This window comes from Erinaceus europaeus, chromosome 20 (genome assembly GCF_950295315.1).
Source record: "Erinaceus europaeus chromosome 20, mEriEur2.1, whole genome shotgun sequence".
Classification (NCBI taxonomy): Eukaryota; Metazoa; Chordata; class Mammalia; order Eulipotyphla; family Erinaceidae; genus Erinaceus; species Erinaceus europaeus.
Window position 1 is genome coordinate 20,952,867 of NC_080181.1, and position 221,889 is coordinate 21,174,755.

Sequence of the window (221,889 nt, forward strand, 5' to 3'; positions counted from 1 at the left end):
GTCTGCTTGAGCAAGGACTATACTTTTAAAGGTTTATTTGCTTATTTTTGTGAGAGAAACAAGAGCACTACTTTTTACAGGCATATGTAATGACTCAACAAGGGGCCTCAAGATTATTAGATCTGTGCTCTGTACAGCACTACTGCTGAATTTTATCTCCAGCCCAACTTTATCCTATATTTAAAGTTATCATTTAAAAGGCACTTAAAGTGAGAGAAATTGAGGAAACTTTGAGAGGAATAAATTTAAAGTTAAAAAGTTAATTTGATGTAATATTTATGCTTGCTTCGTACCTATTGTTCTTTTGAGTTGTGGCACACATCTTTGTTGTTGCTGCTGTTGGACAGGACAGAGAGAAATTGAGAGAGGAGGGAAGACAGAGTGGGACAGAAGATAGTCATTTGCAGACTTGCTTCACTGCTCATGAAGTGACCCCCCCCCCAGCAGGTGAGGGGGTGTCCTTGTTTTTTGCATTATGTGCTCTTAACCCGATAAGCTACTGTCCAGCTCCCTGCACACAATTTTTAGGTGTGTTAGAGAAATATAATTAAAAACAAAATCCTCTTCCAACACAGAAAACCTCTACATAAAGGGAGATAAAAGTTTGTTATCAGGGGTCAGACAGTAGTGCCAACAGGTTAAACACACAAGGCGTGAAGCTCACGGACCGTCACAAGGATCCCAGCTCCCCGCCTGCAGGGAGTCACCTCACAAGCAGTGAAGCAGGTCTACAGGTGTCTGTCTTTCTCTTCCCCTCTGTCTTCCCTTCCTCTCTCCATTTCTCTCTGTCCTATCCAATAACAACGATAAACAACAAGGGCAAAAAAAAAAAAAAAGGAAAAAATTGCCTCCAGGAGCAGTGGATTCTTGCAAGCACCCAGCCCCAGCGATAACCCTGGAGGCCAAAAAAAAAAAAAAATGTTATCGAACGATCATTAAACCAGAATATAGTTCATATCCCAATCAAATCACTAAGAAATTGCAGCAAAGACACTACATTCTTGGTCTCAAAAGAAACAGTAACGAATAACTAAGTAAAAAATATTAAAAAGGTGATAGTGGGATGAGGAGACAGTGTAGTGACTATGCAAAAAGACTTCCATTGCCTGGGGCACCAAAGGTGCCAGGTTCAATCTCCAGCAGCACCATGAGCCAGCGCTAAGCAGTACTCTGGTTAAAATAACTTGGGCCCACCTGCATATTAGACATCAGGCTCAGGCAAAAACTAGTAAAGCCATGGGATCCATGGAATATACCTAAAATAGACCTACTAGCTTTTTCTAAAACAGAGACCACAAGTATTTTTTTAAATGTTTATGTATTAGATAGAGACAGCCAGAAATGGAGAGGGAAGGGGGTGACAGAGATGGAGAGATACAGAGAGACACCTGCAGCCCAGCTTCACCACTCGTGAAGCTTTCCCCCTACAGGTAGGAACTGGAGGCTCAAACCTGGGTTCTTGCACATTGTGCTTCCCCAGAGCCCTGCCCCACTAGGGAAAGAGAGAGGCAGGCTGGGAGTATGGATCAACCTGTCAATGCCCATGTTCATCGGGGAAGCAATTACAGAAGCCAGACCTCCCACCTGCACCCCATAGTGAACTTGGGTCTATACTCCCAGAAGGATAAAGAGTAGGAAAGCTACCAGGGGAGGGGATGAGATACGGATTTCTGGTGGTGGGAATTGTACCCTCTTATCCTATGGTCTTGTCAGTGTTTCCATTATATAAATAAAAATTACAAAATAAAACAAAAAAAAGTGTGACGGTTCTTTTAGAATGTCTGGCAGGTCCATGAAAAATGATGAATTAAATAGTGGGGGTTGTATTGCTAAATGGGAATCTGGGGAATGTTATGCATGTAAAAAAAAAAAAAGAAGTAGAAACGCAAAGCAGAAATTGACTGAGTTTGGAGTATGGCACCAAAGTAAGAAAGCAGAAGTATACTAGAGTTTGCAGGGAGTACCTCCCTAATACTACCTCTCCACTTTTCCAAGCTTTGGGTCCATGATTGCTCAACAATTTGTTTGGCTTTGTATGTTAACTCTCTTTTCAGTCACCAGGTTCCAGGTGTCATCAGGATGCCGGCCAGACTTCCCTGGATTGAAGACCCCACCAATGTGTCCTGGAGCTCAGCTTCCCCAGAGACCCATCCTACTAGGGAAAGAGAGAGGCAGACTGGGAGTATGGACCGACCAGTCAACGCCCATGTTCAGCAAGGAAGCAATTACAGAAGCCAGACCTTCTACCTTCTGCAACCCTCAATGACCCTGGGTCCATGCTCCCAGAGGGATAGAGAATGGGAAAGCTATCGGGGGAGGGGGTGGGATATGGAGATTGGGCGGTGGGAATTGTGTGGAGTTGTACCCCTCCTACCCTATGGTTTTGTTAATTAATCCTTTCTTAAATAAAAAATAAAAAAAAAAAAAAAAAAAAAAAGAATGTCTGGCAGGTCTTTCGGTCTGTACCAGAAGGCCCAGGAAAAAAAAAAAAGTGATAGCATCATTTATTACACATAGTCCATCCTAAATTTACCTGACAATTGCTCATAGCTTTTATACAGGGGTCAGCTTTTATGTGCTTACCTGGGACCATGCCTACTTTGCCATGTGCATGATCAAGGTTTGAGTACCTGGTATACCAAGCAGGAGTACTACAACACTGAAGTAAACTTTGGCGCTATGGTATCTCTCCTGCTTTCACCCACCTCCTCTCTTTTATTCTAATTAATTAATTTATTTATTTATATTGCCACCAGGGTTATCACTGCAGCATAGTGCCAACATTATGAATCCACCACTTCTGGTGGCCATTTTTTCCCTCATTTTTTTTTCTATTTTATTTGATAGGACAGAGAAATTGAGAGGGAAGGGGAGAAAGAGAGACACCTGCAGCCCTGCTTCAATACTTGTGAAGCTTTCCCCCTGCAAGTGGGGACCAGGGGCTTGAGCCTGGGTCCTTGTGCATTGCAATATGTGTGCTTAACCAGGTGCACCACTGCCAGGCCTTCAAAAAAACTTCTATCTTCATATTTAGAGATAATTTTACAACTGGGAGTCAGGTGTCCACTAAAATTAGTTCCTTCCCAACCATAGAAATTGGAGAGGGGGTTGGGCAGCGGGTTAAGTGCAGAAGGTGTGAAGTGCAAGGACCCTCGTAAGGATCCCAGGTTTGAGCCCATGGCTCCCCACCTGCAGGGGGGTTGCTTCACAAGCGGTGAAGCAGGTCTGTAAGTGTCTATCTTTCTCCACGCCCCTCTTTTTTTTTGTCTCCAGGGTTATTACTGGGGCTCAGTGCCTGCACCACGAATCCATTGCTCCTGGAGGCTATTTTTTTTTTCCTTTTTGTTGCCCTTACTGTTTTATCGTTTTGTGGTTATTATTGTTGTTATTGCTGCTATTGTTATTGCTGCTGTTGTTGTCTGATAGGACAGAGAGAAATCGAGAGAGATGGGGAAGACAGAGAGGAGAGAAAGATAGACACCTGCAGACCTGCTTCACCACTTGTGAAGCCACCTCTCTGCAGGTGGGGACTGGGGGCTCTAACTGGGATCCTTGAGCGGGTCTTTGCTCTTTGTACTATGTGCACTTAATCCAGTACGCTACCGCATGGCCCCCAGCCCTCTTAATTTTAATCAGTTCTGGCGACCTGGGACTTCCATGCAAGTTCTTTGTGTTACCTCCCCAGACCTTTCACTTACTTTTTTTTTTTAAAAGAGTTTATTTATTTATGAGAAAGATAGGAGAGAAAGAACCAGACATCACTCTGGTACATGTGCTGCCGGGGATTGAACTCAGGACCTCATGCTTTAGAGTCTAGTGCCTTAAGGACTGCACCATCTCCCGGACCACTCACTTACTTTTAAAAAGGATTTACATATATTCCAAAGAGACAAAAAATTTACAAGTTTTCTGAAGTTGAAGCTCTAAGGAAAAAAAAGAGACAAAGAGCTCTCTCTTTCTTCCCCAGAGCAGTGATCAGCTCTAGTTCATGGTTTTGTGGGGGATTGAACCTGTAACTTTGGAGCCTCAAGCATGAAAACCTTTTGGCATAACCATTATGCTATTTCCCCCACCTTTCATCTCTTATTTCTAACAGAGAGTGAAGATTCATTTTATTTTTTTATTGCTGAGGCTTGGTGCCTGCACTACCAATCCACTGCTCCTGGTGACCATCTTCCATTTTATTGGATAGGACAGAGAGAAATTGGAGGAGAGGGGAGGGGAAGAGAGAGGGAGAGAGAAAGTTAGACACCTGCTGACCTGCTTTACCACTTGTGAAGCAACCCCTCTGCAGGTGGGCAACTGGGGGCTCTAACTGGGATCCTTGCAATTGGTACTATGTGCACTTAACCCAGTGCACCACTGCTCAGCCCATTCTTTTTCTATTTTTTTTTTTATTTGACAGGACAGAAAGAAATTGAGAGGGGAGGGAGAAAGAGAAGGGTGAAGAGGGCCCAGGAGGTGGTGCACCTGGTTAATCGCACACCTTATAGTCAGTGCACAAGGATGCAGGTTCAAGACTCTGGTCCCCACCTGCAGGGGGAAAGCTTCACGAGTGGTGAAGTAGCACTTTAGGTGTCTTTCTGTCTCTCCCTTTCTATCTCCCTCTCCCCTTCTCAATTTTCTCCTTATCTCTCTCTGTCCAATAATAAATAAATAAATAGGTGGAGAAAGGTATAGATACCCGCAGACCTGCTTTACTGATCATGAGGCATTCCCCTTGCAGTTAGGGAGTGGGGGCTCAAACCCAGGTCCTTCCTTGTACATGGTGATAGGTGCACTTAATTGGGTGTGGCACTGCCTGATCCCCTGAAGATTCATTTTAAATGCTTATTTGCCCTTACATGAGGAAAAACATCACTGCATAACTAGGATATCTACTGGCAAGTATGAACGATGTCTCCCCACAAAGCCCAATGTTCAGTCCTGTAAGTGCAAGCCCAGTTCGGTTTTCCCAAGGTTCTCTGATCCCCTTTTGCATAAGAATTCTATGTGAGAGGGGCAGCCTGTAGCACAGCAGGTTAAGCACAAATGGCATGAAATGCAAAGGACTGGCTCAAGGATCCCGGTTCCAGCCCCCGGCTCCCCACCTGCAGGGAAGGTCGCTTCACAGATGATGAAGCAGGTCTGAGGTGTTTATCTTTCTCTCCCCCCTCTCTGTCTTCTCCTCCTCTCTTGATTTCTCTCTGTCCTATCCAACAGTGATGACAGCAGTAACAATAATAGCAACGACAACGGTAAACAAAAAAAAGAAGGAAAAAAAGGCCTCCAGGAGCAGTGGATTTGTAATGCAAGCATCAAGCCCCAGTGATAACCCTGGAGGCAAAAAAAGAAAAAAAAAAAAATTCTATGTGAGTCCTAATAGGAGGAAAGAGGCTTAAGGCCACTTAACATTTGCAGCCGAAGGATGCCCATGTTGCCACCAGAATACTTGTTCCTGGAAAGGTCACTAAAGAAGTTTGTGTCACAGATACCCTGAGAAAAATCTGAGGGACTTTCCATATGCTGCAATGGTTTAGACTGGAAAAATAAAATCCTAGAGAGAGACAGAGAGAGAACACGTCTGCAATTGTCACTTTGAAATACCGTCACGGGTTCTTAAGACAGCAGTTCTTGACACAGCTATTTCTCCAGGGAGGCCAAGTTCCAGTTCAGGCCATCTACACCTCACTGTCCTTTTCTTACTGCACGAGTGGAGGCTGGCTTACTGAACCCATCTTCCATCATCCTGGTTATTTTTGTAGCAGGGATCTAGAACTCCTAACCTTCCCTGCCACTAAGTCTTGGACTGGATCATGCAGTCTCCCTCCAACTAGGCTTCCTAACTTTGATGTTGGGCCAAGAGTGTGAAATCTTAAGTCTATCCTTTCAAGGAGTCCCTGAACCTCTTATATAGTAATTCCACCAGAGCCATGCAGTGGTACACTTGATTGAGTATGCATCACCATGTCCAAGGAATGGAGGTCAAGCCCCTGGTCGCCACCTGCAGGGGGGATGCTTTGCAAGTGATGAAGCAGTGCTGCAGCTGTATCTCCCCTACACCTCTCAATTTCTCTGTCTTTGCCCAATAAATAAAATAATAAAATAAAACCCCACCACAGAACCTTCAAAATAGCTCACCTGGAAGGATGCCCGCTTTGCCATGTACATGATGTAGGTTCAAGCCTGACGCCTACCACACTGGTGCAGTGGTGTCTTTCCTTCTCTCCTCAGTCTCTCTCTCTGTCTGAAAAAATTAGCCCAGAGCACTGGAGTCCCCACAACAAAAACAAAATCCTACCTCCTGCTCTGAGCCATGCTCAATATGGTAACTGAATAGGGTTGGTAATATATACTCCTTTTCTGAGTAGTGGAGAAAAATAAAATTATATAGTTCTGCAACCAGGGTATCAATCAAGTGTTTTGTTTGTTTGTTTGTTTGTTTGTGTGTTTGGATAATTTCAACTGCAAATTTTTTTTGCCTCCCCAATGAATTCAAGAAGTAGTATAATCTTGGGGCTGTGTGGTGGCATACTCAGTTGAGTTCACATTACAATGAGGGGAAAGCTTCATGAGGGGTGAAGCAGTGCTGCAGATGTCTCTCTCTCCCTACCTTCCTCAATCCTACAGATTTTTCTCTACCTAGTAAGGAAAGTAAATAAAATATTTTAAAAGTAGCATAATTTAAAAATTCTGTTTTACTGAACATTCAGCTTCACTTGTAATCAATTAGCTTAGAAGTTAAGAAATAACCTTCTGTGTTCTCAAGGCAAAACTTCTACTATAAATTTAAAGTTTACTTCTCTTTTGCAATGAGGGGAAGACATGTGTTAATTTTCAAAAGCAGACTTTGAAACTCTGAGACATCATATCATAATTCTTCATGTACCACAGACCTGTATAAGCAGTCACACTGCACACCCCCACACCTTTTGGGAGAGTACCTTTATAAAGTGAAGGACTGATTTTAAAACACCTCCAAAATGAAAACTAAAACAGTATTCAATTTTAGTATGGTTCTGAACCCATTTCTTTCTTTCTTTCTTTCTTTCTTTCTTTCTTTCTTTCTTTCTTTCTTTCTTTCTTTCTTTCCCTTTCTTTTATTTTTGCCTTGTTGAGGGTTATTGCTGGGGCTTGGTGCCTGCACTACAAATCCACTGCTCTTGGAGGCCATTTTTTCCTCTTTTGTTGCCCTTGTTGTTTATCGTTGTTGTTACTGCTGTCGGATAGGACAGAGAAAAAATGAAAGAGGAGAGGAAGACAGAGAGGTGGAGAGAATGACACCTGTAGACATTCACCGCTTGCAAAACGTAGCCCCATAGGTGGGGAGCTGGGGGCTCAAACATGGATCCTTATGCCAGTCCCTGCCCTTTGTGCCACAAGCACTTAACCAGCTACACTACCGCCCAGACCCCTGAAAACTTTTCTTTATCACTTTTTTTTTTTTGCCTCCAGGGTTACTGCTGGAGCTCAGTACTGACACTATAAATCCACTCTCCTGGTGGTCATTTTTTCTATATTATTGGATAGGACAGAGAGAAATTGAGAGAGGAGGGGGAGATAAAGAGGGAGAGAGAAAGATAAAACACTGGGGCTAGGCAGTGGTGCACCTGGTTAAGCACACATACGACAGTGTGCAAAGACCTGGGATCAAGCCCCTGGTTCCCACCTGCAGGGGAAAAGCTTCATGAGTAGTGAAGTAGAGCTGCAGGTGTCTCTCTCTCTCTCTCTCCCTATTTCCCCCTCCCTGCTCAATTTCTCTGTCTCTATCCAATAATAAATAAATAAAAATAAATTTTTTAAATTATTTAAAAAAATAAGTCAAGATAGATACCTGCAGACCTGCTTCGCTGCTCTGAAGCATCCCCTCTGCAGATGGGGAGCAAGGGCTTGAACTTGGATCCTTGTGCTAGTCCTTGCACTTTGTACTACATGTGCATAACTGAGTGCATCACTGCCCAGTCCCCTCTTAATCACTTTTTCATTTAATTGGATAATACTTCTTTCTTTCTTTTAACAATTTTACTAATTTATTAGAAAGATAGGAGGAGAGAGAGAACCAGACATCATTCTGGTACATACGCTGCCGGGGATTGAACCCAGGACTTCATGCTTGAGAGTCCAATGCTTTATCCACTGTGCCACCTCCCAGACCACTCTTTATTTTTTGTAAGAGTACTACATAGCTTTAGCTTCTGGTGGGGCTGGGGACTGAATCTGTGGCCTCTGGTGCCTCAGGCATGAAAATATTTTTGCATAACCATTTTGCTATCTCTCCAGCCCTACAATAATTTTTAAAAATTTACTATTTAAGGGGGTCGGGCGGTAGCGCAGTGGGTTAAGCGCATGTGGCACAAAGTGCAAGGACTGGCATACGGATCCTGGTTCCAGCCCCTGGCTCCCCACCTGCAGGGTATCACTTCACAAGCGGTGAAGCAGGTCTGCAGGTGTCTATCTTTCTCTCCCCATCTCTGTCTTCCCCTCCTCTCTCCATTTCTTTTTTTTTTTTTCTAAATTTTAAAAATTATATTTATTCATTTGACAGTGACAGCTAGAAATCTACAGGTAAGGGGGTAATAGAGAGGAAGAGAGACACCTGCAACACTGCTTCACCACTTGCAAAGCTTTCCCTCTAAAGGTGGGGACGGGGGTTTGAACCTGGGTCTTGGTGCATTGTAGCCTGTGCACTTAACCAGGTGTGCCACTTCCTGGCCCCCTCCTCTCTCCATTTCTCTCTGTCCTATGCAACAATGACAGCAATGACAACAACAATAATAATAACAACAACAAGGGCAACAAAAGGGGAAAAAGTAGCCTCCAGGAGCAGTGGATTTGCAGTGCAGGCACCAAGCCCCAGCGATAATCCTAGAAGAAAAAAAAAAAGAGAAAAAAATTTAAAAATCACTGTTTAAAAGAAAAGTTCATATAAATGGGTTAACTATTAAGATCATTCAAATAGTGACAGTCAGCACTGCCACAGTACTACTGCCTTAGTTCATCCTTGCAGCTGCTAAATTGAGCAAGAGGTATGGGGATTTCCACCCAGTTTCAAGAGAACTGGTCTGAGAGAAAGTTGTATTCAGATTAAATGCCTCTGCTACCCGTGTGACTAGTCTTGGTTTAGAAATTTCATGGGCTCTGCTGACTCACTTCTCTATTTAAGATCTCAATTGCTTCCAGCAGGGAAACAAACAATCACAGAAGCCAGACCTTCCACCTTCTGCACCCCATAATGATCCTGTGTGCATGTTTCCAGGGGGTTAAAGAATAGAAAAGCTATCAGGGGAGGGAATGAGATACAGAGTTCTGGTGGCAGGAATTGTGTAGAATTGGATCTCTCTTATCCTATGGTCTTGTCAGTGTTTCCATTTTATAAATAAAAACTTAAAAAAAAAAAAAAGCAAAGAAGCATGTGGGGCTCACAGGAAGAGCATAAACTTTACCATGCGCAAGGGCACAGGTTTAAGCTCCTGTATCACATGGGAGCATGATTCACAGTAGTAGATGTTGTGGTATCTCTCCTTTTCTCTTACTCTGTCCTGAATTAAAAGGGAAGGAAGCAAAAAAAAAAAAGAGTTTGAGGGAGTGATGAAATTGTGCAGGCAGGTACAAAGTCTGGGTATACCAAGGAAAAAAGAAAAAATCCTATCCCAGAGATTCAGAAGCTTTACATATATGTGAGTGAATTTTTTTAGGAGCCAAATTTAGGGTGGGGGGTCCATAGGGAATTATGGGTAATATTACACAGAACTGAAGAAGATAAGAATAGTGTCTGCGTGTCTGTGTGTGTGTGTGGGGGGGGGTTGCCAGGAGGTGGTGAACCCAATTGAGTGCACATGCTACCATGTGCAAGGACCCAGTTTGAGACATTGTTCCCTTGCAGCAGGGAGAATGCTTCATGAGTGGTGAAGCTGGTCTTCAGGTGTCTTTCTCTCAAACTCTCTATCCCCACTCCACCCCACCCCCAATTTTTCTATCCTATCTAATAAAATAGAAAGGAGAAAAAAAAAAAAAAAGGAAGGGATAGTAGGGGAGTAGAAGAAACCTTAGCACATTTTTGACAACTGCTGGATAGTCAGTATTAGTATAAGGTTTTGCTTGTCTTTTAGATAGAGAAGCAGAGAGAGACAGAGGCAGAGACTACAGCACAGCACGAAAACTCCCTTCAGTGTACCAGGGGCTGAACTTGAGCCTGGTCATGCATAGGACTAGGCAGTGCACTATCCAAAGTAAGCCATTCTGACAGTTGAATTTTTCAAAGTTTTGTTGTTTTTAAATTTCATTGTAAAAGTTTTAAAAATCCAAGGCTTAGTAGAGATAATCAGTTCTAATAATTTTAAGCAACTGAATACTTATTAAGAGAAATATAGAAGTCCTAGTACTCTTTATATCATATTATATAATAATGTGATATAATTTATACCTGTTATTATATATAAATTATATAACTTATCAAGAGAGATAAAATGTTCACGAACAAAAACATAACTAAAACAGTGATGATGGCAATTTTTTTTAAGAGTAGCTTTTAAAAAACACTATTTATTATTGGACAGAGAGAAATTGAGACGGGATGGGGTGATAGAGAGGGAGAGAGACACCTACATTACCTGCTTCACCACTTGTGAGGCTTTCCCTCTGCAGGTGGGGGCCAGGGACTTGAACTTGAGTCCTTGTGCACTGTAACAAATGTGCTTAACCAGATGCACCACCGCCTGGCCCTGATGGCAATATTTTCATGTTTTCATTTAATCCAACACCTAAAGCAGTAGCATATTTACCTACCAGTGCAGGTTAAATCTCTCATTGATTTAGTACTTCCTTGCCATGAATTTCTTTTACGTTCTAGAGCCTTATATATTCATCAGAATTTTTCTTTTTTCTTGAAAGATGATGTTTAGACATCTTTGTGGAGTCTTGCTGGCTGGGTCTTCCAGGACTAGCTAATTCCTAAGGCAGAGAGCAATTTGTTGGTGAACAGCTTTTCCTCTGTAAACCTATCAACCCAAGTCTAGATGACCAAACCCATCCTTCATCTGCCTCTCACACCTTAAACTGTATTTCCCTTGTCCTAAATCAACCGAAGGCACCTTATAAATTCATTGCTGCATTTTTCTACTTCCTGATTCAAACTGTTGCCTCTCCCTGTTGCCCTGGGAGGCATGACATGCCTTTCATTTCCTAAAGAACTTTTTTTTTCACTTTGTTTGATAAAGACAAAGTGGGGGAGAAAGAGACAGAGAGAGAGACTTGAAGCACTGCCTCACTGCTTGTGAAGTTAATCCCCGGCAGGAGCTTGACCAAGAGCTTGAAGCATGGTAATGTGTATGCTCAGTCAGGTGTGCCATCATGCAGACGTGAAAACTTTTCTTTCTTTTTAATTTTTTTTTATTATCTTTATTTGTTTTTTGGATAGAGACAGCCATAAATCAAGATGGAAGGGGAGACAGAGAGACACCAGCACTGCTTCACCAGTCGCAAAAACATTCCCCCTGTAGATGGGAACCGATGGCTGGAATCTGGGTCCTTGCACATTTTAACATGTGCACTCAAATCAGGTGTGCCGCCACACCTGAACTTTTCTTTTAAAGGCACTGACCTCTCAATTTTCACCCTGCCATCTTTACAAATTAAAGAGCTGGGCACAAATTATCTATCTTACTTTTCTGCATTCTTTATCATGTCTAGACTTTTTTCAATGCTTATTAGTTCTTTTCTTTCTCTTCCTTTCTTTTTTATCTCTTAGTCAGAGGCAGCTGCTATTGCCCAAAATATTTATTTATAATGTCAGTGTTGCTGAGTATCTGCTATTTATCCACCAGCTGCACAGTGCATAATACCTGGTTCCACATAGGCACGTGTTGTCTATTTACTGAATAAGAAGGATGTTACATATCGAAGCCAGATTGTTTATTCATTCAAAAGTTTTCCCCCAAGTACTGAGTAGATACTGTGTACTAACTTCATATACATGTGAAGATTAGACTAAAGGCACTTATAAACCATTTTAAAAGAGAGTATCAACAGTAGATGGTAATTGATTTTAAAGTAGTTTTCATTATTCTCCTGACACAATCTTAGCAGTTTATCTCTTATACAAAATAGCTTCCTTTTTTATGTACTGTCATTTGAAAGCAAGTTTCTTATATTTCAATATCTGAGACTTTTTGCTCTACTTAATGACCAATTTTCTAATACTTCTCCCCCTAAACTTAAGGCCTGAATCTAAAATAACAGAACTATAAAAGATTAAATAAATCAATATACAAATCAGAATAAAAGAACTATAAGAGGCCTTTTACTCTAAACTTTCTTTGGAATGTCATAGATACTGAAAATAATTAGGTATATTTAGTATTCATATTTTGATAAGAGTACATAAACTGTCTTTACAAATGTCCCAGTATTCTGTCATGAAATATATTCAATTGCACCTTTCTTCTTTAACCTATCTTTCTTTTTTTTTTTTGCCACCATATTTTTCACTGTGATTCAGTACCTGCACAATACAACCATTTCCACTACCGCCCCCCCCCCACCTCCTTTTCTTTCATTTGATAGAGCAGAGAGAAATTGAGAAGGGGAAAAAGCTACCGAAGGTGGAAGAAGCTACAGAAGGAGAGAGTGAAAAAGCTGTAGCACTGCATCACTTCTCATGAAGCCACTGCCCCCCCCCCCACAGGTGGGTTCTGAGGGCTTAAACCTGGGTCCCTGTGCATAGTAATGTGTGTGCTAATCTGGGTGTACCACCCACCACCTAGCTCCAGGAATTTTCCTTATAATAATCATTAACTTTGGCTATTCCTAACTAAGATAAACCCTCTCATTATAAATGATAGACGGGGTAAGATTTTAGTGATGCTTATTCAAAACTAATAACCATATAATAAAATTCACTACTTCCCATAACCTTATTTTATTGTTCTTCCTTTCTAACTATTAAATATTGCCTAGTCTAAATCTAGGTGTCCCATTTCCTCTTTCTGATAAAGAATAATCTCAGTACTGTTCAACAGCTGTGTAAATTCTGTACCTGGTAAGCCTAGTTCTGATTTGGTTGATATTCACTTGTACCTTGATACATATGCTGATTCATAACTTAAAAAAGAAAAACAAGACAGGTTGAGGAGACAGCACAATGGCTAGAACATTGGACTTAAAAGTATAAGGTCCCAGGACTCAGAAGATAGGACAATAGCTATGAAAAAAAGACTTTCATGCCTGAGGTTCTGAGCTAGCTCCCAGGTTCAAACCCAAGCACCACCATAAGACAGATAAATCCCCCACCACCAAAAGTCCATATCCCATCCCTCCCTTGAAAGCTTGTGTCTTGTTTTAAAGATGTACTTTGTCCTAAATATGCTGAAATTTTTAAAATACTCTATTTTGCTAAAAAAAACTAAGAGATACTATTCATGTTGTCTATTATGGATGAGCATTCCGGGTTGCAAGTGACTTCACTAGACTGCAATCAAAAGGGTTTTCTTTTTAAATCTCAATTAAATAAAAAAAAATGTGATAAAGAGCCAGAGAGAACTTACCCAACTTGCATGTATGAGGTTGTAGTTTCAATCCCTAGCGCCACCTTATGGCAGAGCTGAGAAGTGCTCCTGATTTCTAACTTCTCTCATAATATTTGATACATTTCTTTTTGTACGTTTGACAATAGGGGCCTGAAAAATTTCTTAGTGACAGAGTGTAGTGCATCTATGAGGCATCAGTTTGATAACTAGCACCATATGCCACCACAGTGAGGCTCTGGTCTTCTCTTTCCCCTTCGAAAAATAAATAGATCTTTTATTCAATTTTGAAACCAGTCTAATTGACAACTCTCAAAGAAAGTCACAGTTATTAAGAATAAGGGTCATACTTCCAACTATGACACCATCTCCCCAGACAATAACTTGGGACCACCTGCATCCTAGAAGTCAGGCTCAGGCAAAAACTAGTAAAGTCATGGGCCCCTTGGAAGATATCTAAAATAGACCTACCAGCTTTTTCCAAAACGGAGACCCAAAAGCTTCATCTGCAATATTCTTGCCTTTAGGTTCATGATTAGTCAAAAAATTGTTCTGCTTTATATCTTTAGCTCTTTTTCAGCCACCAGGTTCCAGATGTTTCCATGATGTCAACTTGACTTCCCTGGGCAGACGACCCCACCAATGTGACCTGGAGCCTCACCACCCCCCAGGCCCCTGCCCCACAAGGAAAAAAGAGAGACAGGTTGTGAGTATGGATCATGAACCCATGTTCAGCGGGGAAGCAATTACAGGAGCTGAACCTTCCACCTTCTATACTCCACAATGATCCTGGGTCCATACTCCCAGAGGAATAAAAACTAGGGAAACTTTTTTCCCTTTTTTTTCTTAATTTTTTTTATTATCTTTATTTATTGGATAGAGACAGCAAGAAATCGTGAGGGAAGGGGGTGATAGAGAGGGAGAGAGACACCTGCAGCCCTGCTTCACCACTCACAAAGTTTTCCCCCTGCAGGTGGGGGTTGGGGGCTCAAACCAGGTTCTTGCGCATTGTAATACGTGTGCTCAACCAGGTACACCACTACCCAGCCTCTAGGAAAGCTTTCAAGGAGGGAATTGGATATGGAATTCTGGTGGTGGGAATTGTGTGGAATTGTACCCCTCTTATCAATATTTCCACTTTATAAATAAAAAAGGTATAAGGGTCATACTTAAATTATTTTTGTAAATTTTTTATTTGCTTATGATAAAGGGGAAAAAGAATGCCAGAGCATCACTGGCATCTGCTGTACCACGAATCAAAGTCAGGACCTCCTCCATTTCTCTGTCCTATCAACAACATCAATAACAACAACAAGAATAACTACAACAATAAAAAACAAGGGCAACAAAAGGGAAAAATATATAAATATATTTAAAATTTTTATTAAAAAAAATAGCCTCCAGGAGCAGTGGATTCGTAGTGCAGGCATCGAGTCCCTGCTATAACCCTGAGTTTGATCTCTGGTATTGAATGTGCTAGAGTGATATTCTGGTTCTCTTTTTTTCATAAATAATTTTTTCTTTTTTAATATTTATTTCCCTTTTGTTGCCCTTGTTTTTCATTGTTGTTGTAGTTATTATTGCAGTTGCTATTGATGTCATCGTTGTTAGATAGGACAGAGAGAAATAGGGAGAGGAGGGGAAGACAGAGAGAGGTAGAGAGAGAGATAGACACCTGCAGACCTGCTTCACCGTCTGTAAAGCGACTCCCCTGCAGGTGGGGAGCCGGGGCTCGAACTGGGATCATTATGCCCATCCTTGGCAACTTGCGCTTAACCCGCTGCCCTACCGCCTGACTCCCCTTTTCTTTTTTCTTAATTTGATTTTTTCTCCCTTTTGTTGCCTTGTTTTATTGCTGTAGTTATTATTATTGTTATTGATGTCGTCATTGTTGGATACGACAGAGAGAAATGGAGAGAGGAGAAGACAGAGAGGGAAGAGAAAGTCACATGCAGACCTAATTCACCCCGTGAAGTGACCCCCCCTGCAGGTGGGGAGCTCGGCGCTCAAAAGGGGATCCTTAGCCCAGTCCTTGCACTTCATGCCACATGCTCTTAACCCACTGAGCTACCGCCTGATCCCATGAATAAATAATTTTAAACTATCAATAAAACCTTTAGAACTACACTGGAAGTAATACTTTGGGTACTTAAATTTTTGTTTTGTTATGAGAAAGAGAGAGTAACCAGATCATCACTCTGGCACATGCAGGATCAAACTCAAGGGTCTAACTCAAGACCCCACGCACCACCTCCCAAGAATCTCTGAAATGATTTCCGCTTCATGTGCACCTCCCTCATACTCAAGATTCCAGTTTCCAGCATGATCTACTTAAGCATTTGACCATGTGATTTGCATTACTAACCTTCTTTAGTGAATCCTCATCACCATCGAGTCTCATTTATTTATCAGTGCACTGAAGGGCCTATATCATTCTCTGTTAGTCATATCAAATTATATTCAATCTTCCACTTGATCTAATATCCTCTAGTCACTTCACACCTCACCCAAAATTCCTTGGTCACTTGTCAGCTCTTTATCTTTGAGAACCCAGGTCAAGACTCTTCAGTAAAACTTGTAAACGAGGGAGTCGGGTGGTAGCGCAGTGGGTTAAGCGCACTTGGCGTGAAACGCAAGGACCAGTGTAAGCATCCCAGATCAAGCCCCCGGCTCCCCACCTGTATGGGAGCCACTTCACAAGCGGTGAAGCAGGTCTGCAGATGTCTGTCTTTCTCTCCCTCTCTGTCTTCCCCTCCTCTCTCCATTTCTCTCTGTCCTATCCAACAGCAATGACATCAATAACAACTGTGGGACTATGTGAAAGCTTGGTAGAGCTTAGGGAAAACTCCCCCCATCCTTGGATGGAGGTCTGGAAAGACTCCCCACTTGTTAGCCTCTCTCCATATAGAGATGAGCCAAGAGGGAAAAGTCTCCTAGACTCAGTTTCCCCTTGTTAGACTCAAGCCTCACAAAAATCTCAGTTTCTCCCTGCTAGCAGCAGGCCACATGGCTGCCTGCTTTAAGGTTCATTTACTCAAAGTTCACCTCACCTTCTGATCACAAAGGAGAACACACCTTATCACACACTCCTAACAGTGCTCTCTGATGTCCCTAATTTACATCAAGCCTTGTTTATCTTCTGTCTCACCTTAACTGGTTTAACCCCTATTCTTCTCTCAAATGCCTTTGGGTAATTAAACGCCTGCATCAGGAGACTAATTATCTTGACCTTTATGTATCTGCATCAATTCTTGTCATACCAGCCCCCTACCATAGGGGCAAGCTGACCTTTAAGAAACCTGTAATTTCTGACGTATTTGAAGATGTTCTTTGTTTAAATCTCTATATAAACCCAAGCCCACCCCCAAATAAATCGGGTGTTCATACCAAAATACTCCCGGTGTCTCCTTTCTGATCTCTGGGCCCCTTAGAACCAGAGAGGGAGAACCGGTAAGCTGACCTTCCTGGCTGGAGTCACTCCACGTGAGCCCCAGCAAACAACAACAATAAAACAACAAGGACAACAAAAGGAAATAAATATTTTTTAAAAAACTTGTAAACAAGAAAACACTAAGCAGAACTTCGACTGGAGTTGGTGTATTGCACCAAAGTAAAAGACTCTGGTGGGTGGGGGGGTCAGGCAGTAGCACAGCAGATTAAGCACACGTGGCGCAAAGCACAAGGACCGGAGTAAGGATCCCGGTTTGAGGCCCCAGCTCCCCACCTTCACAGAAGTCGATTCACAGGCAGTGAAGCAGGTCTGCAGGTGTTTATCTTTCTCTCCCCCTCTCTGTCTTCCCTTCCTGTCTCCATTTCTCTCTGTCCTATCCAACAACGATGCCATCAATAACAACAATAATAACTACAATAAAACAACAAGGGCACAACAAAAGGGAAAATAAATATTAAAAAAAAAAGACTCTGGGGTGGGTGGGAGTGTTCATGTGCTGGAACAGGGTGGCAGAGGACCTAATGGAGGTTGTACTGTTGTGTGGAAAAATGAGAAATGTTATGTATGTACAAACTATTGTATTTACTGTTGACTATGAAACATTAATCCCCCAATAAAGAAATAATAAAAAAAAACAACTTGTATGCAAATTATCACACTGTTTCTTACCTCATAGTTTGTGATTGCACTTATCACAGTATGTTGCAGTCATTTGTTGCTCCAACTGGACTAAATGACTTTTAATGCTTTTGTGATTTATTAGAAACAAAGAGAAATTGAGAGGGGGCAATATAGAGGGAGAGACAGAGTGATTGATACCTATAGTCCTGCTTTACCACTGGTGAAGCTTTCCCCCTGCAGACAGGACCAGGGGCTTAAACCAGGGTCCTTGCACTGTAATGAGTGCTTAATCAGAGAAATCCTTACGGCTTTATCAACAGTAACCTGGCACAGACCCAACTGCACTAGGTCCTAGTTGTTGACTTCTACAATACCATGTGAAATAATTCCTACATCCCATTGCAATTACTGAAGTTCAGGCTCTTTTCTCTAACTTCTTACTTTTTAAAAAAAATTTTTTTAAATATTTATTTTATTTATTTATTCCCTTTTGTTGCCCTTGTTGTTTTATTGTTGTAGTTATTATTGTTGTTGTCGTTGTTGGATAGGACAGAGAGAAATGGAGAGAGGAGGGGAAGACAGAGAGGAGGAAAGAAAGATAGACACCTGCAGACCTGCTTCACCGCCTGTGAAGCGACTCCCCTGCAGGTGGGGAGCTGGAGGCTGGAACTGGGATCCTTATGCCGGTCCTTGTGCTTTGTGCCACCTGCGCTTAACCCGCTGCGCTACACCCCGACTCCCTTCTTTTTTTTTTTTTATTTTTTAACCAGAGCACTGTTCAGCTCTGGTTTATGGTGGTGCCGGGGATTGAACCTGGGACTTTGGCACCTCAGGCATGAGTCTGTTTGCATAATCATTATGCTCTCTACCCTCCGCCCTTCTCTAACTTCTTAAAAGTCCTTTGGCCTTTAGTTTATAAATCATCATGCCACCTAAATTTCCTTCAGACAAAATTCTGATATTGTTCCATTTAGCCTCAAAAACTTCCGACAGCTGTTAGCTGCTGCCTCACTGCAGTCACTCCAGCTCATATATTCCACTGATTTTCCAAAGCAACAATTCAGTTCTACCCTAATTACCATGCAACCAGCCTTTGTACTATAGTTTATCACCACCATATAGTGAAGCTTATTAGCATTAGCTATCTTTTCTGACCCAAGTTAGGATCTGGTGTTATTAATAACAGGATTCCCATATCTTTTACATACTAGCCTAGCCTCCTCATTTTAATTAATTAATTTTATTGCCACCAGGGTTATCGCTGGGGCTCAGTGCCAGAACTGTGAGTTCACTGCTCCAGGTGGCCATTTTTTCCTTTCTAATTTTTTTTTTTAATTAGGGCAGAGAAATTGAGAGAAGATGGGAAATAAGAGTGGGAGAAAGACAGACACCTGCAGACCTACTTTACTGCAGACCCCCTGCAGGTGGGGAGTGGGGGTTTGAACCCAGGTCTTTGCATTTTGTGTACTTTACTAGGTGTGCCACTACCCAGTCACCTCCCCTTCTTTACGTAAATTTTTTAAAATTTATTTTTATTTGGTAGGACAGAGAAATTAAGAAAGGACAGAGAGGGAGAAGGGCATCTGCAGCACTGCTTCACTACTTGTGAAACTTCTTTCCTGCTGGTGGGGGCCGGGGACTTGGACCTGGGTCCTCACACATGGTAACATGTACTTAACCAGTGTGCCACGACCCGGCCCCTATTTTTAAAAAACTCCACTTCATCATTGTTTTATAGCAATAGTATCGATGGGGGCTGAGAAAAGAAACAACACTGAATGAGATATTTTTCCTTCCTTTTTAAAAAATTTTCTTTTACCATCTTTATTTGATAGAGACAGTCAGAAATAAAGAGGGTAGGGGGAAATAGAAAGACAGAGAGACACTTATAGCCCTGCTTTCACTGGTGAAGTTTTCCCCTTGCAAGTAGGGACCAGGGGCTTGAACCTGGACCCTTGTGCTGTGTAATAATGTGAAGGCTTAACCAGGTGCACCAATGCCTGGCACGAACGGGATCATTTTCTATATAGAATTTTAAAACCATAATAAAGGTGACTCAAGGTGTTTTTTATCATCATCATGAAAAAATAAATACACCCTGGACAGTGTGACTGGTGCCATCACCACTCCTACCCAATCATCATTCCCTTTTAAAATTGTGTGTGTGTGCATGTGCATGTGTGTAAAATAGACCAAAGTACTACCCTGCCATGTATGTTCTACTTGTTTCTGTCTTATTTGAATGTGGTCCTAGCAATCAAACTCAGGATCTGACACATGCTTTACTGCTGAGCCACTCCCCCAACGCGACTTCCTTTTGAAACCTCTAAACTCATTCTGAAATAGTATCCATCTCTTGTCTTTCTTTTTTTGCCTCCAGGGTTATCGGTGCCCTCACCAAGAATCTACTGCTCCTGGAGGCCATTTTTCCCCTCTTTTGTTGCCCTTGTTGTTGTAGCCTTGTGGCTATGCTCGTTGTTAGATAGGACAGAGAGAAATGGAGAGAGGAGGGGAAGACAGACAGGGGGAGAGAAAGATAGACACCTGCAGACCTGCTTCACGGCTTGTGAAGCGACTCCCCTGCTGGTGGGGAGCCGGGAGCTTGAACCAGGATCCTTACACCAGTCCTTGCGCTCTCTGCCACGTGTGCCCAACCTGCTGCACTACTGCCTGACCCCCTCTTCTTAAATCTTTATGCACATTTGGATTTTCTTTATGGCCTTTAAGGTGAGCTTATCTTTAATTCCTAGTACAGACATTCATAACGCACGTACCTTTCTAGACATCTGCCTTCAACTTTCAACAGTCTGCCTGAGTCACCCAGTAAGATCCATGGAGAGTGACACGCTCCAAGTCCTTGGTAATCTATATTGTTAGGTGAAACCTTCAGGCCTTACTCTCATCTCTTAGATCAGACTAACTGCATAAAGAATATAATTAAATTTGAAAGGTTGGAACAGACAGAACACCATTATTTAGAACTAGTTCTAACTCTTATTAATCTTAACACTCACTTTATACCATACTACTTATACTCAGGATATTCCTGCGTACTGCACATAAAACTTTTGATATTATAGTACTGTGTCTCTATTTAACTAACAGCTAAGCCCCAGAAAGAAATTAAAACTCTTGCAGTGCTCTAGATACAACATACACTAACTTCTACTGTATAGAATTAAAGAAAGTTAATATAGGAGAGTAGAATGTTTTAATTATATAGCATTTTATCTTTAAAAAAGATTTATTTTTGCAGAATACATTTTCACATTAAAGATTCCCAGTGGGAAAATGCAAGTATTTTCTTTTTTTTTTCCCTCTAGGGTTATTGCTGGGGCTCGGTGCCTGCACGATGTATCCACTGCTCCTGGAGGCTATTTTTCCCCTTTTATTGCCCTTTTTTTTTTTTTTATCATTGTTGTGGTTATTATTGTTGTTATTGATGTCACTGTTGTTGGATAGGATACAGAGAAATGGAAAGAGGAGGGGAAGACAGAGGGGGAGAGAAAGATCGATACCTGCAGATCTGCTTCACTACCTGAGGCAACTGCCCTGCAGATGGGGAGTCAGGGCTCGAACCAGGATCCTTATGCTGGTCCTTGCGCTTTGCGCCATGTGCGCCCAACCCGCTGCGCCACCACCCGAGCCCCGACAAGTAATTTCTTATAGTCTTATATCTGTGTGGACACATTATTTTATTTTGGAACAAGCAAATAAAAACATTAAATCTCAATTTAGTTTTTTTGGTAGCATTTATACATCTGTAAGAGAACCTCTTTCATACATGGAAGTTCTTTATTAACTAATTTTGCCAGCCTCTTCAGATTTGATTTTTAAAAAAATATCTACTTACTTATGAGAAAAAGAACTAGAGCAATGCTCAGCTTTGGCATAAGGTGGTTAAACCTTTGGCCTGTGAAGTCACAAGCATGCAACCTCTAACAGAATGAAAGAGAACACAGCACCAAAGTTTTCTTCAAAGCAGTAGGGGCCAGGCTCAAACTTAGACGTTGTGCACATGGCAAAGCAGCACTTTATCCAAGTGAGTTATTTCATGGGCCCTACACGGAACTTCTTTATATTTAAAGTTCTCCAGATCCCTTCCTGGAACTTATGATAAATCAGTATGTGAAATAATAGCATTTCCTAATTTTAAATTTTCCCTAGGACATGTAATCATCAGTAACTGACATCAATGAAACAGAGGAGGACACTTGCAAAAATATTTATGTCAAATCTCTTACCATCTTTCCCTTTTCCACTGTTCTCCAGGACCAATAATCTGGTATTTATAATAACAAAACCGAGTTCCCTCTAGGAATTATATGTTATATAACAGAGTGTTTATAAAATGAGTCTTGGGAGAAATTGGAAACATCATTAACTCACTAAAATACAGAATTTAACTCCACAACTTCTTGACACAAGCCCTCTCAAGCTTGTCCCTTGACAGATTAAATTCTAAAGATAATCATTAGAAGAGGTTTGTCTTATGAATGAACTTAACTGTTATACCCTCCTTATTGTGAGTTGAATGGCATGACAGAGCAGAGGCAAAGAGGTGTACAATCTTCTCAAGGTATTAAATCAAAAAGGTCAGAGCTTCCACAGCATGGCAACAGCTTTGCAGATGCCCACATCATGGTAGTTGAAATAACAAAGCCCAGCAAAGGTTAAAGCTGAGAGTGCCAAAATGCCGGCTTTGGCAGCTTTCTGCGTTGCAGCCCCATGAACATAGTCGGTAACAACTTGTCCAAGGCCCCTAAAGAAAAAGAATCACAACATAATTGGAATATCACAAGTTAGAAAGTTAGTCATAAAAGAGCTGCTTAAAAAGTAACCAATGAGGTTCAGATTATAATTCATGGTAATGAGAATCATATACAAAAGTAAAGGAATCAAAACTTTCCTACTAATATTTCCCTAATTACTTAAGACATTTTTTGGGTATTCTTTTGACATTCATTTAACTGGGATAACTCTGTAATTAGTTTAAATCATACAATTCTGAAATATGAATATGCTAAGACAAAAGAGAGCTTTTTTTGGGTCACAAAGCCATCAGATTTTATCACCAACAATGTTAACAAAACACTAAGATAGTGGTCTGGGAGGTGGCACAGTGGATAAGGCATTGGACTCTCAAGCATGAGGTCCTAAGTTCAATCCCTGGCTGCACATGTACCAGAGTGATGTCTGGTTCTTTCTCTCTCTCCTATCATTCCTCATGAATAAATAAATATTTTTTAAAAAAGAACACTAAGATAACAGAAGGATCCTTACAGCTCCTCTCCATCATCAGTTCACATTCAGCCTCATTATTAACTACTTCCTTATTAGTGGTGACTTTAGTACCTACACAAGAATTACTAAACACTAACATTTCATCTATTTTTAAACTTTTTTTTTCCTCCAGGGTTACTGCTGGGGCTCGTTGCCTGCACCATAAACCCACTGCTCCTGGAAGCTATTTTTTCCCCTTTTGTTGCCCTTGTTGTTTTATTGTTGTTGTTACTGATATTGTTGTTGGATAGGACAGAGAAAATTTGAGAGGAGAGGAAAATAGAGAAGAAGAGAGAAAGATAGACACCTGCAGACCCGCTTCACCACTTGTGAAATGACCCCCCTTGGAGGTGGGGAATTGGGGCCTTGAACTGGGATCCTTACGCCAGTCCTTGTGCCTCACGCCATGTACGCTTAACCCACTGTACTACCGTCTGACCAGCCTCTCCTCCCCTTTTTTTTAGATTTTTTTTCAAGTGTATTTCTTCTTTTTTTTTTTTTAAGTTTTATTTTCTTTATTTATTTATTGGCTTGACAGAGCCAGAAATTGATAAGGGAGGGTATGATAGGGAGAGAGACAGAGAGACACCTGCAACCCTGCTTTACCACTCGTGAAGCTATCCCAATAAAGGTGGGGACTGGGGGCTCGAACCTGGTCCTTCTGCATTGTAACATGTGCACTCAACCAGATGCGCCACCACCCAGCCCCCACTTTTTTTAACCAAAGCACTGCTCAGCTCTGGTTTATATTAATGCAAGGGATTGAGCTTGGGACTTTGAAGCCTCAGGTATGAGTCTCATTGCATAACCATTATGCTACCTAACCCCACCCATGTATTTTTTAACTTTTATTATATGGAATCATAGGGCTGAGGAGATAGCAAAATGGTTATGCAAAGAGCCTTTCATGCCCGAGGCACCAAAGGTCCCAGGTTCAATCTCTAGCACCACCATAAACTAGAGCTGAGCACTGCTCCAGTAAAATAAATAAATGGGATTATACAGTTTATATTCCTTTTTGTTAAGTTTATTTTGCTTTATCTTTGTGAGGCTGTTGTATAATGCATATAGCTATTTGTTAACTGTCCTTGACTTGTGATATTATACTAAATAATTTCTTGATTAAAAAAGAAATTTACTAGTAATATAATAAAGACAGCTTCCTATTCTTCAAGGTCACTTTTTGCTGGGGGAGTGCTTGAGCTTGGTTGCACACATGGCAAAGCAGCACACTATCCAGGTGAACTATTTTGCCAGCCTCTTCAGATTTGATTCTTAAAAAAAAATATTTACTCACTTACTTATGAGAGAAAGAATCAAAGCAGTGCTCAGCTTTCGCATAATGTGGTTAAACCTTTGGTCTGTGAAGCCACAAGCGTGCAACTTTGTGCTTTTAACACTCTGATCTCCTCAGCCCCAGACTCAACTGTCTTTCTCCCAGACTCAAGTGTGTGTGTGTGTGTGTGTGTGTGTGTGTTTCTGTACTTGTTCCTCTGCTGGACATGGGTGTTGGAAGGTCTATCCATACGACCAGCCTGTTTCTATCTTTCTCTAGTCAGGCAAGGCTCTGGGGAGGTGACACATTGGTGGGGTCGTCTGCCCAAGGAAGTCAGGATGGAATTATGGTGGCATCTGCAATCTAGTATCAGTACGTTATGAGGCAGGTCAAAATATTTAATGAATAGGAACCAGAAAGTAGAAATGGAGCAGGTGTGGTCCGGGAGGCGGAGCACTAGATAAAGTATTGGACTCTCAAGCAGCAGGTCCTGAGTTCAATCCCTGGCAGCACATGTACCAGATGATGTCTGGTTCTTTCTCTCTCTCCTCCTATCCCTCTCACTAATGAATAAAATCTTAAAAAAAAGAAAGAAATAGAAATCGCAGGTAAGAATAGAGAATGTAGAGTGATGGGAGGGTAGGAAGTCCATTTTAGGTATTGATGAACTAAGTTTAATGGCCCATGCACAATTCTGGCTAGCCTTTTTCTTCTAATTTCCCATTGTGGTTTCTATGTACCTAGTAAACCATTTTGTTCTATCAAAATAATAGATTAAAAAAGTAAAATTTTGTCAAGAGATAAATCAACAAGGTGTACCCTGACAAACATAGTTTCTTCACTTGTTATTAGAGGAATGCAGTTCACAAGTACAAAATACCACCCACACCCACCAGGATGTCTATAATAAAAGATGGAGAAGTGCTTGGAAGATAGCCAGAAATTAGAACCTTCATGTCTTTTTGTTGGGAAAGTAAGATATTGACAGCCACATTGGGAAAGATCTGCAACAAAGAGAGTTGCCATTTGACTCAGTGATTTTATTTATTTATTTTGCCTCTAGGTTTATTACTGGGGCTCGGTGCCTGCACTACGAATCCACTGCTCCTGGAGGCTATTTTTCCCATTTTGTTGCCCTTGTTGTAGTTGTTATTGTTGTCATAGCTATTGTTGTTGTTGGATAGGACAGAGAGAAATGGAGAGAGGAAGGGAAGACAGAGAGGAGAGAAAGATAGACACCTGAAGACCTGCTTTGCCGCTTGTGAAGCAACCTCCAGCAGGTGGGGAGCCCAGGGCTTGAACCAGGATCCTGATGCCGGACCTTGCACTTAACCCGCTGTGCTACCGCCCAACTCCCGATTTTATATAATATATATTTTTTAAATCTGAGTACTGTTCAGCTGTAGCTTATGGTGGTACAGGGGATTGGAACTTTGGAGCCTCAGGCATGACAATAACATTATTTTATATTGTTATTCCCTTTTTTTTTAGATAGAGACATTAAGGCAGAGAGAGAAAAAGAGTAAAAAAGAATGTATCACCAAAGCTTCCTTCAACATGTTATATATAAAAATATTATATATATAAATATTATATGAAAATGTTATATAGCTTCCTTCAACATGGTAGAGGGCTTTAGCATGTTTTCAAGGCTCATCTATGGAGTGGCATGTTTTCAAGGCTCATCTTTGGACTGGCAGTATAAGTACTTTTAAATCACCTCAATGGTCAAATAATATTCCTTTATAAGAATATAGTAGGGCTTGGGTGGGGGGTAGATAGCATAATAGTTATGCAAAGAGACTCTCATGCCTGAGGCTCCAAAGTCCCAGGTTCAATCCCCCGCACCACCATAAGCCAGAGCTGTGCAGTGCTCTGGTATTTCTCTCTGTGTCTTTCTCTCTCTGCATCTCTCTCAAAAATGAAATAAATAAAATACTTAAAAAAAAAAAAAAAGAATATAGTAGGGCCAGGTGGTGGTGCCCTTGGTTAAGTGCACACATTACAGTGCACAAGGACCTAGATTCAAGCCCCTTGTGCACTGTAATGTGTGCAAAGATTCATAGAGATCTATCTAAAAAAAATGGGAAGCAACCCTTAGGCTACTTATTAATGCATGCCAGTGGTTTCCCATTGTATCTCTCTGGCAACCTCACTGGCTATTTTTTATGCAGCCTTCCCCCCTCCATCTATTTTATTGGATGGACAGACAGAAATTGAGAGGGGAGAGGAAGACAGAGAGGGAGAGAAAAAGACCAAGACACCTGCAGACCTGCTCCCCCTGTAAGTGAGAAACAGGGACTTAAACCCAAGTCCTTGAGCATGGTAATGTGTATGCTCAATTTTGTGCATGGCTGCCTGGCCCCACTGCCAAACATTTTAACAGGATCTCTGGGGCTGCTGTGTTGGAAATGAACCAAAGGGGGGGTGGGGAGACACTGATTAGGAGACTACTAATGAAATCAAGGATGACAACCAGCCAGGGCTTTAACAAACCAAAAAATAGAAATGCAGTCAATTCAGATGAGCAAGAGTGTAGGAAGAAGAGATAAGGCACTGAGTTTTATAATGTTTGACTTACTAAATGCTTATCTTAAAAAAATATTTATTTATTCCTTTTTGTTGCCCTCTTTGTTTTATTGTCGTAGTCATTATTGTTGTCGTTGCTGGACAGAGAGAAATGGAGAGGAGGGGAACACACAGAGGGGGAGAGAAACATAGACACCTGCAGACCAGCTTCACCGCTTGTAAAGTGACCCCCACCCCCGCAGGTGGGGAGACAGGAGCTCAAACTGACTAAATTCTTATTAAACCTGGATGTGAAGCTACTGGGTAGGCAAGTAGGTACATACCTGGATGTATCTATCTATCTATATATATATATATATATATTTCATATTCTTTTTCTAAAGGTCTTGAGCATGTCATATTCAATGAAGACAACTTACAGCAAAAACAAATGAACAAGCAACATAGTACTGTACTTGCCAGTGACTGTGAAGAGTGAGGGTTGCAGCCAGGGAGTAGTCTATTGCCGAGCAAGGATTCAAATAAGCAGCTGGAATCAGGCCAAGGAGCAAAACACTGACAACCCTCTCACCAGTCCAGTGGAGAGAGGCAGCCTTGGAATCAGCTACAGAAGGAAGGACCAGATTCATTAAGTGTTGAGGGGTGAAGCACATATTCTATTTCTGCCAAAGCTTACCAAACAAACAAACAATCTGAAATGTCCAAATGGCAGAGTATGAATATAAAACTTAATGTCAAGAATAGAGAGTAAGGTAAAGAACATACTTTATAGAAATGCTATCTCCTTTCTTTAAAGCATTTTAGCACAGGGTGGTCTCAGTATATACAATGTTGAAGACAGTCACTTCGTTTATAGGTACAAGACTGTTAAAATCGCTTTAGAAAATTATCACAATTGGGGCCAGGTGGTGGCACACCTCGTTAAGCGCACGTGTCATGATGCACAAAGACCTGGGTTCAAGGCCCTGGTCCCCACCTACGAGGGAAAGCTTCACAAGTGGTGAAGTAGGGTTGCAGGTGTCTGTCTCTCTCCCTCTCTCTCTTCTCTTTCCCTCTCAATTTCTGGCTGTCTCTATCTGATAAAGATAATTTTAAAAAAAGAAAAAAAGAAAATTATGACAATCTGCTTGGGGGTTAAATGCACATGGCGCAAAGTGCAAGGACTAGCTTAAGGATACCAGTTCAATACCCCCGGCTCCCCACCTGCAGGGGGATGACTTCACAAGCAGTGAAGCAGGTCTGCAGATGTATAACTCTCTCTCCCCCTCCTCTTTCAATTTCTCTCTGTCCTATCCAGCAGCAATAACAACAACAAGCCCAAAAAAATGGGGGAAAAGCCTCCAGGGACAGTGGATTCGTAGTGCAGGCAACAAGCCCCAGTGATAAATCTGGAGGAAAAAAAAAAAAAAAAAACCCTAACATAAAATTTAAGTTTCCTGGGCGGGAGAAAAATTAAGTTTCCTTTAAAGAAGAGAAAAACAAAGTAGGCTTGAAATATTTCCTTTGAGAGGGGCTGGGTGATGGCGCACCTGGTTGAGCACACATTAAATATTTCCTTTGAGAAAGACTATCTTTTTGTTGACTACAGATGCATTTGGGCAATTTACAGAAATGACACTTCATAGAAAAGTACACATAAACACGCACATTAAAATCATAATGCAGGAATTCGGACTTCCGGAGGCAGAGCTACGAGCAGCAGTTCGCTTTTCTCTCCTCTCCCCTCTCCTCCCCTCCCCTCCCCTCCCATTCTCCCCTCTTCTCCTCTCCTCTCCCAGATCAACTAGGAATACCCAGGACCGAAACATACAGGACTAGAATGACCACAGGAACCCAGTAAATCACCCGTGAGTACAAACACGTGTGGCTGGTGACAGAGAGGAGAGAGGGGCCTAAGGAGAGATTAAGGGACTGCTAACAGTTCAACAGTTTATCAGTGGAGACACCACCTCCAGTCTGCTCCACCAACAAGGGGACAGCTGAAGGGAGGAAAGGACTCCCCAGAGACTCACCAAGTGCAACTCTGAGTCTCCATTGCTACTACCCTCAGAATCTGGACACAGTAACAAAGAGGGGACAGAGATCTAACCAGGAAACTCAGAAGACCTATACCTCGGTGGCATAGCTGAGGGGCTGTGAAAGTCTCTTTGCATAACCACTGGATTATCTCTGCCACACCCTGCTTCATCTCTTGGACAGGAGTAAGTGATTAAGCTGAAGCCTATTGATAGTTTAAAAGCCCTCAGGCTCCCATACCCTACAGGGAAGGAAAAAAAAAAAGAGGCTTTTAAACCACTGAGCTCCAACTCAGGGATTGAAATCACTGTTAACTTCCACCACTGTGAACCCTTTAATTAACTTACTTAGACAGAAGTCAATCCAGGCAATAGTGATCAATAATTTGAAAAGTACTGATAAAGGGAACTCATAACATAATATATAAAATGGTTAAAACAACAAGAAAAAATATTGAAGACTCGAACCAGGACAAGAGTCCAGCTAAAAGTCCTCCAGAGAGTGAAGCACAAAACAACGAGTTCAACATCCAAACATTAGCTAAGGAAATAATAACAGGAGTGAGTAAAGAATTTGAAAAAATTGTAATCAGAAATGCAGGAACAACAAATGAGAATATGGAAGAAAATTCTAATTATCTCATGGTTATTAGAGAGCTGAAAGCTGAAATCGCTGAGCTAAGAAGGCAACTAGCTGAACAAGCTAAAACAGTATCACAGCAGGGCAACAAAATAGATGAACTCCAGAAAGCAGTAGAGGGCAGAGAGAATAGAATCAGTGAGGCTGAAGACAGAATTAGCAAGATTGAGGATGAATTAGAGACAACTAAAAAAGAAGAGATCTCAAAAAGAGATTAAGAGATGCTGAAAACAACAGAGTCCTATGGGATGACTTCAAAAGAAACAATATACGCATTATTGGCATACCAGAGGAAGAAAGAGAAGGAGAGGAAAAAAGCATTTCCAGGCCATAATAGCTGAAAACTTCTCTAGTCTAGACAACATCAAAGACATAAAGATTCAAGAAGCCCAGAGGGTCCCAAAAAGAATTAACCCAGACCTAAAGACACCAAGACATATCATACTTAGAATGGAAAGGAATAAGGATAAAGAAAGGATCCTGAAGGCTGCAAGAGAAAAACAAAGAGTCACCTACAAAGGAAAACCCATAAGATTAGCAGCAGACTTCTCCATACAAACACTATAGGCCAGAAGAGAATGGCAAGATATCTATCGAGTGCTCAATGAGAAAGGCTTTCAGCCAAGAATACTAATATCCTGCTAGACTGTCATTCAGACTAGATGGAAGCATCAAAACCTTCTCAGACAAGCAACAGTTGAAGGAATCAACCATCACCAAGCCTGCCCTGAAAGAAGTTCTGAAAGGTCTCCTATAAACAACCAGACCACCACAAATAGGAAATATATCAAAACACTCTAAAACTCTACAAGAATGGCGTTAAAATATCTTCAATCTTTGATATCAATAAATGTCAATGGCCTGAATTCACCTATTAAAAGACACAGAGTAGGAAGATGGATCAGAAAACACAACCCAACAATATGCTGTCTACAGGAAACACACCTAACTCAACAAGACAAACACAGACGTAAAGTGAAAGGATGGAAAACTATCATACAAGCCAATGGCTCACAAAAAAGGGCAGGAACAGCTATTCTCATATCTGACATGACAGACTTTAAAATAGATAAGATTAAAAAAGATAGGAATGGACACTACTTAATGCTCAGAGGATCAGTCAATCAAGAGGACTTAACAATTATTAACATCTATGCACCCAATGAGAAGCCATCTAAATACATCAAACTTCTACTGAATGAACTACAGCAATATATTACAGTAACACAATCATAGTAGGGGACTTCAACACCCCACTCTCTCAACTTGACAGATCATCCCGGCAGAAAATCAATAAAGACATAAGGGAGCTAAATGAAGAGATAGATAAACTAGAACTATTGGACATTTTCAGAGTCATTCATCCCAAGAAACTGGAATATACATTTTACTCAAATCCACATGGGTCATTCTCAAGGATAGACCATATGTTAGGCCACAAAGACAGCATCAGCCAATTCAAGAGCACTGAAATCATCCCAAGCATCTTCTCAGACCACAGTGGAATTAAACTAACACTTAACAATCAACAAAAGATTAGTAACAGTCCCAAAATGTGGAAGCTCAACACTACACTTCTTAACAACTTCTGGGTCAAAGAGGAAATAAAGGAAGTAATCAAATGTTTCGAGAGTTCAATGAAAATGAAGACACAAGCTATCAAAATATTTGGGACACAGCTAAAGCAGTCCTAAGAGGGAAGTTCATAGCTATACAAGCACACATTAGGAAACAAGAAAAGGCACAAATAAACAGCCTGATTGCACATCTTAAAGACCTAGAAGAATAACAACAAAGGAACCCTAAAGCAACCAGAAGGACAGAAATCACTAAAGTTAGGGCAGAAATAAATAACATTGAGAATAGGAAAACCATACAAAAGATCAACGAAAGTAAATGTTGGTTCTTCGAAAGAGTAAACAAAATCGACAAACCTTTAGCCAGACTCACAAAACAAAAAAGGGAGAAGACCCAAATAAATCGGATAGTAAATGAAAGAGGAGATATCACAACAGACGCCGCAGAAATTCAACATATCATGCAAGGCTTCTATGAACAACTATATGCCACCAAACTAGAGAACCTGGAAGAAATGGACGATTTCCTAGATACCTACCAACTTCCAAAACTAAGTAAAGAGGAAGTGGATAACATGAACAGGCCTATCACAGCTAATGAAATTGAAACAGTTATCAAAAATCTCCCCCAAAATAAAAGTCCTGGACCTGATGGTTTTACAAATTAATTCTACAAAACCTTCAAAGAAGAACTAATACCTCTACTTTTAAAAGTCTTCCAGAAGATTGAAAACACTTCCAGATACAGGGAGTATTCAATCTTCCAGAAGATTGAATACTCCCTGCCAGCTTCTATGAAGCCAACATCACCCTGATACCAAAAGCAGACAGGGACACAACCAAAAAAGAAAACTACAGACCAACATCTCTGATGAACATAGATGCGAAAATATTGAACAAAATTCTAGCCAACTGGATACAGCAGTATATCAAAAAGATTATTCATCATGACCAAGTGGGGTTTATCCCAGGCATGCAAGGTTGGTTTAATATACGTAAATCAATCAATGTGATCCACCACATCAACAAAAGCAAGACCAAAAACCACATGGTCATATCAATAGATGCAGAGAAAGCCTTTGACAAAATACAACATCCCTTTATAATCAAAACACTACAAAAAATGGGAATAGATGGAAAATTCCTGAAGATAGTGGAGTCTATATATAGCAAACCTACAGCCAACATCATACTCAATGGTGAAAAACTGGAAGCATTTCCACTCAGATCAGGTACTAGACAGGGATGCCCACTATCACCATTACTATTCAACATAGTGTTGGAAGTTCTTGCCATAGCAATCAGGCAGGAGCAAGGAATTAAAGGGATACGGATTGGAAGAGAAGAGGTCAAACTCTCCTTATTTGCAGATGACATGATAGTATACATAGAAAAACCTAAGGAATCCAGCAAGAAGCTTTTGGAAATCATCAGGCAATACAGTAAGGTGTCAGGCTACAAAATTAACATACAAAAGTCAGTGGCATTCCTCTATGCAAACACTAAGTTAGAAGAAACTGAAATGCAGAAATCAATTCCTTTTACTATAGCAACAAAAACAATAAAATATCTAGGAGTAAATCAAACCAAAGAAGTGAAAGACTTGTATACTGAAAATTATGAGTCACTACTAAAAGAAATTGAAAAAGACACAAAGTGGAAAGATATTCCATGTTCATGGGTTGGAAGAATTAACATCATCAAAATGAATATATTACCCAGAGCCATCTACAAATTTAATGCTATCCCCATCAAGATCCCAAGCACATTTTTTAGGAGAATAGAAAAAATGCTACAAATGTTTATCTGAAACCAGAAAAGACCTAGAATTGCCAAAACAATCTTGAGAAAAAAGAACAGAACTGGAGGCATCACACTCCCAGATCTCAAACTGTATTATAGGGCCATTGTCATCAAAACTGCTTGGTACTGGAACATGAACAGACACACTGACCAGTGGAATAGAATAGAGAGCCCAGAAATGAGGCCCCACACCTATGGACATCTAATCTTTGACAAAGGGGCCCAGACTATTACATGGGGAAAGCAGAGTCTCTTCAACAAATGGTGTTGGAAACAATGGGTTGAAACATGCAGAAGAATGAAACTGAATCATTGTAGTTCACCAAATACAAAAGTAAATTCCAAGTGGATCAAGGACTTGGATGTTAGACCACAAACTATCAAATACTTAGAGGAAAATATTGGCAGAACTTTTTTCCGCATAAATTTTAAAGACACTTTCAATGAAACGAATCCAATTACAAAGAAGACTAAGGCAAGTATAAACCTATGGGACTACATCAAATTAAAAAGCTTCTGCACAGCAAAAGAAACCACTACCCAAACCAAGAGACCCCTCCCAGAATGGGAGATCTTTACATGTCATACATCAGATAAGAGTTTAATAACCAACATATATAAAGAGCTTGCCAGACTCAACAACAAGACAACAAATAACCCCATCCAAAAATGGGGGGAGGACTTGGACAGAATATTCACCACAGAGGAGATCCAAAAGGCCGACAAACACATGAAAAAATGTTCCAAGTCTCTGATTGTCAGAGAAATGCAAATCAAGACAACAATAAGATATCACTTCACTCCTGTGAGAATGTCATACATCAGAAAAGGTAACAGCAGCAAATGCTGGAGAGGGTGTGGGGTCAAAGGAACCCTCCTGCACTGCTGGTGGGAATGCAAATTGGTCCAACCTCTGTGGAGAACAGTCTAGAGAACTCTCAGAAGGCTAGAAATGGACCTACCCTATGACCCTGCAATTCCCCTCCTGGGGATATATCCTAAGGAACCCAACACATCCATCCAAAAAGATCTGTGTACACATATGTTCTTGGCAGCACAATTTGTAATAGCCAAAACCTGGAAGCAACCCAGGTGTCCAACAACAGATGAGTAGCTGAGCAAGTTGTGGTCTATATACACAATGGAATACTACTCAGCTGTAAAAAATGGTGACTTCACCGTTTTCAGCTGATCTTGGATGGACCTTGAAAAAATCATGTTGAGTGAAATAAGTCAGAAACAGAAGGATGAATATAGGACGATCTCACTCTCAGGCAGAAGTTGAAAAACAAGACCAGAAAAGAAAACACAAGTAGAACCTGAAATGGAATTGGCATATCGCACCAAAGTAAAAGACTCTGGGGGTGGGTGGGTGGGTGGGTAGAATACAGGTCCATGAAGGATGATAAATGACATAGTTGGGGTTATATTGTTAAATGGGAAACTGGGGAATGTTATGCATGTACAAACTATTGTATTTACTGTTGAATGTAAAACATTAATTCCCCAATAAAGAAATAAATTTTTAAAAAATCATAATGCATTTTAAGTATTAAAGACTTAACTTTAAGAGCTATCCATCAGTCCCATACAGCCCAAGTAAAGTCACTCTGAACTAAGTAAAGGAATGCAAATACAAAATACTTTTCAAAGATTAAGAAATTCTAAAAAGAAAAACAAAACAGAAAATAAGCAAAAGAAAACTACACTTGCCTACACTATCAGATCCAACTATACCTAAAAGGGTAACAGAAAAATCAAGAGCGTTTTTCTTTATAAAATACTGATTTAATAAATGAAAATAAAACAAACTCCTTAATTACCTAAAGAGACAGAGAATCTACAAGTATCTTTTAAAGTGAACATAGCTTCAAGATCTTGTTTTCACAGCAAACAAAAGATGAGTTAAGAATTGGATTGAGTCTTTCTCTTCTAATATCCTTCCAGTTTAAAGTACTTTCATTTCCTGATAGCCAGCATTCTCTTAGATCTGCAATTGAGCTCAACACATTCAAGCCTCGGCATAATCTTTTTTGTAGTTTTAGCCCTCTTCCAGAAAACTGGCTTGGCCTACCCACTGTAAACACTCTGCTTCCTATCATAATGCTGCTTTCTCTGGGCATATAGAGGATGATGACTGTCACAGTTCTTTTTAAACTTTTTAAATTAGTGATTTAATAACAGTTGACAAGATTGTGATATAAGAGGGGTACAATTCCATACAATTCCCACCACCAGAGTTCTATAGCCCCTCCCCTCCACTGGAAGTTGGGAAACTGCCACTTCTTTCTTCCTTCCTTCCTTCCTTCCTTTCTTTCTTTCTTTCTTTCTTTCTTTCTTTCTTTCTTTCTCTCTTTCTTTCTGTTTTAACAATGCCAGGATATGAACCTCAGGGCTTCATGCAAGTGCAAATGTCATTATCTTGTGACCTCAACAGATTATTCCATTCTTTTTGAAAAAGGGTGTTTTTTTTTTATTATTATTATCTGTATTTATTGGATAGACAGCCAGAAATTGAAAGGAATGGAAGTTAAGAGAGGAGAGACACCTGCAGCACTGCTTCACCATTTGTGAAGCTTTCCTCTTGCAGGTGGGGACTGGGGGCTTGAACTCAGGTTCTTGTGCATTGTAGCATGCGTGCTTAACCAGGTATGCCACCACCTAGTCCCAACTATTTCATTCTTATTTTAAAGAGAAGATAAAAAGTAGACATCAAAAAAGAGACAGAGTTTAAAGAACAGATCCACCATCCATAGAACCCCCCACGCCCCGAACACACACACATACCCATGCTGTTCATGGTAGTGCATGTGGTGCCAAGGCTAGAACCCAGGGCCTCTTGCATGGTCAGGTGTGGGCCCTATTTTCCCTGGGCCTTCACTGCTTCAGACTGACTTTTTCAAAGAGAAAGATAGAAAGCATCGATCTAGCTCCAAGAAAATCTATTTTCTTAAAGAATTTTTTTTTTTTTTTAATTTAGAAAACTCAAAACAGTAAGGCCATCTGAGTATGCATTCTATCACTGAACCAGGCTAATATGACCGAAGGTGTAGGTTAGGTCTTCATCTGACAGAACTAGACCGAAGAGGTCCCTCCTCTTCCCATAGAGAATATCCTGCTAGAGGTGAAAACGTCCCGAGCCCTGAAAGCAGCAACAATGGAGATTACATACAATAGCGACTGGGTGACAGGTGAATGTGCTGCATCCCACACCATCCTGGCATAGGCTGGTCCTGGAGAAATGCTGAGACAAGAGCAGGTCTGACCACTGGTGCTCGCAGGAACAGAGCTGAGGAAAGATAAATGGGGGGGGGGGAGGGGGGGACACATAGGCACCATTCCTTTAATAGGCTGATAAACTTTGGGAAAATTACTTTATTTCATGAGGTAGAGAGAGGAGGAAAAGGCCAGAGTATTCTGGCATATGTTGTGATGGAGATCAAACTCAGGGCTTCCTGCTTATAAGTCTGAAGTTTGTTTTTTTTTTTAATTTTATTTTCTTTATTTATTGAAATAGAGACAGCCAGAAATCGAGGAAAGGGGGTGATAGAGAGGGAGAGAGATAACCACAGCCCTGCTTCACCACTTGCAAAGCTTTCCCCCTGCAGGTGGGGACTGGGGGCTCAAACCTGGGTCCTTACACATTGTATGTAACATGTGTACTCAACCAGGTGCACCACCACCTGGTCCCTTAAGTATGAAGTTCTAATAACATGCCCCTTCCTGGATTAATAAACTTGCCAAACAATCATAAGCAAGTGGTTTAAGTCCAATGGGGGTGGAGGGTAACATGTCACTTGGAAGATGATGACAGCATCTATTTTACTAGATTGTTTTGAGGTCAGAATAAACAGTCTCTTAAAGGCTGAAAAAAAAAAAAAACAATGGTCCATTGATGTAACAGGGCCTTATTTTAGAGGGCTGAGGATATAGCATAACAGTTATGCAGAAGAATCTCATGCCTAAGATTCTGAGGCCCAAGGTTCAATGAATTGAGTAGTGCTCTGGTCTCTCACTAAAACAAAATATGATGTAAGAAATAATGAAATTGGAGCTCTTTCAATTTTTTTCACCTATTCAACAAAGACTTACCATATACAAGATTATGCTCTGCAATGGGCAGAAGGAAGGTGAAAAAGTTTTTCCCCTCATGGAATTTGGCTTAGTTTGAGTTTATCTGTTACCATATTAGTTTTGAAAGTCCATTTCTTCACTTGTAGTCTTGATCCATTTGTATCCTACTTCTTAATAAAATAGACAGCCTAGGGGGCACACCTGGTTAAGCACACACATTACAGTGTGCAAGGACCCGGGTTAAGCCTGTGGTCCCCACCTGCAGAGGGAAAGCTTCACGAGTGGTGAAGCAGGGCTGCAGGTGTCTTGCTCTTCTCCTTCCCTCTCAATTTCTGGCTGTCTCTATCCAATAAAGAAAGATAACTTAAAAAAAAATTGGGGAGTCAGTTGGTAGGGCAGCGGGCTAAGCGCACGTGGTAACAAGCACAAGGACCGGCAGAAGGACCTTCTTGGTTCAAGCCCCCAGCTCCCCACCGGCTGGGGAGTTGCTTCACAAGCGGTGAAACAGGTCTGCAGGCGTCTATCTTTCTCTTCCCCTCTGTCTTCCCCTCCTCTCATTTCTTTCTGTCCTATTCAACAATGACATCAATAACAACAACAACTACAACAACAATAAAAAAAAAAAAACAAGGGCAACAAAAGGGAAAATAAATAAATATAAGAAAATTTAAATAAATAGCCTAAGTACACTCTATTTCACCAATGATGTCTGTGAGATAATGAACAAGTTAAATAGGCTCTCAAAGCCTCAACGTCTTCATTTATTAAAATGAAAGTGACAGTACTTATTTTATAACTCTGTTAAAAATCAAATAAAACATGCAAAGGCACTCAGCATAGCTGCCAAAAAGTTATATACACTCCATAAAAACTATCTTTAACAGGCCAGTGAAACAGCTCACTTGGATAGTACACTGTTTTTCCAAGTACACAACTTTGGCTCCAACTATACTGAAGCGAAGCTTTGGTGTCTCTTTCTGTCGGGTCTAAAAAAAAAGGGGGGGGTATTTTTGACCTCTTCTTCTTTCCCATTGGCCATGTTTTCTAGATTGATGCAATATATTTAACTTCTTCCCATTTCATGTCCTCCAGTGCTCACAGTCATACTCTGCTCTTTCCTTTTGTCTGCGAAGCGCAAGGACCGGCTCTTCACCTGCAGGGGAGTCGCTTCACAGGCTGTGAAGCAGGTCTGCAGGTGTCTCTCTTTCTCTCCCCCTCTCTGACTTCCCCTCCTCTCTCCATTTCTCTTTGTCCTATCTAACAACGACGACATCATCAACAACAACAATGACCACAGCAAGACTACAACAAGAAGGGCAACAAAAGGGGAAAAAATGGCCTCCAGGAGCAGTGGATTCGTGGTGCAGGCACTGAGCCCCAGCAATAACCCTGGAGGCAAAAAAAAAAAAAAAAAGGAACTATTGAGATGAACTAAAGCAGTGATACAGATCTATAAACTGTATGGTTTAAGACAAAACAAAATGTGGTAGGGCAGTAGTGCACCTGGCAATGCTCACACATCACTGCTGTGTCTGACATGGGTTAAAGCCCTGTGTTCTCACCTGCAGGAGGAAGCTTTACCAATGGTGAAGCAGAGCTGCAGGTGTATCCCTCTGCCTTTCAATCTGTCCTTTCCCTCTCAATAGCTCTCTGCTCTATTAAAAGCAATAATAATAAAATTAAAAAAAACCCAAAACTAACAAACAAAACCCCCACCAAAATCAGTATTACTTGAGTGTGAAGCTCAAGATGAGGAATGAGGTGAATCTAGAAAGAGGAAGTGAAATCCAAATGTGAAAAAGCTTGTCTTTATGAGAAGTATGTATTTTACTTTGTGTAAAGGGAATCCACCGGAAGATATGACCCACAGTTGAAGTTTAGGTTGACCATTTAAGTGACAATGTGTTAGATGCCCATCACAGGAAATGGGGCAGGCTCAGGCCCAAGTCAGGGAGGTAGGATTCTGTTGTAGCAACGCAGATAAGGGTGATGATGCCCTGAATTGGAAAGTAGAAAATGTCATATGAAATATAAAGAAAATACAGCCAAAGGATGTGATGACCAACTAAACTGAGTGGACTAGACCTACATGCCTTTCATGTTTTGGGTTTAGGTTAAAGAACGGTGGGGCAGGGGACAGTGGTGTCCCTGGCTGAATACACATTACAATACTCAAGGTCCTGAGTTGAATCCCCTGGACTGCACTGATGAGAGAAGCTTCACAAGTAGTGTAGCAGCCCTGCAGGTGTCTATCTCCCCCTTCCCTCTCAGTTTCTGTCTCTATATGATGTATATACATACACATATACATATATATACATATATATATAGAGAGAGAGAGACTGAGATGCCACTAAATAAGATGAACATGAAAATGGGAACCGTGACACCTTTTGAAGGATGATAACCCTGGAGGCAAAAGAGAGAGAGGAAAACTGAGAAATGTTATGCATGTACAAACTGTTATAAAACATTAATCCCCCAATAAAGAGAAAAATATTAAAGAAAATGAGAGAGAGACTGAGACCGGAGCACTGCTCAGCTCTGGTTTATGGTGGTGCTAGGGATTGAATTTGTGATCTTTAGTGACTCGGGGATGAAAAACTTTGCATAACCATCATGCTGTCTTCCTACTACTTCCCCACTCTTAGGGGCCCTCCTCAATCGCTATCGAACAGGCCATGGCCGGTGCGCCGCTATGTTCCATCGCTGGGGAGCCAGAGACGACCCGAACTGCCCCTGCGGCTCCAGACAGACTATGACCCACATAGTCAACGACTGCCACCTCTCCAGATTCAAAGGAGGCCTCGAAACTTTACATCAGGCTCAACCTGACGCTGTTGACTGGCTACGGAAGAAGGGCAAACGCTAGAAGAAGAAGAAGAAGAAGAAGAAGAAGAAGAAGAAGAAGAAGAAGAAGAAGAAGAAGGGTCTAAGGGTAATCCTTTCCAAAGCACAGAACGATCTTTTTCTGGACTGGCATAATGATGTATGCACAACACAAAGTTTTTGTTTGTTTTTTGAGGAGGAGAAGTAGAATAAGAAGAGGAATGAAAGGCAGTGTTGAGTGAGAGAAGGATTACCCAGAAATGGGAGTGGTTGCAGGTGTAGGTGGGGCTTTTTGGCCTTAAAAGCAGTGAACCTTTGGGGGCTCTCACTGTCTTTTTCCAGGACTATCATGTGACCAACAAGGATGTAAGTCAGTTCTCAGTCCCCTTTTCTATCTCCTTTTCTCTATGTCTCTCTCTTTCCCCAACATGTTTTGTTTTCAATAAAAATTTAATTTGCCTGAATAATCATGTTGTCTTATCAGTTCATGTTGAGATTGGCGTGAGACTCTCAGAATAGGGGGCAGATGCTGTCCCCCTTTTCCCTTTAACAGAGGGAAGGAAGGAAGGAAGGAAGAAAGGAAGGAAGGAAGGAAGCTCTTTGAGAGAAGCAACTATGTTTATTCACGTTACAGCTCCTAGTTTAACACAAATGCCCAGTTAGAACTGACTTTGTCATTTACTCCCCCCACCCACCCACACACCCATCACCTTACACCCAAAACACGAAAGTCCAAGAGGGCAAACTAGGACTCAGAGCCTAACAACTCTTCCCTGTAAGAACAAGTGGAGGGTGGGGTGACTGGGCTGGGGAGAGAACACTACGGTTATGCAAGAAGGCTTTCATGTCTGAGGTGCCAAGAGTGCCAGGTTCAATCCAGCCCCACCATAAGCCAGGGATGCGCAGCGTTCCAGTAAAACAAAAATTGAACAGGATGAAAATTTCAAGTCCTATGCATAGCCTCTGCCGGACCGTTAATTCCCAGACGGTGCGCTCCTTCAAATGATTCATCAGCACGTCAGCCTCAGGGCAGGAGAGAAACGTGCTGGTGTGAGCGTCCGGGTCAACAGGGAAGGGTGGGTGACAGCTATTGCAGCGGTCTCTGAGAAGCTCCGAGAAGCGGCCAGAGAAGCCAAAGAGAATGGGGACCCTCTGTTCAGGAGGTCTTAACACCCAGCAGACTATTCCTCATCAGATCCCCTTCCCTGGCTGAGGCTGCACTATGCACCTCCGGCTGCAAGAACTTACCTCGGCCTCCTTGCGCCCGGCTGAGAACGCTCAGCCTCAACAAGACCGCCATCTCGCTTCCGAGGGGCTCAAGGTCGTCCAGCGAACCGGAAGTAATCGTACGACACCGCCCTGCGCCCGAGGACGTTGAAAATCATCGGAAGAACAGGAACTGGGTCAGTCGCATTGCGCTTGCGCACGCTTTCTAGCGGAAGTGTGAGGTCCAGACGCGAACAATGGCGGGGCTCGGGGAAGCCGATGAAGCCGAGTTGCAACGCTTGGTGGCGGCCGAGCAGCAGAAGGCGCAGTTCACTGCACAGGTTCGGGGACGGGAACCAGGGTGAAGAAAGAGGAGGGTGACATTCGGCTCGCGGGCTGCTAGAGTGCGGCGAGGCCGTCCGGTGCTCCGATCTTGCTAGGCTGCTGCGCCGAGTTCCCCTTCACAGGAGACGAGTCACCCCAGCGCTGGCCGGCGGTGCCCGGGCCCCAGATGAGCCACCCCAGGAAGGGGAAGGGAGAACATGTGGAGCAGAGAAATAGATTGAGGCCACGTGAAAGGACGGGAGTTAGGTGTTCGGGAGCTGAGGACGGGACTCCCGCTTCTGCCCTCCCCAGGCGGCGCCCCTAGACCAGACACGTCTGCCATGGGCTTTGGTTTCTCGCCCGCTGCCTCACTGGGTTGAGAGAGCCAGATGCGACAAAGTATTTGAAGACTAAAGAGCAGCAGCGGATTATTGTGGAAGGTGGGCTCTCAGACATGGCAGTAGACACGTTTTTGAGCCACGCCACTTCAGTGGAAGTGGTTGTCATCTCTTGAGACCACACAGAGGAGAATTGCCTAAATTCTTAGGACCCAATCCCCAACCAGGTTAGAAACCCGCTGTGAATTATTTTCAGTTCCGTGGAGGGGAGGTGCTGTTATGGGGGAGAAATCGTGAAAGTATCAAAAATCGGAGGCGGGGCGGTGGCGCAGCGGGTTAAGCGCAGGTGGCGCAAAGCACAAGGACCGGCTTAAGGACCCCGGTTCGAGCCCCCGGCTCCCCACCTGCAGGAGAGTCACTTCACAGGCGGTGAAGCAGGTCTGCAGGTGTCTGTCTTTCTCTCCCCCTCTCTGTCTTCCCCTCCTCTCTCCATTTCTCTCTGTCCTATCCAACAATGAACAACATCGATTTCTCTGTCCTATCATCAACGACAACAGTAACAATAATGACAAGGGCAACAAAATGGGGGGAAATGGCCTCCAGGAGCACTGGATTCGTAGTGCAGGCATCGAGTCCCAGCAATAATCCTGGACACAATATATATGAATAATCTTTAGGTCATGAAACCTATACAGGGCATACATTATCAGATTAGCAGATATGTTCATGACCTCCTCCCCCACTCCCCAAAAATAGGTTAAAAATCATCTCTAGGGTGAGCTGGGAGGTGGCTTAGTGAATAAGGCAATGGACTCTCAAACATGAGGTCCAGAGTTAAATCCCTGGCATTAGATACACCAGAGTGATGCTATGATTCTCTCACTGGGGGAAAAAAAAAAAATCTTGAATGGGTTTGGAATGAGATGAATGTATATTTGAGGGGATTGGTTGGTTGGTACCTACCTCACTATGCCAGCTTGTACTGGGTGTTAACTGCTTTGGGAAAAATTTTAAGATAGTAACCCTGCCTGAAATGTAGGGGATTGAATCTGGGACTTTGGAGCCTCAGGCATGAGAGTTTCTGCATAACTATTATGCTGTCTACCCCCACCCTGAAGGTTTACAATACAGTTAAGCACATGGGTACAGTTTCTCATCTCCCTGTGATAGGTGTCTGCAAAACACCCCTAACTTATGTCTCCTTCCATCACCAAGAACCCTGAAAAGCTTTTTTTTTTTTTTTTAAGATTTTATTTATGAGAAATATAGGAGGAAAGAGAGAACCAGATTATCACTCTGGTACATGTGCTGCCGGGGATTGAATTTGGGACCTCATGCTTGAGAATCCAGTGTTTTAGCCATTGTGCCACCTCCCGGACCACTTTTTTTTTTAACCTTTGATAGGACAGAGAAATCGAGAGGAAACGGGAGAGACAGACACCTGCAGCCCTGCTTCACATTTAGTGAAGCTTTCTGGGATGGCAGGTGAGGACCAGGCCTTTACACCTGATGGTATATGGCTTAGGTGCACCACCACCTGGCCCCTTACTGAATAAATCTTTTAAAATAAAAACTTCCAGGGCAGCTGGGCAGTGGTGCACCTGAGCACACATAACCCATAAGAACCTGGGTTCAAACACCTGGTCCCCACCTGCAGTAGAGGCTTCATGAGACATGAAGCAATGTTGCAGACTTTTGTTATCTCCCCCTCTCAATTTGTTTATCCTAAAATAAATTAAAAAAAATAAGAGACTGGCACATGCATTTGCTGGGAATTCAGGACCCTAAAAAGGGTTCCAAAAAAACCTTAAAGCCATCTTAAGCTTTGTATTAGGTATGCTTTGTATTAGGCATGGACCAGATTGAAAAGTTATAGGCAAGGGCTGGGTGGTGGTGCACCTTATTGGGCGCACATGTTACAATGCACAAGGACCCAGGTTTGAGTCCTTGCAGGGGGACAGCTTTGTGAGTGAAGCAGGGCTGCAGGCGTCTCTCTGCCTCTTATCTATCCCTCTCTCCCATCTAGATTTCTGGCTATCCAATAAAAAAATGAAGGTAATAAAAAAAATATTTATAGGCACAGTCTGAACCACATTAGTGAATTAGAAAGTAGAGCTCATGGTTTTTTTTTTTTTTTTGTAAGATGACAAAAAATGGAGTACAATTGCTAGGTAACTGTTTGCAAGCTCTATAGTTTTTTTTTTTTTTTTCTTTCCTCTTAGGTGCATCACTTCATGGAGCTATGTTGGGATAAATGTGTGGAGAAACCAGGGAATCGGCCAGACTCCCGCACAGAAAATTGTCTCTCTAGTTGTGTGGACCGCTTCATTGACACTACTCTTGCTATCACCAGTCGGTTTGCACAGATTGTACAGAAAGGAGGACAATAGGCCATTCCGTGGGAGAATGAGGGAAGCAGCAAAGAACATATTATTATGAACGACCAGTGGGGCATGATTTCAGCTCTCAATTTGTTGCCAAACCTATTGGTGCTCAAAACAGCAAATATTAAGAAAGTGAAATGTATTTATTTGGAATTTGTGAATTCCAGGTTGTATCACATCATTTTGTCAATAAATGTGAATTCTCTTGCTCTTTTGTCTGTCTCATTTTATTACTAGAATGGAGATCTTAGGTTTTGACAAGCCACCCTAAGTCATATCTAAGGGAGCTAAGGCATAGAAGAGTTTTTGTTTGAGAGAGATGACAAACAGAAACTACTTTATTGCTTATGTGACAAAGAAAAAGCAAATAATGGCAAAAAAAAAAAAAAAAAAGTCTTGGGGAAGATGTCTGCTAGTGTGAGAGAAAAAGAAATGTTGAGAACTCCCAACAAAGACTTGACCTTGCTCCAAGAATAAAATTACTGTTTTTGGTAAAGAGGTAGTAATCATGGGCTCTTTGTGCTCCTGATTAACCCCAAAAGTATTTATTTACCATAGATAATTCAGTATTAAAATACCAAATATTCCAAAAGGTAGCACCTGCTCATTATCAAGGGCAAGGGGACCTCTGGCTATCTATTTAAGACTATAAATGCTTTATTAGAAATCTGTAAAGAAAACAAATTTAGTGCAACTATAAAATACTACTTAGTGAAATGTCACATTTATACTCTATTGCTGGTGTCTCACACTGTCATCCTACCAAGTACGTGTTCTATTTTACACAGGATTTTAAGGCCAGGGACAGAGTAACTTAGCTGCTCTGGGGGTTTAAAAGCCAGGCAAAATGATGTGTTTAGTGATCTTGTGCCATAGAGAAAAAATTCACTTGTGTCCTGCCCACCTTTCTTACACTGCTTTTTTGGTTTCTTAAAAATTAACACGGTATATAGTAAAAAGGAATAATGTGGTCTCTGCTTGGTGCTTTAATCAAAAGGCAGACTGGGAAGAAGGCTATGTCCCTGAGAAGCCTGTGTCATTTAGAACTGATTCAACTGACAGAACTGTTTCAAGGGAAATCTAAAATTTACATTAATAGTTTTAAGAGGGGTTGCTGCACTGAATCCTGTTTAAAGTATCATTAACATTGCTAGCTCCAAATTCTTCCTCATGTGGTTTAGAATTTATCTAAGACAACTGAAATAACTCTGAACACTATGTAGGCAATAAGCTGCAGTAGAACTAGAAAGTCATTCACTAAACTGCCATGTTTAGAGACCTACTTAGTACAGCCACAACCCAACCCTGCAGGCTTACTTAACAAAATCCTAATCTTCAATAATTGCTTATGGGTGTTACAAAGGGGAAATTTGTTCTTGTGCTCATTTCCTCATGTAAATGAGACCACACCTGCGAGGCCAAAACACATAAGCCCCAAGGCTAACAACAAAAACACCTAGTTGTGGCACAAACAGATGAGATTATGATGTTCCATTACACTATTCTACACACTGCTGGTTCCAAGCCACCTCCAGAAGCCCACCTTTGCTTTCCCCAATGCTGTATTCCAATTGGTGTATCCAGGTTATTATTAAATTTAGCCTTTTGGGCCTTTTAATTTGCTTTATATACACTTTACACTGAATGTGAGTAATTGCAAAAAAATAACCTCTTCAAGAAACTTTCATAACAAAATACTAGATTCCCTATTAACAGTAAGAGAAGATCAAGTTTAACAGGACAAAATAGAACATAAGAACTCTGTCAGAACATACACAGATGGCACAAGACAGCTCTGACCTGAGGACCCCTGGGCTGAGCCACAGTGTAATGGGCAACCCCCCAAGGTGAAAGCTGAAAATAACCAGAGTCCTGCAGAAACTGAAGAAACGTTCTCACTTAGTCGTCATCTGAACTCTCAGCAGATCTTTCATCTGTAGCAACTTTCCAATTTGTACGTTTATTTGTCCTTGTCTGTATTTCATTGTTAACTACAGGGATATGGACTTTCTTCTCTCTCTTTTTCCTTTTGGTTTTCTTAGTGTCTGTTTCTTCACTTTCCTCAGAACTGCTGGATGCGGAATCATCTGACTGAGAAGTGTCACTTTCTGCCTCTAAAGATAAAGCAGATTTTTTCAGAGACTTTTTCCTTGACTTTTTCTTGCACTTGTGTGGTTGTTTCCTTTTTCTAGTAACAGAAGCCCTAGTTTCTGCTGAGAAGTCGCTTGAGGAATCTGCTGTTACATCTGTAGCTTCCTTTTTCCTTTTCTTCTGTTTCTTGTGTGACCTTTTTTTCTGCTTCTTTTTGTGGGATTTCTTTGACTTTTTGTGTTTGTGGGATTCATGGGTAGATGATTTTTCCTGGGGAGATTTTTTCTTTCCATTGGTAATATCTTGCTGATCACTACTAATAAAAAGAGAAACTGCTTTATTATAGAATATAAAAGGTTTGTTTATACTTTAGTCTGCATCCTAGGTAGAAGTACCAGACATTAAACAGGGAAAGGTAAAATGCCCAATTAAGTGATCTGTTTTTTAGTCTCTGTCATTTAGTCATTTTAAAAATATTTTACTAATGACAGAGAGAACCAGAGCATCACTCAGGTACATGTGATGCCAAGATCAAACTGGGGACGTCACACTTGAAAGTTAAATGCTTTATCCACTGCTCCACCTTGCTGGGCCAGTCTAGTTAACATTTGTAAAAGCAAATGCATCTTCAGTAAAAGTTAAGAAATCTATAGTTCATATATTACATTAGTCTTAGTTTTTTCTTCTTCAATGATCTAATCTGCTTTACCTGTCTGTTTCAAATTCTTCAGGGTATAACTCTTTATAACCACTGTGACCCCATCTGTAAAATAACATATAATACTAAATATATTGTTAAGGCAACACGTACATTTTTAAAATGCTTAGGGGTAAACACGCATACACACAGACACAAAACAAAGACAGACAGGGTTAAGCCAACCTCACATTATAGATCAGTAACTTACTTAGTTGGCTACACTTTAAGATTCAACCATACTGTTGCATCTATCAATTAGCACTTTATTCTCTTTACTATCAAGTTACATTCCACTATGTAAATATGATGCATTATCTATACATCAGCTGATAATAATTTTGGCTATTATGAACAATCACACTATAAGCAACTGTACAAGTTTTTAAAAAATAATTTACTTATTGTCATCTCTTGAGTTTCACTGCTCCAAGCCCACTTTTTCAGATACAGAGACAGAAAGACACAGCAAAGCTCCCTCCAATGAAGTGGGGGCTGGGCTCAAACCTGGATCTTATGCATGACAAAGCAGGCACACTACTCAGGAGAGCTTTGTTGCTACCTCCAAATTTACTTTTGTTTTTAGTGGTGCTGGTGCCTCATATATACACAAGTTCATCGCTCTTTGGTTGAATTTTCTTAATTTTTTATTTAAGATATATGTCAAGACACTACAATACAAGGGCTTCTCCCAGTGTTGTGCATATGGCAAGGTGCGTACCTGTGAGGCGAACTATTCTGCAGCCCCAAGAAGCAGGTTTTAATTATTATTATTGTTATTTTTTATCAGAGCACTGCTCTGCTCTGGCTTATGGTGGAAAAGGTAATTGAATGTGGGATGTTGGAACCTCAGGATGAGAATGTCTTTGTAGAACCATTATGCTACCTATCCCCACTTAGCAATTTTTTAAAATATTTTTTATATTTATTTTTCCCTTCTTATTGCCCTTTTCTTTTGTTGTCGTAGTTATTGTTGTTATAGCAATTTTTTTTTTAGCCAGTGAGTTTATTAAGAAAACATACACTAGGGGCCGGGTGGTGGCGCACTTGGTTGAGTGCACATGTTACTGTGTGCAAGGACCCAGGTTCAAGCCCCCTGGTCCCCACCTGCAGGGAGAAAGCTTTGCAAGTGGTGAAGCAGTCTTGCAGGTGTCACTCTGTCGCTCTCCCTCTCTATCTCCCCCTAGCTCTCAATTTCTGGCTGTCTCTATCCAACAAATAAAATAAAGGTAATAAAAAAAAGAAAAGAAAAGATATACATGCAGGCCCACTGGAAAGGCAGAAAGGCCATGTTACATTTGAAAACTTCCTTTTCAGTGGGATCTGAGGTTTCAGGTAAACAAGACACATACATTAACAAGTGCAGGCCAAATGGAAAGGTAGAAAGGATGAGAGTTTTTTTAAAGTATACACTCTAGTCCAAATATCACTAATAATCTGGATAGGGAAATAGCAAAATGATTATGCAAATAACTGTCATACCTGAAGCTCCAAGGTCCCATGTTTAATCCCCACAACCCCTATAAACCAGAGCTGAGCATGCAGATGCAGTGCCCTGGCTAAAAAAAAAGAGCCCATTTTGCAAATATCTCTAGTAGTCATAGAAATTTAACTACAAACCTGTCGGGCATGTTAGCTTCACAGTCATATAACTTCTTGTTCCAGGATTTAGCCTTAAGAAAATCATCTGTCAGTGTCCCAGAAATTTCATTCCTTGGCCTCCAATAGTCTCTCTGACTTTCCTCATCAAAGCCATCACTACGCATTCGGCTACACAGGAAAATAGGAATTTGAGATGATTTTGTGAAACATCATGCACAAACAAAATCAACAAAGGCAAGGACATACCAGGATTCAAAAATGATATAAAAGATGGGGCCAGGTGGTGGTGCACCTGGGCTGAACACACATTACAATGCCCAGGACTTGCATGAATGTGGTGCCAGGTTAGATCTTTGGCACCGAATATGCTAAAGCTGACTGAAAGATGCTCTGGTCTTGGTAACTCTCTACTTGGAAAAAATAAGGGGGTTGGAGGTTGGCAAGACATCAGGATGGGCACCTGCTTTGTCACATGCACAACCGCCTGACCCTTGCCATTATCTTTATAATTCGGTCTAGATATATGAATGAGGGGAGGTTTTCAGACTCACAAAAGTGAATTTGTCTTTACATGCCAAGATGTTTTAAAACCAAACCTGATGATTCCTAATAAAATGAAATTTTTTTAGTTCTATAAGCTGCAACTTTACCTTGAACTGCTAGGTATTATTTTCCGTCTGGTCCCTTGGTAAGCATCTTCCATCTGTTTCTCCAGTTCTCTTATCTTCCACATATCTGATTCCTCTTGAATCTAGATTTAAAAAAAAAAAAAATGGAGGGGGAATTAAAAAAAAAAGTCAGTAAATAAAGTTAGAGAGAGGGTGAGAAGAACCTTACTCAACTAGGGAAAGATATAAACAGGCTGAGGATGTGGTTCAGGAGGTGGCGCAGTGGATAAAGCATTGGATTCTCAAGCATGAGGTCCTGAGTTCATTTCCCCGCAGCACATGTATCAGAGTGATGTCTGGTTCTCTCCCTCCACTCCTATCCATCTCATTAATAAGTTAAAAACAAAACAAAACAAAACAAAAAAAGGCTGAGGGGCATGGAACAACCTGCCAATGTCCATGTTCAGCAGAGAAGCAGTTACAGAAGCCAGACCTTCTACTTTTTGCACTCCATAAAGAATTTTGGTCCATACTCCCAGAGGAGTGGATGATAGGGGAAGACAACTAGAGGGTTCTGTACCTCCCCAAAATTCCACCAGGACCCAAAGTGTTTGTCATCAAGAATCTTGTTTTTTTTTTTTTTTTTCCCTCCTCCAGGGTTATTGCTGGGCTCAGTGCCTGCACCATGAATCCACCGCTCCTGGAGGCCATTTTCCCCTCTTTTTTGTTGCCCTAGTTGTTGCAGCCTCGTTGTGGTTATTATTGCCATTGTTGACGTTGCTTTGTTGTTGGATAGGACAGAGAGAAATGGAGAGAGGAGGGGAAGACAGAGAGGGGGAGAGAAAGATAGACACCTGCAGACCTGCTTCACCACCCGTGAAGCGACTCCCCTGCAGGTGGGGAGCCGGGGGCTCGAACCGGGATCCTTAGGCCGGTCCCTGCGCTTTGTGCCACATGCGCTTAACCCACTGCGCCACCGCCCGACTCCCAGGAATCTTGTTTTTATACCAGCAATGAAAGGGAGGAGAATCTAGAAAACACCAGAGGTAATCAGGCACTATCTCTCTTATCTGAGAGGGAAGAGAAAAAAAGAAAAGATGCCTGGCAGTAGTAATAGGTGTAGGGGTGATTTGAAAGGAAGTGCAGCCAAAGACTCTGGGGTGCGTGGGAGGGAAGTAGAATACAGGTCCAAAAAGCATGACAGAGGACCTAGTGGGGGTTGTGTTGTTATATGGAAAACCGGGAAATGTTATGTATGTACAAATCATTGTACTTACTGTCGAATGTAAAACATGAATTCCCCAATAAAGAAATAAAAAAAAAAAAAAAAAAGGAAGTGCAGGTAGGACCACTGAAAAAAATGGGGGGAATACACACACACACACACACACACACACACACGTAATTATAGAATCAGCCCCTATGTATGAACTTGGGAGAATACTGCAGTTTTTCTGTGGTGGAAATCGTATGGCATTATACCCCTATCTTATAATTTTGTAAATCATTATTAAATCACTAATACAAAATACATTAAAAATTTTTTAACTTTGATTATGTAACACTCTACTTTAAAACATTTATTTCAGGGGCCGGGCACCAGGTTAAGGGCACATAGTGAAGTGCAAGGACCCACAAAAGGATCTCAGTTTGAGCCCCCGGCTCCCCATCTGCAGAGAGGTTACTTCACAAGTGGTGAAGCAGGTCTGCAGATGTGTCTATCTTTCTCTCCCCCTGTCTTGATTTCTCTCTGTTCTATCCAACAACAACAGCAATAGTAACAACAATAATAACATTGGCAACAAAATGGTAAAAAATGGCCTCCAGGAGCAGTGGATTCATAGTGTAGGCAACAACCCTGGAGGCAAAAAAAAAAAAAAAAAAATCACCCTAGGGGAGAAAGTTTAATCTCCAAGCACCACAATCTAACTCTATTAGACCTCTCATATCTCATCTTCTGCAGCTACTCCCACATACTCCATTTCCTGGATGCACACAATTTTTTGCTATGCCCCAAGTGCTTCATGGTCTTTCTTACTGCCTTATGTTAGTACATGATGTTCCTTCTGTCCTTCCATCTGGTAAGCTTGTATTCATTCATAGGAATTAATTTTTACATTAGCAGCTCAAACTCTACCCATTAGGTGAAGCCTCTCCTAATTCTCCAAGGCAAATTTTATTATTCTTTCCTTCAGGTACTCCAGCACCTTACACACTATATTACTCATCTCTGCGTTTCCCAACGATATTAAATGCCTGGTGCACTGTTTACACTCATTAAGTGTTGAAAAAGAACTGCTGCTAGGCTGTGCCTCTCACCTTATTGTGAGCATCGGTGTGCCGGATAACATTCCTCAGAAGGACTTTCCCCAGCGGAACCCGAGACATTCTTCAATCTGAATGGAGCCAATAAACACATAAAAGACAACACTCTTTGGACTGCCTCATCTTTTACTACGTTACAAGGAAACAAGAGGTAAAGGAATGACAGCCAGACTATCAACAGAAGTCAAAGATGCCGAGGAATCGATTTCTTTTCACTATAAATGGGAAATGTCAACATATCAATGTATAAACGAAAAGGGGGTGAGAATCACTTTGAAAGCGGACATTAGGTGCTTTCAAGAGCAGCATTTTAATGCATGTTCAAAAATAACTGTCAGCTTTAAAGCAAATATATTAACTCCCATTTTCTACTAGATGAAACTCCTCGAAAGGCATAACTTCCCCCGGGGCCCCGTAGTCCCAAAAAAAAACAAGGTCCCGATTAGAAATGAGCCCTCTTTTCCCGTAACTAATGGACAATGAAGCAAATAACGTAGATCTGAGCATGTCAGGGACCACAGTACTGTCAACAGGATTTTAAAAGCAAAATCAAAAACAACACTTGAGGTCTGAAAACGTCCGATGCAGAGAAGCCCTTTACTTCTCCCTGCGGGAACAAAGTCTCTTCCCTCTTTTGTACAGAACTCCCCCCCCCCCCGGGGACAGCTGTGGGCAGTCACCCCCCGCTCACTCACCCCTCGATCCCGAGGCAATCAGGCATCCTGTTAGTGTGAGACGAAGAACCAGTCCATTACAAGGTCTCCTCCGACCCGGGAAGCCGAGGAGTCAGGGCTCAAAGGCAACTCTGCAGCTCCACCCGAGTCCTCCTCCTCCTCCGTGACCACGCTGCCTTCCTCCCCAGCGGGTGCTCTGCCCTCCGCGGCCCAGGCCCCGCGGCCTCTCCCCGAGCCCAGGCCGACAGGCGGGGCTCGTTCCCGGGCTCCCGACGGCCCGGCGGGCTGAGGCCGCCCCGCTCACGCTCCGGAGGGAAGGGCCCGGGGACTGGGTGTCGCTCCCCCGGGGACGCTCCGGAAGGCACGATCGTCGACAGGGACCCGGGGGAGGTTAGAGCGCCCGAAGGGGGGGTCCAGGCTTCCAGGTGGGAGACAGTGAGAACACCCCCATCTTGGTCACCGGGGCCCCTGCCGCCCAGAGGCCGTGGAGCCCCCGGTAACCTCCCCTCCAAACCCGCCCCCCACACACACACACACAAACACGCCCATACCGTGCGCCGCGGCCTCGCGTGGCGGGGGGGAGGGGGCGGGAAGCGGTCGGGCCGAAAAGGGAACTGGCTTCCCTTCCAGACCGGAAGTCGTAGTCTTGAGAAAGTCTTCCCACCGACTGGAGACGCCCAGAGGGAGGAGGAGTTCCTGAATGTGCTAGCAACCTATGGTAGGAGGAGGGAAGAGACCTGGGAAAGAAGTGGGCGGGGGCTCAGTTGAAAAGCGAGCCCAGCGCCCCAAGGGACAGACACCGGAACTGCATTTTAGAACGACCTTTCAGGCCAATGCTTTCCGGACCCAGTTAGGTGTGGGACCCAGGATAGTTACCCTGGTAACAGGCGTCGCTCTTAGTCTAGGAGCCAGTGGTGAGTTGGATTCTTTCTAAATAATCGTCCTTTGGAGGCTTGTCCTAACATGGTATTTGAAGTACTCAACCCTCCTCTTTCTCTAGTTCTGTGGATGCTGTGGGGAAGCGGGAAATGTGAGGGGAGAGGGCTATTCTGTAGAATTTACCAAGTGATCTAGCCTCTTTTATTATTGTTTTTTTTAGCTTACTTGATCCTGTAATAATATAGTTATTATCACCTTCACTTCAGGCTGATAAATTTGAATTGCATGCATTAAGTTGCTCAAGATCATACAACTACTTAATAATAAATCTAAGATTGGTCAACCCCCTGCACCACCACAACCCAGAGCTGATCAGTGCTCTTGTAAAAAATAATAAGTAAATAAATAAATAAATAAATCTAAGATTGGCGTATTAAGCATTCTGGCTGCAGAATGCTTAATACGCCTCATGCCCCCACCTCCACCCCCCAACCCCCGCCACACAACATCCTTGGACATTCAGGTCAGGTAAGGCCAGGCAACACTTCCAGATGTTGGGAAGAGACTGCCAGGAAACCCAGACTTTAAATGACCATCAGTTTGAGGCTGGGGAGACAGGATAATGGTTATGCAAACAGACTTTCAGGCCAGAAGCACCAAAGGTCCCAGGTTTAATCCCCAGCATCACCACATGCCAGAGAGGTAAGCAGTGCTCTAATAATAATAACAATAAATAACTCTACTCTCAGGGCTTGTGAAGGTCTAGATAGAGATAAGACCTTACCTAAAAGGTAACTTGAATGTAGGAAGAGGTACTACCTACTTAAAGAATAAGATTAAGGGGCCAGGGTGTGGCAGACCTGGTTAAGTGCTCACATCACAGAGCACAACGTCCAAGGTTCAAGCCCCTGGTCCGTCCCCCACCTGTAGGGGGAAAAGCTTCACGAGTGAAGCAGGGCTGCAGGTGTCTGTTACTTTCCCTCTATACCTCCTCCTCCTCTTTAAATTTATCTCTATCTCTATCCAATAATATATAAATGATATAACAATTAAATTTTTAATATTTATTTATTCCCTTTTGTTGCCATTGTTTTACTGTTGTAGTTATTGTTGTCGTCGTCGCATAGGACAGAGAGAAATGGAGAAAGGAGGGGAAGATAGAAAGGGGGAGAGAAAGATAGACACCTACAGACCTGCTTCACCGCTTGTGAGGCAGTCCCCCTACAGGTGAAGAGCCAGGGGCTTAAACCAGGATTCTTATGGCAGTCCTTGCACTTTGCACCGCGCGCTCAACCCGCTGCGCCCGACTCCCTTTTTTTTTTTTTTTCAACCAGAGCACTGCTCAACTCTGTCTTATGGTGGTGTGGGGGATATTGAACCTGGGACTTTGGAGTCTCAGGCATGAGAGTTTCTTTGCATAAACATTATGATATCTACCCTCCGCTCAATATAACAAAAATTTAAAAAAGAGAATAAAATAAAAATAATGTGCTGGGAGTCAGGCGGTAGCACAGTGGGTTAAGCGCACATGGCTGGAAGCGCAAGGACCGGTGTAAGGATCCCTGTTTGAGGCCCTGGCTACCCACCTGCAGGGGAGTCGCTTCACAAGTGGTGAAGCAGGTCTACAGGTGTCTATCTTTCTCTTCCCCTCTGTCTTCCCCTCCTCTCTCCATTTCTCACTGTCCTATCTAACAGCGACGACATCAATAACAATAACTACAACAATAATGAAAAACAAGGGCAACAAAAGGGAAAATAAATTTTTAAAAATGTGCTGAGCTGCAATCACTTTGACAAGTGTGTTGAGGATCGAAATTAACTTCACTAGCACAACTGCTAATCTATTCCTCCACCCACAAAAGTAATGAGTCAATAAATACACAGACTTTATCCCCATTAAGGCATGTCTTTCCACAGACTTAAGAGGCATATTCATTCACCTCAGTCATGGAGACATCTTCAAAGCATCTGCTCACCCAAGTTACTCAGTTATGGACCCTCCTAGATGACCTGGCTGAAAGTGACCCTAAAAACTATAAAAAGTTCATTCAACAGCAACTGCAAGAAGGAAAACAGCTCTATGCTGCTCCAGAACCACAACTTTGTCTGCAGACCAGGATGTTGGTATGTAGAGCTGGTCCTATGGAATGGGGGTGGAGGAAGGGGGCTTGGATTAAAATAGTCCCGAAGTAATCAGGTAGTATCTTACTCTATTTTTTGCCTCCAGGGATATCACTGGAGCTTGGTGCCTGCACTATGATGCTGCTCCTGGAGGCAGTCTTTTTTCTATTGTTGTTGCTGCTGTTGTTGGATAGGACAGAGAGAAATGGAGAGAGGAGGGAAAGAGGGGACAGAGTAGACAGACACCTGCAGACCTGCTTCACTACTATATATATCTATGAATGAGAGGGATCAAGATCGAGCCTGAGACCCCAGAGCACTGCTCAGCTTTGGCTTATGGTGGTACAGGGGATTGAACCTGGCACTTTTGGTGCATCAAACATGAACTCTTTTTTTTTTTTTTTTTTTGTATAACCACTATGCTGTGTCCCCAGCCCAGAAGAGCTTGCCCTTAACCACTGCTACCTTGACACAAGAAAACCTGAGGGAAACTCAGTCTAAATGAAAAAATGAAAAACAATTGAGGATGGGCTGTAATGTACCTGGTTGAACACGCAAGTTACCATACACAAAGGGCTCAGGTTCAAGCCCCCAGTCTCCACCTGCAGGGGAAGGAAACTTCACAGGCAGTGGAATAGCTGTCTTCCTGTTGCTCTCTCTGCTCTCCCTCTCCCAATTTCTTGGTCCTATCAAAATTTTAAAATATTAAAAATTAGGCAGGTTGGGGAGTGACAGTGGGCAGGAAATTCATATTTGATATGTTTTGGAGAGCTCAAGGTGAGCCATTTCTTCTGCAAGAATGAAAATGAAATAATGTGACCTGGAGATAGCAGAATGACTACAGAAAGAGTTTCATGTCTGAAGCGCAAACATCCCAGGTTCAGTCTTCAGTATCACCATAAATAATCCAGAATTGAGCAGTGCTCTAGTTTCAATTTTTTAATATTTCTTTATTCCCTTTTGTTGCCATTATTTTATTGTTGTAGTTATTATTGTTGTTGTTATTGATGTCATTGTTAGATAGGACAGAGAGAAATAGAGAGAGGAGGGGAAGACAGAGGAGGGAGAGAAAGATAGATAGCTGTGGACCTGTTTCGCTTGTAAAGCGACTCTCCTGCAGGTGGGGAGCCAGGGGCTGGAACCGGGATCCTTATGCTGGTCCTTGCACTTTGCGCAACGTGCACTTAACCCACTGAGCTACTGCCTGACTTCCTCAAAATAAATAAATTTTTTTTTAAAAAAGTACTGATTTAGTAGAGAGTTGGAGCTTGATGCTTTTTCAAGTAAGAGAATTTGCTTGAAGAGGTAAGAAGTAGTAATACAGGATCAAACAGCTGAATAAACTCTGTATATCCATTCCACCTCTCTCCTCTTGCTCAGTTCCTGGAGAGCAGCAACGGATTCTTGGTGAAATCAGGTTAAACATAGTTTTATTATATGGAATGACTTATTTGAAGCCTAGCTCTCTTTTCCAATGCTGTGCTGAATTTCCTTTGTGCTTTTTTTTTTTTTTTTTAAATAAAAGACTAGACCAGTGAAGATAGCAATTTTATCCAGGAGATCACAGAGCTTCTGGTTCATTTCCCAACAGCACCATAAACCAGAGCTGAGTAGTGCTAAAATAAAAGACTAGTTTTATAAGATGTGCGTTTTCCCCCTAGAAACCAAAAGAAAAAAATATTTTTATCAACGTGTGTCAGTGGAAAAGGATCCCAGCTCCCCAGTCAACCTCTCATCCAGTACCTGTAAGTGTTGGCAAGCCAGAAGATATGTCTGAGGCATCAGGTACATCAAATTATAGGACAGAAAGCCTATTTCAATTGGAAATTAGCCTGGACCAGATATTACTTATTAAAAGGCATTTCAAGGAAATGTATTTGGTTAAAATGTTAATGACTTTTGAATCTACCTTTATGCAAGTTGAACATTTTGGTTTTTCTAAAGTGGAGGGGGCGCTGAGGGTGATGCACACACATTATTATGCATGAGGTCTGGGGTTCAAACCCTCACTCCCAGCCTGCAGGAAGCAAGTTTCAGGAGTGGTGAAGCAGGTGTGCAGTTCTCTCTTTTCCTTCCTCTATTTCCCCCCTTCCCTCTGAACTTCAAGCTGTTCAGTAAAAAAATGTAAAGCAACAAGTACTCTAGAGTTTTGTGTATATAGCATCATCATGATTATTTCTGAAAGAGTAGAATGTATATTTTTTAATATTTATTTTCCCTTTTTGTTGCCTTTTTATTGTTGTTGCAGTTATTATTGTTATTTTTTATTGTTATTGATGTCATCGTTGTTGGATAGGACAGAGAGAAATGGAGAGAGGAAGGGAAGACAGGGGGGAGAGAGACACCTGTAGACCTGCTTCACCACCTGTGAAGCGACACCCCTGCAGGTGGGGAGAATGTATATTTTCTATCTTTATAGCTTATATTAATATAATTATATTGTATATAACATATATGTAATATTGTTAATATGACAATGTCATTAGTGAAACAAGTCATGTTCATTTCATACCCTCTAAATTGCAACACACAGATGTGTACACAGTCATTGATGTTGCCTACAATCCTGATGTTCTCCACGTAGCAGAACAGGACCAAGTGAAAAAACATCAATTAATACAAATGACCATGAAGTGCATTGAAGAAAAACTCCAGTGTACTCTCTCACACGCCTACCACATTGCCAAATTTAGAATAAAAGGAAACATTGTAAGGATGAAACAAAATCTGATGGGAATCCAGACTGATCCCGCAAACTTAAGAGAGACAATGAAGACTGGTAAGTTAAGAGTGTAAAGGAGAATTTAACATCAAGAGGTTTTTTTTTTTTTTTTTTTTTTGGGGGGGAGTGAGTCAGTAGCACAGCAGGTTAAGTGCAGGTGGCACAAAGCACAATGGCCGGCGTAAGGATCCCGGTTCGAGCCCCTGGCTCCCCACCTGCAGGGGAGTTGCTTCACAGGTGGTGAAGCAGGTCTGCAGGTGTCTATCTTTCCCCTTCTATGTCTTCCTCTCCTCTCTCCATTTCTCTTTCCTATTCAATAATGACGACAATAATAATAACTACAATAAAACAAGGGCAACAAAAGGGAGTAAATACTTATTTATTTTTACAAACTATAAGTTGGGGGACCAAGAAGTGGCACATCTGGTTAAGGGCATACATTTAAACCCCACATGGGAGCTCTACTGCACCAAAGGAAATTCAGTGGATGGTGGAATGATACTGTGGTGGGATGTCTTCAACACCAAAACCAAAAGAGGGTGGGGGAGGGAAAGTTGACCTGGGAGATGTGGATTCACACATGTGAGCTCCCAACACTAGAGACAAAGTTCTTTTAAGTTTGCTAAATTTAGCTGCAGCTTTTTTTTTTTTTAAAGATTTTATTTATTTATGAGAAAGATAGGGGAGAGAGAGAAAGAACCAGACATCACTCTGGTACATGTGCTGCCCGGGATTGAACTCAGGACTTCATGCTTGAGAGTCTAGTGCCTTAGCCACTGCGCCACCTCCTGGACCACTAGCTGCAGCTTTTTTTAAAAATGTATTTTTAATTATTGGATAGAGACAGAAATTGAGAGGGGAGGAGGAGATAGGGAGGGAGACAGAGATACCTGCAGCCCTGCTTCACCACTTGTGAAGCTTTCCCCCTACAGGTGGGGACTAGGGGCTTGAACCTGGGTCCTTGCACACTGTAATGTGAGCGCTTAACCAGGTGCAACACCACCTGTGCCCTTAGCTACAGCTTTATCTGCAATCCCAGTTAACACTAATATATGTATCTATGGCATCTTAGAGTCTGATATTATCTTTTTAATTTTGTGATATGATCACTCATTTTTTCCTTAAAGAATTAACCCTTGGACAGATAAGAAGTACTGTGAGTAATTCAGATGAATTATCTCAACTACTTCTGCCAAAGGACCAAGTTTCAAGCAAAGTAGGGTGTCTGATAGAAGAGATTTCCAGTACAGAGATTCAGGTGGAAATGAAGAGACCAGTCTATGAATTAAAAACTGTGAAGGATCAAAATGAAAAACCTCTGAAAATTGAACTAAAAGTTGAATTGCCTGGTGTTAACTCAGTCTCTCTCTGTGAACTTAGTGTTTCTGAGGTAAGTTGTATAGATAATACTATAAATTTCTATCAATCTATATTTAGTATGCTATGCTGTAGTAACAAATGCACAATCTCAGTGTCTAAATTCTTGGAGTTACATGTCAATTAATCTGCCCTACTTTATGAATCTCAGACATTTCAAGATACACATAGTGAAGGAGCAATTAGCAATTTTCATTTGAGTAGCCATTCTCTGACATCAGGAAAATAGAAATGGCCACACCAAGGATTAGATCCTAAAACTTCCTCTCACATGTAGCATATGGCACATATACTCACATTCTGTCAGCCACTTAAGTCCCCAAGAACAAGTCTTACATCGGGAGGGCAGGAAAATATACTGTTCTTAAGCTAGTCACAGAAAAATAACACAGCAAGACTACAATCCTTTTACAGAAGAGTAAACAATTGGCAATAATCTGGTAATCTACCTTCTTCTCAAAGGATGACACCTCTATTCCCAGACTACAAAGTACAAGAGTTTATCAGCATAATTTGCTTTCTCCTCTTGAGCCTCATGCCTGTGAACTGTAAAGAAAGGTTATCTAGGGGGTCGGGCATGGCGCAGTGGGTTAAGCGCACGTGGCGCAAAGCGCAGGGACCGGCGTAAGGATCCCGGTTCGAGCCCCCGGCTCCCCACCTGCAGGGGAGTCACTTCACGGGCGGTGAAGCAGGTCTGCAGGTGTCTATCTTTCTCTCCCCTTCTCTGTCTTCCCCTCCTCTCTCCATTTCTCTGTCCTATCCAACAACAAAGCAACGTCAACAATGGCAATAATAATAACCGCAACGAGGCTGCAACAACTAGGGCAACAAAAAGGGGGAAAAATGGCCTCCAGGAGCGGTGGATTCATGGTGCAGGCACTGAGCCCAGCAATAACCCTGGAGGAAAAAAAAAAATAATAATAAAAAGAAAGGTTATCTATTCTTACAAACCCATATACTACACAGTGTAGAATAGGGAGAGGTTAAACTTAATTAATTAGCACTCTCAATTCAAAAATGGAAAAATATGAGGCAGTCAGCAGTTACTGAAAGATACTGAGATCCTGGGTTACAGATACTGAAGGTAGAGAATGAAGGTTCTCCTTTAGGTCCCTTGACAAAGTGCCTGAGTACTTAGCCCCCTAATTCTACTATTTATTATTTTGTTTGTACCAGAACACTACTCATATCTGGCTTATGGTAGTGTTGAAGATTCAGCCTGGGAACTTGGGGTCAGACACAAAAGCCTTTGTGTAACTATTGTGCTATCTCCTCAGCCTATAAAATTCTTTTTGAGGCATGTTTATGTTATATGGCCTATCTGAATTCAATTACTATCGCTCTGCTCTGGTCAAATTCTAACAATTTACTGGGATCTTTAGGTTCAATTAAGTTTTGACAGATGGCAAAAATACAGGTGATCTAGTCATTACCTATAGGCTGCCTCTTTATTTTTTTTGCTTCCAGGGTTATTGCTAGGGCTCAGTGCATGTACTAAGAAGCCACTGCTGGAGGCCATTTTTGTTGACCTTGTTAGGACAGAGAAACTGAGAGTGGAGAGGAAGACAGAGAGGTGGAGAGAATGAGACACCTGCAGACCTGTGTCACTGCTGTGAAGAAGTGGTAGGGAGCCGGGGTTCAAACCAGGATCCTTACACTGGTCCATGTGCTTTGCGCCATGTGTGCTTAACCCACTGCACTACTGCCCGTCCCACCAGGTTGCCTTTTTTCTGGAGTCAGGGAGTGCATCATCACCAGGGATTTTACTGCTCCAAGCAGACTTTTACAGAGGGATCACAGCACCCATCAAAGCTTCTTCCAGTGTGGTGAGGCCTGGACTCAACCAGGGTTGCATTCAACTTCATATGAAATAAATCTAAAATGCACCATTCCCATCATTCTAGTCTCCAGAAGTTTCCATGCTGGTTGCTGGTCAATCTCAAAGCTAATGCTGTGTAACTGAGAATGGTATCATACATCTCCTGGTATCACCTTACATTTGATGCATTTGGGCAGCATTAATAACCTCAAAATCCAGGGACTTAAACCATTTTATTATTGATTGCAAGTCACCTGGCTGCAGGTGGGATCCTTCTTGTGAGAAAGGAATTAACAAGGACCAATAATGCAAGAACAGAAATTTTAACCAGCAAATTTCTTTCTTTTTTTTTTTTTTTTGCCTTCAGGGTTATTGCTGGAGCTTGGTGCCTGCACCACAAATCCACTGCTCCTGGAGGCCATTTCCCCCCCATTTTTGTTGCCCTTGTTATTATTGTTGTCATTGTTAATGGACAGGAAATTGAAAGAGGAGGGGAAGACAAGAGGGGGAGGGAAAGATAAGATACCTGCAGACCTGCTTCACCACTTGTGAAGTGACCCCCCTGAAGGTGGGGGGCCGGGGCCTGAAACTGGGGTCCTTATGCCGGTCCTTGTGCTTTACATCATGTTCACCTAACCCAGTACACCACCACCTGGCCCCAACAAATGCCTAAGATTGCTTTTATGGCAAAAAATTGTTTTGGTTTTGTTATATATATATATTTTTTTTATCCTGGCTTTATCTTATAAGATCTCTCTTGATTTGTCTTAGGATGATTTATTGATTGAGGCCTCTGAGAAGTACAGATTACATCTGAATCTTCCAGAATCAGTGGATACCAAGATGACTACAGCAAGGTTTATCAAAGAAAAGGCTACATTAATTGTCACAATGCCATTGGCATAAAACATCTGCTTTGCATTTGCAGTGCTAAAGTCATATGCTGAAGAGCAGTGGTTTATCTTTATGTTTTATCTTTTTTCATTCTTTTTCCTTCTCATATAAACTTAGCAACAAACAGAAGCTACTAAAAACATCATTTCCGTGATAAACTTACCTATTTAGGAAGATAAACTCACTTCTTTAGGAAGACTTCTTCCTTTCGTTGTCATTGGAGCTTAAGCACTCTGGGATGACTTCTTCAGATTGAGACAGAGAGAGGGCAAGGCACCCACCAGAGACTGAAATTTCCTCTAGATATGGGTTGTATATATGACAAAGCAAGGGCATTATCCTAGTGAGCTCTTTTGCTGGCTCTATAAATCTTTTCTTAAGAATGAGAATAAAAATATTTTTAAAGTCCAGGCTGTGAAAATTTTTTATTATTAAAATGGGTCACAAATATCAGACATTTTCTTCAAATAAAGATACAGGATCAGTAAGATAATGTGCTATTTCTCCGTAAAAAATCTCTGCATTTTTATAAAATAGCTGTAGAAGTAATTCAAACTATGTAGGCTGATCTTTTTATATCAGATATGGAGTCATCTGTGAATTGAACACAATATATAAACAGTAATTGGACTGCCTGGGCGGTGGCTCAGTAGTGAAGTACAAGTCTTGCAAGCATGATATATTTTCAAATGTTTGGTGCACCCGGTTGAGCACACATAATGTCCTGTGCAAGGACCTGGGTTCAAGTGGTGAAGTAATGCTGTAGGTGTCCTTTTTTTTCTCACCCTCTCTGTCTCCCCTTTCCTATTTTTCTTGGTCTCTATCCAAGAAATAACACACACACACACACACACACACACACACACACACACACACACACACACACACACACACACTTCTAAGAATGATGGTTCTGTAGTAAAGCTGAGGACCCCCAGTTATATCCCTAGCACCATATGAGCAATAAATACTAAGGAGGTTGGAGAGACAGCAGTTCCCATGTTCAAAAATTGCCCAGCACCACATGCCAAAGTGAAGATGTACTCTGGTAAAAAATAATGGCTATGAGAGTCGGGCGGTAGTGGAGCGGGTTAAGTGCTCGTGGTACAAAGTGCAAGGACCAGCATAGGGATCCCAGTTTGGGCCCCCAGCTCCCCATCTGCAGGGGGGTCGATTCACAAGCAGTGAGGCAGGTCTGCAGGTATCTTTCTCTCCCCGTCTTCTCCTCCCCTCTCCATTTCTCTCTGTCCTATCTAACAGGGACATCAAAAACAACAATAACTACAAAAACAATTTAAAAAGGGCAACAAAAGGGAAAATAAAATTCCTTCAGTTTTAAAAGAATCTCATCTACAAACTTGATTTTAGACAAATTATCAATAACAATTATCTTTCCAAGTTTTACTACTGCCTGTGCATTACTAATGATCAATCTTTCTTTACAACATTTACCTACCTTTTACAGTAGTCAGCTTCTCTTGTAAACCACATGATTTACAAAATCTCAGAATAGGAATAAAGTAACAGAACCAAATTATATTTTCGGGGGCTGGGCGGTAGTGCACTGGGTTGAGCACATAGTACAAATTATACTTTCATCTTGTTAGAGCATACATACCCCAAAACGAAGTGTTTTCATTAAACCTGAGAATTATATCCTTCTAAGCACAGGCATAAATTGACCTATTCAAAAAGTCGAAATGAATCTCTATTAAGATCTTATACATATGGTGGAAGAGATGGCATAATGGTTATGCAATGCAAAGACTCATGCCTGCGGTTCTAAAGTCCCAGGATGAATCCCCTGTACCATGATAAACCAAAGCTGAGCAGTGTTTTCGTAAGGAAAAATAAACTTTAAACAAACACCTTAAACATTAACTATTACACATCCCTGATCTTAAATTTTTGACTTGAAAAATAATAACATAATTAGACTAAGACACACTTGACAACATATAGTTTAATTTTAAACAATATGATGAAATAACACTTTTTTTCTTTCAGTTCTGACGAGAAAATAGGCTGACTCCAGATTATAGCTCAAATTAAATTTTAACTCAGAACAATTTTTATTAGAAGGCAACTTTTATTATTCTTTGAAGGGAATAACAGCCATAAGCATTAGCAAAGAATGAATAATCTTTCGAGATTTTATATATTTGAACCAGATATGGCTCATACTGATGGTCCCCTGTGATGAACTAGTCCTTTCTGCTTAATCTTAAATTTAATCAAAATTGCTGATAAAAATAAATAATTTGGATAGCTTCTTTGATAGTACAACAAAGGGAATATCTGGAATATATGGAGTGTTACTTATGCACCATGTAATAATAAACATTTAGAAGTAGATTTAACACTGAAAGACCTACGTTTCAAGGGATAGCATCACATATTACATATATAAGGAAGCACTGTTCATACTCATTTTATATCATAAATAAATTACTCACGTATTTAATAAAATATCAATTCATGGAGTCATAAAATATCCAGTAAAACATGCACCTTGAAGGAGTAGGGTCCTGGGTTTGGGCCCTGGCACCACATGGAAGCACCATGGATGACAGGGGGAGTTCCATGGAAGGTAGAGTGATGCTATGTATCTCTTTCCCCTCTCTAAATAAAAAGAATGAAATGGGGTCGGGCAGTAGCACAGCGTGTTGAGCGCACATGGCACACAGCGCACAGACCGGCATAAGGATCCCAGTTTGAGCCCCCAGCACCCCACCTGCAGGAGGGGTCTCTTCATGTGCAGTGAAACAGGTCTGCAGGTGTCTTTTTCTCCCCCTCTGTCTCCCCTCCTCTCTTGATTTCTCTCTGTCCTATCCAACACATCATCATCAATGGCAGCAATAACAAGGGCAACAAAATGGAAGGAAAAAAAAAAAGGCCTCCAGGAGCAATGGATTGATTCACAGTACAGGTACCAAGCCCCAGCAATAACCCTAGAGGCAAAAATAAATAAATAAATAAATAAATAAATGAAACAATGGGACTAGGAGGACACTTTAGAGTATCATCCATGCACAAAGCCTTTAAAAATAGGCACATTGAAACCAAATACAATAGGAAATCTAGAACGTGATATTAATTTTTTATATAATCCTAAGTATCATTTTCTCCTTACCTAACAGAAGAAGCTCCTATTAACAAAAAGGGAAATAACAGTTTAGATTTCAAACTAGAGTTTGTTTTTTTTTCTCTCCAATCAGATTTTTAGGGCTTTAAGATTCAGCTGTGGTAGAAGATAGGACACTTTTTTGCACACATTCAATATCCTTCCCTTTATCGAAGCAGAATGACTACTTTGTTTTGATCATCATCTTCAGCACTCCAAACGGTTCACCAATTTATCTAGTCCCCCCGTTTTTTTGTGACAGAAAACTCTGGCACACACCTGACACCATGGAACCCAACACTATGTATTTATATTTTTTACATATACACACTCACACCATAATTACTTGATAGGGTTTTCCAGCGTCATTTGGGTAATAATTTCTGATAAAGTCATTTGCAAATTCTACTTTCACAACTTATCTCTGTTAAATTCTGTAAGTACAATCTTTTACTTAGAGACAACTGTATAATTACAGTGTAATTATACAGTGTAATGCATATAACTGTACACTTAAGTATTTAAATAAATACCCACACAAATTTTCATTTATACCAAGTAGCTAGTTTATATTTATATGTTCATCTCAAGGGGGAAAAGCAACCATTTAGGAGTTCATAGAAAAATAAAGAACAGTTGACTGATGAAAGATGTTGACTTAACATTTCACTTATTTTTCTATCATCCATAACAAAACAAAAAAAAAAAGGCTGACCAACAATAGCTCACATAGAAAGTCTTATACTGTGGATAAATTCTAAAACATACCCTTTCTATAAGAGATCTAACTTTCCTGATTTGTTTTCTTCTCAAATTTAGACAAAATAATTGAGGCAATTAAAGATTAAAGTGTTATGTTTTCATTACTTTCGTGTACCTGTTTCATCAGGGAACCACTGGAACTACTTATTGCCAAAATGGCAAGTTACATACATGTCCATCAACTAGAAATACACAGCTTACCAACTGGTGTTTATTAAATGTACACAATATCTGTTTGTAATTGGCATTAAAAAGTTCAGTAATGCCCATCACAAATAATTCATCTGGACAGACTAAAAAGTAAACTGGTTAATTTAGAAAAACAAATTACCTGCGTAATAACATAAATATCTTGATAACAATGACCTAATGTGGTCTGGGAGTGTCTAGAAATTCTTGAGTTAATTATAACAACATGGTGATGGGCTTTTCAAGGTACTTTCTAAACTCAGCAAGCCACTGTGCTCCAACTGCTCCATCCACAACCCGATGATCGCAGCTGAGTGTAACAGACATCATGCTAGCCACATCAAATCTAGGAAAAGAGAAAGACATTAGGATTCTGAAAGCAATGACCAGACTCTAATAGCCAGCCAAAGTGCAGACTCCTATGCAATAATTCAACCAGGTAACATATTTTCTACCTACTCTTCATGCCCAGTACACTTTCCAGCTCAAATTAATAGCTTTGAAGAAACAGATTAAAATAGCCAGCAGAGGTCAGCAAATTACAACCCAAAGGGCAAATCCCTGACAAATGAAGATAGGCTGGAATTCATTTGTGCATTTCTTTTTATTCATTTATTTACCCTTTTGTTGCCCTTGTTGTTTACTATTGTTATTGATGTCATCATTGTTGGGTAGGACAGAGAGAAATGGAGAGAGGAGGGGAAGACAGAGAGGGGAAGAGAAAAACAGATACTTGCAGACCTGCTTCACTATCTGTGAAGCGACTCCCCTGCAGGTGGGGAGCGGGGGGGGGGGGGGGGGGGCCTCAAACCGGGATCCTTACACTGGTCTTTGCATTTTGCACCCGCTGAGCTACCATCTGTCTCCCCATTTGTGTATTTCTTATTCCTTCTTTCAAAAACATAAATTGCAGAGTATTTCTAAGAGATGATCCTCAATGACTCCTGAATTAAGAGTAAATAAGATTTCCTACCTTAAAACTACAGTTTATAAAATAAGAACTGTTGCCTAGAGAAATTATATGTTTATTTCAAGTCTACCTGAAGCTTCAGTATACCATGTTAGAAATTATAAAACTTCAGGTTTAGGCTCCGGCACCACCATAAGCCAGAGCTGAGCAGTGCTTTGGTTTATGTTTCTCTCTCAGAGATGAATAAAATACTTAAAAAGAACAGAAAAATTAGAAAAGTATGATTCAAAACAGGTATAATACAATATAATGGAAATGAGCTTAGTACTTACCCTTTTTCATTATCTGCTGGAACCAGTCTATCTTCTGAAGCTCCAATTGCCAATATACATGCTTGAGGTGGGTTAATAATAGCTGAGAAATTCTTAATTCCAAACATTCCTAAATTGGAAATTGTAAAAGTGCCACCCTAAAGGGAAAAATTCAAAGACTGTGTTAATTACTGGTTAACATAAATCAGAAAAAAGAGTGACAAATGTCTGTGAAAATACCTTGACAATAAATTTAGCAAAGGAGGGGGGCCGGTGGTGGCACCCCTGGTTGAGTGCACGTTGTAATGTACAAGGACTCAGGTTCAAGTTCCCAGTCTTTGGGGATGCTTTGTGAGTGGTTACAGGGCTACAGGTGTCTTTCTCTCTCTCCCTTTGCTCTTGATTTCTGGCTGTCTCTATCCAGTCAACAGAAATAATTTTTTTTTAATTATTTAAGAAAGGCCTCGGGTGGGGGTAGAGAGCATAATGGTTATAAGACTCTGATGCCTGAGGCTCTGATGTCCCAGATTTAATCCCTCCCCCCAACATACACACCATAAGTCAGAGCTGATGAGTGCTATGGTAAAACAATATAATAATAATAATAATAATAGTAGAAATGGGGAGGGACCAGTATGGGGATGGACGGTGTATCCAGTAAAGCACAAGTTCAAGCCATAGGTCGTCATCTTCAGCAGTTTCATGAGTGATAAAAACAAAAAAAAATCTACATTTGTTGTGCAGGCACTGAGCCCCAACAACAACCCTACTGGCAAAAACAAAAACAGAAACAAACAAACAAGCAAAGCCTGGAGAAATATCACAGTGGTTTACATAAGCCTCTGGCTTGAAAGTTCCAAGTCCATAAACCAGCACAGTTGAACAGTGCTCTAGTCAAAAGGTTCAAAAAAAAAAAAAAAAAAAAAAAGAATAAATACACAAAAAAGGGAAAATATATAAAGTAATTACTATGACCATTTCATAACAGAGTTGCATAGCTTAATTATATATAAACTACAGCTCTCCTGGGAAACCTCCATGTCTGCCATGAATGTGACCCAGTGCTGTGGTATCTTTTCATTTCTCCATTTCATTAAAAAAAATGTTTTGGACCGGAGGCATCACACTCCCAGATTTCAAACTGTATTATAGGGCCGTTGTCATCAAAACTGCTTGGTACTGGAACATGAACAGACACACTATTCCAGTGGAATAGAATTGAGAGCCCAGAAGAGCCCAGAATTGAGCCCTCACACCAATGGACATCTTATCTTTGACAAAGGGGCCCAGACTATTAAATGGGGAAAGCAGAGTCTCTTCAACAAATGGGTGTTGGAAAAAATGGGTTGAAACATGCAGAAGAATGAAACTGAATCATTGTATTTCACCAAATACAAAAGTAAATTCCAAGTGGATCAAGGACTTGGATGTCAGACCACAAACTATCAAATACTTAGAGGAAAATATTGGCAGAACTCTTTTCCGCATAAATTTTAAAGACATTTTCAATGAAACTAATTCAATAACAAAGAAGACTAAAGCAAGTATAAACCTATGGGTCTACATCAAATTAAAAAGCTTCTTCACAGCAAAAGAAACCACTACCCAAACCAAAAGACCCCTCACAGAATGGGAGAAGATCTTTACATGCCATACATCAGACAAGAGTTTAATAACCAACAAATATAAAGAGCTTGCCAGACTCAACAAGACAACAAATAACCCCATCCAAAAATGGGGGGAGGACTTGGACAGAATATTCACCACAGAAGAGATCCAAAAGGCCGAGAAACACATGAAAAAATGCTCCAAGTCTCTGATTGTCAGAGAAATGCAAATCAAGACAACAATGAGATATCACTTCACTCCTGTGAGAATGTCATACATCAGAAAAGGTAACAGCAGCAAATGCTGGAGAGGGTGTGAGGTCAAAGGAACCCTCCTGCACTGCTGGTGGGAATGTCAATTGGTCCAGCCTCTGTGGAGAACAGTCTGGAGAACTCTCAGAAGGCCAGAAATGGACCTACCCTATGACCCTGCAATTCCTCTCCTGGGGACATATCCTAAGGAACCCAACACATCCATCCAAAAAGATCTGTGTACACATATGTTCTTGGCAGCACAATTTGTAATAGCCAAAACCTGGAAGCAACCCAGGTGTCCAACAACAGATGAGTGGCTGAGCAAGTTGTGGTCTAGATACACAATAGAATACTACTCAGCTGTAAATAATGGTGACTTCACCGTTTTCAGCCGGTCTTGGATGGACCTTGAAAAAATCATGTTGAGTGAAATAAGTCAGAAACAGAAGGATGAATATGGGATGATCTCACTCTCAGGCAGAAGTTGAAAAACAAGATCAGAAAAGAAAACACAAGTAGAACCTGAAATGGAATTGGCATATCGCACCAAAGTAAAAGACTCTGGGGGTGGGTGGGTGGGGAGAATACAGGTCCATGAAGGATGATAGAGGACCTAGTGGGGGTTGTATTGTTATATGAGAAACTGGGGAATGTTATGCATGTACAAACTATTGTATTTACTGTTGAATGTAAAACATTAATTCCCCAATAAAGAAAAAAAAAATGTTTTGGGAGTTGGGCGGTAGCGCAGCGGGTTAAGCGCATGTGGTGTGAAGCCCAAGGACAGATGAAAGGATCCCAGTTCGAACCCCAGGCTCCCCACCTGCAGGGGGCTTGCTTCACAAGCGGTGAGGCGGGCCTGCAGATGTCTGTCTTTCTCTCCCCCTCTGTGTTCCCATCCTCTCTCCATTTCTCTCTGTCCTACTTAACAACAACAACAATAATAAATACAACAATGAAAAACAAGGGCAACAAAAGGGAAAATCAAAAAAAATTTTTTTAATTGTTTTTATACATTTTCTTATTATCAATGGAGCTATCTCTGGGGTTCACTGCCTGCAATGTTTCTAACGTACTCCTTTTTTTTTCTTTTTGATAAAGAAATTGAGGGGGGAAGGGAGAGATATCTGCAGCATTGTTTCACTGCTTACTGCAGGTGGGGGTTGAGGGCTTGAACTCAGTCCTTGTGCATGACAACATATGTACTCAATTGTGTAGGGCACCAGCCTGGCCTGTTACTTACTTTAAAAAAAAAAAACAAAAAACCAAAGCATTGCTCTGGCTTGTGGTACTATTGGTCACTGAACCTGGGAGCTCAGAGCCTTGGGCATGAAATTTACTTTTACAGCCATTATGCTATCTCCACAGTTCACTCTTTGTATCTCATAAAAGACTGGCCTGGATGGAGTAGTGAAATAAAAACAAACAAAACCCAACCCAGTGCTAACTTACATGTCAATAATATCAACACAAGTTGAACTCTCTTAAACATACTTTTCAAACTTTTGGTCATTCAATTTTTTTTTTTTTGCCTCAGGGTTCTTGCTGGAGCTTGGTGCCTGCATTAATCCTGTGGCCATTTTCTTTTTCTGATTTTTTTCTTTTTTTTTTTTTGACAGAGAGAAGTCCAGAGGGGAGGGGAAGATAGAGAGGGAGAAAAAGAGACACCTGCAGACCTGCTGCAGCGCTTCTGAAGCTCCCCTCTGTAGGCGGGGAACTAGGGGCTTGAACCAGGATTCCTGGCGCAGGTCCTTGTGTTTGTACTACATGCGTTAAACTCAATGTGCCACAGTATGAACCCCTCAATTTTTCTTTATTTTTTTAAAAAAATATTTATTCCCTTTTGTTGCCCTTGTTTTATTGTTGTAGTTATTATTGTTCTTCTTCTTCTAGCGTTTGCCCTTCTTCCGTAGCCAGTCAACAGCGTCAGGTTGAGCCTGATGTAAAGTTTCGAGACCTCCTTTGAATCTGGAGAGGTGGCAGTCGTTGACTATGTGGGTCATAGTCTGTCTGGAGCCGCAGGGGCAGTTCAGGTCGTCTCTGGCTCCCCAGCGATGGAACATAGCGGCGCACCGGCCATGGCCTGTTCGATAGCGACTGAGGAGGGCCCAATCATAACATGCTAGGTCAAAGCCGGGTTGACGCTTGCAGGGGTCTCGTTGTTGGATAGGACAGAGAGAAATGGAGAGAGGAGGAGAAGACAGACAGGAGGAGAGAAAGACACCTGCAGACCTGCTTCACCGCCTATGAAGCGACTCCCCTGCAGGTGGGAAGCCGGGGTTCGAATCGGGATCCTTATGCCGGTCCCTGCGCTTTGCGCCACCTGCGCTTCACCCGCTGTGCTACAGCCCAACTCCCTCAATTTTTTTTATTTTCTCAAATTTTAATACAGGGTAAGATCAAAAGATATTCAAGATTCGGGGACCTATGAAGTGGCTCACCTGGGGGCAGCTGCTTTACTATATTTGCACCAAGGTTCAAGCCCCCCGTAAACAACATGGGAGTATTATGGCACTGGAGAAATCTAAGTGCTATGAAGTCTCTCCTGCTCTATTTCAAACTAAAAATAATTTGTCTAGAGTGGTGAAGCTAAAGTAACCAAAAAACAAAACAAAACAAAACATAATTCTTCAGCTACAGGATGAATAAATAATAAATACCTTACCTGGAATTCATGTGGTTGAAGTTTCCCCTCTCGTGCTTTGGTTGCTAAAGAAACAACATCATTAGCAATAGCTTCCAGTCCTTTTATATGTGCATTAAATACAATGGGAGTGATGAGTCCTGCAGGGGTACTGACTGCAACGCTGATATCAACAACATGATTTCTGTTTACAAAGGAAAAGACACAAGGAAATTTCAATAATCGTCAGAAATATTTATTTATTTCTTTCTCCCTCCCGGGTTATCGTTGGGGTTGGTGCCTGTACTATGAATCCACTGCTCCTGTGGACATTTATTTATTTATTTATTTATTATGTTTTTGATAGGAAAGAAATTGAGAGAAGGGGAGCTAGAAAGGGAAATAAAAAAAAAAAAAGGGAAATAGACATGTGCAGACCTGCTTTATCACTTGTGAAGTAAGCCCCCTGCAGGTAGAGAGCTGGGGGCTAGAACCAGGGTCCTTATATAGGTCCTTGAGCTTCATACCATGTGCGCTTAAACTGATGTGCTGCCTCCCGGCCCCCGGCAATATTTATTAAAAGCCTTTATATTAAGTTCAACAATAGGCTGGTTTCACTTGCACTAGCCTTCCACTAACCTGCCTTGACTAATACATGGGTGTAGGTAGGGGGAATGAGCTTGAATTATGAGAGGAAATAGACTGGCTGGAGTGATTCTGCATGCAGAGCCTAAACAGATAAAAGAGTTATGGGAATGAAATCCACTGTGGGAGAAACAGGAGTGATTAGATGGAGCGTTTTGGTGTTTCAGAACATGAAAGTAGGATTCCTAACTTTTCTATCCCATGCACACTTGTGCATTTGGGTTTCTTCTCAGAGTATATGTTTATTTGCATGCAGTGCCAGTGATGGAGCTTAAGACCTCATGCATGAAAAGCATGAGCTCTACCTGAACCACTCCCTGGCCTAGTTTTAGTTTTAAGTGAAAAAGGGAACAATGAGTGAATAAATGGGAGATACCAAAGTACTGCTCCAAAATCCAGAGTTCTACTGGTTTGTGCCAGGGCAAGAAGGCAGGGTTACTACTGAGTCACCTAAAATGGTCTTCAGCACATATTGTTTTTCAGATGAGAGAGGAAGAGACAGAGAATGAAAGATAACAGCAACAAAGCTTCTTTTGAAGTGATAGGGACCGGACTAGACCGTATCTAAATCAGAGGAGATCATATGCATGATCTCAACACACTACCCCCAAGAACTGTAATCTGCCCCTAAATACTTTTTGTGTTTGCATTTATCAGAGAACTGCTCAGCTCTGGTTTACAGCAGTGCTGGGATTGAATGTGGTACCTTTAGTGCCTCATGCCATATACTTTTTTTTTTTTAACCAGAAAACTGAGTAAACTGGTATGCTGTTTCCATTGGTAATTATTAATTTTCCCGCTGGTGTTTCCTAGTCTGCTCATTATTGAATTCAGCAAACAGTACATGTTTAATAAATATATGATGAATGACCATACAAAAAATATTAACGGGGTGGAGTGGTAGCATAGATGATTAAGAGCACATGGCGCGAAGCGCAAGGACCATTTTAAGGATCCCGGTTTGAGCCCCTAACTCCACACCTGCAGGGGGGTCATGTCATAAGCAGGGAAACAGGTCTGCAGGTGTCTTTCTCTCCCCGTCTTCCCTTCCTCTCTCATTTCTCACTGTCTTATCCAACAACAATGAAAAAAATAACAAGAAGGATAAAAAAGGGCAACAAAAGGGAAAAAATAGCCTCCAGGAGCAGTGGGTTTATAGTGTAGGCACCAAGCCCCAGTGATAACACTGGAGGCAGAAAAAAAAATTAGTGAGGCTAGGAAGATAGCACAGCAGTTTACATGGCTAGGAATTATGTGCAGTATTCCTAACATAATTATTTATTTTCAACCACAGCACTGTTTACCCCTGGGCCTATGTTGGCATGGAGATTAAACCTGGGACTTCAGCGTAACAGATTTGTAGTAGCAAAAATACTAGAATCAATTCTTACATAGATCAACTGGTAAATAGAGATATTAAAAGTAGGATACTGAAACAATTAAGAATTAACAGCAATTAGATGTGAGGGCGATCTGGCTGCGACATCTGTCACCCCACTGATCGCCAAGGTTGATTCGGCTGATCTGGCTGGCTAGGTGGGTGTCCCCTTTCTCCCTCACCGCTCCATGTGCGTCCCTCCCGAAGCTGTGCGCTCAGTTGAAGAGGACGGCCTTCCCCGAATAGAGACAGACTGGTCTTCGGTCGAGGGTATACGAGTAGCTGCGTTCCCCTACTAGAACCTCCAAACAAGCTCTCAAGAATTAATAGCAATAAAAATGGATAAACTGGGACCCAGGAGACTTTCATGCCTGAAACTCAAGAGGTTCCAGATCCAATTTATGGCATCACCACAGCAGAGCTGAGCAGTGCTCTGACTTAAAAAAAAGTGAATAAGCTGATATATAACATGACTACATACTAAAGATCATTAAATGTCAAAAATATTAAGATCTATGCAAAACACCACTTATTTTGGTTCCAATTCTATAAAAGGTTTAGAAAAAAAGAAATCTGTATTGAGAGACAGCTCAGCAGACTATCTAGAACAAGAGTGGGTTCAACTAGAAGTAGAAACTCACTATAAAAGACTTTCATGATATTTGGGAAGATGATATGAAAATTCAAGACAAATGTAAATAACTCAGAGAAATTAGTTTGATATCAAAATTAGACTGTTGTGAAAGACATGTAAGTATGCAGATTTAACAAAAATTGAGAAGTTATAAACATAGAATAAGTGAATCTTAAAACATATATAAGTTTTGGCAAATTATCTCCTCCTCCCTCTCTCCCTCTCACACACACACACATACTTACTCTCTCTCCCTCCCTCTCCTCACCTTACTGTCTCTCATATATATAAAAGATTGAAAAAAACTGTAAGAGCAGTGAGTACATATAAAAAGCATTGATTTTTACCTTGAGATAGTCTAGATTCAAATCCTGGCTCACCATTATTTGGCTATGAAATCTTGGAAAGGTTGTTTAATTTCTTAGCACTTTTTTTCCTATCTGAAATATGGTAAAAATAATAGCACCTACCTGACAGGTTTTGGGGTAAACTCTACTCACCTGCTAGTCTCTTAAGTGACAAAGTAATAATAATAAAATAAGTAATACAAGAAAACTGTTTGTAGACATATACCTCCCCAGCGGTATTATACTTACTGTCTTATAACTGTGTCCAGCCAAGAAGAATTTGCTTCCGGTACTTTTAAACATGCCAAAGCTGAAGCTTTAATGATGAAGTCATTGACAGAAACTTTGCTTTTTCCTTCTAACATCTGTAAAAGATAAGAAGTGATAGTCTTTTTTAAAAAAATTGTCTTTCAAAACTAAAACTATACATAAACTCTTAGAAAAATGGTGGGGGTGTGGGAAGGGGTAGAAGTCAGAAATGTTTGAGTTGAAGAGGGTGAAGTGAAACCAGAAGTTGGTTCATTCATCTTGGACCAAGTGACTGAACCTGGGTGTTTGGACACCGTAACATATGTGCTTAACGACATGCACTACTGCCCAGCCCCTTCTTTCTTTTTATGAATAATATGGTTTTATTTTTTTGTATTGGGAGGATCAATGGCTTACAGTCAGTATAGTTGTTGATACATATGTAAAATTTCTGTTTTCTGCAGAACACTCTCACCCCAGCCTAGATGCTCCTCCACCATTTTGACCAGGATCTAGACAATAGCACAGAACAATCTGAACACGAAATTTATAGTACTATCAAAATAATACCTAGAATTAAATTTAACAAAAATTTAAAAAATGGGAAGGGAGGGTTTGGAAGGACATAAAAAGGGTCATTGGGTATTATGTCCATATGTCAACAACCATACTGCCCAATAAAATAGGGGGAGTAAAACAGTAGTACAAAGCTTACACTTTAAAAATATATAGCTGGGGGTCGGGCAGTGGCGCAGTGGGTTAAGCGCATGTGGCGCAAAGCGCAGGGACTGGCGTAAGGATCCCGGTTCGAGCCCCCGGCTCCCCACCTGCAGGGGAGTCGCTTCACAGGCGGTGAAGCAGGTCTGCAGGTGTCTATCTTTCTCCTTCTCTGTCTTCCCCTCCTCTCTCCATTTCTCTCTGTCCTATCCAACAACGAATTGCGTCAACAAGGGCAATAATAATAACCACAATGAAGCTACAACAAGGGCAACAAAAGGGGGGAAAAAATGGCCTCCAGGAGCGGTGGATTCATGGTGCAGGCACCGAGCCCAGCAATAACCCTGGAGGAGGAGAAAAAAAAAAAAAAAAAATATATATATATATAGCTGAGGGAGTCAGGCGGCAGCGGAGCAGGTTATGTGCAATGGCGCGAAGCGCAAGGACCAGCATAAGGATCCTGGTTTGAACCCCTGGCTCCCCACCTGCAAGGGGTTTGCTTCACAAGAGGTCTGCAGGTGTCTTTCTGTCCCCCTCTATGTCTTCCCCTCCTCTCTCTATTTCTCTTTGTCCTATCCAACAGTGCCATCAATAACAACAACAATAACCACAACAATGATGAAACAACTAGGGCAACAAAAGGGAAAAAATAGCCTCCAGGAGCAGTGGATTCAAGCCCCAGCAATAACCCTGGAGGCAAAAAAAAAAAAAAATTAAAAATTAAAAAAAAAATTGCATACAAATATAGCTGAAATTAATGATAACCTAAATATAGGGAAGCATCCCATGTTCATGGAGAAATAACAGTTATATTAAGATGGTAACACTCCCCAAATTGACCTGTAGATTCAATGAAATACCTGTACCTGTAGGGTCTATTCCAATACACAAGACAGAATAATGGTAACCTAGGTCTGGGGAGGATGGAAAGATTGGGACAAAGATTATGGTCAAGATACAATTTTTTTTTCCTTTTGGTGGGTGAAGGAATAGAGATAATGAAAATTATTGTAAAATATGATTTTTCTTGATCACATTTTGCGTAGCTTTACCTGTTGTGTCACTATCTAGCCACTAATATCTTTTAAAAATGTTTTCTTTTACATAAGAGAGAGTTTCACATCAAAGTGAGAGAAGTCAGAACCACTCTAGTAGATGGGGTACCAGCAATTGAAGTGGGAGCCTCAGGTATGCAACAGACAAATTTTACTTAAAAGTCAGTTTTAAGAAAACCATCAGTCACATTTACTAGTTTCTCTTAATGTTTAATTCACCATGTCAAAATCCTTCTGTTCAAAGTTTATTCCCTAAATCATCAATTGTGTATCCACTCCATCTCTCAAGTATGCCATCCATATTTCCATTCATTAAAATTACTTTGGGCTAGGCAGATAATGTAACAGTTATGCAAACAGACTTTCCTGCTTGAGGCTCCTAGGTCCAAGGTTTACCTTCAGCCATCACTGTAAGCCAGAGATGAATAATCCTCTGATCTTTTTTTTCTTTCTTTTTTTAAAAAAATATTTATTTATTTATTCCCTTTTGTTGCTTGTTGTTTTATTGTTGTAGTTACTATTGTTGTTGTCATTGTTGGATAGGACAGAGAGAAATGGAGAAAGGAGGGAAAGACAGAGGGGGGAGAGAAAGACAGACACTTGGAGACCTGCTTCACCACTTGTGAAGCAACTCCCCTGCAGATGGGGAGCACCGGGCTCGAACCGGGATCCTTAGGCCAGTCCTTGTATTTTGCACCACGTGCGCTTAACCGCTGCGCTATCGCCCAACTCCCTCTTTCTTTTTTTAGAGTCAGACTTGCTCCTAAGTTTTTTTGATTTTTTAAATAATTTATTTATTTATTCCCTTTTGTTGCCCTTGTTGTCATTTCTGATCTCTGTCTCTCTCACTCACTAAAATAATATCAATAAAAATATATTTAGCACAAAGCACAAGGACCGGCATAAGGATCCTGGTTCGAACCCCGGCTCCCCACCTGCAGAGGAGTGGCTTCACAGGCAGTGAAGCAGGTCTGCAGGTGTCTATCTTTCTCTCCCCCTCTTTGTCTTCCCCTCCTCTCTCCGTTTCTCTCTGTCCTATCCAACAACGACAACAATAATAAATACAACAATAAAACAACAAGGGCAACAAAAGGGAATAAATAAATAAAATAAAATATTAAAAAAATATATATATATTTAAATAAATAAAAGCTAAAATAAAATCACTTAAAAAAACCCCAAAAGAGTCAGGTGGTAGCACAGTGGGTTAAGCACACATGGCGAGAAGTGCAAGGACCAGCTTAAGGATCCCGGTTTGAGCCCCCAGCTCCCCACCTACAGGGGAGTCATTTCACAAGTGGTGAAGCAGGTCTGGAGGTGTCTGTCTTTCTCTCCCCCTCTCTGTCTTCCCCATCTCTCTCCATTTCTCTCTGTCCTAAGAACAATGATATCAATAACAACAATAACTACAACAATGAAAAAACAAGGGCAACAAAAGGGAAAATATATTAAAAAAAAACATTTTTTAAAAAATCCCTAACTAAAATGAACTTCAACTTTTTTGTCATCCTAATTTTTGCCCCCATGGCTCAACCAAGTTTTTCTATATCACTGAATTCTTTTAACTACTTTCACTATTCTCCAACTTCTCTGAACTCCTCTAATACTTAACCTATGCAATAAAATTAAGCAGAGGAGGGGGAGTAACTATATAGAGACAGATCAACAAGTACTTATTTTATTTTGAACCAGAGCACTGCCCTGGTTTATGGTAGAGTGGGGGATTGAACTTGGGACTTTGGAGCCTCAGACATGAGTCTTTTTCCATAACTATTATGTTACCTACCCCGACAAATACTTTTTCCCTTCCTTCTTACCTCCCTTTCATTCTTGCTTTCTTTCTTTGCCTCCAAGGTTAGTGCTGGTGCTCAGTGCTGGCACTGCAAATCCACTGATTATGGTGGCCATTGTTTACATTTATGTTCTATTTTAATTGACAGGACAGAGAGAAATTGAGAGGAAAGGGAATAGTGAGGGAGCAAGAAAGACACCAGCAGACCTGTTTCACCACTTATGAAGGATTCCCATTCCAAGTAGGGAGCAGGGTTTCAAACACAGGTCATTTCTCGGGTCCTTGCACATAGTACTACGTGCGCTTATTAACTGGGTGTGCCATCGCCCAGCCTCCAATACTTTTTCTTTAATAAGACATGTCTCCCCTCTTTTTCACTTATATTGTGTCTCCAATGATATTATAAATTCATATAGAGGAAGGTGTGTTTTCCCAAGAGTACCTTATGCTAAACACTAGTAAGAAGGAGGCTTGGTACTTGACTATAAACAGAAAGCAAACATACTGTTTCTTACCTACCAAGAGACTCAGGTATGGCATCCTAGTGAATCTGCTAGGCTAAAATGGATCCATGGGAAAGGCAACTTTAAATGAAAAGTTGTAATCAAGGGTTAGAAAATTAATTTTTTTCGAGGATTTTCTCTGCAAGTTAAAATCAATATATACTTTCCACCATCAACTGACATAATGTAAAAAATATATACATATATCAGCAAAATGCAAGTTTATTGGGGTAAAAAGGTTTTTAGAACTTAGAGAGCTAGAAATTTCCAGACCTTTTACCTTATTAAGTTCTTTCCGTACCAACAAAACTTCTCCCATATTTACATCAACAGAAAGGTAATAATGAGGTATGGTTTGCTTAGATTGCATTAACCGCTGTGCAATAACCTGAAACAAAGAGATTAAGAAAATCAATTATCTTAAGTAGAGATCTGATCTAATTCCAGACTATCTGGCCTTTCACTCTGCCTACCCAACAGGGCTTAACTCAAGCACTGTTAGAAATGGAATATAGGAGCCTATACCATAACTTAGCCCCACTTAGTACTATTTAATCAGAACTATTTAATTGTTTACCCCAAATACTGAATTGGCCAAGCCAAGTATCTCTTAAACTAATCACTTAAAATTCTCAGTGAAAAGAATTCACCTTTAGTGTTTCAAACTATGCAATCAAACAATCTGAGTAAAGATACTCCTAACAGTTTTCATCCCAGACTTATGGTTAACAGCCTTACACGACGAATGTTGCTGACTGGGATATCTGTGAAGACACCTGTAGGAACTGGTGCCACTCCTGGAGCTGGGGGAGGCACAGCAGCTGCTGGAGCCTAAAGGACAAGAAAAAAGCATCCTTAGAAACAGTGACTCAGTCTTACTATAAGTTGTTAATACTAATGACTTCACAAATACTAGTAGCTTTTTTAAAAAATATATTTTTATTTATTTCCTTTTGTTGCCCTTGTTGTTTTTTATTGTTGTAGCTATTATTGTTGTTATTGATGTCGTCGTTGTTGGATAGGACAGAGAGATATGGAGAGGAGGGGAAGACAGAGAGGGGGAGAGAAAGACAGACACCTGCAGACCTGCTTCACAGCCTGCAAAGCGACTCCCCTGCAGGTGGGGAGCCAGGGGCTAGAACTGGGATCCTTATGTCAGTCCTTATGCTTTGCGCCACGTGTGCTTAACCCACCGTGCTACCATCCAACTCCCAATACTAGTGGCTTCTTTACAGACAGCAAAGAAACATGAAAAGGTTTATGGAGAAATAACTTTTTCGGGGCCAAGCAGTAGTGCACTTGGTTAAGCACACATATAAAAGTGTGCAAGAATGCAGGTTCAGGGAGTCAGGCGGTAGCACAGTGGGTTAAGCACACATGGAAGTGGAAGGACTGGCGTAAGAATCCAGGTTCGAGCTGCCAGCTCCCCACCTGTAGGGGAGTTGCTTCACAAGCGGTGAAGCAGTCTATAGGTGTCTATCTTTCTCTCCTCCCTGTCTTCCCCATCTCTCTCCATTTCTCTCTGTCCTAACCAATAACGATGACAACAGCAGTAGTAATAACAACTACAACAATAAAAAACAAGGGCAACAAAAGGGAAAATACATAAATATTAAAAAAAAATGCAGGTTCAACCTCCTGGCCCCCACCTGTAGTGGGGGGGGGACACTTCATGAGTGGTGAAACAGGGCTGCAGGTGTCTCTCTATCATCCCCTCCCCCCTCTCAATTTCTCTGTCTCTATCCAATAATAAACAAATAAATAAATAAAAAGAGAAATAACTTTTTCTATCCCCAAGGAGTAAAAGGACTCAGTTTAGATGGTTGCTTAAGAACTGTTTGCTTTTGATGAAGCTGGGGCCATATCGTCTACCTGATTTCACTGCTTCCTAGTAACTTCTTATTCAGAGACACAGAGAGTGACATTACTACACCATAACTTCCCCCTGGTATCACAGAGGAATGTACCCTACTCAGTGAGCTGTCTCTCTGGCCATTGTTTTTACTGTCAATGCCTAAAATTCTGTAATCATGTTCCTCCCCCCACTTAATCATTTATTTATTTATTTATTTTTAAATTTTATTTATTTACTCATGAGAAAGACAGGAGGAGAGAGAAAGAACCAGACATCACTCTGATGTGCTGCCCAGGATTGAACTCAGTACCTCATGCTTGAGAGTCCAGTGCTTCATCCACTGCACCACCCCCCCCCAGACCACTAATTTATTTCTCATAGTTCTGGAGAATGGGGAATTTAGGCTCAATATGCTAAATGATTGGGTTGTGGTGAAATATGGCTCCTAGATAGCCAAAGACTGTTTTCTTGCTGTGTTCTCACATGGTAGAGAGAATAAAAACATGTATTCCCAGTCAATAATATTTATACACCTTTCCTATATTTGGGAGCTACTCTCTTCCCTGATCCAGCTTTCTGGTCCTTCTGCCAGCCATGACATCACCTCCCCAGACAATTAGGACCCACCTGCATATCAGATTTCAGGCTCAGGCAAAAAACAAAAAACAAATTAAAAAAATCACTAGTATAGCCACAGGCCCTTTGGAATATAACTAAAATATGCCTGCTAGCTATCTACAAAATGGAGGGGCTCCCAAGACTTCATCTGCACTATTCCAGCCTTTAGGTCCATGATTGCTCAACAATTTGCTTGGCTTTGTATGTTAACTCTATTTTCAACCACCAGGTTCCAGATGCTAGCATGATGCTAACCAGACTTCCCTGGACAGACAACCCCACCAATGTGTCCTGGAGCTCTGCTTCCCCAGAGCCCTTCCCTAATAGGGAAAGAGAAAGACAGGCTGGGAGTATGGATCGACCTGTCAACGCCCATGTTCAGCGGGGAAGCAATTACAGAAGCCAGACCTTCCACCTTCTGCATCCCACAGAGACCTTGGGTCCATACCCAGAGGGTTAAGAGGGGATGGATACAGAGTTCTGGCGGTGGGAATTGTGTGAAGCTGTACCCCTCTTATCCTTTAGTTTAGTCAATGTTTCCTTTTTATAAATAAAAAATTTTTAAAAACAACAACAACAACAACAAAAAACACACCACCGATTCCACTGTGGAAGTGAAACCTCCCTTACACACACACACACACACACACACACACACACACTCACATTCTGAGCCTGATAACCTATCAAAGACCTACTTTCAGATGACATCACATTGGGTATTAGGATTTCAGTAAGTGAATTTAAAGAGGATATAGGTGGGGGGGAGACAGCACAATGCAGGTTAAATTCCCAGCACTACCATAAACCAGAGTGGAACAGTGCTCTGGTACAAAAAAACAAAAACAAAAACAAAATTAAAGGGGAGGAGAAGGGAAGATAGCATAACGATTATGAAAAAGGCTTTCCTGTTGGTCTCTCTCTTAGTATCTTTCCCTCTGTATTCCTCCCATTAAAAATAAATGAATGCTTCACAAGCGGTGAAGCAGGTCTGCATGCAGGTGTCTATCTTTCTCTCCCTGTCTTCCCCTCCTCTCTCCATTTCTGTCCTATCCAACAATGACATCAATAACAACAACAATAATAACAACAATAAAAAACAAGGGCAACAAAAGGGAATAAATATTTAAAAAAAATAAATGAATGACATTTTATTAAGAGGAGGAGGAGTGTGGTTCTATTAAATTTTTAATTCACTACTCAAGAAACAGGACTGCACATCAGTGTAGCATTTCTTTGCCTCTGTATATGAATGACAACATATTCATACATGATATATAAACTAGTCTAACAAGTCATACAAAGTGTTTTGCAGAGACAAGACTGGAGAAAAAAAAAAAGTCAACTGTAACTCACAGGAGCAGCAGCTTTCGTAGGCACAAAAGAGTCAATGTCCTTCTTGATGATTCTACCATCTGGTCCCGTCCCTATAAGAGATACAGAAATACCACACATGAGAGCATACTGCTGTTGCATCTGTACTGACACCAATCCTGAAGTACAAGTTTTAAGGGTCCTTGCAGAAATCCTCTCAAGAGATCATTGTCTTAATCCTGCCTATTAAATTGATCCATCAAAAACACCAGCTTTTGATCTACGGTAGAAACCATAATGGTCATGCAAAGAGACACTCATGCTTGAGGCTCTGAAGTCCCAGGTTTAATCCCCCATACCACCATAAACCAGAGCTGAGCAGTGCTCTGGTAAAAAACAAACAAACAAACAAACAAAAAACCATCAGCCTTTGTCAATTACTAACTTGGTTTTATTTTTGGTAGAACATAGGCATGATTGCAGTTCTCAGGCCACCTTTTCACTTAGAGTCAGACAGAGATAGACATCACACCATCAGTGCAATGGTAACTCTCATTTGGTACCATGGCTTGAACTCACGGCAAGGAATGTTCCCTACACAGTTGAGGTCTTGTCAATGATTAATTTTAATTCACAGAGTACTCTTACTTGAACTATAGTAGTTCAATTCTTTTTAACTATTGCAAGTTTTCTTTTATTCTTTTTTTTAACTAATTTTTTTGCCTCCAGGGTTATTGCCGGGGCTCAGTGCCAGTACTACAGATCCAATGATCCTGATGGCCATTTTTCATTTTATTGGCTAGGACAAGAGAGAAATTGGGGGGGGGGGGAGACAGACACGAAGAGAGAAAGACACACCAGCAGTACGTGCTTCACTGCTTCTGAAGCTTCCCCCCTGCATGGTAATGTGTGCCTGGCCTCCTCTTTTATTCTTACTATTTATCTTTGAGCGTTTTGTCTAATTAAAATTTATTTTTTCATTTTTTTTTACTTTTACGTTAGAATAATATTTTATCTATTTTTATGAATCCAGGGCACCACACATGGGTGACCTTTTTGTTTAGAGAGAGAGAGGGAGAGACACAACACCATCCTCCTGTGTTGGTTCCCAAGCTGGTCTGCGTGTGTGGCAAGGCATGTACCCCTCTATCCAGTGTCGATTCCCAGTAGTAGGAGTAGGAGTAGGAATAGAAGTTTACATGTAGCACATTTAGACCTCCAAAGAAAGTCTAGCTGCTCTCTCTTAATTTGAGCCAAAAAGTCCTTTCTGAACCCTGAGACAGGCCTGTTACATTCTCGATTCATCTGACCAAAAACACCCATCTAAATATAGAGATAACAGATATGGTAATGATTGTTTTGTACGGATCAGGACAGCCAATTGTCTTCATCCCAAAAAGCATCCACTAAGATTATATCATTTTTATAAAACTCACTTTTTCTGTGGTCTCCATTATCCATAGCTTTCTCTCAGTAGGTCTAAACTGAAGGAAAATGAAGGGTAGGGGTAGATAGCATAACGGTTATGCAAACAGACTCTCATGCCTGAGGCTCCAAAGTCCCAGGTTCAATCCCCTGCACCACTATAAGCCAGAGCTGAGCAGTGCTCTGGTAAAAAAAAAAAAAAAAAAAGGGAAGGAAAGAAATGCAATGTCAAATACAAGAAAAGACCTTCTAAGTTCTCAAAACAGGCTAACTTTTATTTTCATTCAATTTCTTTTTTTGGTAAGTTCATTTATTTATTAATGAGAAAGATAGGGAGAGAGAGAGATAGAGAGAGAGAAGGAACCAGACATCACTCTGGTACACGTGCTTCTGGGGGTTGAACTCAGGACCTCATACTTATAATAGAGTCCAATGTCTTATCTACTGCGCCACCTCCCAGACCACTCAATTTCCTTCTTCCCATCCACAACCTCTTAAGTTTCATTTTGTACCCAGATAATCCTAAACCTTAATTCTAAAAAGAATCACAATTTAGTTATTAGAATACCTTTTATACTGGCCCACTTCTACAAAAAAAAAAAAAAGTCAAATTGATTCATTTATTGCAAGGCAGACTGTTAAAAGGATCTTGTGTACAGTTCTTCCTGACTCTTCTCCTTCATTATGAAACCTGAGTTGGCTAGATGTGTTTATCCTCACCAGGACCTCTAGAACAGAGAGGCAGCAGGAGCCATATTAGATTCCACTATGTGAGTGACAGAAACCCTAACTCCCTCCCCCTTATAACCAAGGCTGATTTGGACACCACAGTCTCTCAAGAGGAGGATTTCCTGACTTTCAGGGGTTAGTGGAAATCTTCGTGTCTGTCTCCTAAGTTTTTCTTCTCTTTATATTTATTTATTTTGGATGGAGACAATGAGAAATTGAGAGGGGAGGAGGAGAAAGATAGGGAAAGCGACACTTGCAGCCCTGCTTCACTGTGTGTGAAGCCACCCTACCCCCACTGCAGGTAGGGACCAGGAACTTGAACAGGTGCGCTCAACTACTCAGTCCCCTTGCCTGTCTCCTAGAAGGCACAAGAGACTGCCATAAAGTGACTTGATACAAGGAAGGAATGCTAGACTACCAGGACAAATAGTAAAGATGCTGATAAATGTAACCTAGATAGAAGACTATAGTCATTTAATCTTATCAGTTCTTAGTCTTGTCTGGAGAATAGACATTGTAAGACCAGCCCCTGCTCACAAGAACGCTGTGAAGACAAAATCTGAGGGACTTAAAGTGTACTATATATTAATAGCCTTGAGACAGCCCTGAGACACATCAAACTCTGCATAGCTTGGTTTGGAGAGTTTAATATGGTTTCTTCCCAAACGGCTTACTCCCTAGTCAAATTCAAGCACTTGCTTTTTCAGTCCAAGCACTAGAGACACCTGCAGACCTGCTTCGCCACTTTTGATGCATCGCCCCTGCAGGGCTTGAACCCAGGGACTTCAACCTGGGTCCTTGTGCATGGTAATACGTATACTTAGCCAGGTAAGACAGCTCATCTGGTAGATAGTCTGTGTCTTATCATGTGTAATGCTCTAGATTTGAGTACTATTACCACACCGAATGTCATGGCACCAAGGAAAACTCCACAGATGATGGAACAGAAAGACTGAAAATGCTGAGAACAGTAGTGGAATTATGGATGAATAGAGTTAGGTGTCACAAAATAAATTCTAGCTGGGGATGTAGCTCAGTGGTAGAAACCACTCTGTATGTTAGAGGCCCTGAATTTGATCCCCAGCAAACTCCACCCCCCTCATTCAAATTCCACCATGATCTCTGAAGTCCTCCCACATGTTCTCACCTGTGTTTCTTTCCAAGCTCATCATCTCCATTAGACTCTGCTCACTAAGCTCTGTAATACTGGTCTCTTTTTTATTCCTCAAACATGCTATGCTTTTTTCCACTTCAGGTTGTGTAACACTGGCCTCTGTCCAAAATATTCTTCCCCCAGTTATTCACAGTGTTTGCTCATAGCTGATTTCTTATTTCCTAGATCAGAACAATGTCTTCCCCAGCTACACCTGTATGTGCATGCTAGTGTGTGTACACACACACACACACACACACACACACACACACACACACAGTTCACTCATTGTATTTCTTAGCATTGACATCATTTCAGGCTGGGGAATATGCTCTTACTTTTACAGCATCAACTTCTATGCCTAAGACCTTACAAGTACCAGGTTCAACCCCTGGCACTACTTTAAGCCGAAACTGAGCAGTGCTTTGAGCTTCCTTATCTGACTCTCTTCTTTTCACAATAAATAAATCTTAAATAAATAAAATCACTATTAATGTTACTATATATGTATATTTTATCTTATTTATCCTAACGAGAGAGATACCAGAAACACTACTCAGCTCAGGCTTATAGCAGAACTGGGAACTGAACCTGGGGCCTCAAAGACTCAGGCATAAAAGTATTTTACATAACCATTATTCTATCTCCCCAGCCCCAGCCCCATCTTCACTAGTGGTAAAGGAGCGCTGCAGGTGTGTCTCTCTCTAGCCCTACCTCCCCTTGCCCTCTCAATTTCTCTGTCCTAACAAATTATTAAATTAGAAACAAACAAACAAAAATATGATAATTACTATAGTAATCAAATGACCAGCTGGGTTTTATTAATAGTAAATTTTATAATAGTAATTCCTCTTTCTGAAAGCATATTTTCATTAACTCGCACAAAAAGAACTCAAGCCTAAGGACCCAGACTCAAGGCCCTGGCGTCCACCTACAGAAGAGATGGTTCACAAGTAGTACAACAGTGCTGCAGTCCTTCTCATCTCCCTTTACCCTCTATCAAAAACAAATTATTATTATCTTAAAGTCTAACTTTCTTCTAAAAATTTTACTTATCACTGAATACAAACAGAAAGAAATTGAGAGGAGAGGAAGAGGTAGAGAAGAGGCAGCTTTACTTCACCACTCATGAAGCTTTCCCCTTGTAGGTGGGGACCAGGGGCTTGAACCTGGGTCCTTGCATACTATAGTGTAGGCACTTAACCAGGTGCAACACTGCCTAGCCCCCAAGTTTAACTTTTTTCCACCGTTTTGTTGCCCGATTCTTATTGTTATTGTTGTTATTGCTGTTGCTGTTGCTGGATAGGACAGAGAAATCGAAGAGAAAAGAGGAAGACAGAGAGGGGGAGAGAAAGGTAGACACCTGCAGACCTGCTTTACTGCTTGTGAGGCAACCCCTCTGCATGTGGGGAGCCAAGGGCTCAAACTGGGATCCTTTCGCCTGTCTGTGTGCTTAACCTGCTGTGCTACCACCTAGTTCCCCAGTTTAACTTTCTTAAAAAATATTTATTTACTAAGGCAATAAAGTAATATAAACAACTGATGTGTTGAGGACTTACTATATTATAGATAATCTTTTTTTGTTTGTTTGTTTTCTTTTTTCTCCAGGGTTATTGCTAGGGATCGTTGCCTGCATTACAAATCCACTGCTCCTGGAGGCTATTTTTTCCCTTTTGTTGCCCTTGTTGTTTATTGTTGTTACTGCTGGATAGGACAAAGAGAAATCGAGAGAGGAGAGGAAGACAGAGAAGGGGAAAGAACCTACAGACCTGCTTCACTGCCTGAGAAGCGACCCCCTGCAGGTGGAGAGCCGGGGGCTCAAACCGAGATCCTCAAGCCGGTCCTTGCACTTTGCACCATGTGTGCTTAACCTGCTGCGCTACCGCCCGGCCCACTATTATAGATAATATAAGTACTTGCAGCAGAGTGGTGCTCAAGCTTGTCTCTTCCCTTCTCATAGAAAAAGGTAAAATAAGTCATTAAAAATTCACCTGGGGAGTCAGGCAGTAGAGCAGCTGGTTAAGCGCACATGGTGCAAAGCACAAGGACCAGCTTAAGCCCCCGGCCCCCCACCTGCAGGGGAGTCGCTTCACAGGCGGTGAAGCAGGTCTGCAGGTGTCTGTCTTTCTCTCCCCCTCTCTATCTTCCCCTCCTGTCTCCATTTCTCTCTGTCCTATCCAACAACAACAAAATCAATAACAACAATAATAACGACAACAATGTTAAACAACAAGGGCAACAAAAGGGAAAATAAATAAATAAATAAATATTTAAAAAAATTTAAAAAATTTCACCTGAAGGGGCCAGGCATTGGTGCACCTGGTTGAGCATACACATTATAATGTGCAAGGACCCAGGTTCAAGCTCCTGGTCCCCATCTGCAGGGGGAAAGCTTCACGAATGGTGAAGTTGGGCTGCAGGTGTCTCTCTGTCTCTTTCTCTCTCCACATTTCCCCCTTCTCAATTTGTCTCTAATAATAAATAATTAATTAAAAATAAAACAAACTGTTAAAGAACAACAAATTCATCTGAAGACATATACAGAAAATGGCAAAGCCAGGATTAAATCCTTGATGGTCTGACTTAAGACCCCATGCTCTTATCACTGTTACACTTCCTCTTTCTTTTGTTTTACCAGAACAAAACACTGCTCAACACTGGCTTAATATGGTATGAGGGGGATTGAACTTGAGACCCGAGTGGAGCCCCAGGCAAGACAGTCTCTACATAATAATTATTATGCCATCTCCCCCACCTGCTAGATTTTCTAAGGAAGGAAAAAATGAGCTAAGTCATTTTTCTTTGCCCTCATGGAGCTCAGTATTTATATGTTCAGTGTTTATATAAATCTTATGATGTTTTCACCAGTATTTTTTTTAATCCCCCAGAGCACTGCTCAGCTCTGGCTGATGGTGGTGAAGGAGATTGAACCTGGGACCTGGGAACTTCAGGTACCAGTCTTTTTGCATAACCATTATGTTATCTCCCCCACCTCTTTTCACCAGTAAGTAAGCAGTTCTCATGATCAGAGAATGAAAACAAACCATCTGAACTGCACAGGGAGACAAAACACTAAATAGAGCACAAATACCTTCACTTCTGTTGTGACAACAAAGGTATTTTGTCATACTTTTCTCATTATCCTAGTTAGTCACTATATATAAATGTACTAACTGGTCTTAAAGAGGTCATCCAACGAAAAAATTTTTTTTTTCCTCCAGGGTTATTGCTGGGCTCGGTGCCTGCACCATGAATCCACCGCTCCTGGAGGCCATTTTTCCCCCCTTTTTGTTGCCCTAGTTGTCGCAGCCTCGTTGCGATTATTATTGCCATTGTTGACGTTGCTTTGTTGTTGGATAGGACAGAGAGAAATGGAGAGAGGAGGGGAAGACAGAGAAAGAGGGGGAGAGAAAAATAGACACCTGCAGACCCGCTTCACCGCCTGTGAAGCGACTCCCCTGCAGGTGGGGTGCCGGGGGCTCGAACCGGGATCCTTACGCTGGTCCCTGCGCTTTGCGCCATGTGCGCTTAACCCACTGCACCACAGCCCAACCCCCGCAACGAAATTTTTTATTTTACAATCACAGAAACAAACTTACCTTTTACTTGTGTAAGATCAATTCCTTTCTCTGCTGCCAACTTCTTTGCAAGAGGACTAACAAACAACCTTCCTTTTGGTCCAGCAGGAGCAGCTGGGCGGCTAGGTGAAGGTGTTGGGGCTGTGGGTTGGGAAGTTGGAGGAACAGAGGGCACCTTTTGAGAGAAGTTACAAACTGTTAATTCACCACAATATAAAGTGGCCAGTTTTAATAAAATAACATTCTTTTTTCCAAAGATCTTCACATATGTTTTCCCTTAGTCAATATAATATAGCGATATCAACTGTAATAATAGCAAAGACAAAACAAAGTTGAGTCAGACTCTATGAAAACCTGGAGAGGCATGAAATTTAATACTGCTAACCAATATAGAATGTCGTTCACTTTCAATATCTTGTTACTTCTTCAATTTCATTGTTTTATAACACCAACATGGTTATACTTTTAGGTGGTCTAATTTCAAAATGTCAAATCATGTTTCAAATATCTTAAATAAACTGGGGGTTGGGGGAGGTAGCATAGTGATTATGCAAAGGACTCTCATACCTCAGGCTCCAAAAATATCAGGTTGACCTGAGCAGTGATCTGGTCTCTCTCTCTCAGTCAGTAAAACAAAGTATTACTATGCCTGGGAATCAGATGGTAGTGCAGTGGGTTAAGTGCACATGGCACAAAGCGCAAGGACCAGCATAAGGGTCCCGGTTCGAGCCCCTGGCTCCCCACCTGCAGGGGAGTAGCTTTACAGGCAGTGAAGCAGGTACGCAGGTGTCTATCTTTCTCTTCCCCTTCTGTCTTCCCTTCCTCTCTCCATTTCTCTCTGTCCTATCCAACAATAACAACATCAATAGCAACAACAATAACTGCAATAATAAAAAACAAGGACAACAAAAGGGAAAATAAAATATAAATAAAAAGTTTAAAATATATTATTAATATGCCTATAAAGTGAGAGAAAGAGAGAGGGAAAAATAAATAAGGACCCAGTGGTGGTGTGCTTGGTTGAACACAAACATTATCATGTGCAAGGGTCTGGGTTCAAGACCTGGTCTCCATCTATAAGAGGGCAGTATCACAAGGGTGAAACAGTGCTAGAAGCATCTCTGCCTCCCCCTACCTCCCCATTCCCTCTCAATTTATCTCTGTATTAAAAGGAAAAAAATGACTGTCAGAAGCAGCAGGTTTATCATGCAGGCACAGAGTCTGAGCAACTGTAGTGGCTATAAAAAAAGAGAGAGAAATAACAATCAAGGAGAGATAAAACAGGAAGGGGGTCGAGCAGTGGCTCAATGGGCTACGCGCACATAGTTTGAAGATCAAGGATCCTGGTTCGAGCCCCAGCTCCCCACTTGCGGCGGGAGGGGGGAGTTTGCTTCACAAGTGATGAAGCAGGTCTGCAGGTATCTGTTTTTCTCTCCCCCTCTGTATCTCCCTCCTCTCATAATTTCTCTTGTCCTATCCAATAAAAAAAAAGAAAATAAAAATTGGCCACCAGGAGCAGTGGATTTACAGTGCTGGCACCAAGCTCCAGTGATAACTCTGAGGGGGAAAAAAAGAGATAAAGTGGGAGTCAGGTGGTAGCGCAGCGGGTTAAGCACACGTGGTGCGAAGCGCAAGAACTGCCATAAAGATCCTGGTTCGAGGCCCCAGCTCCCCACCTGCAGGGGAGTCGCTTCACAGGTGATGAAGCAGGTCTGCAGGTGTTTATCTTTCTCTCCTCTTTTCCCCTCTTCTCTCCATTTCCCTGTTCTATCCAATAACAACAATAATAACTACAACAATAAAAGAAAAAGGGCAACAAAAGGGAATAAATAAATATTAAAAAAAAAAAAAAGAGATAAAGCAGGGATCGCTCACTTGCATAGTGCACTCACTTTGTCATGACCACGCTGACAAAAAACTTTGGTGTTTCGGTATCTTTCTATTACTGTTTTTCTTTTCTTTTCTATTCTTTCTCTCTTTTTTTCCTATGCAAAACCAATCATGATATGTCAAGACTCCAGTGAATTACAAATATAAACTTGACCTACCATAATATGCCAATACTCAGAAAGCATTTAGCAATAGAGCTACATCTAAAGCAGAAAAATAGCAGGTCTTGTGTATTTTCTTTCCAGGAAACAAGAATGCAAGGGGTCAGGGAACTATAAGGATCAGACTCCTGCTGACCAGGTAAATGGTGCACTGTCACTATCTACTGATTTCCACAAATATTAACTATCTCCTTCCATATTTACAGACTGTTCAAGCTGGAAGGAACTTAAAATACCACCTAGTTCAATTCCTTTAATTCAGGCAGGATCCCCTCGTTTCTAGAAGCATACCTACCGAGGGTGGTATAGGGGGTGGTACTGATGGTTTTAAATCAGTTACTCCAGTTGGCCTATAATCAGCAAATGCTGGTATATCCGCCTCTTTTTCCACAATGATACAAAGTGGGGTTCCAAGAGGGACATCTCTTGTGCCTTCAGGGATCAGGATTTTTGCCAGGTAACCTTCCTCCTGAACTTCAAAACCTTAGAGAGGAAAAAAACATTTTAGGACTTACACTACTCCACTACCCCACCCAATCCAAGTATAGTTTTTTATTTTGCTTTAAAAGATGTATTTACTTATGAGAAAAAGAGTTTTCTGGCATATAAATGTGCTGAGGACCAAACTGGGACAACATGCTTGAGAACTCAAAACCTTATCTACTGCACCACCTGCTGCCAAAGTAAGTTTTAAGCACGAGGCTCTTCTTCAAACTTACAAGCTATTCAGCTCCTGTGTCTCAGCTTTGTTGCCTATCAAGTGGAATAATGATAGTACCTACCCCACAGGAATGTTACATACACTTAATAAATATCTTTCAAGTGTTTAGAAATAGTACTTGGCTCAGAGTAAATAAATGTCTGCTAAGTAAAACAATGAGATTTCACGAAGAGACCAGCTCTGAAAGAAAAAAAATTGGGGGGGGGGGGGGGAGCTGGGCAGTAGCGCAGCAGGTTAAGTGCAGGTAGCACAGCGGCTTCAGCGCAGGTAGCGGTAAGACCAGCGTAAGGATCCCAGTTTGAGCCTGCGGCAAAGCAGGTCTGCAGGTGTCTATCTTTCTCTGCCCCCCCCCCCCGTCTTCCCCTCCTCTCTCCATTTCTCTCTGTCCTAGCCAGCAATGACGGCATCAATAACAATAATAAAAACAAGGGCAACAAAAGGGGATAAATAAAGTAGTAAAAAAAAATTTTTTTTTTAAACTAGAGTAATGTTTAACTCTAGCTTATGGTGATGCGAGGGGCTGAACCTGGGACTCCCAAGTTCCACAAGGCTCCAAGAAGGTACCAGTTGTACTACTAAAGATCAGAACTACGCAGGTATCAAATTAAAAGAGCAAAGAAACCAGATAGTGATTTAGAACTGAATTGCTAAGAGCATCTTTGGAGTTGTTCCAAAGAGGCTACACTCAGTATTCCATGCAATAATTCAACATGAAGAACTGGTTCTACTGGGGGGGGGGGGGCACTCTCAGTAGAACACACACATAAGCAAGTTTAAGGATCCAGGTTCAAGTCCCCAATCCCCACCTGCATGGGGGAAGTTTCACAAGCAGTGCTGCAGGTGTCTCACTTTCTCTCTGTTTTCCCTTTCTCTCTCAATATCTGTCTCATGTTACTATGTTCTTGACAACTTACTTTTATTCAGTTACTGCTTTTCTTACAAAGAACTCAAATAAAAAAGCTTGCAAAAGCAAAACTAAAAAGTCCTTTGCAGAGGGCAACAATTTTTGCCTTCTTGGCCTTGGCTTTTTTTAAAATTTTGTTTTTTATTGGGAGGTTAGTGGTTAACAGTATTTGTTTGCACATGGGTAAAAGACAGGTGTGTGAAAATGTTCTCACCCCCAAATTAGGTCCAGCATCATGTACCAGGACCTGAGACCACCCTCACCCCCACCCCACCCCCCTTCTTCAGAGTCCGTTGCTTTGGTGCAATCTATAGCATTGATGGCACACCTTTGAGGATTACTTCCATGTCCTGGCTGAGAACTGATATCCAATAAAAGATATGCTTAGAGTTAACAACTACCATGTAAATATAACTGTAAGCAAGTAACTAAAAAAATATAGAAAGAAAATAAAGATTTCAAGGCCATAGTAGCATTTACAGAATTTGACTTGGGGCTGGGTGGTGGCGCACCTGGTTGAGCACACGTTACAGTGCACAATGACCTGGTTTCGAGCCCCCAAGCTCCTTCTGCATGCGAAAGCTTCACGAGTGGTGAAGCAGTCTGCAGCTGTCTCTGTCTGTCTGTCTCTCTCTCCCTATCTCCCCTGTCCTCTAAATTTCTGGCTGTCTATCCAATAAGCAAATAAAAATAATAATAAAATAATTTTTAAAAAGGAGGGTTCAGGTCCTGGAACATGATGGCAGAGGACATAGTAGGGGCTGGATTGTTATGTGGAAAAACTGGGAAATGTTATACATGTGCAAACTAGTGTATTAACTGTTGATTGAAAAACATCAATCCCCCAATAAAAAAAAAAATAAATTATTAAAAAAAAAGAATTTGACTCCTCTGGCTCCCCATCTGCAGGGGGGTTGCTTCACAAGCAGTGAAGCAGGTCTGCAAGTGTCTTTCTCTCTCCCTCATCTCAATTTCTCTCTGTCCTATCCAACAATAACAACAGTCATAGCAACAAAGCAACAACAATGGAAATAATATGGCCTCCAGGAGCAGTGGATCTGTTGTGTAGGCACCAAGCTCCAGCGACAACCCTGAAAGCAAAAAAAAAAAAAAAAAAAAAAGAGGGAGTAGGGCAGCAGAGCAGCGGGTTAAGTGCACGTGGCGCAATGCACAAAGATCAGAGTAAGGACCCCAGTCCAATCCCCCGGCTCCCCACCTGCAGGGGAGTCTCTTCACAGGCAGTGAAGCAGGTCTACAGGTGTCTACCTTTCTCTCCCCCTCTGTCTTCCCCATCTCCATTTCTCTCTGTCCTAACAATGACAACATCAATAACAACAACAATAACTACAACAATAAAACAAGGGTAACAAAAAGGAATATTAAAAAAAAAAAAAGAATTTGACTAAGGAAATACTTATCTAGAGATGAATATGTCATTAACACTGGTATTCAACTTAACAGGATTCTTCCGATTACATTTTACAAGGAAGTACAATGTGCTAGAAGATAAAAAAGGAGTCACTGGTGGAAATGGGAAAGGGCACAATAGAGTCCTCTTTGTTTACTTTTCCTTTGTCCCAAAGTACCCTCAAGGCACCACGGGGGTTGCAGAACCTGAACTCCACTGCATCTCCAGAGATGGGACAAGGAAAAAATAAAGAGCACCTACAAATACCTGTAAGTATTGTAACAAACATATTATTTTTTGTGGACTTTACTTCTGTTTTTTTATTTTTTTTTATATTTATTTTCCCTTTTGTTGCCCTTGTTTTTTTATTGTTGTAGTTACTATTGTTGTTATTGATGTCGTCGTTGTTAGGAGAGATCAAGAGAGGAGAAGACAAGAGGGGGAAAAAAGACTGCAGACTTGCTTCACTGCCTGCGAAACGACTCCCCTGCAGGTGGGGAGCCGGGGCTCGAACTGGGATCCTTGTGCTGGTCCTCGCGCTTCGTACCACCTGCTTTTAACCCGCTGTGCTACTGCCGGACTCCCTATCTCTGGGTTTTCTGAGCAGAAAAATGAATCAGAAGTAGCAGGTATCCCAGCAGTAGAGCACAGGACTTGTACGTGTGAGGCTCCAGGTTTGACACTCCATACACATAGGCCAGAGCACTGCTCTCATCACTCAAATCTCTTCTAAGAAAACAAAGGGGGTATACTGTATCTGAACAGGTACATCTAAACATTTTATCAGTGATTCTTAAACTATGAAAACAGTCTAAATCCTGGTTTCAATTTTTCTTCCATCATCTTAAATTCTGTGGCCTGGGACATGGTACAGTAGATAAGGCACTGGATTCTCAAGCATGAGGTCACAGTTCAATTCCTGGCACTGCATGTGCTCAAGTGATACTCTGGTTCTCTCTTCCTCTTTCAAATAAATAAATCTTTGGAAAAAGAAAATTAAGTCACCTTAAATTCTTTGGTATTTTCCTGCCTTTAAATTATTTTCTCTGTAAAATTATCCCCCACCCCCACTCTGGTACAATTTAGAGAATGGCAGTTCTAATGTAACCTTTCAGTAATACAGTAAAACTAAGAAACAATCTCTGGCCTAAACATAATCCAAACTGGTATATCCTCGAATCAATTAATTAGCAGTATTATGCCCATTTTAATTAAGAAATACCCTGCTCTAGGAAGAAAAAAAAAATCCCAAGAAATAAGAATTTCCATGTTTTCACACATTCATTGTATAGCATAGCAATTCATTTCCTTCACTGGAAAAGAATCATTAAGAGCTGGAGAAATCTTGAGGGCAACAAAAGGGAGAGGGTTAAGCAGAGGGTTAAGCGCTGTGGCTCAAAGCGCAAGGACCAGCAAAAAGATCCCTGTTTGAGCTCTCAGCTCCCCACCTGCAGGGGAGTGGCTTCACAGGTAGTGAAGCAGGTCTGCAGATGTCTATATTTCTCTAAACCTCCTCTCTGTCTTCCCCTCCTCTCTCTATTTCTCTCTGTCCTATCCAACAATGACGACATCAATAACAACAACAACAACAATGAAAAACAACAATGGCAACAAAAGGAAAAATGAATAAATAAATATAAAAAAATTAAAAAAAAAAAAAGAACTGGAGAAATCTCACCAATTGTGGCCTTGTCAGTCTCTATCTCTGCCAGTAAGTCTCCTTCACTTAACTTCTCACCCACTTTTTTTTCCCATCTCTGAACTGTGCCCATGGTCATTGTGGGAGAGAGAGCAGGAAGAACCACCTGTAGAAACAAGCACATAATATTGCTTAACAGTAAAAAGCCTTAGACACGATGGTGGGCATACAAACTTACAAGTTTTATGGACAGCTAGTGACTAGGACACCCATTTGAAACTAACCTCAGATAAGTGATCTATCATTGAGATCATCATTCAGACCATAAGCATAAGCATCAGTGACACTCCAAGTCACACTCTGAAGTTAAAAAGAATGAAAAAGAAATCACTGTAGACAGAGGGGATGACAGCACAGCACTGAAGCTTCCCCTCGTGTTGTGGCAGCCAGCTCTTCAACCAGGGTCATGTATGGAGCAAAAGACACCCTCGAGAGAGTGGGGGTGCTCTCACCAGCCCTGTGCCCTGTATTTTTATTTCTTTTAACACTTAAGAGTAAGCTAGAATCTTTCACTTGCACAGTATGAATTTGGTCCAGACTAGCTAGCATTTTGCTGTATTCTGTATTAGTACATATTTAAACTCAAAAGAACTGTTTTTCTCATTCTCTTATTATTTTTAAATGATACGACTTTCCTGGTTATTTTTCAAAAAATTTTCCCCCTAATTGGGAAGGGGGAGACAGAGAAGAGACATTTGCAGCACGCTCATGAAGCATCCCCCATGCAGGTGGGACCAGAGGCTTGAACCCAGGTCTATGAGCACACTAACATGGGCTCTCAACCAACCACCCAGTCCCAGAAACTGCTTTTCGCCCACACTTCCCAGATACTGTTCTAGGGTCGAAAGAATTCACTAGTACTAAGAATTGTTCTGATAATAGTCAATAAAATTCAAATGTCAGACTGGCTGCTTTAAATTTAAAATTGGTTTCTAACTTGTCTAGTTTGTGTGTTCACTGAATTTTGTAACAGATAAAACACACGTAGAGAGAAAAACATCTAAGGCCTTGCATCTGTGAAACTCCAATGCTCATGCTTATTTTTTTTCATTCAGATAGAAAGGAGACACCACAACACTAGAACTACCATTGATGTCACAGCACTTCCCATGTATCTGGCCCATGGCAAGGCATGTGTCCTACCCAAGAAACTCTGGCCCCTTTTTGATCTAATGAGCAACAGAGTTATGCTGAAAGGAAAGTTATTTCAATTGATAATTCTCAGGGAGACAGGAAAAAAATGTAAAGGCAGTCTTCACCCCCCACACCACCTCCAGAGGACTGTATAGCAGCTCTGGCTTAGGCTGCTGTGGGGGTCTGTGCCTGGGACTTCAGAGCTTCAGGCAGGAAAGTTACTTGTATAGCCAAGGGGCCAGGTGGTGGTATACCAGGTTAAGTGCATACATTTACATTTGTATAACCATTAAGCTATCTCTCTCTTTCTCTCTGTGCTTTCAAATTCTAATTAGAAAAACAAACAAAAAAATGGTGGGGCAGGAGAGATAGCATAATGGTTATGCAAAAAAAAAAAAAAAAAAAAAAAAGAATGGCAGGGGACAGGGGAGATAGCATTGTGGTTATGCAAAAAAGACTTTCTAAAATATGAAACTATGAGAACTATGGTGGTTACTGTTGGCTGGGCACAGAATTTTGGTGGTAGGAATGGTGTAGAGCCATATTCCTATTATTTATAATCTTGTAAATCACTATTAATTCACTAATAAAAACAAAAAACACAAACAAATGAAACCAAATGTTACATAGTGAGATAGGATTAGCTGAACAGGTCAAAATGTATAAGCTAAACATCAGGTAAACCTTTATCATGAATGACTACTTCCAGCAGCAACTATTTAGAACATTCTATCAAAGAAGAAAATAAGAACTGAGTGGTAGCACACCACATTAAGTGCACATGTTGCACTAGGGCAAGCCCCCAGGCCCCATGTGTCTCTCTTCTCTTCCTCTTCCTTCTCTATCTCCCCTCTCCTCGATTTCTCTGTGTCTATCCAATAAATAACTGTTTCATTTTTTAAAAAAAGGGATTACATTTACCACCTTCAATTTTGTTACAGTGTAGTTACATATGCTTACTCTATACCTCCTCATTTATCAGTACTAAACAATATTACTTGCTCTCAGAAAACAGGACATCACAGGTCAAAGACAAACACCAACTGGGGACTTTCAAAACAACACCTGAGACATACTAAAAACTATCCAGGAAGTCACTGTAAGTATACCTCATCCCCAAACCAAACATCTTTGAATCAGTGCCATGCATTACCCTCTATACTGCAAAGAGGCTGGGGAAGGCTAAAGAACTGCACAAATTCACACTCCTGGAAGTATGTGAAAATAATGGATCAATAGTAAATGATCTAGAGCCAACACTCGAGGCTGAGCCTCACCTGCATGTGAGTGGGATATGAGCTACCAGGAGCCTGAGCAGAAGGTGTAGGAGGCGAAGCAGCGACAGCAGGGGCTGGTGCTGAGGCTGCTTGTGGGGTGGGTGCTGCCGAGGAATCCAATGTATAATTTTTAAAGGCCTCAATATCCTCAGGCCTAAGGAAGAGAAAGAAGGCATAAGTATGAGGGGATATATTATAAAGCAGATTCAGCGGCTACCGAAGCAGTTGCATAAGCCTTTAACTCCTAATTTCTCTCAGTTTTGGGTTAAAATACTCCACACTCAGCATCTCCCAAACTCCATAGGTTACCAAATACTACTCACTTGTCAACTGTGATACAGATGATGGATCCAACTGGAACATCTCTGGTACCTTCAGCAACAAGTATTTTTGCCATATAACACTCCTCCATGCTCTCAAATCCAACAGTGGCTTTATCAGTTTCCACCTTTTAACACAAAAGCAAGAGTTGAGGCTTGTGCTGTCAGTACAAATATTATTAGTTTGCATCTAGAATCATGTCAAGATAAAGCTTCTAGCACAGATTTTAAAGAACACTTAAATTTTAGCTGCATGATCCAGGAGGTGGCACAATGGATAAAGCATTGAAAACCCAAGCAGGAAATCCCAAATTCAATCCTAGGTATCACAAGTGCCAATAGTGAATGCTCTGGTTCTCTCCCCAACCCCCCCCCCCAAATATTTGTTTATTTTGGGAGAAATTTTAACTAATTTAACAAATTCATCAATTTGGTTAGATGTTGACAACTTAATCTCAACAATGTTCTCTAATTTAAAAAATTTTTTTTTAACTTATAATTTTGAATAGAGACAGAAATTCAGAGGGAAGGGGAGATAGAGATAGAGAAATACTTCACTGCTTATGAAGCTTCCCCCTTGTAGACGGGGACCAGGGGATAGAACCTGGATCCTTGTGCACTGTAGTGTGTGCACTGAACCAGGTGTGCCACCATTCGATCCAAAAATGTTAAGATTGTTTAGCAAAGAGAACTACTCACTCAGAAAATTAATGGTACAGTCTGTTCAACTAAGGCAGTACCTTCTAACACATTTCCACACTGTAAAACAACTTACCTCTGCAATTAGTTCACCCTCATTGATTTTTTCCCCTTCCCTTTTTTCCCACCGGGCTATGGTGCCTGCCTGCATGGTGGGGGAAAGAGAGGGCAATGGAACCTGCAAAAGAAAAAGGGAACCACACGAAAATTAAAAGGGGAACCCAACTCTCAGTCTAGTTTAATGTTTCATTCAATGTAATCTAATTTACCCTAAAGTTTTTTTTTGGGGGGGAGAAAGCATAAGGGCTATGCAAAGAGGCTCTGGGGTCCCAGATTCACTCCCCAGCAGCACTTTAAGCCGGTGCTGAGCAGAGATTTCTGTACCTTTCTCTATGTATCTCTCTTTAAAAAAAAAAAAAAAAAGGGGGGGGGGAGAGTCGGGCGGTAGCTCAGCGGGTTAAGTGCAGGTGGCACAAAGTGCAAGGACCGGCCTAAGGGTCCCTGTTCGAGCCCCTGGCTCCCCACCTGCAGGGGAGTCACTTCACAAGTGGTGAGGCAGGTCTGCAGGTGTCTATCTTTCTCTCCCCCTCCCTGTCTTCCCCTCCTCTCTCCATTTCTCTCTGTCCTATCCAACAACGACGACATCAGTAACAACAATAACTACAACAATAAAACAATAAAGGGCAATAAAAGGGAATAAATAAATTTTTTTTAAAAAAAAATCGGGAGCCAGGCGGTAGCGCACCTGGTTAAGTGCTCACATTACAGTGCACAAGAACCCGGGTTCAAGCCCCTGATCCCCATCTGCAGGCGGAAAGCTTCATGAGTGGTGAAGCAGGGCTGCAGGTGTCTCTCTATCACCCCCTTCCCTCTCCATTTCTGGCTGTTTCTTTCCAATAAGTAAATAGATGCTTTTTTTAAAAAAATCAATATTTAAAAAACATATATGTCGAATCCCATCACCCGCTGGCTACTGGGGGTTAAAAAGGAAATTTCTTTTTTGATGGTTAATGTTTATTTATTTAGGACAGAGACAAGAGGAATTGAGAAAGAAGCAGGAGATCGGGAGGGAGACACCTGCAGCCCTGCTTCAAGCTCCCACTCGGCCAGCCCCATACAGGTGGGAACCAGGGGCTTGAACCCGGGTCCTGCTGCCAGAAGTCGGGCTCCTGGGTTCCAGCTTCCCTCTCCGCGCCGCCCTGCAAGTCTGAACGTGGTTCTCGACCGCCTTTGCACACCGTCCCGGGCCTGGAGCTGTTCTTTCATTGCAAAAGACATCCACGGAGGGAAGCCCAGGATTTCGAGCGCCGGGCAGGGAGATGGCATAATGGTTCTGCAAAAGCCTCTCACGGGAGCCAGAGGCGCTCCGAGGCCGCAGGTTCAAGCCCCAGCACCGCCAGGAGCCACAGCTGAGCGGGGGCGGGTGGGGTCAGGCTGGTGTCGGGGAAAAGGGCGACGCCCTGAGGCCCCCCCCCCCCAAGGGAGGGTCCCAGGCCAAGCCGTCAGCCCTGAAAGGCGGCGCGGTGCGGCGAAGGGCTGGGCTGGGGCTCACCTTCTGGTGCGGGGGGAGACTGTAGCTGCGGCGGCTTGACGGCCCCAACAGCTGCAGCAGGAAGCGACTCGGCGAGGAGACCTTGGAGCTGGGGCTCCAGCCACACAGCGCCCGCACCCCGCCATACCGAGCGGCCGCGCTCCTGCACCGAACCGGAACCGGGCCAGCCCGAGGCGTCGGGCACGCAACTCCGGAGCCCTCCTTCAGGGCCGTCAGTCCAGCTTGGAACCCTGCCCCGGGGGCAGCACGCTGGGCCCGTCGCGCACAGACGCGCCACATAGTGTCAGCGACCCCACAGCCCAAAGCCAACGCCGTCTCCGGAGTGACCTCTCTCCGAGAGCAGCGCGGCGCTGCCGTCAGTCACGCCGCGCTGCCGCACGTTGTCGTAAAACGCCGTACCCCGCCCCCTCCCCAGACCAGAGAAGGACAAGATGAACGGACGGGGCGCCCCGCGCGCGGGCGACTCCAGGGGGAACCGGCGAGAGCTGCCGGCTGGCGGGGACGGTGACTCAGAAGGATGGCGGGCTGGAACCTTCCAGTGGCACCAACCCCGGCGCCAGTAAGGGGGAAATCAGCCCTGCTAAAGGGTTTCGAGGTGCTAAGTCCCGCCGAGACCTCCCGACCCGCTGGCCGCCGGAAGGAGGGAGGGAGGGAGGAGGGCGGGGCGGGTGGCCTGAGCAGCTGGGCTGAGGGGCGTGGCCTGAGCAGCTGGGCTGAGGGGCGTGGCCTGAGCAGCTGGGCTGAGGGGCGTGGCCTGAGCAGGTGGGCTGAGGGGCGTGGCCTCGATTTGCAGAAAACCCGGGAAGGTCGAGCGCTTCTGGCCCTCGGGCGGGGACCTGGGTCGCGGTTGCAGGCTGCTCTGGGTTAAGGAGATTCAATTTCAAGTTTGTAGCCCAACCAGAAATCAGAGGAAAGCCGGCTTTCCAGCCAAACGGTGTGAAGGGCAGCCAAGGGGAAAGTAACATGCTGGTATTCGCAGCTACTGTAGCTGGATGGGGCGGTATTCCGTCTGCGGATTCTCGAGTTACAAAACAAGATCCGCCTTTCTGAATTACAGTAGACTTCTTATGTATGATTGTTGGTGGTTGTGAATGGTGTATGTATGTGTACGAGGAACCAGCGCTCCAGCCTGTCCTTTGTTGTCTCTTTGTTTTTATTGTTATATAGTCATGGATCTGAAAAGCCTCTCTGCCATTTAGAATTAAAATTAATAAAAGTTGTACTTGTGGGGGGCAGTGAGTATTGCTTTTTGTAGGGATAAAAATCAGGGAAAAATCTTGAGCACAGTTATGCCCTCCCCCCAAAAAAATCTATACCTGAGTCTCTTGAGGACCAGGTTCAATCCCTGGCACCAAAATAAGACAGAACTGATAGTACTCTGATTGAAAAAGAAAGTTTATAGCTTTTCCCAAATCCTAGTATCCATAAGATATTCAAAACAAATTTGCTATCTTTTTTATTATTATTTTCTTATCTTTTGCCTCCAGGGTTATTGCTGGGGCTCGATGCCTACACTGCAAATCTACTGCTCCTAGAGGCTATTTTTTCCCTTTTGTTGCCCTTGTTGTTTATCGTTGTTGTTGTTATTGTTGCTGTTGTTGAATAGGACAGAAACCGAGAGAGGAGGGGAAGACAGAGAGGAAGAGAGAAAGACACCTGCAGAGTTACTTCACCACTTGTGAAGTGACCCCTCTACAGGTGGGGAGTTGGGGGGTGGAACCAGGATCCTTAGTCCGACCCTTGTGCTTCTCACATGTGCACTTAACCCATTGTGCTACCACTTGGCTCCCAAAATTTACTATCTTTTTCACAAATTGATAAAAGTATTACTATCGACATGTGAGATGATTAAGCTGACACATCTGCCTAACTGAACAGCATGCAGGTAATACGTGTGTAACTTCCAGATTAAATGCAAAATCATGTTTGAAATAAAAATTAGAGCAATTACATTATAACAGTTACATAAAAATACATAATAATTATAAGTAATGGAAGAATAATTGTGACTATAGGGCTTGTATGTAAATCATTAAAATGTTTTAATAATGAACTGGCTAGAATATCTTATTTCTAATGAATTGAATTTAATTAGATTTAAACCTTTTGAGATGATTTTTCAGTTTGCTGTTCACTTTCTTAGATAAGCTTACTTAAACCTTATTTTGCATTTTTCAGTGCACAGTAAATTTGTATTTTGAAGATATTTCTGACTAGCATAATACTTTTTTAAAAAAAAAATTGAATTTATTAATGAGAAAGATAGGAGGAGAGAAAGAACCAGACATCACTCTGGTACATGTGCTGCCAGGGATCGAACTCAGGGCCTCAAGCTTGAGAGTCCGATGCTTTATCCACTGTGCCTCCTCCTCCGGACCACTAGTATAAATAATTCTAAGAGGACAGTCTGAATGTAGGCTAGAAATTCTGTTTGTTCTATCAGTTCTGAGAGAATAGGCCCAATAGCCCCTAAAGTAGGAGTGGAGAACCTTTTTCTCTGCCATGGACCATTTGGATATTTATAACATTCACAGACTACAAAATTCTCAACTTACAAATTAGTATTAAGGGGGCCAGGTGGGTAGCACACTGGGTTAAGCACACATAGTGCCAAGTGTAAGGACACACTCCAGGATCCTGGTTCGAGCCTCCGGCTCCCTGCCAGCACAGGGGTCACTTCATAGACAGTGAAGCAGATCTGCAGGTGTCTTTCTCTCCCATCTCTGTCTTGCCCTCCCCTCTCAATTTCTCTCTGTCCTATCCAACAACAACAGCAGCGGCAGCAACAATGGGAAAAAAATGGCCACCAGGAACAGTGGATTCATAGTGCAGGCACCAAGCCCCAGCGATAACCCTAGAGGGGAAAAAAAAATAGTATTAGGGGCTGGGTGGTGATGCACTTGATTGAGTGAACATGTTTCAATGTACAAGGATCTGGGTTTAAGCCCCTGGTCCTCTCAATGTGCAAGGATCTGGGTTTAAGCCCCCAGTGACTGCAAGGGAAAGCTTCACAAGTGGTGAAACAGTGATGCAAGTGTGTCTCTCCCTATCTCCCCTTCCTCTGGCTGGGTCTCTATCCAATAAATAAGTAAAGATGATAAGATTTTTTTTTTTTAAAGCTCTTGTTGCCTTGATGCGTCAGACCAAATGATTTTTGCTCCCACTTCCTTATCCAGGAATAGTATACAAGAACCTAGGTCATATAGTGAAAGATGGATTCTAGCTAGAGAGCTTAACTTTATGGAGAAGCTGGCCAGGTTAGCACCACCTTGGTGCCTTCTCAGTAAGGAACAAAACAAAACTCCTTGATCCAACAATGGAACAGATTTTATGAAAAATGGGCTGTTCAATTTGTTTAAGGCCCCTAGAAACATAACAAGCTTGAACTTTCTATGAACCATTGACTTCTGATGCATAGGGGCAAGAGGATGGCATAAACATACAGGTAGAATATTAATCTTAATCAATAGGACGTTTGCCTAGCTCTTGTTGTTTTACAGGTACAGGAATAACAAAAAAAACATAGAAACTGTGATGTGATCTCTAGGGAGGAAAGTGCCCCTGGAATGTGAATGTTCCACAAAGTAGGAGGTGTTCCCTACCTGTGCTGTTCTTACTTGGTGATTTTTGTTTTAATAATCAAAGCCTTGGTGATTTTTGTATTAGTGACTAAAGCCTTGGTCATTTTTGTTTTAGTAATCAACACCGTGGTGGTTTTTGTTTTAATGAGCTAAGCCTTAGGAGACTATAAAAATAAAGTTCTGCTTAAGTATGACAGAGATGTCTGCTTGATTCAACATCAACTCCACTCATCTCTCATTCTTCATTCTTCGCTGATGCCCCTCCTCCTCCAGGATACCCTAATGACCTGCTGGGGCTGGCCCCCGGCAGAATGTTAAATCATGATTTTTTAAAAATATAATAACCTATTTTGTGCTGACATTAGGAATACCAGTACAAAAATGACTGTAGCAATAAAGTCATTCTTATCTCCACTCTCCAAGTAGTGAGTAAACATGCTACCAGGGAGATCACTTGAGAAAATTGACTTTCACTAGATGTAAATAGCTTTATTGATTCATTTCCGTCAATAAACATATGTGAAAATGATTAATGGCATTCAGTTTGCAAACTCCATTTTATTCCGTTTGTTTTTTTAATTAGGTCATAAATGTGGTGCATACAGGCAGTTAGAACTGGTTATCCTTTAGATAATCAGAAGCCTCTGGTAACAGTCTTCATGGAAACATATTGCAAAACAGTATACATGGCAATAATCTCTTTGAAAGCAATGGTTGCAAACACTCGTGTTTCTAAGAAAATAAAACTTTACATATATATTTTAAGCAAGCTATACTTCTTAACATAAATTCTGACAAGAGGAGTATGCAATTGTAATGCTCATTTTGTGGAAGATAATTATATTGTGACTGATTTAGGGTCCCTTTGGATTTGATGTAGAGCATAAAGGTACTTTCCTTAGTTTACAGTCTTCTTGTTAAAAAGAGCTGAAAAACTAGTCAGTAAGTAGGGTTACCATTACCAAGTCAACTGAATCTTAAATTCTTTAGGTACAAATTGTAAAGTATTCCAGTTCCAGCTAATTTAATAGATAACAAGAATAATCCTTAGTTTTTAAATGAAGATTTTTTTAAAGAACTGAGCTATTAAACTTATTTTAGGTGACTTTTTTTTTTTAATTTCACAGGTTTAGAGATTATTTTATGAACTCTATACATTCTGTCTTTTTAGCTTCCTAAAGGACTTTTAACCATAGTAGGTGAACTATTTCACATACTTGCCACTAGGAGGCAGAACTAGCTCCATAGGGCAGAATGTTTAAACCATAATAAATCAAAGCACACTCCCCAGAAGGCTCCTGTCTTTAGGAACTGCAATGAATTATCAACACATTTTACACAAGAATTATTGGAGTTACACCCTGTAACAGAGGTGCTTGGTCATTACTGTAGCATAAGAGATTAATGAGCTAGAAGGGAACAATTATCTTATTTACTTGCCTGGACTTGATTTCACTTTCTATGAAGACATTGAAGCCATGTAGCTCCTTTCCCAAAAGACATAGAATTACAAGACAAAGTTGAGGGCTTTGAAAATCTTCTCTGACTTGATTTTCTATGAAAAATTATACCTAATGGTTCAAAACTGTTGGCTGGGGGGGGGGGGATTGATTTGAAAGAGATGTGAAGATAAACAGTATGGGAAATGCAGTAACAGATTTTTGGCCTGGTAACCATGTTGTGTTATAGCAAAATGCTAAAATTCATGCAACAGAGAAATTGGTGACATAAGGACTTTTTCTCTAGTCTGGGGGAACAGGGAATATACTGTTTGCTTTCGTAGTGAATTATTCTTTGACTGAATTTTCCTGGCTCTTCTGGTGAGTAGGAAAAGATCAGGTAAACTGAGATGAAAGATACAAGGTGTCGTTTGCATTCCTTCTATCTACTACAGGAACTTCAAACACATGATGTAAAATGACCTCCACAACTGAAATTGTGGCAGGTAGAATTCGAACAGGAGTTAGCTGTCATCAATATGCCTGTAATAAAATAACATTTGTTTTGAAACCACAAGGGTTGGTAAGAAGAGCCTGTATAAAAGCTACTTGGGTTCTCTTAAGAATGGATACAGAGACAGAATGTGAGAATATACAGAACTCACACTCAAGTTATAAAAATAGACATGGTTCTTAGACAAAAAGCAAGTGAGTACAAAAAAAATTTCCAAACATGAACTGCTTAAAAAAGATAGATCTATGTAAAATAATAAAATGTCATTTTGAGTTCTGGTAGTCTGCTGAAATGGTTGAAAAAGGGGAGAATGAACAAGAGACAGACAGGTCAAGAACCTAGGATTATATGTCTGACTCTTCTGTTTGGCAGTGTACATTGGTGGTCACAGGCAAACTGGTTTTTGGAACTGAAAAAAATATATTATGGCTGATTGGCTGATACTGCTTGGTGGATGAGTAAGAAAACCCAAGCTATTAAAGACATTGGAAGTTTAACTTGTGTTTAGCTTCTACACTTGACAGTATTGCACATGAGAAAGGATTCTAGGTTATTTTCTCACCAAGAATCAGCCGGGCCATTCAGAACTCATGCTCAGTGCCCTGTGGTTTCTATTGTGCCATAAAGGATTGATCATCCTAGACTAACAGAGAACAGCTCTGACCTTGAAGTGAGGAGGAACAGACCGTTAACTCATGCTCAGTACTCACAGGTTACAAATACTGAAAGGAATGAATGGTCTCTCTCCTTTTAATTACAAAGGAGATAGCACGAGTCAGAGAAAGTCCGAAGAGAAAGTAGGTCAAGAAGATATGGGTAGCAGCACCTTTCCATACCTGCCTGGACTTGCCCCCCCCCCCCCCCAAGGAGCCTTTCACTCCTTATGCCTTTCAAACACAAAGTACATCAGCTGAAATTTTTTTTAAAAAGCTCTAAAGTTAAGGAGTCCCCAGAGACAACTAGCAGTCCGTGAAATAACATCCTCTATGGGCAAAAGGGCAAGTTGTGGAACCAGTTAAGACACAAGAGGCAGCCCAAAGTCTTGCTTAAGTTATGTTTTAACAGAGTCTAGCAAAATATGGCCAGCCCTTTCTCCATCCAGTCAACAATTCAGCACCATCCACATCTAGTCCAAAAAATTACTGAAAAGTGGGCTTCACCTTTGGTACCTCATGAGTTATTCTTGGTTTGCAGTCACTGCAAAGAAGCAGACAAGCTGGCACCTTTGCTTTGTCCTTCAGTACAAATGCTGGAACTCTGATTGCCACAACCATCGAGGCCAATAAGATAATACTGTAGCACACAGGATCCAATTTCCAGTTTCTAGATACTAGCAGCCATGGCCCTTAAGGAGCGGGATCGTTCATCCCCATTGGTTAAGGCCTTCGGTTTGTTGTCCTCAGAGTAGAATAAAACACCGTGTTTCCACGGACAAGGGACTCCAGATGAACCCATGGTCTACACTCGGACAGGTATTCTAAGTACCACATGTGACAGGCACAGAAATAGGACAGGTCTGTGGCTGTCACACTTGGAGAAGCTTCCATTTTGGCAGCACAAACTAAAGACTTGGTGTTTTCTGGTTTTGGTCCTCTTTCCTGAGTGATGTAGCCACGGAGAGCTGAGTTCCACAAGCTCCCAATCTAACACTCAGCATTAATTCTCTCCATGATCTTCTTCCACCCAGGCTACAATTTTCCCTTCCCATCCAGGGATGGCATCATCATCATGAAAAACCTATAAAAAAAGGGGGGAGAAGTCTTAATAATCTTGTTAGTAATTATTAAATCACTTAAAAAAAAAAAAGCCACAAGGAAAACAGTAAGACAGGGAGTCTCACTAAACAACTGCTGCTGAGGTGAAAAATAAAGGTTAAAGGATGGAGAAGAGTCCTACCCAGGGGGCTAGGCAGTGGTACACCTGGTTAATCCAGGTTACCATGCACAAGGACCCCATCTGCAAGGGGAAAGCTTCATAAGTGGTGAAGTGAAGCACTGCTGCAGTTGTCTGTCTCTCCCTTCCCTCTAAATTTCTCTCTGTCCTATCAAATTAAAGTAATAAAGTTAAAAAAAAAAAAAAAAAGGAGAGCCCTACTCCATGGATCAACCTGCCAATGACCATATCCAGCAGAGAAGCAATTACAGAAGCCAGAACTCCCGCCTGCACCCCCCAAAAACACTTTGGTCCATACTCTCAGAGGGGTAACCTATAAAGGAAAATAACCAGAGGGCTCTGAACCCCAATTCTACCAGGACCTGAAGTGCTGGTCACCAGGAATCTTTTTTTTGCCATTAGTAAAAAGTAAGTGAATCTGGAAAAGACTAGAGGAAGCCAAGCACTGATTTCCGTCATCTGAGAAAGAAGAGGAAAAAAGGACACTCGGGAATAGGTGTAGTATTAATTAGAAAGAAAATGAAGGCTGGGGGCTGGGTGGTGGTGCACCTGATTGAGTACACATGTTACAAAGCACAAGGACCCAGGCTCAAGCCCCCAGTCCTCACCTGAAGGAGAAAAGCTTCACAAGTGGTGAAGCAGTGCTGCAGGTATCTCTCTGTCTCTCTCCATACCCCACTGTCTCTCAATCTCTGGCTATCTCTATACAATAAATAAAGATATATTTAAAAGAGAAAGAAAGGAAATGAAGGCAAGACCAGAGAAAAATTGGGCAAAATATATAGATATAGATATATACAGATAGATTGCTATAAGCTCAGCCAATTATCTATCGATGGTCTTGGGAGAATTCAAGCAGTTTCCAATGGAGGGGATGCAGATAGAACTCTGGGGATATGGAATAGAATTGAGAGCCCAGAAATGAGGCCCCACACATATGGACATCTAATCTTTGACAAAGGGGCCCAGACCATTACATGGGGAAAGCAGAGTCTCTTCAACAAATGGTATTGGAAACAATGGGTTGAAACATGCAGAAGAATGAAACTGAATCACTGTATTTCACCAAATACAAAAGTAAATTTCAAGTGGATCAAGGACTTGGATGTTAGACCACAAACTATCAAATACTTAGAGGAAAATATTGGCAGAACTCTTTTCCGCATAAATTTTAAAGACATTTTCAATGAAATGAATCCAGTTACAAAGAAGACTAAGGCAAGTATAAACCTATGGGACTACATCAAATTAAAAAGCTTCTTCACAGCAAAAGAAACCACTACCCAAACCAAGAGACCCCTCACAGAATGGGAGAAGATCTTTACATGCCATATATCAGATAAGAGTTTAATAACCAACATATATAAAGAGCTTGCCAGACTCAACAATAAGACAACAAATAACCCCATCCAAAAATGGGGGGAGGACTTGGACAGAATATTCACCACAGAAGAGATCCAAAAGGCTGAGAAACACATGAAAAAATGCTCCAAGTCTCTGATCGTCAGAGAAATGCAAATCAAGACAACAATGAGATACCACTTCACTCCTGTGAGAATGTCATACATCAGAGAAGGTAGCAGCAGCAAGTGCTGGAGAGGGTGTGGGGTCAAAGGAACCCTCCTGCACTGCTGGTGGGAATGTCAATTGGTCCAGCCTCTGTGGAGAACAGTCCGGAGAACTCTCAGAAGGCTAGAAATCTCTCCTGGGGATATATCCTAAGGAACCCAACACATCCATCCAAAAAGATCTGTGTACACATATGTTCTTCGCAGCACAATTTTTAATAGCCAAAACCTGGAAGCAACCCAGGTGTCCAACAACAGATGAGTGGCTGAGCAAGTTGTGGTATATATACACAATGGAATACTATTCAACTGTAAAAAATGGTGACTTCACTGTTTTCAGCTGATCTTGGATGGACCTTGAAAATTTCATGTTAAGTGAAATAAGTCAGAAACAGAAGGATGAATATGGGATGATCTCACTCTCAGGCAGAAGTTGAAAAACAAGATTAGAAAAGAAAACACAAATAGAACCTGAAATGGAATTGGCGTATTGCACCGAAGTAAAAGACTCTGGGGTGGGTGGGTGGCGAGAATACAGGTCCATGAAAGATGATGAATGAGATAGTGGGGGTTGTATTGTTAAATGGAAATCTGGGGAATGTTATGCATGTACAAACTATTGTATTTACTGTTGAATGTAAAACATTAATTCCCCAATAAAGAAATAAATTATAAAAAAAAAAAACTCTGGGGATGGGAATGGTGTGGAGTTATACCCCTATTATAATTTTGTAAATCAGGATTAAATCACTAATAAAAAATAAATAAAAAAGATAATGGGGAAGGGGGAGATAGCATAATGGTTATGCAAAGAGATTCTCATGCCTGAGGCTCTAGGTCCCAGGTTCAATCCCCTGTACCACAGCTAGCCAGAGCTGAGCAGTGCTTTGGTAAAATAATGGAGATATCCAGAGCTAACTCCCTCAATAGTGCATGTAATAGTAGGATGTTTCTCTTCTCTCTTTAATTCTTTTTTCTCCTCTCTTTCTGCTTTCTAGTGCTTTTTTTTTTTCTTTTCTTTTTTCTACCAAAGCACTGCTCAGCTCTGGCTTATGGCAGTGTGGGACCTTCAGGCATGGATGTGCTTTTACATAACCACTATGCTATCTATGTCTCCCACCTTCATTTTTTTTTTTAATTAGAGACAGATATTAGAGAGGAGATACTGCATCATCACCCCATCATTCAGGGAAGTCCAAAGTCCACCATGGTGCTCCCAGGTAGTGCTAAGACTCAAATTCAGGACCTCCACATGATAAAGTGTTAGCTCTACTGGGTAAATGATCTCCTAGTCCCGTATTTTCTTTTTGAAATGAAAATTGAAACCGGGGTGGTAGTGCAGCGGGTTAAGTGCAGGTGGCGCAAAGCACAAGCACCGGCATAAGGATCCCGGTTCGAGCCCCCATCCCCACCTGTAGGGGAGTCGCTTCACAAGCAGTGAAGCAGGTCTGCAGGTGTCTATCTTTCTCTCCTCCTCTCTTACCCTCCTCTTACCCTCCTTACCCTGTCTTACCCTCCTCTCTCCCTTTCTCTCTGTCCTATATAACAACGATGACATCAATAACAACAACAATAAAAAACAAGGGCAACAAAAAGGAAAATAAATAGAAAAAAAATAAAAAAAAAAAGAAAATTGTAACCAAGGAGCTCTTTGAGTAGTATAGGCTTCAGGGTCCAATAACAACCCACCACATCCCTGTACCTCCTCTTTGACAGTGCCAAACTCAGGATCCAGCGCCTTGAAGTGATAACGGTGATTTCCTTCCCGGTCAATAGCTGCCTTAAAATCCTTCAGTGTCACCTCCCCCAACCTGTAACAACAGAAGAGAGCACTAAAATATACAGTTAGAAAGATAAAAGGTCAACTAAACCCAGGCCACTAAAATAACAGCAGGTAGGGAGCCAGTCACCACTAAAGAAGAAAAAATGGGGTGATCTGAAATTTTAAAATAGATTTATTCTTCAGTAGCATCCAAATAACTTACCTCTGTTTTTCCCCTGGAAATAAAATGGACACTCTAATCTGTAGAACTACCATCAATTTGTCTGAATTCTTTTGATTTCCTTTTGTGCAATAGTATTCCATTTCCCTAGGCAGGGAGTCACTAAGTTTAAAACATTATTTTTGGAATAGAAATAATTATTTTTGGAAAAGAAAAAAATTATTTTTGGAAAAAAATTATATGATCATATAATTCACTAGATCACTCACTAGTAAAAAGGTTAAAGAGAAAACTCCCGGGCAGGGGTAGATAGCATAATGGTTATGCAAAGAGACTTTCATGCCTGAGGCTCCAAAGTCCCAAGTGTCACTAGGTTTAAAAAATTATTTTTGGAAAAAAATATGAATTCTTACTAGATTAATTACAGAATAGTAATATAGATTGATGGTTAATTTAGCCTGTAGTGCCAGGCTATGGCCATGGCTCTCAGCAGAAGTTATTTTGACTAGATAAGTATTCCTTCAGTTTTAGAATACTCTCTTTGGGGCTGGCCTGCTGGCGGCATGCTTGGTTGAGCACGTTACAATATTCAAGGACTGGGTTCAAGCCCCTGGTCCCCACCTGCAGGGGAAAAGCTTTACAAGTGGTGAAGCAGTGCTGCAGGTGTCTCTCTTTCTCCCTCTGTATCTTTCCCTACCCTTTCAATTTCTGGCTATCTCTACCCAATAAATAAAAAGATAATACAAAAACTTAAATAAATACAAAACTCTCCTCTAAAGTAAACAGACTGTCTCTAAGACTGTAAGAACTATAGTGGTTATCAGTGGGAGGTGGGGCACAGAACTTTGGTGGTAGGTGGATATATGATCATATAATTCACTAGATCACTAATAAAAAGTTTAAAGAGAAAACTCCAGGGCAGGGGTAGATAGCATAATGGTTATGCAAAGAGACTTTCATGCCTGAGGCTCCAAAGTTCCAGGTTCAGTCCCCTGCACCATCATAAGCCAGAGCTAAGCAGTGCTCTGGTGAAAAGAATGAAAAAGAAAAGAAAAGAAAAGAAAAAGAAAACTCCCCTAACCCAGACCAAGTCAGCAGATTCTCCAAGAGAGGGGAAACCTATAATCACTATTAGTCAGCCTCAGACTTTTAATTAAAAGGTTTCTTTAGTTTTATTTATTAGAGAGATAGGAGAGAGAAAGACAACCAGACATCACTCTGGTACGTCTGCTGTTAGGGATCAAGCCCAGGACCTCATGCTTGATAGTTTTTAATATGAATTGGTTGGGAGAGCACACATTGAACGCACATATTACAGTACACAAGGGCCCAGGTCAAGCCCTTGTCCCCACCTGTAGGTGACTCTCTTTCCATCTCTATCTCCCTTTCCCCTCTAAACTTCGCTGTCTCTATGCAAGATAAATAAAATATTTTTTTAAAGATTTAAAAAGTGGGGGTTGTATTGTTATATGGAAAACTAGGAAATGTTATACATGTACAAACTATTGTATTTATTGTCGAATGTAAAAAAATTAAAAAAAGGTAAAAAAAAGAAAGTCAAACTAAAAAAAAAAAGATTTTATTTACTTATTCATGAAGAAGATAGGAGGAGAGAGATAAATAACCAGACATTACTCTGGTACATGTGCTGCTGGGTATTGAACTCAGGACCTCATGCTCAAGAGTCGAAGGCTTTATCTACTGCACTACCTCCCGGACTGCAATAAAATGTTTTTTAAAAATATTTTTGGGAGTCGGGCGGTGGCGCAGTGGGTTAAGCGCACGTGACGCAAAGCGCAGGGACCAGCGTAAGGATCCCGGTTCGAGCCCCCGGCTCCCCACCTGCAGGGGAGTCGCTTCACAGGCGGTGAAGCAGGTCTGCAGGTGTCTGTCTTTCTCTCCCCCTCTCTGTCTTCCCATCCTCTCTCCATTTCTCTCTGTCCTATCCAACAACAAAGCAACGTCAACAATGGCAATAATAACCGCAACGAGGCTGCAACAACTAGGGCAACAAAAAGGGGGGAAAATGGCCTCCAGGAGCGGTGGATTCATGGTGCAGGCACCGAGCCCAGCAATAACCCTGGAGGAAAAAAAAATTTTTTATTTACTTATTATTGGAAAGAGACGGACAGAAATCGAGAGGGAAGGAGGAGATAGGGAGGAAGACCTGCTGCCCTGCTTCACCACTCATGAAGCTTCCCCCCTGCAGGTGGGGAGGTAGGGGCTTTGAACCTGGGTCCTTGTGCACTGTAATGTGAGCACTTAACCAGGTGCGCCACTGTCTGGCCCCCTAAATAAAATATTTTTTAAATTATTTTTTTAAAAAAGAGAAATATGAAATATTTCACTAGAAATATTCTCTAGAATATTCACTAGACATATTCTCACTAGATTAGTTACAGAATAGTAATAAAGACTGATGGGTAATTGAGCCTGCAGTGCTAGGCTGTGGCCACTGCCAGCAGAAGTTATTTTGAGTAAATAAAAAAACTTTTGTTAACTTGGAGTATATGTGCACCTACCAGGATTGGGAGCACTACAGGTGTCTATGGACCTAAAAGCAAGTGATGCCACTGGTTAGTGCGAAAGCTAGAAGTGGAATTTCTATCTCCTGTGCTTTTCTCTCTTTACATTCTGCCTCCCAGACACTTCTCTGCTGGCCAGATAAGCAGCAACTAACTGGTGGATCTGCATTCCTGACCTTTAGTGAAGAGAAAGAATGAGCTCAAAATCTCACCTCTTTGGTATATTGACCATGAAGGGCGTAAGTGACCGGTCAGTGAAATAGAGCACTTTAGTGCAGGTGCTGCTGACAGTTGGAGAGCTCTGTGAGTGAGACAACTCTGCAGAGAGAGACACTGAAGTCAGACCATTCAACTGGCTCCCAACCACCCAGGAGAATAAAGCTGTCTGAGATTACAACACAGCACTCACACTCTTGCCAAATCCCACAACCATAGTGTGTGACCCACAGGAAATCTCGACTGGGGCCAGAAGACAAGAGGTGCTTCAGATATGGACACCATCACAGGGGCTATCCGTTTTCATTCATTCCAGGTATTTCTAGCAAAGGAATTCCAACAGTTCTGATAGGTAGTGTTGCTAAGAGTCAAACGAGACCTGGACAGCCTGGCAAGATCTCCGCTAGCATGGACAAACACTTTACAGGAACAGCAGACAATAGACAATGACAACATGTGGGACTTGGATATCAGTGACAGAATGCTCTTGTGCTCCATGAATAGAGAAATGAATAGGAACAACGCAACGTTAGCAACTCAAGAGTCCAAGGTACCTTTGGCTTCCAGTCTAAAAGCTATAAAAGATCTACCTTATTTTTTGTAGCTACATAGAATCTACAGGTGTTTGTGCTGGGTCTTTTTTTTTTTTTGGTTGTGTTGTCACCAGAGCTTCACCACTCCAGCTGACTTTTTCAGACAGACAGGCAGGCAGGAAGAGAAAGGGAAAGGCACCACAGCACTGAAACTTCCCACAGCATGATGGGGGCCGGGTTTGAACTTGTGTGGTGCACAAGATAAAACTGTCACACTGTCTAAGTTATTTTGCTGGTCTGATTCTGTTACTTTTGACTCTGGCTTCTTAATCCACATTTTGCCTCTACTCTTTGTGTGGGTACTTATGAAAAAATGTAACTTATGCATAGCAGTGATTATAATTTTAAAAGATGAGGAGTGGCTGGGAAATAGCTTAATGGTTATGCAGAAACTTTCATGTCTGAAGCTTTGAAGTCCCAGGTTAAACCTACACTGATAAAAATAAACATCCTCAACATGGGCAACAAAAAAGGGAATAAATTAATATTTATAAATATTTATAAATAAATAAATATCCTGGGAGTCGGGCAGTGGTGCAAAGCACAAAGACTAGCATAAGGATCCCAGTTCGAGCCCTCGGCTCCCCACCTGCAGGGATGTCACTTCACAAGTGGTGAAGCAGTTCTGCAGGTGTCCATCTTTCTCCCTCTGTCTTCCTCTCCTTTCTCCATTGCTTTCTATCCTATCCAACAACAACGACATCAATAACAATAATAACTACAACAATAAAACAACAGGGGCAACAAAACGGAATAAATAAATATTTTTAAAAAGGGCAGGGGAGATAGTGTAATGGTTATGCAAACAGACTCTCATGCCTGAGGCTCCAAAGTCCCAGGTTCAATTCCCCGCACCACCATATGCCAGAGTTGAGCAGTGGCCTGGTGTTTCTGTCTCTCTCTCCCTCTGCCTCTCTTTCATAAATAAAATAAGTAAAATATTTTTAAAAAGATTTAAAAATAAATAAATATCCTCTGATAAAAATAAATACAAAAGAGAAAAGACTGGTCACAATCTTTTATCACAATACTCAAAAAAATTAAACTTTCTGGCTAAAGGATCCCGGTTCGAGCCCCCGGCTCCCCACCTACAGGGGAGTCGCTTCACAGGCGGTGAAGTAGGACTGCAGGTGTCTGTCTTTCTCTCCTCTCTCCATTTCTCTCTGTCCTATCCAACAACAACGACATCAGTAACAACAACAATAATAACTACAACAATAAAACAAGGGCAACAAAAGGGAATAAATAAATACAAAAAAATAGAAAAAAAATTAAACTTTCATTAAAATTTCTCTTGCATATGCAGCCCTAAGTTCAAGCTGCATCATTTATAATAGCCAAAGGATGGCAGCAACCAAAATGTAAATATAAAAAAAACAATATAGTGGGGGGCTGGGTGGTGGCACAACTGGTTGACCGCACACATTACAGTGTGCAAGAACCTGGGTTTTAGGTCCTGGGCCTCACAGGACAGGAGCTTCATAAGTGGTGAAGCAGTGTTTTAGGTGCCTCTCCCTCTGGCTCTCTCACTCTCTCTCTTCCTATCATCCCCCTTCTCTTTTAATTTCTCTATCTCATCAAAAAAGAAAGGGAAGGGAACAAACAACAATATAGTAATGAATGTGAAAGATGACAAAAAAAAAAAAACTCTATCCCCCAAATATTAGTAGCATAAAAAATACAGAACTTCCTAAGAAGCAAGGAGTCTTTAACAAGCAACAATGAGTAGTAACACGTAGTTACTTCCCTGGACAGACAACCCCACCAATGTGTCCTGGAGCCCCGCTTCCTCAGAGCCCCACCCCACTAGGGAAAGAACGAGACAGGCTGAGAGTATGGATCAACCTGTCAACACTAATGTTCAGCGGAGAAGCTATTACAGAAACCAGACCTTCCACCTTCTGCACCCCATAATGATCCTGGGTCTGTACTCCCAGAGGGATAAAGAATAGAGAAGCTTTCAAGGGAGGGAATTGGATATAGAGCTCTGGTGGTGGGAAATGTGTGGGGTTGTACCCCTCTTATCCTGTGGTCTTGTCAATATTTCCATTTTACAAATAAAAATTAAAAACAAAACAAAACACGTACTTACTTGAATCAGGGGGCCAAGACTCCCGGTATTCACTACCTGCTTGCTTTCTGGGTGACTTGCCCCGAGCCTGGTGAGTCACACAAAAATCACAAGTTGTGATCAATGAATCAAAATTTAACCAAAAAACTTAAATCATAAAAGTATACCTAGCACTTTCTAACAAAGACCTAAAACCTAGATATACACCAGTTTCTGTGAGAGAGAACATACGTTCACACGTATCCATAAACTACTGCAAAATATATACCTGAAAGCAGAAGTACACTAGTGTTTGCAGTGAGTACCCCCCCTAACACTTCCTCTCCACTATTCCAAGCTTTGGGTCCATGATTGCTCAACAATTTGTTTGGCTTCGTATGTTAACTCTCTTTTTAGCCACCAGGGTCCAGATGCCATCAGGATGCTGGCCAGGCTTCCCTGGACTGAAGACCCCACCAATGTGTCCTGGAGCTCCGCTTCCCCAGAAACCCATCCTACTAGGGAAAGAGAGGCAGACTGGGAGTATGGACTGACCAGTCAACGCCCATGTTCGGCAATTACACAAGCCAGACCTTCCACCTTCTGCAACCCACAATGACCCTGGGTCCATGCTCCCAGAGGGATAGAGAGTGAGGAAGCTATCAGGGGAGGGGATGGGATATGGAGATTGGGTGGTGGGAATTGTGTGGAGTTGTACCCCTCCTACCCTATGGTTTTGTTAATTTATCCTTTCATAAATAAATTTTTAAAAAAGTATACCTAAAACACCCACTTTTTTTTTTTTAAGTGATGGTCAATTAAAAAAATTTTTTTTTTTCCTCCAGGGTTATTGCTGAGTCTTGGTGGCTGTACTACAAAACCACTGCTCTTGAAGACCTTTTTTTTTTTTTCATTTTATTGGATAGGACAGATATAAATTGAGAGAGGAGGGGGAGATAGAATGGGGGAGAGAAAGGTAGACACCTACAGACCTGCTTCATCACTTGTGAAGCGACCTTCCTGCAGGTGGCCAGCTGGGGGCTTGAATCAGGATCCTTGCATATGTCCTTATGCTTTCTACTATGTGTACTTAACCTGGTGTGCTACTGCCCAGCCCCCAATTTTTAAAAATTTTTACTATATTTATTTATTGGATAGAGACAGCCAGAAATCAAGAGGGAAGGGAGGTGACAAAGAGGGAGAGAGACAGTGAGATACCTACAGCCCTGCTTCGCTACTCGTAAAGCTTTCCCCCTGCAGGTGGGGAAAACATACACTTTTAAAACTACATTTATATATAAAATTGAGCATATTTACCTTAAAAAAAGGTTTTCCATTTCCAATATATGTTCTCATATCGTTTCTATTCTAAAGCCAAATTCATGAAGAGGGAGGTGCACCAGGGAGGAAAATCAGTGGTAAAAAGGGACCCTCTGGTAGCCAGGCAGTGGCGCACATGATTAAGCACGCACATTACAGTGCACAAGGATCCAGGTTCAAGTTCCTGGTCCCCACCTGCAGGGGGAAATCTTCACGAGTGGTGAAGCAGTGCTGCAGGTGTCCCTCTGTCTCTCTCCCTTTCTATCTCCCTTCCCCTCTCAATTTCTCTCTGTCTCTGTCCAATAATAAATAGATAAATTAAAAAAAAAAAAAAGAGACACTCTCGGGCCAAGAAAGGTAGTTCTTTAGCCAGTTGAACAGTTGCTCAGAGCAAAAGTCACCATGAACTTACTCCTTGGACTTCAAACCCCGAAGAATCGTCAGCTCCAATCAGAGGTTAACCAAGGGAGACACCAACTATGGTCTTCAGTAGCAGCTTACACAGCAGCACTCCCTTCATCCAAATTAAAACTGAGTGTCTGGGAAGCTGGCTCAGCAGGCAGAGCCCATGCTTTTCAAGATGAGGCCTTGAGTTCAATCCTTAGATACCACATATGGCCAAAGACGTGCTCTGGTATCTCTCTAATTTAATGGAAAAAAAAAAATGATACACTTTTTCCTCTTTTTTTTGGGTAAGATATCTGTATCTTTATATCACTCAGGTAGATGCAGTATCATGGACTGAACTCAGGACCTCATATTCTTAGCTTTAAAGTTATTTTTTTAATATATATATTTATTTATTTATTTTGCCTTTTGTTGCCCTGTTTTTTTACCGTTGTAGTTATTATTATTGTTGTTATTGATGCTGTCATTGTTAGGACAGAGAGAAATGGAGAGAGGAGGGGAAGACAGAGAAGGGGAGAGAAAGATAGACACCTACAGACCTGCTTCACCGCCTGTGAAGCGACTGCCCTGCAGGTGGGGAGCCGGGGGCTCGAACCGGGATTCTTACGCCAGTCCTTGCACTTTGCGCCACCTGCACTTAACCCATTGCGCTACCACCCAACTCCCTAGCTTTAAAGTTCTAACCATTGTATCACCTCCCAGATTATATTTATTTATTTATTTACTTGAGACAAAGAGAAATTGAGAGGGAAGGGGGAAGGGGGAAAGGGAAAATAGAGAACTGTAGCACTGCTTCACTGCTTATGAAGCTTATCTCCTGCAGGTAGGAACAGGAGGATTGAACCCAGGGCTTTGTGCATGGTGTGTGTGCTTTACCAAGCATACTACTGCCCAGCCCTTAATAAATTTGTAAAGTATATATATTAAAAATAGGTAGGGGTGAGGGACAGGGGAGATAGCATAATGGTTATGCAAAGGCTCATGCCTGAGGCTCTCAAGTCCCAGGTTCAGTCCCCTACACCGCCATAAGCCAGAGCTGAGCAGTACACTGGTAAAAAATAAATAAATAGGGACCATGTGGTGGTGCACCTGGTTGGAGACACACGTTACAGTGCATTACAGTACACAAGGACCCAGGTTCAAGCCCCTGGTCCCCACCTGCAGGGGGAAAGCTTCACAAGTGGTGAGGCAGGGCAGCAGGTAATTTCTGCCTCTCTCCTCTGTCTCCCCCTTCCCTCTTGAATTCTGACTGCCTCTATCCAATAAATAAAGAAAGATAATTTTTAAAAATTAAAATAAAAAAATAAAGGTGAGGAGCTAGCTCACTGGATAAGGCACATGCACAAGGCCCTGGGTTCAAACCCAGGCATGATATGGTAACATCACACCACCAGGGGAAGCTCCACAGATGGCAGAGCGGTCCTGTAATGTCTCTTTCTCTTAAGAGAGAAAAAAGCTGGTCCAGGAGCAGTGGGATCACACACATATGTGTGGGGTCACATGCACATGAAGCTAGTGCTGCAAATTAAATAAATGAAACTGCTAAAAAATAAATGAATAAATAAATAAATAAGCTTGTTCAGGAGAATGCCCAAGAGAATCACCCCAAAAGGAGGGTTACCCGTCTCTCCTGCTTCTTCAGGGTCTCCATGACATGCAGGCGCTCCATGAGGCTGGAGATGCCCTGCTCTAGGCTGTCGATGGTGTGGTGCTGGGGGTCGTGGCCACTGAAGCTATTGCGCAGGCTGCGGAGGGCGTCTCGGACAAGCTGCAAGTCGCTGGTCTGTGGGCAGAAGTGTGGTGCTGTTGCCAAGGCACAGATAACCAGCTTCAGGAACAGAGGGGAGAGGGCTCCAGGATTTTTTTTTAAATATTTTATTTATTTCTCGGATGAGACAGAAATTGAGAGGAAAGGGGAAAATAGAGGAGGAGGAGAGAGAGACCTACAGCACTGCTTCACCACTTGCAAAACTTTCCCCCTGCAGGTGGAGACGGGGGGTTTGAACTCAGGTCCTTGTACACTAATGTGTGCTCCCACCTGGACCTCCTGATTTTTTAATTTATTAATGAGAAAGGAGGAGAGAGAAAGAACCAGACATCACTCTGGTACATGTGCTATGGGGAACTGAACTCATACCTCATGCTTGAGAGTCCAATGCTTTACCACTGCGCCACCTCCCGGACCACGATTTCTTTTTTTTTTTTTTTTAAGGGAAGTGTGAGCTGTAAGAAAGTGCCCTCCACAGCTGCAGGCCCAGGAAATCTTTCTTTGGGAAAGTAGATGGTTCACATCTTTAGACACACAGCAGATGCAACAATCAGGAGCCTGAACCTACTGGCGATGGTTATGGCCCTTGTGTTTTCTGCTGGATCTAACAGGTCTGCACTCAAATCCAAAGAACCTACCTCTCTGTGGGCGTTAGAAGCAGCTCCTTTTCCTGTCAGTGGGAGGAGAAAACCATTGCTTTGAGAGTTGTGACTGTTGTAGTCTGTCACCTACAGCAAGAAGAGATGGTGCCTGTTATAACTGAGAATTTCCGACTAATTGTTGTGAGTTGCTTTTCCTGCTATCTGTCACTTCCCTAAGTAGGGTACAACCACACATTTGTTTACAGTCTCTAGATTGGGAGACAGCTCAACCAGTAGGGCATTTGTCTTACTACTCATAAGTTCAGGTTTCAATCCTAGCATTATATGGGAGCATCCCAGCACTAGGGGAACTCCAGGGAAGGTGGAACAGTGCTGTGATGGTTCTCCCTCTCCCTGTTGATCTATCTGTCCTTCTCTGTCTCTATCTCTGTTTGTCTGAAATGAAAGAAAAAAAAAAAAACTCAGTCTGGGATCAGTGGCATCTTGGTAATATGAGGTCCCAGTGCTACCCCCCCCAAAAAAAAATAATAAAGTCTCTAAAATCAAAGTTTCATGAATACAGAGATGCTTTCCCCTTTGGCACTGTTGTACACCCAGTATATGACACTTGCCAGGCATTGATGAATGTGGAAGGAATGAAGTGGAAACCTCAGCCTGGAAGCTGCCCACATCACCTTAGCTTTTGCCTGGGTCCCAAGGAAGGAGAAGGCTCCAGCATGTCATGTCCTTGCTTCAACAGTATAAATATAAGAACCATCACTTACCATAGTAGTATTTTTTATTTTTCCTCCAGGGTTATCACTCTGGCTAGGTGCCTGCACTACAAATATTCTGCTCCTGGAGGCCATTTTTTCCCCCATTTTGTTGCCCTTGTTGTTGTTATTGTTGGATAGGACAGAGAGGTTGAGAGAGGTGGGAAGACAGAGGGGGAGAGAAAGATAGACACCTGATGACCTGCTTCACTGCCTGTGAAGCGACTCCCCTGCAGGTGGGGAGCCGGAGGCTGGAACCGGGGTCCTTACACTTACTCTTTGCCATGTGCACTTACCCCACTGCACTGCCACCTGGCCCCCCACTGGCATTTTTCAAGCCTGGCTTTGCTGTGCCAGCGGGATCTTCCATTTATTTTTTATTTCCTTTTAAAAGGATTTATTTATTAATGGGTAGGGTGAAAACCAGAGCATCCTTCTGGCACATGCAATGCCAGGGATTAAATTCAGGACTTAAGGTCTGAGAGTCCAACACTTTATTCACTGTGCCATATCCCAGGTCACTCTACCAGTTGTTTTCACTTGGATCATCATGTATGTGTTTTATAATGACAGAGTGCCACTATGCGCTATTTCCATTTTACAGATGAGCCTGTTTCAAAGGTTCAGAAGCTAAGCAACTTGAGGTCACAGGTAGAAAAAAGGGGGGAGGATGGGTGTGTGTGTGGGTAGGTAAAACTGGAAATGTGGAACCTTTTTTCTTAACTTTTCATCAGCCAGTCTCCTAGCTACCCAGCCAACAGCCTGGGTTCAGTCTTGAGTTAGACACTAAACCTTTCACTTCACCTTTTTAAGTGTGAGAGGGAGGACATAGGTCACTGGTTACCTCATCAACCTCTCTTTTCATACAGTGAGCCAAAAGAACATCTTTGTGCTCCAGCTCTCGCTCTAGATCCACCTGCAAATCAGAGACAAAATCAGAAAAGGGTTTCTTCAAGTCAGAGGGGCAAGAAAGTCAGCCGCTGAGTGCATTCCCACCTGTTGGTAACTGGCCTCAGAGAGTTTCCGGAGTGCATCTTCCAATCTGACCTGGTGTTGCTGGAGGAGGCGATCCTTCTGCCCCAGCTCTTTCTGCAACAGAGACAGAGTTTACCCAAAAAAGGCAAATCAAGGACATCGAATGGCTCACCCTCTGAGATGTAACAGTTCCCTGGGGGAAGTAAAGCCTCAAGGGGGCAAGCCTGTCCTGGAGGAACCCCATACATGACACACTGCCTCAGTCTTAGATGGTGTGAGGGATGTGTGGTATGTAGGATGGCCACTACATCTTATCTGTGTTGTTAGTGAGAAAGCTTAAGGCTAAAGTGGAGTTGCTGGACTCCTAGCTCTGTGCTCCTTATCCTTACCAGGCTACCTGTTCTTCTGGGTTAGTGAATCAAAGCAACACAGAAGACGATTTCCTTACAAGGATGAGAAGAGAGGACCCGACTGTTTCTTGAGTAAGAGTAACAGTCAGCTGTTCATAATCAGGTCTAAACCAATGCCGATTCTTACTTTATATTCTCCCACAAGCCGGTTCCTTTCATCTAACTTCCTCTGAAGATCCACCTGTAAGATTGAGAAGAATTAACTGATTTGGGGGACAGGATGGGGTACAGCAGGTAGAGCACATGCCTTCCACATGTGAAACCCTAAACTTGATTTCTGGTGAGTCTGGTGGTAGCGCAGAGGGTAAAGCACATGTGGTGCGAAGCACAAGGACCAGTGTAAGGATCCTAGTTCGAGCCCCCGGCTCCCCACCTGCAGGGGAGTCGCTTCACAAGTGGTGAAGCAGGTCTGCAGGTGTCTATCTTTCTCTCCCCTCTCTCTCTGTCTTCCCCTCCTCTCTCCATTTCTCTCTGTCCTATCTAACAATGACAGCATCAGTAACAATAATAACTACAATAAAAAAGGGCAAAAAAGGGCAAATAAATAAATAAATAAATAAATATTTTTAAAAATTTTTAAAAAACCACCTTGATTTCTGGCAGCACGTGAGAGCACAAAGGGATGGAACTCCATAGATAGTGGACTGATGCTGTGTTCTTGTTCTCTCTCTCTCTTTCTTTCAATATATAATTAAAAAAGAAAAAATTAACTGCCATGAGAATATTATCTACCAACCCCATTAGTAAAACAACCACATAGGTTTTGCTTTGTTTGACTGCTTACCAGAGCACTGACCAGCTCTGGCTTATGGTGGTGTGGAGATTAAAACCTGGAACTTTGGGAATCTGAAGCATGAAAGTCATTTTGCATAACTATTACACTATCTTCCCTAATCAGTAAAACAGCTAATTGGTGACCAGAGGTAATGTTGGAGTTACAGTATACATTAAGGAAGAGGGCATGGCTATGCTGAAACCAGACTGCTTCCTGTGTCACCACTAAGATAATCAGACTGGCGATGCCCTATCTAGCCTCAGTGTCCTCAACACTGAGGACTCAAGCATGGTCTCCTGACAGTGAACAGGAATAGTAACAGAGCTGAGGGCAAGCAGCCCAGAGTAAGATCAGAGAGATTAGGCTGGCAGATCTAATAGGACTTCATGCAGTTTAGTGGCTGGGGTTTAGTGAGGTCAGAGTTCACTCACATTCTGGTTGTGCAGCTCATCTTTGTCCATGTTCGCCCTCAGGAGTTCTTGTTTGAGCTGAAGGACGGATGTGTCCTGCTGAGCTAATCTCTGCTGCAAAGCATCCTGGGGAACCAAACAGATGCATTAGGGTGGTTGGTCTTAATCCATCACTTAGCCATTTGTCTTAAGAAGCTAGCCAACTTCTTTTTTTCTTTTTTCTTTTTAATTTATTTATTTTCCCTTTTGTTGCCCCTGTTGTCTTTTTATTGTTGTTGCTATTGATGTTGTCTTTGTTAGATAGGACAGAGAGAAATGGAGAGAGGAGGGGAAGACAGAGAGGGGGCGAGAAAGACCGGCTTCACCGCCTATGAAGCGACTCCTCTGCAGGTGGGGAGTCAGGGGCTGGAACCAGGATCCTGACGCCTGTGCTAGCCAACTTCTTACTCTGTCTCCAGCATTAACCCTTGGAAACTTACATACAAAGGGATATAAGGGTCTTGCCACCGGAAATGATGTGGATCTTTAGGACCAGAGCATCTAAAGGAAAAAAATCCTCCTAAACTGATTAATCTGATTTTCCCCCCCACTTATTTTTTTCATCCCTGCCCGCCACTGCATTCCAACAGCATGATGTCCTAGAGAATGAATGACTTTTGGGGCCAGACAGACCCAGAATGATGAGGCTTCCACTTCCTTTCATGACAGTGACCATGGACTTTGCACAATGTCTATGTTAACATTTATGCAAGGATAAAAGGGCTAATAATGCATTCTTTGGAAAACTATACAGCCATAAAGACTTAAGGGGTTTCATGGAGGTGAATGAGGTGTAGAGTACCTGCTTTGTGTGCACGAGGCTCTGGGTTTGGTCTGTGCTACCAATAAGCACAATAAAGGCAAAGTAAGTAGAGCTCCATGGATAGTAGGGTGGTAGTTTGTTCTTTCTCTCTCTAACAAAAAAAGACTTCTTTTTTTTTTTTTAAATTTTGATAATTTTTTTCTTTTAAATTTTCTTCTTATTATCTTTATTTATTGGATAGAGACAACCAGAAATTGAGTGGGAAGGGGGAGATAGGGAGAGAGACAGAAAGACACCTGCAGACCTGATTCACCACTCGTGAAGCTTTCCCCCTGCAGGTGGGGACCAGGGGCTTGAACCTGGGACCTAGCACATTGTAACATGTGCACTCAACCAGGTGTGCCACCACCCGGCCCCCAAAAAAGACTTATTAAAGTCTCTAGGAATTAAAATTAAATGATCTCAAGGCTGGGAGTGGTGCCCTCTGTAGAGCACACACATTACCATGAACAAGGATCTGAGCTTTCAAGCTCCCGGTCTCCACCTGCAGGGGGGAAGCTTCAAACATGGTGAAAAAGTGTAGCTGGTATCCCTTTCTCCCCCTCTCTATCTCTTCCTCCCCTCTCAACTTAATATATATATATATATATATATATATATATATATATATTATATTACTTATTAATATACTTATTAATTAAGTATATATATACTTATATATATATATTACTTATTTTATTATTTATTTATGTTTAATGAAAGAGAGAGGGTGGGAGGCAGGTATAATAGCATTGCTTGTTTCTGGCTTATGGTGGTGCTGGGGATTGAACCTGGGACCTCAGAGGCTCAGGAATGAACGTCTTTTGTATAACCATAATGCTGTCTCCCCAGACCCCCCCTCTCAATTTCTGTCTTATTAAAATAAAATTAAACTAAGTTAAAAAAGAAAAAAATGGCCACCAGGAGTGGAAGAGTAGACTCATTACACAGGCACCAAGCCCACTGATAACCCTGGTGGGGAAAAAAAAAGTCTCCAAGAGGGCGGGGGAGACAGCATAATGGTTATGCAAACAGACCCTCATGCCTGAGGCTCCTAAGTCCCAGGTTCAATCCCCCGCACCACCATAAGCCAGAGCTGAGCAGTGCTCTGGTGTTTCTCTCTCTGCATCTCTCTCAAAAATAAAATTAATAATAAAAAAAAAGTCTCCAAGAATTTTTTGTTTTGTTTTGTTTTACTGGAGCACTGCTCACCACTGACTTATAGTGGTATGGTGGATTAAACTTGGGATATCATGGCCTTGGTCATGAGACTCTGCGTAACTGCTATGTATCTCTCCCCCTCCAAGATTCATTTCTAAGTAGGAAAAAAATAGCAATGTGTCAAACTCTATTTATTGTATACTGCTGCTTGGGGAGAAATTATACACAAACATATTTGCTGATAACTTGAAAAGGAAACCGGAACTGAACTGAAGGAACAGGACTGGGAGGCAGACTTCAAAGATTGTTTTTCTGTACCTTTCTAGCTTTAACCCCTCTTAATATTATCAACTATTTAAAAAGTAGAGAAAGTAGACTGGAAATACATTACATATAGTTATTATTTTCTTCTTTAGAACTTAAGGAAACATGCAACACTGAAGATGAAGAAAACTGATTATTTTCATATATAGAAGTAATCGGGGTGGGGCAGATGGTGGCACACCTAGTTAAGTTCACACATTACAATGCATAAGGACACAAGTTCAAGCCCATGGTCCCCACCTGCTGGTGAAATGCTTCATGAGTGGTGAAGCAGTGCTGCAGGTGTCTCTCTCTGTCTCGCTCTCCATCTCTCTCCTTCCCTCTCAATTTCTACTTCTATCCTAAATAAATAAATAAATAAATATTAGGTAAAGAATCAGAATGGCAGCAATATTAGTCATAACTGCCAGAAATAAGGCTCAGCAAAGCAAAGGTTTATTCCTCAACACATCTCACTTTTTTAAAAAACTTATTTTTTCCCTTTTGTTGCCCTTGTTGTAGTTATTGATGTCATTGTTGTTAGATAGGACAGAGAGAAATGGAGAGAGATGGGGAAGACAGAGAGGGGGAGAGAAAGATAGACACCTGCAGACCTGCTTCACCACCTGTGAAGTGACTCCCCTACAGGTGGGAAGCCAGGAGCTCGAACCGTTAACCTTGCTCTGGTCCTTGCACTTGGCACCATGTGAGCTTAACCTGCTGTGCTATCACCCTGCTCCCCTTCACTCTCTCTTTTTTTTTTTTGCCTCCAGGGTTATCACTGGGGGGGGGGGGGAATCGATGCCTGAACTATGAATTCACTGCTCCTGGCAGGCCTTTTTTGTTTTAAAAGACTTTAAAAAAAATTATTTTAAAATTTATTTTGTTGTCCTTGTTTTTATTGTTGTAATTATTATTGTTGTTGTTATTGATGTTGTAGTTGTTGGATAGGACAGAGAGAAATGGAAAGAGGAGGGGAAGACAGAGAGGGGGAGAGAAAGAGAGACACCTGCAGACCTGCTTCACTGCCTGTGAAGCGACTACCCTGACAGGCCATTTTTTATTGGATTGGATAGAGAGAAATTGAGAGGCTAGGGAAAAATAGAGAGGGAGAGAAGGAGTGGGAGTGGAGTAGGGGAAGTGGGAGGGGGAGAGGGAGAGGGAGAGGCAGGCATTTGCAGATCTGCTTCACTGCTTGTGAAGCTACACCACTGCAGGCGGGGAGCCGGAGGATCAAACCGCAATCCTTGTGTGGGTCCTTGTGCTTCCTACTATGTGTGCCACTGCCCAGCCTCCAATATACTCTCTCACTAACAGACAATTTCACCTTGTAGGGGTGGATTCAAAGAGTTAAAGGCCTTTGTTTTTACCTTTATCCCCTGCAAATTCCTGGACTCTTGTTTACATTTCAGCAGCTCCTTCTGTAAACCAAATATAGTTATATCAGATGGTAGCATCTGGGTTGCTTCAGAAGCATTACCTCATTCTGTCAGTGAGAACACAAAACCCTGATAAGCATTCCATGAAATTTTTTTATATTTATTTGTTTATTCCATTTTGTTGCCCTTGTTGTTTTTATTATTGTAGTTATTATTATTATTGTTGTTGTTGTTGGATAGGACAGAGAGAAATGGAGCGAGGAGGGGAAGACAGAGAGAGGGAGAGAAAGACAGACACCTGCAGACCTGCTTCACCACCTGTGAAGCGACTCCATTGCAGGTGGGGAGCCAGGGGCTCGAACCGGGATCCTTGTGCCGGTCCTTGTGCTTTGTGCCACCTGCGCTTAACCCACTGCACCACCGCCCGACTCCCCATTCCATGAAAATTTAACCTGTCACCACCAACGCAGAAAGTAGTAAAGGCTAACCCACAGAAATGAGAAGAAGGTTCAGTCTGTTTTTCCCAGCAGCACCTGGCTTCAACCCAGGTAGAGAAGAGCTTGCCTGAGAAAGAAAACGTTACACATCCCCACAGGCACACAATCCTGTATCAGCAACCTTCATTGATAATCACACTAATCACACTTCACTTTAATCACACTAATCTAAATCTTTCTCACTGAAATATCTGATCTACCTTAATATGCACAGTCCCAGTGCCATAGTCATTATTAGCTTGGTGCTTAATGTTTAGTGAAGGGGCAGGTATTTCAGAGTCTCCAAGAGGGCAAAGCAAAAGCATATTTAGCCTAATAATGAAATACTGAGTAACTGATGCCTTTTGCAGCAGAGTAAATATATGTGTGATTGTCACTAGGAAAGGGAATTTAGGAGAGGAACAACTGTAACTTGACTCCTCTCTTTTGTTTTCCTATTGCATCATACCTAAGCTGGAGATTTATAGCCTGCACCTTATAGAACTTAGCACTTTGGGTGCACACGTTGTTTATGTGCACACCTGAGCACTTCTAGAGTGAGGGCTAGTGTCTTTAGTCATAAGCATGATGGCTTAAAGAAAGGCCCACTGGCCTAGAAGAATTTCAGGAAGCTTTCTTTTTTTTTTTTATTTTTATTTATTTATTTATATATTTATTCCCTTTTGTTGCCCTTGTTGTTTTATTGTTGTAATTATTGTTTTTGTTGTTGTTGTATAGTGAATCCCCTGCAGGGGGGGAGCCAGGAGCTCGAACTGGGATCCTTACACCAGTCCTTGCTTTGCATGACATGCGCTTAACCCGCTGTGCTACTGCCTGACTCCCCTTCAGGAAGCTTTCATAAGGAAACTCTACTGTTGCTAGATCCATTACATTTCAAATTGTAATAAAAAAAAATGATGACACATTTACACACTGAAAGGTATAACTAAAACTGACATAGAAACCTAGTATTCACCACTATGATTAAAGAGGTGTTAACCTTTCTGCCATATTCAGGGTAATCTCTCTTTCAGTTAAAGACATTAATAATGAAGACACACAAGCAGTTGAAGTTCCCATCAGCTGATCTTGCCCTCCCCCATAACTGTGTGTGAGACATGCCTATAATACTTCTCAAAGGGTAAAGTGTGTATGTCCGGACATACCTTTAGGTCCTGATTTTCCTCTATACTCTGATCCAAACGACTTTGGATTATAATCTGAATATAAGGGAACAAGAGAGAGACATGTTTATGTGCCTATGCTGTGAAACAGAGAAGAGACACTCAATAACTACATACCGAGCACTTGCTTTATGCAGTCGTCACCCTGTGGTACATATATGAAGAACAGGAAACTGTTGTTCAAGTGAAACCTTAGGTCCTGGGTGGTATAAGTACATGAATATGAATCAAGTTTAAAATAGACAAGAGAGTCTGGGAGGTGGTGCAGTGACTAAGGCACTAGACTCTCAAGCATGAGGTCCCGAGTTCAATCCACAGCAGCACATGTACTACAGTGATGTCTGGTTCTTTCTCTCTCTCCTATCTTTCTCATTAATAAATAAATAAAATCTTAAAAAAAAATAGACAAGAGCCCCCACACCTATGGACATCTAATCTTTGACAAAGGGGCCCAGACTATTAAATGGGGAAAGCAGAGTCTCTTCAACAAATGGTGTTGGAAACAATGGGTTGAAACATGCAGAAGAATGAAACTGAACCACTGCATTTCACCAAATACAAAACTAAATTCCAAGTGGATCAAGGACTTGGATGTTAGACCACAAACTATCAGATACTTAGAGGAAAATATTGGCAGGACTCTTTTCCGTATAAATTTTAAAGACATCTTCAATGAAATGAATCCAATTACAAAGAAGACTAAGGCAAGTATCAACCTATGGGTCTACATCAAATTAAAAAGCTTCTTCACAGAAAAAGAAACCACTACCCAAACCAAGAGACCCCTCACAGAATGGGAGAAGATCTTTACATGCCATACATCAGATAAGAGTTTAATAACCGGGAAAATACAGGTCCATGAAAGATGATGAATGACATAGTGGGGGTTGTATTGTTAAATGGGAATCTGGGGAATGTTATGCATGTACAAACTATTGTATTTACTGTTGAATGTAAAACATTAATTCCCCAATAAAGAAATAAATTATTTTTTAAAAAGTTTAATAACCAACATATATAAAGAGCTTGCCAAACTCAACAAGACAACAACTAACCCCATCCAAAAATGGGGGGAGGACTTGGCAGAATATTCACCACAGAAGAGATCCAAAAGGCTGAGAAACACATGAAAAAATGCTCCAAGTCTCTGATTGTCAGAGAAATGCAAGTAAAGACAACAATGAGATACCACTTCACTCCTGTGAGAATGTCATACATCAGAAAAGGTAACAGCAGCAAATGCTGGAGAGGGTGTGGGGTCAAAGGAACCCTCCTGCACTGCTGGTGGGAATGTCAATTGGTCCAGCCTCTGTAGAGAACTGCCTGGAGAACTCTCAGAAGGCTAGCAATTCCTCTCCTGGGGATATATCCTTAAGGAACCAAACACATCCATCCAAAAAGATCTGTATACAAATATGTTCTTGGCAGCACAATTTGTAATAGCCAAAACCTGGAAGCAACCCAGGTGTCCAACAACAGATGAGTGGCTGAGCAAGTTGTGGTCTAGATACACAATGGAATACTACTCAGCTGTAAAAAATGGTGACTTCATCGTTTTCAGCTGATCTTGGATGGACCTTGAAAAATTCATGTTAGTGAAATAAGTCAGAAACAAAAGGATGAATATGGGATGATCTCACTCTCAGGCAGTTGAAAAACAAGATCAGGAAAAAAAAAAAAGTAGAACCTGAAAGGGAATTGGTCTATTGCAACAAAGTAAAAGACTCTGGGGTGGGTGGGTGGGGAAAATACAGGTCCAAGAAGGATGACAGAGGACCTAGTGGGGGTTGTATTGTTATATGGGAAACTGGGGAATATTAAGCATGTACAAACTATTTTATTTACTGTTGAATGTAAAACATTAATTCCCCAATAAAGAAAAAAAAATAGACAAGAGAAAGGGACAGTGTTGCAACCTAATACCTTAGGTTCTGCTCTAGGATGAGGTTAAGTTTAATTCCTGGCATCCCATGTGCCAGTGTAATAATCTGGTTCTCTTCTTCATTAACATACAAAATTTTATATTTTTTAATATTTAGTTATTTTCTCTTTTGTTGCACTTGTTGTAATTATTATTGTTGTTGTTGTTACTGATGTCGTTGTTGTTAGATAGGACAGAGAGAAATGGAGAGAGGACGGAAAGACAGAGAGGGGGAGAGAAAGACAGACACCTGCTGACCTACTTCACAATTTGTGAAGCGACTCCCTGTAGGTGGGGAGCCAGGGGCTCAAACCAGGATCTTTACACTGGTTCTTGCGCTTTGCACCACATGTGCTTTACCTGCTGCGCTACCGCCCAATTCCCAACAAACAAAAATTTTAAAAAGTTTTAAGCAAAGGGATGACAAGTGAGGTTTGCCTTAAAGGTAAATTCTGTTTCCTGTTTCACAGAAAATGAATGAGAAGGCAGTTGAGGTATCAAGAAAAATGTAGAAAGCCAGAGGGAAATAACTCTACTGGCAGAGAGCAGAAACTGCATGCCTGAGGCTCCGTTAGACAGCAGGTGCTGCAGGTCTGGGCTCATGCCCTGAGTCCTCTCTCTTTTGTGTGAATCTCTACTTCATATGAAACAAATAAATATTACTCTTTTTTTCTTTTCTTTTTTGGGGGGTGTTGGGGCTTAGCATAGCACAATTCCACCATTCGTGGAGGACTCCCCCCCTTTTACTCCCAGATAGAGACAGAGAGGAAGAGGGAGAGAGAGAAGAGAAGAGAAGAGAAGCCACCACAAAGTGAAGCTGCTGTGCAGGGTGCTCCGATGTGGTCTGAGGGGTTCAAACCCAGAGGTAAAGGGTGCATGGCCAAGTGCACTCCACCAGGTGGGTCCTCTCCTAGCCTTAAAATGAGTCTTTTAAAAAATTTTATTATATTTTTTAAATATTTATATTTTTTTATATTTATTTATTTCCCTTTTTGTTGCCCTTGTTGTTTTTCATTGTTGTTGTAGTTATTATTGTTGTTATTGTTATCGTCATTGTTGGATAGGACAGAGAGAAATGGAGAGAGATGGGGAAGAGAAAAACAGACACCTGCAGACCTGTTTCACTGCCTGTGAAGCGACTCCCCTGCAGGTGGGGAATCGGGGGCTCAAATCGGGATTACACCAGTCCTTGCACTTTGTGCCACGTGCGCTTAACCTGCTGCGTTACTGCCTGACTCCCACAAACAACTTTTAAAAAAAAAAATTTATTTATTTTCATGAGAGAAAGAGACAGAGATACCAAAGCAGTGCTGCTCAGCTCTGGCTTATGGTGGTGCTGGGGATTGAACCTGAGATCTTAGAGCGTCAAGCATGAAAGTCTATTTACATAACCATTATGTTATCTCTCCAGCCCAGGACAAACAATTTTTGTATGAGGGAAAGGAGAGAGAGAAAAGTTACGTAATTCGGAGTTCACTGGCATCAAGGTGCGGATGGAAGACAGACATGGAGGTATTCAGCAGGCAGTTGTGTGCTCCATACACAAATCTGAACTCCACAGACAGCTGAGCAGCTTTGAGAGGCAACATCTGAGTCGGGTGGGCCTCTAAAGCCTTGAAGGCAGATACTGTTGCTCAGGTGAACATGGAAGGCAGAGGCCCACAGTGGAATGCTGAGGAGCACCAGCGTTTAAGGCCTTCAGAGAGGACCCGGATGTGAGTCCCATGAGAAGGTACTCACAGTCAGCTCTGTCATCACACATCTCCATTGCATAGTGCCCGGCACATGCAAGAGAGGGAGAAAGGAAGAAAGTAAAGGGTAAGAGGAAGAGGGGAGAAAGAAAGGACAAAGAGTTAGAATTGTTTGTAGGGGGGGTCGGGCGGTGGCGCAGTGGGTTAAGCGCATGTGGCGCAAAGCGGAAGGACCCCTGTTCGAACCCCCGGCTCCCCACCTGCAGGGGAGTCGTTTCGCAGGCGGTGAAGCAGGTCTGCAGGTGTCTGTCTTTCTCTCCCCCTCTCTCCATTTCTCTCTGTCCTATCCAACAACGAACAACATCAACAATGGCAGTAAGAATAACCACAACGAGGCTACAACAAAAGGGGGAAAAATGGCCTCCAGGAGCGGTGGATTCATGGTGCAGGCACCAAGCCCAGCAATAATACTGGAGGAAGAGAAAAAAAAAAAAGAATTGTTTGTAGGGAGTATGTAAGATGTTCCTTTTCTTTCTCTGTCAAATCTGCCACTGCTACTGGGTTTCTTTCAGACTGAAAGGTGCAAACCATCCTGAGAGCCAAATTGATGGGCATCTGTGTATGTGGAATGCCCACTGTCCTGCGGAAAACTTTGTTGAGTGTAGTCCCTGAGTTTCTACGCATCAATACTTCCTACTAAAGGACAGCACAAGGAAGAAAGGTAGGGTGCGGGGGAGATAGCATAATGGTTAAGCAAAAGACTTTCATCGTTGCGACTCTAAGTCCAGGTTCAGTTTTCCACATCACCATAAGCCAAAGCTAATAAATGCTCTGATCAGGGAGTCAGGCAGTAGTGTAGCGGGTTAAACACATGTGGCACAAAGGGCAAGGATCCTTATGATCCCGGTTCGAGCCCCCAGCTCCCCACCTGTAGAGGAGTCACTTCACAAGTGGTGAAGCAGGTCTACAGGTATCTATCTTTCTCTCCCTCCCCTCTGTCTTCCCCTCCACTCTCTATTTCTCTCTGTCCTAGCTAACAATGACAACATCAACAACAATAACTACAACAACAATGAAAAACAACAAGGGCAACAAAAAGGGAAAATAAATAAACATTAAAAAAATTTTTTTAAAGAAGTGCTCTGATGAAGGAGGAAAAGGAAGAAGAGAAAGGGAAAGGAGGAGGAAAAAGAAAAGATCAAGGCAAGGGAGAGAAAGGAGGAAAAGTTTAAAGGAGAAGAAAGGAAGGGAGGCAAAGGAAAGAAAAGAGTACTTAAAAACAAACACGGGGTGGGGGGGCAGGTGGGGGGCGCCTGGCTGAGTGTACACATTAGATTGTGTAAGCATCCAAGTTCAAGCCTCTGGTTGCCTGCAGGGAGAAGTTTCAAGAGCAGTGTAACAGTGCTGCAGGCATCTCTCCTTATCTCTATCCCCACTTCCCTTCTAGTTTTCCCCTGCCTCTACCCAAAAAATAAATAAATAAAAAGCAATTAAAGGGCGGGGGGGGGGGGGGGGGAGGGACAGCACAATGGTTATGCAAACAGACTCTCATGCCTGAGGCTCCTAAATCCCAGGTTCAATCCCCCCGCACCACCATAAGCCAGAGCTGAGCAGTGCTCTGGTGTTTCTCTCTGTGTCTCTCTCCCTCGCTCTCTGCATTTCTCTCAATAAAATAAAATAAAAAAGAGTCCAACACATTATCCACAGTGCAATCTTCAAGGTGGCTCTTTTCTTTAAAAAATAAATAAATAAATAAAAATAAAAATAAATAAATAAATAACAACAATAAAAAAAAAGAAAAAGAAAAAAAAAGCAATTAAAAGCAATACCTTTTAGGGGAAAAATAAAGCATACACAGGAAAAAACCCAGACTAGGTGGAGTCACAAAAGAATGTTTCAAGAAAGTGTGGGCCACTGGGTCCAATGAAAAGACAAATTCAGCTCCTTAAGCAGACTACTCAGTGTCCAACCACAAAAGGACTCACCAACTGTTCTTCGGGATTGACTCCTGGCTCGCAGAGGGCCAAGGGCCTCTCCTGTTCATCTTCAGGTAAGGATCCGTTGAGCAGTAAGGCCTGAATAACCACAGAGGCAGAAAGAAACAACTCTCAGGGGCTGACCAAGCCCAGAGTTGGAGTTAATAAACTTATCCCAAGTGGAAGTCATAGTCTAGTTTCCCCTAGAAATTTCCTGGATCATATTTAGTCCTTTGATTCCTCCAATTTCTCATCGGGGTCTAATCAGATTTTGTCAGGTCCAATTTCTTTTTCTTCTTGAACACCACTTGAATCCCTGAATCTTTGCTCCAAAGTTTCTTGGCCCCTAAATAAATATTTTCTTGGGGGATAGGGGTGGGGAGCTGAAGCCGCACACATGCACAATTTTACCCAGGATCACTTTTTTGTTCATATAGAGAGACACAGAGAGATGAACAGAGGGAGAAACACCACTGCACCAGAGCTTCTCCTGCTGCCAGGGCACTTCCTACGTGTTGCCAGGGCTCATACTTGGGACACATGCATAGCAAGGCACATGCCCTATTTCGTGAGTTCTCCTTTCCAGTCAACCTAAAAATAATCTAAAACAAACTTTCCATTTGGCAGTGGCGTTTCAACAGGAGCCTCTCGAACTGGATTTTACTAGCCGGAAAGTGAACTCAAAGCAGTGTCAGTTTATTCTGGCTTAGAAAAGTTTCCCATGATGAATTATCTGGAGTACACTTAGAGCGCTGACGGGGTTGGTTTGATTTAGCAATTCTGTACTTGTACCTCTCTGACTAGAACCAGAAGGAATTCATATCTGAAGAGAGATACCCTCATTCCTACCCACTCTTCCTACCAGGTTTCATTTTCCTTAGAATAGGGAGGAGCGTGGGGAACACAGGGGCAGCAATTTTTTTTTCTTCCTCCAGGGTTGTTGCTGGGCTCCGTGCCAGCACTATGAATCCACCACTCCTGGAGGCCATTTTTCCCCACTTTTTGTTGCCCTTGTTGTTGTAGCCTCGTTGTGGTTATTATTATTGCCATTGTTGATGTTGTTCGTTGTTGGATAGGACAGAGAGAAATGGAGAGAGGAGGGGAAGACAGAGAGGGGGAGAGAAAGATAGACACCTGCAGACCTGCTTCACTGCCTGTGAAGCGACTCCCCTGCAGGTGGGGAGCTGGGGCCTCGAACCTGGGATCCTTACGCCAGTCCCTGTGCTTTGCGCCACATGTGCTTAACCCAGTGCACCACCGCCCAACCCCCTGAGGCATCACATTTACACCAAAACTAAGGAAGTTCAGGGCCAGGAGGTAGCGCAGTGGGTTAAACGCACATGGCACAAAGCACAAGGACCAGCGTAAGGATCCCGGTTTGAGCCCCCAGCTCCCCTACCTACAAGTGGTGAAGCAGGTCTGCAGATGTCTGTCTTTCTCTCCACCTCTCTGCCTTCTCCTCCTCTCTCGATTGCTCTCTGTCCTATCCAACAACAGCAGCAATAACAATAATAATAAGAACAACAACAAGGGCAACAAAAATGGGAAAAAATGGCCTCTAGGAGCAGGGGACTCATAGTGCAGACACCAAGCCCCCTGGAGGCAAAAAGAAGGTACAAGTCCAAAAGGGGTTAAAGAAGAACAATATTGCAGAAATATGACAAAGTGTCCGACAGGCTCTTATAAAGACTTATGCAGGGGCTAGGTGGTGGCACCCATGGTTGAGCAAATATGTTACAGTGCACAAGGACCCAGGTTCGAGCCCCCAGTCCCTACCTTCAGGGGGAATGCCATGTTGCAGGTGTCTCTGTCTCTCCTTTTCTATCACCCCCTTCCCTCTCGATTTCTGGCTGTCTCTAGTAAATATAAATAATGATAATAATAACTTATCCACAAGTTAGAAAACCTGAGTGTGACTTAACAGGCAATGTAGCCATCACTGAAAGAATTAAGAAGCCCCGTGGAGGCTGTGAGCCCCACTGTATTCTCTGATGGAACTGAGTTTTCATTGTGATCATGTGGCTGTGAATTAAAACCGTCTGCCAGGGATATTAGGGTGCTGACTTTCTGCCTGTGGTTCTTCTTCTTTTTCCATTTAATCTGCTGCTGTCACCATCAAATTTCTCCCAGACTGAAAAATGCAAATCAACCTGAGCGCCAAGCTGATGGCTTAGCTATGATCATATAATGCACTTTGTCTCAAGATAGGTATGATCCCAAAGTTATCTGTGCATTAATACTTCCTATAGAAGAATTGCACTAAAAAGCTATTCCTTAAAGGAGTAACAGAAAAAGGATCTAGAAGGTCTCACTAGCAGGGCTTTTTTTTTTTTTTTTAATTTTAAATAATGATATTTACTCTGGAGAAAACAAAAAAAAATTATGATCGTGACTTGAGAAATGGGAGTGGGCAACATCAAAGGTGGGTCAATTTCTCTAATATATAGATTATTAAAATTATTTTTAAATGTTTATTTATAAAAAGGAAACACTGACAAAAACCATAGGGGTATAACTTCACACAATTCCCACCACCAGAACTCCTTATCCCATCCCCTCCCGATAGCTTTCTTATTCTTTATCCCTCTAGGAGTATGGACCCAGAGTCATTATAAGGTGCAGAAGGTGGAAGGTCTGGCTTCTATAATTGCTTCCCTGGCCAGCAGGGCCTTTTAAAAATAAAGAGCAAAAGTGGTGAAATCAACAACTGTCCTTGGAAATGTTTAGACAGTCAATACTAACTGTTCAAACTCTACACTGAGCCAGGGGCAGACATTATGCAAATTGTTTTAGCCCCAGCACCAATCTCCTTTCTTCTTTAGGAACCCTTTGTGTCCCCACCCTGTGGCTGGCACGCCCTCCACTGCCTGCCAGCTGCCAGAGCCACTCACATAATGTGGCCTTTGTTTACGTGTCCATGAATATTTGACAATTCAGAAACAGAGCCCTTCCCAGCACAAACAGAAAGAAATATTCCTGGGCAATTTCAGGGTCATCAGCACACTATTTAAGTGATCCCCTCCCATCCCACCCTTAGCAGGGGCAGACACACAGAGACAGGCATTGGGGAGTGGGGGTGGGAGGTCAGTCACTCTAGGGAGGAAATAAGTCAAGTGGGTCAGGGCCCAGGGAGAACCACTGAGCGAGCACTGAAGTTGTTGGGAGAACTAAACGGCTTTGGTGGTCCTGGAAGATAAAGCATTGGACTCTCAAGCATGAGATGTCCAGTTCTTTCTCTCTCTTCACCTCATAAGTAAATAAAGAATAAGATCGTTTTAAAAAATTAAATGGCTTAATTGTTCAAGGAAAGGCCTTTTCCACCTGATCACTGTGCTTTGAAGGTCATTGGCAAATGCTTTAGAGTGAAATCCCTTAGCTAGACTCAGAGAGAAAACTGCACATTACTGCCTCTCACCCCTTCCTGCTGGAGAATTCCTAGGAGTAACCCCCCCCACACACACACTATCACCTTGCCTTTGTCTGCTGAAAGCTGCTTTGGTAACTCTATAGCTGCAGGTAGAGGAGAAATCTGCCCATGAAGCAGAGTCCAAGAAGGGCTACATAGGGCTCCCAGACTTGCAGAAATCCTAACAGCTGTTTTGTAAACAAGAGTTCCTAAAGGCTATTAAAGAGTCCTCCCATAGAAGAAATTGCCTGCTTTTTGTTTACCATGCCCTCTATCTAAACTCCCTGTTCAACTCTGATCTCTTACCAAACCAAGTTAGTTTTCCTAGATACTATACAGACTTAAAAGTAATACTTGGTTGGTGGGCGCACCAGGAACAAAGTGTGACAGGGAGAGCTACCTGCAATCCTGATATCATTTTCTTGGCTTCTTCCATTTCTTTTTCTAAATGTTCTTGTTGTTCCAACAGCTGCTCTTCCCATGAAGTTTCCAGATAGGTTCCAGGGCTCCCTGGTTGCCAGTCTCGGGATAACGGGGAGTCTGTCTCTTCTACAAAATGAAAAGAGGCAGAACAGCTCATGTTGAAGAAAACGGTGTCCCGTGGAATGCATTCCCAGTCCTCTGTGTTCCACCTGCCTTCTGTACCTGTCCTCACTGCACAGACTGGACTATCCACCAGGTGGAGGTGTGGGACAGGATGAACTGGCTAGTAATTTGGACTCCAGGTCCAGGGGAAAAGGCCACTTGGCCTCCTGGAGAAATGTAGGTTTTTTAAAATTTAATTTTTTAAATTTACTTATTCCCTTTTGCTGCCCTTGTTGTTTTACTATTGTAGTTATTATTGTTGTTACAGAGAAAAATGGAGAGAGGAGGGAAGACAGAGAGGGGGAGAGAGAAAGACACCTGCAGACCTGCTTCACCACCTGTGAAGCGACTCCCCTGCAGGTGGGGACCCGGGGGCTCGAAGCAGGACCCTTATGCCGGTCCTTGCGCTTCGAGCTACGTGCACTTAGCCCGCTGCACTACTACCTGATTCCCTATTTTATTTTTTTTAATTGGGATTTTAGCTCATGTTTTAAAGATTTACTTATTTTCATAAGACAGAGTGAGTTGAGAACACTGTTCAACTCTGGCATAAGGTGGTGCTGAGATTTGAACCTGGGAGTTCAGGGGCCACAGGCATGTTAAGTCTGGTGCTACAGCCGTATAATCTCCCCAGCCCTGAAATCTAGCCCCTGTTGAAATCATTAAGACTCTCTCCTTGGGGTTGAGGAAATAGTTGAGCTTATGGAGTGCAGGATTTGCATGTCTGAGGCTACTTGTTTCATCTCTGGTGCCAAGCCGTGTTCTACTCTTCTCTCTCTCTCTTTCTTTCTCTCTCTCCTTTCTCTCTCTCTCATGAAACTCACATGAAACAAATAAAAATTTAAAGACTCTCTCCTTGGAATTTTTGGTATGTGACAGAGATTTAGTTCCTCCTTCTCTAACACTGGCATTTCCAGAGTCTGATGATGTGGGGCACAATCGGGGGAGCTGTTGGATGCATGGAAACAAAATTCCTGGTGGCTGCACTAGCGTTTCAGAGGGGAACCTCAATTCAACATTCCTTTGGCCAATGCAAGCTCTCTTACATAGAATACTATATGAGTCACACAGGAAACAAACCAATAAAAGCATACTTGAACAAAATGTTTAGTCTCATTCCCTGGTTTTGTTTCATTTTCCTACCGATATGGTCTCTTTGCTCTGGTTTCCTTGTGTATTTTATCCTATCTGATTTCATGCACAGCAGCTTAGTATGCATTATGGAATACAGAAGGGCATAAAATCCTTTGAGTAAGTTTCTTCATTCATAAGCATGAATACAGTAAGTATGCTCCCTCTGGATTGTTTTTGTAAAGATGAAATGAGGGCACTTTGCAGGGCCCTGTGGTACCTGGCTCAGAGCAGGCATACAATAAATTCTTTTCCTCCTCCAGTTCTGAATCCCTGGAGTTTTTTTTTTCTTTTTTTTTTTTTTTCAATAACATGGTTGCCTCTTTGGTATTAATGTCAGAATTCAAGGGGGGGGGCACAGAGTAAGGAAGAGCTTAATTCCAATTTTCTTCTATGGGTTTCTTTTTCACTACATTTTTTTCTAGAGAATAAGACCCTCTATATCATGTTTTTTGCTTCTTCTTCGCTTCCATCTCTGTTTATATAAGAATAGAGAGTAGCACAGGGGGTAAGTGCAGGTGGCGCAAAGCACTAGAACAGGCATAAGGAACCCAGTTCGAGCGCCCGGCTGGCTCCCCACCTGCAGGGAAGTCGCTTCACAGGCGGTGAAGCAGGTCTGCAGGTGTCTTTCTCTCCCCCTCTATGTCTTCCCCTCCTCTCTCCATTTCTCTCTGTCCTATCCAACAACAATTATATCAATAACAACAATAATAACTACAACAATAAAACAACAAAGGCAACAAAAAAGGGAATAAATAAATATTAAAAAAAAAGAACAGAGAGGTGCTAAGGAAGTGGGAGAGGCATAAACAAAGGGAACTTTTTGCAGTCTTTTTTGTAGCCCTCACACCAAGCCTGAGGAAGACTTGTCTCTCATAGACACCTAAGCTCCTCAGGCACATTCCTGGCCCCAATTTAAGCTAGAAAAGTACTGGAATTACTTGTCTAACACAGGACTCATTAAAATGGTTGATTTGAGTGTTCCAAAGTCATTTCTTAATGCATCAACAGTCAGTTCAGAACAGTATGTCTATCTGCTGTAAGCTTTTTGACTGCTAGGACATCAGAAATGACATTTCAAAGAGAGTAAGCACACTCAATAGCTCAACAGTATCAGAGCCCCCCAGGGCTGACCTTGCATATACTGACAATGGGGAGTGAGAAAATCAGATAGGAAAAAGAAGACAGGCAGAGCCCCACCACCACCCTGCAAAACAAACAAATAAACAAAAAAAAAACCCACAAACAAACAAACAAAAACTCTTCAAACTCCATGCTATCCCATGAACCAACTCAGGCTACCTGAGATATAATACCTGTTCTGTTTTCTATTCCTTCAGAGGGAATAATCACAAAGTCTGCCTTCTCCTCCGACTGGGTTATAATGGATTCGCTCTTTGCACTGTGGATAGGACTGGGTGAAGCCAGGCTGTGATGGAAGGAAAAGAAAGAAATAATTATTGTGAGCTAACTTTCATCATTTATGCTGAAGACAGGTACTTATTCATCTTACTGCTACTGCCCAACAAAGTAGCTGGCCTACAAAAAGAATACGTATTTGTGGAATGAATGAATGAATGAATGAATGATGGATTTGCTGAATGAATGAAAGGAATAGTTGATGATTAAAAAAAAAATCAGTTCTGGGAACTATTTTCCACATACAAAAAAAGATGTTTACAGGATTAACTCATTTAGAAGAGATTTGTCCGGTGGCTAAATAACTTGGCATTTTAGAGAAATTTGTTCCTTGAAAGGCCCAAAGAAGACAGATCCCATTTTAAGCTAGACAAAATCCTAATTCTGGTTAGGAACAACAAATGACACTCCAAGATTAAACAGCTGGGAGAAAGTCTAAGATCATAGGTAAAGAGAGGACTATAAGAGTTGGATAAGGGCAAGAGAGTAGCTCACTTAATGATGGCCAAGTTGGCCAACAGCAGGCCGCCCCAGTATCTGGGGCATGAGTCAGGAAATCCTTTGATTCACACACAAATATGATGGGCCTAGACCTCTAATGAATCCCTTTCTTCACCATCAATGGCCACTTCCATCAGGAATGTCACCATAAGAACCTCTTGCTGGCCTTCACAGAACCTTGCCCTCACCAGAAAGCAGCCATGGTTGAAACTGACGCAGGCTCTGAAGGGAGACTGGGTTATCTCGGCCTGCCTTTTGAGGAAGACTGGTCCTGAAATGAGTGCAGCCTGCAAGGTTCCCAGCTGTGGCCATGAACTGCGAGCTCAGATCAATAGGGACTGAGAGGTTACACAGGCTATTATGTCTTGTATCAAAGACTTTTTTTTTTTTCAAGAATGGGAGCCACTCTCTGCCCTAATCCAACTTTCTAGCCTTTTTCTCTATTCTGACACCATCTTCCCAGACAATATTTCTGTCAAACTCCATGTTAGGTATCAAACTCAAGTAAAAAGTATGATAGATGTGGGCCCCTAAAACATGTTTAAATTGGACTTCCTAGCTTCCTTCCACCCTAAGATCCCTAGTCTCAGCTGCTCTGTTTCTACTTTTTGGTTCCTATATAGCCTTAAACATTTTGTCTCACTTTACATCTTGCTGTCTTTCAGCTAGCAAGTTGTGGATACTACCATGATTCCATCCTGACTTCTCTGGGCAGACGACCTCACCAATGTGTCCTGGGACCTCGCCTCTCCAGAGCTCTTCCCTACTAAGAAACAGGCTAGGGGTATGTCCTTGTCCAGCAGAGAAGCAATCACAGAAGCCAGAACTCCTACTTTCTACAACCCCAAAATAATTCTGATCCATACTCCTAGTGGGGTAGAAGTAATAGGAGGAAGAGAAGAAAAGGGCTCTGAACTCCAACTCCATTAGAAAAGAGAGAGACATCTGGATGTAGTAACAGGGTTATGTGTGGCCTGGAAAGGAAGAGAAGATGAAACCTTCAAAAAAAAAAAAAAAAAGAGGACATTTAGATACAAATTTAGACAGATAGTTTTAAAAACAATAGTTAACCCATATAGAGGGATTGGGGATTAAGAACTCTGGTGGTGGGAATGGTATGGAATTATACCCCAGTTGAAGTGTAATTTTGTAAATCAAGATAAAATCACTTTAAAAAGGAACTTTGTGCCTTTTTTTCTCCCTACCCCTATTTCTGGGTCCAAATTTAGAGACTACAATATTATATGTCTCACCAGCTCTGGAAGCTGAAAAGAAAAATCTATTTCCAGCAAATAACTTCTCACAGATCAAAGAAATATAAAGAGTGCTCATGGCAGATCAGCTCTGGATTGATACCAACAGAGAGGTGGGGAGAACTTATTGGAGTGTGGACAGTGCCAAGAGAGGATTTAGGGCAGTGACAGATCAACAAAGATAGAACCTAAGAAAAAGAGGAGAAGAATGGGGGCAGAGAGATATTTTAGGGAACTGACAGAGGCTGACTTGCTTTACTCTCCTCTTTATCTCTGCCACATTATTTTCAAATTATCACCAGAAACCTCCCAATTATTCCCATGTTCTGGTAGGTCTGATCAAGTTTCCAGTTAAGTGGACTTTTAGATCTCCAAGATGAGTCAGAGCTATAAGGCCGATGGGGGTGTGTGTGGCTAGAGAGTCCTTTTCTTTGCGCGGCACCTTGAGAACATCAGCACCAAAATGATCTCAGGGCCTAAGGGGTCTGCTGGCCCAGCCTTCTCGAAGGAATTCTTTCCAAATCCATCACCCAGACAACAGTGAACGCGTCTAGGATTCACTGACCCACTTAATATGCCCCTGAAGTCTCCCAGGCTAATCCTCCCAGCCACCATCAGGAGTTAACAGTTCTTCTTCCTAGAAACCAGTGAAAACAAGAGCCAAGCACAGTGGATGTAGTAAGAGACCTCAAAGCCTCTGAAGCAGCAGAGGAGTAGTGTCTCATCTTCCTCATTGTTCAGAGTTTAAGGGCTTTGGTGGGAAGGAACTCAACCAGTATTCCATCCTCTTCCTTATTAGAACAGGGAGGGGGAATTTCAATTTCTTTGCTTCTTTTTTTAAATTTTTTTATTTATAAAAAAGGAAACATTGACAAAACCATAAGATAAGAGGGGTACAACTTCGCACGATTCCCACCACCAGACCTCCGTATCCCATCCCCTCCCCTGATAGCTTTCCTATTCTTTTAAAAATATTTATTTATTTATTGTCCCCTTTCTTTTGCCCTTGTTTTTTATTGTTGTTGTATATGTTATTGATGTCGTCATTGTTAGGACAGAGAGAAATGGAGAGAGAAAGATAGACAACGTGCAGCGACTTCCCTGCAGGTGGGGAGCCGGGGACTTGAACCAGGATCCTTATGTTGCACTTTACGCCATGTGCGCTACCGCCCGACTCCTTTTATTTTTTAAATTTATTTATTGGGGAATTAATGTTTTACATTCAACAGTAAATACAATAGTTTGTACATGCATAACATTTCCCAGTTTTCCATATAACAATACAACCCCCACTAGGTCCTCTGTCATCCTTCTTGGATCTGTATTCTCCCCACCCACCCACCCACCCCAGAGTCTTTTACTTTGGTGCGATATGCCAAAACCATTTCAGGTTCTACTTGTGTTTTCTTTTCTGATCTTGTTTTTCAACTTCTACCTGAGAGTGAGATCATCCCATATTCATCCTTCTGTTTCTGACTTATTTCACTTAACATGAAATTTTCAAGGTCCATTCAAGATTGGCTGAAAACAGTGAAGTCACCATTTTTATATAGCTGAGTAGTATTCCATTGTGTATATATACCACAACTTGCTCAGCCACTCATCTGTTGTTGGATACCTGGGTTGCTTCCAGGTTTTGGCTATTACAAATTGTGCTGCTAAGAACATCTGTGTACACAGATCTTTTTGGATGGGTGTGTTGGGTTCCTTAGGATATATACTCAGGAGAGGAATTGCAAAAAATATGGAACGCTTCACAAATTTGTGTGTCATCCTTGCACAAGGGCCATGCTAATCTTCTCTGTATCGTTCCAATTTTAGTATATATGCTGCCAAAGCGAGCACAGTTTTTTGCTCCTTTTTAAGCAAATATCTTTTATTTTATTTATTGGATGGAGACATAGAGAATTGAGAAAGGGAAGATAGATAGGAAGGGAAGGGAGAGAGAGAGAGAGAGAGGGAGGGAGAGGGAGAGAGAGAGAGAGAGAGACAGCAGCAGCACTACTTTACAACTTGTGACGCTTTTACCCTTCAGGTCAGGGATGGGGGCTTGAACCCCAGTCCTTGTGCATTGCAACATGTGCACTCAACTGTCTGGCCCTTATTTTGTTTTCTTTTAATGAGAGAGATACATAAAAAGATATAGAGAAAGAAACTAGAGCACTGCTCAGCTCTGGCTTATGGTGGTGATTGGGGTTGAGCCTGGGACTTTAGAGCTTCAAGGCATGAAAGGTTTTTTGCATAACCTTTATGCTATCTCCCCAGCCCATAATGTTTTACTTCTTCAAATTAAAATAAGTCACTTAGGGCCAGGGATATAGCTCAGCGGTAGAGTGCATGTATAAGATCCTAGTTTTAATACCTGGCCCCAAAGTAAAATAAACTGCTTAGCTGTGTCTATACAGAGACTGACTACCCAGACAAGCAAAAGTTGTGGAGTGGTGGCATTTAGAAAAGGTCATTGCTTTATCCGTAGAGCTCTTATCTATCTTTCATCACTTGCAATCTGACTTCCAGGCCAACATGCTTTAGTTGCTGGAGAAGCATTAAGGATACTGAGAAGAATAGATTTATGACTGTTCAGGCCTCAGAATTCTCCTTCCCACAGAAGTGGAGATCCAAGTGCAGAAAGAGGCATGTGACAGCTGCTCCCTTTTAAAAAAATAATAAATAACACTTTCTCAGCTGACAAGGTGCTATGGTTAACATGTTCCCCTTCCTGCATCTGCGTGGCCCACAGTGGGGGATGTGTGAGACAAGAGGGGTCTGGGAAGAGTGGTGAGAATCTAGGATGCTGGAGCACTGCTTTCCTCAAAGCAGGGACGCATGCTCAGCTCACCCCCCCCCTTCCCAAAGTGAGCTGTCTCCCCTATAAGGGCAGAAGGAGGCGGATGCTGCAGAGCCAGCCCCACTGGGGGAGTGGCAGAGAAGCCAGAGGAAAACAACATTTCTCTTTCTTGAACTGAGGTTGCCAGTGTATGAGGCCACTGAGAGGCAAGACCATGGACCTAGCTGGCCTAGCCAGGGAAGAGAGAAAGGTCCTGAGACCAAGAAGGCACAAGTCACAGCAGGCACCTGATCACCTCCCCAGGGAAGAGCCTGATGGATGAGGCTGGGGCTTGAAAGCCTTTGCCTGGGGTCAGAGAAAAGTGCTGTGTTGCTGATTAGATGTATGATTTAAGCGCCCTCTGACTGGCTTATAAGTCACATTTTATAAACAAATATACAAAACCCTAGGTGCCACCAAAGCCCTCCTTTCCCAAAGTCGGAGAACAGTTGATTATAAATCACATCCAACAGATGCTTTAAAATTCCCAGCAATGTGGTCCGGGAGGTGGCACGGTGATAAAGCTTTGGACTCTCAAGCATGAGGTCCCGAGTTCGATCCCCAGCAGCACATGTGCCAGAGTGATGTCTGGTTCTTTCTCACTCCTCCTATCTTTCTCATAAATAAATAAAATCTTTTAAAAAATTCCCAGTGATATAACATCTCTCCAATATTAATTTTACAGATAAACAACTCCACCCTCCCCGCATATCAGAGTCAGTCTATTTTTTAATCATTGTATGGGGGGGTTAATGGTTTACAGTAAACACATGGCTACAATTTCTCATTTTTCTATGATAGGTGTCTGCAAAAACACTCTACCCACCGACCAACCTTAAGAAACAGGTCAGGATAAGGAACCAGCCCTTCTTCACCTAAGTCAGCTCCAGGCTCCGTAACACACTATTTATAGTGAGAACCCCAGGCCAGCAGGCTGTTCTCCCAGTCTAGAGCCCCCATCCATCCCCATCTGCCTCAGCCCCACAGCACCTTCCAGTCCCGACCCTGCTCCCACCCAGGCCCCCCACTTCCAAAGCCGAAGTGGCCTCAGCTCACCATTTGACTTGCGTCCCTCCCATGGTCCCCCTCCTGGCTCCGGCTTCAGCAAGCCTGCTTCCCCGGGTGAAGCGGGAGGCTGGGAGTCACAACGCTCCCCAGGTTGGGCATGTCTCCCTGCGCTGGGGCGCGAAGAACCGCTCGGCCGGCTACCGGGGCAGCCTGCCGGGCCCGCGGCACACAGTGCTGCAGGCAGCGAGGCGGGCGTGTCGGCCCCGAGGGCGGGGATGCTCCGGGGTCCGGGTCGCGCTGTCCCGGTAGCTCAGACGCTGCAGCCTCCGGGGCTCGGCGGCAGCCCCCTCCCCTGGCCTATGGCTGGTCTCTGGCAGCGGCATCGCGGGCAGGGCGGCGCGGCCCCGGGCTTACCCTCGGGCGCAAGCATCTCACCCCATGTCTCTCCGGGAGAGATGCTCCCTCCCCGCGGCTCGGGCGGCGGGCGATCCCAGCTCCGCGCCGCCTACCCGGCCCTCCCTTCCTCCCTCCCCGCGCCCGCCCTCCGCCCCCCTCTCCGGCTGTCACACGCGGCCGTGCAGCGCCGGGCTCGCACCCAGAACCCTGCGGGCCCACCGGGCTCTGGACAGCGGAGGGGCGACGGCTGGGGCTCCCCGCCAGCCGAGAGGGGGCGCTCGGCACGGGAGGGGCGCTGGTCGCCCTGCAGAGAGGCGTGCTGAGGACCCCAACACCGACTCGTTGGTTCCCCTCCTCTTATCCTCTTACCCCTCCCTAGAGGGTGGCGGAGGTGGGGAGATGGGGAGAGGTCTGCCGCGGGAGAGGGTGCCGCGCGCGGAGACTCGGGCGTCCCCCCCACACACACCAAACCCGCCCCACGCCTGTGTCCTCCCACCCCCACTCCATCCCCCTCGGGCGTCTCTCGTTTTCTCTTTTCCCTCTCACTAGGAGACAGTGAGAGGTTGGTCCGAGGTCCACAGAGCAACAGGCGGGAAGGGCTTGGCTGGGGTGTTCCTGGAAGGCCAGGAGGGTGGATGAGATTGCAGGGATCCTCTTTCTTGTACTAGGAGCTACTCCCGGGGTCACTAAGCAATTAGCTGAGCTCCCCCTGAGCAGGGTGACAAGGAGACAGCAGGGTGCTGGCTGAGCACCCCCAAGAGGTGACAGGTGAACTTAGAAGAAAACGACACCTTCAGGGGTGAATGACACGTGAGGAAAGCTACCCCTAGCGGGACTCTAATTCACACTATCTCACAGCCTTGCCCCCCTGTGAGTTCTGCCAGAGCTGAAGGAAGCAGGTGCTCTCAAGAAGAAATCCAGACTCTCTTTCCCCTCTGGCTCGGACAGACACTATCTGACACAGAACAAAACGCCCCTGGCCACGCAGGAAGCAATATATCTCATACATCAAAATCCTCTTTGATTCGGTACCCCAGTGATAGTGGGAGCGACAAGCTGAGGAGAAATAGTTTCAATTCTCATTAAAAAAAAGCACACGTACTGCTTAATGGATCCAAGGGCTTCCTTTAGGGGGATGAAGATGCCTTTGAACAGGAGAGGAGTTGTGAGGGCACATTTTGAAGGCACTACATGTCACTGAATTGCACGCTTTTGAATGATTAATAATGGTTAGCTTTATGTTGTGATCTTTCCCCCCTTTGTTGCCCTTGTTGTAGCCTTGTTGTGGTTATTACTGTTGTTGTTGATGTCGCTCGTTATTGGATAGGACAGAGAGAGGAAGGAAGACAGAGAGGGGGAGAGAAAGAGACACCTGCAGACCTGCTTCACCACCTGTGAAGCGAATCCCCTCAGGTGGGGAGCTGGGGGCTCGAACCCAGATTCTTACACCGGTCTTTGCGCTTTGTGCCACGTGCGCTTAACCCACTGCACTACCGCCCGACCCCCTTATGTTGTGATTTTATTTTTTGTCATCTCTGGGGCTTCATCGCTCCAGGCCCACCTTTTCAGACAGAAAAACAGAGACAAAGGGCCAAGGAAAATAGCATAGTGCTTATACGAATGACTTTCATTTTTAAGGTCTCAGATTCAAACCCTGGAACCACTATAAACCAGAGCTTAGCAATAACTATCTAGGGGAGGGAGGGTGATAGAAGTAAAGCGAAGAAAAAGAGAGACAAAGCAGCAAAGCTTTCCCTGGTGTGGTGAGGCCATACTCGAGTCTTAGTTGCATGTGTGGCAACGAAGGCAGCCCCCAACCCCAAGGTGAGCTATCTTGTTGGTCCATTGTATGACTTTTACAAATAAAGCATTCCTATGAAAAGAAATCCAAGTAAGGGGCTGGATGGTGACTTACCCAGTGGAGCAGACATACTACCATGCTCAAGGACCCTAGTTCAAACCCCTGCTCCCCACCTACAGGGGGAAACTTAATGAGCAGTGAAGTGGTCTTTGTCTTTCCCTCTTTATCGGACTCTCTCACTTACTAGGAAGAGAGGGAGGGACAGAGGCAGGTAGGCAGGCAGGAAAGAAAGGAGGAAGGGGGGCTGGGAGGTAGCACAGTGGGTTAAGCGCACATGGTGCAAAGCTCAAGGGCCAGCGTAAGGATCCCAGTTCGAGCCCCCGGCTCCCCACCGGCAGCGGGGCCACTTCACAAGTGGTGAAGCAGGTCTGCAGGTGTCTATATTTCTCTCCCCTTCTCTGTCTTCCCCTCCTCTCTCCATTTCTCTCTGTACTATCCAGCAACAGCTATGACAACAATAACAACTACAAGTGCAACAACAAGGGCAAGAAAATGGGAAAAATGGCCTCCAGGAGCAGTGGATTTGTAGTGCAGGCAGGGAGCCTCAGTGATAACCCTGGAGGCAAAAAAAAAATAATAATAATAAGGGAGGAAGGAAGCAAGGGCCATTTGAGACTGGTAGGGTCATGTAGGAATTGAGTTCCAGCAATATCCTGATGGCAAAAAAAAGAGGCAAGCAAAGTTACCAGCATATTAAAATGCTGCAAAGAATCCCATGTGATCCTAATAAATTAGGAAATGGCTCATCAAATTAAGATGGAATTTTATGAGGAAAGGAAATAGGAGAAAGAAAACGGATACATGAAGTACAAATAAGCCAAGGGACAATTAGGTTTAACAAGAACAAACTAAACTGGTTTGTGTCAGATGGGAGAGTTGGGAAAGGTCAGAAGTGCATAAACTAAACACAATTCGGCAATGAAATGAAGTTAGTCAACAAGCTAACATGATCTGATTGTATGTTTATTAGAGCACAGCTGACATGAAGCAGGAAAACAGTCTTTGTCTAGCACTATACTTGGCATTGATAGGCTTTTATTACAGTATGGTGTCCTGCTTTGGCCTCTGCACATGGCTCTAAGAGAATACAGTTTCTAAGCCACAGTCATAAACAGCATCAGCCCACTCACTCCAATATAGGTTGATCTGCCACATTTCCAGTCCTAGCAATCAAAAGTGGAAATACTCCAATGTGCTCAGACAACTTTGCTTGAATTTCCCCCCCATCTATGTTGAGCTCTACACTGAAGAACACAACAGGCTACAAACACAATGCTTGGAATTGGCTCTCATCAGCACTGGCAGCTGATAGGCAAAAGTCAAAATGGTCAGGCTGGGTTCCACTGGTCCCACTCATGACCTCACGTAGACACAACTGAGCACCAGCATTGGGACTCTGCACAAAACTCCCCTGTGTGGGAAATCCCTGAGTGCCCCACCCCTCCCTCCTATGAGCACAAAACCACCAAGCAGTTGCCAAAAACCACCCCCTGAAAACTAAACACAAGCTGAGGGGAAGAGAAAGGATTTAAATGCCTTATGATTTGTAATGCTACTACTTAAAATTTAAGAGACCTAGTGGTTGAGGAGGTAGCTCTCAGCTTGTTAGAACACTGACTTCCTTGCCTAAGGCCCCAGGTTCAACCACCTTATGCCAGAGCTGAGCCCTCTTACTCTTTTCTCAATCTCTCTCATCATAAATCTTACAACCTCCACCCCAACCTTAGGGCTCTAAGGAGAATCACTCAGAATTCTGCTCTTAACCAGGACTGTAGTGGTAAAGAATTTGATACATAGGGCCAGGGCAGTAAGTAACTCAGCAGTAGATCTCCAGCCTCTAATGTGTAGGACTCCAGGTTTGACTCCCTGCATTACAGGGAAGAATCTAGAATTCCTTGCATGGTAAAACTATGCTTTGCTCCCCACCCCTTACTATTTGCCTTTCTCATTCATTCTAAAAATAGGAAAGAGTTGGGCCAGGGAGGTGGCTCAGTAATAATAGGCAGGCATGAGGCCCAGGGTTCAGTTTCTACACTGCATATAATCCAATGCACTGGGATGCATTGGATCGACCTTCTCGTGGTGCATCCCGTGAGTACCCATTTATTGGGGAAACTGACGATCCTTCCTAGCCGACTGAATCCACATGGATCCCAGTCACTTTCAAAGCCAGCAACAAGCAGACATCAGGCTCAACCTGACGCTGTTGACTGGCTACGGAAGAAGGGCAAACACTAGAAGAAGAAGAAGAAGAAGACTGCATATAAAGTAAATGAAAGGAATCTGAGGCCACAGTTACCTGGAGCAGCTGGACTCAGATGGGGACCTTTGCTGCCCTTCATACTGCTGTACTAGGGCTCGCACACTCCAGTATGGATTCTCAATCTCCTCATCCATGCTGCTGTTCCTAAAGTCGAAGGGAAAACACGGGAGAGGTGTCAGTCCAACAGAAGGCTGCTGTTGATGGCTGGGGGTGGGGGGGTGGCACAAAGAAAACAACTCTTAAAGACACCCGAAACCTAGTAGGGAAGATAGGCACAGCAGGAAGTCACTTCATACCACCATTGCACTATGTGTGGGACATAGAGAACAAAGCAAGGGAAGTGACAGTGTCAGAGGAAACAGCTCCTTAGATTGAGGCTGCAGAACTGAGGTCAGCAAAGGGCTGGAGGGGGACAGACCTACATGAATGAAGGGTCCAGCAGACTCTGATGGATGATTATTGGTCCTTTGGTGGTTACATACATCAGGAAGAAAAAATGAAACCACGCCCCCAAAGCATTACAGGCTCATAAGTCAATGTTAGTGCATTACAAATTAAAAAGTTACACAGCAAATCATCTCACCAAACTTTGCAACACCTCAGGGTCATGTTCTCTCTCTGCAGAAACTTCACACTCTAGGCATTTCCTGCCTGGACTCTCCAGGACAGTTCAGCCTTCTGGATGCCTTCCAGGATAGACACTCCCGCGAAGACCTCCCACTCCCCCAGTGAAAAAAATAGACTTTCAAAGGAACATACTTGAAAATCTGGGTACCAGAGCAGAAAAGGACATAGACAATGTGCTTTACTTCCTGCTAACTGCAACATAAATATCTCTTTAAAAAGAAAACTGCATGTTTTCCTTTTCAAGTGCCTTTTCCAATCTCTTCTCCAAGCTCTCTTTTGCAAGGTTTATGTTAGGTGATGCTTCCACTAATTGCAATAGGGGAGAAATACCAGAGAAGGAGTGAAAATTCCCACCACCACCACCCCCATCTCTGATCTCTATGCTTACCTCTGTCTATATCGGAAGACATCCCGCCCCGACCGTGACATGTCATGACACACATCGGCCAGAGCAGCGGCTGCTCCGTGGGCGACCGCAGTGGCGCAGTGGGGCTGGTGACTCTGCAAGGGGACTCTGGACTCCCGCCCTTGGTTCACCATCCTGCTAGAGCTGGGTTTGAAATGAGCTGCCAGGGCAAGGACCAGCCTCATGATGGACTTCAGGTTTCCTTCCACGATGTCTGAGGGACAGAAGAGATCAAGAGGTCCTAAGAGAGAGGCAGAGGGCTGAGGGTTTACTCACTCAGCACCTATCAAATCTGCTAGTAATAAGATAAGCAAGGAGATTCAATGCTTCTGTCTTCACAAAACCGTGTTTAACAAGGGAAACAGAAGACTCAAAAACAATTACAATTGGGCCAAGAGATAGTTCACTGGGTAGGAACGCTACCTTGCCATGCACATAGTCCAGGTTTGAGCCCCAGAAGTGTCCCTGGGGAAGGTTCTGGTCTATGTCTCTCTCTCTCTGAATGAAAAAGTGGAGCCAAAGAGGCTGGGAGATGGCTCATCTGATGGAGCACACACTTTCCCATCTGTGAGGCCCTGGGCTCCAGTACAAGCCACCACATGGGTATGCTTGCACAGGGAACTTTCATGAGTGGTGAAGAAGTGAAGCAGTCCTCTCTGTATCTCCCTTCTAACAAAAAAGAAAGAAAGAAAGAAAGAAAGAAAGAAAGAAAGAAAGGGAGAAAGAGAGAAAGAAAGAGAGAAAGAAAGAAAGAAAGAAGCATTTTCTGGGATCAGTGAAACTGTGCAGGCACAGAGTCCCCTTGGTGATAGTCACTTGGCATTAAAAGAAAGTCAGCCTGGGAGCATTGAAATCATGCATGTGTGAGGCTCAGGCTCCACCCCCGAAAAAAAAATTACTGTAGAGTACAATAATGTGTGGGGCCAGAAGACAGCAACCCCTGTGGATCACACACTTTGTCATGCCTTAGGACCTGGGTCTGAACCCCTGGCCACTATAAAGAAAGGCCCTTCATAGGGAGGGAATCTAGGGAGAGCTACAAGAGTGGGTGTCTCTCTGTTTCTGTTTGTCACCAGATTTATAGTTAAGGCCTGGTAACTATAACTGGAGGCCAGGTCCCCCCCCCCCACCTCCTTTTTTTTTTTTTGCCTCCAGGGTTATCGCTGTGGCTTGGTGCCTGTACTACGAATCCACTGCTCCTGGAGGCCATTTTTCCCATTTTGTTGTCCTAGTTGTAGTTGTTATTGTTATCATAGCTGTTGTTGTTGTTGTATAGGACAGAGAGAAATGGAGAGAGGAGGGGAAGACAGAGAGGAGGAGAGAAGGATAGACCTACCTGCAGACCTGCTTCACGGCTTGTGAAGCGACTCCCCTGCAGGTGGAAAGCCGGAGGCTCGAACCGGGATCCTTACGCCGGTCCTTGCACTTAGCACCTGGTGCACTTAACCCGCTGTGCTACTGCCCAGCCCCCCTTTTTTTCTAATAGAGACAGAGAGAGAGAAATAGGGATAGAGAGAGACACAGCACTTGTGAAACATCTCTCCTGAAGGTGGGGACCAGGAAGGTGGGGACCAGGGGCTTAAAGCCAGGTAATGGTAATGAGTATGGTAATGTGTATGCTCAAGTGGGTGTGCCACTGTCTACAACCTCTTTCTCTTTCACCCCCCCACTCTCTCCATACACACACACACACACACACACACACACACACACACACACACATATATATCAGGAATGGTATAGTACTGGAGCCCCAGCAATAACCTGATGGGAAAGTAAATAAATGTACAATAATGCATTACGGGAGTTAGGTGGTGGTGCAACTGCTGTTGAGTGCACAAGGATCCACATTTAAGCCCCCAGTTCCCACTTACGGGGGGGGGGAGGGGGAAGCTTCACAAGCAGAGAGGCAGGGTTGCAAGTGTCTCTCTATCTCTCCCTGTTTCCCCATCTCCTCTCAATTTCTCCCTGTCTTATCAAATGAAAAGGAAGAAAGGAAAAAAAAAAAAGGAAAACATGGCCACAAAGAGTGGTGAACTCATCATGCAGTCACCAAGTCCCAGTGATAACCTTGATGGCAAAATAAATACATAAATATATATATATATATATATATATATATATATATATATATATATATATATATATTTTTTTTTTTTTTACCAGAGCCTTGTTCAGCTCTGGCTTATGGTGATGCAGGGGATTGAGCCTGGGACTTTGGAGCCTCAGGCATGAGAGTCTATTTGCATAACCATTATGCCATCTACCCCCCACCTAGGCAAAATAAATAAATAAAGATAAAATAAAATCGGGGGGTCGGGCGGTGGTGCAGTGGGTTAAGCGCATGTGGCGCAAAGCGCAGGGACCGGTGTAAGGATCCCGGTTCGAGCCCCCGGCTCCCCACCTGCAGGGGAGTCGCTTCACAGGCGGTGAAGCAGGTCTGCAGGTGTCTATCTTTCTCTCCCCTTCTCTGTCTTCCCCTCCTCTCTCCATTTCTCTCTGTCCTATCTAACAACGAATTGCGTCAACAAGGGCAATAATAATAACCACAACGAAGCTACAACAAGGGCAACAAAAGGGGGAAAAAAAATGGCCTCCAGGAGCGGTGGATTCATGGTGCAGGCACCGAGCCCAGCAATAACCCTGGAGAAGGAAAAAAAAAAAAAAAAAAAAGATAAAATAAAATCAAAATGTGTTATTATAGAAGTCCAGATTTTTGGGCAGCTTGGAGGAGAGGTGAGGTATCTAGTCTAGTCTACAGGGTGTGGGAAAGGCTTTTTTGTTGTTTTCTTTATTTACCACAGCACTACTCAGCTCTGGTTTATAGTGGTGCAAGGACTGAACCTAGCATGAGAGGTCTGAAGCCTCTTCTTCTTCTTCTAGCGTTTGCATGAGAGTCTCTTTGCATAACCATTATGCTATCTGAATATTATGCTGAATATGGGTCCCTGCCTAGGAAAGATTTTCTAGAGGAAGTGACTTCTTAACTGATAAAATAGAGGTTTATCAGATGAGGGAGCAGCAGGCAGCAAGGCCTGAGGAGGGGAGAGAGAGTATATCACATTAGAGCTGTGGCTTTGATATGCGAGTCACGAGCCCTGTGTGGCTATCAAGCATTTCAATGGCAGAGGTAGTCTAAATTGAAATGTGAAGAAAGTGTGATACTTGGCACACATGCCATGCACAAGAATGAAAAACATCTCATTAGACCTAGTACCAAAAAAAAAAAAAAGCAAAATATCTCATTAGTATATTTTAATATTGATTAGATTGTTGAGATGAAAATACTTTTTGATTAGGTTAAATAAAATGTTATTAAAATGAATGCTACTCATTTCTTTCTCTTACTCTCTCTCTCTCTTAAAGATTTTATTTTGTTTATGAAGATAGGCAGAGAGAGAACTACCAGACATTACTCTGGTACATGTGCTGCCGGGGATTGAACTCAGGACCTTATGCTTGAGAGTCCAATGCTTTATTCACTGTGCTACCTTCTAGACCACACGCTCTTTTTCAGATAGAGAGATAAAGAGGCAGAGAGAGTGAAAGAGACCACGGCACTAACATCTCCTTCAGTGCTGTGGGGGTCAGATTTGAACCTGCACTGCACATACGGCATAGCATGCACTATTCAAGTGAGCTATTATGTGGCCGACCCTCTAGCTCTCTATTAACAAGGTGCTTAGGACATTTTAAACTATGTTGTGACTTTATTGGTTTCTTTTACAATTAGGTGCCTCATTAGCACAGTAGGTAGTGCATCAATCTCATGATTTCTTTTATTATTAATAGGTTTTTAAAGAGGAAGAAACAGCATTGCTGCCATGGAGGACCCACCAGTGCTGTTCCTGTGATGTTTCAACGCAGTGCCATACGCAGGGTAAGGCATGCACTCTACTAGATGAGCTATTTCCTGGTCCCACTCACATGGTATTCCTCACCTAGGATACTCCTATGGCACAGCACCATGGTAGAGGGATTGAAAAATGTTCAGCATATCTAGATAGACTTTAGGGGGGAGGAGAAGTGAAAGATGAGGCCATAGAGAGATGAACCAGATGGTGGCGGAGCGGTGGTGCACCTGATTAAGTGCAGACATTATAGTGTGCAAGGACCTGGGTTCAAGCCCCTGGTCCCAACCCACAAAGGGAAAACTTCATGAGTGGTGTAGCAGGGCTGCAGGTATCTTTCTGTCTCTCTCCCTCTCACTCTCTTTCCTCTCAATTTCTGGCTGTCTCTATCCAATAAATAAATAAAGATAATTTTTTAAAAAGAGATGAACAGATATAGGGTAAGAATGGGCATTGTAAGCCACAGAAAAGTCTCTGGACTTGACCCTAAGGGCCCTCAGATGGGAGAGGGAGTATTTATTTTTCTTTCTCACACACTCTCTCCCCTTCTCCCTTTCTTTCTCTCTTCTGACATCAGGGCTTCACTGGGGCTTCTCACCAGAATGATTCCACCACTATCAGGACTCTTTCTCTCTATTTAAGATTGTTCGTACATATGTACGGAAGAGAAAGAACCAGAACATCACTGTGTTGCCTGAGATCGAATTCAGGATCCCATGCTTGGGAGCCCAATGCTTTATCTACTGCATTACCACCTGGTTTGCTTGACTTTCTTTATTTATCTTCTCTTCTTTTTCTTCTTCTTTCCCCAGATAAAGGGTGAGAGACAAAGAGGGAGAGGAAAGCTTCCTCTATGTATGGTGCTCCCATGTGGTGGACAGGGGCTCAAATCTGGGTCTTTGTGCATGGCAAAGTGTGCACTCTGAGTAGGGCACCAAAATAAAAAAAAACCCTGGGGTGAGGGTGGGTGGATGTTTGGCTTCATGGGGCGGGGGGGGGGGGGGATGGGACAGGACACAGGCTTTTGGTGGTGGGAATGGTGTTTGTGTACACTCGTATTAATTTGTATTCATATAAATCACTATTAAATTAATATGAGAGGGGAAAAATTGATTGAATGTCTCAAAGTTTTTAAGGCACAGACTGAGTCTTTTTAATATAATAGGCTGAGTCTTGGATATGTTGACTCTCTTAAAAGCTTAGACCAGGGAGAACAGAAGCAACCGGTGGCACAGCTATATACAAATAATGTCAAAGGACATAAAATATGGTGATGTTGTGTATGATACAGCAAATCCTAACAAAGGGATATTTCAAAGTTAACCCAATTGCCAAATAATGTGATTATAGCAATAACTATCTATTGTCTTCTTAAATCCTAAGACAGCAGGAACCTCCCGCTTCTTCTATAGAGCCTATATTTCCCCCAGTCCTGGAACCTCTAGGGTGGAGCTCATTTTCCTGCATGCTTGTCTCAATTCATACCAAATGATATTGCATCCGCCAATCCCAACCTAATCAACGCGAGTACCACCTCAGCACGCTTCACTTCAGACTGTGTCCAGAGATGTCAGGCATGGAATGTCAACCCTTCAACCTCATTACTCAGGTGAGACCTTTCTTTTCATAGTATTCTCTAACTCCATTCCAGGCAGTTCACTTCCTAACAAAGTCTCAAAACCTAGATATAGACCAGGTGCCGTGAGATAGAGCATATGTTCACATGTATCCATAAATTAGGGGAAAATATATACCTGAAAGCAAAAATACACAACAGTTTGTAGTGAGTCAGTATAAAGTTCATAATGAAATAGTGTCTACTTAGATACCCTCCTCACCTACTTCCTATTACAGTTCTCTCACTCACTCCAAAGCTAACCTTATCAAAGCAAGGACTGCAAAAGCTGAATAAGGGCAAGAGACTGGCATACTTTAAAGATGACTCTTTAGTCACTATCAGGCCACCCCATCATCTGGGGCCCTAATCGGGGAGTCCTGAGATTCCCAAACAGACAGGATAGGCCTAGACCTCGAATAAATCCCTCTCTCCATTGTTACCAGTCATTTCAATCAGGAACAACACAAAAGACCCCTTTGTGGGCCCCCATAGGACCTTGCCCTCAACTTGGATCAACAATGGTAGAGAATGTTCCACCCTCCAAAGGGAGGATGGACAACATACTCTATGCTACACCTGAGGAAGAGGGGTCCTGAAACTGAGGTGGCTTGGAATGTTCCTACGCGTGACCACAGAATGTGAGCTCAGATCTACAGGGATGCAGAGGTCACATAGGCTCCTAAGCTGAATATGGGCCCCAGATCACATCAAATCGATGGGGTTTACAGTCAACAATATTTATACCCCTTTCCCATATTAGGGAGCTACTCTCTTCTCTGATCCAGCTTTGTGGTCCTTTTCCCAGCCATGACATCATCTCCCCAGACAATAACTTGGATCCACATGCATATCAGATTTCAGGCTCAGGGGCAAAAAGAAAAAGGAAAAAAAAACCCAAAACACTAGTATAGCCACAGGCCCTTTGGGATATAACTAAAATATGCCTACTAGCTATCTACAAAATGGAGGGCCCCCTACTCTTCACCTGCACTATTCCAGCCTTTAGGTCCATGATTGGTCAATAATTTGTTTGGCTTTGTATGTTAACTCTATTTTCAACCACCAGGTTCCAGATGCTAGCATGATGCTGACCAGACTTCCCTGGACAGACAACTCCACCAATGTTTCCTGGAGCTCTGCTTCCCCAGAGCCCTTCCCCACTAGGCAAAGAGAGAGACAGGCTGGGAGTATGGATCAACCTGTTGATGCCCATGTTCAGCGGGAAAGCAATTACAGAAGCCAGACCTTTCACCTTCTTCACCCCATAATAATCCTTGGTCCATATTGCTGGAGGGTTAAAGAATAGGAAAGCTATCAGGGGAGGGGATGGGATATAGAGGTCTGGTGGTGGGAATTGTGTGGAGTTGTACCCCTCTTGTCCTATGGTTTAGTCAATGTTTCCTTTTTATAAATAAAAAATTTTTAAAAAGTGTGCATTCCACCAGATGAACCATCTCCAGGACCTGAGCATATGTGCTTTTAGGAAGATCATTCTGGCTGCAGCATGCAGAGCAAGCAGGAATGGGACAAGGGTCCATGCAGTGGGACTACTTGGAAAATTGTTGTGCATCTCTAGGTAAAAGACAGTGATATCTTGAGTTGCTGTGTTCCCTCAAAATAGCCAACTTTAATGGGCCAGATCCCCAAGCCCACTCCACAAGGGATTAGAGGAGAGACAGTAATGCATTCTTGATCTTGTCCTAGAAAGAAAGTATAATTTAGGAAGGAAATTTAGTAAGTTTGGGGAAAGTTAATATAAAGAGATAGGTAATATTTGACTTTTCCTGTTTCATAACCTCATTTATTTTTCATTACTTGAGTCAGGCGGTAGCGCAGCAGGTTAAGCACAAGTGGCACAAAGCGCAAGGACCAGTTAGGATCCCGGTTCGAGCCCCTGGCTCCCCACCTGCAGGGGAGTCAGTTCACAGGCAGTAAAGCAGGTCTGCAGGCGTCTCTCTGTCTTTCTTCCTCTCTATCTCCCCTTTCTCTCTCAATTTCTCTCTGTATCCAATAACAAATAAAAAAATAAAACCTGCCTTTTAGTTGCCTCCTTAGCGCAGTAGGCATCACGTTAGTCTCGTATTTTTCATTACTTTCACCTCAGAAAGATAGAGAGATAGATAAAGGAAGAGACAGAGAGGGAGATGTCTCTACAGTAGAGTAACACCAAGATACCACCCCACAATCTGTGAAGCTTCCCCCAGTGTTATGGTGCTTTCAGGTGGTGTCAGGACTTGAACCTGGTTTCATACATGGCAAACCCTACTAGTTGAGCTATTTCTATGCCGTAATAATCTTTAAAAAGTATTTTAGTAATTTATTAATAAAAGAGACAGAGAACAAGAGAAAAGGAGAGGAGGGGGAGAATCAGAAGGAGAAAGAGATGGGGAGGGAGAGGGAAAGAAAACCAGAGCATCACTCTGGCACATGCACTGTTAGGGACTGAACTCAGGACCTCATGCTCTAATTCTTTTTTTTTATATTTCCTTTTAAATTTTTATTTATTTATTTTAATTTTTTAATATTTATTTATTTTCCCTTTTGTTGCCCTTGTTATTTTATTGTTGTTGTAGTTATTATTGTTGTTATTGATGACGGCTTTGTTAGAACAGAGAGGAGGGGAAGACAGAGAGGGGGAGAGAAAGACAGACACACCTGCAGACCTGCTTCACCACCTGTGAAACCACTCCCCTGCAGGTGGGGAGCTGGGGGCTGGAACCAGGATCCTTAAGCTGGTCCTTGTGCTTTGTGCCACATGTGCTTAACCCGCTGTGCTACCGCCCAACTCCCAATTTTATTTATTTATTACTGGATAGAGACAGTGAGAAATTGAGAGGAGTGGGGGAGATAGAGAAGAAGAGAGACACCTGCAATCCTGCTTCCCCACTCGTGAAGCCTACCGCCCCAGCCACCGCAGGTAGGGACCTTGAGCACTGTAATGTCTGTGCTGAATCAGATGTGTTACGGCCTGGCCCTGAAAATCTAATTCTTTATCTACTGCAGCACTTCCTGGACCAACCCTAATAACTATTTATTTATTTATTTATTTCTGCTAGGAATTTCTAGAATTTCATGCCTATATAATTCCTTTTTTTTTTTAAAAAATTAACCCAGATAGAAAGAAGAGACAGAAAGAAGGAAGAGATACTACAGCACTGTTCCACATCCTATGAAGCCTTGCTCCCAAGTAGTGACCAGGGAACAGAACTTGTATCCTTTTACAAGGTGAAGTGCACATTTTACTCAGTGTGCCATCTCCCAGCTTCCCCTTAGGGCCTTTCAAACATGCATAATTTGGACAAAGACTAATGGATATATTCTCCAGCGTCCTCTCCAGGTTAAGTAACTGCCCCATTTATAATAAATGAGATTATAAGAACACCAATATCAGAGAACACCAAAATCCAATAGGTGAGGAGGTCTCCCTCCTGCCCCCACTCTCTCCAGAGCCTAGAAACTGAAGTTGAAGCAAACAGATCTGCATTCTGCTCTACAGAAACAACAAGGGGACCAGGAAGCCTGTGCTTTCATCTTCTAGCGTTTGCCCTTCTTCCGTAGCCAGTTAACAGCGTCAGGTTGAGCCTGATGTAAAGTTTCGAGACCTCCTTTGAATCTGGAGAGGTGGCAGTGCTCTCTGAGGACACCTAAAGATTTCTTCCTTGCAGCCTAGGCTCAAAACTGAAAGGCATCTTTTTCTGAGTTCTTCCTACAGGAGAGAGCATATACAGAGCTCAGAGGCCCTGTCATCCTGCTTGAAATACTCTGAGATTAGAAAAAAAAAGAAAAAAAAACAGAAAAAAATTTTTAACTTTGTGTTCTCCCAGAAAAAATCATATGGAAAAATGCATAGCTACTGTGATTTGAAATAATTAAATAATTCTTGGTCATGAAACCCAAAACTTGGAAAACATAATCTACATTTTGAGAACCTTCATTCTAAAGTTAATATCCCAATTTTATAAGTTTGACTCTACTTAACTAATATTTCAACAAACTCTCAAAGCAAACCTTCTTCTTCTAGCGTTTGCCCAAAGCAAACCTTTATTCAGTTAAAATGAACAGTGAGCTTCTATTTCCACCTGGGTTTCCAAAGAACTAGATTTTTTAAAAAGTTTTTTTTTAACTTTATTTATTTATTTTGCTTTTTGTTGCCCTTGTTGTTTTTTTTATTGTAGTAATTATTGTTGTTATTGATGTCGTTGTTGTTAGATAAGACAGAGAAATGGAGAGAGGAAGGGAAGACAGAGAGGGGGAAAGAAAGATAAGACACCTGCACACCTGCTTCACTGCATGTGAAGCAACTCCCCTACAGGTGGGGAGCCAGGGGCTCGAACTGGGATCCTTACACCAGTCCTCGCGCTTTGCACCACGTGTGCTTAACCCACACTACTGCGGGACTCCCACCAAAGCACTAGATTTTAATGATTGTGCCTCCCTAAAAAGAATCCTTCATTCCCTCCTCCCTTTCTTCCTTCCTTCTCTCTTTCCTTTCTTTTCCTCTATCTCCTCCTCTTCCTCTTTCTCCCTGCCCCCATCCCCCAGGATACTGCTCAGCTCTGGTTTATAATGGTGTTGGGGATTAAACCTGATACCTCAGATAGGCCTCAGGTAAAAAGAAAAAAATTGTCTGTATAATCATTGTTATCTCTTCAACCCAGAGGATACCTTTCTTTTTTTTCAGATTTTTTTCATCTTTATTTATTTATTGGGTAGAGACAGCCAGAAATCAAGAGGTAAGGTGGAGATAGAGAGGGAGAGACAGAGAAACCTGCAGCACTGTTTCATGACTTGCAAAGCTTTCCCCTGCAAATGGAGAACAGCTGGAACCTGGGTTCTAGCACATTGTAACACCTGTGGTCAACCAGGTGCACCACCACCCAGCCCCGAGAATAATTTTCTTTGTAGGAAAACAGTATGAAAAATAAGACCATTCCTATTCCAGTCTATTCATAACTCTTAGTGACAAACTGACAATTCTTCTGAAACCCCTACTTGTCAGTTAAAGCTGAGTGTTGCCATCCCCCCAGGATATGATGAGGAACCGACCTTTAGCCGAGGTCTGGTGCATCCGAATCTTCTTGGAAGCCACAAATTGTAGCACTTTCTCCACATTGTTCTTCATCTCCTGTTGGTTGCTGGGACTCAGCTGGACCCCACTCAGCTTTTCACCAGCTGTTAGAAGAGAGATAAATTCCAACAACGACGACATCAATAACTACAACAATAAAAACAACAAGGGCAGCAAAAAAAAAGGGAATAAATAAATAAATATATTTTTTTAAAGAATAGAGATAAATATGAAGTTATAAGAAGAAATGTTATCAAACTTTCACAGTGGTGAGACACAGATGATGGGCATATTTAATGCAAACACTAAAATTATAAGTAAATCTGCACATGAGTTAAGTCTTAGTGTTTGTCATTTGGGTGGAGAAAAAGAAAAGAAACACCTTGTGGAGGGTACTCAAAATTTCCAAACTGTACCCAGGAATCTGTGACATTGCCATATATACATTTATCCATAAGTAGTGAAGCAATGCTGCAGGTATATCTTTATCTCCCTCTTCTTAATTTCTGGCTATCTCTATCAAATAAATAAAGATAATATAAATTTTAAAAAAGAATAGCAATTGTGTATTTCTTTATGGCTCCCTTCCTGATCCCTTTCCCTGTTATACTGCCTCTGTTGGTCGCAACTGAATCAACTCTACCAGTACCACAATGCCATGCTGCTTTCTGCCTTTTTGCTGGGGATTGTCTCCATAGATGACAAGCCTGAGATGTCAACCTCCCAACTCTTTAACCTGGTGAGATCTTTCCTAACACATGGGATTGCCTAGCTCCATTTCAAATGACGTGTTTTCTAACAAAGTTACAGATCCTAGGTATAGACCAGGGTTGAGGGTAGTGGGTACATGTGTACATGTATCCGAAAGTTAGGGACAATTATATACCTCAAAATAAAAGCGCATAATAACCCACTGTGATTAGACTTAGTTCTAATAAGCCTGGCAATCTAATAGAATGGCCTAAAGAAGGCACCTTAAGTACTCTAATCAAACACTTATTACTTAGGCTTAGACACTCTCCTACCCTACCCCCTACTTTACTTCCCTCAATTATTATATCTACTCAACTAACTATACGAAATAAAGTAAGATTTACTCTTCCACCTTTTAATCTTTCTGAAAGGACATCAGCAGCAGCATCACCCCTTGCCAATCTTTAGAAGAAACACTGTAGACAACTGACCAAGAGAGAAGAGACACTTGGAAGGAATAATGAGTGTAAGTGTGATTTAGAAAAGAAGTGAAAGCAGGGCTGTAGGAAGAATGGGCAAAAAATATATAGATAGATAGTCGTGGATATAAAATCAACCCAGTGGTTCAGGAGGTGGTACAGTGGATAAAACATTGGGCTCTCAAGCATGAGGTCCTAGGTTCAATCCCCGGCAGCACATGTACCAGAGTGATGACTGGTTCTTTCTCTCTCTTCTCCTATCTTTCTCATTAATAAATAAATAGAATATTTTTTAAAAACAAAGTTACAAGTTGAGCTAATATGTGTAGAACTATAGCTTTGAAATGACTGGAAGTTGGGTAGTTATCAAAGACAACTAGCTTTATTATTTTTATGTGTCTGGTTGGTTTGTTGTTTGATATGAGTAGTAAAATAAACATATGAATAGTTCACAATAAAAAAAAAAGAGTATTACCTCTCTGGTAATACTTGTGGGCATAGACTTGAATACAATAAGGGATGGTAAGACTAGAGGAAGAAGCATTCCAGACCAGGAACCACAGGTACAAGCACCAAGGTGAGACTGTAGAAAGCAAGGACTTAGGGTCCCTGGAGAAGGGATGGGGGTGAAACCCTAGAGCTTGAATTGTGTTTTAAGTGTTAATGTGCAAGCAGTGGGGAGTTTGAGGAGAGGGAGCTGCTTTGTTTGTGTGTTTGTCTCCTAGGGGCCAATATTTTCATTTTAGAGGAAGAGAGGGAATGACAGAGAGGAAAAGAAACATCACAGCACCACTCCACCATCCAGAGACCTTCCCCATTCCCCCTCCTGCCCTTGTCAACCATGATGATCCCATGTGATGCTGGGACTCAAATCCTTGGGTTTCATACAGAGTAGGGCTGTCTACTCTACTGAGTGAACTATCTCCCCAATTTGTTTTGATTTATTTGTTTGTTTGTTTTGTCATCATTCAGATAGAGACGGGGGGGGGGGGGAGATACTGCAGCTCCCCTCTGATGCCATGGCACTTCTTTTTTTTTTTTAAATTCTTTTTTTAAATTTTATTTATTTTATTTATTTATTCCCTTTTGTTGCCCTTGTTGTTTTATTGTTGTAGTTATTATTGTTGTCATTGTTGTTGGATAGGACAGAGAGAAATGGAGAGGGGAGGGGGAAGACAGAGAGAGGGAGAGAAAGATAGACACCTGCAGACCTGTTTCACCGCTTGTGAAGCGACTCCCCTGCAGGTGGGGAGCCAGGGCTTGAACCAGGATCCTTATGCGGGTCCTTGTGCTTAGCGCCACCTGCGCTTAACCCGCTGCACTACAGCCCGACTCCCGCCATGGCACTTCTATGTGGTATTGGGCTTGAACCTGAGTCCCCCCCATAGCAAGGCACAGACCCTATCCAAATAACTATCTCTCCAGTCAACAGAGAAAGATTTTGAATCAGGAGTGTATGTGGAACTCAACTGAGTAGTAAAACTTTGTAAACAGATTACTTAAGGATATTGAATATTTGTGGGTGAAGGACTGAACCTGTAGAGCATTAATACTTAAGAGGCCGGGAAGAAGCAGGAGAGCCAGCAAAGTGAACAGGAAGAGTTATTGAGGAGGAGGAAGACTGGAAGCCAAGTATTTGGAGGAGGAGGAGGGGCAGCCAACGGTGTCAAGTTCTGCAAAGTGAAAGAGAATGAGACTGAGGCCCAGCTCTTGGATTTGGCATGGCACAGGCTGGGACCCTTAAGGACAGCAGTACTGACTTTGCAGTATTGGGGTCAAAAGTTTGGTGAGGATAGGTTAAAGAAAGGATGGGACATAAAGAGTTCAGCACATTTTTTTCTCTATAGCAATGATATAAAATAATGCAGCATTTAAAAATTTGGTATTGGGAGTCAGGCGGTGGCGCAGCGGGTTATAAGCGCACATAGCACAAAGCGCAAGGACCAGACTAAGGATCCCGGTTCGAGCCCCCGGCTCCCCACCTGCAGGGGAGTCGCTTCACAGGTGGTGAAGCAGGTCTGCAGGTGTCTGTCTTTCTCTCCCCCTCTCTGTCTTCCCCTCCTCTCTCCATTTCTCTCTGTCCTACCCATTAACAACGACATCAATAACCACAACAATGTTAAATAACAAGGGCAACAAAAGGGAAAATAAATCAATATTAAAAAATAAATAAATAAAAAATAAAAATTTGGTCTTGGGGGACAGGCAGTGGCCCTCATCCTCAATATGCAGGGAGAAAGCTTCACAAGTGGTGTGACAGTGCTACACAGTGTCTCTCTTTTTCTCTCACCATTCTCTCCCTCTTCTCTATGCCTCCATCAGAAAAAAAGAAAGAAATGTGTGCTGAGAGTAGTGGTGTTGTCATGCAGGCACTGAACCCCAGTAATAACCCTGGTGACAAAAAGGGGGTGTGGGGTTTGGGCGTAGAGAAGATAGCATAATGGTTATGCAAAGAGACTCTCGTGCCTGAGGGTTCAATCCCCTGCACCCCCAGAGCTGAGCAGTGCTCTGGTTAAAAAATGAATGAATAGTGGTCCGGGAGGTGGCGCAGTGGTAAACCTTTGGACTCTCAAGCTTGAGGTCCCGAGTTCGATCCCTGGCAGCACATGTGCCAGAGTGATGTCTGGTTCTTTCTCTCTCCTATCTTTATCATAAATAAATAAATAAATAATTTAAATGAATGAATAATGGTCCGGGAGGTGGCGCAGTGGATAAAGCATTGGACTCTCAAGCATGAGGTCCTGAGTTCAATCTCCAGCAGCACATGTACCAGGGTGACGGCTGGTTCTTTCTCTCTCCTTCTATTTTTCTCACTAATAAATAAAATCTTTTTAAAAAATGAATGAATAAATAAATAGACTGGGGCAAGGGGGCTCGGGACAACTAAAAGTAAATATTCATACTGCTTGTATATGCACAGAACATCTGTGAAGAGAAATGCAAAAAAAATGAAACTGTTAATACTGGTTCCAGAAAGAGCAGTAGTTAGAGGGTAGAGGACAAAGGTGCAAAAGAAGACTTCGGATTTTTACATGCTCTTGCACCACCTGGATTTTCTACCTGACTATATTTTCCAGTATACTCTATTTATATATGTGAAACATTAAATGTTGAAAAAAACTCTGAGGTTCTGGGATATAGTTCATCCCATAGCACACACCATGCATGAGGACCAAAGTTTAAGTCCCCAACAATCATATGGGAGCACCATGTATGACAGGTTGACAGGTGCTCTGGTGTCTCTCCTCTTTGTCTCTCTTTTAATCCCTCTATTTTGACTTCTTTTAATTAATTAATTTATTATTATCTTTTTTATTGGATAGAGTCAGCCAGAAATCAAGAGGGAGGGGATGATAGAGAGGGAGAGAGACAAAGAGACACCTGCAGCCCTGCTTCACCACTCGTAAAGCTTTCCCCCTGCAGGTGGGGACCGGGGTTTCGAACCCACGTCCTTGCGTATACATGCACTCAATCAGGTGCACCACCACCCGGCCCTTTTAACTTCTAAAAAGAGAGAAAAGAACAGTGAAGTTGTGCAGCTGTGAAGCCCCAATTTTCAATGAATGAATACCATGAGCTTTAGAGTTTCAGTGTATCTAAGTCTGTACCTCTGCTTTGTACCTTACGTGATCTTGTAAAATTGCGAAGTCTTTCTGATTCTCATGAAGTGATTCAAAGACTACTCATCTCATACCCATATCATAAAGAGCATGCTTAACACAATGCCTACTATATACTATTTAGCTTTATAAGTACTCTTCTTGGGATGCACTGGATCGACCTTCTCGTGGTGCATCCCATTCATTGGGGAAACTGACGATCCTTCCTAGCCGACTGAATCCACATGGATCCCAGTCACTTTCAAAGCCAGCAACAAGCAGCTCCTGACAGCTTTCAACCTGACCTGTTGACTGGCTACGGAAGAAGGGCAAACGCTAGAAGAAGTACTCTTCTGTTTGTTTCCTGAAAACAGAAATAATATTATCTAGTTCTCAAGTACTGATGATTAAATGCTATGCAATGACAAAGTATTTAATAAACAGCAGCTCTACTGCTGTTATCACTGTTATTATTATTATAAATGAATAATTTGGCAATTCCACACCAAAATAACACCATGAGGCAAATTACCTTCTTTTGAACCACTAACAAGTCCCATATCCTTCAAGGACTCTGAGAAAGATCAGTTGACTAACATAACAATGTGTGAGTATCCATTACTATTATTTTTTTAATCATCTTTACTTATTGGATAGAGACAGCCAGAAATTGAGATGGGAGGGGGAGATAGAGCAGGAGAGAGAAAGAGAGCCACCTCAGTCCTGCTTAACTACTCACAAAGTTTCCCCTGTGGGTAGGGACTGGGAGCTTGTGCATTATAACATGTGCACTCAACCAGGTGCGCCACCATCTGGCCCGAGTATCTATTATTTGCCAGACACTGAGCAGTTATGTGAAAAGGAAAGCACTTACATTGGACCTGATCTCTTTTTGTGTCATTACGTGGTCTTACCTCTCTGATCCTACTTTTTCAAATAGAGAGACAGAGACCAAAGGAGACCCCATAGCCTCAAAGCCGCTTCTAGCATGATGAAGACTGGGCTTAAGCCTGGGTCATGAGCATGGCAAAGCAGGTGCACTAACCAGATGAGCTATCATGCCAGCCCCTGGACTTGCTCTTAAAGAGCTCAGTCTATACAGGAGAGATAGATAAATAATTGGCACTTGATAAGGAACATAACTGAGTCCTGGAAAAAAGTTATGAAAATAAGGCTATTCTTAGCACTGGCTAAGAATAACTGGCAATTGTCAAGCCTTCAAGAGGCAGAGCCCGTTTGTGAAGCGATAGTGAATATTGTAGACACCCCTTCAGTTGGCCACACACATATTTTTTTTGCCTCCAGAGTTATTGCTGGGGTTCCATGCCTGCACCGTGAATCCACCGCTCCTGGAGGCTATTTTTCCCCTTTTGTTGCTCTTGTTGTTTTAGCCTTATTATTATTGTGGTTATTATTATTGTTATTGATGTCGTTGTTGGATAGGACAGAGAGAAATCGAGAGAGGAGGGGAGAGAGAGTGGGGGAGAGAAAGACAGACACCTGCAGACCTGCTTCACTGCCTGTGAAGCGACTCCCCTGCAGGTGGGGAGCCGGGGGCTCGAACCAGGATCCTTACCCCGTCCTTGCGCTTTGCATCACAGGAGCTTAACCCACTGCGCCACCGCCCAACTTCCGGCTACACATTTATACGTGACTACTTCTTCCTTTTCTAGCCTGGGTTTAGATAGTAGTTCTTTGGCAAGTAGCCCCAAGCTCCATTATGGGGGTTAGGTATTCCCCCATTATGCCCATCTGTGCAAAGTGCATTTATGGAATTGACCTTGCAGTCTTTCCAATTGTGCTCGTCCTCATATTCCCAAAGCATAATCCAGTGCCTGCACACTGTGACTACTGACTAATGAACAAAAAGTTCATCTTGAGCAAGTATTTTGAGAAGCCTCTACTTCCACCTCTACTGTTTTCCTTCTTTCTTTTATGCAGTTGTCAGGGCTTTATCGATATGCAACACTACCACCCTGGCCAGATTTTTTATTTTATTTTATTTTTCCCTTAGAGGCTTTTCTGGGGTCTCTTGCCTTTGAAATTCTATCACTTTCAGTGGACTATTATTTTTCCAGATAGAAGGTGAGAGAGGGGGTTGGAGAGAGACTAAGAAAGAGACACCATAGCACCACTCTACCATTTGTAAAGCTTCCCCTCTGCACAGGGTTCCCATGTAGGGGCTGCGGCCTAAAACTGGGTCCTTGTGTAGGGTAAAATGAATGCTCTACAGGGTGAGCTATCTCCTAGTTCGTCACTGTTCAGAGAGAGAGAGAGAGAAGAGACATCTCAGCACCATTTTACTACCCAAGACACTTCCATGTGTTGTCAGGGCTCCACCAGGTGAGCGCTCCAGGTCCCCCCCCCCCCCAAGCCCCCATGTATTTGAAAGAAGAGACAACCTGCTCTGCAGGACATATGGAGGACAAACAAGGCCATGCTCTGGTTTAAGCTAGCAGCAGAGTCCAGGAACAACTGACCAACGATCTCGATGAGATAGGCCAGGATCACTCCATCTCGAAGATCCTGTCGCAGGTCTTGCACGGGCTTCACTGCTGGCCTCTTCTTCAGTTGTGCGTTCACCCAGGCCACGTATGCCTGCAGTTGTTGCTGGAAGATGACAGGTGGAAATAAGGACAAAGTTGCACATTATGTTCTCTCTCTCTCTCTCTCTCTCGATAGAGAGAGAAAATACGGAGGAGAGAAAGGCACCGCAGCACTTCTCCACCTGGAGCTAGCTCACCCCTCCCCGCGCCCCATGTAGTGGTGTTTCCCTGTGGTGCTAAGTCTCCGGTCCAGGGTTTCATGCATGCTGAGACACACACCCTACCCAACAAGCTACATCTCAGTCCTGCACATTACTATGATTTTTGTTATTATTATTATTTTTATTTTTACTAGGTCACTGCTTAGCTCTGGGTTGTGGTGCTAGTGGGGATTGAACCTGGGACCTTTGGTGCTTCAAGCATGAAGGTTTTTTACATTACCATTATGCTATCTCCACAGTCCACATTATCCTTTTTTTTTTTTTTGCCTCCAGGGTTATTGCTGGGGCTTAGTGCCTGCACTATGAATCCACTGCTCCTGGAGGCCATTTTTCCCATTTTGTTGCCCTTGTTGTAGTTGCTACTGTTACTGTTGTTAGTAGCTGTTATTGTTGGATAAAACAGAGAAATCGAGAGAGGAGGGAAGACACAGATGGGAAGAGAAAGACAGACACCTGCAGACCTGCTACACTGCTTGTGAATCGACCTATCTGCAGGTGGGGAGCCGGGGGTTCAAACTGAGATTCTATGTCAGTCCTTGCTCTTCACACCATGTGCACTTACCCGCTGCGCTACACCCATCACCCCAAATTATCATTTTTTTTAAAGATTTACTTATTTATTAGAGAGAGAGAACCAGAATATATCTCTGTTGTGTTCAATGCCAGAGATCAAACTTAGGACTTCATGCTTAGAAGTCCTATGCTCTAGCCACTGTACCACCTCCTATGCTGGCAGTGGATTGTTCTTCCCCTCAGCCCTGCACCCACTAACCCAGCATCTGAAATATGGCAATGGGTGAGTAATCTACACCCAGAGAAGAGGGCTTTCTTTCTTTCTTTCTTTCTTTCTTTCTTTCTTTCTTTCTTTCTTTCTTTCTTTTGCCAGCACACTACTCAGCTCTGGTTATACTGGAGATTAAAACTGGGACCTTTGGTATCTCAGGCATGGAAAGTTTTTTGCATGACCATTATATTATAGTATCTTCTCAGGCCCAAAGAAGAGGATGTTTAAGGAAAAAAAAAAAAAAAGACACACAAGAGCCAGTGAGATAACAGAGTCCCTACCCAAGTCCCTACCACCACCATTTGCTAGAGTGCAGAGGTGCTCTGATTTCTTTCTTTCTTGTGCACGAAAATAAATGAATTTTGTTTTTCTTTTGAGAACAAAGCTGCTCAGAGGAACCTGATTTTCAGGTTCTCTAGCTTTACGCCAGGCTTCAGAGGTTAGTTAACTTCTGACTTGTGGGGCAATTAGGACGCAGATAAGGAGATGAATATTTCAAAGACTATGACCAGAGATGAGGACTGGACCTAACTCCAGGGCATAATCACTGCTGCCAGCAACCACTACCCCTTTTATTTCTCTGGAAATGAATCTATTTGCACACTGGCCTATGATACTCATAAAATCCTGAATGTGAGGGGGTCAGGTGGTAGTTCTCTTGGTTAAGTGCACATAGGACCAGCTCAAGTATCTCAGTTAGAGCCCCAGCTCCCCACTTGCAGAAAGGTCATTTCACAAGTGGTGAAGCATGTCTTCAGATGTCTATCTTTCTCTCTCCCTATCTCCCCTCCTCTCTCTCTCTCTCTCTTTTAATTATTATTATTTTTTAACCAGAGCACTGTTCAGTTCTGGCTTATGGTGGTGCAGGGCATTGAATCTGGGACTTTGGAGCCTCAAGCATGAGAGTCTGCTTGCATAACCATTTTGCTATCTACCCTCTGCCCTTTTTAAATTATTTTTATCAGAGCACTACTCAGCTCTGGCTTATGGTAGTGTGGGGGATTGAGCCTGGGACTTGGGAGCCTCAGGCATGAATATGCTATCTACCCCCACTCTCTCTCTTCCTCTCTCAGTTTCTCTCTGTCCTATCCAACAACGGGGCAACAATAATGGGAAAAAGATGGCTGCCAGAAGCAGTAGATTCGTAGTGCAGGCACCAAGCCAGTGATAACCCTGGAGGCAAAAAAAAAAAAAAAAAAATTCTGACTTTGGGGGACTGGGTGTAAACAATAAACCATGTGGAGAACTGTCTCAGCCAGTGCTATTTCTTCAAAATGAGCCTTAGCTGTTATCATCTCTCAAGTCAGCCCAAGATTTACTGTACTGAGCCCATAATCCTGGTATTGTTACTGAGTTTTAATCCATGCTTTATACTGCCAAAGTGGATCTAGTTAGCTAAAACTGGCACAAAGAAGGACAGGGGGAAAAAGGGGGCTATCATAAACCAATCCTTTTCTTTTTCTTTCTTTCTTTTTTCTTTTTCTTTCTTTCTTTTTTTTTTTTTGCCACCAAGGTTATCAGTGGGGCTCAGTGCCTGCACTATGGATCCATTTCTCCCAGCGGCCATTTTTTTTTCTATTTTATTATGACAGGACAGAGAGAAATTGAGAGAGGAGAGGAGATAGAGAGGGGGAGAAAAAGGCACCTTCAGACCTGCTTCACCCCTCATGAAGCACTCCCTCTGCAGGCAGGGAGAGGGGCTGGAACCTGGATCCTGGCAGAAGGTATGCGTGCTTAACTTGGTGTGTCATTGCCTTATCCCTGCCCCCTTTTTTAATTGGATAGGACAAAGTGAAATTGGGAGGGAAGGGGGAAGAAGAGGGGGAGAGAGAAAGAGATACCGGGGCCAGGTGGTGGCACACCTGGTTGGGTACATATGTTACAATGAGCTAGGACCTATGTTCAGGCACCCCCCGTCCCCACCTGCATGAGGAAAGCTTTGAGAGTGCTGAAGTATCACTACAGATGTCTGTCTATGTCTCCCTATCTCCCCTTTCCTCTCCATTTCTGGCTGTCTCTATTCAATAAATAAATAAAGGTGTGTGTGTGTGTGTGTGTGTTTAAACCAGAGCACTGCTCAGCTCTGGCTTATTAGTGTGGGGGATTGAACCTGGGTTTTTGGGGCCTCAGGTATGAGAGTCTCTTTGCATATAACCATTATGCTATTTACCCCTGCCCAATAATAATTAAAAAAATAAAAAACAAAAGAGAGAGAGAGAAACCTACAGACCAACTTCACTGCTCTCCCCCCTACAGGTGGAGAGTGGGGGTTCAAATATGCACTTAACTGGGTGCACCACAGCACCTGGCCCCTCATAAGCCATTCTAAAGCCTGGCGTGGGGAGGAGAGGGGGAGGAATGGATTTTTGTTTCTTTTCAGACAACTTTAGGGCCTAGAGATGTCAAAAGCTTGTTTGGCTTCTAAATAGCTCCACTGCTCCTAGCATTACCCCCCTGACACACACACACACACTTTTTTTTCTTTTTAATAGAGGGTAAAAAAACAGAGAATGAGAGACACTGCAGCACCACTCCACCGTTCATGAAGGTCCCCGGCCCCACCATAGGTACTCGTATGCAGTGGCCTGGGGCTCAAACCCAGGTCCTTGCTCATGTGTGCACTTTACCAAGTGAGTCAACTGACACACACACACACACACACACACACACACACACACGCACGCACACACGCACACACACGCACACACACACCCATGGCCTTCTGTACCTTCCACATACCCAAGGATACAGGACACAAAGTTGTAGATTCCTTAAACAAGAGCTGGTGGTGGGAGTAGATAGCATAATGGTTATGCAAGAAAGACTCTTATGCCTGAGGCTCCAAGGTCCCAGGTTCAGTCCCCTGCATCACCATAAGCCAGAGCTGAGCAGTGCTCTGGTTAAAAAAAAAGATATATATATATATCCTCCAGGATTATCGCTGGGGTTCGGTGCCTGCACCAGGAATCCACTGCTCCTGGAGGCTATTTTTTGTCTCTTTTGTTGCCCTTGTTGTTTTATCACTGTTGTGGTTATTATTATTTTATTATTACTGATGTCATTCGTTGTTGGATAGGACAGAGAGAAATGGAGAGAGGAGGGGAAGGCAGAGAGGGGGGAGAGAAAGATAGACACCTGCAGACCTGCTTCACCTCTTGTGAAGTGACTCCCCTGCAGGTGGGGAGCCAGGGGCTTGAACCGGGATCATTACTCCAGTCCTTGCACTTTGTGCCACGTGTGCTTAACCCGCTGTGCTACTGCTTGAATCCCCCCAAAAAGATATTCTTAAAAAAAAAAAAGAGCTGATACCCAGATACTTATTCTGATTACTTGATCTGAAACTGGACATTAACTATCAAAACTGCACAGGAAAAGTAGCATGTTATAGGCAGCTGTTCAATCTGGTTTCTGTAGAAACTCAAGACCCAAAATCTCAAAATTAAATCCCAAGGCTAATGGTATCAAATTCTGAGTCAGAGTACAGTTGACTATACTCCCTTAATGAAATGCTGTTGGAGATTGTTCACTGGCTGCTTCCTGATCTTAAAGTACATCTCATTTCTTTTTTTTGTTTGTTTTAATTTAATTAATTAATTAATTAATTTTCCCTTTTGTTGCCCTTGTTTAACATTGTTGTGGTTATTGATGTTATTGTTGTTAGATAGGACAGAGAGAAATGTAGAGAGGAGGGGAAGACAGAGGGGGGAGAGAAAGATAAGACACCTGCAGACCTGCTTCACCGCCTGTGAAGCGACTTCCCTGCAGGTGGGGAGCCGGGGGGCTCTAACCAGGATCCTTCAGCCGGTCCTTGCCCTTTGCGCCGCTTTAACCCGCTACACCACCGCCTGACTCCCAGTCAATCTCATTTTCTATCTCTATGTTGATTTGTGAGAGAAATTCAAATCTTGTGAGACAAAACTGAGTCAATTATCTATCAGTTACTGACAAACAAAAGGATGTGAAATGACTATCAGGAGGTAGAAGGAGGAACCTACAATTTATTAAATACCAGTCATTAAACTAAACACTGGGAACAACACACTGTTTTTGAGACATGTTTTAAGTATAATGTTATCTACTTATTTATTTGTTTATAAAATGAAAAGAGGGACACCTTTTGACCAGGCAGTGGTGCACCTGGCTGAAAGCACATGTCACAATGCACAAGGACCCAGGTTCTAGTCCCCAGTCCCCATCTGCAAAGGGGAAGTTCCCTGAGTGCTGAAGCAGTGCTGCAGGTGTCTCTTTGTCTCTCTTCATCTCTATCTCCTCCTTCCCTCTCAATTCCTCTCTGTCTGTATCCAGTAAATAAATAAATATAAATAGAGACACCTACAGCATTGCTTCACTGCTCCTGAAGCTTCCCCCTTGTAGGTCAGGGCTAAGGGCTTGAACTGATGTCCTTACTCATCGTAACATGTGTGTTCAACTGATTGCACTACTGCCCAGCCCTAGTGTTTGAGACATGTTTTAATGAGTTAATAAATGCACCTGAACAGGGTCTGCAACACAGCTGATGGTCTTTACTATTTTAATTATTTAATTTATTTATTTTTGCCTACAGTGTTATCACTGGGGCTTGATGCCTACATTATAATTCCACAGCTCCTATGGTCATTTTTTATTTTTTTGGATAAGACAGAAAGAAATTGAGAGGAGAGGGGAAGACAGAGAGGGAGAGAGAAAGATAGAAACTTGCAGACCAACTGGGAGTATGGACCGACCAGTCAACGCCCATGTTCAGCGAGGAAGCAATTACAGAAGCCAGACCTTCTACCTTCTGCAACCCTCAATGACCCTGGGTTCATGCTCCCAGAGGGATAGAGAATGGGAAAGCTATCGGGGGAGGGGGTGGGATATGGAGATTGTGTGGTGGGAATTGTGTGGAGTTGTACCCCTCCTACCCTATGGTTTTGTTAATTAATCCTTTCTTAAATAAAAAAAAAATCAAAAAAAAATCATACAAACATTAAAAAAAAAAAAAAGAAACAGATATGGGTTGACTATTACATATATATATATATACCCTTTTTTCCCTATGGTCCTGCCTTTTCTTCCATTTTCAAGTCTCACGCACATCTATTACTACTGTTGAATGTCCTCAGCTGTGAAGAACTTAAGACTGTATGTAGGTCACCTGTTGATGCAGAAATGTGTGATTTATTGGTCAATCACAAGGTGGCGCAAAAAAAAAAAAAAAAAAAAAAGAAACTTGCAGACCTGCTTCATGGCTTGTGAAGCGATCCCCCTGCAGGTGGGGAGTTGGGGGCTCAAACCAGGACCCTTGCTTGAGTTCTTGCACTTTGTACTATGTGTGCTTAACCCAGTGCACCACTGCCCAACCCCTACTGTTTTCATTATTACCATCATCATCTAATTCAATTAATGGAATGTGGAGGGATCTCGGTATCATGCCCATTCTATGGATGAGGTTCAGGGAAGTTATATCACTTCTCCAAAGTCCCCAAAGCTAGAATACAGCAGATTTGGTATGAAAACTCAGTAAATGTTGCTCAGATATTTGCTATGGACATCTTGCTCTCTGACTCACTCCAAAGGACAAAGGCAGCTGCACCTTCTGCCCACCCAGCATGGCTAGACTCCCATCCCCTGGGTAGGCTAAGGTCTGTAGTCTCACAGGTCTGCTCTCACTGCACTGGCTAAACACCACCCTGCTCTAGAGAAAAGGAGCACAGGCCAGAAAAAGGAGTAAGGGTAAAATCTGGGGTCTAACAGCCTGATTTCTGTATAAAACTCCTAACCAATCTCTGGTCCAATATGACTCTCAACCTCCCTTCACACATTCCCACCTATCACCCTCCACTAGTCTCCTCTCCTCTCCTCTCCTCTCCTCTCCTCTCCTCTCCTCTCCTCTCCTCTCCTCTCCTCTCTTCTCTCTCTCTACCTCTAGAAAACATCCTGTATCCTGGGGCAGGGAGATGGCTCCCTCTTTAAGCACATGCCTTACCACATGATAACCCTGGTGACAATTAAAAAAAAAAAAAAAAGGCCTCAGTTGCCATTTTAGGTCTGTCCTGTGTAGCCCCGTCTCCAACTTCACTCACTTTTCTTGCATATGGCTCTATAAACCCAGGGCCAGTTGACTGTTGTGTGGAAAACTGAGAAATGTTATGTATGTGCAAACTATTGTATTTACTGTTGACTATAAAACATTAATCCTCCAATAAAGAAATTTAAAAAAAAACCAGGACCATGCCCAAGTGCACCATGTCTGCTTCTCTCTTTCCCTTTTGAGGTCTCACACATGTGGGATTTCACCACTCCAGGTTGACATTTTTTTGAGAAAGGGAGAGGTACCATAGCACTTAAGCCTCCCCATTGCAGTATTCTTGTGCACTGTACAGGGGCTAGAAATTGGGCCACAAACATCTCCCAAGTCTTAGGTGTTTTTTTTTTTATTTATTTCTTCATTGGGGAATTAATGTTTTACATTCAACAGTAAATACAATAGCTTGTACATGCATAACATTCCCCAGTTTCCCATTTAACAATACAACCCCCACTATGTCATTTATCGTCCTTCATGGTCAAGTCTTAGTTTTAACACTGACTCTTCCAGAAAGTTTCCAACACTTCTGGCTGATCTGCTTAAGGGTTTCCTGTGTCACACAGTCAGTGCAATAACATTGTGAGAGCAGGCATTATACAGAATTACGGTGTGTGGCTGCCATGAACTTTATGCCTTCAAGAAGCTTATAGAGAAGGATAGAGACATAGTTTAGTATTAAGCCTGAAACCCTAAAGGGCCCCAGTTCAATCCCTGGTACACCCATATGCCAGAGCTGAGTCAGTGCTCTGGTTTCTCTCATTCTTTATCAAATTAATTAATAACGGAATCTTAAAAAGAAGCTAACAAAAAGAAAGACATGGAGAAACTCACACAAACAAGTGCAATGAGACATTTGGCACAGTGAGAGCCAAGAAAGGATTCAATCAACCCGAAGCCCAAGGTTTAGGGGGTTCTTGAAGGAGGGGATGAGGCAAAGAGATCAGTGAGCTCAAAGGAGCTCCGTTCTAAACTCTGCTCCCTGCAGGGAGAGACTAGAGTCTAGAGAGACTGAACTCTCAGAAGCAGGGGCTCAACTAATTTGTTTGCACAAGTGAAACATTTGTCAGATTTCATCAGACCAAGACTTAGGTGACTGTGGAAGTTAATTATTCAAGGACAAACAAGAACAAGTATCTTTCATTAGGCCAAGATAATTTCTACTGAAGTAACCTTAACCTTCTCTTGGCCATTGAATAGAAGTTGTCACTGATGCAAAACTGATTAGAGGTTTTTAACAGGGCTTTTCATGTACATTAGTCATGGCTCTGGTCTTCCAACAAAAGAGGATTCTACAGAGGAAATGATAACAGTTACCTCTTTCCTGAATATTTTGTATCAAAAGTTATGCTAGGGCCTTCGCATATTTTCTCTAAAAGGGAGACTGTACTGTGTCTGTTTTGCTGGTTGGAAGCTGAGATTAAAAAAAGGTGAAATAGCTTCTCCAAGGTCACCATGATAATAAATAGAAACCGCAAAGTGCAAGGACTGGCATAAGGATCCCAGTTTGAGCCCCCGGCTCCCCACCTTCATGGGAGTCGCTTCACAAGTGGTGAAGCAGGTCTGCAGGTATCTATCTTTCTCTCCCCCTCTCTGTCTTCCCTTCCTCTCTCCATTTCTCTCTGTCCTATCCAACAATGACAACATCAATAACAACAATAAAAAACAAGGGCAACAAAAGGGAATAAATAGAAATCATTCTATGAATATGGGGATCATTCTAACTCCTGAATCAAAGTTCTTTCCACTCTACATACTGTTGCTGAAATAAATGCATCCTTGAGATTTCTATGACCTCACTAAGGTCTTTGGATCGAAAGTTTAGTACTCTAAGCCACTCACCCCACCACCTGCCAGTGTTCAACAATCTACTCAAAGTGGGTACCCAGCTTAAAGCAGCAGTATCAGAGGCAGTATTGTCATTCTTCTTTCCGGGGCTATTTGCACTCCCTATTCTCATTCTTCTTATTGCAGATACACAGTAAGGAAGGGACAGAGAAACACCATAGCAAAAACCCACCACCCCAAGTAGTTTCCCCTGGTGTGTCAACACTTCCATGTGAGCTCAAGGCTCAAACCCTGGACTTCATTGTGCATGTAAGGCACCCATTTTACCAGGTGAGTGATATCCTGGTCCCTATCTCAACCATTTTTAAGTAGATAATTTAGTAGTATTGTTGTGCAATGAATCAATGTATCTTGCCTTGTGAAAATGAAACTAAGCACTCCCATTAAATAACAACTCCAAATGCTCCCTCCCTTCAGACTCTGCTAACCATCATTCTATTTGTTTTATTTCTACAAATTTAACTACTTAAGCAAACTCATATAAGTGGAATCACACAGTATTTATTCATCTTCCTGTGTATGGTCTGTTTCACTTAGCATGAAGTCCTCAAGAGTCCTCCATGTTGTAGCACGCCCTGGATTTCTTAAGGTTGGATGATAGTCCACTGAAAGTTTATAAAACATTTTGTTTATTCAGTCATCTGTTTATGGACATCTGGGTTGCTCCCACTACTTGGCTGTCAAAATTAATGCTCGTAATTATAAGTATGAGTGCCCAAACATCTCTGCAAGATATTTATTCTAATACTTTTGAATGCATACCCAGAAGTGGGATTTCTAGGTCACAGGGTCAGTAATTTTTTAGCACTTAATCACTCTCTGGACTATCAGAAGAAATCCCAGTTTTATTCTGTATTTATCCTACTGCAACTCTGAAATCCAAGTTAATTCTCAAAATAATGCTGACTCCTTTTATTGGAAAATGGTTTTTAGAAATCAAAGTTTGGGCTTGAGGTGTATTCATTTTACTGGAATAGCACACTAGGCCCTCTCATGAGTAGAAAAAAGTGTATGAAATGGAGTGAGCAACTGTGCACCTGTGCATATTACCATGTGCAAGGACCCCAGGTTAAGCTCCTGGTCCCCATCTGCAAGGGGGAAGCTTTGAGATGGAAAGCAGTGCTACAGGTATCTTTTTTTCTCTCTCCCTCTCAATCTCCCCCTTTCTCTCTCAATTCCTCTCTGTCCTATCAAATAAAATTTTAAAAAGGAAGAAAAAATAGAAAAGAGAGAAAAAAAGAAAGGAAGGAAGGAAAAAAGAGAAAAAGGCCATCTGGATTGGTGATTCATTATGCATTTACCAAGCCCCAGCAAAAACTATGGTTGCATGAAAGAAAGGAAAAGCATTAAGTGTGTATATGCATAGATACCTTATCTTTTTTTTTTCCTCCAGGGTTATTGCTGGGCTTGGTGCCTGCACCATGAATCCACTGCTCCCGGAGGCCATTTTTCCCCCTTTTGTTGCCCTTGTTGTTGTAGCCTCGTTGTGGTCATTATTATTGCCATTGTTGATGTTGTTCGTTGTTGGATAGGACAGAGAGAAATGGAGAGAGGAGGGGAAGACAGACAGGGGGAGAGAAAGATAGACACCTGCAGACCTGCTTCACCTGTGAAGTGACTCCCCTGCAGGTGGGTAGATACCTTATCTTAACTGACAGATATATACAAGAATCATTTCAATCTCTCCTTCAACCCAGTTTGTGTTTCTCTTTCCCTTTTCCTTATTTGCAAATTCTTTCTCCTTTAATGAGAAGCCTGACTCTTATTATTCATAATAGGCCTTTTACTATTGTTCACTCCTAGAAAATAGACAGTTTCAGGGCCTAGGCAGTGTCACACCTAGTTAAGCACACATAGTACTAAGGGTAAGGACCCACACAAGCATCCAGAATCCAGCCCCAGCTCCCCACCTGCAGTGGGTCACTTCACAAGTGGTGAAGCAGGTTTGCAGGTGTCTCTTGTTCTCTCTCCCTATCTCCCTCTCCTCTCTCAATTTCTCTCTGCCCTGTCAAATAAATGGCCTCCAGGAGTAGTGGTTTTATAATGTTGGCACTGAGCACCAATGATAACCAAGGAGGCAAAAAAAGAGAAAGAAAAAGAAAATAGACCAAAATGGAGACCCCCAAATCTTCATCTGCATTTTTCTAGCCTTTAGGTTCATGATAAATCAACAATTTGTATGGCTTTATATGTTAACTCTTTTTCAGCCACCAGGTTCCAGATGCTAGCATGATGCCAACTGGACTTCCCTGGAGAGACAACCCCACTAATGTGTCCTGGAGCCCCACTTCCCCAGATCCCTGCCCCATAGGGAAAGAGAGAGGAAGACTGGGAGTATGGATCCCATGTCAATGCCCATGTTCAGCATGGAAGCAATTACAGAAGCCAGACCTTCCATCTTCTGCATCCCATAATGAGCCTGGGTACATGCTCCCAGAGGGATAAACAGGGGGTGGGACATGGAGTTCCGGTGGTGGGAATTGTACCCCTCTTATTCTATGGTTATTGTCAGTGTTTCCATATTATAAATAAATAAATTTTTAAAAAAGAAATGAGGGAGTCGGGCAGTAGCTCAGCGGGTTAAGCGCAGGTGGCACAAAGAGCAAGGACTAGAGTGAGGACCCTGGTTCGAGCCCCCAGCTTCCCACCTGCAGAGGAGTAGCTTCACAAATGGTGAAGCAGGTTTGCAGGTGTCTATCTTTCTCCCTGTCTTCCCCATCTCTCTCCATTTCTCTCTGTCCTATCTAATAACAATGGCATCAATAACAACAACAATAAAACAACAAGGACAACAAAAGGGAATAAATAAATAAATAAATACTAAAAAATCTTAAAGAAAAAGAAAATAGACATGATTATTTCCTGAGACCAGTTAACATGGTATATGATACTAATAGATTTCCCAAAAATGACTCTACTTTGCATTTTTGGAATTAACACCACCTGATCACAGTGAATTATCCTTTTAATATGAGGTTGGGATTTTATTCATTAATAAAATATTAGCATTATATTAGTACTACACATGTAATTTTGTATGGGTATCTATAAGTAACTGGTCTATAATTCTCTTTCCTTGCACTGCTTTTTTTAAAATCATACTTAGATGTTAATGTTATATTTGTTTCTTAAAAAGAAGTAGGAACTTTCTTCTTCTCTTTTTTTTGCCACTGAGGCTTTTGTCTTAGCTCTGTGTCTGTATAATTTTACTGTTTCTGGTAGACTCCCCTTCTTTTCAGATAGATAGAAGGTGAGAGAAAAGAGAGGAAGGGAGGGAGAAAGACTCAGGCAAAAACTAGTAAAATCATGGGTCCCTTGGCATATACCTAAAATAGACCTACTAGCTTTTTCCAAAACCGAGACCCCAAAATCTTCATCTGCAATATTCTTGCCTTTAGGTTCATGATTAGTCAACAATTTGTTCTGTTTTATATCTTAACTCCTTTTCAGCCACTAGGTTCCAGATGCTACCACGATGCCAACTAGACTTCCCTGGGAGACACCCCCACCAAATGTGTCCTGGAGTCCAACCTCCCCGCTCTGCCCCACTAGGGAAAGAGACAGGCTGGGAGTATGGATCAACCTACCAATGCCTATGTTCAGCGGGGAAGCAATTACAGAAGCCAGACCTTCCACTTTCTGCACCCCATAGTAATCTTGGGTCCATGCTCACAGAGGGATAAAAAATAGGAGAGCTTTCCTTCAAGTGGTGAAGCAGGAGCGTAGGTCTCTCTCTCTCTCTCTCTCTCCCCCTCTCCCTCACTCTTCCTCTCCCCTCGAAAATTTCTCTCTCTCTATCCAATAATAAATAAATAAATAAATAAATAAATAAATAAATAAATAAATAAATAAGAATAGGAGAGCTTTCAGGGGGCAATGGGATAGGGAGTTCTAGTGGTAGAAACTGTGTGGAATTATACCCCTCTGATCATCCTATGGTCTTGTCAGTATCTTCATTTTATAAATAAAAAATAAAATAAAATGGAATTTTAATGAAATTTTCCTCTTTTCCCAAGAACATGCAATGGGACTAAAGCTATAAAAAGAAAATGTGGGGGGAGTCTGGCAGTAGCACAGGGGTTAAGTGCAGGTGGCGCAAAGCACAAGGACCTGTGTAAGTATCCTGGTTTGAGTCCCCGGCTCCCCTACCTGCAGGGGAGTTGCTTCACAGGCGGTGAAGCAGGTCTGCAGGTGTCTGTCTTTCTCTCCTCCTCTCTGTCTTCCCTTCCTCCCTCCATTTCTTTCTGTCCTATCCAATGACGACGACATCAATAACAACAACAACAATAACAACAACAATAAAACAACAAGGGCAACCAAAAAGGGAAAATGAATAAAGAAATATTTAAAAAAAAGAAAAAGTGGTCCAGAATAGTGAAATCACAAATGCATGAGACCTCAAATCACACACACACATATAATTTCTGTTACAGAAATTCCCTAGAAAACTATTGATGTCATCAAAAATTTTAAATATATTTACATAGTATAAAAGAATTGAGAATTCTTGGGACTGGAAAACATTCATTCAGTAGGATGTAGTCTGATGCCTGGTAACAGGGCACCTAGGAGAATCTCCAAAGATGTGTAAGGCAGTGCTGTCATCTGTCTCCCTGACCCTGTCTCTATTTGAAATAATAAAAATGTAGGAAAAAAAATCACTCTGGGAGCAGTGAAATCATACATGCACAAAGCCTAGGTACCACACACAAACAAATTAAATGAGAAAACAAAACAAAAAAAAAAACAATTGTGCTCTCAAGTGTGAGGTGCCAAGTCTAATCCCAGCAGTTCATGTACCAGAGTGATGTCTAATTCTCCTTCGCTCTCTCTTTCTATATCTTTCATTAATAAAATCTTTAAAATATATAAGTAAATAACTAATAAAATACAAGTAAATTCAATATATATATATATATATAATATGCACAGACCTGCAAAGACACTATTTTTCTGTTTCAGTGGCTACTTCCCCAGTGCCATGATTTATAGCTACTTTTTTTATTTTTATGGCTAATTTTGTACATCTGTACCTTCTTCATTTTTCTTCTTCATCATGCTATCCTTGTAGTTGGTTTCTTATGATAATTTAAAACATTTTTTATTCCCTTTTGTTGCCCTTGTTGTTTTATTGTTGTAGTTATTATTGTTGTTACTGATGTCGTCGTTGTTGGATAGGACAGAGAGAAATGGAGAGAGGAGGGGAAGACAAAGAAGGGAGAGAAAGATAAGACACCTGCAGACCTGCTTCACCGCCTGTGAAGCGACTCCCCTGCAGGTAGCGAGTTGGGGGCTTGAATAGGGATCCTCACATGGGTCCTTGAGCTTTGCGCCACATGGGCTTAACCCACTGCGCTACCGCCCAACTCCCCGATAATTTGTTAAATTTTATTAACTTTATTTATTGGATAAAGACAGGCATAAATCGAGAAGGTAAGGGGAGCTAGAAAAGGCGAAAGAAAGATAGACACCTGCAGCACTATTCCACCACTCACAAAGCTTTTTCCCTGCAGGTGGGGACTGGGGGCTCAAACTCTGGTCCTTGTAAATTGTAATATGTGCTCTCAACCAGATACAATACTACCCGGCCCCGATAAAACTTTTTTAAATCTTAAAAAAAAAAAATGATTTCAAGCATTATTGTTGCTGTTCAGTAGTGACACAGCAGACAGAACATTGGACTTACATTCATGAAGTTCCAAATTCAATCTCTTCACTGAATATGCCTCGCTGATGCTCTGGTTCTCTCTTCTGTTTTGTTAATAAATAATAATAAAATAATATTTTTCTTTTAATGATTATTGTGGGACTGGGCAGTACAGCACACACATTGCCATGAGTAAAGACCTGGGTTCAAGCCCCCAAACCCCACCTGCGGGGGGGAAACCTTCACAAGAAATTGAGAAGTTCTGTAGGTGTCTTCTCTTTGTCTCTCTGTCTCCCTCCGTCTGTCTCTCACCTGAGAAAGGGAGGAGGAGAGGTAGTGGAGGGGAACAGAGAAGGAAGGACAGAGGGATGTGTGGACAGAGGGATTGACTGCCCAGTAGCAGTGGAGTTCTCCTGCAAGCACTAAGCCCCAGTGCTCTTAACTATGAAACAGAAAAGGAAAAAGGAGAGGGTGGTTATTGCTGTTCCTCTAAAACCATAATACCTAGAATCAAACACAAAATTCTGGGTGTGAACCTAGATACTGCTGCTTTCACATTCTCTGCCTGCCTCCTCGTCCTCCCTCCCATCTTCCCATTTCTTCACTTTTGTGACCTCCTCACACAGTTGTTTGACAGCAGGGAGCTATCAAACAAAACCCCTAACTAATTTGTAACACATTGTGCTATTAAACCACAACTCTCTCATCTTATTGTGAAATTGACTTTTTTGATCCACATTTACCTTGAATAACTTCAACTTGTTCATTCTATCTTACAAGTTCCTTCTAAGACCCACCCTGTCATTCGTTCCACTCATTATTCAAATCAACCAGCATTGCCAGGCAGTATGCCAAGCCCCATCTCAGAGGTACATAAATAACTCTGATATACAGTGATTACACTGGCAACTGAAGAAATGTATAAAGCCACTACCTGCACAAAAGGAGAAACAGGATGGAAGGATATAGGGGCCTCAGAAGGGCCAAAAAGGAGTAAAGATCTCTCTGGCTCTTTAAGGTTGTTTGTCAGTTGAAGAAAAGGGCATGGCAGGCAGAGGGAATGAAAGGACAAAGAGGTGTGAAGTGAAGGCAAGGCAAAGTATCCTCCAGATGACAAACTAGCGTAGGAGAGTCACCAGTGGCTGGGGATGATGACAGAGATACAGGGCAATACACTATGTATTAGCACTTAGACTTAACATTTAAAGATCCTCAGGAGTTGGGTGGTAGCACAGTGGGTTAAGCGCACATGGCTCAAGGACCGGCCCAAGGATCCCAGTTCGAGGCCCCAGATCCCCACCTGTAAGGAGGGTCGTTTCACAAGTGGTGAAGCAGGTCTGCAGGTGTTTATCTTTCTCTTCCTCTCTTTGTCTTCCCCTCCTCTCTCCATTTCTCTCTGTCCTATCCAACAACAGCAATAACAACAAGGGCAACAAAAATGGAAAAAAAAAAAAAAACCCTCCAGGAGCAGTGGATTCGTAGTGCAGGCATCAAGCCCCAGAGATAACCCTGGGGGGAAAAAAAAACAAAAACTTCAACAGAGTGATCCTGTTGGTGGCACAGTGGACAAAGCAAGGGACTCTCAAGCATGAAGTCCTGGGTTCAATCCCCAGCAGCACATGTACCAGAGTAATGTCTGGTTCTTTCTCTCTCCTCCTTTCTCATTAATAAATAAATAAATCTTTAAAAATCATTTTCATTAAAAAAAAGATAAAAATCTTCAACATAAAAGATTGGAGTTTTGAAACAAGAGAGTGAAACTGTGAAACCTGCATTTTACTTAGAGAGGCTACTCTGGAGAGAGAAAATAAGACAGAAAGAAGAGCATCCAGATTTGAATAAATCAGTGAGGACCCCCCCCCCCGGCAGTAATTCAAGTGAAAGATGAAAACCTGAGGCAACTGAAGCATTATATTTTGAAAGAAAAAATTTTAGAAACAAAATCAGAGGTCCCCAAAGGGATGTAGGCAGTGACAAAGAGAGACACTAGAATTTGAACTTATTCCATCTACTTGGAAAAAATATATATTACTAGGAGCTGGGTGACAGTGCACCCTGTAGAGCGCGCACGCACACACACACACACACACACACACACACACACACACACCCCATCATGTTCGAGGACCTGGGTTCATGTCTTCTGACTTCACCTGCCGGGGGGCAGGGGGGAGGAGGAAGCTTCACAAGTGGTGAAACAGTGCTACAGGTGTCTTTCTTCCCCTTCTCTCTATTTCTCTCTGTCTCTACCAAGAAAGAGAAAGAAAGGAAGGGGGAGGAGGAGGAAGAGAAAGGAAAGAAGACCACTTTGGGGCCATGGTGCATAATGAAATTGTACCCATGTGTCAATGACTACAGTGTAAACCATTAACTCCCTCAATAAATATGATTAAAAAAAATAAACTGGGGAATGTTATGCATGTGCAAACTATTGTATTTATTGTTGAATGTAAAACATTAATTCCCCAATAAAGAAATAAAAAAAAGGAAACAAAAGTAAGTTGAAAAGAAAGCATTGCCCTCTCTCACTGTAAGATGAGTTCCTCCATTGACTAGATGAAGAGAAGGCTTTGAATTTCTGCTTAGAGCCACAGCTAGGGACACGTCTGTAGATACCATTACACTTCCCAGGTAAAACTGTAGAACATTACCTTGGTGGCAAGAATTTAAATGCAGTTGCTGAATTACTCCCATCCAGTCCATCTGGGTCATTACATAGAGGGCCTTACAGAGTTATTCTGTACATTATAAGCTGGGAATCACAGCTGCTTAGCCTATTGTTTTCAGTGAAATACACCGGCACTATGACTGGCCTGCAGTGCTGATATTTTATTCTGGCATGCTCAATGATGCCATATTGGAGGCTTACCCACATCTTTGCTACCAACCAGTTTCCCAGTCCCTTCTTCTTCTGTTGTCAAGCAGCGTGTCTATGAGGTCTGGGATCAAATAACAACAATCAGTAATTGTTTAAATTACTGATTTTTGACAATGTATTTCCCCCCCAGGTTTTTTTTTCCTGCAGAAAACTGCTGCCAAGCAGTTTTGAATAAAGCAAGTTGCAAAGAATCATCACAAAACAAGCTAAAGAAAAGAGAGAAAAAATGATCACTTTTATAGTGTAGTTTCTTCTGTCTTCACTATTATGTCAAGTCATTTAATCTTTAGTATTATTACCTTTGCCACATAAGGGAGTTGATAAGGCTTCTATTTGATGATGCTGCCTTTTGAAGGGTCATGCCCCAATACTGCAGTTTCTTCAAGAGCTGAGATTGCCCGTGCTTTTTTTTTTTATTCCCTTTTGTTGCCCTTGTTGTTTTTTTTTTGTTGTTGTGGTTATTATTGCTGCCGTCGTCGTTGTTGGATAGGACAGAGAGAAATGGAGAGAGGAGGGGAAGACAGAGAGGGGGAGAGAAAGATACACACCTGCAGACCTGCTTCACTGCCTGTGAAGCGACTCCCCTGCAGGTGGGGAGCCAGGGGATCGAACCGGGATCCTTACTGCCGGTCCTTGTGCTTTGTGCCACATGTGCTTAGCCTGCTGTGCTACTGCCTGACTCCCTACCTGTGCTTTTTGATGCTTTGTCTCTCCCGGCCTGATAAGCACAGAGATGAGCATGATAAGTGGGTAACAGGGAAAGTGATAAGAATTCAGAGTTTGGGTGGTCCGGGAGGTGGCGCAGTGATAAAGCTTTGGATTCTCAAGCATGAGGTCCCAAGTTTGATCCCCAGCAGCACATGTGCCAGAGTGATGTCTGGTTCTTTCTCTCTCTACCTATCTTCTTCATAAACAAAATAAAATCTTTAAAAAAAAAAAAAGAATTCAGAGTTTGAGCTGAGTTATGTCTTTACCTTTGCAGAGGTAAAGATTCTGTTATCTGTACTCTTTAATTTCTTAATTACAAAAAAAATAATAGAGCATTTCCTATCTGAACAGAATTAAAAAGAAAGAAAGAAAACCAAAGTCCCAGGTTCAATCCCCTGCACCACCATAAGCCAGAGCTGAGCAGTACTCTGGTAAAATAAAAAAAATTTAAGAAATTTAAAAAAAGAAAGAAAAAGGGTAGCCAGAGGTAGTGGAATTGTCATGCACCAAGCATCAGATATAATCCTGGTGGCAATATATACAATTTCTACTATACCAAAGAAAGCACACAACGAGAAAAAGAAATTCTCAAGAAAAATACTGGGGCCCTATTTGGGGAGTCCTGAGATTCCCAAACAGACAGGATGGGTCTAGACCTTGAATAAATCCCTCTCTCCACTGTTACCGGTGATTCCTAACAGGAACAACACAATAGACCCCTTTGTGGGCCCCCATAGGACCTTGCCCTCAACTTGGATCAACAATGGTAGAGAATGTTCCATCCTCTGAAGGGAGGATGGACAACATACTCTATTCTACACCTGAGGAAGATGGGTCCTGATATTGGGGCAGCTTGGAACGTTCCTACTCTTGACCACAGAATGTGAGCTCAAATCTACAGGGATGCAGAGGTCACATAGGCTCCTAAGCTGAATATGGGCCCCAGATCACATCAAATCGATGGGGTTTACAGTCAACAATATTTATACACCTTTCTCATATTTGGAGCTACTCTCTCCCTGATCCAGCTTTCTGGTCCTTCTGCTAGCCATGACATCATCTCCCCAGACAATAATTAGGATCCACCTGCATATCAGATTCAGGCTCAGGCAAAAACAAGCAAACAAAAACACTAGTATAGCCACAGGCCCTTTGGAATTTAACTAAAATATGCCTACTAGCTATCTACAAAATGGAGGGCACCCCAACTCTTCATCTGCACTATTCCAGCCTTTAGGTCCATGATTGGTCAACAATTTGTTTGGCTTTATATGTTAACTCTATTTTCAACCACCAAGTTCCAGATGCTAACAGGATGCAACCAGACTTCCCTGGACAGACAACCCCACCAATGTGTCCTGCAGCTCTGCTTCCCCAGATCCCCTCCCCACTAGGGAAAGAGAAAGACAGGGTGGGAGTATGGATCGATCTGTCAATGCCCATGTTCAGTGGGGAGGGGATGCAATTACAGAAGCCAGACCTTCCACCTTCTGCACCCCACAATGACCTTGGGTCCATACTCCCAGAGGGATAAAGAATAGGAAAGCTATCAGGGGAGGGGACGGGCTACGGAGTTCTGGTGGTGGGAATTGTGTGAAGCTGTACCCCTCTTATCCTATGGTTTATTCAATGTTTCCTTTTTATAAATAAAAAAATTAAGTAAAATAATTTTAAAAAGAAGGAAAAAGAGTAGTGGAATTGTCATGCATCAAGCATCAGATATAATCCTGGTGGCAATATATATAATTTCTACTATACCAAAGAAAGCACACAGTGAGAAAAAGAAATTCTCAAGAAAAAAACTGAGATGCAAAAAAAAAGAAACTGAAATTGAGATGCACCAACATTAAAGGGACAAGTGAAATGAAATGAGCAGTGAAACAACATTTTCAGAATAGGCAATCAGGATAGAGGAAGTCCATATGGGGGAATCCAGAGAGAAGAGATTTTTAAGATGAGTGATCAAAAGGGTCAAACACAGTGGGAAAGTCAGGCTGAAGAATGGGAAAGTGCAGTACACAGGCTTTGGTGACTTTTTTTTTTTGTAAGATACAATAGAGTAATGGGCAAAAGTCCAGGGGCAGGGAACAGAGTACCCTCAACATCAGAAGCAGTGAGGGGAGGAGAAAGGGTGTTAGTTGGAGAGGAAGGTAAACAGGGGCCAGGGGCGGAGGGTGTTTGTTTTGTTTTTAGGATCAGAGGCCATTTGCAGGCTGAAATGAGGAGTCAGAGAAAGAGAAACAAGTATGAGAGAGGTGGGCATGATGTCACAAGGTTTCAGAGAGGAAGTCACCAGGGGACAGGAGTCACGGGGGAAATGTGAAACTGGGGAAGAGTTGAAAGAGCTCAAATTCAATGGTCCCTCTAGCAATTTTTTCCCATGCCTGCACAACTCCACCTCTCCAATGAGTTCTCTGTCTTTTTTAGATAGAAGGTGAGAGACAGAGGGAGAAGGGGCAATACCCCAGCACTGTTCATGAAGCTTCCTCTTTGCATGGTGCACCCACATGGTAGCTGAAGATTCGAACCCAGGTCACTGTGCATGGTAAAGCGTATGCTTTACTGGGTAAGCTATCTCCTGGGCCCCTCTCTAGTCATCCTGAAGTAACCAGTACATCTGTTGAGAAGAAAAGGGACAGAGAATGAAGGAGGTTTCAGGAAAGAGACCCTGTGGGAAAGAACAGTAGCTGCCAAAGCTTTGCTGGCAGCACCTGGGACTCAGAGAAGGCTAGAAACTGTCATCCTGTTATTAAGTCCATCAGCAAGGTTATGTGACTTCCCTTAGAAAGGCTCAGCATCAGATCTGCGCCTCGGGTAGTGGAACAGAAGATGGGCTCATCTAGAAGTAGAACTGGCTGGAGAAGCAGCAAGCACTAAAGGATGTGAGGAGGGTGATGTGAGTGTATTTGAGTTGCTTGGTGGTGAAGTCTGTACTGGAAAGGAGAAATTTATATGCTAGGAGGAGGAAAAAAAAAAAAAAAAAACAAGAACCTGATAGGATTGAAAATAAGTTTGGGGAATCGGGCAGTAGCACAGCGGGTTAAGCGCACGTGGCACAAAGTGCAAGGACCAGCGTAAGAATCATGGTTCGAGCCTCGGCTCCACACCTGCTGGGGAGTTGCTTCACAGGCAGTGAAGCAGGTCTGCAGGTGTCTATCTTTCTCACCCCCTCTCTGTCTTCCCCCCTTGCTCCATTTCTCTCTGTCCTATCCAACAACGACATCAGTAACAACAACAACAATAACGACAACAACAATAAAAAAGGGCAACAAAAGGAAAATAAATAAATAAATGAATATGAAAATAAATTTAATGGGAATGGAGGATTGTGCAACTGGGGGTCTGAACACAGACTAGAGTTTCAAAGTTCAAGAATTCATATATACTAAGTGACTCTAAAAAGCATGGTATTAGGAGTCAGGTGGTAGTACAGCGGGTTAAGTGCAGATGGTGCAAAGCACAAGGACCAGCGCAATGATACTGGTTCGAGCCCCCAGCTCACCACCTGCAGGGGAGTCACTTCACAGGCAGTGAAGCAGGTCTGCAGGTGTCTATCTTTCTCTCCCCCTCTCTGTCTTCCCCTCCTCTCTCCATTTCTCTGTCCTATCCAACAACAACGACATCAATAACAACAACAGTAATAACTACAACAATAAAAGGGAATGTTTTAAAAAAAATTAAAAGAAAAGAACAATTTTTAAAAAAGCATGGTATCTTCTCTGCTACAACATGAATGAAATTGAAAGGAATCACACTGAGCAAAATAAGTCAGAAGGAGAAGGACAAATACTAGAGGGTCTCACTCACAGATGGGAAGATAAAGAGCAGTACAGTGGTCTGGGAGGTGGCGCAGTGGATAAAGCATTGGACTCTCAAGCATGAGGTCCCGAGTTCGATCCCCGGAAGTACATATGCCAGAGTGATGTCTGGCTCTTTCTCTCTCCTCCTATCTTTCTCTCTCCTATCTTTCTCATAAATAAATAAAATCTTTAAAAAAAAAAAAAAGAGCAGGATAGAAAGATGGACTCTTGCAAACCTGCTTCACTGCTTGTGAAACATCCCCCCTGCAGGTGGGGAGCAGGGGTTCAAACCCGGGCCCTTAGCTTGGGAGCATATGTGCTCAACTGGCTGTGTTACTGCCCAGGCCCCCACCCACACTGTTTTTAAGAGACAGAACAGAGACACTACAGCACTGCTCCACCATCCATGGAATTCCCGACATGCTACCCATTGCGTTTCCATGCGGTATTAGGGTTTTAACCCAAGACTTCGTGTATAGCAGGGCACACACTCTACCAGGTAAGCTATTCTCCAGCCTCAAATTAAAAATCATTGAGGGGCCAGGTGGTACCACACCCGGTTAAGCGCACATAGTACTAAGTGCAAGGACCTGCACAAGGATCCTGGTTCGAGCCCCCCCCCCCCCCAGCTCCCCACCTGCAGGGGGATGTTTCACAAATGGAAAAGCAGGTCTGTAGGTGGCTTTCTCTCTCGCTCTGTCTCCCCATGTTCTCTCAATTTCTCTGTCCTATCCCAGGGGAAAACAAAAAGGCCACCAGGAGTGGTGAATTTATAGTGCCGGCAACTGCAGGCAATAAATAAATAAATAAATAAATACTTGTTGTGATTGAAGAAAGGCTGTGGTCCGGGAGGTGGCGCAGTGGTAAAGCTTCGGACTCTCAAGCATGAGGTCACAAGTTTGATCCCCGGCAGCACATGTGCCAGTGTGATGTCTGGTTCTTTCTCTCTCCTCCTGTCTTTCTCATAAATAAATAAAACCTTTAAAAAAAAAAAAAGGCTATTGTGGGGTAGGGGTAGATAGCATAATGGTTATGCAGAAAGACTTTCACGTCTGAGGCTCTTACGTTCCAGGTTCAGTCCCCCACACCACAATAAGCCAGAGTTAATCAGTGCTCTGGGGTTTAAAAAAAAAAAAAAGGCTATTATCTTGTCATTTCTATGTATGCATATTGACATATGGACTACAGACATCTATAAAGTGATCAGAGATTCACAGTTTAATGGTGCTCTTCTCACCCACTGGTAAGGGTTATACCAGCTTCAGGTCCCCACCCCTCCCATCAGTCTAATCTGGGACAGTCAAGCACTAAAGCCTCAGTGTGACCTGAAGGTATCTGTACTTCACACTCAAGGGATGGTGAAGACCCTGTTCTTGCTATAAATGCCTACTGGTGGCTCTAAAAAAAAAAAATGACTTGAAGGGCACAGTAGACATTTTAGAAGACCAGCCACAATACCCACTTCCTCCACAAAGATGTTTATATTAAAAGAGACCAATAGTGCAAGACTTGGCCTAAGCAGCTCTCATGCTTGGATTTTAATATTTACTAGAGCTACTTCTGCAGCAGATGAACACCATATGCTTTTTGCATGAGGCTGTTACTCTCTGCGGTTCGGACTAGCAGTTTTCTCATCTTCTTTTTTGGAGGGGTGTGGCTCATAATCCCTTTTCAAATTATAGCTTGTGTAAAATCCAGATACGGATTTCACAATTAGGAAAATCTTCTCTGGTTGAGGCCAGGGAGAAGGATCCAGAGCCCAGTTTGTTCTTTTTCTCTACCTGACGTGATTCCTTAGGGCTTCTCAGAAATAGCTTCCAAACAAAACAAAACAGTATCGTGTTTCCTTATAGCCATAGAATGCCATAAATCTAACATTTTATGTAGACAGGATGCAATAGGTTCAGCAAAATTACAATATCTAGAATACTAAGAAATAAATTTTGAACATGCCCCAAGCACTTGATCTGTGTCCAAGAACAGATGGGAAAGCATGGTAGGACAACTGGGCTCAAAGCAGGCGCATGGAGGTGGTATAACTAACAGTGCTGAAGGTAGCTAGCTGTTCAGCTCATAATGACTCTGCCTTTTGTACAGACATACTCCCTCCTCTCCATGCAGTGGGAGATACCAGGACCAGGCCAGTGTTTGGTCCAGCTGAGTTATTTGATCTGGCATTTAGGAAGAAAAGCAGTCTTCCGGCCTGTCTGTTTCTTTCCAACAGAGTTCAAAATATAACACAGATGTTGCCATAGGCCATCTTGTCTACCCAAGAGAGAAGCCACCTGTAGTTACAGGGGTGAAGCCACCCACAGAAAGAACCAGAGACAGAAGGCAGACAGCAGAGCAGGCGACCCTGCCAGAGTTTAAATTCTTGATTTTCATAGTTTCCCAGACTCTGATTCATCCTTTCTTTTTTTAAAAAATTTTTTCAAATGTTTTTTCTTTTTAAAATATTTATTTATTCCCTTTTTGTTGCCCTTGTTGTTTTATTGTTGTAGTTCTTTTTTTTTAACCAGAGCACTGTTCAGCTCTGGCTTATGGTGGTGGTAATGGGGGTACTGAATTCTGAATTTAGGACTTTGGAGACTCAGACATGAGAGTTTGTTTGCATAACCATTATGCTATCTACCCTCCGCCCCTGATTCATCCTTTTCATGGTTGCTTTCCTTTGGACTCCATGAGTGAGTTTAGTTTCAGTTCCTGTTTCTGGTACTGCAAACTGGGTTCTTGACAAATAATGATGATGATGATGATGATGATAATGATGACGACGGTGATGATGATGATGCAAGACAATGGCTGGAGATGTAGTTAAGTGCACAGCAGGATTTGCATGCATAAGGTTCCAGGTTTGACCTCCAGAATTGCATTTTCTCTTAATCTTCAAGAGCAGTGTTCTGACCTCACACTCATAAAGTAAATTTTTTTAAAAAATTAACTAAAAACAAAAAAGCAAGGTCCTGGAAGATAACTTATCCTGTAGAGTGTATACTGTACTGTGCACAAGAACCCAGGTTCCACCCAGGCACCACATGAAAGCGCAATGCCTCAGGAGAAATTCCATCAACAATGTGGCGACCTCTCCTTTTCACCCTTCCTCTGTGTCAGTCTGAAATTTAAAAGGAAAGTCAGCAAAATAGCCCACTTGGATAGTGATTGCTTGACCCTGCACTACCCAGGTTTAAGCCTGGTCCCCACAGCGTCAGAAGTGCCCCCTCCCCAACCCCCTCCCATTCTATCTGGAAAAGTCATCCCAGAGTGATGAAGCCCCAGTGATGACCAAAATGAAAAGTTTACTTGGAGCAGTGGATTCACACAGATATAAGACCCCAGCAGGCAAAATATTTGATCTAGTGAAAAAAAAAAAAAAGAAAGAAAAAGACAATCAAGTAAATATATACCATCAATGACAGTAAAGAACTAATCTCAGTCCAGAACTAACAATGTCTAATTTATTCCAAGGAAGTCAGAAGGATGTAACCCAGGAATTTAGAAGCCTGGAAGTCAGGCCTCAGGGGAAGGAGAAGTAGATGCAGTAACATCAAAGCTGGCTGGGCAGGATATTGTCTTGATGAGACTGGGCTGCTCAGATGTTGAGAGCAGCAGTGATACCAAGGCAGGGCTGTAGAGAAGCTTTTGAAACCCCATAATCTTTATCAGCTGCCTCCAAGATAATCAAAATAACTCCACGATTTGAGTTGCAATTTTTTTCAGTCTAGTCAGTTCTGTCCAGTCTTCTACTTGGTGTCAGTCTTGACCTTGGAAGGCCAAATGTAACTTGTTTTTTGTTTTCCTTTGGGGCTTGCCCTTTCTTCTAAACAACTTGAAAAATCCAGCCTCTGTTCTTTATCTTCTGGAAGCCTCAGGGTCAAGAGAATTCCTGCTGGGGACTTGTTTGGTTAAAGTTGCAAAGCACTGGTTGCGTTTCTTCACCAGAACCTCAGTAGGACCTGTTTTCCCCAGGGTGGGAACATCTAAGGAATTGACTCTAAGGCTCCCTGCTGGAAAGCAAGGAAACAAAAAGGGCAATCGGGTTCTTCTGCTGTGCTGGAGAGAGGTCCAGAGACCTGAGAAGCTCAGGAAGGAAACGGGTTTACAGTGAAACCAGACACCTGTTTAGAACTCTCAGACCCTCCACCTGGGGGAAGCTAAAAAGATGGGGGTGGGCGAGACACTGTGAAACTCAAAGGAAACCAGGAGGTCTGGAAACCTTGTTACTATTGGTCTAAACAGTGTGAGCAGATTTTAAGAGAGTAGTTCATTCCTCTTAACTCTTTCAGGTCTATCAGACTAGGGAAGCAACGAATTCACTGATCTTAATGGTAAAGATTAAATTCACGAGGGTCAGGTGATGGCAAACCCAATTAAGTGCAATACCACCATGCATAAAGGACCCGGGTTCAAACTCTCACTCCTCACCTGCAGGGTGGGACCCCTTCATAAGCAGTGTAGCAAGTCTGCGGGTGTCTGTCTCTCTCTCTCTCTCCCACTCTATCTTCCTCCCCCCCTCAATTTCTCTCTATCCTGTCAAATAAAATTTTTAAAAGGAAGAAAAAGGGGGGAGGGGCTGGGCAGTACCGCACTGGGTTAAGTGCACATAGTGCTAAGCACAAGGACAGACTCAAGGATCCCGGATGGAGTCCTGGGCTCCCCACTTGTGGGGGAGGGAGAACTCTATGGGGGGGGAGGTCACTTTGCAAGCAGTGAAGCAGGTCTGCAGGTGTCTATCTCTCCCGCTCTGTCTTCCCCTCCTCTCTCAATTTATCTCTGTCCTATCTAACAACAATAACAGCAACACCAACAATGGAAAAAAGATAGCTGCCAGGATCAATGGATTCGTAGTACTAGCACTGAGCCCCAGCGATAACCCTGGGGGCAATTAAAAAAAAAGGATTAAGTTCACAAACAAAAATATCATCATGGGCGGAAGTAGATGGCATAATGGTTATGCAGACTCATACCTGAGGCTCTGAAGTCCCAAGTTCAATCCCCTGCACCATCATAAACCAGAGCTACTCAATGCTCTGGTAAAAAAAAAAAAAAAATTACATTTCTTCTTTCTTGGCTCTTCATATTAATTTAAAGCCCAGTGGTCAAATAAATAATACCACTGGAGCTGGGAGGCATGCACCACACTCTGAGTTCAAGCCCTGGCACAACAGGAGAGCACTATGGATGGTAAAGCAATGCTATTATCTTTCTGTCTGTCTCTTTCTCTTCCCCTCTTAACAAAAATGAATAAAAATTTCACCCCATAGTTCACTCAGCAGTATCATACATGCATGAGTTTATTACCCAGTACAGGAAAAAAGAGAGAGAGAAATCAGAAAGTGCAGAGTTCATCAAAGATTTTCTAACCTTATATATTTTTTACTTTTGAAGTTGCTATTGATTTAACAGTGGTTTACAAAATTATAAGATTTCAGGAGTAGTTTCTTGCCTACACATTATACATACAAGTCACCACAAAAACTGCCCTTGTTTTCAAATTTCCTTTAGAGTTCCATAAACACTTTGTTCCTTCAAAAGTACATGTTGCAGGGGAAATGTTCATAAATTAACGCCAATGGTGAATGAATAAATGAACTGAACGAATCAGTATGACACCACAGTATGACCCCTTACTGCTTCTTATTCTCGAAACAGGGCATGAAGCCCACCCTCAGAGCCTTTGTCATTGATTCCCTACACCCTTACCATACTTAACCACTGATGGTTAAGTCCATGACCACTACTAGGGGTCTGGGTTGGGTGACAGCAAAGAAGGAAATACAATACATTCAGTCAAGTGCCTGGCCCTTTGATCCTTACAGCCTAGACGGCAAGGTCAGGCATGGCTGGGGAAGCATTTTCAGTGCTACCCACACAGTCTGCACTGCCTGCTGGAGTGGCACCTGGCAAGCTGTGCCCTGTCACTGCTCCACACGCCTGGCCAGCCTATCACTCTCCATAAGGACATAAAGCTGCCTGCTAGCCTGCTGCCAGGGAGCATCTGCTCTGCTGGCACTGCCTCCTGTGGGAACAAAGCCAAGGAGCCCGGGTGAGGAGAGGAGGAATCAGTCAGGATGGAAGAAAGCAGGTTGGATAGCAGGGTCCTCTCTGACATTAAAGACTTACGGGCCTTTAATTTCCACAGCAGAGCACAGAGGACCTCATTGTGGAAATGTCTGGAAGCCACAGTGCCGCTCCTTGGAGGGCACTCGGGAGAGAGGTTCATTACAGCTGCTCCTCCTGCCTGTCCTCTTCCTCATTCATTCTCTATCCCCCTCAACCCCCTCACCCCTATGGGGAAAGCGCCAGACAAAGGCTTTTCCTGTATTTCTCATCTCCCAAGCAGAGGAATCTCCGTGTATGTGTGCGGGGGGGGGGGGGGGGGGGTAAATTTCTACTGTCCTACTTAGAGGGAAACTGGTAAAAAATAACTCACATGCTCAATGTCTGAGCCTGAAACTTGGGAAACAGATTTCTTTAAGATCTATCTTTTAGGACATCATTCCTGCAACTTATAATTCATTAGACCATTCACATGACAACCTGATGTAGGTTTGCTCTGCCCGATAGGCAAGATTTAAAAAAATAAAAAGAGTTGTGACCTGGCACAGTGGATAAGGTGTTGGACTCTGGGACAGGAGGTGTTATTAGACTCCTGGCATCAAAGGTGCCAGTGATGTTCAACTTATCACTCTCTTTCTCTTCCAACCCACTCTCATAAATATCTTTTTAAAGTAAAAATATTCTTTAGTGATGGAGAGAGAGAACTAGAGCACCAGTGTTAAGAATTCAACTCATTTTTATGCTCTTCCACTCACTGCAGAACTCATTTATTTATTTATTTTACCTGAGAACTGCTCAGCTCTGGTTTGTAGTGGTGCTAGGGATTGAACCTGGGACTTCTGGTGCCTCAAGCATGAAAGTATTTTTTCATTACCATTATGCTATCTCCCCAACACCTTTAAGACTTCATTACCACAATCTTACCAGCTTTCATAATGTGAACATTTGCTTTTTCTTCCTCAGCCTATGAGCTCTGTTAGGGCATGGAGTCTGTTATTTGGCTTCTATTTCCAGAACCTGGCATAGTGCCTGGTAAACACAGTAATTCAGGGGATATCTGTTGAATGAGTGCTTGCATACATATTTACCAGAACAGTGAGGTTGGGGGAGAAGGTTAGCCTTATTAAGCAGAACGATTTTTGGTGCTTTTCACAATGTCATAAAGTCAAAGGTATGTCTAAGATCTCCCACAAACATTCCCTCTTTTATGACACTCATCATATTAAACACCATTCCAGTACACATAGGAATCTCTTCCCGATAGACTCCTTGGAAGCAGGAACTAAGTGTTTTTATTTTATGCATCTACTCACCCAATAAATGATGAAATAACTGAATGAAAGGATGCTTCTTAAAAACATTATAGTTTCAGGTCTAAATTCATCAGTATCTTTTCTTTTTTTCTTTCTTTTTTTTTTTTTTTTTTGCTTCCAGGGTTATAGCTAAGGCTTGATGCCTGCACTTCAAATCCACTGCTCTTGGAGGCCATTTTTCCCATTTTGTGCCCCTCGTTACCTTTGTTGTCGTTATTATTGTTGTTGTTATTGCTGTTGTTGTTGGACAGAACAGAGAGAAGTCGAGAGAGAAGAGGAGACAGAGAGAGGGAGAGAAAGACCTGCAGACCTGCTTCACCACTTGTGAAATGACCCCCCTGCAGGTGGGGAGCCGTGGGTTCAAACCGGGATCCTTATGCCGGTCCTTGCTCTTCAGGCCATGTGTGCTTAACCTGTTATGCTACCACCTGACCCCTCCCCTTTTTTTTTTTTAACAAGACAGAAGGAGATCAGAGAACTGCTCAGCCATTATTATTTTCTATCTGTTTTTTTAAACATCATTATTGTTGTTGCTATTACCACCAGGTTTACTGCTACAGCTCAGTGCCTACACAACAAATCCACCACTCCCAGTAGCCATCTTAAAAAAATATTTATTTATTCCCTTTTGAGCCCCTGTTGTTTTATTGTTGTAGTTATTATTGTTGTCGTTGTTGTTGGATATGACAGAGAGAAATGGAGAGAGAGGGGGAGGATAGAGAGGGGTAGAGAAAGATAGACACCTGCAGACCTGCTTCATCACTTGTGAAGCAACTCCCCTGCAGGTGGGGAGTCAGGGGCTCGAACCAGGATCCTTATGCCAGACCTTGCGCTTTGCACCACATGCGCTTAACCCACTGCACTACCACCCGGCTCCCCCCAGTAGCCATTTTTCCTTTTATTTTCCCTTTATTTATTTATTTTTTAACAGAATACAGAGAAATTGAGTGAGGAGGGGGAGAGAGAAAGGGAGAGAAACACCTGCAGCAGTGCTTAACCATTTATGAAGATTCCCCCCTGCAGGTGGGGACAGGGGCTTAAACTCCGGTCCTTGAGGGTGGTAACATGAGCACTTAATTTAGTACACCATGGAATCAGCCCCATATTCTGTTTTTGTCGTTCTTATATTTATGCATTTCTGGGGGTTGAATCCAAAACTTTGTGCATTAATATTATGCACTCTACCCCTGAGCCATCTCCCCAGCCCACTGAAATCATTTTAAAAGAAAATTCAGGGGTGGGGAAGATAGCATAATGGTTATGCAGAGGATTTCATGTCTGAGGCTCTGAAGTCCCAGGTTCAATCCCCTCACCACCATAATCCCAAACGGAACAATACTCTGGTGGGAAAAAAAAATCAACTCCCAGAAAAACACGTACAGAAAATCTTTCTTGGCACATTAACCAAAAACACCATTCGTGTGACTACGGCAATCCCAAGTGGACAAGAAAATAAATAAATAGCTTTGAGGCAGATACAGAATGTGCTAACTGTGAAAGCCTGGTTAGACCCAGAACATAGGAGATGGTGTATGGGGGAAGGTAGACTGGGTGGGGTGGGGGAGGGGGAGGGAGAGTCAGCCTGGGTATAGAATACAGGGATAGGTACAACGTATAGATAATTCACATGGCAAAAGAACCAGACCACTAGTAGGGGTTGCACAGGCATCACTGGCATGGAATGATTCTGTGAGTAATGTGTCAGGGGTGTGGAAGCCAGGCCTTTACTCAGAGAATGTGGTTGTAGAAAAATTCTGTTGTTCATAGTTATGCATAGAGGCACGTGGCTTGAGAACAGACGCCAACAGCGGGTAGAGGGAAGCCCTGATTTAGAAGCAGGGTTTCTCTCTCTTTGAGGATTTCCTTATAATTAACCAATTAGGACCGTAGCTCCATTTCCTGTGATAGTTCTGTTACAGAGAATGAGGTCAGAGTCCTCACCACACAGACCTATAAAGCATCTGGGAGATGCAGAATAGTTTCAGTAGTGATTGGATCATTCCCAGGAGAGAGCTGAATGTTATGTGTGGGATATTCTTAGCCTCAGTAGGGTTTCTTGGAAGCACTTAAGTATATACTGATAGATACTGTCTTATAAGTCCCTATTTACCTCTTTACCACAGGACTTTTCCTGTTGTTTGTTTTTATCTTTGCTTTGGTTTTGTTACCAGAGCACTGCTCAGTTCTGGCCTACAGTGGTGAGGGGAAATGAACCTGGGACATGGGAATCTCAGGAACAAAAGTCTCTTTGTATAACCATTATGCTATCTACAGCCACCCTACCATAGGACTCTTAACAAAAGAGACCAAATAAGGCTGGGTATGCTAAGTTACCACTATAGCTATGAAATAACCAGTATTATTAAATATGATACCATGTGTAAAAAGAAGTGTTTAATTTTGCTCACTGAATTGATTGTATGACTTAGCTAAACTATAAGGAGCACTGAGATTTAACACATTAATATTACTATTATTATTTCCATGGTGTCAACTTCTCAGAGAACCTGAAAGTATTTATGGGCCATCAGAGTTCAAGTCTACTATTAAAAAAGAACACATTGTGGTCTTGAAGGGGCTGCAGTGGATAGTGCTAGACTCACAAGCATGAGATTCCAGATTCAATCCCTGACATTGCATGTGTCAGAGTGGTATGGTTCTCTCTTGCTCTTTCCCAAAAACAAATCATTAAAAACAAAGATTATACATTAGCCTGTGAAAAAGGTGGACATAGAGATTTCAAGATGGGTTGGAAAATCAGATGTCAGAGTGAGAAAAGGGTCATTACTACATCATTTTAGAAATGAATTCATTATAAAGTGTGGGGTGGAGGTAGACAGCATTATTTTTTTTTAATTTTCTTTATTGGGGAATTAATGTTTTGCATTCGACAGTAAATACAATAGTTTTTACATGCATAATATCTGGTAGATAGCATTATGGTATGCAAAAAGACTCTCATGGCTGAGGCTCCAAGATCCCAGGTTCAGTCCCCTGCACCACCATAAGCCAAAGCTGAGTAGTGCTCTGGTAATATAATAACAATAATGAAAGAAAGAAAAAAACAAAGTTGTATGGTGTGTTATTTTATCTTATGGCACCATCACTGTCACAAGCAAAAAAATTCTCCCACTCCCGCTTACCTTTTTACAAGAATCGGAGGGGAAGGGGATATTTACAGAAGCAGTAAAACCAGAGAAAGTCAGTCAGACCCCTTGGTTTACCTGTCTCTTCAGCTGAAAGGTTCGGAAATGAAGAGAAGGCAGAGAGGAGGACTGGTGTTTTTACAGCTGGTTTCCTCCTTCAAATAAGAAAAGAGTGGCGGCCTGATGCATGGAGGCTGAGCTAGGAAAGGGGACCTTCGGAGCTCCAGAAACCGTGGTAAATGAATCAGAGGTCTGAGGCTGGTGACTGAGGGAGGTCAAAGGCAGAAAGCCAGAAGGAGCAGGAGGAGCCCAGAAAACTGGCAGCACTCAAAGAGGTGGTGGCTTCCTGGCAGGTGTGCATTTCACCTCTCTGGACTGTAGCTCTTTGTTAACCATCCCCTTACATGTGTTCAGGGAGAAATGACGCAAACAAGAGCCCTGCAGTGCAGGCGAGTGGGAGACACGCTCTGCCCTTCACCGGAGGTGGTGACACCCCTCTGCCAAAGGAAAATTCTGACTCAGTGGGTTCAGCTAGGATGGCATTTCTGCAGTTTTTCCTCTCTGCGTCGTGGGGACCAAGGTTCAGGCACAGGGGCCAGGCCTGGTGCAGGGAAGAAGGTTCTGAGGCAGGTCGGGCTGCAGAGCTTCTTAATTAGAAACAGGACTGAAGGAAACAGCCTGTGATACAGCTGCAGAAAGAAAATCTTACACAGAATCCAGGGAGAGGGTCGCCTTTTGAGGGAGAAAGACTAGGGTTGGACGGGTGGCCCTAGACCTGTCTGCAATGTCCATTCTGAAGAAGAGACTATATTCATTAACTTTTTTTTTTAATCCTGAAATTTTAATAAAGACAAGAATAAACGGAGAGCAGGAAAGATGGAGAGAATAGGAGAGAGGTGGGAAGAATAGGAGGGAGACTAGGAAGGAAGGGCACAACTAAGAGCCTCGGTCTCCTGGGTGGGAGCGTAGGGGGTGTCCCCTGGATGCTGGCATAAAAACCACCGAAAAGGGAAGGGTGGGGTTCAGATGCAAGGGGGAAACACGGGGAGCAAATCACACTAGGAAGTGAGGGCGTGAAGGGAGAGGGGTCCTAAACCAGAACTGTTGGGTCACAAGAGAAAGAAGAGGAATGACAGGATTTCCGAGGGGTAACAGATGGAGAGAAAACGACCCCAGGCCGGCCCTCACACACACTACCCCTCAGAGGAGACCCCTCCCCAGCCCCCAACTCTCACAAAGGGAGAAAGGGGGGCGAGGAGGTATGACTGGAGACCCGAGCCGGGCCCAGCCCCTGGGCTCTGCCCCCACGCCCGGGGATGGAGACCTCTCTACTCCTTGGCTTCAGAAAGCGGCTCCAAGGGGAAGAAGGCACTTCCCGGGGAGCCCCCCGGACCCCAGCCCTCCCGCTCTGAAACTTTCTACCAATGCCCCCCACCCCCAGCCCTCCCTGCTCGCCCCGCTCGCTCCAGACACAGAAAGAGCACTTTGCAAACTCTCAGGGGGCTTCCCCGGGGATTCCCCTGGGGCAGGATGCTGAGGGGTTGGGGGGAGCTTGGGGGAGGTGCCGGGGTCCGGACTCCATCAGTCACCCGGAGGGTGTCCGCCCTGCGGGGCAAGGGGGCTCGCTGCACGGTACCCGCTCCCCAGCCCCCGCAGTGCTGAGCCGGCCATTCGTTCTGGGGGTGCAGAGGGGGGACCCTCTCCAGAGACTAGGCAGGAGTGAGGAGCCGAGGAGTGGGAGGAGCAGTTACCTCACTGAAGCCCTCCTGCAAGACGTCCAGCAAGTTCCCCCGGGCCAGGCAGGTCAGCATTGTTCCCGCCGCCGGCAGCCGGGCGGGGCGGGGTCCCCCGGCCGGGCCGCCGCCGCCTCCTCCCTCTGCACACAAAGACGCCGCGCTCCGCTCTGGGGGCTCCCTCCGGACTCCCGCATGCCACTTACGGGAAGCCTCGAGCCCAGCCAAACTAGCGGCTGCCACTGGGCATGCTCGCACCGCGGCCTGTGCAGGAGGGGGTCCGGGCGCCGTCTCGGTTACTATAGAAACAGCTGGGCGCGCTCTAGGTGGCGGGGCGCTGGCGGGCGGCCAGGCTGGCGCGCGTCTAGGAGAGCAGCGCGGGCGCGCGGCGGGGGCGGGAGCGCGTCGGGCTTGCAGTGTGCACGCACTGCACGCGTGCGCACACACTCGGTGAGGGGCGAGTACAAACACTCAAGCACGTTCTGCTGACTTACACACGCGTTCTGCTGACTTACACACACACACACACACACACACACACGCGTTCTGCTGACTTACACACACACACACACACACACGCGTTCTGCTGACTTACACACACACACACACGCGTTCTGCTGACTTACACACACACACACACACACACACGCGTTCTGCTGACTTACACACACACACGCGTTCTGCTGACTTACACACACACACACACACACACACACACGCGTTCTGCTGACTTACACACACACACACACACACACACACACACACACACACACACACACACGCGTTCTGCTGACTTAAAGAGTTAAAAGCTGCCAGCACCCCACAGAAAGGTAGGTGGGAAAGGGAGTGAATTATGGGATTGCCTCTCCCCCAGTCTAGCTGGGAATATCAAGCTTTTTCCACTTTGGGCCTGGATGCTGAAGTTAGGCTAGAGGAAAGGAAGCAGAAATGAGAAAAATGAGGAGAGAAAAAAGTACAACAGCCAGAAAGAGATACAACACACACACACACACACACACACACACCACAAAGAGGATAAGAAAAGATTATTTCGTCTTTGACAATCTGAAAACATGTTTAATAGTGTTTAATAGAGTAGTGCTAAATGAATCACACAGGCTCACAACATCAAGGGGCAGGCCAGTGAGGACCAAGGAGAAAAGATTTGTTTATTTGTTTATTCCTTCATTCACTCATGCCTGACTACCTTTCTAAACTAACTGCTAAAATATATAGAACCCGCATTCGATGAGCTTTGACTGAAAAGTTTCAAGGGAAATTAAAACCACAAAAATGTCATGGGGCTTTTGAAAGGGTTAGGTTAAGAGCTCACTCAAGCAAAACAGCTGTGCTTCTAATTACTCAAGTCACAGATCTGACAACTTATATTCACGAATACTAGTCATTTGTACTCTTAGTAATTCTCTTGTTTCTATAGGAAAACTTCCCCTGGAAGCTGGGGGGGGACACCTATATTATATTACACCTCGTGATCCCAGGCTGCAGGAACAGCTTGGCAGAGTGTTTAGACTTAGAGGTCAGGGCCTCACCCAAGAACACAACTGACAGGGGCAGTTTAAGAAGCTATGACACCACATTTATGGTTCTGCAAAAGGTCCAGATTCTTTCCCTAGTCCTCACTAGTACTTTAGCAGAAAAAATGAATAGTGGTTCTTATTCAACCTAGTAACCTCCTGCTCAGGTCACTAGAGAGAAAGAAAACCTTTAGACAGAGCCAGCATCTTGATGGCTCTGTCTAAAGGGGGCTGATCACAAAGCTGCTTCTGAAAACTGGCACTCCTCTCTTGACCGCAGCAAGCAGGAAGCAGGAAGCAAGAAGCAGAGGTGCTAAGTGGATGTTGCTGCTGCTTGACAACTGTGGGTTTTGTTCAGGCTAAGGCTGAGGAAAAACCCTGATAATAAATCAAACAGAAACTGACCCACCCATACCTCAGAAGACCACCGTCCTTCCCACTCTAACCAGGGAATTTAGTTGCAAGAAGTCCTGGCACCTTAACCACAGTCCATAGTGTAACAGCCTCAGAAAACTCAGCAAACCATGTTTATGTCACACATCTATTATTATTAATATTACTATCGCTATTATTATTATTGGCATAGCTGGGGCTTCGCCACTCAGGGCTAACTTTTTTTCAGTTAGAGACAGAAAAACAGAGAAGGGGGAAGGGAGAGATACAGCAGCAAGGAAGTTTCTCCACTCTGGTGGGGCCAAGCCCAACCTGGGGCAGGAGCAGGGCAAAGCAGTGCATTCCTAAGTGAGCTATCTCACCAGCCCCACAAGTTCCTTTTAAAAGAGAAATACCAAACTTTTAACAGCACAAATTTTCATGCAGCACATCTACATGCAGAGAAATCTAAAACCCACAATCCCTGTTGTTGGATCCCTGACTTAGGTTGGTTGACAGTCACTTAGGTTTTAGATATAGCAGAAAATAGAAACATCAGTGGGGGGGGGGGAGGTTGTCGGGTGGTAGCACAGTGAGTTAAACGCACTTGGCACAAGGTGCAAGGACTGGCAGAAGGATCCTGGTTAGAGCCCCGGCTCCCCATCTGCAAGGGAGTCGCTTCACAGGTGGTGAAGCAGGTCTGCAGGTGTCTGTCTTTCTCTCCTCCTCTGTCTTCCCCTCCTCTCTCCATTTCTCTCTGTCCTATCCAACAATGAACGACATCAACAGTAACAATAATAATCAGAGAAACATCAGAGGGAGTTCTTGTTGATAGTAGGTCTGTCTCTCAAACAAGTCTTTTTTCCTTTTGCCTCCAGAATATTGCTGGAGCTCGGTGCCTACACTAAGAAATTATTGCTCTTGGTGGACATTTTGTTTGTTTTATTGGATAGAACAGAGAGAAACGGATCAACTAGGAATACCAAAGGAGACCACCCGGACCAAAAACAAGACAGAACAGAGAGAAATTCAGAGAGGAGGGAAAGATAGAGAAGGGGAGAGAAAAATAGGCACCTGCAGACCCACTTTGCCACTTGTGAAGTGACCCCCCTGCAGGTGGGGAGCCAGAATTCTTGCTCAGGGCCTTGTGCTTCTTACTATGTCCTCTTAACCCAGTGCACCAGCACTCGGCCCCTCAAACAAGTCTTTTATCAAGCTAGGCCCTATGAGCTGAGTATTTCTGGAAAAAGACTTGATGGTTCCATCAATGTTATTTTATTTAAGATATATGTGTTTGTTAATAGGAGAGAGAAAGTCAGAGCATCAGTCTGACACATGTAATGCCAGAGTTGGACTCAGGACCTCATGCCTGAAAGCTCTGTGCCCGACTGCTCCACTGCCTCCTAGGCATCAAAACACTGCATTTTCAGGTCTGAAAAAGAGAAAGGAGGAAAGACTACTTGGCCCAACTTCCTCATGTCACAGACCAGATGAAGGGGCCAAGGCTAGATGTTTGCAAGTCAATGTGGGAGGTAAGATCTGAACCAAAGGCATCTGAGACTCAACCCTGTACTGTTTGCCCAACAACTCACAGCAGGGTAAAGAAATTAGAACTGTGGTGAGTTAGAGAAGAATTACTGTAGATCACATGCTCTAAAATTGCAATATCTCCTGGAAGTTTATAATTATACCAGCCACATATTCTATAGTAGTGGTGTCCAACAGAACATCCTATCACAATCAAGTGTTCTATATCTGTGCTATTCAATCCAGCGGCCATTAGCACTTACAATGTGGCTAAGGCACATGTTGGAAGTATAACTTAGGACATTTATTTTTAATTCACTCACATTTAAATGGGTATGATCCCAAAATAGTTTATTACAAGGTTAGGGAGCTAACACTGTGGGTTTTTTTTTTTTTTTTTTTATGTAGCAGGCTTTCATGCCTGAGGCTCTAAAGTTCTAGGTTCAAGTCCTAGCTCCACCATAAGCCAGAACTGAGGAGTGCTCAGGTTAAAAAAAAAAAAAAGTCTATTACATTGTTCCTACACACATATTAAAATAATCTAGGGTGCCAGGTGGTGGTGCACCTGGTTAAGCACACATATTACCAAGCACAAGGACACAGGTTTGAGCCCCCATTTCCTACCTGTAGGGGGACAATTCATGAGTGGTGAAGCAGGTCTGCAGATGTCTTTCTCTTTCCCTCTCCACCAACCCTTCCTCTTTCAAATTTTCTCTGGCCTATCTAATAATAAGAAGAAAAAATGGCAGCTGATGGTGGGTTCATAGTGCTGGTGCCTACCCTAAGTGATAACCCTGGTGGCAATAAAAAAAATTATAAAATTTGGGGGCCGGGTAGTAGCACATCAGTATAAGCACACATAGTGCAAAGCACAAGGACCCTCTCAAGGATCCTAGTTCGAGCCTCTGGCTCCCCACCTTCAGGGGGTCGCTTCACAAGCTTCTCTGCCTTCTCTTCCTCTCTCAATTTCTCTCTATCCTACACAACAGCAACGACAACAACAGCAACAACAGGAAAAAAGATGGTTGCCAGGAGCAGTGGCTTTGTAGTGCAGGCACCTAGCCCCAGCAGAAAAAAAAAAAAATTATAAAATGTATCAATTTGAGGGCCAGAGAGGTGACTCAGATGTAGAGCACCTACCCAGCATGCATGAGGTGCTAGGTTGGGTCTCTGGTACGTAAGCAATGAGAACTCCATGGATGGAATGGAGCTACCATGGAGCAATATTTCATTCTCTTTCTCTTAAAAACTAAAAAAAAAGTTATTGGGGCAGTTTGGAATGTTCTTACTTATGACCACAGAATGTGAGCTCAGATCTACAGGGATGCCGAGGTCACATAGGCTCCTAAGCTGAATATGGGCCCCAGATCACATCAAATCGATGGGGTTTATAGTCAACAATATTTATACACCTTTCTCATATTTGGGAGCTACTCTCTCCCTGATCCAGCTTTCTGGTCCTTCTGCTAGCCATGACATCACCTCCCCAGACAATAATTAGAATCCACCTGCATATCAGATTTCAGGCTCAGGCAAAAATACTAGTATAGCCACAGGCCCTTTGGAATTTAACTAAAATATGCCTACTAGCTATCTACAAAATGGAGGGCACCCCAACTCTTCATCTGTACTATTCCAGCCTTTAGGTCCATGACTGGTCAACAATTTGTTTGACTTTATATGTTAACTCTATTTTCAACCACCAAGTTCCAGATGCTAGCATGATGCAACCAGACTTCCCTGGACAGACAACCCCACCAATGTGTCCTGCAGCTCTGCTTCCCCAGATCCCCTCCCCACTAGGGAAAGAGAAAGACAGGGTGGGAGTATGGATCGATCTGTCAATGCCCATATTCAGCGGGGAAGCAATTACAGAAGCCAGACCTTCCACCTTCTGCATCCCACAATGACCTCGGGTCCATACTCCCAGAGGGTTAAAGAATAGGAAAGCTATCAGAAGGAGGATGGGATACGGAGTTCTGGTGGTGGGAATTGTGTGAAGTTGTACCCCTCTTATCCTATGGTTTAGTCAGTATTTCCTTTTTATAAATAAAAAAATTAAATTTTAAAAGAAGTGAGGCTTCCATAGGAAAATAAACAGCAGGAACTTACCTGAAATTATACCTTACCATTAAAAAAATTTTTTTTTAAAGTTAAGTCAGGGAGTTGGCTCAAGGTTAAAGCATTGGGCAGGGGTAGATAGCATGGTTATGTTAAGAGACTCTCCTGCCTGAGGCTCCAAAGTCCCACCAAAAGCCAGAGCTGATCAGTGCTCTGGTAAAAAAAAAAAAAAAAGGGGTAAAGTATATGCATGGGGTATGTTTCTAGCACTGCATATAAAAGAGAAACATGATTTCTGGGTTTATATTTAATTTTTCTATTTCTAGGTTTTATACATATTTTTAAATATTTATTTATTCCCTTTTGTTGCCCTTGATGTTTTATTGTTGTAGTTAATTGTTGTTGCTATCGTCATTGTTGGATAGGACAGAGAGAAATGGAGAGAGGAGGGGAAGACAGAGAGGGGGAGAGAAAGATAGATACTCGCAGACCTGCTTCACTGCTTGTGAAGCAACTCCCCTTTAGGTGGGGAGCCGGGGGCTCGAACTGGGATCCTTACTCAGGTCCTTGCGTTTTGCGCCACCTACACTACTGCCTGACTCCCAAACTACATACTTTCATAACAGTCTGCTTCTTACATTTGGAAAAAGCTCCCATTTCTGTTAGGCTATATACCTTCAATTTATTTTGCTCAGAAAACATGTTCACCATACTTATCATGGTCTGCCTTAGAGAGTATCCCAGGGAAAGAACTAAACTTTATCACTAGGCAATGTTAACATGTATTATTCCTTACATCCTCCCCAGTCCCTTCTCATTTTTTTTTTTATTAGATAGAGAGAGAGAATTCAAGAGAGAAGAGGAAGATATAGAGGGAGACAGACAGACCTGCAACACTGCTTCACCACTTGTGAAACATCCCCCCTGCAGTTGAGGACTTGAACCCTGGTCCTTGAGCACAGTAACATGTATGCTCTAACCTCCCAATCCCCTCCCCATTCCCTTCTATTGTGCTATCAACATAAGGGCTGGGAGAATAAGTGGGTCAGCCAGAAGAGCTCAGAATAACTAGGACAGTGATCTGAATCCTGTGGTGCTGGTACATGGGAAAACCACAAGTGGGTCCAGGGAACTGGACGCATTCCTGCCACTGCAGGCTTGTCATTCATGCTGCCTGGGAGGCAGAGTACTGGTGAGCCTGCCTTGCTACCTGAGTTCTCATTTTATCACTGCCAGGGCTTATTTCCCACTGGGAATTCTTGCCTGTACAATTTCACAGCCCATAGAAGGCATTTTTTTAACTATATATTTTAACAAAGGGTGAGAGACAAAGAGGGAAAGAGAGAAGAGTAAGCACCACAGGATTGCTGGAGAAGCTTCTCCAATGCCTAGGCTTCCATGTAGCAGCCTGGGGCTTAATTCTGAGTCCTCAGTGCAGGGTAAAGTGTGCATTCTGCCCAGAGAGCTATCTCCTACCCACTTGATTTCTAATTTGTTTATTTTCATGGTGCAGGGGGGAGAGAGAGAGAGACACCAGGGCATTAGTCAGTTCTGGCACATGGTGATGCTAAGAATTGAACCTGGGACTTCTGGTTCCTCAGGCATGCAAGTCTGGTGCATAACTACTGCATGTCTCCCTACTGAGTTCCTGAAATTCTACCAGGCCTCTTCAGCCCTGCATTATATTAGCAATAACAGTAGGCATTCCGCTCACCAGCTAAAAGTCACCCACATTTATATATTCGAATCAGTAGTAGCAACAAAATTTAGCCTTTTTTTTTTTTTTAACCAGAGCACTGCTCAGCTCTGGCTTATGGCGGTGTGGGGGACTGAACCTGGGTTTTGTGAGCCTCAGGCATGAAAGTCTCTTTGCATAACCATTATGTTATACCCCCACCCAAAACTGAGCTTTAATTCGGTGTCAAGCACTTATACATATTAGTTCATTTGATGATCACAGTTACTGTAAACACTAGGTTTTCCATTGGCCTCTTTATATTTGGAGAGATGCTTGGAGGGTAAGGAATTTGTCCCTGGCCTTATAGCTACTAACTGTGAGCCTAAATATGAGTTTTTAGTTATTATGCAATACTTACTTTATTATTTCATAAGAGAGAGACAAAGATCACTACTCTAGTGTATGCATTGCAGGGATTGAACCTGGGAACCTCAAACATGTTAGTCCTCTGCTCAACCCATTGCACCTTTTCCCTGCCTGCTATGCAATACTTGCATAAAATGTTTGTGATATAGAAGATACTCCATACATGTTTTAGTTGAATGGAGGAATGAGCCAGTAGGAGAAATATTAGCAAATTCATTCATCACTTTCATTAATACAGAAAACAAGATGCTTGCCAAAGGAACACTTCAACAGAACTGTCACTTGGTGGTATTGACTGTGATTTTTCCCTAAATAGAAGCAAAATGTGTGAAATTCACACCTATGTAAAATTCAACACATCTGGGAGTCGGGCTGTAGCACAGTGGGTTAAGCGCAGGTGGCGCAAAGCACAAGGACCAGCATAAGGATCCCGGTTCGAACCCTAGCTCCCCACCTGCAGGGGAGTCCCTTCACAGGCGGTGAAGCAGGTCTGCAGGTGTCTGTCTTTCTCTCCCCCTCTCTGTCTTCCCCTCGTCTCTCCGTTTCTCTATGTCCTATCCAACAATGGCGACAACAACAATAATAACTACAACAATAAAACAACAAGGGCAACAAAAGGGAATAAATAAATAAAATAAAAATTAAAAAAAAATTCAACACATCTATTAGGGGCCATCATTAATGACTATAAGGAAACAGAAAGGCAGCCGCAACAAATTATTAAAACTCTCAGTGGATATATCTTTAGTGACTGATGTAATTTTAGTCTTTCTCCTGTTTCTTCACATTAGCAAGTTATTTGACAATAACATGTGGGTACAACTTCTACAGCCTTTGTCTTCAGAAGCATTAGCATAAATATACACAGAAGAGCCTCTATCTATTGGAAAAGTATCCCAAGCATGTCTTCACCTTTCAGCTCCTTTCCTCTTATCTTTTTCTGTCCAGTCACATGCCTTGAACTTCCATGGACACTACATCACCTTGCTGTGCAACTGCTGAAGTGTCTTCAAATACTCCCTTTGCCTAGGGTGTTGGAGGATATGTGTCCCTTGAACTCAGCTCTTCCAATATCTTCCCAAATTGTCTGCAGGTGAATAGACTCCTCTTTGTCCAATAGATACACAAGTTCTTTGTCATCTCCAGGCCTCCACCACTCTTCCTCTCCCTGGAATGCCCCATGCTTCTCTACTCAGATCTTCACTGTGCATAGTTTAGCTTCTACTTCCTCATAATACTCCTTTGGACACAACTGATTTTTGTTAAAATCAAGACAGATTGGAGGTTATCTCCCAGATAACTCACAGTTCATCCCTGCCTTTCTTTACTGTCTTTGTTCAAATGCCACTTCATTTGATTGGCCTTCTCTGTCCACTTTCTGCAACTGACACTTTTCTCCTTACGTTTCATTCCCAAATCACTTTGTCAGATTCCTTTTTATTTCCCCAGCATTCATTACCATCTTGTCTATTCCATATCTGTGCTTGTTTACTTACGTATTTAGTTAGTCTCTTCCTATCCATACTAAAGCATGAGAATTTGTATATTTTATTTCTGGTTTAGCTACAGAACTGGAATATTTCCTGACAAATAGTAGATGCCCAGTAAGTATGGGATGAATGACTTCACTTTTCTCTCTTTAGCAGTCAGACCATAGAAAACTCTATTCTGGGGGCTAGGCGGTGGCACAGCAGGGTAAGCACATACGGCGCACAGCGCAAGGACCTGCGTAAGGCTCTCACTTCAAACCCCCGGCTCCCCACCTGCAGGGGGGTCGCTTTGCAAGTGGTGAAGCAGGTCTGCAGGTGTCTATCTTTCTCTCTCTCTCTCTATCTCCTCCTCCTTTCTCCATTTCTCTCTGTCCTATCCAACAATGACAGCAATAGCAACAACAATAACAACAATGATAAGCAACAAGGGCAACAAAAGGGGGAAAATGGCCTCCAGGAGCAGAGGATTTGTAGTGCAGGCACCGAGTCCCAGCGATAACCCTGGAGGTGAATGAAAAAAAAAAAAAAAGAAAACTCTATACTATATCATTTGCATTTAATTATAGCTAATTTAGGAATGTGAATCTTAGTTTCTTTTACTCTATTCCCAAGACAAATATAGATAACTTTTGTCATTCATCTGTATCTTCCTTCCCTTTACCAATGCATTCTTTCATTAAACATTCATTAAGTATTGGCAGCACTTTTTAAATTTATTTTATCTTCCCCTTTTGTTGCCCTTGTTGTTTTATTGTTGTAGTTATTATTGTTGTTGTCGTTGTTGGATAGGACAGAGAGAAATGGAGAGAGATGGGGAAGACAGAGAAAGGGAGAGAAAGATAAGACACCTGCAGGCCTGCTTCACCGCCTGTGAAGTGACTACCCTGTAGGTGGGGAGCGGGGATTCCAACCTGGATCCTTTTGCGGGTCCTTGCGCTTTGCGCCTAACTCGCTGTGCACTTAACTCGCTGTGCGCTTAACCAGCTGTGCCACCGCCCAGCTCCCAGCAGCACTTTTTTTTTCTAGGACAGAGAGATATTGAGGGACGGGGAGATAGAGATAGAGAAAAAGAGAGACACCTGCAGACCTGCTTCACCACTCATAAAGTGTTCCCCCTGCAGGCAAGGGAGCAGGGGCTTGAACCCAGGTCTTTGCACTTGGTTATATGTGCACTTAACCAGATGTGCCATTACCTGGCACCCTAAACATTCATTAAATATATATTTATCACCTACTATATGTCACCTTATATCAGATCTTATTCTTTTAGCAAAATCTTCAACAAGTTGATTATTCATGAACACACACATAGGAAAAAATGAAAGAAAGAATAGTAAAAAGATAATTAGTAAAACTGAGACTCCAATATTAGTATGTGGGTATAAAGTCTACAAACTAAATGGGACAATGGTCTGGGAGGTGGCGCAGTGGATAAAGCACTGGACTCTCAAATATGAGGTCCTGAGTTCAATCCCAGGCAGCACATGTACCAGAGTGATTTCTGGCTCTTTCTCCTCCTATGTTTCTCATTAATAAATGAATAAAATCTTAAAAAAAAAAAAAAAAAGGAAATGGGACAGACTGAGTAGGTAGAAAAAGGTGGGGAGGATTAAAAAATGGTGAGAGGCTAGAGTAGGATGTCACCAAAATAGTCACCAGATACCAGGGCTTAATATAAACCACACCAAGAGAGATATGCAAATATATTCATGAATTTTTAAAATTCATTTATCAAAAGCTATCTGCCAGCTATCTGTAGCTAAAAATTAATTTAAGACCAGTGCCATCTGGTGGATTCTTTGGAAATGGCAATTGAGTTTATTTTTTTATTGCCACCAGGGCTCGGTGCCAACACTTTGAATTCACTGCTCCCTTCTAATTTTTACTAGAACAGTGAGAAATTGAAAGAAGAAGGGGGGATAGAGATATGGAGAGAAATATAGACACCTGCAGACCTGCTTCACTATTCATAAAGTGGCACCCTTGTAGGTGGAGAGCTGGGGCTTAAACCCCAGTCCTTGCACTTGGTAATATGTGCACTTATCCGTGGGTACCACCACCTGGCCCCCTACACATTTCCTCTTACATTATTAAAACACTGGAAATGCTACCACCATGCTTCTAGACTGCCACTGACAAGTGCTAGGGGTCCAACTTCCTGGCTACATTATGAAATAATCTTTTTGCAGGGCTGTGGGTCTCATTGCAAGAGATAGAAGATTGTTACCAAGGACCTTTCTACTTCTCAACTCACATCCCTCTGCCCTCTGAAGAATGCATACAAAATCTGACACCATAATTCTTCTTTAAGCAGGTAACTTATTATTGAAAATGTTCCCATCCTTTGATATAGTATTCCACTTCTGAGGCTCTCCCTCAAGGGGGAAATTTTTTAAATGAGGAAATCAATTAGTTACTTACAGTGAGGACAGAGAAACCTACAAACCCCACAATAATTCATAAGGAAGATCACTTAGAAGACTGACATGTCTGGGGTGGGGGAGACAGCATAATGGTTATGCAAACAGACTCTCATGCCTGAGGCTCCAAAGTCCTATCTTTAGTTCCCCGCACCACCGTATGCACAAACACTGAGCAGTGTTCTGGTGTTTCTCTCTGTCTCTCTGTGTCGCTGTCTTTCCCTCTGCATCTCTCAAAAAATATATATTAAAAAAAACCCACAACAGAAGAATGATCAAGAAAATTCCAAACATGATTTTCTTTTCCTCCTGGATTATCGCTAGGGCTCAGTGCCTGCACTACGAATCCACTGCTCCTGGAGGCCATTTTTCTCATTTGTTGCCCTTGTTATTGTTGTTGTTACTGTTATTGTTGGTATTGCTGTTGTTGTTGGATAGGACAGAGAGAAATCCAGACAGGACGGGAAGACAGAGGGAGAAAGACAGACACCTGCAGACCTGCTTCACCACTTGTGAAGCGATCCCCCTACAGGTGGGGAGCCAGGGGTTCAAACAGGGATCCTTATGCAGGTCCTTGTGCCATGTGCACTTAACCTGCTGTGCTAACACCCTGGCCCCCGATAATGTTTACCAATCATTTGTACCCATATTAAAGCAAACATTTAGCTATTTTTGTACTGGGGCTGGGTTGTAGTGTACTCAATTGAGCACACATATTACAGTGAGCAAGGACTCAGGATCAAGGCCCTGGTCCCTACCTGCAAGGAGGAGGATTCTGGAGCCGTGAAAAAATGCTGCAGGCATATCTCTCTTTCTCCCTCTCTGTCTGTCTCTCTTTTTCCCTCTCTTCCTCTCAATTTCTCTCAGCCTCTATCCAAAATGAACTAAATAAAGTATTTTAAAAAGAATAATTAAAATTTGGAGGTCAGGCAGTAGTACAGTGGGTTAAGCGAGACTCGCATAAGGATCCCTGTTGGAGACCCCAGATCCCCACCTGCAGGGTATCACTTCACAAGCGGTGAAGCAGGTCTGCAGGTGTCTATCTTTCTCTCCCCCTCTGTCTCCCCTCCTCTTGATTTCTCTCTGTCCTATCCAATAACAACAGCAATGTCAACAATAATAATGGCAACAACAAGGGTAACAACAAGAGCAACAAAATAGAAAAAATGGCCTCCAGGAACAGTGGATTCATAGTGTAGGAACTGAGACCCAGCAATAACCCTGGAGGCAAAAAAAAAAAAAAAAAGAACAATTAAAAATTTAAAAAAACTGAATTAATAGACATTAAGTTAAACATAAAGGAAAAATGAGGGCTGCCTGAATTCCTCACTTGGATAGTATGCTGTTGTCCCGTGTGTGAGACCCAGGTTCAGGCCCAGCCCTCACCACACTGAAGGATGTGGTGCTTTGATGCTTTGGTCTCTTTCTTTCTCTCCCCCCTGCCTCTCTATTCAAAATAAAAATAAAGTAAAAAACCAAAAACCAAAGTGTACACAATGAGATCTCAAATATGTGAAATATATATATGTATATATATAGAAAGTGTCTAAATGATAAAAATATTAATAGTAGTTGCTTTTGGATTGGATGGTTATGTTTTCTGTTATTTTAATTTTTTAATATTTATTTATTTATTTCCTTTTTGTTGCCCTTGTTTTTATTGTTGTTGTAGTTATTATTGTTGATGTCATCATTGTTGGATAGGACAGAGAGAAATGGAGAGAGGAGGGGATAGACAGAGAGCAAGAGAGAAAGACACCTGCAGACCTGCTTCACCTCCTGTGAAGCGACTCCCCTGTAGGTGGGAATCTGGGGCTCGAACCAGGTTCCTTCCACCTGTTCTTGTGCTGTGCGCCACATGTGCTTAACCCACTGCGCTACCACCCGACTCCCTATTTTAATATTTTATTATATTTATTTATTTATTGGATATAGACAGCCAGAAATTGAGAGGAAGGGGAAGATAGAGAGGGAGAGAGACAGAGAGACACCTGCAGCACTGCTTCACCACTCATGAAGCTTTCCCCCTGCAGGTGGGGACCAGGGACTTAAACCTGGGTCCTTGCTCATTGTAACATGTGCACTCAACCAGGTGCACCACCACCCAGCCCCAGGATGATGTTTTTAAATTAATACCATGGATTACAATATTCCCAAAATTCTATATGATTAATGTGTACTGTTTCTATAAAAAGATTTATTTAAAACAATGTATATGTTCTGATTAATTACTAAAATCTTTCAAACTATGGTTTATTAGTTCAAAAGAGAGAGAGAGATGAGTTAAGTGAGGTAGTCATTTAGTAAGAGAAGAAAGAAAACATATTTTAATCTATTCTGGGATCTGAGTCCTGATGGAGAAACCTTCCAGTTACAGCACTATACTGAAATTTCATTAATAATGTCAGTATACTCCTCTCAGCAGCATACCAGAAACTTACAGAGGGCTCTGGTGGCAGCAGGGAGTTACAGAGTCTCTCAACCACATGGGTCCCCATCTTCCAAGTTCCTAGAAGAGCTAGAACAATTCACCTTAAAGAAAAACAAAGTAGTAAGAGGAAGGAATAAGCAAAAATACAGAACAGGATTTTTTAAAAATTTATTTCTTTATTGGGGAATTAATGTTTTACATTCAACAGTAAATACAATAGTTTGTACATGCATAACATTCCCCAGATTCCCATTTAACAATACAACCCCCACTATGTCATTTATCAGAACAGGATTTTTTTCTTCAAAAGCTAAACCAACTTAGGAAGGTCAGACCCTCTGCCCCCCACCTAATTTGTCATCTAGCAGTATTAGAAATGGGATCCTAATTAGCAAGAAATCTAGCCCAAGAAATAGATATTATAACCATAACAGAGAGATCCTAAAGGCATTAGAAAAAAAAAAACACGGGAGCCGGGTGGTAGCATAGCAGGTTAAGTGCATATAGTGCAAAGTGCAAGGACCAGCAGTAAGGATCCCAATTTGAGCCCCCCAGCTCCCCACCTGCAGGGGAGTGGATCAACAGGCGGCGGTGAAGCAGGTCTGCAGGTGTCTATCTTTCTTCCCCCTCTCTGTCTTCCCCCTCCTCTCTCCATTTCTCTCTGTCCTATCCAACAACAATGGCATCAATAATAACTACAACAATAAAACAACAAGGGCAACTGTTGGGAACATGTGTGAGCCTGATAGAGCTTAGGGAGAACCACCCCCATCTTTGGATGGAGGTCTGAGAAGATAACCAGGGGACTCTAGGATTCTGGGACTCAAGGACTCAGATTCTAGATTCACTCTAAGAGTCCCCTGGTGTCTTTTACTTCGTGTCACCCCTGTCGTGAGCGAGAAAGAACCAGCCCATTACCTTTCCCCTGGAGGACACCCTGCCAGAGAAGGAGAGACACCCCGAAAGGCAACAGAAGGGAATAAATAAATATTTTTAAACCCTCTAGTTTCTCAGGTTTTAATAGCAGTAACATACAATGCTTCCTTATTGTTAGTCAAGTTAGGATGCTCTTTCTTTTTTCCTACATTTTATCAAAGACCATAGGAAGAATTCTGAAGACAAGCAGGAGAAATACTGGGAGCTCTGCTTCTGAAATCCACTTGGTGTTATCCCCAAGAACTCATATTTTTCTTTATTTAATATAATTTTATTAGTATTTTTTTTGCCTCCAGGGTTATTCCTGGGGCTCAGTGCCTGCACTATGAATCTACTACTCCTGGAACCCATTTTTTTCCCATTTTGTTGCCACTGATGTTGTTGTTGAATATGACAGAAAGAAATCGAGAAAGGAGGGGAGACAGAGATGGGGAGAGGAAGATAGACACCTGCAGACCTGCTTCACTGCCTGTGAAGCGACTCCCCTGCAGGTGGGGAGCCGGGGGCTACAAACCCAGATCCTTACTCAGGTCCTTGCGCTCTGTGCCTAGTGCGCTTAACCCACGGCGCTACCGCCCAACCCCTCCACCCTTTTATAAGTAATTTAATAAGTCTACAAGATTTTGGGGATATACTGCTGCACCCACCACCAAAGTCCTGTGCTCCTCCCCAGCTCAGGCTTAACTGAGAAAGGTGGCGTTCATATTTGAGGGCAGAAACTTTTACATAGCTTTCATAATACAAAGGACTGTTGCCAACATCATGTTATATGTCTCTATATCGTCGAAGTAAATGATCCTTGGAAAAATAGAGTTAATTTTATTATTCCCATAGGACATAGGGCGGGGAGTTGTTCTGCTAATAAGTAGTGAAATCAGTTTTCTAGCCACCTTTTCTGAATCCACTTGCACCAAGCTTGTGAAGTTCCAGAAGAAGCCTGGAAAACAGTGATTCCAATGATGCAGACTGATAATGGCAGTCAACATTTGACTGCATACTATGACTCCAGGTGCTTTAACTTCTCACATTCTATAAAGCTGGTATCATTATCGTGTTTGTGTGTGTGTGTGTGTGTGTGTGTGTGTGTGTGTGTGTGTGTGTTGTAATTCCATTTTTAGCTATCTAAAATTCGCATAGGAACAAACCCAGGGGCAACAGTATTTGGGCAAGGTGGTGTACAGGTTGAGAGAAACAAGAATAGTTGTTTTCAAGCTCTGGATATCTAAATCAGGAACTGCCCACCCAGCATCTTTAAGGACTCAGAGCAGGTTTAGAACTGAGCTTCCATCGCCCTCCATTCCCCACTCCGTGTGCCCCCAGTTCTGATCTGGATGCTCAGATGGTGATATTAATACTTCCAAGGTACCCGCTACCATTCAGCACCTACCTCTTAAACCATCGGTG

The 221,889-nt window shown here is 42.6% G+C and overlaps 6 protein-coding genes and 1 non-coding gene across 20 annotated transcripts; 2 read left to right on the forward strand and 5 right to left on the reverse strand.

Moving 5' to 3' along the window:
- Nucleotides 1-21,242: 21,242 nt before the first annotated feature.
- SDHD (succinate dehydrogenase complex subunit D) lies at nt 21,243-40,999 on the reverse strand. 2 transcript variants are annotated; one of them, XM_007536886.3, is made up of 4 exons: nt 40,846-40,999; nt 35,867-35,983; nt 27,119-27,263; nt 21,243-22,333 (listed from the first exon to the last, which is right to left on the reverse strand). In XM_007536886.3, the coding sequence occupies exons 1-4, from the start codon at nt 40,895-40,897 to the stop codon at nt 22,168-22,170; spliced, it is 480 nt and encodes a 159-aa protein (XP_007536948.1). In that variant the 5' UTR covers nt 40,898-40,999; the 3' UTR covers nt 21,243-22,167. The 2 variants fall into 2 exon arrangements, with proteins under 2 accessions (XP_007536948.1, XP_007537022.1); XM_007536960.3 differs by lacking the exon at nt 27,119-27,263.
- Nucleotides 40,999-44,058, forward strand: TIMM8B (translocase of inner mitochondrial membrane 8 homolog B). Its single transcript, XM_007537075.3, has 2 exons — nt 40,999-41,144; nt 43,688-44,058. Exons 1-2 carry the CDS (start codon nt 41,061-41,063, stop codon nt 43,853-43,855), a joined length of 252 nt encoding a protein of 83 aa, XP_007537137.1. The 5' UTR covers nt 40,999-41,060; the 3' UTR covers nt 43,856-44,058.
- A 426-nt stretch (nt 44,059-44,484) lies between these two features.
- NKAPD1 (NKAP domain containing 1) lies at nt 44,485-52,501 on the reverse strand. 4 transcript variants are annotated; one of them, XM_016195357.2, is made up of 7 exons: nt 52,398-52,501; nt 51,868-51,894; nt 51,167-51,243; nt 48,890-48,990; nt 48,258-48,407; nt 46,650-46,703; nt 44,485-46,256 (listed from the first exon to the last, which is right to left on the reverse strand). In XM_016195357.2, exons 3-7 carry the CDS (start codon nt 51,233-51,235, stop codon nt 45,749-45,751), a joined length of 882 nt encoding a protein of 293 aa, XP_016050843.1. In that variant the 5' UTR covers nt 51,236-51,243; nt 51,868-51,894; nt 52,398-52,501; the 3' UTR covers nt 44,485-45,748. The 4 variants fall into 4 exon arrangements, with proteins under 4 accessions (XP_016050843.1, XP_007537322.1, XP_060036054.1 ...); XM_007537260.3 differs by lacking the exon at nt 52,398-52,501 and having other exon boundaries at nt 44,485-46,253; nt 51,868-52,391; XM_060180071.1 differs by lacking the exons at nt 46,650-46,703; nt 52,398-52,501 and having other exon boundaries at nt 44,485-46,253; nt 51,868-52,391.
- PIH1D2 (PIH1 domain containing 2) lies at nt 52,482-62,066 on the forward strand. Of its 4 annotated transcripts, none has more exons than XM_060180069.1 (6): nt 52,482-52,564; nt 54,643-54,849; nt 56,508-56,631; nt 57,380-57,625; nt 58,696-58,958; nt 61,536-62,066. In XM_060180069.1, exons 2-6 carry the CDS (start codon nt 54,673-54,675, stop codon nt 61,668-61,670), a joined length of 945 nt encoding a protein of 314 aa, XP_060036052.1. In that variant the 5' UTR covers nt 52,482-52,564; nt 54,643-54,672; the 3' UTR covers nt 61,671-62,066. The 4 variants fall into 4 exon arrangements, with proteins under 4 accessions (XP_060036052.1, XP_060036051.1, XP_060036050.1 ...); XM_060180068.1 differs by lacking the exon at nt 52,482-52,564 and adding an exon at nt 52,603-52,812; XM_060180067.1 differs by lacking the exon at nt 52,482-52,564 and adding an exon at nt 52,603-52,760 and having other exon boundaries at nt 54,627-54,849.
- Nucleotides 62,067-63,605: 1,539 nt separating this feature from the next.
- On the reverse strand, nt 63,606-101,618 carry DLAT (dihydrolipoamide S-acetyltransferase). Its single transcript, XM_007537466.3, has 14 exons — nt 101,197-101,618; nt 99,721-99,822; nt 98,949-99,073; nt 98,626-98,779; nt 96,194-96,320; nt 91,778-91,965; nt 89,453-89,606; nt 82,589-82,659; nt 79,498-79,590; nt 79,040-79,147; nt 74,693-74,808; nt 71,482-71,644; nt 66,976-67,112; nt 63,606-66,079 (listed from the first exon to the last, which is right to left on the reverse strand). Exons 1-14 carry the CDS (start codon nt 101,473-101,475, stop codon nt 65,950-65,952), a joined length of 1,947 nt encoding a protein of 648 aa, XP_007537528.1. The 5' UTR covers nt 101,476-101,618; the 3' UTR covers nt 63,606-65,949.
- A 3,622-nt stretch (nt 101,619-105,240) lies between these two features.
- On the reverse strand, nt 105,241-206,006 carry DIXDC1 (DIX domain containing 1). 7 transcript variants are annotated; one of them, XM_060180073.1, is made up of 20 exons: nt 205,628-206,006; nt 171,342-171,471; nt 164,069-164,194; nt 153,536-153,767; nt 152,557-152,664; nt 142,309-142,421; nt 139,677-139,825; nt 135,880-135,969; nt 130,265-130,318; nt 128,614-128,664; nt 124,960-125,064; nt 123,881-123,934; nt 123,416-123,457; nt 123,213-123,284; nt 121,653-121,742; nt 120,868-121,029; nt 117,561-117,627; nt 114,872-114,977; nt 111,894-112,002; nt 105,241-108,467 (listed from the first exon to the last, which is right to left on the reverse strand). In XM_060180073.1, the coding sequence occupies exons 1-20, from the start codon at nt 205,685-205,687 to the stop codon at nt 108,387-108,389; spliced, it is 2,001 nt and encodes a 666-aa protein (XP_060036056.1). In that variant the 5' UTR covers nt 205,688-206,006; the 3' UTR covers nt 105,241-108,386. The 7 variants fall into 7 exon arrangements, 6 of the variants coding, with proteins under 6 accessions (XP_060036056.1, XP_016050857.1, XP_060036055.1 ...); XM_016195371.2 differs by having other exon boundaries at nt 123,380-123,457; XM_060180072.1 differs by having other exon boundaries at nt 123,365-123,457.
- Nucleotides 145,904-146,010, reverse strand: LOC132535206 (U6 spliceosomal RNA). The gene has a single exon (XR_009546975.1). It is a non-coding gene; the product is annotated as a U6 spliceosomal RNA (small nuclear RNA).
- Nucleotides 206,007-221,889: the final 15,883 nt, after the last annotated feature.

Coding starts and splice junctions, on each gene's coding strand:
- SDHD (XM_007536886.3), bottom strand. CDS start 40,897: ATGGCGGTCTTGTTGAGGCTGAGCGTTCTCAGCCGGGCGCAAGGAGGC. Junction 27,264..35,866: donor CCTGTCACCCAGTCGCTATT/GTATGTAATCTC, acceptor TTCCTTCTGTAG/CTGATTCCAAGGCTGCCTCT. Junction 22,334..27,118: donor CTCACTCTTCACAGTCACTG/GCAAGTACAGTA, acceptor CTTTTTCTTTAG/GGGCCTTGGACAAGTTGTTA.
- TIMM8B (XM_007537075.3), top strand. CDS start 41,061: ATGGCGGGGCTCGGGGAAGCCGATGAAGCCGAGTTGCAACGCTTGGTG. Junction 41,145..43,687: donor AGGCGCAGTTCACTGCACAG/GTTCGGGGACGG, acceptor CTTTCCTCTTAG/GTGCATCACTTCATGGAGCT.
- NKAPD1 (XM_016195357.2), bottom strand. CDS start 51,235: ATGTCTCGGGTTCCGCTGGGGAAAGTCCTTCTGAGGAATGTTATCCGG. Junction 48,991..51,166: donor ACACCGATGCTCACAATAAG/GTGAGAGGCACA, acceptor TTTTAAATCTAG/ATTCAAGAGGAATCAGATAT. Junction 46,704..48,257: donor GAAGCTAACATGCCCGACAG/GTTTGTAGTTAA, acceptor GTTATTTTACAG/ATGGGGTCACAGTGGTTATA.
- PIH1D2 (XM_060180069.1), top strand. CDS start 54,673: ATGGAGACATCTTCAAAGCATCTGCTCACCCAAGTTACTCAGTTATGG. Junction 54,850..56,507: donor GTCTGCAGACCAGGATGTTG/GTATGTAGAGCT, acceptor TTTTCCCCCTAG/AAACCAAAAGAAAAAAATAT. Junction 57,626..58,695: donor AAGAGAGACAATGAAGACTG/GTAAGTTAAGAG, acceptor TTTTCCTTAAAG/AATTAACCCTTGGACAGATA.
- DLAT (XM_007537466.3), bottom strand. CDS start 101,475: ATGTGGCGCGTCTGTGCGCGACGGGCCCAGCGTGCTGCCCCCGGGGCA. Junction 91,966..96,193: donor GACTGACAAGGCCACAATTG/GTGAGATTTCTC, acceptor TTCCTCTCTAAG/GTTTTGAAGTTCAGGAGGAA. Junction 67,113..71,481: donor TTCAACCACATGAATTCCAG/GTAAGGTATTTA, acceptor TTTTCCCTTTAG/GGTGGCACTTTTACAATTTC.
- DIXDC1 (XM_060180072.1), bottom strand. CDS start 205,687: ATGCTGACCTGCCTGGCCCGGGGGAACTTGCTGGACGTCTTGCAGGAG. Junction 153,768..164,068: donor GCACCAGACCTCGGCTAAAG/GTCGGTTCCTCA, acceptor TCTGTCCCTCAG/ACATCGTGGAAGGAAACCTG. Junction 123,458..123,880: donor GGCTTGTGGGAGAATATAAA/GTAAGAATCGGC, acceptor TCTCTGTTGCAG/AAAGAGCTGGGGCAGAAGGA.